Here is a 243793-nt window from a genome sequence, read left to right as displayed (position 1 = left end):
GACTGTCAGTTGGTTTGGGACTGTCAAAATGTGAAACTACATTCAGATGGTTTCTAGCACCTTTTCTGTGAGTGTGTTTGAAGTGTCAACATGACTTTTCAAAATGGTGCTAACATTTTTTTTAAAATGCTGTGAGGCATACAAGAAAAGGTTTTCTGCTTTGAGAATTTTGGATTTTAGATCATACTCCTTGGATGACATCAAAAGGGCAGGAAAAGCAAAATATTAGTAAAAGGAGATTTAATGAGGCTAAGCCATGTGTTAAAAAGACATTTCAAACTTTTATCCATATTTCAGAAATGAAAACATGTAGGCAAAGAACCTTAGTTTTGTCAAGCATTCTTGGAGAACAAATTAATTGATCAAATTTATCAGAAAAGGACTGTTTAAGACCCCTTGTCCTCAAATTACAAACATGTGAAGCTACTGAGGACATGCAAAGGGGGTTATTATCTATGCCCGGGCTTGCTTACAACCAAAAGAATAATGACAATTACCAATATTGACAAGCCACTATTGGTGGATTGGAACCAGATTTAGTTTTGATTGACTGACGTCTCACTGAGTTCACTGCATCTTCTCTGTATATGATTCAATCTGAATCTCATGAAAAGGAACAGATGGGGAATTAATGATGGCACCCATTCTGCATGTTGGAGAATATGTCTTAGGCAGAAGGACAGTAGGCTGATTCCTTATGCAGGATTTGAGATAATGCAGGGCCAGGGTTGCCAGGTCTGCATAGAGATCTAACAAAAGACATTCCTTTGAGAGGATTCGTGTTGCCAAAGTATGTCATCCATATGCATCACATGGCAGCAAAATTAGAATTGCTTTTGCCAGTTCTGAGTGCTGTGGCTAAAGATCACCCATCTTCCATGTGATCTGATTCCTAATTTCAGGACGGTTTCCCATTGACATCTGCTGCTGAGTATCATGATGATTGGAGGACTCTAATGATACTGGAAAAAGATGGTATGAAATATGATCTACTTTGATTTTCTCTATCATTAAAACACTTTTGTCCTGCATTCCAGCTATAAGTTCTCCAAGATAGCTTGAAAAAAGTCTTCTTTAACAACATTAATAAATTTAACAGAAGCAGTTGTGGAAGAATAGCTCAGAATCCTTACATCAGTGTTTCCTAAACTCTAGCATTTCCTGAGTTTTGGATTTTATCTCCCAGAATCCCTAATAGCTAGCCAAGGCATCTGAGGCTTCTGGGAGTTGGTCCAAAACACTTGGAGGGATGGAATTTGGGAATCATTGCCCTACATGAACAGTGGAATTGATGGAACTTCTCAGAACTCGGAAGTGGGGAACACATGCTCCACAACACATCTGAATTCAATACAGATGATGGCAGTCACTTACTTTATTAACAAGGCCTACTGTACATCTTCATAGATCTTAGATCCTTGCTGTGTTGCCACTCTCTTTCATTGGATGCAATGACCAAATTCTCCTGGACTCAACATTGAGCCACTGTCGCTCCCCATGGCCATTTCATGACTGGAGAATCGTGTGTGTGTGTGTGTGTGTGTGTGTGTGTGTGTGTGTGTGTAAGGGAATCAGAGAAGCTCCTGGCTATCTCCCCATAGCTGGGCACAGAATGTTTACATGATGTCCACATGGTGAACTATTACACTATACTGTGCCACACAGAATCTCAACTAGGTTTGGGCTTTGGGGTCCACATGGATGAGTGAATCTTTCAACTCCACAAGAACTCTACTCATGGCAGCCCAATGCTGCACGTGGATCACTCTGATTGAATATATGGCAATAATATACTCATAATACATATCCAAAAACTTGTTACAAATGCCCACCAAGAAGAATGGAAAGAATGAACATCAAGGTGACAAAAGCCAACAAATTGCAAGAAGTTGTATTGTGAGAACTCAAGTTTCTTTAGATGAATTTGGAAGAACCCCACAGTTGGGGTGATTTAAGAATGGCTGAAAATCCCTATACATATTTCTAGCACACACCATATGAATGAAGGTGGAGAAATTAAGCTAAATAAAGTATGAAATTCATGTCTAGTAGAGCAGAAAGTTTACAGAGAACTATTTGAGCAGAACTAAACACTGGAAAGACAATGTTTTCAGGAAGTCATGTCTGAAAACCAATGAGGTCAGACAACTGAAAGGAAACAGTAAAAACTTATTCTGCATACAGGCATTAAAGCAGCATCTTTTTTATATATATCTATGCAACAAAAATATGTATAGAGAATGCCTGAAAAGGTTAGGGAAAAAAATCTAATTAGTATCCTGGTTGTGCAAGCTGGAAAAATTTTTCTCAAAGCATGTCGAAACCACTTCAGAATCTATTCCACAAAGCAGTTAATTAAGTTAAAAATTTCCAGTGCCTACAAAGTGGTATGCAAAAATGAAATTAATAATGACTTGCCCTTATTGTGTTTACTGCTTTAAGAAATGTACTTGCTAAAGGATGGCGATTTGCTCAGCTATGCAGTTCTGCCATATTGATGCTTGCTTCATGTTTCATGGTTATTACTGTAAATAGATTCCTGTTCCCACTGACAATAGACTGTCTATGTAGTTTCTACTTTTCATCTCAGTAGATTGCTTTTGACAATAACAGGATAGATGTGATTTAACCAAGAGGACAGATTTCCATTACAAATTTTCTTTAGATTTCTACGTGCTCTGCACATGAAGTTCTTATACATCCAAGTACATTTCCTTTGCATTCAGCTTTTGTAAGACAAATCCAAAATTTGGATTGCTCCTTATAGAGGTGTGGTAGGAATGAGGACAGCATTAAAAATGAGCCACTGACAATACATCAAAAACAAGGTAGGGGAACAGGTCCAACGAGTTTGAGGATGCACCAGTGAATTTTCTGCACATAATCGTTCAGAACCTGAGTGTAGACTGAATAATGTTAATACAGTTGACATTTCCTGATGATGTACTTTCCAACTGTCCCAAATGGGCAAGGATAATCCCGATTACTCCTCTGTCATCCCACTTTTTCAGCTGCTTTTAAAATACCCTGGACTCCCTTTCTCCCATTTTCTCCCTTTGCCTTTGGCTTATTTCCACTGGTGCAACCTAGGTTCACAATACAAAAGTAATTTGCACTTAATTAACTCAATCTGGGAAGAGGATAGGAAGGAGACTAATCTTGACTTCCCTATAGACCCTGGCAAAAGCAAACTGCTGCAGCTGTTCCTAGTTTGTGTATTCTTCCCCATTAATAACTTTTGCCATCTTGTCCACATTCCAGTTTTTTTTTTGTCTGTATTGTACTCGTTTTCATTGGTACGATGTTGGAAGGTATGTGATTGCGTATCCTAATGGTGAATGGCAATGCTGAAAGCAAATAAGTAAAATATATAAAGAGAATGTTACTTTGAAGTCATATCCTTTTTTATATATCCTACAATCTGTGGTGCTAATTTTTTAAAATTTGACTACATGTGGTTTGAAGCTATGTTTTTCCCCTCAAACTCAGAAGTATTTTCAGCTCAGTCAGTGTTTAAGGCAGTTCTGGATTATATGTCTTGTTGGAGTAGCAATCGATCATGATCAGTTGTGATCATAGCTGGCAAAACTATTAAACCTTCGTACCTTTGTCTGAAATGATCACCATCACAAGTTAAGCAATCTACACAGAGCTGTCCAGGGAAATGCATTGGCAATCTAATTGAATGCGAGCTCTGCATTCATAATGAAAATGACTACATTGTTCCCTACCTAATTTCTCTTAAGTTTGTTCAGCTGGCAGGATCGTCATAAGACATTGTGGTCCCTGAGACAAAGGGTAAGTTGAGGCGTCTTTCCACATCATAACTAGACTGCCAGCTGAATTTTAATTCAACACTGCTGAATCTGAAGTCAGCAAATAGTTGAAGGGATGTGGGGCAAACTGGAACATTTCATAAGCAACTGAGAAAGTGGGGTGATGTAGGATTAAATAGAGACTGGCCCTGCCACATTGGGACAGTCGAAAGAATGATGGGTGAAGCAGTTGCCTCATTCTGTTAAATAACTCACTGGTGGTTGGATATGGTAGCTTAGGATCTTAACGGTTGAAGAACTTACTCTGTATGTATGCCTGTCTGAAGACTCAGTTTTGCAGAAGACTCTGTGGACTTCATCAGATGGGCAAAGCAAAAGCAGAGGAAAGCAGAGGGAATAGTCTTACCTCGTTCCCAGCCATCTTTCCCTGTCTTCTGGGATGGCCAGCCATCCCATGTCCTTTCTGTTCTTTTCTCTATCTTCTTCCGGCTTTCCCTTGCTTTCTCCAGTTTGGAGTTGGGTAACATCTGACTCCTAAAAATGATCTTTGGATCATGGAGTCCTATTGGAAGTTTTATTTATTTATTTATTTACAGTATTTTATATTCCGCCCTTCTCACCCCGAAGGGGACTCAGGGCGGATCACATTGTACACATACAGGGCAAACATTCAATGCCCATAAACACATTGAACCGAGACAGAGTCAGATAGACACAGACAGACGGAGAGGCAATTTAACCTTCTCCTGAGGGGATGTTCGATTCTGGCCACAGGGGAGAGCAGCTGCTTCATCATCCACTCTGATGACACTTCCTCATTCCAGTTGTAAATTAGTTAAACTTGCCTCCCCACTTTTTATAAGTGGTACCTTATTTCCTACTTGATAGATGCAACTATCTTTCGGGTTGCTAGGTCAGCAACGAGCAGGGGCTATATTTTATTTTTAATTGACGGGTGCTCACCCCACCACGGGCTGGCCTCGAACTCATGACCTCATGGTCAGAGTGATTTATTGCAGCAGCAGCTCAACAGCCTGCACCACAGCCCGGTGCTCTTATGCGTCACAGTGCTCTTATGTCATGTCATGGCCTCCATGGGACTGCCATGGGACTTCGTTTCCTAAACTCCTCGAATCAGAGCCCGAATACTGTCTGATGAAGCCCAGTGTCTCACCAGTGAAGAAAGGGCACCATCTGATCTGGTGCCCTCATTTTGAGATACCTTCCCCTCAGAGGTCAAACTGGGTCTAACATTTGTGACTATAGAGCACCAAGTCAAAAGCTTTATTAAAGCATTGCTTTGGCCTTGGAGGGAGAGAAAGGGCAGACATAGCTTGATCATGCCTGGACCTAGAAGGCCTTCCCTATAACTGCCACTGCCCAGGCATCAGAGGGGAAGAAGAAGAAAGTGGCACAGCTACTTCATGTCTGGGATTAGTTGTAGATGAAAGACCTGGTTTAAAATTGGTCTGTTTCAACTGGTTTGCAGCAGTCTATGTCTTGTTAATAACATGCTTTTAATCTCTTTAATTTAGTTTTACTGTTTTAAATTTAAACAGGAAACTATACATAGAGGTTTCTAGGTTCAATCTCAGATCACACAATGGGAGGAGTAAAGGTTCTTTCATGTGTTGATGAGATATGATAATTTGAGCATAGTCACAGAGTTGTGATAACTGTTGTGGGATTTATGCATTCGCTGATGATTTCCCCAAAGCACTGAAACTGAGATATGTAATTAGTTTTAGTTTTTCTGCTTCCCATAGAGCATTGGGAACTAGGAAATGCTTTGCTGTGTATCAAATGTTGCTTTTCTCATACTTTAAGCTTTCTATCCAGACTTGTCTTCTCCAAGTTGGTGGGCTCAATGTGTTAATAAAAAAGGGAGATTCAATGTACTGAATTTCACACAATTTGATTTTTTTTTAAATAAAGACAAAGTTGTTAATGTTTCCTGTCTATGTGTATATGAAGTTTTGTGCCATAAAACCGCAGCATCCTAAGGTTGGGCACAACCTTAATTAAGATTGCATTGATGGCTTTTCATGTCTAGCTCCCTCCGACTGTGCTGCATTTCTTTGAATTACAAGTGCAAGACTTTCAAATGGATTGAACCTTAATTGAATGGCTTGGGCAAGGCACTAATGGTGGAAATAAAGAGAAAGGAAATAAAGATTTGGAAGGATTTCAGTGGAATGGGTTTAATTACAACATGTGAGCATACAATTGAGACACTGAAAGTCAGGTTGTTTATTTTCATTGATACATGGCATAAGTTTTTGTTCTCTGTACAGCCTTGGAAGATAAGAGATCTATTTAAGTTTTATTTAGTCTTTTTTATCAGGAAACTCTGGTTCAAGAGATTTTGTATCCATTTGTGCTTAACTAGCTGAAGCCCCACAGGGTCCATCCACACTTCATGGTGCACGGGTGGCTGTTTTGAGGATGTGCTGAACATCTTAAGGAGTGCATTATCATATAGTATCCACCTGCCTGAGAAAACGCCCCAATGAAGCTAGAGTAAATTACTACTCAGAAGAGATGTATGAGACTGTATGCTATATTAGGAATTAAACCAATGTATAATTCTGCACTACGATGCCCAGCTCAATAGCACTAAAAAAAACTATTCTAATTCTGATCAAAGCTTTTCATAAACATGCCCAGTTGGATTTGGATGTACCATCTGTGAATACTCCAAGGGAAGGCTTCTTTGATGTAGGTCTATTATTTTTCATTTGAGATTTATCACATATGATGCTTTGACAATTAGAAAAATGATGAAAGATGTCTTTGCATTTGATCCTAAAGTAAGGACTGCAAAAATGTATCCAGAACTGGGAGATCTCTATGACAAAGACTGGTCTTGTCACAGTTTGGGCCATGGAAGTTTTCAGAGATAACTTTGAAAATATATGCTCATGGCTTAGGTCACATCGCCATATGTTCTGAAATTCACCAAACAATCCTGGAGCTGCCCAGAAGTCTAATCCTAGTTTTTTACTCCTACATTTTAGGTTCATCCAACAATTTTCATCTGAAAATGTGGCCTAACCTGCAGAATTTATTCTGCAGCTAATTAGGGGAGTAAGTCTCCCAAAGCCTATGACATATGACACTTGTTAAAGCAGTATAGAATTATTCATTGTTTTTGTGGCAACAGACTAACATAGCTTACCCACCGGAAGTTAAAATGTAGTCCCCTATTTTTCCTGTGTAAATTGTTACTGAAATGTATTTAGAGACATAGAGTTCTTTCATAATGCAAAACCATAGCATTCTTGATTTCGCTTGAACAGCTGCGGTTACGGTTTTGTAATTTGGGAGGCACTAGAGGTCTCTGGCTAAGTATTCTGAACTACAAGTTTCAAGATCTGGAAGGATACAGCCGTTGCAGTTCAAGTGGAATCACAGCACAACAACTGTGTAGTGTGAAGGGCCTTAGTAACTGAATACAGTAGCATCAAAATAAATTTTCTCAGTTCCACACAATTTCACCTGCATGAGTATGGAAGCATAGGAATACTGTACACGACATGATTTTATTCTGAGTAACCTTTGCTTGACAAAGCCTGCCTTTCCCTGGAAGAGAAATAGGAACATAGGACAAAACAAAACATTACTCCCTGCTATCAGGTTCTTGGATTCTATTATAATGATGTATTGGCATATTTGTGTGTGTGCAATGATAAAACATAAGTTCCAGCATGGTATAGTGTTTGAGTGTTGGACCAGAACAATGGGATTGACTTCCTACTTGGCCATGGAAACCAACTGGAGAATGTGGGCAAGTCACACTCTGCCAGCCTTAAGATGGATCTGCATTATATGATCAGTGTCGACCAGGCATGGACAAATTTGAGCTCTCCAAGTTTTTGGACTTCAACTCCCAGAAATTCCAGCCAGCTTACCAGTTGTTAGGAATTGTGGGAGTTGAAGTCCAAAACATCCAGAGGGCTGAAGTTTGCCCATCCCTGGTGTAGACCAATAAAATGTAGTTTGAATTGCATTATATAGGTCTACACTGATCATATAATGCACTGAAACTGCATTATTTGTCAGAGTAGATCCAGCCTTAAAGGAACGGAAGAAGAAGGCTTTAGAGCAAGTGGTTCCCAACCTTTGGTCCTCCAAATGTTTTGGACTTCCGCTCCCCAAGTCCAAAATAATGGAAGGACCAAAGGTTGGGAATCACTGTTTTAGAGAAGTGGTTCTCAATCTTTGGGTCCCCAGGTGTTTTGGCCTACAACTCCCAGAAATCCCAGTCAGTTTACCAGCTGTTAGGATTTCTGGGAGTTGAAGGCCAAAACATCTGGGGACCCACAGGTTGAGAACCACCGCCTTAGAGAAAGGCACATCTCCTCTGAACAAATTCTTCCAAGGAAATCCTGTGATAGGTTAATATTAGGGCACCGTAAATCAGAAATTATTTGAAGGCACATGACAACAAGAAACAGTAAAACATAGCAAATACCTTGGATTTTTTATCTACATGAAATAGGACCATTGGCAAAATACAGGCAGATCTCAGTTAACAAAGCCTCAGATAAAAAAGCTCCTTTCTACAAAGTCTTTTAATGCTTTCCCAGCCTACTGGTCTCTTCCTTATTCTTCATCTAGTTTGTAGTTTTTTAAGCTACTTCAAAATCGGGATGATAATGAAGAACGCCTGTGGAAATAGGTTTTGATGCTGAGTGGCAGCAGAAAAAATAAACAGCAGGTCTTACTGAGTATGTGAACAGCAAAACAGAAAAAGAAAAAAAGAGAAGCTTGTCTCTGGAGCTTCTTGCAGCATTTTAGAAAAGCATAGATCTATACATCTGGCTACTGAAAGAGAAATCATAAGGAAGGTGGAAGCAAGGGAAAGAAAAAGAAGCCATTCCTGGAACAGAATCTTGTTCTTTCTGTTATTTCCATTTCTGTTACCAAATTTTCTGTGAAGGAAGTCATGCCCATGTACACATCTACTTCACAAACTGAGATATACCTGTATATGCTGAATATTTAGAAGCAGAGTTACATACGATTGTAAAGAAGGAAAAATCCAAATACATTTCACAGTTTATTTGCAGAGAAAAAAAAAGTTCCATTATGTCTGGTAGCTGGGCTGAAAAATATGGCTGAAAATTTCTCGATACATGATTAATATCAAGCATCCAGAAAATGGAATATCACACAGTCTCCTGGTTCTCTCATGAGACTTTCTGACAGAACAATGTGTTTCTTATGCTTAATCAATTCTTTTTGACAGTTTGTGACACAATAAATAGTTTACCTTCATTTTTGTCCTGTGCTGGATATTAAAATAATACTGAATGCCATCCTCTTGAGATATTGAGGGTTTACATACAATGGAATGATTTTTTAAATTGTGTGCTCTAAGTGCAAAAAAGGAAAGCATCTCAGCTGATGGATATTCAAAGAATAAAAGCTTCCCAAGCCACGGACAAATAACTCATATTTATAGTTCCAATGTCTAGAATAAAATGAAAATATCTAATGAAAAAGCTGTGGATTGTCTCCTGTCTGCATTTAGTTCAATTTCAGGAATAAAAATCCACTTGTAGAAACAATGGCATCTCCCAGTGGGGGATTGAAGGGAAGTTGTTTCTTATTACGGCATCCTCCTTTCATGTGACCAAGATGGAGAACAGATTAAATCCCATGCTTCTCACTGGTCAACTCCAACTTTGTCCCTTTTTTTTTTTTTTGCTCTTAGTGCAGCCTTTGACTGTTGGAGCCACTGACCACTTTTCTATCTCTGTCAGACTCTCTTTGAGTTGTCTCTACCAGATAGTCGAGTTTCTGTAATTTGCACATGATGCGTCCTATCACCAGACCGGGCCCTGCCTTGCAGCGGCCTTGGTGGCTTCACCTTCTCTTCTTCTTTCACAAACAGAATGCTGTACCTGCTGTGTAAAAGCTAGGCAGACGTCTCTCCTGATTTTAAGGCAACCAGTTCAGAGTCATCTATATATTTTCCATTAAACTGTTCGCTGCTGGAATCATGATGGTATAGGTAAATTGGGACCTCTGTGATAGAGGTTGCTGTGTAGGAGGTAGATCGCGTAGAGCAATGTTCTCGGCGCCTTTGGCCCCACTGGGTTTTGTACTGCATCCACTGCCTCTTCAAAGCTCCTTGGACCTGCAGGCATAAGATATTAAGAGTTTAAACTAAGAAGTTCAATGTGTTGTCGAAGGCTTTCATGGCCGGGATCACAGGGTTGTTGTATGTCTTTCAGGCTGTGTGGCCATGTTCCAGAAGTATTTTCTCCTGACATTTTGCCCACATCTATGGCAGGCATCCTCAGAGGTTGTGAGGCATTTATCCATGGGTCACAACCTCTGAGGATGCCTGCCATAGATGTGGGCGAAACGTCAGGAGAGAATACTTCTGGAACATGGCCACACAGCCCAAAAGACATACAACAACCCTGTAAACTAAGAAGGTTTGTCATTGCTAATTCTAAAGCAATAGTTAATGAATTTTCTCAGGCTTCAAAAACTCACTTAGTATGTTAGACATGTTTGGCTGACATTTGGAACTACAAAAAAGTGAGGTTGGAGTAATAGGCTTAATATGGTGGATAGGAGCCCAAGACAGCATGATGTAATTGTTGCAGTGTTGGATTGGACTCTAGAAGACCAAGATTTGCATCCTGTTCAGCCATGGAAACCAACTGGCAGATCTTGGTGAAGTCACACACACAATGGCAACCACCTATACCACAACCCCTGCATTGTGCCTTCTCTTCTAGGTCACTCCTGGGTGGCAGGATGTCCTAGAGCTGGTGCATCCTGTAGTAGCTCTACAGCATCACTGGCAACCCAGGAGTCAGAGGAGAGGAGCATACTGCCATCACCATTGCAAGTGTCACAGAAGAAACTGGAGCAGGATCAAGAACATGGGGCATCACCAGCCAAGGAGGAGCAGTGGCTTTGGACACAGTAGTACAAGGAGTATGACAGATAGTGGCCTGGACAAAGGGAGGAAGAGGGGGCTACCACTTGCTTACTTGTGAGTAAACCACCCCTCTCTACTCTGAGAGGCCCAGATGGGAAGGTACAGTACATGGATTATGGTATGGGAGGAGGCCATGTCATAATTATGGTATGGGAAGCTGACATCAGCCTTAGTGATTTCATTACCTTTCCCCATTCTACTCAAAAAAGGGAGTAGTCCATAGTACCAAGACCCTCTGCCATTTCCCCACTCAGGGCTGGGGGAATGTGGAAAAAGTCAACCCAAGGTTTTTGGGTTAAGTTTTTGTCTAATTTTTTCAACTTATACACAAGTATATATGATACTGCAGGCCACTGGGGACTCAATTTTTTTAAGTGAAATGAAACACATCTGCCTTGAAAATCAAAATGAAAGGAAACACATCAACTTTATAGCTGGCGGTGGGAATAACACTGAAATCTATCTCACTTTTTATTCTTCAATATAACAGTAACAACACTGTTATGGAGTCATCATTTTTGTGTGTTTAGATATTTTACTATTACATTGTACAATGTTTGAAAATATATTCTGATTCAAGCCACCTGCAACTAGAGTAGAAAATGAAATATGAGGGATATGAATAACTGAGGTGCATGAAATGGATCCTAATTTTCATTTTCATATTTTATTTAATTTTAAAATCTATTGGGCAACTTGAGCAAATCTTCTTCATTTGAAAGCATGAAGCTATTACTGTTCATAACGAAAGCATGGCTGTGGACATGTATTTCCAGACTGTGGGTTGTGATCCAAAGCAAAAATACGAAGACAGAGTACGGGTTCATTGACTTTCCATTACTTTCTTCATTTTTAAAAATTTGGTTGTACTCCCATACCTATTACCTTGGGTAAGCTCCATTGAACTCAATATACATTTATAAATTAAACACCTTTTGTTTCTTGCTTCATTCAGGTACACATCTTTGGTACTGAGGGTATGACTCTGTTTTTCCTCAAATAGTCATTTAGTTTTGTTGATTAGATTTTTCAGACTAGAACTGTGTGCAAAACAATATCACGTAGTCCTGTGATCAAAAGACCAGTGCATAGTGAAGGGTACTATTCTTAATGTCAAAAGTGCTACCTAATACTTGTGACAGAAATATACTGCTTCCAAACCCAACCCCCTAGAAATCTTGCCATTCACTCTGCCCTTTGTGTTTTACTTAAATCTCCTTCCAGATTAGGTTACTATATATCTGGGTGAACCATTTACATATGGATTTGTGGCCGTGTCAACGTATGCGTTCTTTAGTCTGCTATCTGTTGTCTGACTCCAATTTAAATTGATAAAGAGGTTTAAAACAACAAAAATTGTATTGAACAACAATAGTATACTATGTGTTGTTGAAAGCTTTCGTGGCCGGAATCATTGGGTTGCTGTGAGTTTTCCAGGCTGTATGGCCATGTTACGGAAGCATTATCTCCTGATGTTTCACCCACATTTATAGCAGGCATTCTCAGAGGTTGTGAGGTACCTCACAACCACTGAGGATGCCTGCTATAGATAAGGGTGAAACGTCAAGAGAGAATGCTTCTGGAACATGGCCATACAGCCCGGAAAACACACAGCAACCCAATTTATTTATTTCGTGTCAAAAGCATTGTACAACAAATACATTTCAAATAATGGAAATTAAAAAAAAAGAAATCACAAGCAACTAAATAGTTTTGGACCAAAAGCGGGCAACAGCAACCGCATTGTCTGTAGCTTTAAACAACTCCTCCTCCGTACATGAGGCAGGGCATTGTGGGCAAGCATACATATGCTGAGTTGTTTGTTCAGCTCCACAATACATTTTCTCGTACAAACCTCCAAGCCCACCTTTTCAGTGTTGCAGACCTCCCCCCCCCCCAGATGACCTTTGCCATGTTGATGGACAGCAGAGGAGGCCACAGAGATGCACCCAGATATTTTCTTTTAGCTGCACACACTGTGATAGGCATTCCTAGGGACTTCCAAGAAGTCCTCAGGTAATCTCTGTGGGCACCTTTAATGCTCCGCATCCAACTAAAGGAAAATAGTTATGTGCCTTCAAATGACTCCCAACTTATGGCAACCTTAAGGGGAAGATACCAAAGGGTTTTCTTGCCAAGATTTATTCAGAGGAGGCTTGCCTTTACCTTCCCCTAAGACTGAGGGATTTGCTCAAAGTCCTCCAGGGGTTTTCTATGGCCAAGGGGGTGATCAGACCTTAGTCTCAAAAACCATAGTCCATTATACCACACTGATTCTCTACAGGAAAACAGTTGGATGGATCTCGATTCCTCTCCTTACCCTCCACTGACATAGAAATGGGGGGGGGGGGGGGTTCTACACTGAAAAGGTGGGCCTGGGGAGGGGATTCTGTTCATTTTCACTGTGTGGTTAAAACAGAAGTCCATCCTCAAAATGAATGTAAAAGTGGATTTCTGTGAGTTTTCCGGGCTGTATGGTCATGTTCCTGAAGGTTTTCATGGCAGGAATCACTGGGTTGCTGTAAAAGTGTTTTATTATGGTGTGATGTGGACTTATACATATCTGAATTCACTCTCTTATCTTCTTTACAAACTCTCTCGCTTTGTGCTAAAAGACAAGACAGTGGGTGCTACTGGGTGATGATTTTAGTATGTAACTTGCCGAATTTTATCACTTGCAGAATTTTAATTGGGGTGTGTTTTATACTTTACATTATGGAGGAAAAAATGGAAGAGCTGCATTAATGTGATTTAATTGGTAGAGACAGAAGATCCCTACTTGCACCTGTAATCCTAAAATACTTTTATTTGTACATATTTGTTTATGAAGGCATATAGATTGCACCTAATGATGCTTTTGAAAGATGTTACTAGGCATGGCCTGCACACCTGTGACTGAACACAGATTTTTTTTTATCTTGAACTGTGAGTTAGTAGAAGGAAGGACAGGCAGATGTCTTTGTGAATTGCAATTGACATAAGATTGTTTAGAAGTTAACACAAAGCTCCCTCTCTCAATTAGTCTGCTTTTGTTTGAATGGACAAAATGGTTGAGTTCTGGCACTGAAAACAATAGCTACATTCTGCTATGTTCCCAGAGGCACCATTCTGTGATTTTAAGGATATATCCAGTCTCTGAGTCACTGTTTCACCTTTAGCTCCTTGGTGAATCTCAAGGTTCTAGTAAAAAAGCAAATAGCTCATCCATGCCTAAAGCCTTTCTCTCCTTCTGACTTCCCTTAGAGCACACATTTTTGCTTCTGGAGTAACACTTCCGTTTTTAGAAGCACTTCTCTCTCCTCCATTTCCGATTTTGTGACAAATAGGGGAGATAAGATATATAGTGCTTATCAACCTGGATTAAAAGCATGCCTTTCTGTCCAAAATCTCAACAATCTTCTTTTCACATGCTTTCTGATACAGAATGGACTCTATAAATCAGTGACGTGATCAAAATAACAATGCAAATGATGCCTATATAGAGTATATAAATATGATTTTTGCATTATAAATGACCTTGAAAGAATTTAGATTGAATTTGCTGTACTCATTCCTTTCATAAGAGAAAAAACCAGCAATTATAAATTTCCTTCTATGGGCCATGTATACAATTGTTTTGTATTAATTATATATTTGAGAATCAACGTGAATAATGTTGGACTAGGAGACCAGGGTTCAGATGCACATTTAACAATGGCAACTCACTTGGTAACATTTGGGAAACCACACTGTTTCAGCCATGGAGGAAGGCAATGAATATATCTGAACAGGAAAACTCTAGGATGGGGATGCATAAGTTGACACGACAGAGTGCCCCAAGAACAACAAATTATCTATGTGGAAAATACCATCATGTAGTTTCACCATTAGATGGAATTGAAATGTCATGTTTGGAGGAAGAGACAGATTTCTTATGGGAGAGACACAATAACACTCTTGTCTAACTCCCTGGTGTCTTCTTTAAGCATTCAACAAGGAACCAATGAAAAAGTTTTCGTATTGATTAAGATGACTTCTCCTCCTCCTCCTCTTCATACTTATTTATATACTGATTTCTCTCTCTTAAAGAACAATGAACATTGGTAAAGACAATACAATGCACAAATCAAAATCTATAAACTATAAATATTAAAATAGAATGAAACCTAAAACAATCTAAAATGAATAATCAAAACCATTTAAACCAATTTAAAATACACAAAACACCACACCCCCTGACTTGAAATGCTTGGTTTGCTTTCTCTAAATTCGTGGTGTTCTGGATACAGCTTTTGTGGGTTCTGAAAATGTGAGAATAAATAAAACTGTGTCGCTGTCTCCAAATGCAGATATGGAACATTATACCGTTTTTGAACATTTGTTTTGGATTAATTTCACCGGATTCTGCCTTCATGAAAAAGTGTCCAGTAATAAGCAATAAATCACTAAGGAAACCAAGCTTCCATTGCATTACAGTTAATCCCTTTTTTTGTGCCATGTTATAGTTTTTCCCCTCAAGAGAAATAGCACTGTGATCGCGATGCATCTGGCAACAGCTAGCTGGACAATTTTGCTGGAGGAAACTAACAACAGAAGATTAGGCTCCGACTTTAGCTTAAGAGTTGCATTGGATCTAAAGAGCGACTGGAGCCCCTGGAGAAATGTTGACAGAATGCTGACAGGTTTTTAAAGATGACGGTTCTTAAGAGCAATTCAGGGGATGCAGTGGTTTTTAACTTTTAAACTTTGAATGATTTTGAACTGGGATTTTTTAAAAATACTGTTTATATTTAATCCTGTTTTAATGTTTGTATATTTTAAATAGTTATGCTAATGCTTTATTGTTAGGCTGCTTTGAGTCCCCTTTGGGGGAGATAAAGCGGGGTATAAATAAATATAATACTAATACTAATAATAGAAGAAACTAGATTCCTCCCCCCCCCCCCCCAGTTCTCCAAAAGAACTCACACTGGAGATGAATTTGCTCCTCCATATAAAAGGAATAGGATTTTATGTTGCATTGCAACTCTGCTGTCCTTCACTATAGGGAGACATCCATGTTTTCGGCTTATATTCTTGCTTTTTTCCATTCGTTTTTGAAAGTCTTTCCTGATTTTTCTATCTCTCAGACTTATGAATTTTACTTTATTTAAAGTATTTCTAAGCTGCCTTTCAGGACAAAGATTCTCCCAAAGCAGCTTCTCTCATAGTGTCAAAATGCAATTGTACATCATAACAACACTGGAATAGCTAGAGAAGCCCGCAAACGCATCAGGGAATATATTTTTGGAGCTTGAATATGAATCTGGATATAAGATGAATGCCCTGTATTTTGCAAAAGCTATTCTAGCAGTGGATATGAGTTATAACACTATTTTTGGGGGGGGGGGGGGCAATAGTAATTGTGTTGAAGTAAGGTTTATCTTCCATTCCAAGCAGCTTCTGGGGAAGGATGGCCGGGGGGGGGGGGCATTTTGTCCTTTGCTTTAGCAAGCAAAATATCTTAGGTTGGCTTTACGGGAGTAATTATCCTCATGCTTTCCTTATAGGTTTACTACCTATTTAACCACTGTGTGAAACAGGATATTGGGATATATGAAACTTTGGTTCAAACCCCTGGCTTTCATTCTGTTGTTATGTAACTAACATGTGTACATGAAAGCAGCTGGCACTTTCCACACCCCTTTAAAATGTTCTGAAACTCATTTTACTTGTGGATAATTCCAAAGCAGAAAAGCACTGATAAAATTAGTTATCCGGATAGGTGTAGGGTCAAGTTTTTCTCAGGCACAGAATCCGGCAAAGTTAGCAACCCACTTGTACCACTGATGCCAATACTGTCAGGACTTCCAAACACCACACAGTCAGTTCCTAGTAAAACCAGAATATGAATTTTGTGGTTCCTGGAATCTAGCCTTGACCTCAAGACATTAAATATCAACATCTCAATTCATGGCATTTCCAGGAACAAAGAGCTGAGATTGTTATGAAACTATAGTGAAATGCTTAGTTCAATATGTAGATATATAAAACTATTACTAAGTTGGCCTAACTTCAATACAGTAAAGTCTCACTTATCCAAGCTTCACTTATCCAAGGTTCTGTATTATCCAAGGCAGTCTGCCTTTTAGTAGTCATTGTTTTCGTAGTAAATGTTGCAATGTTTTGGTGCTAAATTCGTAAATTACTACATAACATTACTGTATATTGAACTGCGTTTTCTGACAATTTATTGTAAAACATGATATTTTGGTGCTTAATTTGTAAAATCATAATGTAATTTTATGTTTAATAGATTTTTTCTTAATCCCTCCTTATTATCCAAGATTTTTGCTTATTCAATGTTCTGCCGGCCCGTTTATCTTGGATAAGTGAAACTTTACTGTATTTCCAGAATGAGGAAAACACATTTAAAAACCATTGTAAAGGCTTAGTGGGCAAAATGTGGCCTATGGGCAATATGCAGCCTCCAAAGCCTTCTATGTACCACCACCATCATGTCAAGAAGGAAAATTGAGAGTAAAATTATTTTGCCACTTGTGAGATTGTTTGTTTGGGGACCTCTGAACTATGATCACTTATGGTTTTATTTTGTCTGGTGTTGATGTTGCTCTTGGCATAGGAATATGCAAGGATTGGGATTACTCTGTTTTCTCCCCAGTGCACCTATAGTGTACTTTGAAGAAATAAATATGATTTGGGGGGGGGGGGTGCAGTTTTATCAGTGGGAGTGTCTGAAGCTGAATGGGCTCAGAATTTGTCAATACGTTTTTGTTTTTTTTTCATTTTGGGGATGCAGTCTATTGACTCAGTCTACAGTTGACTCAGCCTATTTTTCAAGCCAAGTTGATGTGATTTGGGAGGACTACTTGCTTTCTTAAGAACGAACAAAGCATTATTGTTGATCATTGGAAAGCTTACCTCTCCATTGAAGAAGCAGAAAATTGTTGCCACAAGTAACCCCTGTGAAACAAAAGAAAATGATAATTACCTTTGCTTATAATAAGGAGAATTCCAACATTTGTTTTATTCATTCTCCATAGTTAGACAAGGATAGAACATGAGGCCATCACACTTCTTGCTGCTGCTTCCTAGCAACTCTTAGTTAGAAACATGCACATTTAGTCCTTGAAAATAGCATTTAGTCATCAAGAGCATCATCTCCATTCATTTGCCTAGTCCCCTTTAAAGCCATTCAAGCAGCCATCACTACATCTTGTTGCATGAATATCATAGTTAACTTGCATGCCCTTCAACTGTCTCCATTTTCCAAGGACATTCATGATTAATTGCTGTCCCACATTTTCAGCTGCTTTTAAAATGTAGCCATTGTGACACCTTAAAAGATGGAAGTTTCTATTGTGGAGAGTCATACATCAGTACCAATAGCAGCTTTTAAGAAGGATATGTAATCTTGTCTGGGATGCCTTTCAATAAAGAGAGACTATAATTGCAGTTCACTACTCCTGCAAGAAATGTTAACCTCCTCTCCTTGTCCTGATCGTGATTGTCTACTCTTTCTGACTTCTGTTTTAAAAGAATTAGCTTGATGTCAATTGCCATCAAGCCGTTTTAAAATCTACAATGATCATATGAATGAGACGTCTAAGTCACTTTGTTAACAACAACTTTGCTCAGGACTTGTAAAATCACAGCGGTGGCTTCCTTCATCGAGTTTATCTATTTGTAGTGCAATCTTCCTTTCCCTCCCTGATGTCTTCTACCTTTTCCAGTAAACCATTTCCTAGTGAATCATGTCTTCTCATGATATGCCTAAAGTATGATAGTCTCGGTTCAGTCATTTTGGTTTCTAGTTTAGGCTTGATTTGCTGTTTGGCTCATTTATTTGTCTTTTTGAATGTCCATTTTATCTGCAGAAGTCTCCTCCAACAGCACATATCAAATAAGGTGATTTTCTCCCTATCAGCTTTTTTCTCTGTACAGCTGTCACCACCATATATAAAAATAAGAAATGGGACTGATAATTCTGACATTGATAATCAGTGACATATCTTGACATGCGGTCATTGCTAATAGTCAACATGGATTTACCAAAAACAAGTCATGCCAGACTAATCTGATCTCTTTTTTTGATAGAGTTACAAATTGGGTCGATACAGGGAATGCTGTGGATGTAGCCTACCTGGATTTCAGTAAGGCCTTCGACAAAGTCCCTCACGACCTTCTGGCAAACAAACTAGTAAAATGTGGGCTAGACAAAACTACGGTTAGGTGGATCTGTAATTGGCTAAGCGAACGAAGGGTGCTCACCAATGCGTCGTCTTCATCATGGAAAGAAGTGACAAGTGGAGTGCCGCAGGGCTCCGTCCTGGGCCCGGTTTTGTTCAACATCTTTATTAACAACTTAGATGAAGGGTTAGAAGGCACAATCATCAAGTTTGCAGATGACACCAAACTGGGAGGGATAGCTAACACTCCAGAAGACAGGAGCAGAATTCAAAACGATCTTGACAGACTAGAGAGATGGGCCGAAACTAACAAAATGAAGTTCAACAGGGACAAATGCAAGATACTTCACTTCGGCAGAAAAAAATGGAATGCAAAGATACAGAATGGGGGACGCCTGGCTTGACAGCAGTGTGTGCAAAAAAGACCTTGGAGTCCTCGTGGACAACAAGTTAAACATGAGCCAGCAATGTGATGCGGCTGCTAAAAAAGCCAATGGGATTCTGGCCTGCATCAATAGGGGAATAGCGTCTAGATCCAGGGAAGTCATGCTCCCCCTCTATTCTGCCTTGGTCAGACCACACCTGGAATACTGTGTCCAATTCTGGGCACCGCAGTTGAAGGGAGATGTTGACAAGCTGGAAAGCGTCCAGAGGAGGGCGACTAAAATGATTAAGGGTCTGGAGAACAAGCCCTATGAGGAGCGGCTTAAAGAGCTGGGCATGTTTAGCCTGCAGAAGAGAAGGCTGAGAGGAGACATGATAGCCATGTACAAATATGTGAGGGGAAGTCATAGGGAGGAGGGAGCAAGCTTGTTTTCTGCTGCCCTGCAGATTAGGACGTGGAACAATGGCTTCAAACTACAGGAAAGGAGATTCCACCTGGACATCAGGAAGAACTTCCTCACTGTGAGAGCTGTTCAACAGTGGAACTCTCTCCCCCGGGCTGTGGTGGAGGCTCCTTCTTTGGAGGTTTTTAAGCAGAGGCTGGATGGCCATCTGTCGGGGGTGTTTTGAATGCGATTTCCTGCTTCTTAGCAGGGGTTTGGACTAGATGGCCCATGAGGTCTCTTCCAACTCTACTATTCTATGATTCTATGACATATGAAGATCTTGCCTAGTTCCTTCATAGCTGCTCTTCCAAGTCCTAGTATTCTTCTAATTTTTTGATTGCAGCTTCCATTATCATTGAGTCAAGGTCTAGAAAATCTTTTAACTATTTCAATGGCTTCATTTCATCTTTCAAGTTATGCAGATCATCTATGGTCATTATTTTGGTTTTCTTTATATTCAACTGCTACCTTGCCTTTGTGCTTTCTTCAATCGTTTCCAAGTCCTTCCTATTTTCGGCTGGTAGGATGGTGTCACTTGCATACCTTAATTTTTTCCTCCCTCTAATTTTCACATCATTGTCCTTTATGTAGTCCAGCTCCATCTAGTATTTGGCTTGCAAGTTAAACAGACAGAGTGATAAAAGCCAGCCTTGTTTGACCACCTTGTCAACTGGAAAACATTCAGTTTCTCTATATTTTGTACTGATAGTGTTCTCTTATCCTAAGCACAAATTATGAATCAAGATAATCAAATGTTGTGGCTTCTTCTTCTTCATTTGTTTAGTTGTTTTCAGCTCTTCGTGATCTCATGGACCAGTCCAGGCCAGAGCTCCCTGTCGGCCGTTGCCTCCCCCAGTTCCTTCAAGTTCAAGCCAGTCACTTCAAGGATACCGTCCATCCATCTCGCCCTTGGTCGGCCTCTCTTCCTTTTTCCTTCCATTTCCCCAGCATCATGATCTTTTCCAAGCTTTCCTGTCTTCTCATGATGTGGCCAAAATACTTCATCTTTGCCTCCAATATCCTTCCCTCCAGTGAGCAGCCGGGCATTATTTCCTGGAGTATGGACTGGTTGGATCTTCTTGCGGTCCAAGGCACTCTCAGGATTTTCCTCCAGCACCAAAGTTCAAAAGCATCTATCTTCCTTCGCTCAGCCTTCCTTATGGTCCAGTTCTCACATCCATAGGTTACTATGGGGAATACCACTGCTTTAACTATGCGGACCTTCATTGCCAGTGTGGCACATCTATTTTTTTAAAAGAGCAACCTATAGTTTTTCATGATCTATCCCGGGGGGGCTCATCCCTAAATGCCGTCTAGACATTAAGTAGGTCATTGATGCCACGTTAAGGTCGGGAGGGGGGGGGTGCCTGAATGATTTCAAATTTAGAAAAGGCCTTTGTAAAACCTGGAAGTATATGAAGTCACAGGGTTTTTTTGGGGGGTGGGGGTGTCTTTCTCTGGCCTAAAAATACCTAGATAGCTCTAAAACATGGAGTAAATACCCCCAAAAGTAGTAGAAGGCTTTGGGGATGGGGACAAAATATTTTGGGGGTTTTCGGTTGTAGTTTCCTACAGACCCTTGAGTCTTCAAGGGGCTAATGTGGCCACCAGTCTCCCTAGTTATCCATCTCGATCTAAACAACTGTAGCTATAGTACCCTCCCCCAGACTTTAATCCATAAAGCTCTGGTTTGTTTTTCCCCTGAAATTCTTTGGTGCACTTCATTATCCAACATATGGAAAACAACAAACAAATACACTGTCAAACTATACATTAAAATATATACATTTTTGTGTTTAATATGCAGCCTATCCATGTATAATTGAACGTAAGACCTACTATATTCAGCAGATCCTTTCTCCAGCTAAGACTGCAACATCGAAAACTCTAGTATCAAATGAAGAGTTTTCTCATTTGTTTCCCTTCCTTGTTAATAAAGGCACTTTAGGTCACACAATGACTTTCCATTACTGCTCCCATTTTCCTAAATTCTTTTCTCATTTGCAATTTTATAGCCACATTGTCTTTTTTTATTTCCAGAGGTACAATTGAGCTTGTTTCTTGAAGACAATGAGTTTGTTCAGATGCCCTTGAAATTAGATTTTAGTTAGCACTTTTGTGGAGGACGTTAGTTGAGGTGAGAACAAAAAGAGCCTGGCATTAAAAGGAAAAGTCCCAAATCCAGAAAGTGATGTTATTTCTGCAAAAGAGAAAGTAGCAGCTATAAATGGGGTAATAAAAAAGTAATGACTGTAGGGCCTACCCTTGTAAGAGGGTGAAAAGAGGTCTCGATTTATGGCCAGCTTTAAAAGAAAGTTAAATGAGATGGAACTGGGATATGGAAACAATCACAACAGCGGCTTGACCCTGACACAACTATTCTTCCTTAGTGGATAATTACATGGCTAAACCGAGATTTTGTGACTATCATTATTGATGGTAATATTGAGGACTCAAGGAATTGCCAGATGGCCCCAATGAGAAATAATCAGACAGTAACTATAGTTAATTGAGCACATTCCAAAGGACAAGAAACTGTTATCACAGAGCCCCTGCCATAAAATGCTATGATATGTTTGAACAAGGTGCAGTTTGTAGCTAAAGAACGTATTTGTATAGAGAAGATGGTTTAGGGCCCCTTCACATTACGAAATCACAGCACCATGATTCTACTGTAATAGCTATTAGAAATGTGCAAAAATGTTGGAAGTTTTGTAAGTTGTAAGAAAATTAGTTAAATCTGTACATCCGAAGCGATATCCGACACATGAGCGTGGCCTGTGCCAAAAACTTTAGAATCAAAACTTACCCAATACTTTCATTTGTATTTGGGCTCCCTCCCAAATTCAGATTCATTTTCGTGGCAAGAAAGAAAAGCAAAGCAAAGCCAGAAAGGCTCCCATTCCTCTGTAAATTAATGGCTTCTCACCCTTAGGAGAGGGAAAGGAGGGAGAAAGCAGAGTTCCCTGGAAAGAAGCACGGAACTCTGGGAAATGTAGTTTGGGATGGCGAGGAGCCCTATGCCAGAGAATTCAAAAGGACTTGCTCTAAATTACATTTCCCAGAATGCATTGGGATCAGAAAGCACCAATCAGGAATGGGAGAGAGAGAGATTTGCCTTTCCATAGCCAACCAGAGTTCCAATAAATTGGTTAATTCAAATTTGAGTCAAATAGTTATTTTATTTCATATTCTAGTTTTTCAAGAGTTAAGCAGAAATAAATAGTCACTCTTTGAAAGAACCGAGGGAACAAAGACCAGGAAGACCAGTCTCACATAAAAATCTTTCTGATCTATAGATTTTGGAAATAATTTTGGGGGAGTCAGTATATGGGCACTTCATCTCAAGCATTCTACTCACCATTCTAAAAATACTCCATAATCCATGTAATCACCCCCTTAATTGTCTATCAGAAAAGATAAACAATTATACAAAAGGTTAATTGAATCACAGTTTTGGAAGAGACTCCATGGACCACTGTCCAACCTCCTGCTCAATGTAGGTATTCCATCTCAAGCATCCCTAGGAAGTAGTGGTCCAATCTCTCTAGGTAAGTGGTCCCATTGCTGAATTGCTCTGTCAACAGGTTCCTCCTAATGTTCAATCAAAATCTGTCTTCCTATAACTTGGATTCATTTCACCTGGTTCTATCCTTTTGAGTAGTCCTTCTCTGTGATTGTCCTTTAGATATTTAAAGTGAAACTATAGTGCTACAATTCTATAGTGTGAATGAGTCTCAGGTGCTGTAGGTCATAATGAGATGAAAGCAATGGCAAACCATCTCTCAATAAATCTTGCCTAGAAAATAGATGTTAAGATCACCATAAGTCATAATTGCCTTGGAGGTACATAACAACAAGGAAAGAAACAAAATCAATTTGTAATGCAGCCCAACAAAAAATTTTAGTGCCTTGGTTTTTAGGCCTATTCCTGGGGTTATTTGATGCACTGATTCAGAAAACTGCATTGGATAGAGTGCATCGGCTCTAGTTTCTTAGGTATTGTTGTTATGATTTCCCATGGGCGAGCAGATGAAGACTGATATATGATATATATTCTGTATTTCAAAAACTAGAGCTAATAGAAGGAAACTGATTCAATTTTTGGAATCAGCAGCTCAAATATACCCAGAAACAGGAGTAACGTATGAGGCACCAAAATGTGTGTTGGCCAGTATAATGTGTCATCCCATACTAGTGATTTGTTAATGCTGAATCTAAAATAAAATAAGAAGCATGTGGATTGTAATAGTAGTTGTTAACTGTCCACAACAATCAGTTGTGGACAATAAACAATAAAGCACAGGTATAGTATACAATGGTAAACAACTAGTATGTGGAAGAGTGGTGCTTTTATCAGTTTACAATGTAGACTGCATATTTCTATATATTATATAGAAGCAGATGAATTTATATTTTCTTTATGATAAATTGGTTCTAAGACCTCATACTGTCATAATGAGAATATCTGCTTCATGAATAGTGCCTCAGAAAATATCTTTAATTACCTCTTTCTCACTGTATCACTGTGTACTAAGGCACTTCACTTACATTGTTTTCATCTCATTTTCATAAGAATCAACTGTGGAATGATAACAGTTGAATCAGGAACAAGGAAATGCAAGAAGGTCTCTTGGTTAAAGAAAGGCTCTTAGAACCAGTATTGGAGTAGTAGAGAAAAAAGAGCCCTGCATCGTTTTATTGCTCATTTTTAAGTGGCTCATTTACAACAATTTTGGACCATTTGTTGTAACAAAACCACCTCATACTAGTGAATCATTTATAGGGCGAAGAAATAGTGAGACAGGGAGGGTTGTCATCACTGCTTTGGTTGAGTGTTCTTCTGGAAACCCGGCATGGAACACTTTGTTGTGTTATGTTCCAGCTGTGAATGTTGCTTTCAGAAGAAAATGCCTATATTTATTTATCTCAAGTGGGAACAGGCAGCACTTTAGACCTTCCTTACTGACTGTGGAGTGCATAAGGACAGCAAGTACCTTTAGACACATACACACAGCATTTCTGTGCAATGTATGCCAAATGGAATGCCAAAAATTATGCAAACCATGGGTTGACAATGTGTTCCATAGACTACATATGACTTCCCAACCATTTTTTTTCTTTTTGCCTCCTTGAAAACCCTCCAGAAGGTTTTTTTTTTTTTTGCAAAACCAACACCCATCAATGAGAAAAGACTATAAGCAGTACAATGAGAAAGGAATCAATGAACCATAGTTAAATGGACAGTAGATATCATTGCCTGTTTAGATCATGTTATGTTATAATAGCGGTCAATATTGTATGCAATACAATGTTGATTAAAGCCAGTTTATGTACATTTAAGGTTCATTTATCCAAAAGTATAGATTTAACAGTAATTATTCAAGCATGAGAGGGTTTTTAAAACCAGGCTGTGGCGCAGCTGGCTAGTAACCAGCTGCAATAAATCACTACTGACCGAGGGGTCATGAGTTCGAAGCCCGGGTCAGGTTAAGCCCCCGACCATTAAATAGCCCGGCTTGCTGTTGACCTATGCAGCCCCGAAAGACAGTTGCATCTGTCAATTAGGGAAATTTAGGTACGCTTTATGTGGGAGGCTAATTTAACTAATTTACAACATCATAAAACTGCCAGCAAAACACGAGGAAAGGAATGAGGAAGTACAGTCACTAGTGGACAGTGAAGCAACAGCTCCCCCTGTGGCCGGATTCGTGAAGCTGGGGAAAAAATTTTTAAATGCCTCTGTGTCTGTCTATATATGTTGTTTGCCTGTTGGCATTGAATGTTTGCCATATATGTGTTCATTGTAATCCGCCCTGAGTCCCCTTCGGGGTGAGAAGGGTGGAATATAAATACTGTAAATAAATAAATAAATAAATAAATAATGTGGAGGAATATTAATGAATTTTAACAATATTTAATGAAACAGTAATGTTATGTAATTTCAGGCAACATTTTTTTTCTATTTTGCACACACACACACACACACACACACACATGTACTTAATGTTCATAAATATTTAACTAGAAAAATCTTTAAAGACCCAAACAATTCTCCAAATTGGAAGAATTGGCTCCAGTAACAGTTGCCCATGTAAACCATGTAGGATGTTGATATCTCTATGGCCTGTTTGACATTCAGATAAACGGGTATGGAATAGAATAGACAGATTAACATGCGCTAGTTCTAAACTTAGGAGCCCTATTGAAATCAAGACAAAGAAAGGAAAAGGTAAGGCCTACACACGTTGAATCAGAAATTTGAAATTAAACTAGATGCTAAGAAGCACGTGTATTCCTTGAAAAAAAATAGTCATATGCCAATGAACATCATTTTAAATTAGCTTTTTCTCTTTTTCACTAGTTTTACTTTTTTATATTTTTAGTATGTTGGGATTCGACTTTGTGTGAAAGCATTTTAAGTGCAGAATAGTAATATGCTGCCACGTATTATGCTGATTTTGTGTGATTCTATTCCTTTTGGAAAGTATAAGTCTCACTCTCAGTGTGGTTTACTCTTATGTCAGTTGCCCCCAATTGAGTTTTGTTCCTATTCAAGTGTGCTTACTGCTTAGCATTTTAGCTTAAGAACAGGAAATGAGACTCAGATATTTTAAGCATAGATCATCTATCTAGAAAATACCAACCAGCAAATCAATTAAGCTGGTGCAAAGCTGACTTACTCCCATTGATTTAAGTGGCACTAATCCATTAGCTGAAGTCAGCTGTGTTTCCTGGGAAAAGAGTCATCTGCCAAAGGAAACCTACCCGCAACTACATCACCAAAAATCATAATCACTGTTATAGACCCATACCTGGTAATGCATTAAAATATGCATGATATAATCATAGACTTCGCCAGCAAGTTTGTTTTCTGGCCTCCAGGGAATAATGACAAACTGTATTCCTAATAAGGGCACAAGGATTAAAGTGGCTCTGACGGCTTTCATGTACATGTTGGACTCAGCCCGATGGGTGTCTCTCAGTTTTGTTACCAAGACGCGTACGATGTTGAGCAAGAAGAAAAAATTGACCTGGAAAAAAGAAGCCATTCATTATTATTGTCATTGTTGCACCATTCATTCAGTCATTCATTTATTATCACATATAGTAGAACAAAAATATAAAAATTAATCATATTCAAACATGGAGCTGACTGAAAGACCCGAGAGATGCGTATAGAAGATTAATGAGATAGATACGTGAAAATAACATCAGCAGGTTTGCTGTTGCTTTGGAATGGACCATACCATTGTCATTATCTGATGCCTTGTGCATTAGAAGTTCAACCCCAAATGCATGGAAACTGTGATGTTGGGATATGAGAGATGTGATGTGAAGTTAAGGTATCAGCAAATGTATTTTTGCTCCCTATCCCACATTTGATGGAGAAAGTTTGAGAAAGAATCTCTGAAAAGATCATCTAAGGCCTGCTTTAGTCCCAATGCACCTCTCCTTTGTTGTGTACTAAACTCAGTATTGATATACACTTTGCAAAGTACAGTAATGTGTAAGCCAGATAGTAAAGAGCAGAGTATGAAGCCAAACAATCATCATACATTTTTCCACACAATGATTAAGATCATTCTTGAAAATATGGCTTTATTTTTGAGTGGGACTATAGCATGTATCTTGGGGAAAAGGTTCTTAAAAATAGGGAGGAAAAGATTTGCGTATCATCCTCCATTTCTGATCTTTATTATAAGGAAGGGAATTAGACTGTTGCAATAAATCTTGAAATGGTTGTAGTTCTGGAGAGGACAAAGAGCATGCAAGGTATTCCCATCCAGAAGATACAATTGAGTATGACATTAAAGACAGGAACTTGCTTTCATAAAATGAAAATGATCTTGTGTTGTTCTCATGCCAGATTGCTTCTGAAGCTCTCATGCAATGAGCAACTTTTTCCCCAAACAAATTATTATCTTTAAAAGACATTAACTTCTGTTGGGCAATGGGAAATTTAATTTGTGAAGACAGGTTGAGCTACTTTTTGCCATTTACATTTTGCGCATCAACAGAGCATTTGTTCTTACAAACAGATGATGGCTATGTCTGTGGACAAAGGTCATAGTCTTTGTAGGGTGTTGGTTTGTATATTTCTCATTTAAATAGCTATGCATATAAAGCCCCCAAAAATTTACAGAAGGGAGCTAAAAGACAATTCTGTACACGGCAAGTGTGCTTATCCCAAATGGCTCATGACCAGATATATTCCTGGTCAAGATGACTCCTCAAGGGCTGGCTGCATCCACACAGCAAAGTTATAGCAGTATGATACTCCATTAACTGACAATGTTACAGAATTTTATGATTTGTAATTTTGTAAGGCATTTATCTATCTCTGAGTGGTCTGGGAACAACAAACTACAAATTCCTGGATTCTACAGGATGGACCTATGGAAGTTAAAATGCTCTAATTCTGCATTGTGGATGGTCTCTTGAGAGTGATGTCTTCTACAGAAGAGAGATGGCATCTCTATGGACAGCCATTCTAGAGTCATGGCAAAATAGGCACTTATGCTACCATTAGGTGAAGCAATCAACAATATAGACCTCATAACATCCTCTGCTGACTTTCTGCAATGTTAATACTGAGACATCTTTGCCAACCATGCAGCATTCATCCAGATATTAACATAAATGTACATCTGTTTTATCCAGCAGATAAAAATCCGGGCATTTATTCATATTACAGAACCATGAAATTTAATTGCCATGGGTCCATCCTATAGAATCTAAGGATTGACAGGGAGGAAATTTAGAATACAGTCAGAGAGCTCTTGTGCCTTACTAAACTACAAACCCAAGGATTCCACAGGATGAGTTATGACAGTTAACATGGGGCTACAATTGTGTGGTGTAGTATTTTGGCATCTGGAGGGAGGGTCCTCCTCTCAGACTGGGGAGGCAGTGGCTCACCACATTCCCAGGCTGAGAGGAGGAGACATGTTGTTGCTAAGAGCTCTCTGGAGAAAACAGGAGATAAACAGCATTAAAAAAACATACAACACAGCATTAAAATTAACCAATGCTTTTATTTGTACTAATGAAACACTGATAGCTGGGAAATATTATTCTGTACACAACAAACACTTATAAATGTACGTCTATTTTAATTAATAAATAAACTGATAAAATACAGATTAAAATTGCAACCCCGTCCAGCACAGGTTGCCACCCAATACCCAATCTAGCTGTTGAATCTCTTCCAGCAGATCACTCCATAGTCTAGAGGCAGCTAATGAAAATTTCCTCTGGGTGACAGTTGCTATTCGGGTTGTAGTAGACTGGAGTAGTTGCCCCCCAGGGAACCTAAGTGTTCAGGGTGGATTGTATGGGAGAATGCGATCCTATAAGTAACCTGGACCCAAACCATGTAAGGATTTAAAGGTCAAAACCAACATCTTGTACTTTGGCCGAAAACTAATTGGCACCCAGTGAGTGGAGTGACTTTAGTATGGATGTAATATGCTCACTCCTGGATGTTCCTGTAACCAATCTTGTTGCTGTGTTTTGAATTAATTGGAGCTTCCGAACTTGGTACAGAGATAGCCCAATGTAAAGTGCACTGCAGAGGTTCAACCTTGAGGTTACTAGCGTATGCACTACCATCTTTAGGTTCTCATATTCTAGGAAGCTGGAGTATCAACCAAAGCTGGTAGTAAGTACTCCTGACTGTCGCATCAACTTGGGCTGACATTTGGAGAGACAGACCCAAGCGCACTCCCAAGCTGCGAATTGGGGGGGGGGGGTGCAACTCCATTGAATGCAAACTGTATATGTAAAGCAAACTGTATATACACATCTCCACCTCAGGTTTCAACCCTTAATGGCAAGCAACTCTGTCTTGTCTGGATTCAGTTTCAATTTGTTTCTCCACATCCAGGCCATTACCTCCTTCAGGTATTCATTCAAAGGAGACACACTATTCTTAGCTAAAGCTGTTTTTGGAAGGCATGGAGACGTAATATTTAGGTGTTATCAGCATACTGATAGCATCCCTCCCCAAGCCTCCGGATAATCTTTCCCATAAAACTTGAACGCAGTGAATTTGTCCAACAATTCTGAACTTCCAGAAACATTGTATGAGCCCATGATAAACCAGAACACTGAACTGTAATTTTATTCAGAAATAAAGATAAATGCTTTGTTCGTTCAAATAAACCAACCACCAAGGTTGAGTTGAAATAACCTTTTACTCAACTAGAAAATGACAACATTACATCTGACAGTTCCATTTCAGGCAGATGTGGATGAGTGTTCACAAAATTCAGGTTATTTGTCCATAGATAATTTCTTGACTGCATTACTTTAGACTGCAGATGGGAGAAGCCCTTTGAAGATGGTCCCCCATGTTAAAAGAAGAAGAAAACACCCTCTATAAGGAAAAATTAGCCCTATGATCCGAACTCCGATTTTCAGTCCTTTCTACCATGCCTTTTCCCTACAGTAGATCTTCAGGAAAGACAGAGCAATCCTATGGTGGATGGAGAGGAAGATACACAATGTATCCACGGGTGCTTCATAAACCTTGGTTACTGTCATCATGGTGATAAAGAGCTTCTTTTTTTAGCTGTTCCTTCCTGTTGTTTTTATTATTCATATCTCATGTTTTAATTTCATTTTTCCACTGATGCTAAGGTTGGCATAATTTTAAGCTCTTTTGGAAGCAAATCAGAGAACTTAGGATCCCAACTATTCACATCTTCAAATCATACTATGCTAGGAATCATAATTCCAAAACCACAACCAGCAAATCCAAGAGAGAGAGATATTTCTCCAGTGCCATAACACAGAAGTTTTCTGTAGAAACTCTGTGTTTAGAAAAGTAACTTTTTGGGACAATAGCTCCCAACAGCCTTCAACCGAAATGATGACCAAGTTCTAAGTGGGCAAACGTTTCACTTATGAAGAGAGGACATGTAGAGATGGAGGTAGAGGATGGAATGGGGTGGTATCTTAAGCAGGATTTGTGGATAGAGAATATTAATATGATTGCTTCTCTTTCTCTCTTCCTATTATTTGTCTGTTTAACCATCTCACTATCTAGTTATACGTTTATCTTTCTATTTCTGGTGGCCTATGGTGAATGCAGAGTTGGCATGACTGCTACCTGGTGACTCTTTCTGTATATTTATCTTTCTATTTATCTTTTCTCTCTGTTTGCCAGTCAGTCAGTCTGTCCTTATTTGTTGCCTTGGATGTCATGCATAAAAACTAGACAAAAATCTTGGCAATAAGACTGAATAAATAAACGGAGGAGAAATGAAAATAGTAAAGCACACTTAATCAAACAGCAAGTAATATTCTCACCAGTAAAGCTGCCATCACAGGCCCATGGACAACATACAGCAAGTGGGTATCAACACTAATCCAGCAGCTGGAAGCAGGAAAGAATGTATTAAAAGAGTGACATTTTCAAAAACGCCAAGTAAAACTATATATAAGAAATCAGGAATGATACTCACTTGTCATTAAAGTATTTGGTTCTTGCCACAGCATGAATTGATGCTGGCACTAAAGGAAACCCTAGAACAGGTAATTATAAACATATCAGATTACATCTTATTTTTGAATGTATTTTATGCTACCTAGACTGAAGCTAATCTTTTGTAAAGAATAAGTGCCAATGATAAAGAATCAACAGCCTTAAGCCATGTAAAGTGACGGCGCCATAAAATTTCCAAAGGGTAGTGGCTTCGGAAGAATTAATGCATTTTGATATTACTTGACCTGCCATGGCTCAATGCTATGGAATCATAAAAGGTGTAGTCTTTAAAAAGGTGTTTAATATTTCTCTGCCAGATAGTGCTCGTATCTCATCAAACTACAAATTCTAGGATTCCTCAGCATTGACCCATGGCAGTTCAAGTAGTGCCAAACTGCATTAATTCTACAGAATAGATTTTAGAGGAACAGGAAGAACTCATCTGCTAGCTCGGGGAAAAATACCTTTTTGGATTGCAAGTCCCAGAATCACCCAGATGTTATGTTTAATGTAATGTTTTCAAGTCAGGTTCCACAATTATACTTGAATTTGCTAGGTATCCTCAAAATATTCTGGGCATTTCTTATTGCTAACCACACAGGCTGAACTCTATTTCAAAATTCTAGAAGAATTGTCTAGCTTTGAATTTTTCTTTGATGAAATGAGAATCTCAGACAGTTCCCCCCCCCCCCCCCCCATAATCTACTATGGAATCTTTTTAAAATGAGATGCCAGAGTATTAAAACTTGGACTCTTTTATGTACAATCTTTACCACTGAGCTATTGTCCATCTCCTCAGCTTCGCTTCATTTCTTATTTCCTTCCCAAATAAATGTTTTTCCTATTTGTCTATAAACTCTCTCAATGACAAGGTCATTTAGACTCTGTCTACTTATTGGATCTCCATCAACCACATAGTGAAGAATATGCCTTTTCAGTATTAGAGATATTAGTGCTGTCTGAAGCAGGTCATGAAACTGAAGATTGATGTGTGCCATTATTTTTAAAACAAAATACTGGCAAACGTCCCTGCTGAATATAATTTTGTGCAGTAAAATCATTCCTTTCATTTAGGTAAGCTGCCTGAAGTGCCAAAATAAATTAAAATGAATGTCAGAGAAGAATTCTGTTCAAGTGACAGCTTTCTGAACATATTCCAGAATAATTTCAATAACATTTGGTGTACAGGTGCAGAGAATACTTTTCTCGTTATTTATTTCCCTTTCTTTTTAACTTGGTATTCACATTTTAGTGTAATTCTCTTGCAAATTTGAGCTACTGTATTCTGTTATCATGTTCATAGCTATAAACTACTAAATACTTATAACATGTTCTGAACGTTAGAACATTTTAAAAGGATGGTTATAGTCATCAGTTGTTTCTAATACAAAAAATTAATTTTCCAGTTAATTATATTAACCTGTGTTGTGCTTAGCCAGTCATTGAACACATTTGCACACTCGGCTGATTGAGATTAAGAATATTTACATGTATATGGTCTGTTCTAACTATTGTTGGATCCTGGTTTGTTTTAATAATAGTCAGAACAAATCAGAGTAATCATGGTTATTTCTAAAATGGATCAGTAGCACTTCTTGTTTATTTAGGGCAGTGGTTCTCAATCTGTGGGTCTCCAGATATTTTGGCCTTCAACTCCCAGAAATCCTAACAGCTGGTGAACTGGCTGGGATTTTTGGGAGTTGTAGGCCAAAACATCTGGGGACCCACAGGTTGAGAACCAATGACTTAGGGGGGAAAGAGGAGAGGTAAGTGTGAGACTTAAAGGCACTTTGTGGTGCATTTCCACTATTGGTAACCATAGTGTAGTCTTATTGCCCAAATAAACATATATCTTTCTCTACTGTACTTTAATCTGTAGGTAAGGAGATCTGTGTTCTCCCATAAGGGCTTGAAACAACTGTATCTTAAAGTTAAATTTATCAGAAGAACATTGATTTGAGAATGCATGGTAGAATTGGTTAGATCCAGATGCACATCACAATCCAACTGGCCACCTGGGCACACTTCCCAGAAGACATGTAAACACTAGACAACTGCCCTATCAATATTTTAAACCTAGAATTTGCTTTTGATGAGAAAAACCTGAGCAGAATTATTTCATTCTGTAATGAACTTTTGCAGCCAGTTACAAAATTCCAAATGTATTGGCATTATGCTATATAGTGATGCAGAGCCAGCCCTAGGTATTTTTCAAGTGTAGGCGAACAGAAATTTGTGTCCCCCCCCCCCCAACCAATCACTGAAAAATAAAAGCGTTGGATATGCGAAAATGTTGGATAATAAGGAGGGATTAAGGAAAAGCCTATTCAACATCAAATTACATTAAAATTTTACAAATTAAGCACCAAAACATCATGTTTTACAAGAAATCAACAGAAAAAGTCGTCTCAACTGCTCAACTGCGCTCCCGTATGTTTTGCACCCCAAGTGACAGCTTAATTTGCCTCATTGTTGGACCGGCTCTGTAGTGATGTCTGACATAGTATTAGTGTTTATGATACTGGAGCACCCTGTGAAAATCTTATAGAACGCTTCTTAGAGGCACTTCAAATATCAGCTACAGATAAGGCAGATAACTCCTGCTTCTTACACAGAATACTTTTATTTCTACTGAATGCAAACTGTATATGCAAACATGTTAATATCAAACCTTCACCATTGAAAGGAATACTTGGTTTGCAAGAGAAGTATGGCAGAAGGGTACAATTTTGCATTTTAATGCATCAGCTTGATAAAATACAGGTAGTTCATTTGGTTCGTTTCCTGATTAGCTTTTTCAGATACTGATTCATGTTAAATTCATGAGGTTGGTACTCTCATCACAATTATGTGCTAGACCCAAGATTAAGTCGGTTATAATCTCAAGGGATTAAAGTGAAGTATCTTGGCGTTAACATGAAAAAAAATTGAGTGGAAAGGTTTCATTTTGCCATAGTGCATATCAGCCTAGTTAATGATATGCACAATTCATGAATGTTTTCTGTATTGGTGTGCGTGTGTGTTTTTATAGCCTGACTGGCAGCCTAGTTGGGAAGATAGTAGTAGCCCCCTAAGCAGCCAGGGAAGCATTACTATGCTTGTGGCTGTTAAGGGAGAACAAAATACCAATATTTCCCATGCTTCAGAACAGATGTGAGATCTTTTTTCGCAAACCAACTTTTTAAAACAAATGTACTGGCCAAAAAATCTAAATCAGAATCATTTAAATTAAGCATTAAGCATATCTCATCCTTTCAAAATGGCTCCACTGTGGTTTTCTCAGGAATGGCCAAGGAAAAATGAAGGTGACTATACAATAAACGGTAGGAGACAAAAAGAAGTGATATTGTGTGGTGTCATTGGATCTTGCTCTGGGAGAAATGCAGCAAACAAACAAGCAAATTGTGTTAACTTAATATAAAAAATTTCCATATTTTATGTAGTATGAGCCAATTTTTGGGTGATTTCACTTCCCCCCTTCAACTAAGGGTTTTGAATGTTGGGCTCTTTAGATGTTTCGGAATCCAACTCTCAGAAATCCTTATTATTGTGCGCAGTGATTGAAAAGTCTTGTAATGAGAGAAGGCAAAAGTTCTCCATGCCTTTTAAAAATACAGCTGATATTTTTAAAGTGTGAAATAGAAATACTAAGCTTTAAGATCCCACATGGAACTGGCCCAATAATTGATTTGTTTTGTCAAGTGGAACACTTTTAAGATCCTAGGAACTGGGCATGATAAACATTTCAAAGCATTAACCAGAGGCATTGGGGAAATTGAATGGGGAAAACACACATACCCCAACCCAAGAGGTAATACCAGTGCAAACGTTGCTCTTCAGCAAAAACCGCCACCACTATGAGAGTATGAAGATAAATGCCTTCACAAAGCATCCAGAAGTAGTTACAGCCCATCATGTATTGGTGGAAAAACTGAAGCACTTTGCAGCTCACCTGTCAGACAAAGGGAAAACATTAAACTATAGATAGACTTTGGACAGACGACAGTGTTCCTACTGTAGGTAAGCAAGCAACCAAATATATCATTACTCAGTTCCAAAGGATTCCCCACTTTTGTTGGAATCTTTCAGATTCTGTCACCGACAGTGAAGGACTAATAAATCAGACATACAGAATAAAATATTCTTCTAAACCACTAGACATCAAGTGCAGAGAGCCAAAATTCCACAAGCTGCAATCAGCAACACACACTTCTGAATATTTTTCCAGTTTGGTGGCTTGCAAAATCAAGAAATCAGTAGACCTGAACTTCAACTATATCTTGGAAGGATATTAGCTAACCCCCCCCCCCCCCCAAATAAGGTCACACTAACCTTTTCACACTAAGCATTAAGTAGTGTTGTATTTCAATACCCAGAATAAAATTCTAGAATTATGTAAGGTTATTTCCCAAAAAATTACTGGTGACTGAGCATTGTATGGCATGATATATACAGGTTTCTTTTTAAAATATGAAGTAATGAAATTTAAGGATACTAATCCCAATTTCCATATTAACAAATGTAACTTGTATTTTAAAAAAACCATACACACAACATGTGGGAGCATAAAACAGAATTTTATACCAGTTTCTCATGCCAGATTATTTGTTCACCTCATTTACACAATGATATGGCTATGTTTCACTTTAACTGGCATGAAAACATTGGAGCACTCATTTAGGATGAGAATTCAAAATGTCCTTAGGCACATTGACTCATCTGGCTCTCTGAAACAAAATGTTAAACAAGATAGATTTCTGGCTTGACATAATACAGGATGGGTATCCCTTATCTGAGAGATCTGAAACCACAAGTGTCTGGATTTAGCCCCATCCTTAATTTTGGAATATTTTAATTTACATCTTGTACATCTTTCTATGTTCCTATGCCAGGTTAATCTTCACACATGACCACAACACAACACAAGTATAGTCCCACCAAGTCTCATTAATGGGAGTTTCAACAAGTCTCTGCTTCTTCTGCCAGTGGTTCCCAACCTTTTTTTGACCAGGGACCACTTTGATCAGGGACCACTCTCCAACATTAGTACCAAAAGGGTTACGATCACTTTTTGGTCAACTTTAGATTCAGTTTGGTTACTTGATGTGCTGATTCAGAAAATTGCATTGGATAGACCACATCAGCTCTAGTTTCTGATACAGAATAGATGCCATCCAATAGTTGCCATCTGCTTGCCCAAAGAATGTCATATTTAATAATCTAGAGTTGATATGGTCCATCCAATGCAATTTTCTGAATCAGCACCCCAAATAACCCCAGAAACAGGCCTAAAATGAAAACACCAAGGCACCCCTGCTTCCAGGCACCACATGGAATGGTTCCTCTCAGGGGGAGGGAGGAGGAGAAGCAGAAGTCAGGAGGCTTGTTGTCGTGCCTTTCATGGGTAGTTAGCCTCTTCTCTCCCGACATCCCCGTTGCCTCGACACTATGAGGGTTTCGTAAGACCAGTCACTCTCATTGCAATGACATAGGAACTGTGAGGTCGCAGACCATATTTTAGTTCTTGGGGACCATTGGTGGTCCATAGACCACAGGTTGGGAACCACTGCTCTACACACTAAGTGCTGAAGGAGGTGAAGGAGGCCTGTTCAGCTTTTAACCAGGGAGCAAGGAGGGTGACATTTCTGCCTGCTTCCTGTGAGGAAGCTGTGACAATCAGAAGCAGGACCTCAGTTGCAACTCCATGTCACAACATGGTTCATTGGCAGGAGGGAGATGAAAACATCCTTCCTGGCCCCCAATTGGAAGCAGAACAGAAATACTTTAGCCCATTTGGAGGTTAGTCTTAAGGTGAGCTGGGGAGTGGTTACTTAGTTACACAAACTTAAGTAGCTGATTTAGGATTCTGGCAGTGGTATATAGAGGAAACGTCTAATTAGGGACCCAAGTATTAATTTAACATATTGATGTAAGAACATCAGTATGTGGGGCCAGATAATAAGGAAGTTTGTCTTCAAAGATAAGTACTGCAGTACATTTCCTTCACCACTGAATATCCACAATCAGCCTGCATACATTTTGGGATAATGTAAAATGGATATCCTATTTCTGAAGTGATGCCTTTGGAACAGTTCTGAACCTTAGATGCTTTCTTTTACAAATTAAAATGGAAAACAATGTGTAAGAAGAAGACAAAAATCCAGATGTCCCTTAGAGTGGCAAACGTCTTCATTAAGACATCTAAATCTTCCTCAATCATTGGGTCAATATGTTCTACAGCTTGTTCCTTATGTGCTGAATAAACCTCTCAGCTGGTGCCTGAGTTCAACACTTTTCTATTCTTATTGATCCCATGGCCTGTTGAGCATTGCTGTGATTGACAGACCTGGCACATTGTACATTTCCAACCAAAGCACGTCTGTATCTTAACCCCCCCCCCCCCCACCTGTCAATAAACAGATACTATAAACTCAATATTGACTTTCATTTGAAAACAAAAATTGCTTGTGCTTGATTGACAGCAGATTGCTCCAGAAAAATGCCAGAAGAAAGACATTCAAATCTTAAAGGAATACATCTGTCATCTGTGAGTGGCATATTACATGAGTAGCTCAAACTGTATTTATTCATTCCATGGACCTGTTGACTGGGGGCGGATATGTTTATCAGTCAAATGTATGTGGCTTTTTTCTTGTGGTGCATACTAGACAGAGCATGCCGATACTCTGTCCTTTGCTATTAATACTGTCATAGTGTAGACCAGATGGCTGCAAGCTAGGATATGGCAGGATGCCAGCTAGAAACATGCAGCAGATCTTAGCTTCAGCCTGGAAAATGGCTCATCAAAGGTCTGACCAAGTTCTTGGACTGAAATTCTCAGAACCCCACAGCCAGCAACTGATGTTTCTGGCATACTGGACACCACAGTTGGATTTAGAATTTGGCATCTGATATAAAAATTGGTGATATAATATATATTGTGCATTCTTATGGTTTATGGTGCAGCTGTGTCTAGTGCAGTAGAAAAATATTTTACTCGTTCTAAAAGTACAGTGGTACTTTAACTGGATACTTGTGATTTACAACTTGACTGATTAGTTTGAAACCTGTGTCTTTCTACTATTGTTAAAAGGCTGGTACTCCGAGTATGGTAAGAGAATTATTCCCATTCATTATTTAGTGTCAAAGGATTTGTTATTTTAGTCACATCGTGAAGTGGTATCCATTGGGTTTTTGGTATCCACTGCGGTTTGGTTATGGGACATCCAGTTGATAACAAAATTCGTGAATGTGCAGGTTTAATTATATACAATGGCATAGTAAAATGGCAAAATCAATGTTTGTTTTTGTTTTAAAAAATATCCGAAGCTTGGGTGGTGGAATCTATGAATTCAGAATCCATGGGAAAGGAGGACCAACTATATTCTATAGAGTTTTAGTCTGAACTTTATACTTCAGTCGGAACTGGAATTTTACTTCTGAGTTTTAGTATGAACTTTGAAGGAGCTACTCCAAGGAAATATTTTGAGAGCATTAAGTTCAATATAGCCTACCAAATAGGTGAATTTGTTTGGGGCTGAAACAACACTTGCCATGAGAATGCAGGGTGTTGATTTTTGCCTCCTGTCAATCTTCATAGTGTGTTGATCATATAGATTGGAAGCTGCTGGAACACCTGGTTTTATTACATTTCCTATATTACATTCTGGGCATGTTATCTATATTTCTATATTCCTAGTCATTTATAGCAATCACTTGCTTTCTGATTTAAATTCTGCCGCCATCTGCTGAGTTGATTCCTATGCATTCCTAGTTTTTCGTGTAATGAAAGCTCTGTATTATATAGAAACCTCCCTGAATCAATGGTGGCTGGTGGTTTCCATGTTAGTGATGAATCCACTCTTAGTTTTAGTCTGCTACCCAAAGTAATGAATTCTATCTCCTATATCGATTTAGATTGGTTCTAGGATGACATCCTACAGATATTTTGTACTCCAACTCTCATTAGTCCCAGTTAACATAATGGTATTTGGTGAGGAGCATTTTTTTCTGAGATATCTGGATAATATCAGGTTGAGGGAACACTGGAAATGAAAGGGAAAAAATCCTCAGATGTTCACTTAATTTTCCTTTGTCTCTCAACAGATGTTGTCACAACACAGTTTTTTTCCAGAAGTAACTGTTTGATATTCATGGGATCACAGCTTAGCTTTGACTCACTGAAAACTTGATTCATGTGGGAGGCTTTGATCTGAAATCACAGATGAAGTGGCTGTCTTATTACTATTTTTAAAGGCACATCTTACACCACATTCAGCACTTTGTTTAGTCCTGGGTCAACTGTTTCATTTTTTCCTACTTATCAAAGAACCAAATAACAACTGACTGATATTCTCCTAAATATCAAAAAAGACAAATATGCCCACTCTCTTTGTCCATGTAGCTTTAGCAAATACAACACATAGGCGTAATCAGAGAAAGTTCATTGAGAAAATGTCTTAATTTCCACATTATGGAAGTGAAGTTTGCAAAAGTTTTGGGCTACACCTCTTAGAATACTCTGTCAGCCCGTGATTCTCCATGTTTTGATCCAAAGAAACAGATTTCTCATGAAGACACAAACTCACAATTTTGATGAACTAAAGTAGGTTTATAATTGGTTACTTCTATTTACTATAGGAAGGGTGTGCCGACTGGGCATTTTTGCTACCTAATCTAAATTAGATCATCAAAAAGAAGCAGTTGAAAGGATTTGTATTGTTATGTGTGCCTTCAAGTCATTTCTGATTTGTTTGGGGTGGGGTTGGTCTTTGCCTTTTTCTGAGGCTGAGAGTGTGCATTACTAAACGTAACCCAGTGGGCTTTCATGTCTGAGCAGGGAATTTGAATCCTGGGCTCCAGATATTCAAACCACTAACCATTCTGTCTCTCTATGAGTCATCAAAGGGCATTAAGTAAGCATGTCAATACAATAAAGAAAAATGGAAATATAATCATCCTACTGAAAAGTCACTATACAGTGCTCTGTATAAGATATTCCTTGGCTTCTTGGACTACATAGAATATTATGAGTAAGAATGTGAATTCTGGTTCTGTTGACCCTTGTGCCGTAAATAAGAAAATGCATTTCACCCTTTACTGCAATGTAATTATATTATTTTGTTGGTATCAGACAGATGTCATATATTTTTGAGACTATCTTCTGTTCATATCTTATATGTACACATTTTATAACTATGAACATTTCAAGACTGAATTGATGTTTCACCTTTTTGTTCAAGCAGAGTGTTCTTTTTATTTGCTGTCTGTTCCAGGTGTGTATAGCTAAACAAAGAGAACATATATAGTTTTGGGCAGATTCTTTTTGGCACAAATGGTGGAAACTATGTGTTTCCCTCTCAAGTTTGTTGGATTGCTCTAGTGTTGGAGGAGAGATCTTTCATGAAAGATAGAGACTCCTCATCAGGCTGTTTTGCTCTGATGACACAGTTTGTTTCGAGAGAAAAAGGAGATGCATTTCAAGATGCTGAAATTATAATATTTTCTTAGACAAAACGTCTAATGTGTTTTGATGTATGTATACTCTTAATATCTCAGGTCTCATAATATATGCTAAGTATGGATGTCCTTATTCTTACACAAGGGATATACAGTAGAGTCTCACTTATCCAACATAAATGGGCCGGCAGAACGTTGGATAAGCGAATATGTTGGATAATAAGGAGAGATTAAGGAGAAGCCTATTAAACATCAAATTAGGTTATGATTTTACAAATTAAGCACCAAAACATCACGTTAGACAACAAATTTGACAGAAAAAGTAGTTCAATATGCAGTAATGCTATGTAGTAATTACTGTATTTACGAATTTAGCACCAAAATATCATGATGTATTGAAAACATTGACTACAAAAATGCGTTGGATAATCCAGAACGTTGGATAAGCGAATACTGGATAAGTGAGACTCTACTGTATTACAAAATTGCTAAAGGATAACACATATATGATATAATATTGAATAAGATCAGTTTTATATTTGCATATTGCCTGTAGCCTTTACATACCAACTTAAATCAAAGCTTGTGGAATTAATTGCAGGTGTGATTTAACACTTTTGACCAAATCTCCTCTTCCTCCTCATTATTCATTCATTTATTTAATTTAAATACTGCTCTTCTCCCCCAGAGTGACCCAGAGTAGTCTTACACAATGGCAGAATTAAATGCCACATATAATACAACATGTAGTAAAACCAAACATAAAACACAATTAAAAGCCAGTATCCAAATCAAATTTAAACAATTAAAACCATGTGACCATTACAACAGGGGCAGTTTCAAGCCAAAGTCAGAGCCAGTCTGTGTTTGATTTAATATTAATTCACAGAATCCATCAGGTCATATCAACTCATATCTTAGGATGGGCCAAAAGCTTGGTCTCACAGATAAAATAAGGATAAAATATTATCTTTATTTATATCCCATCTTTCTACCTATGGGGACTCAAGATGGCTAACATCTATCCACACTAGACAGTTTAAAAAGAGCAGTACAAAAGTTAAAAAAAACAATTAAATAGTACAAGTGTGGTAAAAACAGAATTAAAATACAGTGAATATACTAAAGTGGCCTTTAAAACTCATATCCTTGTCAGCTTTCAAGATTTTTTCCACATCCCTAATTGAAAATTATATTTATGGTTTTTGGTAAATATTTAAAACAGGATAAGGTGCTAGAAGGCTGATCGCACCATTTTAATGGCAGAGGCAAATCAAGATAGATCCAAATGGAAAGACTAATAGAGACAAATTGCGAAAAAGTGTTGCCTCGATAAAGGCACAAGAACAAATGTAATGCAATCCAGGTCAGTCTGCTCTTTGTCTTATTAAATGTTCTGATCTTCAAAACACTGACCACAAATTCTATTCAGTGATTTATAGATTCCTTGAATCCATTAAGGCATCTTTGTTTCCTTCCATCAGAACAGTTCCCTAAATTGGATGACTCACTTTGTGACAACATTACAAAAAAACAAAGACAGTATTGTCATGTTGGACTGTTGTAATATAGATTTGAGTTAGGTTTTTTTTGGGGGGGGGGGGGGAGGGGAATGAGCATTTGAAACAGCCATCCAAAGGCCCAAAGGATTCTAATCCCAACATTTTACAGAGAAGCCCCAAATCTGGAAAAAAGATTCCTCCTAGAGTTGGCAGTGGTAATTCCCCCATATTGACTGTGATAGGGTTTATTATTATTTTTTGCAACAAAAGCAAAAAGGTAAGAAAATACTACTCCCCCCCCCCCCCCCCAGCAATGGCATAAGGTAGGATGGATGACAACAGGATCCAATGTGCAAAACTCTGAAGACCATTCTTGTTTGAGAAATAAATCCCAATGAATGCAATGAGGTTTACTTCAAGTCAGGAAGATGACAACCGTGATTAAACTGGCTTTCTATCCATTTTCTGCTGCTAACGTGTAAAGACCTGGCTTCAGTTTAGGGGCTCATAGACTCCATAACTGAATCCAAATATGGCTTCAGTATTGGTCTCCTGTGGTGAAATTACACATAGAATTAGAACTTGTTGTCATCAGAATACTCGTAGTAACACTTCACTCTAAATCCTTTTATGTCTTTATCCAATGGCTTCATGTAGGAATTAAAAAGATGGAGAATGAGGACTGTAGGTGCTACTGTCAGGCTTCTCTGGTAAGTTCTTGACCTGAAATGGGGGCTGGAGGGGGGATAGATGGCATCCCCGGTCAACTTTTGTTTAACCAGGAATGCCATCTGGCCATCCCTCCTCAGAAAGTATGGGTTTTGGGTGAGGGGTGGGAACTGAAACCCGAGAGGAATCGGGTTGCTTTAACTCACTTCCTCTCGTGTTTTAGTGTAGTGTAGGAGGCCCTTAGTCGAATTCTGTGAATATTTGGTAGTAACAGTGCTTCTAGGCAGCCCATGGTCTGTACAGTCAAGAAGGCAACTGTGAATTTCTGAAAAAATGACAACATAAAGTTTTCCAGCTTCCTTCTGTCTTGGGGTTTGTAAGCAGTCTTGATCCACCATGCAAAATATCACACAGAGGCCCTATAGATATGACGAGAATGTGTCATAAAAAAAAACTGGGAATATGTAGATCTCAATTCCCAATCAGTTATAGATGTCTGAATATTGCTTGGCGGGCATCAAGACTTACAGTTCCATGCACTGAAAATTTCTGCAGATAAATTGCAGGTGAAAGCAGTGCCAGAAATGGTGACCTGAATTATTCAGGGATTTGACTTAGCCCTGGCTTCCCTTTAGGACTGCAGCGGGCTACTTTCAAGACGTTCAGAATTAGCTATGTGCAACCGAAAATGAAAGAAAAAAAGGGGAAAAGGAAGGAAAGAAAAGATATAGAATCTTTAGACCACTGGAGCAAATGTAAGGTCAGACAGGGCTCTCAGTTTTTCCCCAAGGGGTACTTAGGATTCAGCCACAGTCTTGACAAAAATGAAAGTGCTGAAAGAGATATTTGTGAGTCATGTCATGAAAAATAAACCAACATGGTAAAAGCTTATTTCTGAGCAACTGAAAATGTATTTGCCTTTTTTTTTAAGCCACACATTTCTGACCCTGCAGCACTATTTTCTGTTATATTCCTTGCATTCCTTTTTGTGGCTCCCTCAAAGTACCCCCCTTTTCTCCTTTGTTCCATAAATCACACAAGATTTTTTTAATGTTGTCTAACAAGACAAATGTCATCATTCTTTTCTCTTCTCACAAACATTCTCATATCTGCGTTTAAGTTGATTTACAATGACATACTCATTTCAATTGTGACCCTACTTGACAATTTTACTGCTGTTTGCATGTCATTTCTACTATAAATTTCACCATTGTGTTCTTCTTGGTGGGGGAGCAGCATGTCTGTTTCAAATGAAAGAAAAGGTGTTTCTGATGAAGGAAAAGACAAAGACCGATGCAGAGTGGTAGAAATCAGCATTTTTATGGAAATCTTGACAGGTTTTGAACTTGAGATACTAATAAACTCATACTTTAGGAACAGAATGTGAAAAAACTTTTAAAAAATCATACCATCCAGAATTTTCCAGTCAGCATGACCAGTAACAGTGAAAGAGCTGTCTTGTTATACAGTACCAGGTAATCTGATGCGATTTAGCCAATTTCATTTTTTTTGCCACTGTGGCTCCCCAGATTCTCAAAAACTGGTCACTCACATAATCTGCTACTAAATCCTCCAAAATGGAAATTATTGGTTTCATTACTGGAACTTACTGCATGCTAAACTTAATGCTCTACCTTTCATTGCTGTCACACAATCCAACGTCAGCTTCATGTAGCAAGCTGTACCATACAAGAGTTATTTATCTATCACAGATGGCAGAATCATTCTAGGCTATTCATGCCTTCCAGTACAAGGACATTGTGAGAGCTGGCAACCCTCTCTACGTACTTTCAAGGTCCTCTTGTCTTGTAAAGAATGGGACTACAAATGTCACAGCACTATAAATGATCAATGAATGTGCATCCAGATCTTGAACACAAAATCATCTATACAACAAATGCACTAACCGTGCAATCTTATATATATATGACTATTCATGTTTGTTACATGTATACATCTATCGTTACACAGAGTAGTATATACTTTCAGAAAAAAACGATGAAAGTTTTTGAATTGATCAAACAATGAGACAAGCCATTTATCTATAGAAATAACATAACTAAACATGGCAACATATGGGCAGACACTTTCATAAGTTCTAAAGAGATTCATTATCAGCAACCAATAATGTGTCGTAGAAATCTACATAATTATCATTTTACAATGGCTGTGCTTGAAAATAATGCTAAGCCAGGAATCCTTTCTTTATATTGTACAGTCAGCATAAGGATGTATACAGCCCAGGCATGTAGCCGGGGGTGGGGGTGTGTGCTGGGGGGTGGGATGGGGGGGCTTAAGGGGCTTCAGCCCCCCCCTCCCCCCAAAATTCCCAGGGTAGTCCGCAAGAAGGCCTTGCATTTATTATTTCAACTGTTATGTTTATTCATATCATGATCTGATCACCATGCTCAATATATCCCATATGCATGGGGGTATTGGGATAATGATACAAAAGGTTTGCTAGGATAGATCTTCTCTCACTCAAACTCAGCCCCCCCCCCCCCAAATCAAAATCCTGGCTACGGGCCTGATTCAGCCTATTCATTCTGCTTCACTCTCTTAGAATCATAGAGTTGGAAGAGACCTCGAGGGTCATCCAGTCCAACTCCCTGCCAAGAAACAAAAAATCACATTCAAAGTACCCCCGACAGATGGCCATCCAGCTTCTGCTTAAAAGCCTCCAAAGAAGGAGCCTCCACCACACTCCATGTGACGCCGCAAGTGGCGCCATCTATATGTGGAACTGTAAGTTGCAAGATTTGAATTGTATCATGCCTGATTTTGCCTTTTTACCCTGTAAATGTAGTTGGACTGATTGGTTATTTATAGCCGTCAATCAATGTTGTTTGCACCAGTTATTTGCTCCCTCAGCTCAATTGTTTGACTCCACCCTTTCCTGGGGTGGGTCAGTGTTTCCTTTTTCATTCCACCATCAAGCTCTCTATCAGATGGACGTGAGAGAGAGACTTGGCTCTAAAAGCCCTTGATTAAGTTACCTCTCAGCACCAATTCTGAGGTTCTTACCCTTGAGACTTATGCTTCATGTTCTGGGCCAACCTGGACGACGTTGAGAGGTCTCAAGCGCCTTCAAATCAGTTCTTTGGCACCAAAGGAAGACGGGGTCTCCAAACATAGGCCATTTGGACTGAGGCTGAGGATCACTCCGGCATTCACAGCCATTGAGAAAGAGGGACCTGGAACAGCTTCTCAGCTGCAGAGCTCCTTGGACTTAAGATAACCAAAGACCGTAATGTATATTTTCCTTTACCCCTTTGAAACTTCCAGCTAATTGCCTTAAAGGGATAACCTTTTGTGAACAATAAACCAGTTTTGAGTTATCTACAGTGTTTTGGTCCTTGGGAGTTCCAGTTTCCCTAAAGGATGGCAAGAAGCAATCCCCTGGGGAAATATGTCACGTCCATGCCTCTTTTGCTAAGAGTTATAGCTCCAGGCGCGACAGCACACTCCAGGGCAGAGTGTTCCACTGCTGAACAGCTCTCACAGTTAGGAAGTTCTTCCTAAGGTTCAGGTGGAATAGTCTTTCCTGTAATTTGAAGCCATTTTTCCGTGTCCTCGTCTCCAGAGCAGCAGAAAACAAGCTTGCTCCTCCCTTCCTATGACTTCCCCTCACATATGTATACATGACCATTGTGTCTCCTCTCAGCCTTCTCTTGTACAGGCTAAACATGCCCAATTCTTTGTTTGCATATCTTGTACATAATATGCAAACAAATGAGGAACAGTTTATGTTATATTTTCTTTGTGTTACATTGGAAATCATGACTATATTTATTGTCTCTAAGGATTTATAAATTATCAACAAACTTTAAAGTTATTTTACAATCATGGCCTGTTTGGGCACAAATCAATTTATCCCAAGGTCCAATGAAATGGGAAATTAACTTCATCAGGTTTTGCTTCAATCGTTGCTAAAAAAAAAAAAAAAGGTGATTGAAATAGAAGTGCTTTGGTTGTGTGCACCAGACTGTTCATTTGCATGATTAAAATAGGATTCCTGGTTTAGCATTAGGCCCTAATATAGCCAATAAAACCATGGTCCTGAAAGACATTATGCAGAGAGAGTCAGACTTGACTTTGTGTTAGTGTTTTCAAGAGTAAGCTCATGTTCATTGGAAAATTCAACAATAACAAAAAGCATAATCTTATTTTCAGGAAGGTTTTGTGGCAGTATGACATTTCTTTCCTTAGCAGTGTTCATTTAGTAAAGAAAAGGAATACTTACTGGATCGTTTTTTACCAAGTCTCGGTCAGACACTACAGCAATGAGATGGGCGAGTGTAAACACTGAGTTAAGGACATATGAAAAAAACAAATTCTTGTGCAGCGTTATCCTTTGACAGCTGAGGCTCCTGAAAAATATGCGCCACAAATTGTAAATGAGAGCTTTGACTCTGATGTCACTTTATAAAAAGCACATGCTGGCAGCTTTTTCTGAAGAATGCAGTCTGGTAAGAGGCAGCTGGAAAGCACATGGCGGGTGCTGAAGCCATGGGAGCAAACCCCAACTTTCCTGATTTCTTACACCTGTTTAAAGCTACACACATTCTGGAAAATCTTTAAAGGATCTTTTACTTTGTATTCTGTGTGAGAACTATATATTCAATATGCAAAGTATAGATACAAAGATAGGTTGATAGAACAAAAGTGTTGATTTTTGCATAATTGTATATTATTATCATGAGCGCCACATGCAACATTCTAAAAAGGAATGCTGTTTGGAACATGTAAGTGGAAATTACATAACCCTGTAGAAATGGGTAGCCGGCTAAGTGAAAAGGACTGACTTGGAATTTCCCTAGATGTTAGGCAGGTTTGGATTCATAGTGTCCATGGTTTGGATTCTTTCTTGGATTCCACAAGTATAAGAAACATTTGAATGTGGCCAATATAATCAAGAAAGTGGCCTGTTTTTCAAGGTTTCCACAGTCCAAAGCCAAATCTGTACTCTAACTAATCGCAAAATGGTTGTGCCATTATCTCACTAGATTTATCGGCAGAGAATATAGCAGTATTATATGTCTGAGCCAGCCTTCAGTAGCTGAAATGATAAAATAACTTACAACTATAAGGATGCAGATGCTGGACTGGATTCAGATTTAATGACATTTAATAACGTCAGTGGGACATAAACTCATCATGCTTTAATTGGAATCCCCAGTATGAAATGGACTTACTTTTGGGGGGAGGGGGCAAAGTATTACTTTGTTGTTTAACCACCCAATGTAAAGAGATTTTGGAGGGCTATTTACAGTGTTCTTTTGATTTTACTAGCTTAAATAATTTAGTGCTACTCACAAGCAAGGCAATGAACTATTTACCCTAATTCCAAATCCCTCAGCACACCAAATAACAATTCTCGGAGCACCATATAGCTGTGGTGAAAAGTGACCCTTATGATATTCTTGCCCTTTACTTCTTCTTTTTCAACATTTAATGGTGTTTTCAAACTATATGGAAAACTGGCATTTGGGTAGGTTGTCATTCTTTATTACCTAATAATGAAAATTTTTATAGACAAGAGGTGAATTGGTGGCTCTATCTGTGACTATCTCAATCAGGTCACCAAGGTAAAGAAGGCAGAAGTCTGAACAAATCACTTACTTGAAATAGAAGAAGATCCCCAAGGATATCAACAAGGAGGTTATCGACAAAGCATGTCCTACAATGGTCATGTAATAAAGTATGAATACCATCTGAAATTTTAAAAAAGACAACTAAATGAAGAAAGAACTAATTGAAACATTTTTATTTGTTTATACATGCCTTTTAGAAATTGGTCTTAGTAAATTGATCAGTTTGAAAGTCAAAAATACTTGGTTCATTATAACATTTTAATATGCATATCCTTATCTGAAATTGTATTTTTCTCTGTATGGGTTGTGTTTCCCTTACCTAAATGCGTGAGACCAGAAGTTTGGATTTTTTGGGATTTTGGAATATCTGGATTTTTATACATGCATAATGAGATATCTTGTAGATGGGAATTTAAGTCTAAGTATGAAATTCACATATGATTCATAGATATCTTATTCACAACACCTTCATAATATTATATAATTTGTGCATGAAACAAAGTTTATGTACATTGAACCATCAGAAAGAAAGGAGTCATTGCCCATGTAGAAAGTTTTGGAATTGGAAGTATTTAGAATTTTGATAAGGGATAAGGGAAGCACAACCTGTATCTTGTCATGAAATGAATGCTACATTATGTTTTCATGTTGGTGTAGCTGCAAAACAATATATAGGGATGTGTCAGAAACAGCAGTGCCTCTTTAGAAGACTACTTTAATTTCTGCAGGCTTTACATATTTTATGTTATTACAATATTATTAAAATGCCTTCTGTGCGGTGTCACCCCATCCGTGGAAAGTCTACCTCATAAAGCTTCAATTAGTATCAGCATTTTTCCTCTTTTTGTGGCACTGAGCCAAAATGTGGCTTTTTATTACAACATTTGGATCTTAATTGATTTTTGAAATGGTCATCTATACATGGTAGAAACAAATTTAATCTTTTGTTCTGTTTTAATTTGCTAAATATACTTTTATCCCTTCAAAGTGCTTTTATTTCATTTTTTATGTAGGCTTGTTGGAAATGGTTCTACATGCATTTCAATCCGAACTTTCATGATAAAGGGTGGGATATAAATATTTAAATAAATACATATTCCCATCATCAGTACTACAGTGCTGGCTAGGAGCTAAATTTGGATCCAGTGTTTGGCAGCATCTTCTGTTCCAATGTGATGGGTCACACTTGGATTTAAACACATGGTTAATGCTGCCAGCACATCTTGGTTACACTGGAATAAAATAGGCCTGTTCATGCATTCTTCTATTCATGCCTTCCACATTCCTATTTCTTCCAACTTTCTTACAGTCATTCTTCATATAAATATGTGGCGACATTTTCAGTCATTTTTTTCTGAGCAAAATAACTGAGAAGCACAAAAACCCCTAAACAAGCAACAAAATAATTGAAAAGCCCAAAAGAAATGGAAGGAAGAAAACATGAATTCATTCCCAAGAGAATCACGATGTATGTATATTTATATTTTTACTCTGATGAATGGCAATTGCTTTCAGATGCCTGGAATCTGTCCAAAGCAACACCCATGCTCTCCTGCAGTTTTTCTTTCATTTTCCTGTGTGTTTAACATAAATAATAATCAGATCTCTCCCCCATGAATGACATGCTTGGCCTCCTCTCCTTAATCTACCATCTGGAAAAAATGAAAATCTCTACAGAAGTTCCCTTAATGCTTTTGCGAATATATCTTTACTTCTTCAGCGGGTCATGGATCTTCTTGAAATATTAAATAACCATTCTGTATCATACGAATTAGACTTTTCCACATTATGACATAATGAGTATGCCATAGCTCTTTCTAGTTGCCATGCAGGTAAAAGGGAAAGGGAAGTCACTCAACTCACAATAATTTACAAGTTCAAAGCAAAAACAAGGCTGAAGAAAACACTGAAAAGGATAAACATACAAATACAAGGCCAGGGTACCTTAATCAATGAAAGCAAGTTAAAAACAAAATGAGAAGTGAGAACTCTACTTAATTATGGTTGAATCAAGCACAATATTTAATATATCCTTGTTAACTCCTATTTATACCAGTGAATTCACACTATAATGCTATAGAAGGAATTGCCCCACTCAAGTCCGCCATACAACCAACACCATCCTTACCAGCTAAGCCTGCCAATTTTATACAATATATCTAAACCAAATCCTGAGAACTTGCCACAATGCCCAAGATATTGCTGCATCCTTCTAACTGCCCTTCATTGCCAAAAAAAACACAATGAGACCCACAAGAAACCAGGGATTATTTTCACGTATTGAAAGACTGGTGGAGGTAAGAGGGATCAACACCAGATTTTTTAAATGGAATTTTTTAAAAACTATATATACAAATATATTTGGGCTGAATTCATGAGGGCTAATGGCATTGCTAAACTGTCAGGTTTTAACTTGGTTCCTAAATTATTTAAATGTTGGCACCAATTGGGCCACCAAGGGGACAGCATTCGCTGGTTGGCTGAGTAGGCCCTCTTCCATATCTTGACATAGTCTATTGACCTTACTGGTGGGGCATGGAGTCCCCTATAAGAGACCCATATAGGGAAAGTCCTCAAGTATTCAGGTCCCAAGCCATTTGGAACTTTAATTATCATCAGAAGTATCTTGATTCAGAGAAGTGGTTTAAAAATTGTGTAAATTGTTCGTATACATTTTTTCAGTTGACTAAATTGTGTCTGTGCTGTATTTCTACATGCATTTGTAATATGTACAGTTTTCTATAACCATTAAAATATTGTATATTCTGTCAAGCACACTCATGGCCATTTGGATGGAGCCAAAGATGTAAAATGCATCCATTTTGAAAAGTGTATAGCAGAAAAAATCCACATAAAAAGTTAACTGTAGCAAATTTCTTGCATATCCTTACAATGTGACAACTTACACTTTTAGCACATTATCAGGATTAAGGCCCAGTAATTCTTTTTTGTAGGTAGGTTGGTTTGTTTATGGGGAAAATGTACAACCTCAGTGCTAGGTCAACAATATCTGTTTGAGATTAATAAAATGTATACTTCTTCTATCAACAACCCTGGTTAACAGCACATTACACACAATCTTTGCTATGGATTACTGGTATGGATGTTCATTTAATTTCAAACAATTTCCCTTTAAGATATAGAATATGTGCGCTAGATTGTGATTCTTCTGAGGAGGATCAATAGGCAACACAACTGATGACTCTCCAACACCAAGGGAAATAAATGGATTTTTACTAAACTCATTGGACCTAATTGATTTCATCCCAACCTATACATTCACATGATTGTAAACTGTATTGTTTTAGCGGGTTAAAAAATTGCTTACCTTACGCTTTTCATTTGTGAAAGAGTTGCAGCGTGTATAGTTGGACCACGTTCGATTGCTTTCAGGGTGTCGGAACCACGTTCCTGTCTTATCACAGTATTTCGTTGCTGTTTCTAGTAAATCAAAAATGCAAGACACAATTCATTTAGCGAACCTAAATCTCTATGCTAAACCTCATTAGTTTTTATACATCTAATTAAGTTAGGTGACATTTAAATCTCATTTCTCATTTCAGTGAGATGGATTATGTCATGTTACACTTCATTTTGCTACAGGAACATAACAAGTTTTTACATATCCCAGTTATCTTCCTGTAAGACGTTATATTTGTGTCAGATATCTCTAGTACATACCCCCTGAATCTTTTTAATATTGTGGAATTCATCAAGACAATATGCTGCAATGGTAGTGGTCAATCTTGTTATAACTATGTGGTTCTCAACCTGGAGTCCCCAGATGTTTTTGGCCTTCAACTTCCAGAAATCCTAATAGCTGGTAAACTGGCTGGGATTTCTGGGAGTTGTAGGTCAAAAATACCTGGGGACCCCAGGTTGAGAACCACTGCTATAACTGATTACAAGAGTATTTTATTTTTATATTTTGTCCCACGATGGACTGAATATCTGCCACTACTTATTTACATAAAAACTGTGAGCTGCTGTTTAGAGATTTTCAAAAAGGAGGAGGATGCTTCACTTTTAATGTAGAACTACTTCAATTCTTAACCTTTGTTTCTATTCTACGATTAATACAATTCTTGCTGTGATTGCTTTTTGCAACATCTCCTGAAATACTGTAGCCCATTATTATGTTTTAATTATGGTCAAATGGTTTTTAGAGTGAAGACATAAATTGAATGCCAAAATGACATACACAGCTCCACCATGTCTCTTGGAAATTTTAGTGCATTTTAAAAAATAAAACCATTGTCAAATAGTTACTAGAGTGATGAGCTGATGTTGAGGGCAAAACTGCGTACACATAAATATTCACTCAAAGCACATCCATCTGTTGTCATACATACTCAGTCACAAATCACAGTTTTTCTAGTTCATGCACTTGTAACATCTACCTCTTTGCTGAACATGATTTATTAAAGGCACATGCAGCTTTTGGTTGAAGTGATTTATTTGATAAACACAACATTATGTTACAGTACATAGAACCAAAGCAAACTTTCAAAAAGAGCCACAGGACTTTAAAGAATAACAATTCTATTATGGAATATGTAAGTCATACTACATTTATCACTCTTTTCGATCATAGAAGTCTTGCTATAACAGAGAAACATCTAGCATTCTGGTAATAAAACCAAAGCAGTGGTAAGTAAAATATAATTGGCTCCCTGTATTTACAGATTCCACTATCCATGGCTTGAAAATGTGCAAAAAACAAAATCTTAAAAGCAAAGCTTGATTTTGCCATTTTCTATAAGGGACACCATTTTATTACACCATTATATAGAATGGAACTTGAGCATCTATGGATCTTGGCATCCACGTGGTCTTTTTCAGACTGAAGACCATCCTGGGAGAGATTTCTTGGCCAATTGACATCTCTTCTTTGGAGATGCCAAGCTGCTTAGAGGTGGCACCCTTCCTATCCTGATGATGGTAACTTCCAAGTCTAGATTGTTAGGATCTAGTAGCAACTGAACAGGGAACAAGTATCCAGGCACGGACCAATGCAAAAAGCAGGATCCAAAGGGATTATTTAGAAGTCAAACGGGAAATCCTAAGTGTATGCAACCAAACAACAGCTAGGAGAGGGCAGTTCAAGAGCCAAGTCTAACACAATCCAAACTCAGGTGCCAGTAGTCCAATCACAACAAGATGTCATGGCACATAGGAAAAACTGACACACATCCAGAAACAAAGATTTTAAAGAGTTTCTCCATTCCAGAACTGAGGCATAAATTGCTAAGCTGTTTGGATGCCACCTAGAGCTAAGTTATAGCTCAGCAGCTGTTCTCTATAGCAAGTTCCTCTGACAACCTTGTGTTGAACCCTTTCCTTCATTCTGCATAATTCTTGCCCACTGGAAAATGGTCCACTCACCTTCTGTGCTAAAAACTCTCGGCTTGTACTACATTGTCCTCATTAAAGCCTCAAAATTCGCAACTCATATAAAGTGGGGACATAAAGGCATAGCTCAAGCCAACACCAGAACCATATGATGTTCCTCTAGGGGTTGGCTACAAAACCCTACACAATTTAGCAGCAAGGTATTTAGATCCTTCTATTCTCTGACATGAGCCTTCCTGAGCTATAATATTTTTAAGAGAATGTATTTTTTTTCTGGTCTGCCAATATTTGAAGTACATTTGGTGAGTTGTCCTCAGGTTTTGAAATTAAGGATCGCATTGAATCTTTCACTGATGATCTAGAAGAGCATTATACAGTAGAGTCTCACTTATCCAACGTTCTGGATTATCCAACACATTTTTGTAGTCAATGTTTTCAATACATTGTGATATTTTGGTGCTAAATTCGTAAATACAGTAATTACTACATAGCACTACTGTGTATTGAACTACTTTTTCTGTCAAATTTGTTGTATAACATGATAATTTGGTGCTTAACTTGTAAAACCATAACCTAATTTGATGTTTAATAGGCTTTTCCTTAATCTCTCCTTATTATCCAACATATTCACTTATCCAACGTTCTGCCGGCCCGTTTACATTGGATAAGCGAGACTCTACTGTATATGTATATGTATATGTATGTGTGTGTGTATGTATATATATATATGTGTGTGTGTGTGTGTGTGTGTGTGTGTGTGTGTATAGCATTTTTATATTGCCTCCTATCCCACAAGGGCTTCCGAAGCAGTGAACAAATAAAAACATTTTAAACAATACAGAGATTTAAAAAACCACAAAAGAACACATAAAATGCTGTTTAAAAACAATCTTAAAATTTAATTTCCAAACAGTTAAGCAAAGCACTTTCAGACATTAAATTCCATGTGGAAGAACTGAAGATGGATAAAGGTTCTCCTGGTCACAACTGCAATCTGGCTTTTCAGGATCACCCTCAAGCTACAACTCTGATCTTTCTGAAGAGAGCAACACATCAAGAACAGACTATAAATCTATCTGCAGGTTGGTTTTATTATTGACTAACAGCACATCCATCTTGTCTGGATTAAGCCTCGGTATGGTTATCCTTATCCAATCCTTCATTGCATTCAGTCAATGATTTAGGATTTTCTCAGCCTCCTTGGTGCCAGTTACAGAGGAGAGATAAAGTTTGGTGTCATCAACATACCGATGACATCCAACCGCCAATCTTTAGAATACCTCTCCCAGCAGCTTCTAGATGCTAAAAAGCATTAGCATAGGGATAGTATTGACCCATTAGATCAGTGGTTCTCAACCTGTGGGTCCCCAGATGTTTTGGCCTTCAAGTCGCAGAAATTCTAACAGCTGGTAAACTGGCTGGGATTTCTGGGAGTTTTAGGCCAAAACACCTGGGGACCCACAGGTTGAGAACCATTGCATTAGACAAACTCTGTCTTGGACCCAAGAACTGATATTTTACCTGTCTTGCTTTTTGTTTGTGTGCCTTTTTGGGTTTCATTCCTGTTTATTGCATTCTGTTATGTTTGCATTATTTGATGGAAAAGAAAGATGTACATTTAATGAAGAGATTATACACACACGCGCACACAGAGTATCCCTTATCCAAAATGCTTTGGATTTTTATGTATTTGCACATACATAAATCTCATGGAGATCTTATAGAGATGAGGCTGAAGTCTAAACATGAAATTCATGCTTCATATGCACCTTATACACATAGCCTGAAGGCAATTTTTATACAAGATCTTAAATAATTTTGTGCCTGAGACAAAGTTGGTGTACACTGAAACATCAGAAAGTAAAGATGTTACTATCTTAGTCATTCGTATGGAAAACTTTGATTTTGGAGTATTTTTTCACATATCTTCCACCTGACCGAAAGAAACAAAGGAACATGCTGGCAACAGAGGGAATGTGTTCACATTCTATGACCGAGAACATACTTTATATAGAAATCTTTGGAATAAACACATTCTATGCAGTCCAACTAAAATGTCTTCTGGAATAACTATATTTCAGCACAACAGTTTTTGGGATCCGAGGTTCAAGTGTGAATACGTGAAAAAGAACACACTCAGGTCATCCTAGATGCTTTCGTTACTATTGCATCTGTTGCCAGATATTATCCAAAGCTGGAAAGCACGTGAAGTCTTAAAACAGAGATGAAAAGTGATGATACAATAGAACACGATGTACCAAACTTTTGCCTGATGTTCTCCTATTGATATCCAAGAGATTGTTACATTAACAGCAGCCATTTCTCTCCTTCTGCAAGTGGGGAGGGATGGGGTGGGTTCAGCAGGTTAGAAAATCACTATTGTTTTGGGGGAGTTGTTGGGGGGGGGGAGGAAAAATCTTTGTTCTTGTAATTATGGAATCATAACTGTGTGGCTCTTTTTCCCCAGACCCTGTTCAGCAAGTCTGACTCATTGGCAATGAGCAAGAATAATCAATCAAAGGACATTCTCCTTGACAACCCTCTACATGGAAGGGCCATAATAAGGGGCTCTAAGCTTTTGGAACTTTTAACTACCTCAATATTGAATATTTGTTCCAATGCACTGTGCAGAATGCATAGAGGAAGGATTTAAAAATCATCTGCTTCAACTGATGCTATCTTTTCTTTGATGGGAAATATGTTGTATATGTAACCTAGGATGGCTATAAACCAGGAGTAACTAACTTAAGGTCTACGATAATATGTACCTTACTCAACCTTTCTTTCAATTCATGCAGCGTGTCATTGCCTTTCCTTTCTCCCTCCCTTCCTGTAATGGGGAAGATAATTTTCTTACTCCATGTAAAATGTTACTTTCTTCTTGTAGACATTCCAATGAAAACTGGATGAATCACAGCAATCTGTTGAACTGCATTAATGACCTTACACCTTCAGCTCATCTTGTTATATTATATGAGCCAAGTTCTGACCGTAATGGCACACAGAGTACAGATGATGATTAGAACTGAGGCAAAGACTAACATACTTATTTCACTCTCTTCTTTATGGCCTGAAACATTGGCTTTCACATCAATGTTTGGGTGGAGGAAAGCCAGCGAGGTGTAGTGGTTTGAGCTTTGGACGTCACCTCTGGAGAACAAGGTTTGAATCCCTTCTTGAACATAGAAATCCACTGTGTGTCTTTTGGAAAGTCACCTTCTCTCAGCCTCAGAGGAAGGCAAAGACAACCCCTCTTTGAACCAATCTTGCCAGGAAAAATCCCATAATAGGTTTGCCTTAAGTTCGCCATAAGTCAAGAACAACTTGAAGCCACAGAAAAACAATAAGGGCCACACAGAGTTCACCTATTACATTGTTCAATATCCCATCCACGGCTCTATCAATTACCTTCACCACTTTGTTGGTGAGTCTTTGCTGGTTGGAAAAGTTATCTTTTTTGGACTGGGGCTTCTAATGTTCTCCAGCCAGCATGGTTAGAACTTTTCCACAGCCATTTTTGTAGAATATGACCTTGGGCAGATTTTTCTCTTTTTTTGCCCAGTTATCCGAGAACACATAAGGAAAATGATGATGGTGACAGCGATAATTTCATATCTACTTCTCTCTAAGGATCCAAGTGAGGAGCAGCAACATATTAAAATATAACACGAACTATAATTTAAAAACACACGACACAAACATTTTTAAAAACAAAACACATAAACTAGTTAAAACAACAGTTTAAATAAACATATAGTACTAATGTGTACAATCAGTACACAATTTAAAATTCATAATTAAAAAAATGATCTGGATAGAACTGTCAGAAGAGACAGGTTTTTACTGCTGTTTTAAAAGCCGACAGCATATTCAGCTGTTGAATCGCTTATAGCATTTTTTTTCTCAATCTAGGGGAAGCTGAAGAAAAAAAATCCTTTGGGTGACAATTACCAGCCTTGTTCTGACTGACGGGAATAAATGTTCACCTGGGTTTGAAAAATATTATTACCTTTAAAGCTCTATATGGTTCATCTGCCTTGTACACTTAGATGAACTTTCTCTCTTCCTCTTCCATTTTTCCAATCCAATTTATGGAAAATCAATGCCTGTGTAAGTATCTGTTCGTTATGTTTTCAATACATAACTACCCTTGCAATTTAGACCCATTTGTTATTTTTGTGTACCTTCAAATTATTTCCATCTCATGGTGATCCTAAGGCAAATCTGTCACAGGATTTTCTTGGCAAGATTTGTTCAGAGAGAGAGATGCAGAGAAGTGTTCAAACATTAGGAAAACCGTCTTGGTGGTAAGAGCTGTTTGACAGTGGAATACGCTGCTTTAGAGTGTGGCGGAGTCTCCTTTGGAGTTTTTAAATAGAGGCGAGATGGCCATCTGTCAATAATGCTTTGACTGTGCATTCTTGGGTGGCAGGGGGTAGGAATGGATTACCTTTGTGGTTCCGTCCAACTCTCTGATTCCATAATTCTAGGGTTTGCCATCACTTGGCCGAGTATGATTTGTCCAAGGCCACCCTTCCATGGATGAGTGGGATACAAAAACTCTTGCTTTCCTTTGCTCTTGGTTATTTTACTTCTGCAATATCCCACCTTTCCAGCAGCACCAGGAAAAAGTATTTTTTTTTTAATTAAAAGCTCAGCTTCCATTCATCTGCTGGATTCTGTAATCCGAAGGGCAACTTGTCCATTCTCTGGTCAGATATATTTTAGTACATGAGTAAGCATTTTGGATTTGTGCTCAAATACCAGCATATCACCCATATTGTTTTGCTGACAAAAATGCAATTTAGAAATCTTCATGGCATTGGGACAACTAAACTATGGCAGATTAAGCTGATCACTCTTTCTGTTTCCATTTTTTAAAAAAAAAAAAACGTACATGAATAACCGCACTTGTCAGTTTTACAGTTTTGTAATCATTTTGAAGAATGCAGAATCTCAGTCTTTAGAACAACCCGCATTTCTATGAATAAAACATGCAGCAATAATGGGCAGAAGGCCCTCAGAGGCTTAATAAAGTGTTTTTTTTTTTGAGGCTTTGAAAAAATTCTTCCAAGAAATTTATATAGTTGTCTTAGACCATAAATTACAGGAGAGACACCTTGGGAATAACAAAATCTATTCTACAGAAATGAACCAGCTTTAGCAGCTGCTATTTAGTTCACTACAGCTAAAAATGGAATGATTAGAAAAACAGGCAACATTGACAATAAACAATGCCACTTTCCTTACATGGGCTTCAGAAGGCACATGTATAAATTGGATAATAATAATAATAATATGCCATAAAGAGAAATGTTATGTTCAGGAGTCAGGCTAGTAGAAAGGCAACATAGAAATGTTACAAATACATATTATTTAACATTCTAAAAACTTGTCCCCCATAATTTTCATAACCTACATACATGCATTTGGTGAAGATAAAAAGAAACACTACCGGTTGGATCAAAGTCTGGAAAATAATCAGGGCAATTTTGGTCAGCGAATTCTCCAGCAGGTGTATCATCCCAACATAGCCATCCATCCCATGTCCGGTTACAGAATAACCCTAGAAATTCAGAGAGAATAGAGCTTTATTGTTCAGAAGGGAAACCAATTGACTTTCTTTTCCTGAACAGATTAATCCCCTGCATTTATTCTGTCTGGCAAAGTATGTACATGACTCATATAAACAATTAGTAGTGTCACCATTCTTAAATTGGGGGATGTTATAGTATTCATTATAACTTCTGAATCTTTATCACAGGGCTAAGAATAAGCAGAGTCAGCTAACTGCCAGGTTTCTACGTTCCATTGAGGAGGACCACTTTTGGCTCATCCTGGACCTGCCTTTCCTTTTGACCATTGCAAATGTGATTGTTTATCTACCTCTTGCTCTTTCCCTGGATATATACCACCAAGCTGTAGTAGGAAGGAGGAGCAATCACTACCACTGCTTGCTTGCATGCTCCCTAAGTGACAAGGGACAGGTAGAAGAGAAGAAACAACAGCAATTGTTGTTTTTATTAGTTGTCACCAAGTATACTTTAACTTTTAACCCAAGAGCATTCTCAGATCTTGTAACCTTGGAACAGGAGGTCTTCAAACATTTTAAGCAGAGAGGTGATTCATGGTTCCTCAGACTGCTGGGGGCTGGACTACAGTTTGAAAAAAACCATGAACACATTCCTATGCACACTGCACATATCTTATTTGTAGTACAAAAAAAAGAAAGAATAATACAATATTTTAAATGAAGAACACTTTTAACCAACATAAACTTACCAGTATTTCAATGGGCCTGCTTTTGCCTGATGACATAGTCAAGTTAATTAGAATTATTGTTGCTATTTGCCTTGGAGTTGTTTAAGACTTAGGGCGACTCTAAGGACCTCATCACACGAGGTCTGGGCTCCGTCTTAGGACACTTCCAGGACAGAGCTAGGACAGGGCCCATCACATGATACAGGGCTACTTCTGGCAGTGCTCTGTCCTGGCGCCATTGTGGAAGCATCCTAGGACGGAACCCTGAGAACACAGGAAGCTTCCCGTGTTCTCATTAGGTAAACTGGGGAAAGCACGGGGGGAAGCTGGGCAGTGATGGTTTCCTCCATGGGATGGGGAAGGGGGCAATGCGGGATGTGGGGTGATGGTTTCCCCCGCTGCCAGCCAGATTTGCTCCACTGCCCCACAGATACCCCACAGATGCCCCCGCTTTCCCTTGGTTTGAGGTCATCAACGTGATGATGTCCGAATTCTAAAGGTTAGGGCGGGCCAGGTAAATGATGTTGGAAGGCTGTGAGTAGACTGAAATGCAATTTTAGAGATGGAAACATTTTGAAAGTAATTGTTAAACATTATTTATATTATGCACATTACTGAGGATTTCACTTATTTTGCAACTGTCACTTTAATCTCCCTTTTTTCAAGTGCATTTTTCTCATGATGCATATTGTCTACATATTTCCCTCTGGGCTGCTAAACCTTTTGTTCAGTTTATTAATAAATCATAATAGTATCAGTGTGGGATCCTACATCACCATGTTTCTTTCTGACAAATACTCCATTGTCTCCCATTTTGGGGTTGTATTTTGGATGAGAGTGAAGTATTACCACATAGAATCAATGGACAAGATGGATAGGGGAGACGAAGTACTACTAAAAACATTTCTGAAAGATGGTAGCATTTTCTCTAGTATTTTTTTCTAATTTTGTACACATTTCTCATGCTACGAAATGAAAACGTGTTTTATAAAAATCTTTTTATCCATTTTTTTTAAATCTTTTTAAATCTTTTTAATCCATTTTTCATCCACACTCCCATTTTATATTAAAATGATCAACATTTCCTCCACACATGACCTTTATGTTATAAAAAAATTAAACTAATTTTATGTCTATATTGTTTGGGATGTGCATTTTCACTATGCTTATTTGTTGTCCTGGGTTATTTCTTGTTTCAATAAAACACTTACTCTCGTTTCCACCAATTTCTTTTTTGTACTCAGAATCTTTTAGTTTAATTCTCTGACTGTAATATTTTCAATTCAACAAGAGTGTGCTAGATTAAATGAACACATTTTATTACACAAAATCCTTCCTTTGTCATAATTCCTGCTGGGGGAAACAGCATGTGTTCCTAGCAATAAAGAAAGTTTTCTAGATGAGAGGTGGAAAACCTTCCTGTTGTGACTGGGATGCTGTTTCAGGCTTTGGACAGAAAAAAAAACCCAGATATATAATCAGATATATTCCACTACTAGGAACAGGAGGGAAAGCTTTATCGTAAGATTCAAAGGATTGGTCTTAGATATGTTCTGCATTTAGTTGCAAGAAAGAGGAGGTATATTATAGGAATATATATTCATGTTGCTGTTTTATACTGCATGAAGACGAGAGGTATAGGAATCCTGATGCATGGTCTGAAAGGTCTTACTGAAGGCACGCAGTATTGCAGCTCAGAACACATTACATGGAGGTCTGTCCCACACATTTAATTGGACTTAGTTCTCATTAGTTCTCTTGTAGTAAGGACTGTGGTGGAGGGGTGTGTGTGCTAAGACAAAAAGATTAAAAGGTAGGTTTTTGCTGACATGCAAGATTAAAAGAAGGCTATACATTTTTAAAAGACCATTACTCAATCCTTCCCCAAAGGGGCACGCTCCAGGTGTGTTGGACTACAACTCTCATTGACTATGGATGATGGGACAGTGTAGAGCAGTAAAAAAACTCACATTGGCATGTTCAACTTCAGTTCAGCAATGTATTACGGTCTATGACCAGAATATATAGAAATGGGTGCAGGTGCCCGAAAAGGGGAATCGCAGTTCCCATAAAAGTCAGATAAAAGAACAAGTTAAAAACATGCTATAATAAAAACAAATTAAAAGCAGACTATTAGCAGGGTCAGCTAATAGTAAATATCAATCCACTAAGTGGCTCTGGAGGGGGATAGAGGGAGCATTTGCAGTCTTTCAGTTATAACAGATTGCTCTGGCTACAGGCTCTGTGGGGTCAGTCATCGTTCGTCTGATGGAAATTGCTGCCGCACAGAACCTGGAGACACTATAGGTTATTGCAGAACAGGAGTCTGAGAGCAGCAGAGAGGTGTAGAGCAGTAGTTCTCAACCTGGGATCCACAGGTGTTTTGGTCTTCAACTCCCAGAAATGCTAACAGCTGGTAAACTGACTGGGATTTCTGGGAGTTGTAGGCCAAAACACCTGGAGACCCACAAGTTGAGAACCACTTGTGTAGAGCAAAACATACCTGAAGTGTGTGGGTTGTGGAGAAGCTGCTGTATACAATCAGTCAAATGATGTGTGATTGATTCAGCATCTCAAGATGCCAACTGGTTGCTGTGCACAATCTGTATTTAATTTCCACTGCACATGGGGATAGTGGGGCTGGGGTTTATGCTCTTATCCTCAACACTCTTTCAGCCCCTCACAAATTGAGGCAAACATCTGAACAGGGCTGAAGTAATTCCTATTCAGGAAAGATGTACATTTAGCAGGATTCCCTTTTGGCCTCTGACCCATTTGTTCAGTACCAAGCCAAAGCATTTCAATCTGAGGTAATGTTCAAATGGGACAACTTTTGCATAATAATAATAATAATAATAATAATAATAATAATAATAATAATAATATAACTTTATTTTATACCCCTCCTCTATCTCCCCAAAGGGGACTCAGGGAGGCTTACATGGGACCAAGCCCGAATAAAAACAATAGCAATATAAAACACAATGATAGACAAGAGACATGCACAATTATAAAAATTAAACATTACCCAATAAAAACAAATGACAAAAACTAATAAAAACATGGATTAAAATGGAGAGGTTGTAAAAGTAGACTGGGTAAGGTGCACCATATAAATATTGTAAACACAAGGTGACTGATAAAGTGCTGAAAATTCTTGGAAGTGCAAACTGGGATGGGAGTAGACCCTGTGTCTATATCAAGTTGACAAAGGTAAAAAGTACAAGTGCATAAGACTTTAAAGACATGGTCTGGGAGAATAGAATTACTAATTAAGGAGTAGTTATGGATATTTTGACCAGTAATATCCCAACTATATTGATTAAGAGCAGGAAACGGGCAGACCTTACTAAGAGGAAGTTTTTAGTTGATGACACAATAGCCCCTTCAATTATATTTTCATTTGACAAGGCTGAGGTCACAACTGCACTGTTCTGTACAATTTGTGCTATAAGTCAGGCCTGAAAAAAAATAAAGAATAACAATACAGTAGAGGCTCACTTATCCAACATAAACGGGCTGGCAGAACGTTGGATAAGTGAATATGTTGGATAATAAGGAGGCATTAAGGAAAAGCCTATTAAACATCAAATTAGGTTATGATTTTACAAATGAAGCACCAAAACATCACGTTAGACAACAAATTTGGTAGAAAAAGTAGTTCAATACGCAGTAATGCTATGTAGTAATTACTGTATTTATGAATTTAGCACCAAAATATCACGATATATTGAAAACATTGACTATAAAAATGCGTTGGATAATCCAGAACATTGGGTAAGCATGTGTTGGATAAGTGAGACTCTACTGTACTACCAAAATTTATTGATTTTACAAATCTATTACTTGATTCTAAAAAATATGAAATTGACCTATAGCTGGAATTTTCAGAAAAGAAGTTCAGCCTTCTAAATAAATTCACAAATTGTTTAAAAAGAATATTGCACTGCTTCTTAAACTGTGGATCCTGACCCCAAATGGCAAATGAAAAAATGAATGAAAAATTTCATTAAATATTTGGCAACAGTAAAAGATTTCTGAATGTCAACCATTTACACATATCTGTTAGCAACAATGTGCAGAAAATGCATCAGCTGTACTCCACAAAAATGTAAATCAACCTGTTTAGGAAGCCTTGCAAATACTGATTTATTTTTTAGTTAATTTCTGTTTTTTGAAATGTATTTTATATACCTATTTATTTATTCATTTACCCCATTTGTACCCCGCTTTTCTCCACCCCGGAGGGGACTCAAGGTGGCTTACATAGGCACTTGTTCAATGCCTTCAGAATATATATCAGACATAAGTTTAAAATATTAACAAATTAAAATTCATACAATGACATTAAAACCTAACAATCAATTAAAATCACGTCATCCAAAAATAGTAGTCTAAAGTCGTTCCATGGTCATTGCACATATTACACATCTACCCTGTTTCCCCTAAAATAAGACATCCCCAGAAAATAAGACCTAGTAGAGGTTTTGCTGAATTGCTAAATATAAGGCCTCCCCTGAAAGTAAGACCTAGCAAAGTTTTTGTTTGGAAGCATGCAGGATCGGTAAATGTACATGCCATAGATTGTTGTACATGGAAATAAAGGTAGTAACAAGAAATAATAGTAATAATATTATAATAACTTTATTCTTATATCCCACCTCCATCTCCCAGAAGGGACTCAGGGCAGCTTACACAGGGACAAGCCCAACAACAACATAAATTTACATACGAACAGAAATTTAAAACAGTAATTTAAAAACAGTATAGCGATAAAATATAATATAGAAATTCTTGAAAGGATTCACAGTTTGGTTACGATGGTTTGTGATGACAACTACCGTACAGTAGATAATACATTTTCATTTTTAAAAAATTCAACCATAAATGTGAATTCTTCTTTGTAGAAAAATAAGACATCCCCTGAAAATAAGACCTAGCGCCTCTTTGGGAGCAAAAATTAATATAAGACACTGTCTTATTTTCAGGGAAACAGGGTATTATAGCACTATGTTCTTATCCAAAAGCTTGATCCCAGAAGCAGGGCCTCCCTATATACCTGACGTCACATAAAAATTCCTCAGACGGAAAGAGGTCACAAGTGGACAAAGTTTAAGAAGCACTGGTCTATTGAACATATCAAAACTAGCTTTAAAATTAGGAGATTGCGCTGTAGGTCAACTATTGCAAACTTTTTCCTTTTCACTGTTTATAAAGTCATTTGTAATTTCCAACTTGCATTTATCACCAAAACAAATAATATGCCCATTGTGCTTATTATAGCTCTGATTATTCAGAAAGTGATTTTTCCTTTATTCTTACAGCATTTCAGAAACGCATTTGAGTATTTTCTTTTCTTATTTGCTTTTTGTTGTACCTTTTTTCTTGTAAGGAGGTGTTCTGTTCATCCTCTCATAGCACTTGAACTGCGAATCTACTATCTTCTGAGGTATTGCTGAGTGTTCGGTTGCTACAGGCGCTAAGGTGGGGTCAGTATAACTTACAGTAGAAGAGAGAGTTGGAGCCATTCTCTATACAAAGAGGAAAATCTGTTAATGCATGTGAGTACAGCCAGGATATAATCAGAAACAGGAGGTGGTCATCATTCGCACTTCAAAGACCATTTATCTGTACATATACTTAAAGTTGCCATGGAGATTTGATGTTTTCTTTGCAAAAATATAGTATTTTACTATCCATGACACACTTCTTTAGAGGAGGCAAAATACAGGTTTGAATGAGCCGTTGCAAAGGAAGGCATGCTTTTGATTATCTACAGAAGCTTCTGTTGTGTCTCCAACATCTATTCATTTCACTGGGATATGTGTTAGAACATAATTATATATATTTTAACAAGTGGATGTTAAAGAACACGGTATATTTTACAAACAATACAAACCGATATTGGGGGACATTCATGAATAACACTATACAACAATAATATACCACCCAGCGGTCCTGGTTTAGCCTTAAGTGCTTTCCACTTTCTTAACAGCTTTAAAAATGTCAAGATGGACATTTTACTAAAGTCAGGACATAAATTTCAGACTTTTCTTTGCTTAAAATAGTAGTTTTAAGCATTCTTCCTCATTAATAATATTTGTTTTTTGTTTCCTGACCACAGCCAAGGGCAAAATTCCACCTCCCCTTTATTCTTTTGCTTACTTCATCGCCTGGAAATAGAGCAGTTTTAGTTCAGTTTGATGCAACTGAAGTAAACTGAGGATAAAAGTGAAAAATAGAGAAGAGAGAAGCTGGGACATTTTAAAAGCATACTTAATAATACTGGCAATCTCTTTCATCTTGCTACTTACCCTTAAGGGTAAACTTCTAAGAGGTTGCTTTCTATACCCCAAACAGCTTTAACCGAGGTTGCATTGCCAGATAAAATTCAGATTATCTGCTTTGAACTGGATTACATGGCAGTGTAGACTAACATAATCTAGTTCAAAACAGATAATCTGGATTTTATCTGGCAGTGTAGATGGGTCCTGAGTTTCTTCTGGTTTTGAAATCTAGTGTACCGGCCTGAAATCTATCTGCTTGCAGGTCTCCAAGTACTCCTATCTCCTGATATAACTCCGATTTTTAATAAAGAAGTCTTCCTCCTAAATTAGCATAAAGAATCTTATAAATGACCATCAGAGAAGCTGGCTTTTGGTCTTTTAGCTCATTACAGGCAATCCTGTAGAAACCACAAGGATTTGCAGTCATGTACAACAATCTACATTTATGGGATGATCTCTCTGAGCTCAGTAGCAGACTGCTTGCTGAAGCTTTCCCCCTATTCCCTGGGGTTTGCGTGGAGTGAAAGAGACCCGCAGACTGTTGCTGGTCAGTGCTGGGGAGCAACAGCTTTACTGGTGTTTGTGGGGGTGAGAGAGACCCACAGACTGTTGCTGGTTGGTGCTGAGGGAGAGAGATCCATAGTGCTGAGCAGGCCCGGCCCAACAGGGCACGCTGGCCACGCCCCCACGTTGGGCGCCACCTTCCCAGGGGCGCTATTGAGCCCCTGGGAGGCGGGGCCACACCTGGCGGATGCGGGGCCGTGTGACGCGGAGGCATGGCCAGGTCTGGCCCCGCCTCCCACAGGGCGCAGCCAGACCAGGGCGCACCCCACGGGAAGCGGGACCGACCACGCCTCCCACAGCGCGTGTCCGCTGCAGTGGGAGTCCTTTCAGGCTGCGGCCTGGAAGAACTCCTGCCGCAGCTTGGCTGCGCCAAGGCGCGCCCCGTGGGAGCTGTGCACCCTGGCCCCGCCTCCCACACCGCCCGCACTGCGGGAGGCGTGGCCGCCCGGCGTGGGAGGCGGGGTTAGGGCACGGGAGGCGGGGCCAGTCCTGGCCATGCCTCCTGCGGCGCAGGGGAGGGGGCGCAAAAAAAATGTGCGTACCCCTTTAAATTTCCTCGGGCTGATCCTGGTGCTGAGTAAAATGGTAGCCACAGCTTTACTTCTTCCCCCTGAGGACACACAATATCTAAAGCAGAGCGTCCTGCTCCTCACTTCACTGAGGAGTCTTTTACTTTCGCTTTCTATGTCTCCCTCAATGCCTCAGTTTGCAGAATGCACAGAACGCTGCATAACCACATCTATCACTACGTCTTTTTTTCGAGGTATGGCTTATATTGTGCACATGCTTAGAAACTCTTCTACAGCTTATTTTATGGTTCTGTCTTATTTTAGGTAAAACAGGGTATATTTACTAGGGCCAGGCTGAGCCTGTTGTATGTTTTCCAGGCTGTATGGCCATGTTCTAGAAGTATTTTCTCCTGACGTTTCACCCATATCTATGGCAGGCATCCTCAGAGGTTGTGAGGTATGGAGAAACTCAGCAAGGAAGGTTTATATATATCTGTGGGAAGTCCAGGGTGAGAGAAGAACTCTTGTCAGTTGGAGGCCAGCGTGAATGTTGCAGTTAATCACCCTAATTTGCATTGAATGGCTTCATCTACTTGCTACAAGAGTTCTTCCTTCACCCTGGACTTCCCACAGATATATATAAATCTTCCTTACTGAGTTTCTCCATACCTCACAACCTCCGAGGATGCCTGCCATAGATGTGGGCGAAACATCAGGAGAGAATACTTCTAGAACATGGCCATACAGCCCGGAAAACATACAACAACGCTGTGATCCCGGCCATGAAAGCTTTCGACAACACAAAAAGCACAGGCTTTTGGCAAATGGTAGATCTGCGTGAAGCCCGAAGGAGTGGATCGATGACAAATAGGATAGGATATATATAGAGGCATAGCCCTATAAAAAACAATCATCCACAAAACTTTTGAATTGTTAGAAGGTTTATTGCTAATGAAAAGCAACAGAGCAAGATAAAATTGAGTGCAGCCTGGCTGATTAATTTTCATAAGGCCAGCTGGATTGTTGAATTTCTTCCTCTAATTTTTTGTCAGCATATTTGTGTACGAACACTACCGGAAAGGGAATTTGAGAAGTCACATTGGAGATGTCAAGAGTCATAACATGGCCAATTCATAGATCTATCGTCTGATAGACTCTGGTGGCTATTTCAGGTAGCAGATTTCAGACATCATGAAAAACAGAAACTGGTAGTTATTAATTTATTACTATTAGTGCTAGGAGCCTGCGCCATTCTCTGACCCATCTTGTAACCTCCCTGCATCATGACTGCCATTAGAGACTGTATACCTCAATTCAGGTGAGGGACACCGTATTTGTTGCCTTAGGGTCAGCTTGGCTGTTTTATAATTTTGTATTTTACACAACTGCACTTTAAACTAGGTGCGCCACACACTATTCAGTTGGATTACATTAATATTAACAAACTCTAAATAATTCAGAAAAGACTGCTCCATCACAAAAACTAATGGTTGCAATTGCTTCATTATTTCTATGGATATGCAGAGGTCAGTTCTGCCACTACATGCCACACATTCCAGGGCAGTGCTTCTCAACCTATAGTCTTTTAAATGCTTGGGACTTCAACTTCCGGAATTGCCAACCGCTAGCCATGCTGCCTGGGTCTGCTGGGAGCTGGAGTCCAAAATGTCTGGAAGAGCTGAGATTGAGAACCATCATTATTGGACAAGGAGAGCAGGTCTGGGAAACAATATTCTGTTCTGGGGTCTTTCAAGGTATCACTGGTTGCCAAAAATGCCATAAACTAAAATTTAAAAACTGAAAGTGCTCAGTAGTTCTTACTTGGTTTTGAACAAGTATTTTTAAACTATATTAAACAGTTTGGTGGCGGCGGCAGTGGTTGGGTGTCAGGAGTTGCAATCTACGGTTCCCATGATTCCACATCATTGAGTGATGACAGTTAAAGTGATGTCAAAGTGCATTAATTCTACAATGTAGATGCACCCAAAGTGCCATTTTACTGCCCCCACTCTTGCCTATCATGTCAGTGGAGACATTTTCTATGTGCTTCTGAGCAAATCTTAATTCAGTAGGTATAAAGATTTGCTACTGACTTGCTTGCATTAGTTCCCTTCTATTTGCAAGAAAGCACACACTGTTATTTAATCTTCTATCAAAATGCTGTGTGCTGCCTCAGTAACAGTAATTCAAGACCTAATGGCAAAGTCAAAACAATGTTTGAAATATAAGATGATTTCAATGTTTTATATTTTGGACACTTACTGTTCCACTTTACCTTGACAACGTGAGCAGCTTAATCTATTACCAGTATTAAAACAATTCCCTTTTGCTAGATTAATTTTAGCCAGAACGATGATCTTAATTCTCATATGTGGTTTCTTGGAAATAAGTTACCTGTCCATTTTACATCCCATTTACCTTACTGCCACCGTGATGTTATTTAATGATTTAAACATAAGCTTGTTGCTGTGCAAGCAGAGGTAAACATGAATTCTTTCAAAGTTACATGCCGGTATTGCCATTGGTGATGCTGGAAGTTGATCTACAATACATCTGGAAGCCTAACCTCCCACAACCAGTTTGACCTAGCATGATTACTGTATATTTCCCAGATGATTTTTTTCAGAGGTTAAAAATAAATTATAATCACATTATTGATTGTATTTCCAGTTTCCAGATCCACCCAGGGTTCATACTATTTATTTAAACTGAGTGTAATTGACAGGTTTTTCCCATTAATGAAAAAATGCATTCTACCACTGATTTAAATGCAATGGAGCAATGCAAGACACAACATCACGTGATAGGTACCAGCTATAAATACTATTATCCTGCTGTAATTGCAAGTTACCAGCCTTGTGTGTGATAAGTTTCGGATAATATGTTCCAACATCAGAATGATCCAAAATGGGCTGTTGAGCTGGAATCAGAGTCATGGGCTCTGAGATGTATATGAATGCCTAGTTTGTTGCATATTCACTTTCATGGGAATTAAGGAAATTTTTCTTTTTTGCAATTTTAATCAAATAAATTTGTGCATCAATCTAAGTTGCCTGATAATTCATGTCAGTGATGAAATATCTTCTGTTACCATTTTACTGTAGTAAATTTGTTTTTACTAATAAATATACACCTGTCATTTATGAAGGAGTTGTCAGAGTCAGTAGAAATATGGAGGAGTTGGAGTTGGTTTGGCATACTCATGCCACAACCTTGGCCATAACAGAATAATTCCCTCTTATAAGTTTCTACTTTTAGTATGTTATTTCCATTTGGATTTGTAAATAGCTTTTTTCTTTGAATAACCCATGCACATTTCTTAGCAGTTTGTTGCTGAGTGTCCACTCAGTTTCTCATACTTATGGGTGGGGATAATATTTGAAAACGATGAGCCCAACATTACATAGACACCATGCAAATTTGTTGCCACAGTTCTTTCAATGCTGACTATTGCATATATCATCAAAACAACCTTTCCTTTCACAGTATATAATTGTGTTTTGAAAGAGTGACCTTCCAAAATGATATTTTAAATGGAAGGATTCCTGGTGTCACCACGTGGAAGGTATATTACGTACCTTACACCTTATATTCAAGGTATAACTTAAGTAAGTCAACAAATAGATCTTAAAGCGTAATGAATGGATTACAGCTTCACAATCAGGATGACAAGGTCAATAATAATCCTTCTGAAGACAATTGCTTAATTGATGTCCCATGTGGCAGTTTAGCAGCCGTACATATGATGTCACTCCTAAAAGAACAAGTAAATGACGTCATACATACGACCACCAAGCCATCACGCATTAAAAACTGTTATAAAAGGCAATTTAAAAACACATACTACATCATGAAAGGTTGAATTTTGGCAACCTATTAACTGATTCTGAAGCAGGTTTTGTCTTAATGGTGATTAATACTCAATATTGGACAATCTGAAATAACGTAAGCAACTAATTAAAAGAGTTTCCATAGATAAGAATCCAGATAATGGAAATAGAGTACACAAACGATGCTGAAAATACTCTGTATGCTGAGCAAACATCCGAACGGTGTCTCCATTAATACAAGCAGAATATTGAACATCACTTTTTAAATGACCTTTAAAGCAAATGCCATATATACACATGTTTTCACTCTGATCCTCAAACAATATAATAAAGCAGACAAGTTCTAAGGTCAAATTGAAAGTAGATCTTTTATATGCAAAGTTTAGCTTGGTACATTGTGCACATTTTTAGTCCACCCTGTAATGTTAAGCAGCATTTAGGGAATGAATTCTGTCCATCAAATCATTCATTCTCCTGCCACCAATGACATAGTGTAGGATTGGGGAATTTTATTCTTTGGTGCCTGAGTTTCATACTATATCTGGGAATCAGTGAAATCTGTGTAAGTACCAGTAAGTTATAAAAACCTTTCCCATCCCATAAGAAGGCTCCGGTCTAGATAGCCTCCCCTTCTCACTGGCCATTTTGGAGACATTTAATTCGAGAGGCAAAACTATATGATGGACATCAAATGTAGTTGGACCAAAAAGCCATTCACTGCTTTTCTTGATGCACATAGAAACATCTTGTTTTCATTTTGTTTTTTACTTACAATTAGTAGAATCATCAGTAAACAGCAACCGTTGTTTTTTTTATCCATTGCAGACCCTTTCTGGAACAATATGTCTTTTCAGGCCTTACTGGGAATTGAAAAGAAAACGCACACCATTAGCTATCTTAGCCATCTATTGCCAATCAAGTCTTCAAGTATATTTTTAAAAAGTTTGTTTCTAAAACACTTGTGACTGTATGTAAGAAATGGGGATTGCAGAGATGCTCATAAAATTATCCAAATATGGCACTTGCAGAAATCCACTGGTTTGCTCTATCTAAAGATCATTCACTAAGTGTGTGAATGTCCTTGCATGAGTACATGCATGAACTATTAAGACTTAATTTTTTTAACTTTCCATGTTTCATTAGAAGAAAAAGCAAGGACTATATGGCTACCTTCTTTCCAAACTGGAAGAGATTTCTGTTATCTATGATGAAGATCAAATACAGCACCATAGAGGGCTTTGCCAACATTCCTTTGAATATCCAGTTCCAACTAGTGATTTCCAAGTCTGTGGGGTGACTGATCTGCTCCATTTTGGTCTAATCAGCAACTTGGTTAGTTCCTCTCATCAAGCTTAAATTAAAGTCAATACTTACATATCCAATCCAAGCAAGTGGAGGGAAAACTCCCAAATGCATTTGAAAACATTAAAAATGTTAAAGCCTTGTGACTTGAAGGTCGGGTTGCTGACCTGAAGGCTGCCAGGTTTGAATTAAACCCGGGGAGAGCGCGGATGAGCTCCCTCTATCAGCTCCAGCTCCATGTGGGGACATGAGAGAAGCCTCCCACAAGGATGGTAAAACATCAAAAAACATCCAGGCGTCCCCTGGGCAACGTCCTTGCAGACGGCCAATTCTCTCACACCAGTGAGAGTTTTTTGCTATCTGTAGGGAAGAAAAGCAGATCTTTCTTGAAGTTATCTAGAATTTGGGGACTGGGTCCCATCACCATGCCGATACCTAGCCCGCAGGCAACATACCCTGTTTCCCCTAAAATAAGACATCCCCAAAAAATAAGACCTAGTAGAGGTTTTGCTGTATTGCTAAATATAAGGCCTCCCCCGAAAGTAAGACCTAGCAAAGTTTTTGTTTGGAAGCATGCCCGCCGAACAGATACCAGAGCATGCAGGATCAGTAAATGTACATACCATAAAGTGTTGTACATGGAAATATTGGTAGTAACAAGAAATTCTTGATAGGATTCACAGTTTGTCTGGTTATGTTGGTTTATGATGACAGCTACTGTACAGTATATAAAAAATGTTCATTTTTTTGTTCAACAATAAATGTGAATTCTTCTTCATGGAAAAATAAGACATCCCCTGAAAATAAGACCTAGAGCATCTTTGGGAGCAAAAATTAATATAAGACACTGTCTTATTTTCGGGGAAACATGGTATGACGTCCTACAGCACATTGATGTTAATAAAGTTCTATTGTATATAATACTGAGTTCTTCACCTTGGTTCTAGTTATTCGCACAAATGCTGCATTTTTCTGAGCTTTCAGAAAAAAGTAGTATTTGCCTTAAAACCAAGTTAAGATTGTTTAGGAGTGATAAGGTGAACTACTCAAGTCATATTTCCATTTTACAGGATACACCAATAGTAAATGGAAAATGGCTCAGAGCTTGGTTTCTGATAAAAGTAACACAGGAGTGGTTTTTCATATTATTCCTGAGATAACCAATGATGGTTTTAAAAATACATACTCCTATATTTATCTCTCTTGTCATCTTTTCCTTTATGCGATTATTTCTCTTTCCCACCTGTTTTGATAAGCTGCCAAATGAGTGTACTGTTTCTTGTGGTCCACAACTATCTTCTAGCTCAGTGGTTCTCAACCTTCCTAATACCGGACCCCTTAATGTTGTGGTGACCCCCAAACATAAAATTATTTTCGTTGCTACTTCATAACTGTATTTTTACTACGGTTATGAATCATAATGTAAATATCTGATATGCAGCATGTATTTTCATTCACTGGACCAAATTTGGCAAAATGCCTGATACACCCAAATTTGAACACAGGTGGGGTTGCGGGGGGATTGATTTTGTCATTTGGAAGTTGTAGTTTCTGGGATTTATAGTTAACCTACAATCAAAGAGCATTCTGAACTCCATCAACAATGGAATTGAACCAAACGTGACACACAGAACTCCCACAACAAACAGAAACTATTGGAAGGATTTGGTGGGTATTGACCTTGAATTTTGGAGTTGTAGTTCACCTACATCCAGAACATCTGTGGACTCAAACTATGATGGATTTGGACCAAACTTGGCACAGAAACTCAATATGCCCAAATGTGAACACTGGTGGAGTTTGGGGGAAATAGACCTTGACATTTAGGAGTTGTAGTTGCTGGGATTTATAGTTCACCTACAATCAAAGAGCCCCAATAATAGAATTGGGCCAAACAGGTGGAAAGATCTTCAACATTCTCTGTCAAAGGGGTCGCTAAGACCATCAGAAATATGTGTTTTCTGATGGTCTTTAATGACCCCTGACACCGCCTCACGATCCCCCCCCCGAGGGGTCCCGACCCCCAGGTTGAGAAATGCTGTTGAAGACTTAACTGTCCTGGATTTTATTCATATATTGAAATAGATCAAAGTGCAATGGATGCTAGAATGTTGGGTCAAAAAGGGATTTTGTCTGCTCTAGCATGGCTAATGCTGATATTCTTATGATCATTCACAATCTAGCACACATATAGATGGAAACTACAATCTTCTCTTCTATAGGTGTGCTTCTGCATTCAAGACTGTTGTCACTTAAAGCCTTTCTCAAAAGGGAGTAGAGAACAGATAATATCAAGAAAGCTGGAAATGCTTTCCACCTGTCCATTATCACCCACAGTATATGTGAAAATGCGTGAGAGCTGCTTAATACGGTGCTAATTTATGTGTCTATGGGGGTGGTAGGGACACCTTTCATGGGAAAGTGCACAGTTTTTTTCACACATGTCCAATTTCAATTAGTTTTTCAGCCATTTGTGTCACACATCCTTCATGATTACCCTTACGATTTTAATTATTGTATGTCTGTTACTGAAGTTCACTACTTGTTTTGATTGCAGTTGATTTTATTCACATATTTGATTAATATGGCCTCTTAGGAATCTCTAGGTCCTCTAAAAGTGTCACTGGAGGATTCAGAGATTCCTAGAGAAGTTTTATTTCTTACTTTTTAAAAATGGCTTTCTACTCATGCTTTCCTGCTTTCATTGAGGTCCAGATTCCAGTTAATGTGGAGAGCTAACTATAATTTATTTCCCAAAGGAAATAACTACAATTAATGTAGATTGCTGAAATCATTTTCCCCGGGAAATAACTACGCTATCCAAACAAGGTACTATGTTTCTATGAGATCTTTCTGTGCTACAATTGCTAGGACAACAAATTTGTCTCGTGCTATGTCTTTTAAGCAGTATGTTCCATATACTTTATTTCTATTGCAGTTCATTCTTAGTTATTAAGTCTTTAAATGATGCTGTTAAATTAAATAACGATCATATTTCACAACACATTTTACAACTGGTTCTGGGGCTATGCACAGCAAAACCAAAATTATGTGCTTCTAGGTCTCAAATGATTTGTGAGACAGGTTTATACCTGTAGAATGCTTAACGGGGCCTCAAAAAGTACTTAACTTTGAATTTATATATCCCTAGCTACCAATTGCTCAATTTTTAGTGCATTTTTGTGACAACGTAACAAACAAAAAAGACCATCACTTAGTCACATGTACTTCTACACTGTTCAGAGTGTTTCTATGTGACCACACTCTCTCAGAAAGGAGATCAGATCACAAACTGACATCATCCAGGTGTGCATTCACATTTCACTATTATAGCACTATAATTCCACTTTAAATGCCATTATTCTCTTTTGTGGAAAGTTCAGTTTGGAATTTTCAGAGAGGAGGGGTATTTAGAATGATCAACCAAGAAGCATTAGGGCACTGATTCCTAAATCTTTGTCCTCCAGGTGTTTTGGTCTTCAATACCCAGAAGTCAAATTCATGGTCAGTGATTAAGGGTTCTGGGATCTGAAATCCAAAAACACCTGGAAGACCAGAGTTTGGGCAACACTGCAATAGTGTCTCACCAAACTACAATCTATCATTCCATTAGGTGCAGCTTATTTTGTCTCTTTTTTGTTGAAATCTTACAATTGCAATAGAATCATAGAGTTGGAAGAGACTTCATGGGCTGTCCAACCCCTTGCCAAGAAGCAGGAAAATCGCATTCAAAGCACCTCCGATAGAAGGCCATCCAGCCTCTGTTTAAAAGCCTCCAAAGAAGGAGCCTCCACCACACTCCGGGGCAGAGAGTTCCACTGCTAAACAACTCTCACAGTTAGGAAGTTCTTCTTAATGTTCAAGTGGAATCCCCTTTCCTGTAATTTGAAGTCATTGTTCTGTGTCCTAGTCGTCAGAGAAGCAGAAAACAAGCTTGCTCCCTCCTCCCTACGACTTCCCCTCACATATTTATACATGGCCATCATGTGTCTTCTCAGCCTTCTCTTCTGCAGGCTAAACATGCCCAGCTCTTTAAGCCGCTCCTCATAGGGTCTGTTCTCCAGACCTTTGATCATTTTAGTTGCCCTCCTCTGGACACATTCCAGCTTGTCAACATCTTCCTTCAACAATAGTATGTGATACAATCTATAGAGTTCCTAGGGAACTCTATCTGAGGAAGAAAATTTAAGACTACTGGAGTTTATGCTACCAATCTCATTCTCTAAGGTGCTTGCAAATCATTTTGCATACTGATATGTTTCAAAGAATATGTCCAAATAAGTGAAATTTGATAGCCTTTATAATCATAGAATCTCTGGTAGAATAGTCCAGACAGGATTGCAAAAGTCATGTCTTAAAGGGGAATTAACAATAAAACTCACCGTCTCAAATTTAGTAATATCAGCCTCTCAGCTTCTCATTACAGTTTTAAAATACTGATATTGATCTCACATACTTCCTAATACTGTACATTATTTACAACAAATAAGCAAAACTGGCTTTTGGCCTGCAATGTTTCATGTTCTTTTTAATTAATAGATTAATTTTCACCCTACGGTGTCATACATTTTTTTGTCTGTACAATCCAAAAATTAATGGAGTGAGTTCTGTCAGGTGTTGTAAAAAAAGTTTAATGGAGTGTTTAGCAAAATGATGATTTTGTCCTAATTGAAACATGGAATCGATGCTGTCATGCTACATCAAAGCTCTCTGAAAAAACCATTGCTTAATTCCTAGTGGCTGGGCCAGTAGGAGAGGCAACATCGAGATCTGAGATGTGTTGTTCCTATTAGATTTTTTGCTTTTATCTTTAGTATCTCTAATAAGAGGAAGAGAAGAAACTCAAAGTTTTTACCAGCTATTGAAAGACTTCCTTAAATCAACTCAATTTCCCAGAGGCAGAATTAGAAAGCTAATTTTAAATGTATGTAGAGAAATGGTAATATTAAATACATGGCTTTTTATATCTTATTTTTCATCACTGTTAGTTAGGATAGAACTCAGACAGGTCTTCTCTGCTCATTTCAAACGCATGTTGAGATCAAGTCACAAAAATAACATGTACTTATGTAAAGATGTGGGTATTTGTATGCCTGCACAGATGAACATGCACATTCAAACTACATAATACAGATGTAATTATAATTATAATTAGGGTATAATGTATCTGGTTCAAGAAGAGGCAGTGTGCTGTGTGATATATGCTGTCTAGTGTCTACTATCTCCCTCTGCAAGCAGGAAGAGCTCAACAAATCTCAGACATGACATTCATGGTCCAAACCTGACATTGTCACAAGGCTTTTCCCTGACAAACCAGATAAATAATCCATGGTTTGTTCCTGGTTTATTTTTTGGAATTGTCATGAGACGATCTTAGTTCAGTCATCATAGTAAGCAAATGAGCAATGCTCTCACCAGAAAACCCTAATCCCCAACAAACCAGAATACAAAAGAACTAGTTGGCCATTGCATTTGAACATGGCCCCAGGTATATACCAGGTTTAGTATATATAGTATAATATATAGTATATATTATACTATATATACTATACGTACTATACTGAAAAGATGAATGCAAAATGATGTAGGTGGTGAAAAGTTTATTTCCCAAAGTTCACATAAATCACACAAGAGCAGTGGATAATTTGCGTTTCCATTTTTATAAATTGACGTTCTGTAAAATACGTGGTGCTGAGAGTCCATAAATCATGGAAGTCACAGGGAACTTTAAGAGTGAGTTATATGTGTATTGTCCAAGATTTATAGCTGATTTAAATAGTCTCTGTAGTACATGTAGGAGCTGAACTTGGGGTTGAGTACATCTGACACCCAAAACTTCCAACATTTGCTATTTGTACACATACTCAACCAATTATTGAACTTTAAAATGGAATTACCGTATACACTCGAGTATAGGCTGACCCAAATATAAGCCGAGGCCCCTAATTTTACCACAAAAAACTGGAAAAACTTAATGACTCGAGTATAAGCTGAGGATGGGAAATGCAGCAGCTCAAACAAGGTCTGAAAAATTTGGCTTAGTGTACTGTAGTTCATTGCAGCAACTGAAGTAGTCTGAGGATAATGTGAACCTGTGTCTACATGGGCAAAATAAATAAAAAAAATCACTTTGAATCTATTATGAGTAGCTCAAATGTACAGCCAGTTCTGCAACAGAAGTGCTTATTCTACCTTTTAATTCATCACAAAAGGAACCAAAGGATACCCTGGGGCATCCAGGAAACTCTGGAGTGACCCCAGTGTTTTTAGGTATGAACAGCTGGATCTGGGGCAATCTAGTGCCCATTTGTCAGAAAGATCCATTACAGTTTTAGCCAGAAGTAGCTCCCCAGCAGAGCCTTACTAGGTTGCTCTGTTGGAACCCACAAGGTTCTTCTGGGGAAGCTCTTTCTGGCCAATGCAGTAGTTCTCAAACTGGGATCCCCAGATATTTTGGCCTACAACTCCCAGAAATCCCAGCCAGTTTACCAGCTGTTAGGATTTCTAGGAGTTGAAGGCCAAAATCATTTGGGGACCTCAAGTTGAGAACCACCGGGTCAGTGAAATAGTAGTGGTGATGGTGCCCACAAGGAGAATAGGCACTGATGCTCCATCAGTCTGGCAGGCTGTATGGACTGCAAAATGGCTTTGGAATGCTTCTTCACCAGTACATGTGGACCATTTGTAGTGTATTTGGGGCACCTCCAGAATAGACTACCCTGGATCATTTCACCTGGTGAAGACATAGTCTGCGACATTTTAAATACAGCTGAAAACATGGGACAATAAAGAAAAATCTGGACAATGGAAGGGTGTGGCAACTATACTTGAAGCTGGGCTTTATATGTAGATTGTAATGTATTAAACAGGCTCATGTGATATCCTTTGCAACATGTGATATCCTTTGCAACATACAAACTTGACTCTGCCTTCAATGAAGGGAAAGATGGGTTTCAAAATATAGCTACATTGTACATTGCCCTCGGACTGATGTTAGTAAGTTAGCGATTTACTAGCATTCTTTTTATGCAGGATTTCCATCCCTGCGCACCGAGTGTATGCAGTCTCTTTTTATTTCACATCTAGGCTCAATCAGGTGCCTAACTGGCAGACTGCTATCTCGCCACGCTGCAGAAGCTGGAGAATACTGCGAAACCTTCTCATCAAAACACAGTGTGATGCTTTATAAACTCCAGAGGGCTTGAAATCAGCCCAGAGTGCCTGCTTCATGATTATGTCACTTCAAATATAGAAACGGATTATGCTCAAGTGAATGCTCATGTTATCACTTCCTTGAAATTTGATCCCAGGAGTCGAAACCCTGGCACTCTTTCCTGGCTGCTTCCCAGGGTTTGGTATTAGAGATAACAAGATTCTTCTCCCTGAGAAGTTGAGATACAACAGCCATATGAACTACAGATTATGATGGCATGAGAATAATATAGCAGACGTGGTTTCTGACTGCATCACACAATGTGAGATAAGCACCTGCTTTCTAAATCATTTGCAAATTTAACACAGCTTTTATTTCAGCATCTGGAGGGAGAAAAAACGCGTAACCTTTTACACTATATTTCAAGACATGATAGCAAGAGTACTTGGTGTGAAAGGAAATTTTAAGCAAAAGAATAAAGTAGATTACATTGTTGTAGGATGTAATTGAGAAAGTGTATTCAGCATGCCAAAGTTGATTATATTCATATGTATTCAAAGGCCTTTACAGTAGAGCATTTGAGATGGAAAACTACAATATTTCTCTGCCTTGACTGCAAAAGTTCCAGACATAAAGCAAAGTTCTTACATTATCTCTCCCCAAAAGGGTAAGAGTCAGTATTTTAAAACATTGGTTATGTGACAGGAACAAATTGTACTAGTGGAACACTTTTCTCTTCTTCCCATTTGGTCAAGAGAAGGAGCTTCAAAGTTTTTGATTCCAATTTTCACATGGTCCAGTTTGGCAAACTGGGGTTAACATTAGCCATGATTACTTTAAAACAAGCCAGCATCAAACCATCCTTTCTGAATCTAGCTTGTTTAAATTAACTATAAGTATTTTTTTTTTTAAAAAAAACTAATCCCAACCACAGATCTGCCAAACTATGTTTAACTAAGGGCCCTTCCACACTGACCCTATATCCCAGGATTTGATCCCAGATTATCTGATTATTCCAGATTATCTGGCAGTAGGGATATATATAATCCAGTTCAAAGCAGATAATCTGGAATCAGATCCTATGATATGGGACAGTGTAGAAGGGGGCTGAAAGCAGAAACAAAGGCTTCTGAATTCTTCCCAGCAAGGTGGGAAATGAAAGGATATGGGGAATAGACAAGGCTGTCTATATACGCACTACCATGGTTTGGCACCATCCAAAATACAACTGAGTGAAAGACAGCAACTTTCCTCTGTTGCTCTAGCTATTAATAGGCTAGAAATGTGTAGTCTGTTACTAAGATGAGTTTTCCATATCTAAGCTACATAACTCAGTAAGATGGTCAAAGTCATTATGAGCTGAACTCAGATCTGACAGCCTGATCTCCTGTTCCATTCTTCAAATATGAGCAGCCAGGAGTAAGCAGACACTGTCAATTCTATTCTATTGTTATTCCACAGTTTTTATTGCCTTGGGTTCCACTCCAATTCTTTGCTAGCAAGAAAAGAATACTTTGGACTTCTGAAAACTAATTTTGTCCAAGAAAACAAGGTTACTTTTTTAGATTTTCAAACATTCAGATGACTAACATTTTTGCATAAAACACCTTAGATAGGGCCGCCTTAGAGTTGCCATAAGTCAGAAATGATTTGAAGGCATGCAACAAGAGCAAGGCCTAGTTATTGCCACATGTTAGCATGGTGTTGTGAGGTTAGAATTTGTGGTTTACACTTAGGTGCATGGAAGCACATTATGGGCTCTATTTTGGAGTATTCCTCGACTTTACTTATTCCAGTTCAAATCTCGTAATGTGATGAGCACATTCAAGGTGTGTGCCATCTAAACACCGTACTGTCAAGTTGCTTTTAAATTGCATTATGTGATTAGTGTAGATGTGCCTCCTGTAAGCATTACGGCTGTCTGATTTATTTTCTGTTAAGCAGCTCCTGCTCAATGGTTTCACCTCAGCCTGAAAAGTGCAGTGCTGAAAATGATCCCAGGAATAAACTTTCCTGTTAGCAGTTTGCCTATATTGAGCTTACAGCTATTAGAATGGGAGTCCAATTTACACAGTTCAATTTCCTTTGTTTGATTCTTCACTGTTTAACCTCAGCAATTAATTTTCCGTTGAACTCATGGTAGTGTGTGTTTGTTTGTGTGACTTACACACCTCAACAGAAGGAACCTATTATCAAGCTAAAGGAATCAGGAGTGAGAAAGTCTAGATGAAATCTAATGTTTAGGGGTCCAACACCCCATTTATACTGCCATATAATGCAGTTTGAAGTGCATTATATGTTCAGTGTAGCCTCATATAATGTAGATTCAAATGAATTATATGAGTCTTCACCGCCATATAATCAAGTTCTATCTGCATTATAATGGCAGTGTAGATGGGCCCTGATTCTGCGATTCAATGGAAAACAATGCTGGAATCCACTAGCTAAAGCAGGGCTTCTTCAACTTTTCCCACTGTGGCTCCTTTCTGTTCAAGAAATTTTTGCATGATCCCAGATATATAGGTACATAAAACAGGGAGAAAAATCAAACATATACTGATAGTAAATCAGCATTTGCAGGGCTTGCTAAACAGGCCAATTTTCCTTTTTATGAAGTACAGGTGAAGCATTTTCTGAAGTCCATTGTAAACACTGCACATTGTTGCTAACTGATGCATGTAAATGTTTAAAACAGCCACTAGGTATAGTGTTGTAAAATTTTTCATGATCCCAACGTTGAGCTAAGGGGACCTCATTTAGGGTCAGGACTCACAGTCTTAGAAATAATGAGCTAAAGGACTGTGATATTTTCTCTGCTGTATGCTACCTATTGCACTGATTTACCACCAATGAAGCTTATCTCATAACATGGCATTGTTTCTCAGATCGAAATGAGTTCTTGGGGACACCTGCAAGTACAGCCAGTTGCATCCCAGAACAAGCGGCAACACTAAAAGACTGCCAGCCACGATCTTATTATTTGCATAGGTAGTATTATGTATGTGAAACACTTTTCCTACACTGTAATTCATATTGCTTCTCCAACAGTCATATTTTTTTTTTACAATAATGACATATCTATGAAGTGGAAAAGGATTTGTGATATGAAATGAGCACAGCAAGACTCCAGTTCAAATTCTAGACCTTGCTTGGCAAATACTGCCCGAATGTATGGCCTAGCTCCAGTTTTAATATGAAATTCAGTGCCAATGAGACTGTGCCCCTGTCCATTTATATGCTAATATTTAGGGCACAATCATTTTTTTAGGGCCACTGTAACCATCCTTTATAAGCTGTGTCTTGTTTAAAACCCAGACAAACAGCGTAATGCCGGAACAAAGGAGGAAACACAAATGGCAGAAATTGCGGCCAAACGGATTAGCCTGACAGTATATGATTAAAATCAAATGCAAATTATAATCAAAAACTGGGCATGAATCCTTTCACAGCAGAACCCATTAGCACTGTTAAAGGAAAATCTGTTCTGATTTATTTTGGGGAGTTGGCTGAAGATAAAGAGGAGCTATAGACTTAATAGCCTTTCCTTGACTCAATGCATTTGGCTGTGATGAAGGCAGAGTGCTTTTAAACTGTCATTGATTTCAAGTTAGGGTTAAGTGCTCTCAATCACTTTAGGATTACACTGAGGAGTCAGCACAGCTTAACTGAAGGGAGGCTTACTTTTCAATAAACATGCACAAGTTTGCGCCAGAATCCTAGAGACAACTGAAAATAACAGGGATTTATTACTTCATTAAAACATCCCTTACAAATGCCTTTTAGCTACAAAAGTTATTACAGTTTGAAATACATTTCCTCTACCCATTTAAGGATGCACATGGTGGGTGGCCATTTACTCATAAAAAAGGAGAACTCAGATTAATTTACAATTTGTATGTCCTGATTTATATGCATAGATTATGGTTATTATAATTACCGTAATTTAAAGGGAAATACTATAGTATGGGACACCTATGACTTAGTGCATCTACACCGCCTCGATGGATTGTCACCTTGTCATGGTGAGGGGGCTTGCGTGTTCCAATGAACCTGCGGGCACAACCACTGGAGTCTTGCACTCCCAGGAGGGGCCACAGGGGAGGATCCAGACCAAGAACAATCCGAAGACCCAAAGACCTCAACGGCGGAGCAGGCGGAGGATAACATAGTACATGTTACAATGGCTGTGAAGGCGGAAGAAGGTACCTTTGGAATCAACATATCTTGCCTACCTATCATGGATAACAGCATTCCTTGTTACAATTACATCAGCAAGGAGGGCTAGTGAGCTCTGTGATCTCAGAGTGGATCTGCCTTATCTTTATTTTCACAAAGACAAAGTGGTCCTCCGTACTGACATGGCATTTTTGGTGAAAGTCATGTCCCAGTTTCACATGTGTCTTTCCCCAGAACTCCAATTCCCCTCTGGAACACTCCCTCTTTATGCTTGATGTCAGATGGGATCTTGCTTTTTCTGTCGACTGTACCCATCCTCACAGGAAGTTCCCTAGACTCTTTCTGAAGTATCACTGGGATGTCCTCAGCAGTCCAGTTTCCTCTCAGCGGTTTTCTTCATGGCAGACTCCTTTTGCCCCAGCAAAAGGGTCATTTGGCCACAGCTATTGCACATCTCAGGCTTTCTTACAAGGAGTAACGCTTGAGGACGTTTGCTGGGCAGCGATGTGGTTAACTCCACTCACCTTTGTGTCTCACTACAATCTGGATGAATTCTCCAGGAAAGACATTGCCTTTGGTAGAGTAGTACTTTTTTCTTCTGTGGCATGACTCCCCTCCTCCAAGATGGGTAGTTTGCTTGTCACCCATATGTGCAATTTCACAGACACTATGAAGAAGAAGAATGGGTTGCTTACCAGTAACTATGTTTCTTCAAGTGACATCTGTGAAATTTCCACATCCCGGCCCAACCTCCCCGCTATCGTCATGCTTCAGATGGTTTATTTAAGCTACTGTTACAGCGGCTGAGGAATAGGTGGCTATATCCTCAGGGGGAGTGGGCGGGGCTAACACTAGAAGATTTTTAAGTGCTCCAGAGAATTCCGACCTGTCTTGCACCTGCGTACAAGACCCATATGTGTGAATTTCATAGATGACCACTCAAAGAAACATGGTTACAGGTAAGCAATCCATTCCTCTCCCCCAGCCTTCTTGGTTCCTAATGTCTGAACTTTTCCAATATCTCATTAGGCTTAGGGAGGTGCAGCTCTTTCAAGTACTGTAGGCGTCAATGGGGGGAGGGAGTCGTTCTGGTGGAATTGTAAATCAGTGATAGCCACCCTGAGTCCGGGGAGATGGGGTGGGATATAAATAAAGATTATTATTTATTATTATCATCACAGAAGGCCTGGGGAGATGCAGATGTTGCAGTTATTCCAGCTGCATTGGTTACCTCACTCTGCCATCCTAGATAACCTATAAAGAAGTGGAGTGAGCAGGAATCGTTCTCAGAAATGCCAGAACTCATTTGGGGTTTTCACATTTCAGAAACCAAATTCTTCCTCCCTCATGGGCAACCCACAACCTGTAAAAGTAGACTTCTCAACTTTTTTGTTACTGGCCATTTTGGCAGATGGCTCCCAGCTGAATATGTGAAGTCTTGATCTTTGAAGATGCAATCACAAGCAATATCTGTTAAACCACTTGTGAATTGCCATTATGCTATGGGCATTTTCATAATTCTTCTTGTCAGCATAGATTAGCTGAATGCTTTTTTGAGCCTTTAATTCAAACAGACAGATGACAGCTGCTGATTCTAAGATAGAGGCTTCAGTTACACATTGCCAGTTTTCAGCACATGAAGCACAGGCTTAAAACTAGAAAGCAACTTGCTGATGTACTTTTCAGTTATAAGTATTTAAAATAAACAGCTGGGTGGGGACTGTATTTTTTTAGGAGTGTGTTTTGACTATTTTATTAATATTCATGTCCAATTTTGTTTTATATTTCTGCAATTTTATCACCTCGAGTCCCATTTTTGAGAACAAGGAGGGGTATAAATCCAATTAACCTACCAACCTGAAACCTTTTTTAAAAATTAAAAAATTGATATGGCTGTGATGGGAAACATCAGCTTTCCATTCATTTGGTCTATGAAGATTTGTGTTTCTTGGAAGCACATGCAAATTTAAAGCAGACAGAGACGTATACATTCTTCCTTGCCTTTAATTTGTAAATACAGGTCTTTCCATGAGCAAGCCATTTATTTATGCACTGAACGAAAGGTAGAAAGGAGTACATTTGCTCTTTTCTTCTTCCAATGTTCCAGGTCAGTGTGGATAATGGGGTGGTTTGAGTAATAGCCCATAACTCACATATCTTTTATAGGAAAATTTGTTAGGCTGTATTTGCTAGATATGAAAAAAGCACAGGAAGGCTGAGTAACATGCTGTGGTCACAGTGTAAATCACTTCTCATTGCCGATGGATGCTTGGAGTTTTCAAGTGTGAAACTTCACTTCATCTTTAATGGATAAGAAGTGAAGAGTTTAATCAGGTCTTTCCAGTACACATGTTCAGGCCATGAAAGTGCCAAGTATCTAAACTTATAACATCACTTTTAAGCATCATAGCTAACATTTTGTTTGATTGAGAAAAAAAGTGAGTCAGTCTGATAAGATTTATCAGTCCTTCAAAGCATTATTGCAAATAGCCATTCGGGGCTTGAAAACAACTGCACTGACTTCCCATTCAGATTTCTTAGTGTAAGATGTCATTGGAGTATTTGATATAAGAATTTATTGCACAATGCAGGCAAACTGGCATTGATGTCATGCACATCCCACTGCTGGTTGCTTCCTCTCTGTGATTTACCCATCCACCATTATTAAAGGGTAAACCTTGTCAATAGCTAGCAATCACAAAACATTCTTGTCACCTATCTTGGGCAACGGGTCCATTCTGTTCCTGTGCTGGCATCCTGGCAGTGAAATAATGTCAAGAGGCAGGATTCTCTCTACTCCGCTTCCCTCTACTATTCCCAAGTGCACTGGAAGTGTGTTACTGTGCAGAAGAAGTGGGTTATGAGGGTATGCGGAACTACGTTTGCAGGACCATGGACTGGAGAATTAATACAATTGCATGAATGAAGAGAAACGAGATAACAAAGCTGATTGTCATGCCCCCACAGTGGCTTTTACTGTTTTCTTTGTTGAGCCTCAGTGGTCCTTTTATTTAGAATGGGTTTAGTTCCTTTTGTATAGTTCTCTGTGAGAGGCAACCTTAATTACACCCTGTCCCTTTAAGAACCCCACACCCCAGGCAGAGCTTGCAGTCCTCCTCAGAAATTCCTTTACAGCTAGTCAAGTTTGAAGTACAGAAGAACCAAGTCTATAGTTTGAAGAAGATAGACATAAACAGGAGGTGTTGACAGATGTCAAATCTGGACAAAGGACACAGAAAAGAAGCTAGAAAGAGGATCTCTTTAGAAGAAATCAAGAGAAACCCAGTCCAGTTTCATCTGTTCCATCAAATAATCGTTTGTTGGACAGACCATGGGAGGAGTTGGGATGCTGATCTTCAATACAATTAAATTCCTTTTTGTTTACTGTTTTACACCTTTTGTTGTGAGTTTCCAACTCTGTTCTTGCCAAGAACAGGGCACTGAGGAGAGTTAGCTTAGGGAACAGAACACTGATCTTCCTGGTATGTATTAGTTGTTGGTAATAGCACATCTGCAATGTGTAACTAAGTCCTCATATAGTGCCAAAAAGAAGCTATTGCATCTCAAGACTATTTGCCGATACCTCCTATCACAACAAAACAAAGGAAGAGTTTTCCCTTCAATTTCAAAAATTACGGAGACGGTATCTAGTCAAATCCTGATGCTACTTTCCCAGCAAAAAATCAATTTCAGAAAAAGCAATAAACATTTTTCTCACAGAGACTATACTTTTTGATTACTGTGTTCCTGCAGTATGTAGCTTTTACAGTGTGGATTTTTATTTATTTTGATATACAAAGCATGACCCAAATGTGATTTTTAAATAAAGCAATATGAAGAAAGCTTTCTACTACCAGTATCCTGCTGTTGGCAATATTACTTCAATAGAAAAGCAAGTTGCTACTGCAATGTTTGTCTAAGGCTGTGTCTACATGGGCTAAAAAAGGTGCTGTGCCAGATTGCTGGTTTTGCAGCAGAAGCACTGTTTCCAGTCAATAATCTGGAATAAAGGGAAATGGAAATTATCCTGAATCTTCTAGGAAACTCCTGAGTGAGCCTGCTGTACACTGAAGTGTAGATAACTGGACTGGATCTGTGTCCACGCTTCAAAAAGATCCATCACTGTTTCACCAACCAAAGGCACCTCCAAGCAGCTTCACAGTACAACAGGTCAGCAACCTGTGTGATCTCCAGAAGTGGTGTCACCAGTAAGACTGCAGTGAAGTTTCTTGGAGCGGCTTCTGACTGGCAAAACAGTGGCATTGGCAAAAATATACGAGGACAGGGCATCAGTGACTCCCAAAACCAGGTGGTCAGCTGCACCAACACTATTAGAGATGCATCGGGAGCAGCTTTGGTACAGTTATCTCTGGAGTAAGTGTAGATGCTAGGCTTGTGCATTCTAGTAAACTGTAATATGTTTCGGTGTCCCGGATTTCAGTGGGAGATCCCGGCCCATTTTTTGGGAGCCTCCCGATTTTGGGAAGGCAGAAATCCATTTTTGATCCAGGAAGCTGAAAGATTTGTTTTCTATCTGGCCCATTGGTGGCAATTGGGGGGTGGGAGGCTTCCCAAAGGTTCCCCTTCCCGTCATTTTAGATTAAAATCATCAAATTTAAGATGCCACTCTTTCTGCAATCTTTTCCCTTATGTCTGTAGAGGAGACTGGGTTTAATGCTTCATTAAAGCTGTTTCTGCTCTAGAGGAGACAGGAGCTGCAGGCATGCATACTCTCTCCCTGTAGCAGACAATTTTCCAAGACATTTTAAGGAGACTCCCACTTCCCAGGAAAGGAAGAGGTATCAACCTGGAGGTATCCTACCCTGGGCTTCCTTTAAAAAGCTCCCTCTTCTCTCTTGATTTGGAGGTGCCTTTTTCCCCCTCGCGCTTTTCCTTCTAGCGGCTGCCTCCCTCCCCACACTCCATGTGTAACCGAAAGCAGCTGGCTTTTGACAGCCACTGTTCTATTGTGGCCGTTAAAAACATGGCAGCAGAGCCCATGCCATTATGAATCAACAGAACAAGCTGAAGGCAAACGTCCATAATGAATCCATGCACAAGCCTATTAAATGCAGCCTATGTAATGCAGAGAATACCATTTATTTACAGCTATCTCTGTAGTAAGGAAAATACTTGTAGTGAAGTCTCTGTTCGTTCTCACATCTTTCTCATATAGCCAATTGATGAAGGTTGCCTCTGCATTTCAGATATGTGCACATGTATTTAAGTTATGTCAATTCAGTGCAAGATTGGGTTGTCCTGATTTGTTGACTGACATTAAGCTGGTGTTCCCTGGCTTTGATGTAACGTATAACTCTGGCTTAATACAAGCTAAGATTTCTATTGTTAAGAAGATAAGCAACTGAAAGAGAGAAAAGACAATGTAGGCACACACAATTATGCACTCCTAAACCACATTTATGATTTTTGTAATGGAACGGGTACAATGGGAGGTGCATTCCTCCATGTTGGGGGGGGGGGGGGGGAGAGGGAGCAAATGCAACCCTGTCTCCTTCTAGTGTTGCCCATCCCTGGTTTATAGTTTTGACATGATAGCTTGCCACTAATCAGAAACAGATGTTAAGGCTTTCAGACTCTTGTACCCAATTGGAGCCTTTATCTTCCAACAACTGTAATTTAAGGTACAGAATGGCAGAGAGGTGAATACTGTGTTAAGCATATTAAAAACAATAAGAAATGATACATTTCTATTGGAGGAGAGGGCTCAAACAAATATATACAACGATGGTATATATACCTTATCTTCAGAGAGAGACTCTATGATCCAATTGTTTCCTCCTGCCATTAGAGTTACCAGCCCACCACATAGTTTTGGTTTTTTTCACAGTCATAAATCTAGGGAAGGAAACAAAATCCAATCCAAATTAAAATGAATGGTTCTGTATCATATAATTTGTAAATGTTGAAAGTAACACAACAGGGGGATGTAATAATCAGGTAAACAAAAGGAAAAATATATCTGATAATGACTGGGCTATATTGGCACAACATCGCTTAAGTCCAGTCATGGGTCACAAGCACAGCAGTGTATACAATCTCTGTAGCAGCAGGCCTTTTTTGGAGTGAAGGTGTTCATGCACTGAATATTCTCCTCAAAATTTACCCAGGTGGCTGATACTACTTTGAGGCAGTCTAAGTCGTTCAGTTGCTAAGACCCAAGTGATTCATGTACTTTGTCCTCTCCATTATTGAAGAGAGCAAAATTGTGATCAATACCTTTGGTTAAAAACGGCCAAACATCACACCCATTTATGTGTGAAAAGCAAGCTGTTTAACAAAGGAACATTGCACAGAGCCTCAAATGCACTCAGTTCACTGAACCATTGAATAAGATCACAGAATGTCACATCACCACATAAAAGGCAAGGACAGCTTATCTGTCAAATCAGAATGGGTGGTTTTTCAAATATATCTGTTCTTTAGTTTCCTACAACTCCAACCTAACTTTGCCCTTTTTTAAGGTCAAGACTCTGTCTATCCTGACATTATTCCATTATTATGTAGCATTTAATATTACTTTTGTAACAGAACACAGCTAGGTATAGCTTACTTAATACAGCGTTTACAACCAAATAATACTATGGACTCAGCCACACTGCCATATAACCCAGTTTCTGAATTATCTGCTTTGAACTACAGTAGAGTCTCACTTATCCAACACTCGCTTATCCAACGTTCTGGATTATCCAACGCATTTTTGTAGTCAATGTTTTCAATATATCGTGATATTTTGGAGCTAAATTCATAAATACAGTAATTACTACATAGCATTACTGCGTATTGAACTACTTTTTCTGCCAAATTTGTTGTCTAACATGATGTTTTGGTGCTTCATTTGTAAAATCATAACCTAATTTGATGTTTAATAGGCTTTTCCTTAATGCCTCCTTATTATCCAACATATTCGCTTATCCAACATTCTGTCGGCCTGTTTATGTTAGATAAGTGAGACTCTACTGTATATGGACTCATACAATCCAGTTCAAAGAAGATAATCTGGATTCAGAAACTGGATTATATGATGTTGTAGATCCAGCCTGTCTCCCATTTTAAAGTGGTGAGGCAGGCCTATCTGTTATCTCCTTTTCCCTCTGCAGTTAGCTGCAGTTTAACTTTCCTGTTATAGGCAAGCATACACAACTACAATAGGATTGCATAGAGTAGAATCCCAATATTTTCCAGCTTAATGCTTTAGTGCATTATTTACGGCAAATGTGCTGATGAAACATGATACTGAAAATTAAATATATAGTCGTTAAATCAACGGAGAAGTGGTACAGGGTGATGAAATACACCAAGATTATCAACATTTACAGAAAATATCTCTTGATGATTGAAAGAAACTGAAGCAGCAATCATCTTCTTTAAAGCATCTCACCATATTTTTCCCCATGAAATGCTTCAAATGAACAGTTTTCATGAACAAAACAAATAGCTGTTGTTTCAATTTCTCAGATTCTGTAGTTATTACACAGTTGTTGGTACTAGAGTTCTACAAAGAACTCTTTAGAGGCCTTTCCTGTCAAGTTTTTTTTCTAGTTTTGCCACAATAAATTGTAAATTATTCACATCTTGATGAAGCAAGTTCTTGTTAGCCAACTCAAGATGTAGAATAAAATTAATTGGGGATTTAGAAATACAATTTCCCCCCAGTTATTTCAAGTAACAATTAGAGTAGTGTTAACAGAAGGCACATTTTAATTAGTTTGCTGGAGAAGTTTTCTGGAAATAACAGATGAATAAACAGAGGCTGTCATACTTCAGTTATATTATGAGATGATGTGACTCACTGGAAAAGACAATAACATTTGGTAAAGTGGACAGCAGTAAGAAAAGAGCAAGGCCAATTTACAGATGGATTGATTCAATCAATATGACCACAATCCTAAGCTTGTATGATTTGAAAAGGAAAATTGATAACTGAGTGTCATAGAGATATCTTATTCCTAAGGTCACCCTGAAAAGTCATTTTGAAAATAAATAACAAAATTTCATTATGAAATCCTTTCATAAAAATGTCTTTTGCTTCTTGCAGGGGGTTGGACTGGATGGCCCGCGAGGTCTCTTCCAACTCTACGATTCTATGATTCTATGATTCTAATATTTTGGGGTACTTTCCCTAATACAACATGCTTTCTTCACAATGTAAATTTCATATCTAGGGATATCCTTCCATTGTCGATAATCTTTTGCAATTTCACATTCCCAATTACCAATTGTCTCCCACTAATGGATGTGTGTGTGCGTATGTGCCTTCAAGTAGCCTGTTGACTTCTGAATTCTGTACGGTTTTCTTAGAGAATAATACTTAGTTTTGCCAGTTGCTTTTTCCATTAAGGTACCAAGATACTGTGTTAGTGTAGTGCCTAACCAACCAACTTTGCAAATTTCACAAAAATACTGAATTTACACAATTTGTGGATGAATACACAATAAAATGTTTGAACAGGGAAAAAATGTTCTCTGTTCACTTTGGCCAACAGAGAGTGAATGGGACTGGTTAAACTGGACAGATCACAAAAGTTGGCATGTTTCCATTTTTAAAAGCTGCTTCTTTAGAAACAGAGGACAGGAACCTACAGTCTTCTAGATATTTTGGACTCCAAGTCCCATTAGCATCAGTAAGCATGGCTCATGGTCAGGGCCCATTGACACATCATACCAACAAAAGCCAAGGGTTTCTTAAAACTGGCCAAGGATAATGTTTCTAATCCAGGGGTCCTCAAACATTTTAAGCAGAGGATTGGTTTACTGTCCCTCAGACTGTTGGGGAACAGACTATAGTTTGATAAAAACATGAATAATTCCTATGCACACTGCACATATCTTATCTGTAATTTTAAAAAATGAAATAATAATACAATATTTAAAATGAAGAACAATTTTAACTAACAAAATGTATCAGTATTTCAATAGGAAGTGTGGGCCTGCTTAATTAGGATTATGGTCTTTGTGTGTCTTCAAGTCATTTAGACTTAGGACAACTCCAAGTCTAAAGTTTAAGGCGGGAACCGGGTAAGTGACCTTGGACGGCCAGATCCAGCCTGTGGGTCTTAGTTTGGGAACCCCTGATATAATCCATTACATTGCCTCTCCCCTTACCAAAATGTTTTCAGAATTAAAATCTCTCTTGAAAGGGCATGATGAATCCCAGAACGCTTTATGGTATGAGCTGGCATAGAAATATAAATCAGACAGTGAAAAATCACTAGAATTTTCCTCCAAACTTCAGCCAAACCAGATATGTATGAGTTATTTTTTTATTTCAGAAAGAGAACAATATTTTGGCATACAGATTGATTTTATGAAATTAGATCAAAGATAATGCTCAGTTTGATAGCTGGAACACAATTGTAGACATCTGCTTGATGGATGATGGCCTGAGTCAAATGTGTTGCTTCAAGCAAAATGTGAATTAAAATGTCTTTGTAATAACAGAGCAAATATAGCAGATATGCAACAAACATATTGAGATAGAAAGAGGAGACATCCTACGCTTTGCAAGTATAACAAATAAAAATTGGAAGGTTGGAATCAGTCCCAAATGACCCCAAAACAAATGCAAAAGTGTTCACATTATATGTACGCTGTTTTGAAACACTGTTCTGAAACATGAACACATTCTATTGTTTTGGGATTACTTATTAATTAATTAAAATATTTATATTTCATATTATACACTATAATATGGAATGTAATTCTTTCTAATTAATATATTCTAATTAAAACCAAAGTAGATTTTAAATTAATCAATCAAACAACAATAAAAGAACAGCTGTTTAAAAAAATAAAAAAATAACAGAGCACATAAAACTAATTTAAAATTACAATGAGCTCTTTGATTACAGTTCTCAACGGCCACACTGGCTGGGAAACTCTAAGATTAAACTAAAAAAAAATAGTTTTCCAAGCTCTGAGCATACCATATATCTCTCCCAGTCCACAAGTCTTGGTTAGAGAGCAACATGTGAGCAAAGTGATAGACAATCAAATCTCCCCCGTTAAGGAACTGACCAACCTAAGAGCAACTAGAGAAAGTCTCCATTTGCATCTCAATCAGATAGGCTGCAGCCACAATGAGGACATAAACAACTACATTCCCAGCAAATATTAGAAGAAGGGGAGATGTAGCCCTTTTAGCACTCTGGACCCAAGTCATTCTAGGCCAGTAGTTCTCAACCTGTGGGTCCCCAGATGTTTTTGGCCTTCAACTCCCAGAAATCCTAACAGCTGGTAAACTGGCTGGGATTTCTCGGAGTTGTAGGCCAAACATATCTGGAGACCCCAGGTTTAGAACAATTGTTCTAAGCCAAGAAATAGTAATCAACAACAAATTTAATTGTACCCATAAAATAATAACCAAAGTGACTGCTGTAAATATAACAGGCATTCACGGCAAGCACCCACCAGGAACCCATTCCCACTACAGAATTGCATCACTGTGAATTCGCTTTAACCGCCATGATCCTATCTTGTGAATTCTTCAGATTTCTAGCCTGGAGAGGCACTATGGCTAAGAACTGTAAATGACTGCAAACTGTCAATCCCATGACTCCATAGGATGGCACCATGGTAATTAAAGTGGAATAATACTGCTATAATTCTGTAGTATGAATGGGACCCTAGATTCTCTGTCAACAGATTTTTCAAAGGCAGTCCTATGTAGACAGCACTGGGTGACTCTTACTATGTCAATTCTGACCTGCTTTCTATTGTAGTGCCAACTATTGTAGAACCACTGAAGAAATACAGTAGTCTCACTTATCCAACATAAATGGGCCGGCAGAACGTTGGATAAGCGAATATGTTGAATAATAAGGAGGGATTAAGGAAAAGCCTATTAAACATCAAATTAGGTTATGATTTTGCAAATTAAGCACCAAAACAACAAATTTGACAGAAAAAGTAGTTCAATACGCAGTAATGCTATGTAGTAATTACTGTACTTACGAATTTAGCACCAAAATATCATGATGTATTGAGAACATTGACTACAAAAATGAGTTGGATAATCCAGAACGTTGGATAAGCGAGTGTTCGATAAATGAGACTCTACTGTAGTTGAATAGTGAATAAACACCTCTGTAAACCCCATTGATTCAGTGCATCTAGTCTGCCTTGGGCTACCAATAAAGCATCTGGCATATTAGTTGCATCTTGATTTTAATTTCTCAGTATCAGAAATACTTGGAATTCCTTCATCTCATTTGTATGACTTCCAGCTGCTAAGTTCCGTGTGCTTGTTTTGTGGAGTATTTCTCAATTTTTCTCCAGTATGGAGACTTTTTACAACTCTGCGGCCATATACCTATAGGCCCATTGTCACCACTGTTTTTATTATAAATGACTGAAATGAGTGTGCAGCTACAACTCTAAGATTTTAGAAATTATTCCCTCACTTAGAGATAAAACTGTCAGGTAGAAGAGTGGATAAACACCAAATAATCTGGCTTGTGTGTGAGAGAACCTAAAAACAGGGCTTCAACAGATGCTTACATGCTTATAATAAGAATTTTCACACTACATGACATATTGTTATTGGCCCCAAATATTATTCAAAAAGGGGGAACAGATTGTTCAAGTGGCCCTATATTCTAAACAACAAAAAAACATTACAGCCACATTCTTGAGGTGCTCAACCAGCATGTACCAGTTGGAAACAAGGCTGCTACTAGTGGCCAATCATTACTGTGTGACCAACATTACTCACATTATATTTTTCTCATTCTACAAAACGGGAGGTCATGACATGTTCTTCACCTTGTCTTCTACATAGGACTTTCTTGACATTCAGGTGTGTATAGGACGGTAGTCAAAAGTCCCAACTGTTGCACTTTGACATTAGTTTAACTGCCCTAATTCCATCATATGGCATCTTGGGGTTTGTAATTGTAGAATTCATTACTGGAGAGGCTTAGTGCCTTCCCAAACTACAAAGCCCAGACTTGTGTGGGATATAGCCAAGGTAGCCAAAGTGGTGTTAAAGTGATGTAGTTGTGCAGTATGAGAGGGATCCTATTTTCTCTCCTGCTATTTGTGTGCCATATGACTGTTGTTAATGTAGGATTTTGTTTTAAAAGGAGACATTTTTATCCACTTAGTAAATATTCCCATATGAACTACTCACATGTCCAGTTGGTATATTTTATTTACACACCAGAAGAGCATCACTTGGATAAAAAAAATCCCTATAAATTATTATTTTGCTGGTTGCTGCTATTTTTTATGTCATCCTATGACCCAGTGATGAAGCCCCTAGTGACGCAGTGGGTTAAACCCTTGCGCCGGCAGGACTGATGACTTGAAGGTTGGGTTGCTGACCTGAAGATTGCTGGTTCGAATCCAACTCAGGGAAAGCACAGATGAGTTCCCTCTATCAGCTTCAGCTCCATGCGGGGACATGAGAGAAGTCTCCCACAAGGATGGTAAAAACCTCAAAACAATGTCCTTGGGCAATGTCCTTGCAGATGGCTAATTCTTTCACACCAGAAGTGACTTGCAGTTTCTCAAGTAACTCCTGACACAAAAAAAAATTACCTAGTGATCCTGAGATGTCCTTGAGATAACTCTTCCAAATGAGGTAATAAAGATTTCCTTCATACTCAATTTAGTACTTGTTCCAAAGGTACACTGCAACCTATTGACAATATCTTACAATATTGCCAGCGATGTTGTTGTGCACAGATCTGTCAGATGTAAAAACAAAATATATGGAAGAATATAAACCGACAATGCCCTGGCTGCATTTCAAGACCTGCTGTTTCAGCAGATGTTTAGCAAGCCTTTTTTCTAGCCAATGGCTGAGTCTGGAAAGGTCAACCCAAGCTTCCTCTTTTTAAATTTTGGTTTTTAAAAGCAGCTGATTCAACTATAAGGCTGACTTGATTCATGGCCCAAAGATTCTAGCAAATAATAAATATCCTTAACACTGCAGGAAGTTGGAATTGGATAGTAAAAAAACATTCACACCCAAATCACTATTTCATTATATGTACCAATATCTACAAGTTAAAAACCACTGTACAAGCCGATGAAAAATAATGCTTTATTTGGAATTCTTTGGCAAGTTACCAGAGATCAATGCTCTGTTATGTGCATTAATTTGGTGTTAACATTGTAGAGCTGGCCACTCCAGAGTAGCATGAAGGTAACCCACAGCACTTGCAGTAAATGCCTAATATTTTATTTGTAAACTCTTAAAATATCCTGTTTTTTAAAATTCTTGAGTCTTTGCAGTAGCAATAGCAGAGTGCACACCCATTCCATTTTTATTGTTTTTCTGTGGAGTAACTGTTCCTATCTGGAAATTTATTCTAGGCTTTTTACTCCTAGGCTGCTGTGTTACTTCTCTAACAAATGTAGTTTCTAAGTAAACTCCAGCAATTCCCTGCATTGATTGAGCCATGTGGTCCTCTCATCCTCATCACTATAAGGTCCTGTTATTGAACTCTAGCTGTTTGAAGCTTGGTAACTCTTCCGTCCCCCAGAGGTTTGGTTTGCATTTTTTATAGTTGTAGAAATAGCACCTGTTTGCGTTTGCTCCAGGGTTGCTGCAGATTCTGCAGCAGTCTGATAGTTAGGATATTAGCAGAGTTTATAGCCAGTTTGCAAAGCCTTGCTGCTATAGGCTTGAAATGTATCATTTTGTTCTGGAGACCGCCCCTTTTCCTGGGGATAGAAGGCTCCATTTTGAGAAGCCTATTCTGCCTTCTAGACTGAAGGAGAAACATCATAGATGTGCTTGTGTGGCCAAGCCAGGCCAACTCTGAAAAGGCCATCGTAAGTACAAACAATTGACCTGCCTTTAAAACCAGTGCCAAGCATAGATAGGGGAAAGACCTGTTCTTTCTTATAGCTTTGGCACTGGGGCAGAGAACATCTTCGGATTTCTTTGCCATTGGAGGAAGCCCTACCAACTTCACCTCAAAAACTAGCTTTGAGCTAAGATAGTTATAGATCTTTTGAAAGCAGCTCAGAGTTAGGGTGAAGAGGATCTCTGGACCTTTTTGCTTTTGGTGGAAGTTAACCTAGCAACCAAAAGGGGGAAAGCAAGCAAGGAACATCTGCAAGGTTTTATAAGTGGACTGTTTTTATTTGCAACTTTAATTACATGTGCCAAGTCTGCCAAGGACTTTGTGAAATAAAATTTTGTTGGATTGTTCTACTTGAAGTGCCTTTGGTTACTGGGATTTCCAGAGCTTCTAAGTAAGGCCCCCACAGTTCATCTGGGCAAAGGAAGAAGCACATCCTAAAGCTTAAAAAGGTGCCTGGATGTGACGGCATAGTAACTTACAGCAATATGAATCAACGTAAACACGTCTAGCTGTACTGTTTTTATACTACTTTTTATTATTTTAATTATATATTTTAAATAGTTTGTAATATTACTGACAGTTTAATTTTTATGCTAAGCTTTTGCATGTTATAGCTATAATGTTTTTGTTATAACTTGTAAGCCATCTGGCTTATGAAGGGAAATATAATTAAATAGAAAAAGGATGTTGATTTATTTTGGGTGTAAGGATGAAATGATGAATCAAGTGTTTTTACTATTTGCAACTATGTATACCAGACATGTGTTCCAGCATCTTAACTGTTAATGGCAGGCCAGTTTGAGTGATAACCTGTAACAGCCAATAGGTCGTGACTTCCAGCCAGAGAGGACGCTCATCATTCTGTGTGGAATGTGCTCTTATCAGTATGTGTGTGTGCTTCACTTAACAGCAAGGAGAAAGCATGTCTGCAACAAGCGATGGACTTTGCATCTTGTAAATACCTTTGTTTATATTTGGAATAAAGCCTTAGAATCCCTGTGTTCAGCTGATTTGCGACTGAGGTGTCGTTTGTTGGTACTGCTTCTCCAGATGGGAAGCAGTCTGTCCGAGGAGGAATTGGTGAGAGTCAAAGGATCACCAATAAATCAGGGTGCTGCGGAGCTGATGTTTTTAAAAACCCACCCTGACAAAGGAGAAGAGGAAGAGAAGAGACAGAAAAGGAGAGGTAGAAAAGTAGTAGATGGAGAAGGAGAAGGAAGAGTAGGAGGAGATGAAGGAAGAGAGGAGAAATGAGAAGGAAGAGGAAGGAAGAGGAGGATTAGGAGAAGGGGATCATAACCTGGGGATCACAACCAGACATAGTGAAGACATTGCACTTTGCTAATCTGCTGCTGGGTATGCATGCCCAGTGTGGAACACATCGCACCATGTTAAAACAGTTGATGTGGCTCTTAATGAGACTTGCCACATTATCACAGGATGTCTACAACCCACACCATTATACTGTTTAGCCAGCATTGCACTACCTGACATCCGACAGGAAGTAGCAGCCAATAATGAAAGGACCAAGGCAGTGACATCTCTGGCCCATCCTGTTTGGATATCAGCCAGCACGACAAAGTCCTAAATCAAGAATTAGCTTTCTAAGATCTACAGAGATAGTCGCAGGAACACCATTGCAAGTGAGAGTCCAGAAGTGGCAGGCTAAAACCCAGAACCTCAATCACTGGCTGAGACCAGATGAGAAACTCTCCTGGGTACACAGAAGACTGGGTGACTTGGAAGGCATTGAACAGACTGCGCTTTGGCACCCCAATATGCAGAGCCAATCTTAAGAAATGGGGCTACAAAGTGGAGTCCACGAAATGTGAGTGTGGAGAAGAGTAAACCACAGACCACCTACTGCAGTGTAGTCATAGTCCTGCCACATGCACAATGGAGGAACTTCTTATAGCAACACCAGAGGCACTCCAAGTAGCCAGCTACTGGTAAAAGTACATTTAGCATAATACCAAGTTTTTAACTTTGATGTTAAATACATTACAACTATACCCTCAGTTTCACTTCTGATACGATAAATAAAGGAGGAGAGGGGGAAATGGACATCTTTTATAGATATCAATGTAATTTAAATATGTTTAACACTGGCTAGAATCTAGATGATACGACTCTGTTCTAATATCACCTGCGTTAATAAAGCTAATAACGCCATTGGATCATAACAAATACTATTCCATCCAACAGACAAGTCATCAGAAAATAAGACTTTTCCGAAAGATAACGAACCCTAGTTGTGATATTAGTTCTAAATGAAATAAAGCATTCATAAATATATATATACTTTTAAAGCTATAAAATAAGCCCATAGTAATACACAAGAGGGGGTTATAGCCACATTTCTTGGGTTTGGGACAAAGTTTGCTTAGTCATGTTATGGAGAGGATGCACAAGGACAGAGGAATGGAGACCAAGTGAATATGAGAATTTTGTTTTTCTAGAATACTAATGTGGTATTATCTGATTTATTAATACTCATGCTTAATTGTAAAGATGATTCATATTGCCATTTGATGTCTGATTGGACTCATTTACTGAAATGTCAGAACGTTATTTTGTCTGCTCCATGTCAAAGACTTTCCTGTGGTAAAGAAAAAAACCTCAAGAGTGCTTCAAAACCATTATTAATAGGATGTGACATTTAATATGGACAACAGTGTCAACAAATTCAATAGAAAATTCAATGGTGAATCAGAATTCTCATGATCTTTTCTTGTTCCTTGAGTGCATTATTATTTGTCCCCATGAGACTTCTTGAATCCAGAATCCTAAACCTAGTGTAGTGCTTGTAGCTGCCATGGAATCCTATAAATAGAAAGAACGAAATCTCTCCAACTATTAAGGAGCACCCCCAAAAATGTCTACAGCATGGCATTAAGAGTTTTCTTCTACTCTGACTCTTGAGCATGCTCTAATCCTACATCTAGGAGCACCTTTCCCCCTAAACAAAATACAGTACGGACCCCCTTATCCACATATTCGATGTGGGTTTCACTTATCAATGCTCCAGAAAAAATATTCTGCTTCCTCAGAGGTGTTTGTGGGCCTCTTTAGGTTCTCCAGGGCATTTTTATGGTATGCCCACAGCCCAAGCATGGTCAAAATATAGTATTTCAGGTATCTTGGAACATTTCCCCTACAGATACAGGGGTGTATTATATTACGGATTGATGATGATAAATGGAAGCTCTTACGTGTGTCCACAATCCAGAGTCAACCTCAGGACAATAGCTTGCCACTCAGGTTTGCAGAACAAAAATACAGGAACTTTACTAATTCCAAGAGATAAAAAATAGTATTTACAATAGCCTCTTTGATCACTTACAGAAGTCTACAGTCATAAGCAGTCCTTTCTCGGTCTACAAATCTGCTTCAGAGAAGAATATAGTCCTGGTTCTTCTTCCTCTTTTCTCAGCAGCAAAACAGGCCTCAAAATAGCAAGGCCTCTCTGAGTACACGATACTCTCTTCCCTGCAGTACTCTCAGCACTGAAAAACTTGTCCAAACTGGTTCTGCAGCAGCAGAACAGAAACAGTATCAAATCAATCCCAGGTCTTTGCAGGCTCAGCCAATCGGCTTCATGCGCTTCATTTTCCAGTTAACACATACAGCACAGTGCTTTTGCAAACCATGACATATTAAACAACATGTTAATGCCTACTTTGTAGTAACAAAATTTGGATGTGACTTTTAAAAAGGAATACACTATTCGGGGCCCCTGGTGGTGGCGCAGTGTGTTAAAGAGCTGAGCTGCTGAACTTGCAGACCAAAAGGTCCCAGGTTCAAATCGCGGGAGTGGAATAAGCGCCCGCTCTTAGCCCCAGCTCCTGCCAACCTAGCAGTTCGAAAACATGCAAATGTGAGTAGATCAATAGGTACTGCTCCAGCGGGAAGGTAATGGCGCTCCATACAGTCATGCCAGCCACATAACCTTGGAGGTGTCTATGGACAACGCTGGCTCTTCGGCTTAGAAATGGAGATGAGCACCAACCCCCAGAGTCGGTCACGACTGGACTTAATGTCAGGGGAAACCTTTACCTTTAATACACTATTCATTTCTCTGATCGTTTAGTAACCTTCTGTCTTGCTGATACTATATGAAACTAATCCTCTGGATTACTAGTATTACTAAACACTTCTGTTACAGTTGTGCTACTTATAAATAGAGGGCTCTTGGGATCTTCTCATCTTTGATCATCATAATTCTGAGTCAATTACCTCACAGCTGTGATGTGTACTAGAGGCTCATGCTTATGCCAACAAGAAAGCACCAGAAATGGATGTTTGACAACAGCAAGCATGGTGTAGTGGCTTGAATGTTGAACTACGAGACTGGGAGACTAGGGCATGAATTTCCATTCAACCCCTTCTGAATGATTGTGCCAAGAAAGCCCATGGTAGGTTCGCCTTAAGGTTGGGGTAGGTCGTAAATGACCTGAAACCACGTAACAACCCATAGAGCAGATTCTTCATGTGCATCTTGATTTAGGTAATTCAACAATTTTTAAATGCATAATATGCATAAAAGATGTTATCTGAATCATGGGTCTTGTTTTTTGTTGGGAGCTGATTCCATAAATGAACAAGAAGATAGGCAAACTATGCACCACTGTTAGCAGTTTCCCAATGGGAACAACAGTTGTGTCTTCAGATTTCTTTGTGGTGATATTTTCCTATAAAAAGTGTTCCGTACTAACTCATTTTCTAAAGTGAGCCACGGGGAACAACGTATTACAGATGTTTTGGTAAAGGTACAACTTTGGACTTGAAACGAGGTCAGATTGATTGTCATGGACAGCGATGAGTGCTATGATGTCTTAATTTGCAATTCTCTGCGGCATTGCTGTATTCTTTTCTTTCTCACTTTTCCTATGAAGTCAGTACAATGAGGGGATCCAGTCCGTAGTTTGGAAACTTTACTTTTTTGGACCATGATTCCAAATGAGAACTGTAGCACAAAAGAGCAGCCCCAGACTGTATCCCCGCTTTCACGGATTACCGTAAGTCAAAAAGTGACTTAAAGGCACACACTGTAGGCTCACAAATGTTTAAGACTCCTTTCACTATTATGCCTAGTTGCAGAAGAGACTTGTAATCAATTTCATATAATAGAAAGTTAGATTTCCTTTCTCTCTATATAATAGATTATTGCTGTATTTACATCCAATTTATTCTGTTCTTTGAAATAGAAATGTACATTCAATCTTAACGGGCGGAACAATCACTTGTGAAACCTATCTTGTCAATTCAATTGCATGCCTGAAATTTCATACTGAATTGCTTCAAAGACTGGAGATTAGAAATTTAATCCTTTAGCATTAATGTAGGGAAATAGAATTCTTCCAGGAGGTCATAGAAATCTGAATCAGAATTGTCCTAGCATCCTAATATTCTCAGCTGTCTATTTTCTGAAAAAAGGTTGGGGTATTAATGTAAGGAGATGGTTAATGTGCTGTTCTTCTGCATATACACTGAAAGTTATATGTGAATACATTATATGTGCCTCTATAAGCAAATTGCATGGTCCTGAATTAATAATAAAGAAAGGTCTCAACAAGAAGCTTTCCCACTTCCATTACAAAAGTGGCTATATTCTCATTTCATGGTGCATTTGATTCAGAATATTATACTGTACATGCATATTAATATTTTTTACACATGGGGAATATTAAAATATTTTATTTAGAAAGTAGAACCAGATCCTTTTCTCAGTTGCATTATTGCAGTTTTGTACATATTCATGGTGTTGAGGAAATTTGCATCAGCAAAAATAGAAAGCGGAATGCAACATAATGTTATCACAAAAGTATGACTGGTTTATTTTGTTTGCAGAAGTAGTTACTGTATATACTCATGTAAAAGTTGGCCTCAAGTATAAGAAAGTAGAGGGGATTTTGGTGCTTCTTTTGCCTCTCCTGGGATGAACTAAGCTATCACCTTTCACCACTCTAAGGAAAAGAGTTAAGGTACAGTAATTGTTCCATGGATATATTGACCCAGGTTTTTGAGCTATTTTTTAACTAAATCTTCTAGACTTATACGTTATGTAGTAATTAATGTATTTACAAATTTAGCACCAAAATATTGCAATGTATTGAAAACATTGACTACAAAAACATTGACTACTAAAAGGCAGACTGTGTTGGATAATATAGAACGTTGGATAAGTGAAGGTTGGATAAGACTCTACTGTATTTTGTTATCAATTGGAAACAAATGCTTGAATGAAGAATGGAATGGTAAAACTATGCCATAGAATTGTTTCTTTTTGCATTTCTGTTTTCAGGCTATCTTCTGATATGGAATGTTGTTATTTAAAAGTGCACATCTAAGATAACATTAATGAATAAAACGATTAGAAAATTTCAGGGGGTTCTGGTCAAAAATAATAACCAAAAGATAATTGATTTCAAATCCTCACTTTGCCATGGAAATCCATTGGCTGATTTTAGTTGCACTCCCTCAGCCTCAGAAGAAGGCAGACACCTCCCCACCTGAACAAATTTGTCAAGAAAACATTGATAGGTTTGCATTAGGTTCGGCATAAGTCAGAAATGACTGTAGGCATACAACCACAACAAGGACCATTAGGAAGTTTGGGAGGTGACTTTGGCATGTTTGGGGATGAACTTTCCTGGGCCAAAACCATTCTAAAATTATCCCCTAGAGAAGCAAATAAATTTCAGTGTTTTTCCAGCAGTTTTGCCAAGATTCCACGGAGGCCCATCTCTTCTTAGAGGTAGTCTCTTAATCTCGGTATTCCAAAATAGTAAAAAGTACTGCAGTTGGTGATACAGGACCTAGAGCTCAAAATACTGCTGAAATCAGTCCTTTGCCCATTAATCAGTGGAGTGCACAGATGCCAGTTATTAACACAAGTGTCTCAGACAACAGTTGCTTGAGTGGTCAATTCATTAGCTCAAAAAGGTGTATTCAGAACTCCTCAAGAACTCCTTGTGATTCCACAGAGATCAGATCAATTTTTCTGATTGCATTCTGAGCATCCTGACAGCATTCAGCTTTGCAGAGGATACGGGGAACTGTATTCTTCTTAACTGTGTACATAAGCACTCCCAGGGAGGATGAATTTTAATTCTCAGCAAAAGTTCCTACTAATTTTGAAGGCAGAAAAAGAATACAAATATAAAATAAGAAATATAATAAAAAATGAACATGTTGATGCTTGGTTTGCTTAGCTCCCATAAGGAAGGGAAGTCGTAACTTCCTCCCAAAAGTATATGGCAAATTTGGCATACTACAGGTTTCATTAGGCTTGGGCCCAAATATGATGTCATGATATGGCAAAGCTTGGAAAAGTTACCTCAGGGTAACTTGCCCTAAATCCATTAAAAAGGTAAAGGTTTTAAAAGGTAAAGGTTTTCCCCTGACGTTAAGTCTAGTCGTGACCAACTCTGGGGGTTGGTGCTCATCTCCATTTCTAAGCCAAAGAGCCGGCATTGTCCAAAGACATCTCCAGGTCATGTGGCCGGCATGACTGCATGGAGCGCCGTTACCTTCCCGCTGGAGCGGTACCTATTTATCTACTCACGTTTGCATGTTTTCGAACTGCTAGGTTGGCAGGAGCTGGGGCTAACAGTGGGCGCTCATTCCACTCCCAGGATTTGAACCTGGGACCTTTCAGTCTGCAAGTTCAGCAGCTCAGCGCTTTAGCACACTGCGCCACCACTAAATCCATTACCTGTGCTCATTTTTTAAAACAACAGTGCTTTTTTAATGGCCCATAAATCCTATTTACGGATGACAAATATCAATGGAATATTTTAACTTGGCAAAGTAACTTGAGAATTTGGAGACTGTCGAGACTGTATGAATTCTGTTTTAATGACCTTCATGATTAGATAGCTAATGATTTGTAATAAGATTATGGGAGTTACAAATTCAATCAGAGTATATAAAATTTATTTAATGAGTTGCATTCTCTGAAGCTTGACCTAGTGATGTTTAATTGGGCAAACCCCCTAAGTAAAGTCAATGGGAGATTTTCCCAAAGCAAGCAGTTCTATAAGGGCGAGTCCTAGCAATAAATTATATAAGCTGAACCTTGGCAAGACTTTGTGAGGACTACAACTAGCAGGCATTCAATAATTAGGATCCTAAAATATGGTTGGCTATAAAGTGCAATGAAATGCCTCGGTCATCTACAAAGGTATTGAACAATTTTGGGATAGCGCCAGCATAATAAATATAAGATCTAGAAAAACAAAAATGCGTAAGAGATAGATCTATAAAGACAAATCATTACACACTAATTGGATATGTATGAATATTAATCAGCAGAAGAAATTAACAACTGTTAGCTAGGGCACCAACCACATTAGTACTTTGCTTGCTTTGAATGCATTACAGGTTAAGTATTGCTTAGCCGAAATGCTTAAAAATTGAAGTGTTTTCAATCTTGGATTTTTTCAGATTTGGAAAATTTTGTGTGTACATGAATGAGATATTTCAGAGATGAGATCCAAGTCTAAATACAAAATACATTTATGTTTCATATACTTTTTATTCACATAGCCTGAAGGAAATTTCATACAATATTTTTTGCATGAAACAAAGTTTGTGTACCCACCGGATAGCAAAGATGTCACTATCTTAGACACAAGAGTAGCCCACTGCATGCACATAAAGCCATCAATTCTTATTTTACTTTTGTGCAACTACAGCCCTTTCTGCTCTAGTAAAACCATTAATGCACAGAAAAATAATATTTCAGGAGTTCTGCACAGAAAATGTTTCTTTCTGCGCAAATATCACATGCACATTTTAACTGAATCCATTCTGAACTTACCATGGGAAGAAAACTGCTGAAATTATTGCTTCCTTTAAGAACAAAATTAGCAAAGAATTACACTCCTAGCATTTACCATGTTTCAGACCTGTCTCCTTGATCGTAGAGGTGAAAGTCCTGATAGCCTTTCTATCCAAAACATAAGATATCTCCAATGTTTCCTAAACATTGCCTCCCATTTAGAAATCAGCTACCCTTCATTATGGGTTGTTGGCTAATAGAGAAGGAGGAATAATTGAGAGGAGCAACTATAATACCATACTCTAATTCAGGCGTTACAGGTGGGTTTCAGAGTTTCCATAAATTTTTAGAGAGGTGTGGCAGGAGGGAAGATTTTGACCTACTATATTTCCCCTTGTTGCTTAGAAAACGGTCTTGATAAAGTATCTTTGAAATGTAAAATTATGTTTGTAAGATATTATCTCAATCCAATGATTGCAGGGCTGTTCTTGCACATGGTCAGATAATGTGCAATTATCACTGTCACTGTGTATGTAGGAAAACAGGTTGATAGTGTGCATTAAAACCCTCAAAAAGATCTGTGATCCAAGAAGGGTTGATAGCCACTTTCATAATCTGAACTGGAGAAGCACACTTCAGATTGTAATGCTTATCTCAGAGAAGCAAGAATAACCATTTGTCAAGATTCACTTTCCCTATCAAGTATTTAAAGACTTCAGTGATGTACCTACAAGTGTAGTCTTGTTCACACTTTCACACACTTGTTTCCTGCTTATCAATCAATTTCTCCCCAGGAATATATCTGTAAGTTGCTAGTCTATGAAAGAGAGCATCATGAGAGTAATATATTTTTAGCTGCATCTTATCACAGTTGAACAGCTGGAAGCAAAAGGGAGATTTTACTCCCTGGGAACACCAGCATGAACTCTCCTTTGTAAGTCTTCGGTTTGGGAAACTTTAGTTCTGATTTCACAGAGCCTCCCTTGGCCAAACATGCTCCAGAAGAGCTATTAGTATCTACAGACACGCATTGTTCCTGCACATTCCTTGTGTTTCAGGTCTCAACACTTGCAAACTCTCTCTCTCTTTCTTACAGCTGCTGGCAGGAAAGTGTTCCCAAATGAGACATTAATTTCTATGTGTATCCAAACAGAAGAGCATACACAGTCAGTAGAAAGAAACAAAATGAATCACTGCAGCATCAAAGCACAGACTATTCAAGATCCTGCTTTTATTTTGCTTCGCCATGTGCTGTCTGCTAGAGAAAACCAAAATACCATGGATGATCTTTGCCCACCTTTAGCACATCATTAGATGTCTTGAAAGCTCATGAAAGTAGTTCCTTGGGACTAGAAATTGCCTATTATCTAACATGAAATAGTAAGAAAACTATTAAGGAACAAGAATTTGAATTTTAACAAGGGCTGAAGAGCTGCTTCATGCCATCTCAAGCTGCTGTCTTGTACTAAGTTGTGTGTGTTGAAGTTTTCCACTTAGATTGCAACATACAGATAGTGTTGCTTTCTTAAAAGTAAATGCAGTTGAATAACAGAACCACAATAAGTTTTATTTATTTGTTTATTTATTTATTTCCAACATTTATATCCCGCCCTTCTTACCCGAAGGGACTCAGGGCGACGTGAATTAATTAAATTAGCCTCCCCACATAGGTAAAGGTAAAGGTTTTCCCCTGACGTTAAGTCCAGTCATGTCTGAATCTGGGGGTTGGTGCTCATCTCCATTTCTAAGCCGAAGAGCCGGCGTTGTCCGTAGACACCTCCAAGGTCATGCGGCCATGACTGCATGGAGCGCTGTCCTCCCCACATAAGTGGTACCTAAATTTCCTACTTGAGAGATGCAACTATTTTTTGGGTTGCTTAGGTCAACAAAGAGCAGGGCTATTTTTTATTTTAATGGTCAGATGCTCACTCCGACATGGGCTAGCCTCGAACTCATGACCTCAGGGCGGCATACATAATTGGCAACAATTCGATGCCGACACATAATTAAAACATAACAGTAAATAAAATACATTACAAACAATTAATACAGTATAAAAATATAAAACATGTGGTTAAAATCCGTTCATCCAATATCGTCATGCTTTAGCCATAAATCAGTCCAGTTAGTTACTGCAACTAAAACAGTGACTACTTGTGGAATCTTGAAACTGTAATTATAATTGATTACTTTTTTTAAAATTAAACTTCAGTGCTCAGTTTTTGTTTCTGTTCTGCAGTAGAGTTGCCAAGAGATTTCTAAGAGGCATTCTCCCAGGTTTAAAATGTTTTTTTTAAATGTGGTCCCCCCGCCTGCACTTTTGTGAGGCTCCTGCATTTCTAACTTCTGCGAAAGTTGAGACCCTACTGTATTTAAAAATCCCCTGACAAATTTCTCCTACAGCAGCAGTTGTAAATTAATCTGTCCCTGTTATGAATTCACCTTGCAGAACGGAAAGCCACAGACAGAATACACTGCTAGCTCTGAAATATAATAAATCAAGTTTCATAAGAGTCTCAGCACATCAGACAATTAATTTTAATGTGGAATATCCCAGTCAGACAAACAGAATGGCTTGCCAATGAATGACCTGTTTCTCCAGCTTATTGCATTCAGATCGTCTCAATTTTACAAGCATTTATACTTTGTGTATTCCTTGAGGCGCAGACATGGTTTGAATTATGCCTTGTGTTGCCTTTTCACTAATAGAGGTGATGTGGCATATGGTCACACAAATGAACTCTCCTTTGTAAGTCAAAAACAGTATTTTATAGATAAGCCTCAGTACAGAAGCTGTGGTTCAGGTGGCAAACCAAGAAATCACTATGACCAAGAGGTCATGAGTTCGAGGCCAGCCTGTGTCAAAGTGAGCACACAACCATTAAAATAAAAAATAGCCCTGCTTGTTGTTGACCTAAGCAACCTGAAAGATAGTTGCATCTATCAAGTAGGAAATTTAGGTACCACTTATGTGGGGAGGCTAATTTAACTAATTTACAACAATAAAAATTGTCCAGCAGCTTTTGGAATGAGGAAGTCAGCGTCACAGTGGATGATGAAGCAGCTGCTCCCCTTGTGGCCGGAATCGAGCATCCCCTCAGGAAGCTGGAAGCTGGAGAAGGTTAAATTTGCCTCTGTGTCTCTGTCTCTATGTTCATGTGGCATTGAATGGTTGCCATGTATGTGTACATTGTGATCCGCCCCGAGTCCCCTTCGGTGTGAGAAGGGTGGAATATAAATATTGTAGATAAATAAATATTTTTTCTTAAACTTGGGACAAAGGGGATGCACTCAGGACTTTTAAGGTTCCTTGAAGTAATTACAAGAATTTTCTTGGAACACATAGGAGTCATTGATCTCTCTAGTCTATATACATAGTCTCGCCAGCTCAGCTTTTAAGCAAGTACGCACTTCATAAACAATTTTCCAAAGCTATGCTTATAAAAGGTCACTGAAACATTATTCCCATGATATGTTATTGGCCAGGATTATCAAGATATGCTTTGTGTCAAGACAAATACATTCCGTGAGAATATTTGTATGTATTGCCTTGAAGTCCACTCAATGAGAGATAGAAGCAAAGATCCTGAAGTCCCTCCATTAAAAGCTAAATTTGTTTGAGATTGATAATAGCATCAAACCTTCCTCTATGGCATTATTTCACTTCAAGGGAAGTATAATACCACTGTATTTTGTACTGGTCTAGTCTCATCTCATCTGGAGCACTAAATTCAGTTTGGAGCATCGCATTTCAAGAAATATATATAGACAAACTGGAGCAAGTTCAGAGAAGGGCAACAAGGATAGAATTGTAGAACAAAACATATGAGCAGTGGTTGATGGAGGTGAGCATGTTAAGCTAGCTAAAAAGATAAGGTTGTTGTGTGTTTTCCAGGCTGTATGGCCATGTTGCTGAAGCATTCTCTCCTGACGTTTCACCCACATCTATGGCAGGCATCCTCAGAGGTTGTGAGGTATATCAATATACGTCACAACCTCTGAGGATGCCTGCCATAGATGTGGGTGAAACATCAGGAGAGAATGCTTCTGGTCATGGCCATACATGGTTCGGGCTGTGGCGCAGGCTGGAGAGCAAGCCAGCTGTAACCAGCTGCAATGAATCACTCTTGACCAGGAGGTCATGAGTTTGAGGCCCACTCGGAGCCTATGTTTGTCTTGTCTTCGTTCTATGTTAAAAGGCATTGAATGTTTGCCTGTATGTGTAATGTGATCTGCCCTGAGTCCCCTTCGGGGTGAGAAGGGCAGATATAAATGCTGTAAATAAATAAATAAAATACAGCCTGGAAAACAAACAACAACCCTGTGATTCCAGCCATGAAAGCCTTCAACAACACTAAAAAGATAGGCACCTAATATAGAAATAGCACAATCTCTCAATATGTCATCAACCAAATGGGCTACAGAAAAGCTCACAAGGGCCATAATTCACTCTGTGGAATTGGATATAAAGGAGTCAGACTCTGGAAAGTCTCCAGTGTCCTACATAAATCTTAGTATTTAGTGGATGATGTGTGTGACATAGTTCAGGAAAATGATTCCCCACCTCAGGCAGAATTGTGGGACACTGATGAGACATTTCCATCCTTCACAGCACGTTGACAGGAGCAGCATCAAATGAGACAATACTTCTTGCAGAGGTTTAAATGAGAAACACTGACCTGGCATCTCAAGGTCAGGCATCTATGACTCTCCCTGCAGCTCCTGGAAGTCTTTGTGGTTTCCAATTGTTTCCTGCACACTTCATGTTGGTGGATTCATTTTTTATTCTTGACCTCTGCACGGGTTTAAGTTCACGTTTATTTTTCTTTTTTTCTCTTGTGATATTGAGATTGCTGTCTTAGTGTCTTCCTGTAATGGATTCAAGAATGGCTGAGACCTTACTACTGTATCTCCTTTCAACTTTGGTGAACTTATATAGATCACCTGTGTGTTATCTGAACAGGATTGACTTGTCTGTAACAGCTTTACTGTATTTTTGACGGTCTCCACTGGCATTTCTTTAGGCATAGGACAGCTGGCCTAAAGGCTATCAATATAGCTACCTTGGATCATCCCTCAATGACAGCAAATTAGAAAATTCAAGTGAAAAGGAAGATTTCAAAACCTATCTTTGATTGGTTGTAATTACAATGTCATGAAATATAGTAAATGAAATCCAGTTCACAATAGGAATTCTATTATTCTGTCTCTGACAGAGAAAAACTGAAACACAGAGGCCTTGTTTGGATGTCACTGTAAACTATACTTTAACGCAGAGAAGAAAATCTCAATCCATGACCTCATGTGACCCGGAGTTTCTCCGAATCCAGCAATGGAAGGCTAGGGAAATATTCTGCCCCCTCTCTGGAGGGGGACACAATGTATTATGTCTGATCAAAGATAAGCAAGCAAGCCCCACACCTCTCTTTTTTTGGCCAGATCTTAGCGACTACATAATTATGACAAGGGGAAAAAGCTGGATTACATTTTTGTATTCTACACTTAAATTACACTCCTCAAAACAAACTTGGCATGGAATGCACATTTTCACAAAGCAGGGGTGAGATACATTGTCCATTTATAATTTCAACCTAATTAAATTAACAGCTATTCAAATTTTGCAAAGCATTTCACAAGGCAGTAGGTAGTTAAAGAAAATTATAATGCTGAGAGGATTTGTATAGAAACGAGCTTATTATCTTGTTTCTAGTGAAAATCACAGATGTTTGCTCCCGTACACAATATATAGTAAAGAAAGAACATTTGACAGAGACCACTGTTGGAAGTGTATTCTTATGGTTACACATTAGGGTTCTTCTCTCAAAACCAAACTAATTTGTTGTCTATTCCTACCGATATCTGACACTTCCAAATAAGAATGTCAATTCTCAACCTGGATGCTCTGGTTTCTAACAGTCCAAGGATTCCTCAGGACAGGACTATGGCAGTTAAAGTGCAATAATAATATTATATAACACGACCCCCATTTCTCAGGGGATATTTTCTCATATGTAAAACCAGAGATAATAGTGAACCCTATTTTAAAAAATGACTTACAGGCCAAGAGTCATGGTGGAACACAAAAATAATGCCTACAGAGAACATATTTTATTGGACCTGAATAAATGAACCCCTCAATACTGACCTCATGGATATAAGGTTGTACGTAATTCTATAGTATAAACTAGCTGTGCCCGGCCACGCGTTGCTGTGGCGTTGTCTGGTGGTGTTGGTGAGAAATTGTTGAGGTAGTGGTGGTATTGAATTTCTGTTGTATGGTTATCTTTATGTTTAGTATGCACACTGAAGTGGATTATATGGCAGTGTGGAGTCAAGATAATCCAGTTCAAAGCAGATAATATAAGATTATAAATGGGTTATACAGCTGTGTGGAAGGGCCTTGAGTCTACACTGCCATATAATCCAGTTAAAATCAGATAATCTGTATTTTATAGGCAGTGTGGAAGAGGCCTAAGTGAGGCCTAACATTGCCTGTCCCCTGGATTGAGTAGGCTGCTAGGAGACCAAGTGGGCGGAGCTTAGCCTTCAAACTGGCAGCAATTGGATAAAAACTATTATTCCTCTCCCTGTAATTAGGACTTTATTTTTCTTTTCTTTTTGTTGCATCAACCTAGAGCAGTGAATGATGGGTTGTGTTGTCAAATTTTGAGGTTGGGGGGCCTGTAGTTTTGTTGTTTTGTCCGCTGCCCTGATGCCATCACTCTTTTATATATATAGATAGGATTTGGGCCAGTTATGACAATAGGTAGAACTTGTGCAGAGTTACATAAATATCCTGTTCTCAAAGGATTCTGCTCATGTGTTATTGCAGCTCTCTAGGGATAAGACATTTATGATGTTAACAACCCACTGGGCTGCTTTTCAAGAAGACAGAGAGTCAACTGGTAATCGACAAGTTCCAGGAGAAAAGCAGTATTAATCTGTAACATCAAAGAGACAAGAAGTGCCATGGCACTCTCAGCAACCAATTTGCACCTCAGGGCCTTTTCAAGTAATAGTGTAATGCATTTTTTTCAGTTTGAAGAGGCAGTACTTTTGTTGATGGGGAAAAGAGCATATTCCCAACACTAAGATCACAATGTTTTGTCATGGAGAAAATTTGACCCTACCTTGCACAGCAAGAGCCCCTACTGAAAGCGTGACTGTAATACAGAATGTGATTGCATGGGTTTAAGGACGGATGTATTAAATGGTGACTAACATCATTTGTGATAAATCACAGAAATCCCTTCACCCCAGTGTTTACAGAATAGAAGACCTCCCATATCTTTAAAAGGACAAACACATATGAATTTAAAAAAATGACTCTGCATAGAAGTAATTTCTATCTGCATAAAAGAGATGAGCATAACCAGCTTTAGGTAAAGGTAAAGGCTTCCCCCTGACATTAAGTCTAGCCGTTTCTGACTCTGGGGGTTGGTGCTCATCTCCATTTCTAAGCTGAAGAGTAGGCGTTGTTGGTAAACACATCAAATGTCATGTGACCAGCATGACTGCATGGAGCCCTGTTACCTTCCCACCAGAGCGGTACTTATTGAACTACTCACATTTTCATGTTTGCGAACTGCTAGGTTGGCAGAAGCTGAGGCTAACAGCGGGAGCTCATCCCGCTCCCCAGATTTGAACCGCCAACCTTTCAATCAGCAAGTTCAGCAGCTCAGAGGTTTAACCCGCTGCACCACCGGGGGCTTTAGTAGTGTCATATATTCCCTAATGTTAAAGGCACAAAGGCATAATCATTATATAACTTCCCCTCTGCAGACAAGTGTGGCACAGAACAGGAAGGATATTACCATATGACTTTACCAAACAAGTTATTTTGATCAGTCATAATTTAAAATTATAATAACATAAGAGACCTGCCCTTGCCTCCCCACGTTACAAAAAAGATAAGTTCTGTAGGTTTGTTCTGAAGTTGGATTTGTAAAGTCAGAACAGGTATAAATAACTCCAGCCCCATACACACACACACACACACACACACACACACACACACACACACACACATATATGAGATTTGGATTGCATAAAAGGTAAAGGTAAAGGTTTCCCCTGATGTTAAGTCCAGTCGTGACCGACTCTGGGAGTTGGTGCTCATCTCCATTTCTAAGCCGAAGAGCGGGTGTTGTCCGTAGACACCTCCAAGGTCATGTGGCCGGCATGACTACATGGAGCGCCGGGACCTATTGATCTACTCACATTAGCATGTTTTCGAACTGCTAGGTTGGCAGGAGCTGGGGCTAACAGCGGGCGCTCATTCCGCTCCCGGGATTTGAACCTGGGACCTTTTAGTCCAGAAGTTCAGCAACTCGGCATTTTAACACAATAGGGAAGGGTTAACATCCCTGGGGTGGTTGTTTTGCTATCTGTGCCCCTCTTCAGAAGATTTCACCTTATTTTCTTTCCCTGTGATCATTCGAGTTTGAAAAAATGGCTTGTTGTGGAAACAAGGACTGGGGCTAAAGCTTCAGTGGATACACCTTTTCCCCATGATAAAAACTCTTCCAGGAGTGAATTTTCCTTCCAAGGAGTAAATTGTATCACCCGTTTGTAACTACGAGTCATTTGCATGTCAGATGTCTGTAACTTGGAAACTGCCTGTAGATGCCTGTGGAGCTGTTGTATACGTGCAGCTAATTGATCTTATCCGTATTGCATTCTTCTAATACTTCGGATATGCCTGCATTCAACTTATGAAGCATCCCCCAGGGAACGGAGAGCACTTCCCACCTTTAATTCTCCTTTGGCAAGGATGCTAGCCCGAAATGGCTAGACAATCTAAACATAAACAATCTGCCACATCATTCTTTTTCATTTGTGACTCATTCATATGCAGCAGAGAATGTTAACAAGCAGCATTCATGCTATAGCTATCAGTGTGTGCCATTTCTTTTGAGAGACAAGGGAGTAAAAAAAGAAGTCAAATCTGATTTTCAGTATGACTTTCAGATAAGATATAGCCAACAAATGCTTACAGAAACATTTTCAGTCACAAATGGGGAAATTAAAATCAGACAAGTAATTCAAACAGCCTTTATCTCCCTCAAATAGTACATTCTCAGGACAATAGCCAATCGGCTATTCTTTCTCCAGTTGAAATAGATTGAGATTTCATGGGTGTAGCATCCCAAAATATACAACATCTTGTTTTTTAAAATATGCTGTGGATTGTTTATTTATTTTTACATTTTGAGCTACAGAATCCCAGCAAGCGTAGACGAACATGAAAAAAGCTTTTCTAGTTTGAGAAACAATCCCTGTTATCTCTTGACTAAGAATAGTCAAGTGTGTTTATGTTAACATTATGTTAGCTCAGGCATGTGCAAACTTCGGCCCTCCAGGTGTTTTGGACTTCAACTCCCAGAATTCCTAACAGCCTACCGGCTGTTAGGAATTCTGGGAGTTGAAGTCCAAAACACCTGGAGGGCCGAAGTTTGCACATGCCTGTGTAAGCTGGACTAGATCTGCTCAAACCCAGGTTCTAGTATGGGAAGCAAGCTTGAAGTTTGAGACACTTAAATATTCTGGCAATGAAGTTTATCAAAATTTTGATGCAAATCAGGGTCTCTGTTTTTCTGGTATGATTCCGAAATATTGAGAGAAAGATCACTAAGATTTCTTTTTTTAAAAAACCATTATGAACATTGTGTTAATAGGTTGCCACCTACTGGACATGTTTGCCACCCTTCTGGAAGAAACTACGGTATGATGACTGTGAGCTATTGGGTAAATGTTATACATTTTTGTAAAACTTCTGTTTGGCACGAAGCATGCCCGCCCACCCCCTTGCAATATTTCACACTTTGAGATTCCTTGGAGTATGGAATTTATTTGTTACTTTTCAACCACTTTCTCACAATTATCTTCTACTTCTTTCCCCTTTGTTTTATGAGATGCTTTTCACTGTTAAATGTATTTAACTCCTGCCTTATATTATATGCAGTTTGTAATTGGTTTAAAGAGAACCAAGTGTTCAGAGTTCATCCATGAAATTGTAATTCTACAGACGACATAGTTAAGATATTCATGGGGAGATATTTGTGGCAACCAAAACATGGATGGCATCTGCCAAAAAATCTATGTGAGCAATTTGCCAGGGGAATTTTGCTAATAGAGTTTTCTAAGAATTCACTAAGAGGATTTGAAAGGGAAGTACATGGACATCTGATATTTACATTATTAATGTCCACAGAAAGCAAAAGCAAAGTAAATCCCTCTCGTAAGTCGATGCAGTGAGGTTTTGACTCTGATGAGAATGCACTACTATATATTTATTTATTACAATATTTATATCCCGCCCTTCTCACCCAACAGGGGACTCAGGGCAGCTTACAATAAAACACATATATAAAAAATTATACAGTACAATATAAATCAGTTAAAAAATTATAACTGATAAAAACACATTATAAAATGTACAGTGTAGATATGTGAGATTAGATTACACGTTATAAGATAAAACACATTCTAAAATATAGGTGATGGCATAGCCATACTAATTAAGGTTTAACCCTGTCTAATTGCTATTTGAGCCTAAATACACTAAAACAGGCATGGGCAAACTTTGGCCCTCCAGGTGTTTTGGACTTCAACTCCCACAATTCCTAACAGCCGGTAGGCTGTTAGGAATTGTGGGAGTTGAAGTCCAAAACACCTGGAGGGCCAAAGTTTGCCCATGCCTGCACTAAAGGAACCAGATATAATCTGATCTTGGAAGCTAAGCAGGGTCAGCCCTAGTTAGCACTTGGATGGGCCGATGGATACCAGGTGCTAAAATAGCAGCATTTCCCATTCTGTTTATTTTTGGAATTGTAGCCCTTAAGGCATCATTATGAGTGTACACATGAAATGTAGGCTACATTTCAGAGGAAGGAACTTGCAAAACCACTTCTGCATATTCCTTGCCTAAGAAAAGTCTATGAAATTCATGAGGTCAACAGGCAACTTGAAGGCACCTACACACAGTTGCTATTTTACAGCTACAAATTGGTGTAACTCATGGCATCATCCATGCTTGCTGTGGGATGGACTTTTTTTTCTGAAAGTTCTTTTTGCATGAAGAAAATGTCCATCCCACAGCAAGTTCAGTTTTATCTATACTGGTATTTCTATATTGTCCAACTGTACCAACTTGGAAGGAACAATGCAGACTGGGTCATCCCACTTTTTTCAGCTGCTTATTTTTAAAATGTCCTAGTAGCTCCCTCTCACTTTCCCTTTTGTCCTCCTCTTTCTTTAATTACTGGAAATGGAGTTCAAAGTGTAAAAGTACTGTATATACTTGAGTATAAGCCGGGGTTTTCAGCCCTTTTTTAGGACTGAAAAAGCCCTCCTCGGCTTATACTCGAGTGAGGGTCCTGGTTGGCTTATACTCGAGTATATATGGCACATTTATTATTTTTCTCTATTATTATTGGTATTATTACATTTATTTTTCTTCTCTATTATTATTGGTATTATTAAATGTATTATTTTACTCTATTATTATTGTTACTATTACATTTATTTTACTCTATTTTTATTATTATTAATACATTTATTATTTCACCCTGATAGTATTATTGTTATTACATTTATTATTTTACCCTATTATTGTTATTGTTAAAAGGATACATAAGGGCATTTACATTGAAGATGATGAGGATAGTGATTTAATCAGAGTCAGAGAGTCTTATCTTAAATTACAGTTTTATGTAAATATTCAGAAACATTTAACTTACCGATGCCTCAATTAATGTGATTTTATTGGTATCTATTTTTATTTCTGAAATTTACCACTCTCGGTTTATACTTGAGTCAATGTTTTCCCAGTTTTCTTGTGGTAGAATTAGGTGCCTCTGCTTATATTCGGGCCGACTTATACTCGAGTATATACGGTAGTTCGCATTTAACTCAGTGGGTCAGAATCTTACCCTTCCCAGTAGTCTAAAGCAAAAGCAAACTGCTACAAATTCTTCTAGCTTGTATGTTCTTCCTCATTCATAACTTTTCCTAATAACATCTTGATCAGGTTCTGATGTTTCTTGGCTAGGATTTCCAGTTGGCATCTGTGAAATGTTGGAGGGCATGTGCTTCCAAAGCCATCTGGTGTTGAGGGCTGGCAATGAGATTTTTCCTTTGTGCCAAGGACTATAGTTGTGCCAGTTGGCTGCAACTGTTTCCTTCTTTCCCAGAAACCCACCAGGGACCAGCAGCTTGTGGCTTGGCCCTGGTTCAGAGACCACCACTTTGAGTAGCACTGATCTAGCTACACCATCCCAGTGGGTATATCCTGGAACATATTCCCTGTTGCTGGTGCCATAGACAAGGGAAGCCAACCCAATCAGCTATCAAATTTTCTTACCATGCTAGGAGATCGACACATTGCTTCTGGAAGCCAGTTGCTGAATACCCCATAAACTTTGCCTTGTGAGACATTAGTTCTACAGAAGGGCTCATATAATGAAGAAAAGGGTGTAGAAGAACTTGCTGGTTTTCTTCTGTAACCACCACTATGACATCCATTGTCAGCCTCACTCCAACCCCCACTAATAGGAAATCATCAATTTAACTTTCTCCTGCATTCACTTAAAAACAACAAGATTCTTCCCATCTCAAGTATAAAGAAATCTCCATACCTCACAACCTCTGAGGATGCCTGCCATAGATGTGGGCGAAACATCAGGAGAGAATACTTCTAGAACATGGCCATACAGCCCGGAAAACATACAACAATCCTGTGATCCCAGCCATGAAAGCCTTCGACAACACAAATCTGCATCTATTATACATTCTTCATAGACACACTGAAAATCAAAACTCTCCCAATTTTACCGGATAAATTCACCAACAATTATTTCAGCACGGAGAGAACTCTATTGGGCTTGTTTATCTTATAGATGTCGAAAATGATAGGCTTCTCCAGAACAGCAAAAGAAAGACATCACATTTCTAAGTGAGCATGATCATGGTTGAAATGCACAGGAATGCAAATCTAAGCTTCTAGGAAATAAGAATTCAAAGCAGAAGATCTGAAGAGATGGGTTTTTCTATTCTCGGGTTTTCTGCATCTTGCAAATGATGAAACTTACAAAATTTCATCTTGCAAATGATGAAACTTACTTATTCCTATTGGATTCCAATGTTTGGGAGGGGAGATAGGAAGCAGAAAGTCTGCCCTACCGTGTCTAGGATCCTTAGAAAACACTCTATAGTTCTAAATCATAAACTATAAATACTGCGCTGATTGATAACTGGCAAATAGAGGGAGAAAATGTGGAGGCAGTGACAGACTTTGTATTTCTAGGTGAGAAGAGTACTGCAGACACAGATTGCAACCAAGAAATCAGAAGACATTTACTTCTTGATTTTATCAATCTTGATAAAATAATGAAGAATAGAGACATCACACTGGCAATGAAGGTACGCAATGGTATTCCCCGTAGTAACCTATGGATGCGAGAGCTGGACCATAAGGAAGGTTGAGTGAAGAAAGATAAAAGCTTTTGAACTGTGATGTTGGAGGAAAATTTTGAGTGTGCCTTGGACTGCAAGAAGATCCAACCAGTCTATACTCCAGGATATAATGCCTCACTGCTCGTTGGAAGATGAAGTACTTTGGCCACATCATGAGAAGATCGGAAAGCCTGGAGAAGAGAATGATGCTGGGGAAAATGGAAGGAAAAAGGAAGAGGGGTCGACCAAGGGCAAGATTGGTGGATGGTATCCTTGAAGTGACTGGTTTGACCTTGAAGGAGCTGGGGGTGGTGACGGCTGGCATGGGCTGGTCCATGGGGTCACAAAGAACCAGAAGCAACTGAATGAATAAACAACAACAACTGCACTCCCCATGTCAGATCTGAGATTCCTACATTTGGAAGGAGGAAGACGCTTGGTGATGGGATGGACACAGCTAGTGAATGCAGCCAAAATCTTCCCTTCATGCAATGGTAAATGTGCAAGGAATTGATGGCATGAATAACTACCAAATAACTATTTCCACATCAGCTGGATAACTAATGGTGTGTATTTCTTTCTGCATGCCACTTGCAACCATAGTAACTTAGCTTCCAGGATAAAAACTTTGGACCCAGGCCAGATCAGAGCAGTCAACGTAATCTTAATTTCAATAAAAATACTACCTCTGCACCTGCTATATAAACAAAACCATGTATCCAAACCAAAACATTGGACAAGATATCAGAGGAAGTACATTTAGGATAATTTTGCATGAGAGAAACAGAATGGGGCAAATAGCCTAGAATGTACACTCATTTTCATTCTCAATCAGTTTTCATGAAAGAACATGAAGGTAGATAAGTATATCTATACTGTAAGAAGCTTAAAGGTTTTTGCTGTGTTATGAACTTCAAGGATCAAGGTAAACTAATTATGTTAAAGCAACAAAACAGTACATTATTCCTAAACCTGGATGCTTTCATTCACTTCAGAACACTATAACAATAGTTCCCTTACTCACTGGATCACAATCTTTGCAGTACATTTTTTAAAGAAAGCAACAGTTATATTTGTGATAACTTTTCACAGGCTGGAAGAACTGGAGATTTTCCACACAGAAATGCTGTATTGTTTGAAAGAGATTGGCAGCATGCTCCTATGGTCCAGATAAGCTGCCGACACTGTGCAAGGCTGTATCAATACAGGAAAATAGAATCATTATGTTGTCTCTCACTTCTGAAGCAACACAGCACTCTCCAACCACATCCTACCTAATTCTGATATCAACAGTGAGTCATTAAGTTGTGTACTTATCCTTGGATTTGCCATGTGTGGAGACTCCAATCGACACACAGCTATGGCATAAAAAACTGCAATGAGTTCTCCCTGCCCAGTTCACATTTCTGTCTACACACAATCCTCAAGCACACCATCAACATGAATCTACAATGCCTCACTTCTTGGAGGTCTCCATCATCCAGGGAATAAGGAAGCATTTAGCAATATATATATATATGAGCATAAGATATCCTCCTGATTTTTTCTCTAACAGCAGCTTGAATCTCCTTGATTTCCAAGTGTAGGAACAAGACAACATAAAACAACATAATCCTCCTTGTTCAGGTAGAAACAGGGCTAGGCAAGGAAAGAATTCCAATCCCAACAAATAATCAATTCACCAGTAATGCATGACAAGAATGTAGGTAGATACCATAGACCAGTGGTTCCCAACCTGTGGGCCATGGCCTAAGATAAGGTCCACGAGACATCCAGGTAAATCAGCTCTAAATTATTAAATATGGTTTTCTGTGGGCGAGCAGATGGAGACTACTGGATGTTCTGTATCAGAAACTAGAACTGATGTGGTCTATCCAGTGCAATTTTTTGAATCAGCACCCCAAATAACCAAACCTAATCTTATTCCAAAAACTTATTCGTAACCCTTTAAGTACAAATGTTGGGAGAATAGTCCCAAGTCAAAGTGGTCCCTGGTCAAAAAAAGGTTGGGAACCACTGCCATAGACCAAAAGAAGTACCTAGCGCTATTGCTAACAACTCTTTACAAGAAAAGACTAAACTTCTGTTCCATTGTTCAAGCAAGAAGAGTTGTGGGGAGAGAGGGACTTCTATGGAAGAAACTCCCCCATGAGTGCAATCTTCTTTTTTTCACCAGATGTTCCTCCAACAAATGGACTTGGAGAAGTTAATATGAAACTCCAGGTTTCATTTAGGAGCACTGTACACAATATATTTATTTGGGAGCCTGTGTTAGGAAAATGGAAATTTTAAAAGAAAAATCAGAAACGCTTATCTTCAACGTAGTGCTAACTGTTTCAGCTTTAGTAGACATCTGCAGTTTCTGTTTGCTTAAGTGTAGCTTTTATAGCTTTTTTGTATTTACTGTATCCTTTTTAATTTCCTACCCTTTGAATAGCAAATGGTTGCATCAAATATATGGCTTTGTCTGGGAAGGGGAAGAGGGAAGAGAAATGGCCAGGGTGCATCAAAAGGAACAGCTGGGACAGGAGCTTGAAGCGACACTCTAGTCTAGACTATAGAGTGTATAGCATCTGCTGTCTCACGTTGTCCGAATGCCCGATCACCGTCTCCCAAAGCAGCTCCTCTACTCTGAACTCAAGAATGGGAAACAGAATGTTGGAGGGCAGGAAAAGAGATTTAAAGATGGGCTCAAAGCCAACCTTAAAAACTGTGGCATAGACACTGAGAACTGGGAAGCCCTGGCCCTTGAGCGCTCTAATTGGAGGTCAGCTGTGACCAGCAGTGCTGCGGAGTTTGAAGAGGCACGAACGGAGGGCTTAAGGGAGAAACGTGCCAAGAGGAAGGAGCGTCAAGCTAACCCCGACCGGGACCGCCTTCCACCTGGAAACCGATGTCCTCACTGCGGGAGAATATGCGGGTCAAGAATCGGTCTCTTCAGTCACCTAAGAACACACGCCCAAGATACCAAGGTTGGAAGACCATCGTCCTCGAACGACGAGGGATCGCCTAAGTAAGTAAGTAAGCTGTCTCAAGCAGTTGTCTCATCCTTCATAATGGTAGAGGCAACCTTGAAGTCAAGTTACAACAGCAAGCTCACATAGAGTTATCTGGTACTTCAGCAGGAAAGGGACAGGAAACAGAAGGTGTGTATACAAATCCCATCCAAATGGCGATATAAAGGTAATAAAGCACACCTTTTAGTTGTTCTGAAAGCACAAACAGCAATGAGCACAAGCAGATCCTGTACAAAAAGATAAGGATTTCCACTCCAGATATCTACATTCCTGCCACAAAGCAAAGAAATCAGACTGAAGGAAAGAGCCACAGCTCATTCAGATCCCTCATCTGGTTTCCACAGCCTTCCTTCTGCTCAGTCCTATATGGAAATAGCCTTCTAAATGTTGGGATTCAACTATGCTCTGGAAATATATAGATTAGCAGATAGGATTTCAGAAAGCTTTGTAGGGAAGCTCCTCCCTTGACTCACCCTGTCTCTTTGATCCCTTCTAAACTGCCATATAAAATCAAGATTATCTGCGTCGAACTGGATTATATGGCACTGTAGATGCATATAATCCAGTTTAAAGATGATAATAATAGAATAGCTTTATTTGTCATTGTGCTATTGCACAATGAAATGAAATGCCTTCTCCTGCACACACCACAAAACAACACTAATGTGGATTAGATGGGGCCTTTGTCCTGCCACTATTTCTCAGGATTTCCAGCCTCCTTCCTGGAATTTTCCATTCTCTTAGTTCTCTCAGAATGAGATCAGCCTAGGAGCCTAGTCTCTTTTTCTATCAACCATGTAGTTTATTTATTTATTTATTTCAATTATTTATACCCCGCCCTTCTCACCCGAAAGGACTCAGGGCGGCTTACAAGTGGCAAGTCTGATTTTATTTGCTTGGATTTTAATGTATTTGTCCATTATTTTATTTTGTGTATTGTTGGAATGTTTTAAGTTTATGTTAAATATGTTGTTGTTGTTCGGGCTTGTCCCTGTTGTGAGCCACCCCGAGTCCCTTCGGGGAGATGGGGCGGGATATAAAAATAAAGTTTATTTATTATTATTATAATTGATGCCGTTACACTGTTATACAATGAACTAAAACGTTAAAACAGTTAAAACAGTCATAAAATACAATATACAAAGTTTTAAACAATGCAAAGTGCTTATGCCATTCATCCACCAGACCTTATACAAGAGCCATAATTCAGACTGCGTCGAAGCTTTTTGTAACTTTAGCTACAGATTATCAAAGAAGATAATCCACCTTATCTGATTTGAATTGGATTATGTGAGTCTACACTGCCATATAATCCATTTCAAAGCATATATAATCCTGATTTTATATGGCATTGTAGAAGCAGATACAGGCTTCCTCCTCCCTGGTTCCATTTGAGCCTAGTCCTATACCTTGCCTACATCTCACAACCTTCCTTCTGCCTGATCTTATATGAACCTAGAGTCAAAAGAACTCCAAGTGGAGTTTATCGTTCAAAACTCTGACATACAATACTTGAACCTCTTGTCATGGCATCTCAGAAGAGAAAGAGACATGAGCATTGTAATGCGATAGCATATCAGAGCACAGAACAAGGACGGAGACTGACAAACTACCCTGGCAGCTGGAAGCTGCAAAATGCCTGCTATTTAGCTCAGCTCCTATCCAGCTTCATCCCACACATCCTTGCTTGTCAGTAGACATTTTTCAAGTATCTGCTGTTATTTTTCACTTCAGGGAGCTCAAGAACGGTCTGCTTTATCACACTCGTTCACTGTACTCTGGAGATGGGGACATCAATGAATGTGTGGTGCTATCAACATAATCACACATGTTCCAATGGCATGAGCACAACCAAAAATGGCTCCATAAGACTCAGCAACAGGAACAAACAGCAACACTTTACAATTCACCCTTCAACTGATTATCCTGTCACAAGGAAGCTGAGGTGAGTAACACTGGTGCCTGCCAGCATTAGCTTAGGGCGATCTCTTGTGGGCGAGAGTATGATTGCCAAGTGTAGGGTCTTGATGGTGGGTCTGTAGGTAACTGTAGAGACCAATTCTTTATTTGCATGTTCTTTCACGGTGGGGACATTGATGGAAGGCGGTCCCCGTCAGAGTTGGCTTGATGCTCCTTCCTCTTGACACGTTTCTCCCTTTCGCCCTGTATTTGCACCTCTTCAAATTGTACAGCACTGTTGTTAACAGCTGACCTCCAGTTAGAATGCTCAAGGGCCAGGGCTTCCCAGTTCTCAGTGTCTATGCTCCGCTGGGAAAATCTTCGCAAGAATCCTGGCAAACCACCTACCACCTATTTCAGAAGACATCCTCCCAGAATCCCAGAATGGCTTCCGCCCCTCCAGAGGAACAGTGGATATGATCTTCACTGCACGACAACACCAAGAAAAATGCAGGGAACTAAATCAACTTCTGTACATGGCATTCATTGACCTTGCAAAGGCATTCAACACAGTGAATCGCAGTGTTCTCTGGACCATCCTCCAAAAAATTGGATGACCTGATATATTTGTGAGCATCCTGCGGCTCCTCCATGATGGCAATAGTCCTGGACAGCAATGGTTCCCAAAGTGACCCATTTAAGGTGGAATCAGGTGTCAAACAGGGATGTGTTAATGCCCCAACCTTATTTTCAATCTTTGTTGCTATGATACTGCACTTTGTTGATGGGAAGCTTCCCACCAACATGGAAATCATCTATCAGACAGATGGCAAGCTATTTAATCTCAGCAGACTGAAAGGCAAAACCAAAGTCACAACAACATCTGTACTAGAACCCCAATATGCTGATGATAATGTAATCTGTCCTCATTCAGAAGACCTGCAAGCCACTTTAAACACCTTTGCCGAAGCATACAAAAAGCTTGGCCTCTCACTGAACATCGAGAAAACCAAAGTGCTCTTTCAACAGATACCAGCAGCCAATCCCTCTGCAATGACAGAAATACAGCTTAATGGTGTAATGTTAGAAAATGTTGACAATTTCCGCTATCTTGGTAGCCACCTCTCCACAAAATTGACACTGAAATACAACACCATCTGAGCTCTGCGAGTGCAGCATTTTTATGAGTGAAGCAGAGAGTGTTTCAGGATTGGAATATTCGTATGGATACTAAGAAGCATGTTTATGAAGTCTTCCCAACCATGTTATATGCCTGAGAAATATGGGTCATCCACAGACGTCACACTCAACTTCTGGAATGATTCCATCAGCGTTGCCTCCAAAAAATCCTGCAAATCTCTTAGGAAGACAGGCAGACAAATGTCAGCATTCTCAAAGTGAAGACCACCAGCACTGAAGCAATGCTCTTCCACCATCAACTCCACTGGACTGGCCAGTGGCCACGTTGTCCAAATGCCCAAACACTGTCTCCCAAAGCAGTTACTCTACTCTCAACTCAAGAATGGAAATTAGAATGTTGGTGGACAGGAAAAGAGATTTAAAGATGGACTTAAAGCTAACCTTAAAAACTGTAGCTTGCCAGTATACCACGGGAAGAACAGAAACACAGCTGAATACATTCAACTGTTACTGAACAGCATTGCAAAATGAGTTCTGACAGCATTTCAAAGGGATGGTGAATACGATTATCAACCCTTTTGTTTTTACTTCTATCTAGCATGGAAACCAAAAAGACATAGGAGTCTGACAAGAACAAAAAAGGATGAAGCTCTTAAGGGATTATGTAACTTCTTAATGTTCGGGGCTACTCCTGGCACTTATATGCCACATTGGTGGAGAATGGAAGGATCTCTACCGCTATATGTGTTGAATGCCTTCTTGGTTAAAAATAGGGACATGGAAATAGTGAATGTGAGATGATGTATTATGATGTGCTTCAAAATTAATCAGAATACTTTCTTCTCTCATGCCTATAGAAACAGGGATGGAGAATGCGATTGTCAACAACCCTTGACTTCAAGAGGGTGTTTTAAGTTGTCCCGCTTATTTTTCGGCAGTTTGCTAGATTATATCATCACAGGGGTTGGAACAAACTCTAGAAGAGGACAGATTTCTCCCTAAATTCCATTTTCCTTGCATTATTAGATGTGGGCAAATCTGTATTTCCATTTTTTTTCTTATTTGAACTTGTGGTAATATCTGATCAAAATCAAATTTGACATTTTCAGTCCTTCTCATACTTTGCCACTGTTTCCTATGCAAGAAAGAGCATGAACCAGGTGCAAAAATATCTCTACACCAGTATAGATCCATACATCACACTCTTTTTTATCTCTTCATGTTGCCAGGCAGGATGTTTACTTGTGGGAAATGCTATAACACACCAGGTATCAGGAATTTGGTCAGCTGCTGAAATTGCTGACTGAAAGGCCAGTGGTTCAAATCCAGGGAGCGGAGTGAGCTCCTGTTGTGAGCTCCAACTTCTACCAGCCTAGCCGTTTGAAAACATGCAAATGTGAGTAGATCGATAGGTACCGCTCCAGCTGGAAGGTAATGGTGCTGTCCATGCAGTCATGCTGGTCACATGACCTTGGAGGTGTCTATGGACAACGCCGGCTATTCGGCTTAGAAATGGAGATGAGCACCAACCTCCAGAGTCGGATACAACTCAACTTAATGTCAGGGGAAAATCTTTACCTTTACCTATCAGGAATTCAATTTCTTTTCCAAATTGCACAGAGTTGAGGAGGGAAATAACCATTCATAAGCAGAAGGAGTATTTTAATTATTTTGTTTTGAAAGGTATTTCATAGAAAACTTAGCTGTTTTTCTCAGATGTTTTGCTTTGATGAGAAGCTATACAAAATACTTTTTTCTACTTATCAAAATAAAATAAGACATGCTCCTTATCTGTTTATTAATAAAGTTGGGATGATGGATCATTAATGAAAAGAGACACATAAGCAAAGCACATTTCACTGAGAAGTAAGATCCTGAATGACCTTTCTATTTAAACATATGAAAAAGAACACAGTATTTTTGTTAGATTTATGAGTTTGATCCTTCCCTCCCTTACTTTATACATTTAATTTATCCTCAGCTTTGTGCTAACTATTTTAGCTTTAATAGACACCTGCAATATCTATTTGCTTAAGTGCAGCTTTTATAGCATTTTTGTATTTACTGTATCCTTTTTAATTTCCTACCCTTAGAACAGCAAGGGATCCTTTTTAAGAGCATCAAAGCCAATTAACCCAGAAAGCTCTTTTTTAACCTGCCAGGGACCATATTTTCATGCTCATCTTTTACAGCACTTACTTTAGAAAATGGTTGACTATAAATGGGATTTCTTGGCACTAACAAAATACCAAGTACTACACTTTTCCTCTGTAAGCCGAAACAATTGGCAGGTACACAGTTCAGCAACTAAGGTCAACTAAAAGAGTAGCATTTAAGATTCAATTTATTTTTGGAATTGTAGCACTTAAGGGTTTGGCATTATTATGAGGGTACAAATAAATGTTAACCATTGCCTCAAACCATTGCTGTTGGAAAGCTGCCTGAATTGAGTTCATTTAGCCAGTGCAGCTGGACCAATAGCAATTGCATTTGGAAGAAGAAGTATTTAGCAGTTACCATATATGCTCTTAAATGTAGAAGTTTAAATAGAACAAGTTGTACAGCTGTGGACCAAACAGATAAGACAGATCAGTTCTAACTGGGTCTCTTTCTTCAATCAGTGGAAGGGCTGCTATAGAGCATTTTTCGTGACCCCAACATTGATCTAACCCCAAATAGGGTCCATTTAGCTCAATGTTAGGTTTATGAAAAATTTGGCAACAGTGAAAGGTTTCTGAATGCCACTCTTTTACGCAAATCTGTTAGCAATAGCATGCAGCGTTTACAGTAGTCTCTGCAGAAAATGCTCTAGCTGTACTCCACAATAAGGAAAATCATCCTGTTTAAAAAGATTCTTGCATTGAGAGGTAAACTAGCTAGGAGATATTCTTCCACCTCTAAGAAGAGTTTCACGTGAAGCCTAGGGACCCCTTCAGTGCCTTGTTGACAATGAGCATTCATGCTATTTATCTCTCGGTGTTGTTTTAAAAAATTGCATTCCGGTTTTCCTCTAGTTGGGCTGCTGTGAGTTTTCCGGGCTGTATGTGATTCCAGCTATGTAAGTCTTCGATAACACATTGTCCCTAGTTGTTTGTACCTTTTCATGCATGGGGAAAACCCGTGAATAGCCTCCTGGAAGTGCTTTGTTCCAATAGTAACAGTGGTACAATAAATCAACTTCACTGAGATTGTGGGAATCTATGTGAGGTTGTGGGTGTCACTTTTCTCCACTTCACTTATTTGCCCCCAAGTGATGGCCATCATTGGGGAAAGGTGTCTCCACTGAAGCTTTCTCACCAATCCTTGTTTCCACAAGTCAAAATTTTCAAAATCTAATTATCAGAGGGACAGAAAGAGAGGTGAAATTTTCTGAACTGGGGCACAGACAGTGAAACAAACACATCCCTATCCTATGTAAAGCTTGTATGTATGTATGTATGTATGTATGTATGTATGTATATATACACACACACACACACACACACACATATAGCTAGGGTTACATTTTTTAAATGTACATGCTACAGCTTATATACAAATTCAACTTAAGAACAAACCTATAGAACTTATCTTGTTTGCAAAGTGGGAACTGCCTGTACATTATGGAGGATGCATAAAAATATACAGGACAGAGATTAAGGAAGGGCATGGTTAAAAGAATTTGTTATTTATATACTTTTTTTATACCAGGAGTGACTTGAGAAACTGCAAGTCGCTTCTGGTGTGAGAAAATTGGCTGTTTGCAAGGACGTTGCCCAGAGGACGCCCAGATGTTTGATGTTTTACCATCTTGTGGGAGGCTTATCTCATGTCCCAGCATGGGAAGCTGGAGCTGACAGAGGGGAGCTCACCCCACTCTCTCCAGATTCAAACCATTGACCTGTCAGTCAGCAAACCTGCTGGCACAAGGGATCAACCCATTGCACCACTGGGGGCTCCGATGTACTGTAACCTTAAGATTTTAAAGACTTGTATGATATTAGAAAGATTGATTAAAATGTGTATGAATATGGCCACAAAAGAGTTAGAGGTGAAAGAGATGTGAGTTTAACACCACTCAAGTTGAGGAGAGGTTGAAATTGATAAATGTAATGGAAACAGATAAGCTGATTAATTTAATTAGAGATGTACACTGATTGTTTATATAGACTTGAGGGAGGCAAAAGGAAAGGATTTGGTAACACTGAATTTTAATGATTGGAAAGAGTAAGATATTGAAAGGAGGGTAAAAGGCCGCTTGCCCATGAAAACCCACTGAGTGACTTTGGGCAAGTCGCACTCTCTCGGCCTCAGAGGAAGGGAATGTCAAACCCTCTCTGAAAGCTCCCTCAGCAGCTATTGAAGAAAGGCCTTTGAGCAACAACAGATTTCTAATTGCAGAAACAAAGCATTGACATGTCAGCATTTCTAGCTCTGGGATTCTGCTTGATGACACGAAAAATCTTAGAATAATAAGACTAGAATTATGGTTTAGCCATCGATCCAGTGTTTTTTCATTTAAAAACAAAACAACCTTTGAAGGCAAATTCCCATCAGCTTTCTTTCTCCTTTCAGTTGTGCATTACTTCATTCTCATTTCCCATCTGTCCTAATATACTGTTCACTTCAAGGCGCTGCCAAACATAAAAAGGAAACACAATAAACTCTGTACTCTATAGACAGAAAGAAAGTAACCAGGGGAAAATAGATCAAGCAAAACGCACCAAGCACAACATCCTTATTTCAAAATAGCATGCGCTGAAGAATTCTTTGAAGAAGGATGCTGATCATAAAGAAAAAAGAGACCGATAAAAGGTGAAAATCTGACCCTGCAGTGTATGTCTATTCCTTTATTTAAAATACACTAAGTATTTGTTTATAAGACATATTCTACGAAATTATTTTTGAAGACAGATTTACAAAGCAGAAGTTTGAACATCAACAACAAAATGAAAAAAGCAGCCTCATTCTTTCTGAAACTGGTAAATCATTCCATCTTCTTTGGAAATCTTTAATTGAGAAGTAACCTCAGACCAGCCCAAGAGCAACTGTGGGCAAGGCTGTATTCACCTAAGAGGTAAATGTGCTTTTCTTCCAATATGGAAAGAAGTACATCCAGTCTTTCACATTTGGTAGGGTGCAGGATTCCCATGGATGTGGAAAAACTGAGAGAATACCTTTTGAAGACTCTCTAGCTCCTCTTGATTTTATGGTTAACATCAACTGGAGGACTTAAAGATTCTCACAGAGGTGTTGTCTCTAGGATTCTCTAGGTCAGTGGTTCTCAACCTGTGGGTCTCCAGATGTTTTGGCCTTCAACTCCCAGAAATCCTAACAGCTGGCAAACTGGTTTAGATTTCTGGAAGTTATAGGCCAAAACACCTGGGGACCCATAGGTTGAGAACCACTGCTCTAGGTCCTCCATGGGCAACTTTCAGTGGAATTGACTACAGAGTCACATTGGAAGAACTAGGACATCATCTCATGAGCGGGAGGAAAGGGGGGGGGGGGGGAGATTGTTTTCTTTACTGTAGCATTTCATTCCGGTAGGTTTATATTAGGAAAACAGATACTATATTCACCCCATCATACACAATGTACTTTTGTCCATTTTTACAATAATCACCAGTGTTCTGAGCTATCACAAAGGCAAGTGTTTTCTCCACTCATAACACTTCTTTATAAATTTAAAAAGGCTGACACTTCAGAATGGTGGAAGTCTCAAATCTAGGTTTAAAAATGGAAAATGTAGCTACAGTGAACTGGTAATATATTGCAATTGTGCAATTCCTGAACAATAAATTATTTTTTAAAATATCACAAAGTTTCATGCAAGAAGATTGATGGTGAGAAAAGGAGCATCGAGGAACATTTCAAGACTGCTCACAGGAACGCCCAATCTTTAACATCACTAAAAATCTAAAATAAGAAGCTGACAGTTCCCATCCCATGTTGAAATAAGTGCCTTTAGCCTTTCTGCTCAGATTGGGATCTCTGAGGACTTGCACCCCGACACTTTAAAAACAGTTTAAAGACTGTTTCCCCCATGGGGAACTGCCTGAAGCAGCATTGCGTCATATTATGGGCTTCGTGGGACTCCGCCTTTAAACAAGTGTGTAGAAATGGGGGAAGGACCTATGTCTGATGAAGTCCTTAGAGATTCTTAGACAGAATATTTTAATTAAAGCCATGAGTAATCAAATCTGCAAAAGCCAACCCGCAAATGTAGAACGACAATTGTATTTGAAACAGGGCTCAATTATACAGAGCATCACTGATGATGGAACAAGTTTCTATATGGCTTAGGTTGAGACGATCTGCCACTGGCCCAGCCCATGTTTGATATATATATACATCATATTATATACTATAATATTTTTGTTGAACTGTTGTTACTGCTGTCTATCCATAGCCTTAGCCATACATTTTCGTTTTAATACGGCAAACAGTTTACTCTTGTTTTAATGTTGACTTTTGTACTTCTTTTATGTATACTGAATTTTTACAAAACAAAAATGTAAGCACCCTAAGCCCAAATTTTGGGGGAAAGTGAGGTAATAATAAATTTATTTATTTATTTATTTATTTACAGCATTTATATTCCGCCCTTCTCACCCCGAAGGGGACTCAGGGCGGATCACATTACACATATAGGCAAACATTCAATGCCTTTTAACATAGAACAAAGACAAGACAAACATAGGCTCCGAGCGGGCCTCAAACTCATGACCTCCTAGTCAGAGTGATTCATTGCAGTGATTCATTGCAGCTGCTCTCCAGCCTGCGCCACAGTCCGAGCCCAATAATTCATTTCTTCTAACCTGCCTCCATCTCCCTGAAGGGACTCGGGGCGGCTCACCTGGGGACAAGGCCTAAAAACATCAGTCTGATGTACAGTTAAAAACATACAAAATGTCACATTACAAAATTGACATAATACAACAGTTATTCAAACATCTTAAAATAACACAACTATATCAATTAAAAACGAAGTAGAATTTTCAGACTGCATGGCAGGGGAGGCTGTGCAACATGGGAGTAGGACCATGGCGACATAAAGTGCTAGTAAAACCAGTAAGAGCACAAGTATAGGCTGATTTATTCAAATGCACATTTAAACAGGTAAAATTGATTATGATAATGTTAAAAATAAGGAGCCCCGGTGGCGAAGTGTGTTAAAGCGCTGAGCTGCTGAACTTGCAGACCGAAAGGTCCCAGGTTCAAATCTGAGCGGCCGCTGTCATGGTGCTTCATGCAGTCATGCTGGCCATATGACCTTGGAAGTGTCTACGGACGACGCCGGCTCTTCGGCTTAAAAATGGAGATGAGCACCCACCCCCAGAGTCAGACATGACTGAACTTAACGTCAAGGGATACCTTTACCTTTTTTAATGTTAAAAATAATGATGATGATACTGATGATGGCTCTCAATTCATCCTGAAACCAAAGAAAAACCCACCAATTATGCTCTGACTCTCAAGTGTATTGAACAGGAAACAGGCAGATCAATACTACATGAGCAGTAGGTTTATGGCTTGTCTTTCCAAAAAGTTATATTCTCAACAGTCAGTCCTAGAGGACTGAAGTTACACAGCAAGACCCGTGCTTTCCAAGAACATCTCATTCTGCTTGTTGAAGGTATTCTTATTGGAAAGGCAATTCAAATGCCAAAGCCAGCTCCTCACTTAGCCTTTTTGCAGTCTTCAGTCAAGAGTCCTTTGGGCCCAGCATGGTATGTTGCGTTCTGCTGTGTGCCAGTTCTATAATTATCCTCATCATTGTTACCATCTGTCATACCAAACAATGCATGCCACTCCATTATTGCAGAGAAGAAAATCTTGAAGTGTAATTTTTATATAAATGGTTTGATAACATGCAACACTAGCTTAGCATCCCTTGTATGAACAATGACTGCAACCAGGAGGAGGAATTTTCTATCTCTCCAGAAATGGCTAGATTGTATTTCCTAGTGTCCGTCATCATTTGCTGTTTAGCATGGCTGGGACCTTCTGTCAAGTAACATCTGGAAGGCCACACAATTCCCAATGCCATTGTACAGCTAGGCGTCAAACGGTAAATGGCATGAAAATATAGCTGATTTTTAAAAATTCTGTGGTAAACATGCAGTCACTATCACATTGGATATATACATTGTTGGGATATTGATTTATTAATGTAAAAACTAGCAGAAACAATCAATTTGTTGGATATTAAGTGGAAAAAATGCTCAACTACAGAGAAACCAACCTCTTTCAAAATCCTTTCAAAATTAACTCATGTATATGTGCTTATATTTTAGATTTATGTTTAGTTAGAGTAAAGATGTAGGTTGGTGAAAGCAATTGTGCAACAAATGATGGAAGTATTGTTAAATTATGTTTATGTATGCATAGGTACTGTTTTCCTTTGCAGGTGTTTTTTCTGTCAAAATTATTTTTTAAAGGAAAAAAAAATAATATCCACACAAGTGGAAAAGTAGTTATATTTTTCTTTTCCATGTGCTTACTTCCTAGGTTGACAGAAGTTGGAGCTAACAACAGGAGCTCACTCCGCTCCCTGGATTTGAACCACTGGCCTTTTGGTCAGCAATTTCAGCAGCTGACCAAATTCCTGATACCTGGTGTGTTATAGCATTTCCCACAAATAAGCATCCTGGCTGGCAACATGAAGAGATAAAAAAGAGCATGATGTATGGATCTACACTGGTGTAGAGATATTTTTGCACCTTGTTCATGCTCTTACTTGCATAGGAAACAGTAGCAAAGTATGAGAAGGACTGAAAACGTCAAATTTGATTTTAATCAGATATTACCACAAGTTCAGCAGCTCAGCGGTTTAACCTGCTGCACCACCACGGACGCTTCTTCACAATTAATTAAGTCCACACTACATTTTGCTACAGTGAAACTGAGCTGAGAACAACAGGGAAAGTGAGAGGAGAAAGGGAAACTGGAATATTTCAAAAGTGGTTGAAAAAGTGGGATGACAAAGCATTTGTCCTAATCATGGCAGGTGTCTTCTCACATTTTGTCTGAAAACCGGCATTCTCTTACCTGCTACCATTTACTTGTTGACAACCATCCTGGTCTGTCTTTCCTGGTCTGCCTTTACTAAATGCATGAGCCCTATGGCCATCAACCCCATATCTTTAGGCTATGGTACTGCTATATTCTGTGTCAGGTCCCATGAGTTTTGGGGGGTTTCTGCCCATTCCATCTTCATTTTGATCTTTTCCCCATTTCTGATACTTCCGACTTACATTTTAGAATTACAGAATCTTCTTCTTTCTCCTATAACTCACCCGCTAGCAATTTCCTTTATTGCTTCCCTATAGGCTTGTACCCTACTTTTGCTTTAAAACCCTGCTCAACATCTGAATATGTCTCTTCCCAAATTCACTTCCCCCTGATAATTGTCTTAATGAAAAAGGTTTTCCATTTCTTTCGCACAACACTTAAAACAATATTGGATCCAAATAAATAGATATATATTTGTAATATAGTCTCTCTCTGTATCCACCAATTCTGTATCCAAGTAAATAAACCATTCATGACTCGAAAATGTTTTTTAAGTCCACAAAGCAAAACTGGATTTTGCTATTTTAGATAAGAACACCATTTTACTATGCTATGGTCAATAATTGGGATTGAGCATAGACAGATTTTGGTATCCGCAGAAGGTCCTGGAACTCATCCCCAGCAGATATCTAGGGCCCACTGTATTGGCAGAACCTAGAATAATAAACCTAGATCTTATTCAGTTCTCCTAAAATCTGTTTTACAATTCATATGAAATACTAAAGTACCTTAATGAATTACTTGACATTGAATTAAATTGAATTCTGCTTCAGAATATGTCCAAAGGGTTCAGGGTGACATAGGTTTTGTATTCCAGGTCTTTACCTCTTAAAATAAATATTCTATATGTATTCAAGTCTCACTTCAGATGATCAGCTAGGGATTCAGAAGCATTGCATTCATTACTGATACCGACAGGATACTGGAATTTTAATTCCTTTAGACTCTCGGGGGGGATTATTTCTATTTCTTTATAGGTATTCTTTTAAGATCATTAGATCATTACCCTTTAAGTCAGGTCCATAGGGACATATCTGCAGACTAAAAGGTGTGGCTATGGAATATAGATTCAATTTATATTAAATGGATTTAAGTGTAAGAAAGGTATCTATGGTGGGAGTCTAAATCATGACTGACTTTCATCTTTTTTCATTCATTTTTATTCATACTACCACAATCATTTCATTCAGATAAGTCATTCAAAACTCCAAAGCACGACTAATTTATCTTTTCAAAATATGGAATTTAAAACTGAACACAGTGGTTATTGTCTCAAAATAATCATCTGTGTAAACAGCCTCTGAGTAAATGTTAGGTGACAAGATATTCTAATAGAAGAATATTATCAAAAAATATTAATCTTTTAATCATAATCATAATCATGAACATGCTGGGATGGATAGGCTATGGGCTAATTCTTTTAAACTATCTTCAGATGTCTTGCAACCTTGACCATAAAATTCATTTTAGGCCAATCACATGATGCATCTACACTGTAGAATTAATGCAGTTTGACACCACTTTAACTGCTCTGGCTCAGTGCTATAGGATCATGGGGCTTGTTTTACAAAGTCTTTAGTCTTCACTGTGAAATAATGCTGGTGCCTCTCTAAACTACAACTCCCATGGTGTAGATATATCCATAGTCTTTCTGCCTGGTCTACCACAAAGGTTTATTGGAGGACAGTCTTTGAACTCAGTGGGGAAAAGGCAGAATATAAATGTTATATAACTAATAATAATAATAATAAAACTTTATTTATACCCCGCCACCATCTCCCCAATGGGGACTCGGGGCGGCTTACATGGGGCCATGCCCAAGACAATACAATAAACCATAACATAATACAATTAAATAATACATTACATAAAATAAACAGTACAACATAAGATCAAAACAGCAATATAACAAGAGCGGGCCGCATGAACACTACATTTAAAAACTAGATTAAAAATTAAAACTCTGGGTGAGAAAGGGATCAGAATAAAACCTCGAGGGACGGGACATCAGATAGTGACTCACTAACTAAAGGACAAATAGGAATAAAATGCAATGTGACCATAATCTCCAGAATGGCAGCAGGTAGAGCAGTAAAAATAAAAACATAGTATAATAACCCAGAAGTGTGGCCCAATTCTATCCTTGGTAGAGTTCAGAAAGCTCTTTGATTGTACGTGAACTATAAATCCCAGTAACTACAACTCCCAAGTGACAAAATCAATCCCCCTCCCAACCCCACCAGTATTCAAATTTTGGCACATCGGGTATTTGTGTCCAGATCAATCATCGTTTGGGTTACAGTGCTCTCTGGATGTAAGTGAACTACGTCTCCCCCAAATCACTGTCAATTCCTCCCAAACCTCTCCAGTATTTTCTGTTGGTCATGGGGGTCTGTGTGCCAGGTTTGGTCCACATCTGTCATTCGTGGGAGTCTCAGTGGTCTGTGGAAGTCAGAGCTGAATCGGTTGAAGGTACTGCAAATCCCATCATCTGTTGTCCATACTCCCCCAAACGTATTGTTTTTGTCATTAATCGCTGCTTTAAATATGTTCAGTTTGTATCAATACATCCTACATATCAGATATTTACATTATTATTCATAACAGTAGCAAAATTAAAGTTATGATGTAGCAACAAAAATAATTATCAGGTTGAATTTGTATACAAGTCGGAACAGGTACAATTTTTAAGTGTTGCTCCTGCTCCAGGAATGGTGGGTGGGACAGTCATAAAAAGACTCTTTAAAAAACCAGCTTCTTTTTCAAAAGGTTTGTTAACTGAGGTTTACCTGTACATTATAATCTATGCACTAAATCCTAGCTAGAGTGCCATGCAAATTGCAGCCCGATTTAGATGTGAGAACCATAGTTTGATCTGTTTGCCTTTAGTTAAATACACCAACTGCCCTTCATCGTTTTGAATCAGGTGTGTTGTAGTGAGTTAGTTATATCTCTATCCACAGCCACCCTGTCCTTTCTCCAAATTAAATTCTCTCAAACTGCTGTCAAGGGTGGGAGTTAGAGAAGAATAATACAATATTTTAAATGTTTGCACCAAATAGTAGCTTTGGGACCTTTGATATTTTGGAGGACAGTGTGCAAAGCAAGTTAAACAACTCCCGCCCCAAACTATTCATTCACTTTCAGCATAGATCACTCTTGCTTTTAACCAAAATGGGGAAATGGCATGTAGGGATCTTCCTAAGATTGTTCACTGTCGTGTCTAATTTGCTCCTATAATTCAGCACCATTCTTTTATGTACCTTTTTTATTTTATCTATTCTGAATATCCTGCAGACATATGTCAGTTTAGGAAATGCCCTTTATAATCAAAAGAAAGCGTAGCAGTAATAAGGTACATTGTGTCTTTTAAAAATATCTCTACAACACTGAGATATTCTTTTTGAGAGCTAGCACTATGGACTGGCTGCTGGTACCAAAAGCAAGAGCAAAGTGATGGGAAATGTCTAATTTCTTCAATCCTGTAATGAAGAATGCATTGTGATAAAGAGAAAAAAGCAACACAGAGGCCACATGAACTGAACTCGAAGCATTTACAACGGATAGGTGTTACCACCAAAATGTACTTTGCTGCTTGTTTTCTGTGGACCTCACAGATATAGAAAAAGCACACAGATAAAACCAGAGAATGGATTGCCTCTTATGCACCCATCTCTGTCTTTCATTCATTACCTCTCTCTGGCATCTACACTGTGCAGTTTGACACCACTTTAACTGCTGTGGCTCACTGCTACGAAATCCTGGGGGTTGTAATTTGGTGAGGCACCAGCACTCTTTGGCGGAGAAGGTTTAAGACCTTGTAAAACTACAACTTCCAAGTTTCCATAGCACTGAGTCATATCAATTTAAGTAGTATCATAGAATCATAGAGTTGGAAAAGACCCCATGGGCCATCTAGTCCAACCCCCTGCCAAGAAGGAAAATTGTATTCAAAGCACCCCCGACAGATGGCCATCCAGCCTCTATTTAAAAGCCTCCAAAGAAGGAAATTTCACTACAATAATTGTGAAATTATACATATGCACCCTTTGACCATTTTCCTAACAGAGTTTCCATGCCTTTAAGACTTGGATTCTAGGTTAGGACAAGATATTTTGCTGCTGAGGGCAAAGATAGCACCCTCTCTCTATGTAGATGCTGACTGTATGGCCAATTGAATCTTATATTTATACTAGTAATGCAACAAAGCCAGTGTGCTGTACTGGTTTGAGCATAGGATGAGAACTCTGGAGAACAAAGGTCAAATTCTGCCTCCTGTTGAAATATAATGGATGATCTTAGGTAAGGCACACTCTCACATTTTCAGAGCAAAGCAAAGGAAAGCCTCTTCTGAACAAAGCTTGCCAAGATAGGGTCACCGTAGGACAGAAATGACTTGAAGACATATGCAGACGATGACGACAACAACAACAACAACAACAACAAATCATTGGATAGCATCTTCCACTATTCCTGAAGCAACAGGATCCAAACATGGTGTACAACTTAATAGAATGGAATGGCAAGTATGGAGGTTGCAAGTAATCATAATAATGATAATAATAAAACTTTATTTCTAACCCGGCCCCTCTCCCCTAGGGGACTCAAGGCAGCTTCCAAAAACAGAATGGCAAGCATTCAATGCCATGTACAGTATCAAAATAAACAAGCAAAACTATTAAATGTAACAGCTAAAATAAACGAAGAACAAAAACAACCTTGCAAGAGAATGTAATTGATTAGGCCTCATCACATGATGCAGTTAAAATCTATATAAAACAAGAATATAAAAAGTGGCTATTCCAAAAAGTTAAGGTGGTCATTGTCAGGACTGTCTAATCCTCTTCCTCTCCAAAAGCTAAAGTGCAAAAGAAAGTTTTTGTTGTTTTTTTTTTTTAAAGGACAGGAGTGAGGAGGGATGGGGCTCTTCTGATTTCCATAGGGAGGAAAATACAAATTAAAAAGTGGGGAATACAAATTAGAAGGTCTTCCAAGACCTAATTATTCACCCTCTTTTGGTTGGGCTTTTGGGAAGACCAATCAGAGGACAGTCCTCTGTGATCTCTTACAACCCCAGAACACCCTGTAAACAGGGAAAATTAGGGACCACACCCTCCTAACTTGGTTCCCACAAGAGGCACAATGTTGACCCAAAGCATGGATAGGGATAAGGAAATTCACCTGATGGTTACTTCACCAGAGACTCATAGTTGTCTAGATCAGAAAGCCACAAGGAATGTGGAATAACATCTGATCCACAAATTCTCTCTGGGAGCATTAATGGCTCTTTCAAACAGTTACTCAGGGAGTCTCCAAAGACAACGGTCTCCCTGGCTAATGCTAAGAATTGACTAGCCCCACAATCTCCTCACATGCCCATCTCTTTAGTAATTGAGCGAGGAAGATACAGAGCTAAATCTTGGGCTCTTGGATTCTGGACCTATTCGAGACAACCAAAGTCAATGTTCCCCACTCCCCAGACACACTGTCTCAACCTCCCTAGATATTCCTGGTAGCCAGCTCCCAGCCTTAGGGATGGAAGAACAGATGTGGGACCTGATGACCAAGTGATTTGTCCCACACCATCAAATGGCAAGGATGTTCTTGGGTCATTGCTTTTTTCCCCTCCTAACTTTGCCTGAAGAGTTTTCAAAACCCGAATCAGGTTATGTGCAACAGTAAGATCTTTATCATAGAATCATAAGGCTAGAAGAGACCACATGGGCCATCCAGTCCAACCCCCTTCTGACATGCAGGAAATGCACAATCAAAGCACCCCTGACAGATGGCCATCCAGCCTCTGTTTGAAAGCCTCCAAAGCAGGAACTTCCACCTCACTTGGAGGCAGGAAGTTAAAAGAACAGCTCTTAGGGTCAGGAAATTCTTCCTAATGTTCAGGTGGCATCTCCTTTCCTGTAATTTGAACCTTGCCGTGACAACTTCTTGAGGTGGCTGCTTTATTTTATCTAAACTTGGCTTTCATGAAGATTTGAAAAGGCATAAGACTTCCTCCTGAGAAAGAAAAGGTGACAGACAATCTTACTTATTCTGCTCAAACACAGTTCTACCACTTAAGACACAGCAGGCTTCAACCCCAAAGAAGTTGGAAGCTTTAAGCAGCATTTGGCTGAATTAAAGGTTACATCTCTTTCTTTTTGGGATTTTGGTAGGGAATTGACATTTCGAAGCAATTTTTAAAAGCTAGCTTCATTTTCCCCATCCCCAAACTACTTAACCGGTCGTGTTCTGATAGCAAAATTTAAAGCAAACACCATTCTACAATCTATGAAACATTCAGGTAATGATCTTGCCATAGGTGCTTCCAAATAATGAGCAGTTTGAGACTGCTAATGGACCCAAGAGCTTATGCAGATGCAGGCATGGAAAGGTCACATGGAGAATCTCTCACAAAACATAACAGTAGCCTGTACTTTAATTTAAATATACTTGGAAAATGCTTCCAAATAATTGCTCAAGTCCATTAGCAGCCCTAATACAAAGCAACATGAGATGGCAACACAAGTTTGAAACTACACGTTATATGACCTGCACCTCTGTGTTGGTTTTTAAAAATAATAATTACTCAGTGATTGGAGATTTTCTCCTTGAGAAAAGAAACGGGAGTAATGCAAATCCCTTCGGCTAATAGATTGGCTGGACATTCTATCCACCTCAAGAAACTGATATCAAACCTATAGCATCTGGGATTTCGTGAGAGTGGGGAAGAGTGTAATCCTTTTAAAAATTGGTTCGCAGAATGGAAATGGCTTATAAGCAAGGCTTCTAGTAATCAAGTGGCCAATTTGTCTACATCTCTTTGCTATAATAGTTTCTTGCTCTGCCTCAGAACATGCTCTGCTTCTGTAGAAATTCAAATGCTTCATTCCAGTTTGGTCTCTCCATCGCCAGCAGACCTATAAGATACTGACAAATAAAAAATGGCTTGAGAATTTCAGTGCCACTGTTCATGAGCAGAGCTCTGTACATTTGAAAAAATGGTTTTGTCCTGATAGTAAATTTTGACATTTCCTTTGAAATTTGGCCAGGGATACTCACCAAGTGACTTCATGATTAACATTTTGGTGCCGGAAGCCAGTTCTTTTGGTTTTAATCCTTGTGCCTTGTTTATGCTATTGTCTTCCAATACTGTTATTTTTGTCTTGTACACTTTTTTTCATTTCACTTAAAGCACATTTAAAGTTCAGAGGGAAAAACACAAAGAATAACTGTGCTTAAATGGAGGTCCTTTAGAGATCTGAGGATGCAGTGAGTGGTTTGAGAATCACTTAACGTGATGTGGAGGCAAGTGTTGAAGCAAAACAAGTGTCTGGTCCTAGCCATTACCCTGATAAGAGTCCACTCCAATGCAATTCCACATAAGATTACAAAAGAGATCTCAGAGTTCTCAACAAGGAATAAAGAGTAAATGATACCAGCCTAGATATTTTATCTTGAGCACCTATTTTACTTCTTGACACCCAGCAAACCTTATCTATCCAAGTCTTCTAATCACCTTCATTCTGTCTTAAAACACTAACCATGCAGACTTGATGTCCAAAATATTGAGCTAGCCTTCCCTGTCCACTGCTTCCACCCTCAACAGATTCTCTAACATCTTGTCAAATGAGAAAAAATGTAGTTTTTGAAAACTTTCCCATTGTTTTATTTGTATTCAACAGGTCCAGAAAAAGGCATTCCTTGAATGTGGCTCCTGGAGTCAGTGTCATCTGGTGAAAGCAATATTATTCCCCTCTGGCAGGGGTAAATTATGGAAAGATACTAACGGAAGATTCTGCCAACTAGATCTGCCAGATGTTAATGTAGCAGAAAAATAAAAGTTTGTTACTGATACCAGAGAACTTCCTTTCTAAGGACAAACCTTAGCCTACGTGAACTGCTGAATTTATTTTCCTGGCAACAAGAGATCCATAATGGAGATAATTTATCATGCAGGACTTTCTGTTTAATACTTAAGGAGAAACTGTATATCTTAATGAATTTACCAATGTGACTATAGAATTAGTTTTGTTTTCCTCTTTGCATGATTACAAGCAAAAATGAGCAGGGCTTCGAAAGAAAGCAAAACATATGACCCTAAATGCCAGGAAAAATCGCATTTTGCCCATTTTGGTCTTGCCCTCCTGTTCCCCTCCAAAGTTTAAAAGCAACACATTAAGTACATTTTCAGACAGCAGCTTGCTTGAAATAGCTATATTATACTTTAAAAGAATTCAGTTCTTGGCTTTGAAATGCCAAGGTGGTGTTTATTCAAGATCGCCAGCTGTAAAATGTATTTTTCAGTGAACGCGGAAGAACCAATTTGTACAGCTCATGTAAGCTGAAGTATCAAGAGCCTATGTGGAACAATCAAACTTAGCAGCTTAGCATTTCCATTATGATCCAATATATGCAACAAGATTAAATTAAAAGTGCTACTTTTTCTATTAGGAGAATTCATGTTAAAGAGGAATGCCTGGCTGCAAATGAAGCAGTGCTGAACACATTGGTCCACTCTTTCCAGTTGTCTGTATATCAAGCTTCTACATCACACTTTGGCCACACCAAAGGGAGACAGTTTACTCATTTCTGCGGCAGCAGGAGGGAGAGAAATATATCTGGAGTGGACAAACACAGTTGTTAAGTCCACGGTGACCTCATTTCACTCAACTCATCTTACAGACAGCTACAAAGAGAACAAATATTTTTGGCAACAGCTCCTGGAACTATGCTACTGTTAATTGACATAAACCACAACTAGCATACACAGACTATATAAACACATAACAAAGCGCAGTCTCTGGAGAGAGAAAAAAGAGATGCTACTATCAAGTGGTGCTTCATAGTGAGAGCCAGCATGGTGCAGTGGTTTGAATGCAAGACAATGACTCTGGAGGCTACAGTTTGAATTCCTACATAGCTGTGGAAACCCACTGAATGATCTTGGGCATGTTACACTCTTTCAGCCTCAGAGGAGGGCAGTGACAAACCCTTTCTGAGCAAATCGTACTCAGAAAATCTGTGTCCTTAGAGTTACCATAAGTCAAATGATTTGAAGCTATAGAACAGGCATGGACAATCTTCAGACCTCCAGGTGTTTTGGACTTCTACTCCTACAATTGTGGGAGTTGACGTCCAAAACACCCGGAGGGCCAAAGTTTGCCCATGTTTGCTATACAACTATCACTACTACCAAGTACTAATTATCAAATGTTATCCAATGGAGTGAGTCCTTTTTTATATTTCACATTTTTTACTCTAAGATGCCTTGTGGTTCTGATGGGTACAAACTGAACCAATAAAAGATATTAAGCATTCATTGTTACATCTGGTCTTTATCTATGTACTTGTTACAAGAGCAAAAGAACCCCAACAATAACCAACATCGGTTTGTGCTGTTCTTATTTTTTCTAAAACAACATACACACACTTAACATGAAATCTGCTAAAATGCTTTAAAGGAATGATGCAGATAAACATAGTAACTGGAAATCAAAATATCAGAAGTGCTTTCACCAAGAAGCACAGGTGAAATCCCATCACCATACAGTAAAATACCCAGGTATTCAAAGTTATATTTTTTGTTAAATGCCTAGGAAAATCTCAGAAATGAAGTATTAACCCATATGTTAGTTAAATACCCTGTGCTCTAGGGATGGAGGTGGCTGCTATGGCTTATTCTGCATTCATGTCAGAAGGGTATTTCAGAAAACAAATAATTTCCTAACACCCAAGGCACCCAATCCTTTGCAGCCTACCAGTCTAATAATTGCTATTCATCTTTATCCCGAGGGCTCTTTTTAATGGAAGAGCTCTAATTCCTTTCTCACGTGTACTATCCAAGGTTGCTGCATATTGAGCATACAGCATATTGAGAGCAAAGAGTTTCACCTTCTCCAGCAGCATGATATGTACAGATTACACCCTGAAACTGGGTCATCCCATATTAAGATCTGCAGAGAAATCAAATTGTTTCCAACTTGACTGGTTCACACATCTGCAGAGAGAATCTCTAAAGGTGGATAATGTTTGGGAATCCTTCCAAAGTGACAATCAAAAGCGAAATACTATGAACTGAAGTCTTATGATACCCAAGCATACGTTTCTACAACAGAATCCTCATTCACCACCTAACAGGGCTGCATCTTCACTGTCAAATCAGTACAGTTTGACACCACTTTCACTGCCAAGGCTCAATGCTATAGAATCTTGGAAGTTGCAGTTTGGTGAGGCCCCAGCACTCTTGGGCAGAGAAGGCAAAAGACTTTGCAAAACTCCAGCTCCTAGGATTCTATTGCCTTGAGTCAGTTAAAGGGTGCATATACACAGTAGAATTAATGCAGTTTGACACCACTTTCACTACCATGGCTCAGTGCTACAGAATCTTGGGAGTTGTAGTTTGGTAAGGCCCCAGCACTCTTGGGCAGAGAAAGCAAAGGACTTTGCGAAACTATAGCTCCTGGGATTATATTGCCTTGAGTCATGGCAGTTAAAGGGTGCATCTACACAGTAGAAGTAATGCAGTTTGACACCACATGAACTGCCATGCTCAATGCCATGGACGCATGGGAGCTGTAGTTATACAAGCCTTCTCTGCCAGAGTGCTGGTGCCTCACTAAACTACATATCCAGGATTCCATAGCATTGTGTCATGGCAGTTAAAGTGGTGTCAAACTGCATTAACTTTACAGTATATGCACCCCAGAATCAAATATAACCAAAAGCAGGGAATTGACTTGCCACATGTCCCTTGTCACAAGAGATGTCCCATATTTGACAATCAGAAACTGTCTCCTTTATAATGTGACCAGGAGTCGCTTATCATAAAGGGTGTCTCCAATTTGTGGGCCAGGAAGCTTGTCCCATATGTGCCTTTTCGCTGCCTGCAGTATTCCTTTATTACCAGAAAAGTCTTCTATTTAGCTTTCCCTTTCATATAGATTGAACAGGATGACAATATATAGAGAGAGGGGGGGGGGGGAGAGAGAGAGAGAGAGAGAGAGAGAGAGAGAGAGAGAGAGAGAGAGAGAGAGAGAGAGATAGATAGATCATATTTGGGATTGTAAACCCATCATAGAAATATGTACATTATGTAATTCTATGGATGTGGATCTCATTCATAAAATTAGATGAAAAACTTCCATTGAATAGATAGAATACAAACTTTTTAATCGCCACTTCCTGAGTGCCCAACCTGTATGTTATGAATTTTGACTATCCCCGTATGGTCCTTTTGAAAACCAGTCAAGATAAGCAAAGGAATTATTGTTCATCTGGAATACATAGCTTTCTAAAGGAAGGTGTGTGTACCAGAAGACCTCTTAATTATCAGGTAGACCTTGGGGAAAGTCACATTCTCTCAGCCTCAGAGGAAGGCAATGGCAATCCATAACAAATCCGGCCAAGAAATAACCCTGCAACTGTAGAATTGGTTAAGTTTGACAGCACTTTAAGTGCCATGGCTATGTGCTCTGGAACCATGCGATTTGTAGTTTGGCGAGGCACCAGCACTCTTGGGCAGAGGAGACTAAAGACTCGCAAAACTACAACTACAGCACTTAAAATCTACACCGCAGATGCGCACCAAAAATCAAAATCTGGACGCGACAGTTCGCTCCCCATCCTCCCTCCTTGTTCCTTTCCACCTCCAAAAAAATCTTAAAACTTGTCGGTCCTTACCTGGATCGGTCCTATCGAAGCTCCTCTGGTCTCACGATGCCTCCAATGTCAATAAACCAAGATGTATTGCAGCCCTGAAATCCCACCCCCAGAAAGAGACGGAACAAGAGGAAAAGACCCACTAATCTGGGCAAAAGGGGGGCTTGGCAAATGGGAAGGAGGAGAGCCCAGGCAGAGGGCGAAGCTGAAGCTCCTCTGAGCCAGGAAGCCAGCCTGGAGGATGGAGCCTTCTAAAGAATAAGAGAGGCTGAGCCGCCCTCCTTTTCCTGCCCCAGAAACAACCCAAAGCGACGTCCACTCCAACGCGCTGTTGCTGCTACTGAAGGAGAAGGAGAAGCAGCGCCCAAGTCAGAGAAGAAAGAGGCTGGTCGGCTGCTGGAGTCTGGTTTTAAAGGAGCCGCACGCTCTGCTTCCATCCGAGAGAAAAGCAAGAACAAGAGGAGGGGCGGATCGGAGGAGAAGGAGACCGGCTTCTATCTACACCGAGAATCAATGCGCTTTGACGCTTCTTGAACTGCCCGGCTCAATGCTATGGAATCCTAGGAGCTGTAGTTCTGCGAGGCACCAACCCTCTTTGGTAGAGAAGGCTCAAGACCTTGTACAACTAGGACCTCTTCTAGACTGACATATTACAACATTTATATCCCGCCCTTCTCACCCAACAGGGGACTCGGGGCGGCTTACAATAAAACACACATATAAAACCTGTACAATCTATCTATATATATAAAAGGATAAAGTTGCGGGCGCAGTGACTATAACAACAAAACTAAACATCCCAGAAATACGAAACTTGGCAACACAATGCAAAAGGCTTGCCTCCAGGTTACAACAACACAACCACACCACAAAACCACAATCCAGACCCACAAAACTCACAACAACGCATCATGCGATAACAACACAACTAAACGCCCCAGAAATACAAAATTTGGCAACACAATGCAAAAGCCTTGCCTCCCAGTTGTAACAACACAACCATACCACAAAACCACACAGGACCCACAAAACTCACAACAACGCATCGTGACTATAACAACACAACTAAACGCCCCAGAAATACGAAACTTCGCAACACAATGCAAAAGCCTTCCCTCCAGGTTGTAACAACACAACCACACCACAAAACCACAATCCAGACCCATAAAACTCACAACAATGCATCGTGACTATAACAACACAACTAAACGCCCCAGAAATACGAAACTTGGCACACAACTAAACGCCCCAGAAATATAAAACTTGACAACACAACGCAAAAGCCTTGCCTCCCGGTTGTAACAACACAACCACACCACAAAACCACAATCCAGACCCACAAAACTCACAACAATGCATCGTGACTATAACAACACAACTAAACGCCCCAGAAATACGAAACTTGGCACACAACTAGATGCCCCAGAAATACAAAACTTGACTACACAACACAAAAGCCTTTTCTCCTGGTTGTAACAACACAACTACACCACAAAACCGCAATCCGGACCCACAAAACTCACAACAACGCATCGTGACTATAACACAACTAAACGCCCCAGAAATACAAAATTTGACAACGCAAAAGCCTTGCCTCCCAGTTGTAACAACACAACCACACCACAAAACCACACTGGACCCACAAAACTCACAACAGTGCATCGTGACTATAACAACACAACTAAACGCCCCAGAAATACAAAACTTGGCACACAACTAAACGCCCCAGAAATACAAAACTTGGCAACACAACACAAAAGCCTTGCCTCTCAGTTGTAACAACACAACCACACCACAAAACCACAATCCGGACCCACAAAACTCACAACAACGCATTGTGACTATAACAAATACAAAATTTGACAACACAACTCATCCACCTCCCCAATCCCTACATTCACACTTGGCTTCCAAAAAAACAATTACAATAATAACAATGACAACAACAACAACAATAAGAATCAACACCATCACAGGCAAGAAACAGCCAGGCACTGAGGCTGAGAGGCCAGTCAGTGCTACACTGGGCCTCCAAAAAACAATACAGTAGCATCTAACTTATCCAACCTTCATGACCACAACAACAACAACAATAATAAACACCTACACAGGCAAAACAAAAAAAGACTATTGTACCACAATAAAAATATAAACCGCACTCAGCAGAATCAGACATTACAACTAACAAGAAACCAAAGACAACAGGGATCTCAAGCAATTATCAATCAACACAAAAATTGAAGAAGGTAACAGACTTCAAATACTACTACTAATGTGAGTATAAAGAAGGGTGGAGGTCACAGCATCAATACAACCTAATGTAGACTGACCAACACCACCAGAATAAGCCACAGCAACGCGTGGCCGGGCACAGCTAGTATATATATAAAAGGGTAATGAAATTTCTGCCTAGGACAAAACAACAAAACTACACATCCCAGAAACACTAAACTTGGCAGCACAACCCCTCATCGATGCCTCTATGTTCATACAACAAAAAGCTCCAGCTACTCCAGAAAACGGCCAGGCTTTGAGACTGCAAGGCTATTCATCATCATCAAAATAGTTTATTGTACGGGCCCAAGGCCATGACAAAAAGCAACGCATGCACACAATAGTACCCTCGGAGCAATAGACTCCAATGATACTGAGCAGAAGCCATAATCATGCTCCCGCAAGGTGCTAAAACAATGCCAGTTAACAGTAATTAAAAAAAATATTGCAAAAGAGTTCACATTGCAAGGTTATTCATTGCTATTCCACCTGCCCAACATAGGATTCCCATAAGCCACAGCAACGCATGGCCGGGCAAAGCTAGTACACTATAAATCAGTTAAAAATTAACTTACATAAAACATTCATAAAACACATTATAAAATACAGATAGGCGTGTTCAAGTTTAAAAGACTGGGTCTGTCAATTGAGTTCCAGCGTACATAATAGTAATTAATGCTGCTGATTCTTATTCGAAGGCCTGGCCCCACAACCAAGTTTTTACCTTCCTACGGAAGGATAGGAGGGAGGGAGCCTGCCTGACTTCACTGGGGCGGGCGTTCCATAGGCGGGGAGCCACTACTGAAAAGGCCCTGTCTCTCATCCCCGCCTGCCGCACCTGTGAGGCTGACGGGACCGCGAGCAGGGCCAGATTATCAAAGAATATAATCAAGGGCCCTTCCCCATAGCCATATAACCCAGAATAAGGTAAAGGTAAAGGTTTCCCATGACGTTAAGTCCAGTCATGTCTGATTCTGGGGGGTTGGTGCTCATCTCCGTTTTTAAGCTGAAGAGCCGGCGTTGTCCGTAGATGCCTCCAAGGTCATGTGGCCGGCATGACTGCATGGAGCGCCATTACCTTCCCGCCAGAGCAATACCTATTGATCTACTCACATTGGCATGTTTTCGAACTGCTAGGTTGGCAGAAGCTGGAGCTAATGACGGGCGCTCACTCCGCTCCCGGGATTCGAACCTGCAACCTTTCGGTCTGCAAGTTCAGCAGCTCAGCGCTTTAACACACTTCGCCACCAGGGCTCCTTATAACCCAGAATATCAAGGCAGGAAATCCCACAATTTCTGCTTTGAACTGGTTTATATGAGCCCACACTGCTATATAATCCAGTTCAAAGGAGATAATCTGGATTTCATATAGCAGTGTATATGGGGCTTGAGGCTGGATCTACACTTCCCTATATACCAGGATCTGATCCCAGATTATCTGGCAGTGTAGACTCATATAATCCAGTTCAAAGCAAATGAACTGGGGTCAGATTCTGGGATATAGGGCAGTGTAGATCCAGTTTCAAGACCCATCTACACTGCCATATAAAATCCAGATTATCTGCTTTAAACTGGATTATATTAATCTACACTGCTATATATATATAATCCAGTTCAAAGCAAATAATGTGGATTTTATATGGCAATCTAGATGGAGCCTTTGCCTACATTGCCATCTAATCCAGTTCAAAGCAATTAATCTGGATTTTATATGGCAATGGATATTTGGCCTTTGTCTACACTGCCATATAATCCAGTTCAAAGCAAATAATCCGGATTTTATATGGCCTTTGTCTACACTGCCATATAATTCAGTTCAAAGCAAATAACCTGGATTGTATATGACAGTGTAGATGGGGTCCCTTTTGCTTCTTTTAGGAATAAGAGACACATTAGGCCCCTTCTACACTGCCATATAATCCAGATTATCAAAGCAGATAATCCACATTATCTGTTTTGAACTGGAATATGTGAGGCCCCTTCTACACTTCCATATAAAATCCAGATTATCTGATTTGAACTGGATTATGTGGCAGTGTAGACTCCTATAATCCAGTTCAATGCAGATGATGTGGATTTTATATGGCAGTGTAGAAGAGGCCTTAATGAAGAGGTAGGGCATCATAATGGAAAGGTGTTTCTCTCTCTCATAAGATGTGTTAGTTTCCTGCATATTCATCTTCACTGTATTTGTTGCTACAGAAATAAATGAGCTGTTCCGCTGAAAATGCTATTGAGAGATATTCAACAAAAATTACTATATTAATCATCGTGTAATTCAAAAATGTTTCCCTTATTAGTGGATTTTGTTATATCCCTGACGTACAATTATGCATTGGACTGGAGGAAGGAAAGACATATTTGGGTTCTAAATATGGGTAGCATTTCCTTTGGTATCTTTTTCTGAATGCCTCAAAATCAGTAGGTGTTTTCCAACTGTGCTACAGACAGCTAAGGCTCTGGTTCCTGTTCATTCTGTGTGTGAATGCTGTCAAAAACCTTTTCATTGAAGATTGGGGGGGGGGGTTGATATTCTTCAACAGAATCCAATACAATTTGAGCTACAATTTGAGCTGAAGCATATGCATGCAATTAATAAATGATTATATGTGACAAACACCATTTCTCCAGAGCTTTTTTGCCAACAGCCTTTTGAAATTTGGAAGCGACTTTGGCAAGCCTGGTCCATAAATTAAAACATGCTTACATGGATCTGTTAACAAGCCTCTGGCTTACATGGTATATTTCTACACATATTGACATGAAATCTAGAAAGAAGTCAAAGTTATGGTCAAAAGGTCAAGAAAGCCTGTACACGATTTAATTAGTCTTTCGTGTATAGAGTCTGAAGTATGTCCAATTTGAGGTCAATGAGGTTTATTCCCAAATAGATGCATGTAGGTTTGCAGTCTTAGGTCCCTTCTTCACTGTCATATAAAATCCAGATTATCTGTTTTGAACTGGATTATATGTCAGTGCAGACTCATATAATCCAGTTCAAAGCAAATAATGTGGATTATCTGCTTTGATAATCTGGATTGTATGGCAGTGTAGAAGGGGCCTTAGGAGTTGCCATATTATCCAGTTCAAAGCAGATAATCTGGATTTTATATGGCAGAGTAGATGGGGCCTGAGGCCCCTTCTAAACTGCCATATAATCCAGTTATAATCCAGTTTACATTATCTGCTTTGAACTGGGTTATATGAGACTACACTGTCATATACTCCAGTTCAAAGCAGATAATCTGGATTTTATATGAGAGTGTAGAAGGCTGGATCTACACTGCCCTATATCCCAGGATCTGACCCCAGATTATCTTCTTATCTCTTATCTGCTTTGAACTGGATTATATGGCAGTGTAGACTCATCTAATCCAGTTCAAAGCAGATAATCTGGGATCATATCTTGGGATATAGGGCAGTGTAGATCCAACCTAAGAGTGCATCTACACTGTAGAATTAATATAGTTGACCATTATAATTGCCATGGGTCATTACTATTGGAAGTTCTAGTTTTACAAGGTATTTAGTCTTTTTTATCCAAGGGTGCTGGTGTCTCACCAAACTACAACTCCCATGATTCCATATCATTGAGCCATGGGAGGTAATGTGATATCAAACCCTCAGATTTTATGAATTTCTGGTAAGTACTAGAATTGGTCAGTACATTGTTCTGGATGTTGCTTTATCCGGATTCATTCTGCAGCCTTTTCATCATGCTGATTCTCCATTTTCCTCCTGTAATGTCGTTCCCCTGTTACCACAACTTCCATTATAAAAGCCATCTTTAATACTATGCAGTGGATTCTGTCAAAGAAGAACCAGTGCAGCGGGGTGACACCATCAAAGGTGGCAGCAGCAAAATGACTAACTCCAAACTTTTTGTGTAGCATTTTAGCAGAAATGTATTATTTTTGATTTTTAAAAAATCCATTGTTAGATATGGCCATCAACACATTTTTCATAAGCCCAGCTTACACATGCTGTATCAACATGCACACCAAGACTAAAAACTCTGTGCTGATTTACTTTTGGAACCTTCTAATGCGCCAGTGTGTCCATCAGAGCTGTCATTATTATCCCATTACAGCTCTGGTTCTCAACCTGTGTTTTGGCCTTCAACTCCCAGAAATCCTAACAGCTGGTAAACTGGCTGGGAACCACTGTATTACAGTGACATTTCAAATCAATTTTCATGTGTCTACCAGAACTGGTGTTTTAGTTCCTGTTGGGTTTTTTCCTCCAGTTTTGTCAATGAAATGAGATGATGCAATTGTGCATCATGCAACTATGGGACAGACTTGGCAAAGCCCCCACCAAGGGGTTTTTTTCCTTCCTTAATTGTACGTTATCAATTTTGCATGATAAAGTCCTCAACCAATGAAGCCATAGCCCTGAGTAATTCAGCACCTTGGAGATCTCTCATTCAGACATTGCCACAATTGCCATAAAGTTGATTGCAATTTAATCATAACCCAACAAAAACAGTTACAGTCAACACACCTCGTACATTTGATAAAGTGGATACTTGTGTCCACTGCAACCGTCTATTGCGATTATCCTCTTGGAAAGTGCTACTTTACAGGATTGTTGACAGGATTACTGAAATAATCCCTAAAGTGTTTTCAACACTCGCATTGATGTTCAGTTGTTATGCAGACATCCATATGTTGACATTGAACATATTCCAAGATATTTTGCCTTCTGGGATGGGATCAACAGGATTTACCTGAAATGCTGCTTTCTGAGAGAAAGCAAAAATGGAGGGCAGCCCAATTCTAAATGGGTTTCAGAATCTCACAACATCTGTTATGTAAGTTTTTGAAGTTTTGCAGCACATTTTATTGGCCCTGTTGTGTCTTAGACGAGTGACGCAAGCAACACATTGCCATACAGTTTGACCTGTCCTCATAATGGACAAAGGTTTGGGAGCTTTCTGCTCCATACTAGTGCTCCCAGTTTTAATAGTATCTTACAAAATCGTTAACGCTTCCTGCCATGGATATTTTTTTCTTCTAAAAGAAAAAAACCCAAGCTGTTGGCAAAGAGGAAATGGCATGAGAAATTGACTTTTTATTTTAAGTGCAGCAGTGTTTGAAGCAGTGAGAACCCTGGAAGGTTTTAAGCATACCTCTGCCAATGCATTTCAGTCCCAGGCTAAAATATCTATTCTATTCAAGTGCTAGACCTTCTCTTTGAGCAGGATGCCAAGTATGTTAAATCTTTCCAGATATCAGTAAACTGGGCGTTTATACTTACCACCTGAAAGGTTCGCCCATAAAAATAGCATCAGCTGTCTTTGGAGAATTTCAAGGTTTGCAGAACTATGAAAAGTACTGAGGAGAACACTGATGTCAGGAGATTTCAGATCTGCCTGGTAACACATTCAAAAACTAATACTTAATGCCATATGCATCTCACTTTAACGAGGAAAAAAGAAGGCACTACAGATGACAAAACAATTATATTTTCTTTAGGTACAGAAAAATAACTGAAGCATAATTTATTAACCACCAACAATTCTTATGAATTTATTCCCCAAACAACAGAGCTTAAGTCTACTCATTGCCCAGGGAGCTACAGCTATCAATTCTGGCTTTTAGACAAAAGGAATGGAAATATCACACACTTTTCTTTTGGCTAGTAATTGACTAATCTTGGGCAAAGAACAGAAGAACAGCTTTTATACAAAAGGAAGGATGAAGAACAGAAGAACAGCTTTTACACAAAATAAAAGGAAATATTACATACCTTTTCTTTGGCTAGTGATTGACTAGTGTTGGGTGAAGAACAGAAAAGCAGGGTTAAGAAATAGACTACAACAGGAATGGGCAATTGTGCAAGAACCAAGAACTTTCCATCCACAACTCCCTCAATGGATTACACTGCTCAATCTGCAAAATTACCTGTGAACCCCTCCAAAATGGGAGTTTAAAAAAGCTGAGAAACCACAATTTCTGCTCTAAAAATAGCACTTTCCGACACCATTTTAGAGGCAAATGGAGGTATAAAAGTGGCTGAGAAATTTCAGTGGCTTTCTTTGTATGTTTTTTGGGGGGAGGGCATCTTTTGGCTGTGATTTTCAAATGAAAATGTTTCATTGGAGTGGGGGGGGGGGTCTAGATTATCCAACGCAGTCTGCCTCCCACCTGGATCCACAATTGTTTCTCTAGACAGCAAGGACTGAGCTTTTTACGCATTTAATTTCCGACAGTGTTGTTCCTGTAAGTTCATTTTATGCAATTCTACCTTTATTCCTAGTCAATTTGTTAGTAGCCAATGTTTTTGTAGTCAATGTTTTCAATACATTGCGATGTTTGGGTGCTAAATTCCTAAATACAGTAATTATTAGTGCATAACATTACCCTGTATTGAACTGCTTTTTCTGTCGATTTGTTGTAAAAACATGATGTTTTGGTGCTTAATTTGTAAAATTATAATGTAATTTGACATTTAATAGGCTTTTCCTTAATCCCTCCTTATTATCCAATGTTTTCATTTATCCAACATTCTGCCGGCCCATTTATGTTGGGTAAGTGAGACTCTACTGTATGAAGAACATCATTCAGTCAAGAGCACAGTATCTTATTGTTCAAGTTGCGGGTTTTAGGGTGTTGTTGTTGTTTATTCGTTCAGCCGCTTCCGACTCTTCGTGACCTCATGGACCAGCACACATTTTTACTGCTTTCCCATTTTGATGAGCATAATTGTCTTTTATAATAAGTTGTGTCACCTCATGATACTTCCAAAGCATAACAGCCTCTCTTTAGTCATTGTGACTTCTAGCAAGCATTCAGCCTTAATTTTCTCTTTGATCCATTGATTTATCCTTTTGGCAGTCCATTAGTAAAAGTCTCCTCCAGCACCACGTCAAGTGAACTGATTTTCTTCTTGTCACCTTGCTTCATTGTCCAGCTTCCACAGTCACAGAAGTTGGAAATGCTGCTCTGGGGCTTCCTTCCATCTTTTTATAATCTGGGAGGATATACAAACATCGAGAAACCATGGAGAAGGGGTCATAACTATCTGGAGAAAGACAAAAGGTCAGATTGTAGTATCATAAGGTCTGGATTTGGCCTGAGACTCATCATTTATGTACTAGACTAGAACATCTTACAAGAGAGTTTGATTGTCTGGCAGCCTAGCTTAAAAAGAGGCTTTCGCTCTGCAACATTTAGTTGCAAGTTCTACCTTTTCTTAAAGTAGAAAATAAGAAAAGTTGATGATGAATGCCAGTTTGTATTTTTCAGACACCATAGAGCTCATACTCTACCTAAATTATCTGGACTTTAACCTTCAAGGTGAGCAGTAAAAGCGAAGGTCCCAGTGACCAAACGTGTTACTTAAATAGCTGTCAAGAGATGATGGCTGAAATCCTTAAGTACACTTTGGAGAAAATAAATGTAATTTAAATCCCTGGCACTTAGGACCAATTCAGAGGATCTAATCGGTATATGAATGGTCCTGAGATCAAATAAGGCCGCTGGCCCATTTTGTTCAGCATGGTCTCTTCCAACCTGGAATTAGCTGTCGAAAGTCTCCGGGGAAATCTTTACCAGTTCTGCTATTTGAGATCCTTTAATGGGAGTCATATAAAACTGCTTTGTACCTAGAGATATAATTCTTTACTAAGTTGAAGGAAGCAGTTTGTAAATTTAACTATTTTCATTCCACTACATGAAAGTATTTGAAATCACACAGAAAAAAAATATTTTCTATGCAAATCAACCATGTCTGGATTGTGTGTGTGTGCAGAAACTAATATTTCTGCGTAGAAATAGTACCTGGCCATTTGCTTCTTTCTTTCTTTATTTTGGCATTTTGGCAGTCTAATCAAACCTAAGGGGTTTACGAAGGTAGAAAACCTCTCCCTTAACTTGCCGCAATTGCTTACACTGTGGAAAATAAATGTTAGAATTGTGAGCATAGGTAAATCATTTAGCAGTCTGGCACACAGTCATCCAAAGCCCATTCACAAACCATTGTGGTAAGAAGACCCCAGCCGGACATGATGTTAAGAATGCAATTTGCTAGTGATTGGCCCTTGTTTTATGCTTAGTATATAGTGAACTCGGTGGTAAGAAGCCTTGACTGTAATGTGCAGTGACAAAAAAGGTTTAATTTTTCTCCTATGCCATAGTTTCAGGGTATATCTACACTTCAGAACGGATGCAATTTGATACCACTTTTAACTGCCATGGCTCAATACTATGGAAGTTGTAGTTTGGTGAGTCACCAGCACTCTTTGGCACAGAAGGCTAAAGCCCTAGGAAAACTAGAACTCCCAGGATTCCATATCATTGAGCTGTGGTAGTCAAAGTGATGTCAAACTGCGTTAATTAGACAGTGTAGATGTACCCTGAAACCATGGTACAGTAGAGTCTCACTTATCCAACATAAACGGGCCGGCAGAATGTTGGATAAGCGAATATGTTGGATAATAAGGAGGGATTAAGGAAGAGTCTATTAAACATCAAATTAGGTTATGATTTTACAAATTAACTACCAAAACATCATGTTATACAACAAATTTGACAGAAAAAGTAGTTCAATGCATAGTAATGCTATGTAGTAATTACTGTATTTACGAATTTAGCACCAAAATATCATGATGTATTGAAAACATTGACTACAAAAATGCGTTGGATAATCCAGAATGTTGGATAAGCGAGTGTTGGATAAGTGAGACTCTACTGTATAAGAGAAAAATCAAACCTTTATTGTCACTGCAAATTAGGTAGAAATATGTCCCCTTTCCCTGAACGTGGAGCTGTGATTGCTCTTAGCACGAAGATATCAAGGTTGTTTTGGACTGTGCAAAACTGCATCAGGGAGTCTATTGGGTTCAATAGTATTTTTGTTACTCTTTCATGTATTTCATTTATTTAAGTGACCAAAATGAAACCTATATCAGCTCTGGCACAAAAAGATATTTCTCCCAATCAGCTCCTTTACAGGAGGAAGTCTCACACGTATACAGTAAATGGAATCCCTTGTCAACAGGAGACCTTTCCCAAAATATTTAGCAACTCCCAGGCAGAACCATTCTAATTATTAATTACATAACAAAGGGCATGTAATTGTCTTCTAAAATGTACAGCTCCATTCTTGACATGTTTTAAGATTCTTTGAAAAATGAGTTCTAAAAGTAGAAATCTCTGGGAGCCGAGATTAATGAATCCAATGTGGTTTCTTGATTTATCTGTTGCTTTTGTAGCCACGGTTATCAAGCTGTGTGAGCGTAATGGCAGACTTTGCCCTGGAGAAATAACTATGTGTGAAAAAGTGACGCATACTGACTTGTATAATCTTATTGTAAAATTCATTTCCAGATGATGCTCTGAAAATATCAGGATATTCTAAATCTGTCTTTGCTTGGATTATACATCCTTGCTGCACATGCTTTCGTGCTGATTGTGCTAAGAAATGCCAGCTTGCAATACAGAAGCTGATGAAGAAAAGTGATGAATTAATCATTTCTTAAATAATGAAGCCAGTGCTCTCCAATTAAGATGAAGTGTAAGTATTTTTTCATCCAGATTACAAAACTGTAGTGAGGATAATTCCATTTCAAAGGCAAATGGTTTCAGATTTCAGATAATTTATAGCATCACAAAGAGAGGTCTTAGAAGTGTTATATGAGTGTGTCTAATACCTGCAGTGAGCATTCTTGTATTTTACAAAGAAGAAAAATACAGCTTGATACAGGGGAACTATTTTTAATATCTTTATGGAGCATGCAGTGTAAATCTGTGTTTTATGAAAATAAAGTGTTAAAGCCAAAGTATTTTTTTTAAAAAAAACGTGTTTTTAAATCATCCTGAAAAGGACTGATGTATTGCACTGAGCCTGTGAAGAAATCTGGAACTCACTGCTAAACACAGAAAGCATAAACAGGCTTTGTCATTGAAATCCTATTCTGGGAGACAGTGGAGTATATATAAAATCAAATAAATATATACTGTTGTAAAATGAACAGGAGGTCAGTCAGCATGACATTAGTTTAGATCTAATCGCTGGAAAGAAGTCACTGAAGTTGCTACCTTCTGTTCTGTCATTGTGCAAAATGGTAAGCTTCTGAGTCACATCTGCCAGGCCATTTCTTCTAATGAGAGCATGGCAGAAAAATCATAAATATAAATGCGAAAGGATTTTAAAATGTTAAAAGGAATCTGAGCTTGGAAAGTTATTTCACGAGGTAATACATTTTTGTTATGTTCCCAAAATCTAGCCAAGGATGTATTTACACTGTGGAATTAACACAGTTCGACACCAGTTTAACTGCCCCGGCTCAATGTTATGGAATCCTGGAATTTGAAGTTTAGTGAAGCACCAGCTCTCTCTAGCAGAGAAAGAAATACTGGTATGTTTTAACTAATTGTGTAGAAGGGTCTTGTAATCTTTTTGTGTGTCAGGAGCAACTTGAGTCACTTCTGGAGTGAGAGAAGTGCCACGCGCCCTGGCCCCACCTCCCACACTGTGCGAGAGGCAGGGTCAGGGCGAGCAGCTGGGGAGGTGGGGCCAGGGCGTGGGAGGTGGGGCCAGGTCTGGCCATGCCCCGCCTCCCGCAGTGCATGGCCACGCCTCCCGCAGCGCGGGGGGGCGCAATTCCCCCCCCCCCCCCCCGCTTAATACTTAATATTTCCTCGGGCCGGCCCTGGATATAATAGATAGTTTACCTCATAGCTTTGAGTACTTACCACAAAGTCATTATAGTGAAGTAATTACCACCATAGCTTGTGTACTTACCTCATAGATTATAGCTCAAAGCCTAAAACACACACCACAGCTTGTGCTTACCTTATAGCTTATAGTTACCATCATAGCATAAAGCATATACCACCACTGCTTGCGCTTACATTATAGAAAGCTTTTGCCTCACAGCTGGCACTTACCCCACAGCCTAGTACAGGGGTCCCCAAACTAAGGCCCGGGGGCCGGATGCGGCCCACCGAAGCCATTTATCCGGCCCCCACTGCACAAGGGCTGAAGGGGGTTGGGCTAAATGACCCAAGGGTTCTCTTCTTCTCTTACAACCATGATGATGATGATGATGATGATGATGATGATGATGATGATGATGATTAACATTAAGTCTGGGTGGCCATCTGTCAGGGGTGCTTTGCTTGTGCTTTTGGTCCGCAGAGGCAGAAGGGGGTTGGACAAAATGGCCCAAGGGGTCTCTTCCAACCCTCATTATTATTATTATTATTATTATTATTATTATTATTATTATTATTAATTAACATTGAGGCTGGGTGGCCATCTGTCAGGGGTGCTTTGCTTGTGCTTTCGGTGCACAAAGGCAGAAGGGGATTGGACTCAATGGGCCAAAGGGTCACTTCCAACCCTCTTTTTTATTATTATTGCTGTTGTTGTTGTTGTTGTTATTATTATTATTATTATTATTATTATTATTATTTATTGCTCGGTGGCCAACTATAGTCCGGCTCTCCAATGGTCCGAAGGATTGTGAACTGGCCCCCTGTTTAAAAAGTTTGGGGACCCCTGGCCTAGTACCTACCTTACCTTATAGTTTCCTCATAGCTTATGTGCTTACCTCATATAGTCTTTATAGCCTTCATTCTCAATCAATATAGTGTTGTTTCTTTATAATTTCAGTGATTTTACCACATATAATTTCTAATACAGTAAAAGGTTTATTTTCTGTGTAATTAAACTCAATCTACAATCTTTGTTTTTTATTATATGTTATTCTGAATCATTATTCAAGAATCCTGCCTAAAATTATCATTTCCTGTGTTTAAATAAACATATTGTTACTGTCAAAGACAGAACGCCACAAGATCAAAGATAACAGAGTTTATTGGATAACAGAACTCAAAATGCCCGTAAAATACAAGGGCCAGGCAGTATTAGCCTTTAAAAGCAAAAAGGGGCAAGGAAAAACGTTCAAAAGATAAACCGGATTAAACCGGAGTTTAATCCGGGTAAAAACAAAACAGCTTGCTTCAGCCTGGGGATAAACAAAACAGAAGCCGGGGAACAAAGTGTTCAAAAGAATGCAATTAATTGGCAGCAGATTCCTCTCTGCTGCCAGCACTGTGCTTTGAGTAACTTGAGTCACTCCTCCACACAGCAGGCAAGATTTCCAATACACACAGATCAGCCGAGGATTGAAGCAGTAGAGTAGACCCAGTTCCTTTCCGTAGTTCAAGCCAGAAGCAAACGTTTGTAGTTTCACCAAGTCCGAGTAGGGGGAAGTCAAGCCGTGGTCAGTTCAGTCCGAAATCCAAAGCAGGAGATGGCGTCCGTCAAGAAGACGACGGAAGGTCAAAGCTAATGAGATTAAGCACAAGTTTGCACAAACAAAAGCCCACACAATTCCTCCCGCCGTCTGACCCCAAATTCCAAAACAACTTACATATCAGCACACGAAAACACACCAGTCTTCAGGAAAGCGTCCCACACAGATCCCAAGCGTTCGTCCAGATTACCTTGCCCAACGCAATTTGCAATTGCTCCCAAGCCTCATTTTATGCCAGTTACAAATCCTCATCACTATCAGCTGCCCTCCTTAACCCGGGCGTTTCCTCATCACTTTCCTCATCAGAGCTGGAACACCTCTGACTACGCCCCACAGCATCCCCAGCTGTGGATCCCGTCCCATCCCTCCAGCTTGTCCATGGGTCTAATCCTGAAGGTCCCCATTCATCTTCCATCCCATCATTGCCAGTGGCACCCAATTCCTCCCTCACCCGAGTCCAATCCATCTCATCCTCCTCCGAGCTAACCAGCCCCTCCTCCATTCTCTCCGTAAACCCCTCAAAAGACTCTTCGTCAGATGGTGCTGCAAAGATATCTCGCAGTCTCTTTCTTTCTCGCTCCTCGAGAGTATCTGACTCTCGAGGAGTCTTACGCCCACGTCTGCCAGTAACAGAGCCATGAGGCTCAATCATAACACTATCCCCTCTCACAAAGGCCTCCTCCCCCGAAGGCGGAGAGGTGGCAGTGATACCCTCCGCTATAGCACCACGACGACTGGAGGTATCTAATTTTAACAGTGAACGATGGAAAACTGGATGGACCTTTAAACTAGACGGTAAACGCAAACGAAACGCAACGGAAGAAATCTTTTTAACGATAGGAAAGGGACCCAAATACCGAGGCGCAAACTTTCCCCCAGCCTGTTTAATATGTTTGGAAGACAACCACACCAAATCCCCTTCTTCCAACTCCTCCCCTGCCTGCCTGCGGCGATCGGCCTGAGTCTTTTGCGTTGCCTTAGCTTCCAACAGTAAGCGACGGGCAACATCATGCAACGCAGCCATTTCCGAAGAGCGGTACACAGGGTCAGAAGAGACCACATTGGTCGACGGCGCCACACCTCCCCGTGGGTGAAAACCATACGTTAGCTCAAATGGCGTATGCTGACTAGACGTGTGCACCGCATTGTTGTAAGCGAACTCCGCCACCGGTAGCCACTTCACCCAAGCAGTGGGTTGATCTAAACAAAAACAACGTAAATATTGCTCTAAGAGCCCATTAACCCGTTCCGACTGACCATCCGTTTGCGGATGAAACGCAGAAGAAACGTTTAACTTAGTACCTAAGCACTCATGGAAGTGTTTCCAAAAGCGTGACACAAATTGCGGAGCCCTATCCGAAATAATCACCTCGGGAGCTCCGTGCAAACGATAGATGTGTTTAGTAAACAGTAAGGCCAACGTAGGGGCCGCCGGAATGGTTGAACAAGGAATAAAATGAACCAGTTTGCTAAATAAATCCACCACCACCCAAATACAAGTATAACCCCCAGACTTAGGCAAATCCGAAATAAAATCCATGGAAATGATTTGCCATGGCCTCTCAGGAACAGGTAGAGACGACAACAAACCTCTAGGGCGCCCAACAGGCGTCTTACTCTGCTGGCAAACAGCGCAGCTGTCACAAAAGCGCAGAATGTCTTGCCGCATCTTTGGCCACCAGTAGCTCCTGGTGATAAGCTGCACGGTCTTGAACCTGCCAAAGTGCCCAGCCATGGGTTCGTCATGGTGGGCTCTAATCACCTCCAACCTGAGGGCCCCCACTGGTACATAGACCTGCCCCCTGCGTACCAATACTCCGTCTTGATCTTGTAGATGAGGCAGTATTGTACGGCTACCTGCTGATAACAGCATAAGTTGCTCCTGAGTCCACACATCGTCCCTCTGAGCCTCAAGGATCTGGTCATGTAACCCGAGCTCATTATCTACAACACATAGAGAGGCAGTAGGCAAGATGGTCTGACATACTACCTGCTCATTGGTCTTAAACTCCGGCTTGCGGGACAAGGCGTCGGCCCGCAAGTTTGCCTTCCCCTCCACGAACTGCACCTTGAAGTTAAACCTGGAGAAAAACAAAGCCCATCGGATTTGACGCTGGTTTAACTTTTTTGCTGTTTGCAAGTGCTCCAAATTCTTGTGATCAGACCTGACCACGATTTGGTGCCGCGCCCCTTCTAGCCAGTGCCGCCACACCTCAAACGCCACCTTAATCGCCAACAACTCCTTCTCCCATATGGTATAGTTCTGCTCGAATGGTGTTAGTTGCCGCGAGTAAAATCCACAGGGACGCAAGGTCCCTGAGGAATCTTTCTGAGACAATACAGCCCCCAACGCGTAGCTAGAAGCGTCCGCTTCTACCACGAACGGTTTGTCAACATCAGGATGTGTTAGTATGTTGTCTGATTGAAAGCTAGACTTTAGTTGTAAAAACGCGTCATGAGCTTCCCGCCCCCACACAAATGGCTGTTTCTTACGCAGGAGCTGCGTCAAAGGCACCGTGAGCTTTGCAAAATTCGGAATAAACTCACGGTAGTAATTAGCGAATCCCAAGAACCTTTGCACATCCTTCTTAGTCTTAAGCTCCTGCCATGAGTTGACGGCGTCAACCTTATGTGGGTCCATTTTAAGTTCCCTACCTGACACTACATGACCTAGGAACTCCACTTCAGGCACATGAAAGACGCACTTGGAAGCCTTGGCGAAGAGCCCATTAGCCCGCAGACGGTGCAGAACCTGCTTGACATGTTGACGATGTTCTTTCTCGTCCTTAGAAAAAATCAAGATATCATCCAAATAAATCACTAAAAATTGGTCAATTAGGTCCCTAAACACATCGTTCATGAACCTCTGGAAGACCGCAGGCGCATTGCAAAGTCCGAAAGGCATGACTCGGAACTCGTGGCATCCGAAGCACGTGTTAAATGCCGTCTTCCATTCATCACCTTCCCGTATTCGGATTAAATTATACGCCCCCCGCAGGTCAAGCTTGGTAAAGACCTTAGCCCCTTGCACCCTTGATAACAGTTCCGAGATTAAAGGCAGCGGGTACCTATCCCGAATGGTGTATTTGTTTAGGATCCGATAATCGCAGACCAACCTAAGTTCCCCAGTCTTTTTGGCTACAAAGAATACCGGTGCCGCAGTTGGAGAGCTAGATGGGCGAATAAACCCCTTGGCTAAATTTTCATCTAGGAACTCTCGCAAAGCTTGCCTTTCCGGTACAGTCAAGGCATACAGCCTTCCTGCTGGCAATTTCGCACCTTCCGCTAGCTTAATGGCGCAATCATACGGCCTGTGCGGCGGTAACTTGTCCGCTTCTTTTTTACAAAATACATCAGAGAACTCCCCATACTCAGCAGACACTCCCTCCATATCAGATTGAGAAACGTTCAGAGTGCAACAATCCTGCCTCTTTAAGGTCAACTTACGCGTCACCCAATCTACTTGTGGATTTACTGCAGCTAGCCAATCCATCCCCAGGATCACATCGTATCTGGGCAAGCTTGTAATATCCCACACAAACGTTCCCGTTACTCCCTGCACCTCCCACATTACTGCTGAGGTCTCATGGTTAACCACCCCAGTCTCCAGCAGTCTCCCATCCGCTCCTTCCACCCACCCGTCGCATGCCTTGCGCACTCTAGGAATGCCATGCTTCCTAGCAAACTCAATATCCACGTAAGAGACCGTAGCCCCTGAGTCCAGCAGTGCCAAAGTAGAAACAAGTTCCTTTCCCCCAACAGATAATGTAATGGGTACGAAAACATGCTTCCTCCCCTCAGTTGACTGCTTTAGTAGCCCTAATGCGTTGGACTCACGTCGCACTAGGGCTGGCCTTTTCCCGAAAGCTGGGAAGGTTTCACATTACAGTTTTTGGCAAAATGCCCAGCATTCCCACAGTACAAACACAACCCCAGCTGCCTCCTGCGGTTCTTTTCTTCTGTAGACAGCTTTTTAAAGACCCCAAGCTCCATAGGCTCTTCCCCCATCACCACAGGTGCCCTGGTTACATGCATAGGTGGCGCACACATTGCTTTCGAGTGTTTACGGGACTCGAACCTGGCGTCCAAACGCAGCACCTTAGCTACTAAGGCATCCCAATTCTCAGCCGGCTCCAGGCGTGCTAATTCATCCTGGAGATAATCACTTAACCCAGCAGTAAACAAAAGCATGAATGCATTTTCCCCCCAGTCCAGCTGGTGGCGATACAAATTAAACTTATTTAAGTAATCCAAAACAGTCCCCTTTCCCTGTTTCAACCGATACAGAGCCCACCCAGCATTCTCCGTGCGGAGAGGGTCCCCAAAAGTGTCAGTTAGTAACTTCTTGAAATTATTCAAATTGTCCTTGACTGGGTCATTTCCCAAAATTAAATTAGTGGCCCATTGTCCTGCAGGACCAGTCAACAAACTCAAAATAAATGCCACCTTGCTAGTGTCTGTAGGGTAAGCATGAGCACTGAGCTGGGAAAAATAAAGCTCAACTTGTGCCAAAAAAGTTGGCAACTTGCACCTGGTTCCGTCAAAGCGTTCAGGAGTCAAAACATGTCCTTTAACAGCATTAGCTGTTTGACTGACAGTAAAGGCCGTTTGTAATTGATCGAACTTAGCCCTTAACTCATCCATCGTCTTCCTGACGGGATTTATTACTGCAATAAACCTTTTTTATGGCGTTGGGCAATCTGTCAAAGACAGAACGCCACAAGATCAAAGATAACAGAGTTTATTGGATAACAGAACTCAAAATGCCCGTAAAATACAAGGGCCAGGCAGTATTAGCCTTTAAAAGCAAAAAGGGGCAAGGAAAAACGTTCAAAAGATAAACCGGATTAAACCGGAGTTTAATCCGGGTAAAAACAAAACAGCTTGCTTCAGCCTGGGGATAAACAAAACAGAAGCCGGGGAACAAAGTGTTCAAAAGAATGCAATTAATTGGCAGCAGATTCCTCTCTGCTGCCAGCACTGTGCTTTGAGTAACTTGAGTCACTCCTCCACACAGCAGGCAAGATTTCCAATACACACAGATCAGCCGAGGATTGAAGCAGTAGAGTAGACCCAGTTCCTTTCCGTAGTTCAAGCCAGAAGCAGACGTTTGTAGTTTCACCAAGTCCGAGTAGGGGGAAGTCAAGCCGTGGTCAGTTCAGTCCGAAATCCAAAGCAGGAGATGGCGTCCGTCAAGAAGACGACGGAAGGTCAAAGCTAATGAGATTAAGCACAAGTTTGCACAAACAAAAGCCCACACAATTCCTCCCGCCGTCTGACCCCAAATTCCAAAACAACTTACGTATCAGCACACGAAAACACACCAGTCTTCAGGAAAGCATCCCACACAGATCCCAAGCGTTCGTCCAGATTACCTTGCCCAACGCAATTTGCAATTGCTCCCAAGCCTCATTTTATGCCAGTTACAAATCCTCATCACTATCAGCTGCCCTCCTTAACCCGGGCGTTTCCTCATCACTTTCCTCATCAGAGCTGGAACACCTCTGACTACGCCCCACAGCATCCCCAGCTGTGGATCCCGTCCCATCCCTCCAGCTTGTCCATGGGTCTAATCCTGAAGGTCCCCATTCATCTTCCATCCCATCATTGCCAGTGGCACCCAATTCCTCCCTCACCCGAGTCCAATCCATCTCATCCTCCTCCGAGCTAACCAGCCCCTCCTCCATTCTCTCCGTAAACCCCTCAAAAGACTCTTCGTCAGATGGTGCTGCAAAGATATCTCGCAGTCTCTTTCTTTCTCGCTCCTCGAGAGTATCTGACTCTCGAGGAATCTTACGCCCACGTCTGCCAGTAACAGAGCCATGAGGCTCAATCATAACAGTTACACCCCAAGACAGCACGAGCACCCGAAAACCAGTCAGGAGCCAATATAATACACAAGCTGTTTATTGAAGCAGAGTATATATATGTCTATGCGCATTTAAGGTGGAAAATCAGAGTAAGAAATAGTCCATAATATATAGTCTATTGCGATTCAGAAAGAGTTCATCAGTGTCCAATTTGTAATCCACAAGTGAAGCTTGATAGCTTCCTTTAAGAAATCAAAGTTTGTCCATGAAACAATAGCAGAAACAAAGCGCTGCAAATCCACTTGAAAAGTCCCGTAGCAAAAACCAGGAAGCAAGATAAACAAGGCAGAGTTAATCTTGATTCAGGAACAAGGAAGTCATGGTAACAAGGCAAGGTCTACCCGGGAGTTGCGGCTCGACGCGGCTCACCTGGAACTAAGAACTCGGCATGGATTCAGGAGACAAGGCAAGGAGCTGGAAACTGGAACCTCTTCCGAATAAAGGCAAAGTTGTCACTGCAATGAGAATAGAGTGAGGAGTACTTTTAACAGAATCCCAAGTCTGCAAGAATTAGGGAGTACAGGACCCACAAAGTTCTCATGGGAAAATTAATCATTATCCAATTTGAGAGCGAGTCTCTGACTTCTTCTCACTCCTTGTTTCTTGCTCCTATCTTTTGTAACAAAATCTCTCCGATTAAAAGTTCCATTCTCCCCCAAGTCTGTACCATCTGGTATGGGTAACACTGGAGAGATTTCGGAATGTTCGTCAATTAGCGGATCCTGTGATTCCACAATATCCGGCACCTGCAAGGCCATGGGGCCGGGAACTGAAGTAGGAATGTACTCGAATTCCATCACCTCATCTGTTTCTAACTCTAACTCTTGATGAAACCTGGGCCATAATGGCTGAGCCACAACACACATTTTGGTTATCTGTAACCAGCTTCAAGAGTGTTTACTTTAAAGCTTTGAGGTATAATAAAGGGTAAACCGATTGTTGCTTGGGTAGCCAGACACATAGCCTTCCTTTTCCCCAGTGTGCCTTCACACACCCCTTGGGATGAGGATTCACAGTTTAAAGCACTGCTCTATAGTATTGCATGGGACCTATATGCTTTTGGCTGGTGGTAGGTTCTTCTTAAAAAGAGATCTACTGAAAACTAATAAACTATGAACAAATTTTGGTGCTGTCCTGAGGTTCCATGTTTAGTTCTTGGTACCTGTAAGGCATTGAGGCGTTGGGACTCATTATAACAGTTCTGTCCCCAATGAGAATTTTGAATTCACGGAAGCTGTGGTTTGACCCAGATTACTAAATTATTTATCATTATATTTAGTTGCATTAGCAAGTAAATTTAATGGATCTTAATTGATCACTTAAGACCAAACCAATTCAAAATGCATGACAGCACAGATAACTCACAACGTGGAATGGGAACAATAGTCAAAATATTTTTAATGTTTGAAAATAGTTTCTTAAATGTCAAGAAACCCTGACAAGTTGTGATGAGAATGTACAAACAGAATCATTATAGTTCAAGACTTATCCTATATAAAATGCACATGTGATTGTTTTGCTCAGAAAACAACATTTTCTATACAATGTGTTGTCGAAGGCTTTCATAGCCGGGATCACAGGGTTGTTGTATGTCTTTCGGGCTGTGTGGCCATGTTCCAGAAGTATTCTCTCCTGACGTTTCGCCCACATCTACGGCAGGCATCCTCAGAGGTTGTCTGAGGATGCCTGCCATAGATGTGGGCGAAACATCAGGAGAGAATACTTCTGGAACATGGCCACACAGCCCGAAAGACATACAACAACCCTGATTTTCTATACAGGTAATAATAAAAACAGTATGATGATTATGATGATTCTGTTCAGTTTGTTTACTATGCAAGACAACGTATGAATTTAGCACTGAGTAAAGACTTCATCCCATGAATGGGGGAAAGCGGGAGGAAGAATCTTACTGTAGCATTTCATTCCATTTATTAGGAAGATGGATAATATATTCACCCTCATCACACGTGATATATTTGTGTCCATTTTTATAATAATCCTCCTCATTCTGAGCTTTCACACAGGCAAGTGTAGTCTTCATCCATACCATTTTCTTGCTTTTTAATTCAAAAAGAGGAAACCTCCAAATTGCAGAAATCTGAAATTAAGTCTAAAAACGAAAAAAAAAATACAGCTACAGTGAACTGGTAATATATAAAAATTGCATAATACCTGAAGAATATTTTTTTAAAAAATACCATTAAAGTTTCATATAAAAGGATTAAGGGTGAGAAAAGGAGCATCGAGGAATATTTCAAGACTGCCCACAGGAACGCCCACTAAAACGATCTAAAATGGGGAAATCTGACAGTGTTCATCTCATATTGTAATAAATGTCTTTAGCCATTTCTGCTCGAATCAGGAGCTCTGAAAACGATTGCTTCCCAACTCCAAAATCCTCCGTTTCTACATACTTTAAAAACAGTTAAAAGAGGGAGTTCTATGGGGAACCACTAGAAGTAATCTTGTGTCATATAATGGGCTCCTTGGGACCCTGTCCTTAAAACTGTTTTAAAGTGTGTAGAAAGGGGAGGGGGGAACCTTGCGCCTGATGAGGTCCAAAGTCTTGAACTTTTGCTAGCATTTGAACACTGTAGTTCTGAAGGCAATTTCCAAAATCGTCTGTTGCTTTCTTCCAGAAAAAAATCAGACAAGAATTACATCTTTACCTTACTCACAACATTTTGCAGAGGCAAATCCATGTGTGCCCAAAGGGAACAGAAAAACCTGGGAAAGGAGGTGGATTGCGGCCTTATTTGTGCTGATAGTCTCAAATCTAGAAGACCCGCTATATCAATGAAACTAACATAGTAGATCTACTCTCGTTGGGACTAAATTGGATATAATCCAGTTTTTTTTTTAAGGCTCTGCACTCTAACATGGTTAAATTAGTATAAACCCCTTATTGTGAATTATTGTTTTGGAGTCAGTTCAGGACAAAGGATTTCAGTTAGAATCTTGAAAATAGTGCCACGATGTAGGGCTCTCTGTCTTCTCATCTGTATTGGGATAGTGAGTCCATGGTCTTTCCCCTCCCCTTCACAATGGCTTTACAAGCCATTCAAAAAGCCAACCCCTACTCCTCCTCCCCATACCAACAAAACCAGAAATGGATAGAAGTATACATCTGCATTGCAACAAGTGGATTTTTGATGCTAAACATCTAGGAGAATTTTGCAACCTATTTAAAAGATGAATTATATCCTATGAAAGCTTCCAGGAGAGACAATACACCACCTCCCAATTTACCAGAAAAAGGAAACCCAAGTATTCCAAGTTGGTTTGTACTTTTATCACCTCTGTCTGCATTACATAATTATTTAATATAAAGTAGAATACTACATCTGTTGGGAATCTGGAAACTCTGGATAATAGTGAACCTACTGAAATGAACAATTCTACGAAAAGATTTCCTACTTCATGTTGGTTCCTAGGTCTAAATGCAATAATTAATTCCAAATAGACCCATGGAAACGATGAATTCACAAAGTGTTGACTTATCAAGTTGGTGGGTCTATTCTTGGTGGTCTGAACAACTGGCTTTAGTCAAATGACATTACATGGCCTCCTTTTGTTGCTCAGTATCTTCTTACTCATCTTCTGCTATCGATATATGTATATCAGGCTTTTTTATTTTATTCGGGGTGCCATAACATTGTTCACAAGGTTTGCAGTGGATGAAAAATCAATCTCATCAGGGACTTTTTAGGGAAACCAAGGTAACAGAAGTACGCAGAAATCATTTATCAGTCAGGCTTACTCCTTTCGGGGTCAGTTGAGAGATGTGTTTCATATATTCGTTATTCACAATTTTCTTTACTCTGAAGATATCATATATCATGTTCCAAGTGGCTTACTTTTGAATCAAAACTGTCACCTTGCTTGCACAGACATCAATATGTATAGTTTGTTAATACAAACATACATTTTAATGGGAAACTAAAAGTATTTTCAATGTTCTTTTTTCACACAAATTAGATGTAGTTAGTTGTTCCTTTCTTGCCAATGACTATTTTGGCAGGCTTATGCTTGAGAGTTTTTCAGTTTTAATAACTATATACGGTATTTCAAATAAAAACAGAGTGACACATACGCAAGAGATATTGGCTATGTTCAGACACTATTGTTTATGAAGCTATTGATGCCATTATGAATGTGCATTCCTCCATTGTCCTTCCACATCTCTTTTTCACAACATGTGTCAGCTTTGGCATTGCAATTAACCTAACATGTCCTGTTATATTTGAACCAGGCAATTCTGGCTTAATGTCAGCTTATATACCAGTATAATGAATGAAGTTCAAAAGAGCTCTGGTGAACTATAAATCAAGATCTACACGCCAAAGATAAGAGGAAAAGAGTTTCTAAGTACCATATATCAGCTTGTCAATTGCATCATAAACTATGATTTAGAAAATTGTGGGTTGATCTGAACATATTGCCAGTGTAAGGTAAAGGTTTCCCCTGACGTTAAGTCCAGTCATGTCTGACTCTGGGGGTTTATGCTCATCTCAATTTCTAAGCCGAAGAGCCGGCGTTGTCCGTAGACACCTCCAAGGTCATGTGGCCAACATGACTGCATGGAGCGCCATTACCTTCCCACTGGAGCAGTACCTATTGATCTACTCACATTGGCATGTTTTTGAACTGCTAGGTTGGCAGAAGCGGGAGCTAACAGCGGGCGTTCACTCTGCTCCCGGGATTTGAACCTGGGACCTTTCGGTCTGCAAATTCAGGAGCTCAGTGCTTTAACACACTTCGTCACTGGGGCTCCACTGCCAATGTAAGAAGAGAGTAATAACTTTTTTGCAGGGCCATAGCAAAGGGGGGGGGGTGTAGGGGTTCACCCCCCCCCCCACGCCCAAATTTTCAGGTTTTAAAAAAACTGGTTTATTCATGAATTGTAACTGATTAACAAAATCCCCACGAGTGTCCACTGAAGTTTATCTGTCTTGAGTGTCCACTAAAGTTTATCGATGGAGCCTGATTTCTAAATTATTTTGCGTTATGGAACTATTCTTCATGATTCACAAAAAAAAGTTTCAACCCCCTTCCTTCCCCCCCTCCCCGATTTTTTTTTCTGGCTATGGTTCTGCTTTTTTGGTCCCACAATTAGGTCCATCTGTTAATTATCTTAAGAGACAATAGCTATGGTTATGAAATCTGTGGTAAGTCTATGGCCAGCCTTTCACATTTGCTAGGGTTAGGGCACAGGACCCCCACAAAAGTTGAAAAACTTCAAATAAAAAACCTGAGAGAACATCTCTCTAGGGACATCCTCACACGCACTGCCAGAATTACAGTGGATTGTGACGATCCTGGTGGCATCCACTCAGGGGGCATGGGGACCTGTCTTCCCGTATATCCTGGCTCCCCCAATTTCATCACATAGGGAGAAGCCTCTTTAAGCTGTCTCAACCCATCTTTCTTTATGGAAAGATGGGGAGTCTTCTATCATGCACTGCAGGCAATGTTTTGGTGGCAGCAGAGCTTTTCCTCCACTTTTGCCACGGAGCCGCCTCAGAAGTACTTTACTGTGCCGGCAGGCACTGTGGCCAAAGTGGAAAAAACCCATCACCACCGCCAAAACTGAGCCCATGTGAAGAGGTTCTAAAAATCTCTAGGTGCTCCAAAATGACTCTATGGTCCACCTCCACCAGAAGAATCTGACCTAGAGATAATCAAATCAACAAAAGTTGAATGTGCAAATATGGAGGACCCATTTTTGTTCTTATTTGTGTAGTTGGGATTTGCTGAGTTTGATTGTGGAAATAAATCCTATTTCTTAGGCTTTCCCTACATTTGAGCTTTGCAAAGCATTGCCACAAATAACACCAACTTGCATTTCATGGCCCTACTATTTATAACATTTTTCTAAGTTGGATAGATAGATGATAGACAGACAGAAAAAGACTGCATCCCACTCTCATCAAATGTATGAAATGTTGCCCACTGTTTGGCAGATAAAAATATAGATGTAAATCTGCCTGCAGGAGCTAACATTCAATACAATTATGGGAGTGAGCTCTAATCCATGAAAGTTTATGTCACAATAATATATATCTTATAAATCTTATAAAAATTCCTTTGATCAAACCTATAAAATATATGAATACAATTTTCCTGTTTCTTGGTAGGGGGTTGGACTGGATGGCCCATGAGGTCTCTTCCAATTCTACGATGCTATAATCCTATGATTCTATATACACGTATTTCTCTTTGGGAAGATGTATATAGCCCCCGGTGGCGCAGCAGATTAAACTGCCAAACTACTGAACTTACTGACTGAAAGGTTGGTGGTGAAAATCCGCAGAGTGGGGTGAGCTCCCGTCAACCTAGCAGTTTGAAAACATGCAAATGTAAGTAGATCAATAGGTACCGCTTTGGCGGGAAGGTAACAGTGCTCCATGCAGTCATGCCAGCCACATGACCTTGTGTCTTTGGCATAGAAATGGAGATGAGCACCACCCCCCAGAGTTGGACATGACTAGACTTAATGTCAAGGTAAACCCTTTACCTTTGCCTTTATATTTCCATAGAAATCAAAGCGTTTATTGCAATGACTACTTGTAGGGCTGGTACTCAGCTGGAAAAAATTTGCTACCTCAGATTTGATGGTGTGATCCCTTTCAAAACCTAAATGTATGTTCAAATTTTAGGAGAGGGCAAATTGCAGACAGTGTGGGCTGCTCAAATTTCCCCTGGTAAATGAGCATCAGAGAAGCAGAGATGACAGCTGTTGAAACTGACAGCAGTGAGCTGTAAAATACAGGAATAATTTTAGAACTTTTTTGGTTTCTGGTTTTTTAATAAAAAATATTATTACAGTACATTGCTATAATGTATACAAAATGTATACATTAATTCATTTATGCACATATAGAAGTCTGTACCTTTTGATTTTTGTCATTTGCCACTGGCTTATTATATTATTTTTTGTTTTTCACTCTAGAGCTTCTGCAGCCTTCCAAATGCTCTCGCCAAACATTGAGAAGAGCCTGGAAATCTGTGGGATGGAAATAGCAGTAATAAATCACTAAATGCTGTGTACGGCTTAAAACACGCCTTTTTAATAGAAGAAGTAGCAGGGCCTTGTGTTATTTTCTTGGCATTCTACTTATTTGGGCAAAATGGATTTTATTGATAACCAGAATGAGAGGAGGAATTTATTACTGAACATACATTTTTTTAAAAAATGATTTCAAATATGTATACATTGATATTGTTGGTATCGGCTTAGGTTTGATTCCAGGATGCCCTGTGGATGACAAAATCTGTGGACGTTCATGTTCATTATATATAATTGCATAGTAAAATGGTGTCCCATATATAAAATGGCTTTTTGAATTTTTTGAAAAATATATATTTCCAGCTGTGGATTAAGGTATCAATGGGTACAGAATACATGAATATAGAAAATAAAAACAGAAAACTAATATGATTTGAAAAGATCATTGTATTTTGGATGTACATTTCAGATAATTGAAAAAATAAATTGTTATACTCTTTCTATGTGAAGAGGTGTTGCAAGCTCAAAGATGTGACATACGGTGCATCTGCATTACAGAATTAATGTAGTTTGACACCGCTTTAGCTGCCATGGCTCAATGCTATAGAATCAGGGAGTTGTAGCTTTACAATGATTTTAACCTTCTCCAAATCCCATGATTCTATAACATTGAGACAGGGCAATTAAGGTGGCATCAAACTGCATTAATTCTACAGTGTAGATGCATCCCTAGACAAAGTATTTTTTCATTCATGTTTAATAAGTCTTTGCAATTTTGAATCATAAGTGGTATAGGGGGCATTTCTTTTGGAATACATGCAGCAGTAGAAGAACCAGAAGAAAATATCCTTCAATTACAGCTGGAGTTGTTGTTTTTATTCATTCAATCACTTCCGACTCGTCTCCACCCCCAGCTCCTTCAAGGTCGAGTCAACCACTTCAAGGATAACATCCATCCATCTTGCTCTTGGTCAGCCCCTCTTCATTTTATCTTCCATTTTCCCCAAAATCATTATGTTCTCCAAGCTTTCCTGTCTTCTCATTATGTGGCCAAAATACTTCATCTTTGCCTCTAATATCCTTCCCTCCAGTGAGCAGCCGGGCATTATTTCCTGGAGGATGGACTGGTTGGATCTTCTTGTGGTCCAAGGCACCCTCAGGATTTTCCTCTGACACTTCAGTTCAAAAGCACCTATCTTCCTTCGCTCAGCTTTCCTTATGGTCTAGTTCTTGCATCCATAGGTTACTATGGGGAATACCATTGCTTTCATAGAATCATAGAATCATAGAATCATAGAATCATAGAATCATAGAATAGTAGAGTTGGAAGAGACCTCAAGGGCCATCTAGTCCAACCCCCCGCTAAGAAGCAGGAAATCGCATTCAAAGCACCCCCGACAGATGGCCATCCAGCCTCTGCTTAAAAGCCTCCAAAGAAGGAGCCTCCACCACGGCCCGGGGGAGAGAGTTCCACTGCCGAACAGCCCTCACAGTGAGGAAGTTCTTCCTGATGTTCAGGTGGAATCTCCTTTCCTGTAGTTTGAAGCCATTGTTCCGTGTCCTAGTCTGCAGGGCAGCAGAAAATAAGCTTGCTCCCTCCTCCCTATGACTTCCCCTCACATATTTGTACATGGCTATCATGTCTCCTCTCAGCCTTCTCTTCTGCAGGCTAAACATGCCCAGCTCTTTAAGCCTCTCCTCATAGGGCTTGTTCTCCAGACCCTTAATCATTTTAGTTGCCCTCCTCTGGACGCTTTCCAGCTTGTCAGCATCTCCCTTCATCTGCGGTGCCCAAAACTGGACACAGTATTCCAGGTGTGGTCTGACCAAGGCAGAATAGAGGGGGAGCATGACTTCCCTGGATCTAGACGTTATTCCCCTATTGATGCAGGCCAAAATCCCATTGGCTTTTTTAGCTGCCGCATCACATTGTAGGCTCATGTTTAACTTGTTGTCCACGAGGACTCCAAGATCTTTTTCGCACACACTGCTGTCAAGCCAGGCGTCCCCCATTCTGTATCTTTGATTTCCATTTTTTCTGCCGAAGTGAAGTATCTTGCATTTGTCCCTGTTGAACTTCATTTTGTTAGTTTCGGCCCATCTCTCTAGTCTGTCAAGATCGTTTTGAATTCTGCTCCTGTCTTCTGGAGTGTTAGCTATCCCTCCGAGTTTGGTGTCATCTGCAAACTTGATGATCGTGCCTTCTAACCCTTCGTCTAAGTCGTTAATAAAGATGTTGAACAGAACCGGGCCCAGGACGGAGCCCTGCGGCACTCCACTTGTCACTTCTTTCCATGATGAAGACGACGCATTGGTGAGCACCCTTTGGGTTCGTTCGCTTAGCCAATTACAGATCCACCTAACCGTAGTTTTGTCTAGCCCACATTTTACTAGTTTGTTTGCCAGAAGGTCGTGGGGGACTTTGTCGAAGGCCTTACTGAAATCTAGATATGCTACATCCACGGCATTCCCTGTATCGACCCAACTCGTAACTCTATCGAAAAAAGAGATCAGATTAGTCTGGCATGACTTGTTTTTGGTAAATCCGTGTTGACTATTAGCAATGACCGCATTTGTTTCTAAGTGTTTGCAGACCACTTCCTTAATGATCTTTTCCAGAATCTTTAACTATGCTGACCTTCTTTGTCAGTGTGATATCTCTGCTTTTCACTATTTTATCGAGATTAGCCATTGCTCTCCTCCCAAGAAGTAAACGTCTTCTGATTTCCTGGCTCCAGCCTGCGTCTGCAGTAATCTTCACTCCTAGAAATACAAAGTCTGTCACTGCCTCCACGTTTTCTCCCTCTATTTGCCAGTTATCAATTAGTCTGCTTGCCATAATCTTGGTTTTTTATGTTTAACTGTAGCCAAGCTTTTGCACTTCCTTCTTTCACCTTGATTATGAGGCTCCTCAGCTCCTCCTCGCTTTCAGCCATCAAAGTGGTATTCATCTGCATATCTAAGATTGTTAATGTTTCTTCCAGAAATTTTAACTCCAGCCTTGGATTCATCAAGCCCCGCACGTTGCATGAAGTGTTCTGCGTACAAGTTGAATAGCTAGGGTGAGAGTATACAACCCTGCTGTATTCCTTTCCCAATCTTTAGCCAGTTTGTTGTTCCGTGGTTTGTTTTTACTGTTGTTATTTGGTTGTTATATAGATTCCTCAAGAGACAGACAAGGTGTCCCCATCCCACCAGCTGGAGTTACCTCCCAATAGATCTACTGCCTCCTCTTTCATATAATGAAATCTCCATCAGATGAAATAACATCCCTCTCCAGCAGGTGTCGCTGCAGCCGGCTGGAATAGGAGAAGTAGTAGAACATAGACCTTTTCATTGATGATAACTGGTTGGCGTATTCAGATCGTTTTGTTCATTGATTTAGAAAAAAATAATAATTGCACCTTTGTTTGCCAAATCGGGTGCATATAGCATATTATATGGATGTATATTCAGTCCAATATTTTTGCTTTGTTGTTTATAGCAGATGACGCGGAACCAATATATAATGGCACTCATAGACTGAATGAGTTGAAGATTTGTTGTGGTGTGACTTTTGTGAAGCAGAAAACCAGAAATAATCCGTATACTAGGCAAACTTCCACACACAAATGGGAAATGTGTTCAGCCTAAGGTTGCAAGTCCTTTCCTGATACTTAAACTTATATAGATATTTAACCCTAGTGTGACATTAAGTATAACCACTTCTTTCATGCATAAACAGGTATGGATTTTTGGCATATTTGGGCTGGATCTACATTGCCATATCATCCAGTTTCCGAATCCAGATTATCTTATTTGAACTGGATTATAGATCTACACTGTCATATAATCCAGTTCAAAGCAGATCATCTGGATTCAGAAACTGGATTATATGGCAGTGTAGATGGAGCTTCTGTAGAGAGAACCCCTTCCCACCTCTGTCATAGATAATATCAAGAACCTACCTTGATGACAGATCTCTTATGATCATAAACTAAGGTTTTGCTATACCTCTGAATAAAGGGATCCCTGGTGGCAGAGCTTGAAGAGATTTTAGCTCAGGCCTTTCAGAGATACTCAGAACAGCAGACAGTAACTAACTAGGTAAAGGTAAAGGTTTCCCCCTGAGGTTAAGTCCAGTCATGTCTGACTCTGGGGGTTGGTGCTCATCTCCATTTCTAAGCCGAAGAGCCAGCGTTGTCCGTAGACACCTCCAAGGTCATGTGGCCGGCATGACTGCATGGAGTGCCGTTACCTTTCTGCCAGAGCAGTACCTATTGATCTACTCACATTGGCATGTTTTCGAACTGCTAGATTGGCAGAAGCTGGAGCTAACAGCGGGAGCTCACTCCGCTCCCGGGATTTGAACCTGGGACCTTTCTGTCTGAAAGTTCAGCAGCTCAGTGCTTTAACACACTTCGCCACCGGGGCTCCATAGTAGCTAACTAGATGGTTGAATATAACATTGTTTTATATGTTCATATAAGGATATGAAAGATTTCATTCCCCCCTCTCTCCTGCAGAATTATTCAGAGCTTTCACTACTGTATATTTAAGTCTATTAGAAAAAGCAAGTTTAGGATAACAGTCCAATGGGCCGAGATACAATAATTTTTCTTAACTTTTACATATTTTGCATTTTGCTATTATGGCTATTATTAATTTGGGGGGGGGCTATTATTTTGGCTCTTCACTCTTGTTTGCGATTACAGTTATGTTTACGCTTTTTACTGAGAAAGGTACATTCTGTTGTGTTGCTGCTTTGACAGTTGCTTGTGATATATAGTATATATAGATTTTTGTTGTTGCTGTTTTGGAAAGTTTGGTTTATTTAACACATTATGATTTATGTTGTTATATCAGTAGCCTAGCCTAAAGCCTTTACGAGATAGGAAAAATGTATATTATTTATAGACACTGGACTAACGTGGCTCCGGTAGTAATTAGAGCTTATCTGAGGAATTTTCAGTATGTTTCTCATAGCTTTCCCAAAGATTTATTCTTCTGATGACCCATTCTCCTTTTTATGCATGATAGACCTGAGGATAGGATTGCTCTGAGCATTTTCTCATACGTTGTGGCAGATCTAATGCATGGCTATTTGTGATGGAAACAAATGTGCTTTGTTAATGCGTTGTGTCATAGCCTGGTCCCTATGTATCAGAGAGATTATACCTCCTTATACCATGCTAACTAGAATATGGACATTTTTATTTATTTATTTACTATATTTATACCCTGCCCTCTCTCATTCCCAAGGGGACTCAGAGTGGCTTACAAGTAGGCAATAATTCAATGCCACATAAACAGACATAATATCTATTATTAACTAGATGGGTGTCATTTGTTGCATTGATATTTTGTTGCAGAAATACCTGCATTGCACCGCTTGGGAATTCCCAATGGAAAGGAACACATATAAAGTAAAACAATCTGGACACGTCCCATTTTTATTTCTCATTGGGATTTTTAAAATTGTGCCTTCAATATGTCACTTTTCCCAAACTCCCATTCAAAAATGTTTCTCTAGGTTGATCGACATCAGCTTTCATGGTGTCTAGAATGCTTGGCTTCTCCTTTCCATTGTTTAGCAAACTCTAGAAGGCAAGGGTAAACCCTCTCTGAACAAATATTGCCACGATCGCCCCATGATAGGTTTGGCTTAAAGGTAAAGGTAAAGGTTTCCCCTTGACATTAATTCTAGTCATGTCTGACTCTGGGGGTTGGTGCTCATCTCCATTTCTAAGACGAAGAGCTGGAATTGTCTGTAGATCCCTTCATGTGGCTGGCGTGACTGTATGGAGTGCTGCTACGTTCCCGCCAGAACGGTACCTATTGATCTACTCATTTGCATGTTTTCGAATTACTAACTTGGCAGAAGCTAGGGCTAACAGTGGGTTCTCACCCCACTTCCTGAATTCGAACCACTGACCTTTCAGTCAGCAAGTTCACCAGTGGCTCCAAGGTTTGTGTTAGGATCGCCATAAGTCAAAAATGACTTGAAGGCATAGAACAACAACAACAACAACAAATATTAAAAAAAAATAAAACCAAGGATTACACAGAGAAAGGGTATGGAATTTTAGTTGGCTGTCTTTCTAAATTGTTCAGATTGAGACAAGCATAACATTACTCTAAGTTTAAGGTTAACAAATTAAATATTAATATCTTCAAGAAATAACGAGAGGAAGGTGAAGGAAAAGATTTTATTTCAGGCCACTTTTAAAATCAAATTCTCAGACCTTTTCCTCTTTGAAAGTCTCTAACATCATTATTATACAATATTTTTTTCCTAAATACTTTTACCATGACTTTTTTTCTCTTTTGCTCTCTCTCTCTCTCTCTCTTTCTCCATCATAGGAACATACACAGGGAACAAAAACTGAGGGCCCTTCCACACAGCCATATGACCCAGAATATCAAGGCAGATAACCCACAATATCTGCTTTGAACTGGATTATCTGAGTCCACATGGCCATATAATGTGGATTTTATATAGCTGTGTGGAAGGGGCCTGAGTTAGGCTGAACTGCCTCCAGTTCATCCCCAACCCACCAGTGTGTTAGTGGTGTTCTTTCATTTCTGTGACCACACAAGAAAATACAGTACACCACTATAGAAACAGGGGTAGCCTAAAGTGGAAAAGCAAACAGTGTCTGTATGTCTACTAGAGAAGACTCAAGGCCATCCATGTTATGTAGGCATGTTGGTTCTGTGCGCCTTCAAGTTCCTTCCAACTTAGGACAAAATTAAGGCGCTGTTATCACATGGATTCCTTGGCAGAATTTGTGATTTTCTCAGGATTTTTAGAGGGTTTCCATAGCTGAAAGGGGATTCAAACCTTCATCCCCAAATGTCCTAGTCCAGCATCCAAACCACTATATTTCACTGGCTCTCTTTTCCCTCTCTATAAAACAGTGGTTCCCAACCAGTGGTCCATGGACCACTAGTGGTCTCCAAGAACTAAAATATGGTCTGTGACCACACCGTTATACACGGTTGCAATGAGAGCGACTAGTCTTGCAAAACCCTCTTATAACGCTGAGGCTTATTAAATAAGGTTTTCTGTAGGTGAGCAAATGGCAGCTACTGGATGGCATATGTTCTGTATCAGAAACTAAAGCTGATGTGATTTATACAATGCAATTTTCTGAATTAGCACCCCAAATAACCAAACCAAATTTAAAGTTGACCAAAAACTGATTCATAAGCCTTTTGGTATTAATGTTGAAGAGTGGTCCCTGGACAAGTGGTCCCTGGTCAAAAAAAGGTTGGGAACCACTGCTATAAAAAAGCAATTATTTTCCTTCTGATTTAAAATAACAATCTAAAATACTGCAGATCTTCTCGTCTTATGTTTCTTTTTATTGAAATTATGGACCATTCTAAATTTAAAAGCATAACCTTCACCATCTGAAACAAATATGAAAGAATAAAGCTATTCCCGAACAGTTCTATTCCTGAACTTCAGTCAACCTTGGAAGATCAACCATTTGTAGATATTTCTCATTATTTCAGCAGGACAGTGACCACCAGCTGTTCTATCTGGTTCTGTTTCAAAATTTCACATTAAATAAATAAATAAGTGTTCACACTGGAGAGAAAGATGATTCCAGTGTTGAAACGTTCTACTTGCAAATGAATTCATAAGGCAGCTTGACACACGCCATTGTTTTTCAGCTTCATGGGTTCACAATTAGGAATAGGCAAGATTGTCTTTTGGTCCATCTATATATATAAAAGAGTGATGGCATCACGGCGATTCACAAAACAACAAAAGTACAGGCCCCGCAACCTCGAAATTTGACAACACAACCCATCATCCATGCCTCCAGGTTGATACAACAAAAAGAAAAGAAAAACAAAGTCCTAATTAGAGGGGGAGCAATCATTTTTTTTATCCAATTGCTGCCAGTTTAGAGGGCTAATCTCTGCCCACTTCGTCTCCTAGCAACCAACTCCTAGCAAGCCAAGTGACAGCCAGGGTTCAGTTAGGGGACAGGCAGACTTAGGTTATCTAATTTGCACTGGATTATATGGCAGTGTAGACTCAAGGCCCTTCTACACAGCTATATAACCCATTTATAATCTTACATTATCTGCATTGCACTGGATTATCTTGACTCCACACTGCCATATAATCCACTTCAGTCTGCATTTTATACAGCTGTGAAGAAGGGGCCTCATATAATCCAGTTCTAAGAAGATAATATAAGATTATCAATAAACAGTAGACTCTCACTTATCCAACATAAACAGGCCGGCAGGATAAACGAATATGTTGGATAATAAGAAGAGATTAAGGAAAAGCCTATTAAACATCAAATTAGGTAATCATTATACAAATTAAGCACCAAAACATCATATTATACAACAAATTTGACAGAAAAAGTAGTTCCATGCGCAGTAATGCTATGTAGTAATTACAGTAGAGTCTCACTTATCCAACACTCGCTTATCCAATGTTCTGGATTATCCAATGCATTTTTGTAGTCAGTGTTTTCAATATATCATGATATTTTGGTGCTAAATTCATAAATACAGTAATTACTACATAGCATTACTGTGTATTGAACTACTTTTTCTGCCAAATTTGTTGTCTAACATGGTATTTTGGTGCTTCATTTGTAAAATCATAACCTAATTTGATGTTTAATAGGCTTTTCCTTAATGCCTCCTTATTATCCAACATATTCACTTATCCAACATTCTGCCAGCCCGTTTATGTTGGATAAGTGAGACTCTACTGTACTGTATTTACAAATTTACCACTAAATTATCACAATGAATTTAAAACACTGACTACAAAAACATTGATTATGAAAAGGCAGACTGGGTTGGATAATCCAGAACATTGTATAAGTGAATGTTGGATAAATGAGATTCTACTTTAATATGAAATAATTACTGGGATAGAATAATGCAGAACAATATAATCTCTAAAACCAGGACAGTAAATAAACAGGGGAATTCCACACAGGAAACAATCAGGGCCAGCTAACACCTCCCAACAAAGTATTCCCATCATCAAAGTCTGGCAAATCCTCTGTTTTCTCAGGGCCACAGACAGTAAAAGCACATAAAATATTGCAAACAACACCACTCTGAAAACAAGGGAATTCCAGACAGGAAACAATCAGAGCCAACTAACACCTCCCAACAAAAAAACTCACTCAGGGAGGAAACAGCCAGGCTTTAAAGCTGCAAGGCCATTACATCCTAATCATTTTTCCTAATTGCAGCATTCATACTTGCCTCCAACAGAAAAAAAAACCCAATCAGAAATATTGTATATTCACAACCTTTAGGAAATAATATCCCCTGATGGCGCAGCGTGTTAAAGCGCTGAGCTGCTGAACTTCTGGAGAGAAAGGCCGCAGGTTTGAATTGGGGGAGCGGAGAGAGCCCCCACTGTTAGCCCCAGCTTCTGCCAACCCAGAAGTTCAAAAACATGCAAATGTGAGTGCATCAATAGGTACTGCTCCGGCAGGAAGGTAACGCCGCTCCATGCAGTCATCCCACATGACCTTGGGAGGAGTCTACGGACAACGCCGGCTCTTCGGCTTAGAAATGGACATGAGCACCTACCCCCAGAGTCAGACATGATTGGACTTAACGTCAGGGGAAAACCTTTACCTTTGACCTTAACTACCACCAATTCCTCAATACTTTATTTCCCATACCCCCAGACTTTGCCACAGCAACGCGTGGCTGGGCACAGCTAGTATTTTTATAAGAACGTTCTATTCAGGGAAAGCAGAATGCCAGCACCAACCACTGTGTGGACAGTTAATATTATTGCCAATTATGCTATTCACAATTGGCCCAAAGTGTGGAACGGCTCCAGAGTTTTCCAAAACTCCAGAGTATTTCTCAACTTTGCTTGATGCGGGGTAACATTGGATTAACCTTGTTAATCTGTGTTAAGGACTGAAAGTCCCTGGACATTGTATGGATATACAGGAGTGACTTTTGATTCAATTCAGGTTATAGGGCCAGTGTAGACATAGACAAGCCCACAATATATGGTACTAAATTATAAGATGCAAGGGAAGAACAACAATGTTCTCTTGATAATGCAGAAGTTCTCTTTTCTAGTGTTTCTTCTAGAGTTGAATATTCAACAGAGTCACTTTCACATGCCAGATTTACACCTTGTAATGAAAGTGAACATCCTTAAACACAATAATGAATTTTGGTGCACTGAGTGAGTGCAGAAAATCACTTTAACTTTACAGAGGTAATAGTGATCCGAGAGAGAGAGAGAGAGAGAGAGAGAGAGAGAGAGAGAGAGAGAGAGAGAGAGAGAGAGAGAGGAGAGAGAGGGAGAGAGAATGAATGAATGCAGCCAACTTAAGTTAAATGGCACAAGATACTACAGCAAAACCCTTTGCTACTAAAATAGCAAAGCCACATACTGCTGGGGTTTCTGGAATGCATTGACCGATCTGATAAGGATTATAAAGAATTTGCTATACAAAAAAATTAATTCCTTAATGTCTAGAAGTAACATGCTGTCTCTCACCAGGAACATACTTAATCCCCATATTGCATGTGTCAGAAGCAACACTCAAAATGTTAAAAACCACTTATTAAATATTTTAATGAAACTGACATTCTAAAACAGAGCTGGCATTTGTTTTACATTGATCTACATTACACTCATTTTGGCCCCTTCCACACAGCTGCATAAAATCCCCATTGAACTGGATTATATGGCAGTGTGGACTCAGATAACCCAGTTCAAAGCAAATATTGTAGATTATTTGCCTTGATATTCTGGGTTATGTGGCTGTGTAGAATGGCCCTTTGTTGAAGAATAACTGAGCTGTATGAAACAGTCATGTTACTTGTTCCTGATGTCACCTCACAATAAGAGTGTGAAATAGATTAATTCAGTTACTATTTAATAATCCGGTTGCCCTTTCCTTGGTTATAACAATAGTTTGGAGAAAATGCCCCTTTTTAATTACAAGAGGCTTGGGATTCTGGGAATTTTTAAAGCTCTGGAGCCAGTGGACTGGCAATGGATAACAGATGCAACTTGACATGGGACTTCTGTGAAGGACCCTTCTACACAGCCATATAACCTAGATTATCAATATATATAATCCACAATATCTGTTTTGAACTGGGTTATCTGAGTCCACATTGCCAGTTCAATGTGGATTTCATACAGATATATGGAAGGGGCCTAAGACTTATTTACAGGTGAACATGTAAAAAATTAGATTGCAAATTTCATGATTGTCATAACCAGCATAAAACATATGCTTTGGGCTGAATTCTAATGGTTGCCCTAGGAGAATGGCCATTAGGTTAATGACTGCTTTGTGCAGGTTGGGATTTCCCTGCAGCAGCAGATGGAAGAAACTGCAAGAAATGAAGAAAAGCTGTAATGACTGATGCAATAGAGAAGAGAAAATTCAGACTAGCAGCAAGGGCCTTTCAACTGAGTAATGGAGCTCACAGTCTAGTAGCATTTGAATCTGCTTTGGCTTTTGGAAACATCTGGATGAGATATGTCAGCCTGATGAATCCCACAAGTTACTGCCATTATCATGTATGAGTGTTGGGCTGCAATTCTGGAGATGAGGGTTTGATCCCTTGGCCATGGCAGAGTCTCACACTCTCAGGCCCCCTAACCCCTTTGGTGGTGGCCATAAATTGAAAACATCTTGGACTCGGGCTGTGGCACAGGCTGGAGAGCAGCTGCAATGAATCACTGCAATGAATCACTCTGACCAGGAGGTCATGAGTTCGAGGCCCGCTCGAACTCATGTTTGTCTTGTCTTTGTTCTATGTTAAAAGGCATTGAATGTTTGCCTATATGTGTAATGTGATCCGCCCTGAGTCCCCTTCGGGGTGAGAAGGGCAGAATATAAATGCTGTAAATAAATAAATAAATAAATAAATAAATAAGGTACACAACAACAATGGGTAGCAGTAGGCTTTTGGTAGAGTTTTATGGATTTGTGCTGGAGGCACTGAATCTACATGAGTTTATTTTTTAACCTCACCCTATCTCCTGGAATTTCTTCTACTCCATTCTTGATGATGATGTATCACAATCTGTGTCGTCAAGGCTTTCATAGCCAGAATCACTGGACTGCTGTGAGTTTTCCGGGATGTATGGCCATGTTCCAGAAGCATTCTCACAATCTGCTTTTGAAACTATAGTTTCTAAAAATGTCTTGCACAAGTAACACATGGGGTTGAGAAAGGAAATGGTTCCATCTGTGTTGTCTACACCTCCAGCAATTTCTGTTGAATAGTATGCAAGCTTTTGATATGAAAAATAATATAAACATGTGTGCTTTTGGGGGGATATGATTATTTTAATGTTGCCTTGTCTTTTTAAATAATTATAATAGATTTGTATTTATACTCTGTTCTTAGTCACTGAAGAAAACCTTTCCTCACAAAGGTCAAAATGTTTTGGGCTTTTGAAAAAAAACCCAGTTAACTTTCTATTAGTATATGAAGCCTGTCTACTGTTAATTTCCTGCTTATACACGTGCTTTCCAGTACTCTGTCATCCTTAATATAGCCTTTAATATAGCCAGTTATACCACAAAAGGGGAGGAAATGGAGCCAGAGATATCCTGATACTTGAATTTGTGATGAAAGAAAAATCAAATAACTTGGCAAATTACATGCAATTGTCTTTGAATTGGCTGAATGAGTACCAAAGGTCTGTCAAAAATTCCCAATTTTGGTCAGTGAAAGTTTCAACTACCTAAGTAGTTTTTTTGTCCCCACGTGCACCCAAAAGAACCGGGCTTTATGGTAAATAACACAATGACATGGGGCCACCCAAAACTGCCACAAAAAGCCCTTAAAATAAGTAAAAACATACCAAAAACTTACCTCTCCAGAGGCCTCCTGGCATGCAGAAATGATGCGCTTGGGTGGGTTTTCCCCATGACTGGAAGTGCCCTCAAATGGCTAGTAATTCAGAAGTGATTTACTGAATAACTTGTCTGCGATGGAATTTGGGCTGTGGGCCGTGTTTATACTGGCCACTAAATCTGGGATTACTCGGAAGTGTAAATGACTCATGCCAACCAATTTCCAAAAGTACAGATAAACAACACATTGACAAACTTCCAAATTATAAAGCCATATAAATTGCAATTAGGGTGGGTGGGACAAGGCTCAGAAGGGGAATGCTGAGAAAGTGCTTGAGGGGGAGCCTATGTGCCCCCCCCCCCCACTACCAGAATGAAACTAACATCTGGGCCACTTTGGTCGGGTCTAACAACAGTGTTCTTTCAGGGTGGGCAATGCAACTTTCCCTGGTGCCCTGGTGAATTGGATGGGTTAGATGAATAAATATTTTGACGAGGCATAGGAAAGCTTCTTATGTTGTATATCTCTGTCTATGATCTTTGATTGTTCTCCATCATCTTCAGCCATCACTTCAGTGCTGGAGATCATCCATACTACAGAAATTTAGTACTTTTATTCCACTTTAAATGCTACGATTCCATCATATGGAGTCCTGGGCTTTGACAGTTTAGGGAAGAGTATGTAGAGTTCTCGGCCAGAGTGTCCTCATGTGACTACAAACCCCAGGATTCTATTGGACAGAACCATGGTAGTTAAAATGGAATCATACCACTTTAATTCTGTAGTGTGAATGGGCCCTAACTTTCCTCCTAGTTACATCATAATACATGGAACTGGCTCCAACATGCATCCTCTTTTCAATACTCCAGAACCCATGCTGCCTTTAACACAACAAAGCTTCACCATGTCCAAAACAGTATGCTTCCTAGAGAGAGATTGGTCCTTTTTACTTTGTAAAGTACAATGCAAATTGATGGCATGACAACAACAATTCTGTAACTCATTGTTTTGAGGCAATATTCGCTGTTTATCATATGTGTCGTCCTGTTTTATCAAACAACTTCCATAGTATTCCTCTTCCCACAGATGTGTTACAAAAATACTAGGAACCGTCTGTCTTTCACAAGCTTTTACAGCACTGGGACAACTTGTGCTTCATTTCACATTATTAATTTTTCAAACCATTTTGTGCCCTCTAAAATCTTGATGTAAAAACTACGACTGTGATCATGACAGATGTTCTGGAAACAATTAGTTCATACATTCCTGCTCATCAGATACTTAATGTTCAGTTTAACAAGACAAATTACAGCTTCAATAGACTCCTACCCTGCATACACTGATATTCACAAGCTACAATAAAACTGAATTCCACATACATCAATGATGCAGATTATAAGAGGAAAGAAATGAGGCGAAAGATGACATCATGGGACATCTATCATCCAGGCAAGACTTACACTTTCAGAAGGAGGATGGAAAGCTGCCACTTGGATTCAGGGTGTACATCTACTCAGAGTCTACTGCTAAAAATCACACAATGAAAGGGAAATGAAAGCTGATATTCCCTATTAGATCTGAAACTTCTGTGCAAATACCCAGTAAAAACAAACAAACAAACAAGTATACATAGTATATATCACCCCCAGACTATTTCATTACTCGCTTCCCAAAAGCGTATGAAGTAGAATTTGCTTCTTTTTAAATGAACCTTAATCCAGTCTGCTGTGTCTTCTAGTGAAGACCTGGGGATACTAACTTTGAGAGTGCAGGCTCTATAACTTCCAGTTCATGTTGGTTCAGAGATTTTGAAAGCTATAGTACAAAAAAGGTAAATCTTGTAGACATTAATACTCAGATGTGGGAAGCATCTGCACTGTAGAATTGATGCAGTTTGACACCATTAATGCAGTTTGACACTATTAACAATTCTATGGAATCCTGGGATTTGTAGTTTGGTGAGTTACCAACATTCTTTGTCAGGGAAAGCAAAGGCTCTTGTAAAATTGATTCCATAGCATTGAACCTTGGATGTTAAAGAGGTGTCAAATTATAGTAATTCTACAGTGTAGAGCAGTGTTTCTCAAACTGTGCTCCTCCAGGTGTTTTGGACTTTAGCTCTGAGAAATCCCAGCCAGCTTACCAGCTGTTAGGAATTGTGGAGCACATCTGGAGGAGCACAGTTTGAGAACCATTGGTGTAGTGCAGTGGTTCTTAACCTGGGGTTCCCAGATGTTTTTGGCCTACAACTCCCAGAAATCCCAGCCAGTTTACCAGATGTTAGGATTTCTGGGAGTTGAAGACTAAAAACATCTGGGGACCCACAGGTTGAGGACCACTGGTGTAAAGGCCTCAAAGAAACTCTTTTTCATGACTACTGACATTATAATTTCTTCGGTTTCTCTTTTGACTGCTTTATCTTGGGTTACCTATATACAGAATAGATTTGTTCTTCCAGGCATGTCTTATTTGAAATAACTGCCCAGTCCGAGACTTTAAAACCAAAATAGCTATAAGAAGCCAATCTTGAATTTTCCATTCACTAGTACCTGAATGAAAGAGGAGCAACTACTACTACTGTAAAAAAATACAAAGATGGCAATGATCTTAAAACTAGATAAACAGAGGGGTTGCATTCCTGTCAGTTGATACCATTATTAAATCAAGATGCAGAAGTCCTAATTACACTGGGGCTTTAAAGCGGGGATCACGTTCTTCTGGCACAAGCAGAATTCTAGGAAATGTAGTTTGGGAAGGCAAGGATTTACCTAGCAGAGTATTCAAAAGACCCTGCCCTTAACTACATTTCCCAGAATTCTGCAGGCGCCAGAAGAATGGGGCTGCCACTGATAAAGCCCCAGTATGATAATGTGGTCAGTCAGCTACTGAGGTCCTTAATGTCTCAATTGAATACAATCCTGAAAAACATGTATTTCCAGATCAATTTTTTTAAAAGAAATAAGAGATTCAATAAGCAGAATACTTAATGGATGCTGATTCTAACATGTGACACAATTTACTGTATTATGAACTTCATAGCATATGTGATTTTTTTCATTGAGCTTGAGAAAAAATACAACATATATCACAAGAAAACACTGTTATTACATATGCCTTCCTTCCACAGAACCCACAGAGTAATTAGAATAATCCATTCTCCCTTATGGTTTGGGCTGCCAAAGTTATATTCTGTCACACACTATTCCATCTTAAGTACTAGAACGAATTCATTAGAAATATTTATTTTTCTAAACAGTTTTCCTTACATATTTTGGACAGATTCTACAGAATGTCCTGGACTGTGGGATTAGCAACTCTTGAGTTATTGGGTGATTTCACTAAAATGTCCCATACATAGTCTTCGTAACTTAGTTCTTTTTCAAGTTTTCAGGCAATGTTTCTGTTGCCATGGCTCAACTTCAACATGGGTTTTTGTACAAAGGCAAGTGTTTTTTTTCTGTGTGAATCTGAGCACAATCATATAGCAAAAATAAGGAATGATAGATTTCCTCGAAAGCCAATTGAACGAACCTGATTGGACCTGCCTTTGATTAGATTATTGCCGTGAGCTTTATACTTGGACCTGATGGTTCATTCCCAATAGGCTACTGAAGTGATGAAAATAACATTGAAGCATTACTTTGGGTGGGGTGGATCTTGCAGAAACCTGCATTCAGCATGACCAACGGTTGCTTGGAGAACCTAAAAATTATAGTCCAAAGGGTAACTTCTTCTTGTTCTGAATGAAACATTTAGCAATGAATTTCATGTGTGGGTCTAACATACAATTACTATTGCTCACTCTACATGGGGCTTCATTTGAAAACTGTTCAGAAATGATTCAGTGGGTCCAAAATGTTGCATCCACACAGATGACCAAGACTGGTGACAGGGAACATATGATTTCCATGTTGAAACTCCACTGGTAACTGATCTATTTCCAATTCAAGGGGCTGGTTATGACCTTCAAAATCCTATATGGCTTGGGTGCAGATTACCACCCATCTTTTAAGATTCTTGGGAAGGGCTTTCTCTTTGGACTTCATCACATGAAATTAAATAAGCATTTCTACACAAGAAACTTCCACTGAATCCAATAGTGCCCTTCACCCGACACAAGCTTCAAATGTGGGATAGAGCTATCTTGCCATTTCTAAAGTGTGGATTTTTCCCACGATTCCTAAGTCTATTGGCAAGTGACTTTTTTCTCAATTCCCTTCATAGAGATATGTACAAACACCCAGTTTAACATGTGATGGGAATCTCCCCTTGTCCGTTAATAAATAAAACAATGATGTCGTCATGGAGGAGTTGAGATGGGCAGTCTTGTTTCTTTTCTGCCACCATTACCATTTTGGGACTGAAGAGTTATAGCAAACAAAAAGATATTCAAAGCATTCAGGAGAAAAACTCTGCGCTTGTCTCTGAGCTCCCTCTTTCAACATTCCCCACTCTTCATGATCTTCCTTCTCTTAAAAGTTCTTCTGAACAATTACTTCAATTGCCTCTTTGAAATCCATGCTGTGCTGTCTGGCTTTTGTTTTGCCTATCAAAAGGCTAGCAGAGAGAGACATAAGAGAGCTAAAGCTTCATCCCCCCCCCCCCTAGGACAACCCCTCTATATTGTTGTGAATCTTTTGGGCTGTAAATTTAACTCACAAGATTACAAAGACAGAAGCTGAAAAAAAGGAAAACGAGGAGGGACAGTGGGATGAAACCGTATGCTGGAAAATCAAGCAGATACATCTCAAAGAAAGAGAAGGGTGTGATGTGGGTAGGGAAATCATCAATTTAATTTCCAAACGGGGTTTTGCTAAACTTAAGGGAAAGCCAACTATCCCAAACACTTTACATATCCCATGTGGAAGTCCTTTGTCTTAACAGGCCCATCTGATGAAGACATGGTAGAAGGTCTTCTCAGTGAGACTGCTCACAGATTATGGAATTTCCTCCTATGGCAGGATTGGTTGGTCCTATAGGATTCATTGATGGGTATTTCCCAACAATGAAAAGAAATGATCCAATCTTGATTCAAACAGAATATGACAGCTACCACAATGTGCCATAAGATCCATCCTGGCATAACTGCAATTTATCATCACAGTAGTGGGAGGAGCCTGGAAAATTCATCCTGCTGCACCTTAATCACCAGCAGAATAGACCACCATTGTGCAGAATGGTTTACTGGAGTTCAAGGTGGAATTTGGAGGTGGGGTGATAGATGGTGGTGCTTATGATATATAACAGAATAAAGTTCATTTAACTGGATTTGTATTTGTATCTCTGAAGTACAAATATGTAATTACAACATAAGATCATCATACCAGATGGAAGAAAGAATTGTTGTTATTTTTAATCAATGATGGTGAGAATTTGTCAAGTACCACTCAACTAAACTTCAGTGAATGTATGGAAAATGTATTAAAGGAGTAATTGAGTTGTTTTGCATAGGTCCATATTGAAGAAGAAGTTCATACAAATAGAGTGACATATATTTAGTACAATATTTTGCAATAATATAGATGGGACTTAAATAGAGACACTGAATCAAATAAATAATTCTTAAACGGTGAGTAAACACTTATATAAAGTGGGTCCACTCCAGTAGGTAAAAAAGCTGAATTTAGTCTTGCAAAAATATCAAACATTGGGAGGTGTGGCCTTTTAATAAAACACAATATATCAGCATAATGACAGGCATCTTTTTAGTTATGATGTCATAAAAAAGATTTATGACTTTGAAAACATTGAAAAGTACTAGTATGCACTAGACTTTCCTCAAAAAGTTCTCTATTTGTTTAAAATCTTTCTAATCAAAATGAGTTGAAATGGTTTCTGCTTTGATGCTGTGGATGTTGTTTACATTTTGCCCAACACATTTGGAGGCAACATGAAAGGCTGCTGAAATGGCACTGATGGAAGAAGGGAAAATCTTTTAGGAAGCAAATCAGTGTTTCCCTACTCTTCATCTTCATGTTTGAAGCAATTATTAAGCAACAAATTGGGGAAAATCTTTGTGTTTGCATTATACTAATAGAAAACCTTCAAGACAAAGCAAGATTGATTATTCCAGACTTCAAATGGAGTTATTGTTCTATCACACAATTTTATGTACATTCTTCTATGTCTGTGATGATATTCTGTAAGGAATCATTACATAATTTCTCCTTCTTCTGTTGAGTAGGACTAGGAACACATCCAATTCAACTATTAGCATGGTGAACTTCAGAGATCTTTTTTGGAGCTGAATAAAATTGATGATTATAAAATGTATTGCATGAGAATTTCAACTTCCCACTATTAAAAAGCATAAAAGTTGCAGTAAATAAACTCTTTCATTTATTTAGATACCTACAGGCCCAATATTTCATCAGACCCGGGCCTTTCAAGAAGACCTGGATCTAATGAAGTATTTAATTAATATGAAACAAACCAAGGAAACCTTGGTTTATTCCAAATTAATTCATTTTTACTGGCAGCATGTTTTGGATGCCTCCAGTAAAAACCGAGACAGGTCCCACATTTTAGAACTGTCTAGGTGGGCCCTAAGATTACTAGTTTACTCCAATCAGATATATTGTGAAGCAGAAAGAAGTTAATGTCATAACACATGGGCACTTCTACATATACATTTACTAGGTTTTGAATGGGTTGGGTATGTGTGATTTCTTCCCACTCACTGTGTTGTTCCAAGCTTTTGGGGTATGCAACCATGCCAGCAGAACTGAGTATTGTTATTGCCTCATCTTCATATCACCCCTCTAACTTCTCCAAGAAGCATTGGGACCTCTCTTAAATGGATTATGCTGTGATTTCAGTAATGTTTGAAAACTAGGTAGAGAAATTTTCTGTGAGCTGAGCTTTGGCTACAGAAGATGGCTTTATTTGATTTTGAGTGATCCAAACCGTACTCTACAGAGCCCCTGATTTTGGGGAGATTTGACATGCTGGGACAAGGACCAGGGGTCATGAAGTTTGCTTCTGGAAACTCAGTCTTATACATGTAAATCTGTATTCAGTCTGCACTGAGGAAATGATTTATCAAGAGATGGGGCTTTATCTGGGTGGGATTATTGCATGGATATATAGCATTCTGTCATCAGACACAATAAAAAGTAGGGCGAATTCTTCACTATTTATGAGGGCTACTTCAGGATAATTTATTTTTGGTGCAGGTTGTATCCAGATGGAACACACAATGGCTACATCTATCTTGAGATCCAAATTCATAGTTACACAAACATTATTGCTACCATAAAGAGTGTGTGCATGGAATGGTTGGTGTAAGCTCAGATGAGATTATTTGATATTTTTCCTTTGGATTAGGCAAGTCTGTTTATCAGGTACATAAATACTGTGCTGCAATCTGTGCTGCACAGATTTCCAGACTGTATGCAAAAAACCCCGCAATAACATTTGTCTGTAACATTAGACAAAGCAAAGACACATGTTTTCTATGAATATTTCTACTTGTGTAAAGATTATTTCATTTTGTCTGCATTCTAAGTCAATTGAGGACGATACTACACTGTACCATCAGGAACCATTCAACTATTTGAAGTTGTCATTTTCATTTTAAATTTTGAGAAAATTCTCTTTAGAAAGAATTATGAGATAAAGCAAAGCCATTGGGGCTACAAAGGTCAACATCACCAAAAACATCATTTCCCCAGAATATTTGATTTCAGCTGAATGCTGGTCAGACTTTAACACCCAACCTGGTGCCACTCCAGATGCTTTGGACTACAATGACCACAATCTCAGCTGGCATTTTTGGTTTCAAGAGTGATAGTCCCAATCATTGGAAGCAGGGAAATTGAGCCAGAATTTCATAAAGTTTTCCAACTATTGGAATCATTACTGATGGAAATTAAGATTATTTTTTCTTTCTAAATATAATGAGGGGATTCAGTTTTTTACTGAAGAAATTAAAGCCTTCTACACTATCCAGCTTTCACAAACATACATCAAAAGCAGAAATACCACTATGGATAATTATGAGCTTGATATTATTTATCTTTACACATGAAAATCTTAACTAATAACTTCATAGCTGTCTGTTCCAAGATTTAGTCTTCTAATTGCTTTATGCAGATATAGAAAATTTTTAATTATTTCAGTGTCTTCCTTACCCATTTCAGAGTTGTGTAAATCTTCTGTGGTCATTATATTTCTTTGCTTAATATTCAACTATAACCTTGCTTTTGCATTTTCTTTCTAAACTTTTACATCTAATTGTTTCTCCGGTTTTCTTGCCTATGCTCGTGATGGGATTGTGTGCATCTATAAGGCGAGAGGCTATGGTATTGGTAATGTCAGATAAGCCAAATCAAATGGGCAAATCTAATCAAACTACAACCTATCTATGTAGCAAGGTGAAATTACTAGACAGCAGTTGTAGTAGGGGTGAAACTAGCAGACACTGTAGTCAAAAACAACCGTGACTTTAAAGCTGTGTCTACACGGGTCGCTTAATCTAGGGCCAGTCCCAAAGCATAATGTTCTGGAATGGCTCTGAAGCAACTGTGCTGCTGGGCAGAGGCCCATAGCTGGACCCCCTATGGCACCATATTGGCGTTTAGATGGATCATGTGGGCCAAGACCAATCAGTCCTTCTGTGCCACCACCTTGTCACCATTTCCACCATTTCCACTCTGCTGGCTACAGAGCTCCATACACATCTGCTGATGCTGTAATGGGGCACCTGTTTTCGCTTCGGCAGCACATATACTAAAATTGGAATGATACAGAGAAGATTAGCATGGCCCCTGCGCAAGGATGACACGCACATTTGTGAAGCGTTCCATATTTTTTATGTTGTTTGTCTGTTGGCATTGAATGTTTGCCATATATGTGTTCATTGTAATCCGCCCTGAGTCCCCTTCGGGGTGAGAAGGGCGGAATATAAATACTGTAAATAAATAAATAAAATCAACAGGTAGAGGGTAGATGAATCCCATTTGCTGTGGAAACTGGACCACTGCTACAATTCTTCATTGCAACCTACATCATATTGTTCAATCAGTATTGCCTATCTTAAAAGAAGATAGAAAGGATGCTTTTAAAAACAATAAACCATTTCCTTTTTCCTGCTGAAATTCTTTGCAATGAAGCTACAAAACAAATGAGTTTTGCTTTTGCTTTGCTTTGCCTTTTTCCCTGGCCTAAGACGGTTCTGGTTTCTTTCAAATCTTAGCCAGCAAGATGTATGTTGCTCATTTTCTTCTGTGGCAAAGGAAGGGATCAGGCAAACAAAGTCTTCTACCCAGAGCAGGCTGTGTTTTGGTCGCCCTCCTGTACTTTTTGTCTGCCTTTCCATATATAGAAGATTAATCTTTGAAACATAGTTCTGGTTTTGCTCACTGTCTGATTTCAACTTTTCACTACGTGACTTCCATGTTGCTGCCGGATCCAGGGACACAGAAGCCCTTCTGTCCACAAATTAGAACATCACTGGCAAAGATGATAGAAGACTCACTAAAAAAAACCACTCAAGGCAAGTGCTGATTCAGCCTTCTATCTTGTATGAAATAATTTTGGCTTGTTATCTCCAAACAGCTGTTGTAATTTTTAACCTTTTATACAAAAGAAAGGAAAAAAGAAACCCATCTGTTCTGCCATTTAGTCTGCTAAATTCTCCTTGGTGCTCGCTTCCTCCTTGAGTTCTTTTTATTTTGATAAGCCATGGCTGCCTTTTTAAAGTGGGTAGAAAAAAAAAATGAGTAGTACTCCCCATATCACTAAAACTTCACAGTTTCTTGAAGAAAAAGAACACATCACAAATGTGTTATCACATAATCATAAATTGAAATAGACAATTGACTTTATCAAAATAAACACAACTTATTTGAAGGAGACATTTTGGAGTGACAGGCATAAAGTGAAACATGCACCCTTATTTATTTTGCATCTTGATTATTTGTATGTATGGTACTTACCTTATGATAGTAGTTTGAGTGTAGGACTATGACTCTTGATGTTGTGACTGCGCCTTCGGGGATTATGGTTGATGGTGATGGAATTCGAAGAGGAAGAAAAAACCCTCGTGATGAGGGTTCACTGGAGGAATTGCGCAGGAAGCGACTTAGAGAGCTATATGGGGGATCTTCTGAGGAAGATTCAGATGGGGAGATGGATGCTGAGGAACAGGTGGTGGCTGGGGAAGCGGGCACTGAATGGGCACAGCCACCGGAGGTGTCTGGGGATTTGGGGCCTATGGATACTTCTGAACCTGGGGTTTCTGCAGGAGCTGATCCCAATTGGGATGCTTGGAGAAGGAAGGGGAATAAAATGGGAATGTTTGGCCACTGCACTTTGCGTGTGGCAAGGTGTTGCTGAGGCGCCATTGGGATCTCTGTGTTTCTGTGAAGACTGGACTTGGACTGTGATTTGGATCTGCTGATATCATCTGGCTTGGCTCTCGCTGTGTCTTATCGTGGACCTGGTTTGGATGACTGCACCCTCTTCAGACTTTGGATTGAATTTGACCTGGCTTCTGTCTACGCCCTCTGACTGACGACTACTCCCGGCTTCTGACTTCTGGTTTGCCTTTCGGAATTTGCTGCTGCCTCCTGACCTGACCTTGGATTCTTCTGACGACGGCTATTCATCATCCCTTTGAAGCTCTCGGCTTTATCTGCACCGTGGAAGCAGTTTTACTGCTTTTCTAGTTTGTTTTCTAGCCAGTTTGCTGTTTTTCTTTTGGGAACTGTCCCTTTAAACCCGCAGAGCCGGCTGTCTGTTTTCTGAAACGGTTTGAAGCCAAGAGAGGCTTTTTGCACTTTCAGTTTTACTCTGCACGTTTCTGGAAGGTTTCTAGCCTTCGTTTATTTTGCATATTTTCTAGCAATCAACTTTATTTGTTCTCCAAAGCTGAATTGAAGCGTAGTTTAGTTTTTTATTGAATGCCAGCATGGGAAAATAGCGTGGCTTGTTTTTGAGTTATTATTGCCCAAACTACTCTTGAAACACTGATAAGTGAAGTGTTTCAAGGATATTTCCTGTGTTTATGTTATTTTTTGACTTATCTTCGGAATAAACTCTGTTTTGTTTGTTAACTGGCGTCTGACTCTTGACACTTGAGATGCTGAGCAAGTCAAGTTGCATACTCTTTAGACCCAGAAAACCCTGTAAAAGAAACACTTTAAGTTGGAAACAACTTGAAGTCATTCAACATAAGCAATAACAATCAATAATCAAATTGTACATCATCCTTATTTTCATCATCATTAAGCTCTGCAATTTTTCTCCCTCCCTATCTCAGAACACAGTGTATAGTTTGTGTGTATTTTCAGTTAGGACCTATTGATCCTAGTTTTCCTCTACCAAAACCTCTTGGGCAAAGAAGGGAAGGCTGGCCCAACCAGTAGCTCCCAGTTCATAATCACTACCCACCCAGTACTCTCCTCTATCCCTTTGTCACGTATCAGACAGAGTTAGGGGTAAATTTTATTTTTAACTTTGAGAGCTTTACTCGATGCACTTATCAGTGCCTTATTTCTAACTTTGGTATGTTTTAAAAAAATGATTTTATACTTTTTTAATGCCTGAATTGTTTTTTTTAATCTTGCAGTTGGATTTTAATTTATTCTTTTTATGATCCCACTCCAGGAGAAAGGTGGCATATAAATGAAATAAACAAACAAACCAAACTACTCTTCCATCCTGAGAAAGAATGCATCCCACGTGTGACAAATACCCAAAAGGCCCCTAAGGTCCACAGAGAATTTAAGAAACTTTTATTCTAAAATAAGAAGGATTAAAAAAATATTGCAGTACTCTCCTTCAGGCAATAGCTTAAGAAGCTGAAAGTTATAAGACACATTAAGGAACATAGCAAAAACTGTCAACAGCCCTTAACTTAGAACCTTGTCACATGGCTCAGCTGGGACGTTACATCTCGCCTGCTCCCCATTTCCCACTCCCATCACATGGCAGAAAGGCTGGCAACGCATGGCAACATGTGTTGCTCCGCCAACCTTTCTGCCATCACCAGAGCCAGCCCTAGGTAATTTTCAAGTGAAGGCGAACAAAATTTTGGCGCCCCCTCCCCCCCAACCAATCACTGAAAAATAAAAGCGTTGGATAAGCGAAAATGTTGGATAATAAGGAGGGATTAAGGAAAAGCCTATTAAACATCAAATTACATTAAGATTTTACAAATTAAGCACCAAAACATCATGTTTTACAAGAAATCAACAGAAAAAGCAGTCTCAACAGTGCCCCCCGTATGTTTTGCGCCCGAAGCGACCGCTTAATTCGCCTCATTGTTGGACCGGCCCTGGCCATCACACAGGCTTTTGGGGCCAAAAGTGAGGGTAGCTCCATTTAAGGCTCTTCGCCTCCACTTTGGGAGGAAAGTGGGTGAGATCTGCCATGCGTTGTGTGATGGCAGGCCCCGTCAAAGCTATGCATGAAGGTGGCAAAACAGGGCATTTTTGCCCCATGTGAAGAGGTCCCTAGTTTTGTCATCAGTTCATGTTTCCCCAAATAAATCCTTGTAGTTGCAGTATGATGAGTTTCATCTTGTAGTTCCAACTTAGTTGGAAGCAGATTTAATCCTTCGACTGACACAGAGGGGTCAACTTCTATTTCTTTCACCAACACGTGGCCTAATATATTATAAGAGTTTTTGATATGATTAATTTTCCAGACTGCAATCTTCTCTTCTTTTCTAGTCTCCTTGCCATCTCCAAGGCAATCTAACTGTCAAGAGTTCGTTATACATATTAAGTCCCAAGACGTCACCCTGTAAAAACAGCAAGACTCTTGTTAGACAAAATATTGCTATGTTTAATTGTATTGGGATCTCACACTACAATGATGTCTTTAGGATCATTTGTCTCTAATGCAAGTATTAGGTCACATTCTCTCTGTGGATATTTCATTGCAGTCTAATTGATCTGCCATTTATGTACATGCTATAATCCTTTTAGGAAGCTTAATTAAAACAGATGTTTTTATATCAAGACATCAATAGAAATAAGAAATGATGCTTCATTCCTAGAGACTCAATTAAAGTCAAGCTACCCCTTTTTGGTGTCACACCCCTGTGGATTACCATATGTTAAATTAATTTATTGAGAAACATAGTTGAAGAATGGCTAATCTTGTTGCTAGTATTACACGCTTCCTCATGAAATGACATTCAATTATTTCCAGAAGGCGAAAATAACTCTCATTTTCTGTCTCTGATAACAAGGATCAACTATATATTTTACAGGAGTAGGACTCTTTTGGTGATTGTTCGTATAATACATAAAAATTGAACCTTCATTTTACCAATTTGGTCAACAGTTTACAGTATGTATATATGTGTGCATGTGTGCGAGAGTGCATACACATGTACATATTTTTATTTTGGTTCTGTTGGATCTCTTATCAGGTTTCAGTACCATTAATAATAGTAATCTTAAATGGTATCTGTTTAGGATGGGAGTTTGGGGGCCCTATTTTACACTGACTTTGCCTCTTTTTCAAAGACCAGTTTTAGAAGATGGTGATGGAGGACTCCAGTTTGATGCTGTGACTGTTGACCTCTTAGAAGATCCAACACTCACATTCAGCTTTCCTGCAACCTCTGTGATTGCTATTTTTTTGTTTTTAGAAATCAGTTCCAATGGTCTTTCTTAATTCCTCAAGTTTGTGGCTATAGCTGGACTTCCAGAGCACTCTGTATCCATCACACTTGCATGACCATTTTCCAACATTTCAATTCACTCATAGATAACTCTACAAGAGAGAAACTGATAGGCAAATTGATGAAGAAGCACAACCTACAAACTATCTACAGACCCACAAAGAAAATCCAACAAATGTTACGGTCAGCGAAGGACAAGAGGGATCCTCTCTCTTCTGCAGGAGTCTACCGGATACCATGCAGCCGTGGACAAGTCTACATAGGGACCACCAAACGCAGCGCCCAAACAAGAGTCAAAGAACATGAAAGGCACTGCAGACTAATTCAACCAGAGAAATCAGCCATAGCAGAGCATTTGATGAACCAGCCTGGACACAGGATATTATTTGAGAACACAAAAATGCTGGACCATTCCAACAACTATCATGTCAGACTACACAGAGAAGCCACTGAAATCCACAAGCATGTGGACAACTTCAACAGAAAGGAAGAAACCATGAAAATGAACAAAATCTGGCTACCAGTATTACAAAACTCCAAAATCAAAACAGTAGATGGGAACCAAAACTCTGAGGGCTTGACTGAACAAAGGATGCCCCCAGACAAGAGACAAAACATTTCCAATGCTAATTAGGGTGATTAACTGAAACATTAATGCTGGCTCCCAGTGACAAAGGACTCTTGCCACACCCTGGACTCTACACAGACATATATTCTTTCCTTTCCTTACTTAGTTTATCCATACCTCACAACCTCTGAGGATGCCTGCCATAGATGTGGGCGAAACGTCAGGAGAGAATACTTCTGGAACATGGCCACACAGCCCGAAAGACATACAACAACCAAGAGAGAACTTTATTCCCATACTGAACACACCTGCAGAGATGAATTTGTGGTCCCAACACACCTTCTGCTCACAAAAAGTGTATGACAGAATGCTGTTCCTCTTTGATGCAGTTTATACAATTTGCAGCCGTCTTCAGCACAGCATGGCAATTCTTATACTAAACTGTAAGGTCAGCCGGCTTGCCAAACAGACTAGTGACATGACACTCTCAGACACGACCCGTTATTATTACCTTCACTGTTTCAATGAAAATATTAAAATGCAGAAACTTTTTGAAGACCCTCTTACATAAGATCATTGGGATATTCCATCCAGATGCCACCATTTCATCTTAATTCAAGGATGTGGTTTTTAATCTAAATCAGTGTCAGGAATTAGTAATGGAGTAGTAAGGTAAAGATAAAGGTTTTCCCCTAACATTAAATCTAGTCGTGTCCAACTCTGGGGGTTGGTGCTCATCCCTATTTCTAAGCCAAAGAGCCGGCATTGTCCATAGACTTCCGAGGTCATGTGCTTGGAGCGCTGTTGCCTTCCTGCCAGAGTGGTACCTATTGATCTACTCACATGTGCATGTTTTCAAACTGCTATGTTGGCGGAAGATGGGGCTGACAGTGGGAGCTAACCCTGCTCCTCACATTTGAACTGCTGACCTTTCAATCAGCAAGTTCAGCAGCTCAGTGGTTTAATCCGCTGTGCCACTAGGTAAAGGAGTAGATGGAGGTAAATAAAATGAAGCTTAACTAGAAAGAAGTGTTCCTAGTCAAATCAGGGAATAAGTAGATGCTGCAGATTAAACCTGGGACCAAATAAAAGCATTGAATTATGGTCCTGCTGTATCATGGTGCAGAATAGTACATAACGGAGTATGACTGCTAAGTCCCTAATAAAAGATAAGAATATCTTTTGGAAATGAAACCAGATCAATTGTCAGGAATCAGAACCGGCCCGAGGTAATTCCAAGTAGTAGGCAAACCTACTACTTGCCCCCCACCCCACCCCCACACAAACAAGAGCTGGGCTCCTGTGTGCAGGGCTTCCATCACTCGCGCGGACCGGTGGCTTGGGTGCCTTACCCATGCCACATGAGCGAGGGACCCTCTGCGCATGCGCGGAAGGGTCCCATCACCCCAAATAGGCGATGGGACCCTTCCGCTCATGCACAGAGGATTGCTCACTTGCACAGTGACGTAAGGCATGCAGCGTGCCTTACGTCACCACACGAGCGGGTGCCCCTCTGCGCATGCGCGGAAGGGTCCCGTCGGCCATTTTGGGCAATGGGACCCTTCTGCGCATGCACAGAGATTCTGCCGCAGAAAAATGAAGTAGATGTGGCGGTGGGCGACAGCGGAGCCACGGCAGCAACACATTTTAATGGGGGCCGCCTACTTTGCCTCGCCGTTGGACCACCTCTGTCAGGAATAGTCTGATAACTATAATGTCTTAATTTAGAGTTTGCTGTGGCATTTCATTCTTTTCTGTCCCCAGCACAGTCCTGACATAAGTTATTCATTTGGATCTCTGCAAATATTTATGCCAATAATTTATTATTCACTTCCAAGACAGGTGGTTTAGACCAGTCTTGTATGCAGACTGAAGCTACAGGTTCATTGGGTCAGTGCATCTCTATGAACTAAAGTTTCTCAGTTCCCGGGGCACAGATTCCTCCTGATTTTTAAATACCTTAATGGTAAATTAGAAATGCTGGGACTCAAATTAGAGGGTTTCGCATAAAAGCGTTTCCTAGATTTGCACTGCCAGACAAGGGTACTTTTACTGCCTTCTCACCCAGGTCTTTACAAGCTGCAACAAACTTTCTCCATTTCCTTCAGTAGTTTTGTTCATATTTCATTAATAATGGACAAGAGACTGTGGAAATGAACAGCAATTATAAATGGTCTGCTGCCCCCTTAACTAATGAAATGGGTGCTGTGATCATATATTAAGTCAGAAACCAACATTCATTGAGACGGCTCACAGTTTCCAAGTTTTAAGCCTGCTTTATGCATTTTATAATCTATGGAAGCTTCCTTCTGAAACCTTTGATGCAGCTTAGCCACAGCAAGCGGTTTTGAAATCCATAAATCCAACTTGAGTCATGCCTTCTGTTTAAACAACAACAGATAGACCAGCAGAACACCAGTTGACTCGAGATACCTTAATATTTAGAAGTTTGACTCTATGTGCTTCTTCGGTACATTAATTTTGTTGTTGTACTGCCACCTAGTGGCTGATGATTTGATTTATTTTACACCTCTACCATTTGGAACAGTGAGAGTTGACAGCAAATTCTATAGTACACCGTTGTGTTATATAAATAATAATAATCTATGGCAGGTGTGGGACCGAGAGCAGGGCCTCCTCCTCTGACTGGTTTGTAAGAGGAAATGCATTCCATCAAGTAACCTGTTATATATATATTTATGGTTCAAAGCAACTAGGTTTGGTGGTCAAGTGCACAGACTATTTTTTTTATTAATATAGAGAATTTTTAACTGGTCAAAGAATCCATTGCATTAAAATACCACTGGCCATCTGTAAATTAACATCAAGGAAGTTTAAGCAGTTTCTTTATAATAAGTAGACCTATGACAGGTGCTATTCAGCTTGCTAATTTCCAGATGCAACCTACCTGCTCCCTTTTTCTTTCATGTGACAGAAATTAAGACAATTAAGAATGTAGGGCAGGAGGAGAAGTGGTAATTTTAATCCTGGATTAATATAAGTGACTACACCAGCCATCCAAAGACAGACTTCTAACTATTCACATCTCTCTGGATGAATCTCTCTGTTTAAGTTTATTTGAACTGATTACTTTAAGTGCACTTATATCCTAATTTATCTCTAACTTAGCAGAGATAGAATGGTGCCCTGGGTCCAAATTAGGGATGGCTTGAGTACATTGTTATATTCATTCTTTTTAAAATTCCCAAACTTTGACTGAGAAGTCCTGTGTTTTATCAGATGTGTCTTTGCTGAAAGAGGCAGCACAGTGGATATGTATATCACCGGGTTTACTTCCAGATAAAAGTGTAAAAACCAATTGTCTTATATGAATCTTGCCTTTGGGCTGCTAAAATGAGCAGTCTTATCTTTTGGTTAATCCAGATCTTAAGTGTCAATGTCTGGTAGAAGTTGATCATAGAGTCTCACTAGATTCCTAGCCGTACCATGTTAATCAAATTCACAAATAATAAAATCCCTAAAAGTTAAAACCACAACTTAGCTCTTTGTGGAATTTCCTCCATACCCTGCTACTAAGAGATTAAAAGAGCTAGGGATGATTTATGTCTACACACTTGCTCATGGTTACATGACTCTTTCTCACAAAAATACAGAACCATGTAAAAATTAACTGTTCTTTTTATTGTCGTACATACCACCTGATGGCTGGCAATGAGGGATGAACCACAGTTCAATAGACAGGAATTTGTGCTTTGTATGCCAAAGATCCAGGCTGCATTCTTGGGAAATCCAGTTAGAAAGATGTTGGACTTGGGAAACAGAAGATGAAAAAGGCCTGATTAACTTTCCATATCTACACCAGTTAATAGTGTACCACTTATCTCATCTGGAATAAGGCAAGTCTCTATGCATTCCGCTATTTTTCAACGAATGGTTTGTTTTATTAAAGTAATACTGTACATATGTAGGGAGCCCCTAGTGGTATAGTGGGTTAAACAACTGAGCTGCTAAACTTTCTGACCGAAAAGTCAGGAGTTTGAATCCGGGGAGCAGAGTGAGCTCCCACTGTTAGTCCCAGCTTCTGCCAATCTAGCAGTTTGAAAACATGCAAATGTGAGTAGATCGATAGGTGGCGGGAAGGTAACAACGCTCCATGCAGTCATGCCGCCCACATGACCTCGGAGGTATCTACAGACAACCTCTTTGGCTTAGAAATGGAGATGAGTACCAACTCCCAGAGTCAGACACAACTAGACTTAATGTCAGGGGAAAACCTTTACCTTTATACATATGTAAACTTAGGACTGTAGACTAAATTTGGACTTCTGAACTACACTTTGTGCTGTTGTTTCTGACTCATGGCGACCATATCATGGGAGTTTGTGGGGCTGAAAGTATGTGATTCACCCAAGGTCACTCAATGAGTTTCCATGGCCGAGGAAGGAATCGAATGCTGGTCTTCAGGGTCATAGCCCAATGCTTGAAACACTGCATAATGCCAGCTTTCAAACTACACTGATACTTTATATGTTTAAAAATCTCAGTCTGTTGTTTGATCTCAGTGCCAAGATGGCATGGCATTGACATGGGTCCATCCATGTCTTCTGTGATCTATGCTTCAACTGTTACCAGTACAACTAGGATCCAGTCACAGGTAATAAAAAGCACATTACACAGGTATGCAGGAAACCAGGTTGAGTAGTACCAGATTATCACTTATCGAAATGTGCATTATGAAGAGACGTCAAAAGAGAATACTTCTGGAACATAGCCATTCATCCCGAAAATCTTACATCAATACAGTAATTCCGGACATGAAAGCCTTCAACAACCCATTGTTTCAACATTTTGCTTAAGTCTTTTGTGCTGTCCTTAACAAGTTGCACAGAGGAATAACTCTTGCTTATAGATAAGAGATCAGGTCCTTATAAGCCATGTGGAATAAGTAATCTCACATCACAGTCAGTAAGTAAAACGTATAACAGGATCGGTCCACTTCAGTTACTAAGCAACCAGACTGATGTACACATCACAAAGATCTCACTAAACTGCAAAGGCAGGTTCTGAAAACACCATAAATGAAAATTGTATTTTGTAGAGGTTTACTACAGATGACTCCTAAAGGCTGGCGTTGCCTCTGATACACAGCCGCACAGGTTTATCTCATGCTATCAGTACTATATCATTCTTCCAAAATGCTCCTTTGTGGTTACACACAGACATCACTTTGGTTGTACATTAAAGTAATGGCCTTGGGAGTTCTCCAAACAATGAGGTTATGTGCCATGTCACTGTGAGAGATCTCTGATGTGGCCATGCTCATGCATAAAATAAAATAAAATGCAATCATCCGTGCTTTAAAGCATTACCCAAATAAAGTAGGAAGTATCTTATGCCAGTGGGTCAGCTAAGGGAATTACCATGCCAAGGAATGTGAAAATTGAGGTGGAGGGAGGCTAAGTGATATACCAGCTCTTAGGTATTTTTCAGCGTATTCCTTAATGCATGGAGATCCTAGGAATGCATAGCTCTTGTAATGTAAATTACACATTTTCACATCTATGATTGTCATTATAATTTGAGAATCCTTTACTTGGAATTTTGAAATCCAGACTACTCCAAAATCGTCCATCTGGTTGTCTGAGATAGTGACACCTTTCTGATGGTTTCCTGTGTATAAACCTTGTTTCATGAACAAAATTATCCTGATGTGACTGTAACTTCACCAACCGCATTACAAAACTATTCTATTTCCACAGATGAAGAAGTAAGCCCCAATTTGAATTCCAAGTAAATTAAAATAACATAAAAAATAAACCCAATAAAAACACAATGTAAAATACATCAATAATAATAGCCAACCAACTAGTTAAAAGCCCCTTCAGTTGCATAATAATAATAATAATAATAATAATAATAATAATAATAATAATAATTAAAAAAAACTTTATTTATACCCCGCCACCATCTCCCCAACGGGAACTCGGGGCGGCTTACATGGGGCCATGCCCAGGACAGTACAATATAGCAAAATATAAAAACAACATATCATAATACAGTTAAACAATACAATAAATAATCATGTACAGTACAACACAAAATCAAAAAAAGCAATATAACAGGGCGGGCCGCATGAACACTCAGTTAAAACTTGGGGTGAGAAAAAGATAAGAATAAAAACCACGGGGAACAGGGACATAAGATAGAAAAACAGTCTAGAGGATAGATGTTGGGGGGAGTAACAAAAGAAATGTATAACAGTTACTCTCCGAAAGCACACCGGAAAAGCCACGTTTTTAAATCTTTCCTAAAGGCTAAAAGAGTGGGGGCTTGCCTGATTTCAATGGGCAGCGAGTTCCATAATCGGGGGGCCACAGCGGAAAAGGCCCTCTCCCTTGTTCCCACAAGGCGGGTCTGGGATATAGGCAGTGTGCGGGCGACCACTTGTGCTCTGGATCCTTGTCCCTCTTGGCCAGCTTAACCAGCCAAGAGGGATAAGGATCCAGAGCACAAGTGGTCGCCCGCACAGACCCAAGAATCCCCTCCACGTCATCAGGAAGAACAAGCCGGAAAGAATCCCACAAGATCGGACAGACAGGTACCTCGGTTACCTCCGCTGGAACTACAATTAAGCTGGAGTCCAACTCATGGCGTATCTGAGCAACTTTGCCTGCAAAATGGTGCGCGAAATCGCTGCACCTAGCTGCCGAGTCATTGGGAAGCCCCTGGGTCTCAGGAGGCCGCAAGAGCTCCCCAACAACTCGGAACAGCTCCGCTGGCCTGTTGGCCGTAGACGCTATGCGGGCAGTCGTGAAAGCTTTCCTGGCTGCTTGCAAAGCCACGGAGTAAGCCTTAATAGCGGCTTTAGCCCGTGCTTGGTCAGACACATCCCGAGATTTCCTCCAGATGCACTCTAGTCCCCTCCTCGCACGCTTCATCACAGCCAGCTCCTCAGTAAACCAAGGAGTTGATGTGACTCTACGCAGCGAGAGAGGACGTTCGGGAGCGATCGTGTCCAATGCCCTTGCCAACTCACTGTTATAGTGCTCTGCCAGGACATCAACAGGAACGCCAGTCTCCAGAACAGGAAGATCCCCAAGAGACCTCAGGAGTCCATCCGGATCCATCAGCCTCCTGGGGTGGACCATCTTAGTGGGTCCACCACCCCTGCGGAGGTTAGAAGACACGGTGAGACTTAAACAGATCAGATGATGGTCAGACCATGACAATGGAAGAATATTTTGCTCTTCCACTCTGACTGTCCCACCGTCCACAATAAAAACAAGGTCCAACGTGTGTCCCGCTTGATGAGTGGGCCCAGATATAACTTGAGACAGCCCCATGGTCGTCATGGCAACCATGAAATCCTGAGCTGCACCTGTCAATGTGGTCTCAGCATGAATGTTGAAGTCTCCCAAAACTATAAGTTGTTGGGAGACCAGGGCCACATTAGAGACCACTTCTGCTAGCTCGGACAGAGAGACTGCTGGGTTGCGGGGTGGACGGTACACCAGCAGAATCCCCAAGCTGTCTCGGGCTCCCACCCTCAAGAAAACACACTCAAACCTCGAGGATTGCGGAATGGCGCATCTGATCAGGGCGATGGACTGCTGAAAGATCACCGTGACTCCTCCTCCCCGCCCCCCAGCCCTGGCCTGCTGATGCACCCCGAATCCCGGTGGACACAGCTGGGTGAGATTCACCCCACCCAGCTCGTCCAACCACGTCTCGGTGATGCATGCCAGATCTGCCCTCTCATCCAGGATTAAATCCTGAATAACAGCTGTCTTACCATTGACGGATCTGGCATTCAAAAGCAGAACCTTAAGGCCGGGGGGTCTGTCCTGAAGACTACCACACCTATTCCTCTCCAGGGTCGCAAAAACTCTGTTGCGCTTTTCCCTGGGTCGCGAGTGACCGCTTTTCCTCTTCCTCCTCCCCCACACCACCTCGATGGTGCCCCACCCGCAGGAACCCTCTTCCCCCTGATGGATTGGCTGATTAAGATTGCCTTCTAAAGGGGTTAGTCAACTGTCCTGGGATTGGGAGCCCCCAAAAATATTTGTTTGTTTAAGGAAGGAACCCATCTCCATTTGTGGGAGAGAGAGGGAATCATCTGACATGATGTCATCTGACATTGAAAGGGGGCTAAACAAAGGTAATGTCTGTGGGCGGGATTGGGAGGTGGAACTGGCATAACTTAAAATTGGGGAGGGGGTATCAATACCATTAATTGTCCAATGCCTGTCTAAATAAAATGGATTTTGCTTGCAGGGAGAAGGACAACAGGGAAGAAACCAGCCAAGCCTTTCTTGGTCACTTGCATATTTAGAAAAAGCAGAATGTCAGCAAGTCCAACAAATTCAGCTTTTCACAGCAGGGAGACACAAAGGATCTTCCTCTTGACTTTATGCTTGCCACAGAGCTGTTCAAGATCACCCTCAAGGGGGAAAAAAGCAAGAAGAAAGCAAACGGGATTCCTAGTGAGCTCTCACATTAGTGTTTTGACAGCAGTTGAACATAATCTTTCCATATTCTTACATATGGATAAACAGAATGTGTAAACTCATAACAAATGTGTCTGCCTTTCTGACTGAGCTGTGAAGTGTTGCACTTTTCAACTCTGGCATCTGTGGTCTGCCAACTGCTACCAGTTCGCAGATTAAATTTACTTGCATATGCAGACAGAAAAGTCATGTTTACATCTGCAAAAAATGTGATGTGTGCAGGCAGGCTCTAACCGTGAGAACTTCTGAGGAAATGCATTTGTAAGCTGCAGAGCTGACGTTTGCCAGTAGATGTAACTGGTAGAATAATAGAATAATTATTTAAAGCTATATTCAGGTTATGTTGTGTCCCACCTCGTGCCATAAAAAAAAGCAGGTACAGTAATAAGTAAAAAACGATGAGGATGATGATGATGATGATGATGATGATGATGATGATAACATCTGGATCAGTTTGCAAAGGAATCTTATAGCACATTTAAGACTAACTGAAAGAAAGCACTTTGTAGATGAAGGGTTTATCTACACAGTAGAAATAATGCACTTTGATACCACTTTAACTGCTATGGCTCAATGCAATGCAATCATGGGAATTGTATTTTGGTGAGACACCAGCAATCTTTGGCAGAAAAGGGTAAAACATTGTTAAACCACAACTCTTATGATTCTATAGCATTGAACATAGCAGTTAAAGTGATATGAAACTGCTTTAATTATACAGCGTAGATGCACCCTAAGTCTACTTCCTCATATACAGGCCAATCCTATACATATTTACTCAGAAGAAGAAAATCACAAAGTATTTGATGATATTTACTGCTGGTTGAATGCATAAAATTACAACCTAAACACAGACATTGATCTGCCATTATTCTCTGTTTTTCTATTTTGTAGGTTATTGTATTTTCACAGTGTAGGTGGGACCTCAAGATCGATCTACACTGCCATATAATCCCGTTCAAAGCAAATAATCTGGATTCAGAAATTGGATTATATGGAAGTGTAGATGGGGCCTCAGAGGGAGGCATGCCCAACTTCTGCTCTAAACAAATCTTGCCTAGAAAATCCTGCAATTGGTTCACCTTAGGGACAATATAAATCAATGCTTGTATATGACCAACCAAAATTAGTTTTATAATGGTGTTGGTTTACTAGAGTCTTGTACAGTATTTTATTTTAATCAATGGCACTGAGGCTGGGTCTACAGTGCCATAAAATGCAGTGCATGGCAATGTAGATCCAGCCTGAGATTCCCATGTTACTAATGGTTCTAACCTGGACTTCAAAGGAGCTATTCAAGGTACATGACTTATTTGCAACCAATCAAACACACAAACCAAATCGTAAACATTGTGCTTTTCAGTCTTCTGCCCAGGCCTCAAACTTTTTTAAATTTAAGGAATCACCTACAATTCTAATTTTAAAAATAACGAATTAAGGGTGCTGTGAGAAAAGGTATCTTCTCCCAAAAAAAAAAAATCATTAATAGGGATTTGTTTTGCTGCTCTTGAGCACAGTCTCTGAGTAATATTGACAATTAAAACATATTAACGAGTATTATAAAATTACAATACTAAAATAAAAGTTGGATTTCATAGCCCAGAATTTCTCATCCATAATTGATTCCTAAACATGATTGCCATGATCTTAAAACAGGCAGCAGCAGCTGTGAGCAATGGAAGTCTGATCTCCTATCAATTGGGGTGCAGCATACTGACATTTCCCTGCCCTTCCACCCGCAGTTTCCAAAGTAAGGAAGAATTTCAGTACATATCATGTTTTTTCATTGTTGCTCCAAAGATTGCTTGAGGAAGGATGTGAGTAGTCTGCAGACCTCCACTGCTCACAGCAGCTGCTGCCTACGATCTTGGTCATAATTATAATGATGTATTAAGTAAATGTTTCTCAGTGCCTTAAGAAACCTTTTTCTCCCTTCCAATCTCTATTTAAATAGTGTGGGATCTTCGGCACTTGGTACAAACATGGTCACGGAGCTGTTTTGTAGTGCCAAGAAGTGTCATTTACTCGACTACTCATATTTCCTAAAATATATCAGCTCTTTCACATCTACTGCTGGCTTCGCTTCACAGACACATAACGGCTACTGACACTGTAACTAAAATGATGGCTGAAAACATGCAATGTGACTGACCTCCAGGAAAAAACCCAATGGCCTCTTGAAGCTGGTGAATTTCTCACTGTCAAGTATATATTTGAAATGCCTCTTTGGAGATTGCAACATTATGCTGCCCGAGACCTGACAATAGTCCTGTCAGACTGGAATCCAAAGAGAATGGGAACTCAATCAATCAGAATTGAGAATAAGAAGATGAGTCAGGTAATCCCAAACCAGAAAGTCCGATAGGATGGGAGATAGACTCTGTGAGTTCAAAGCCCTGAAAATCTATACTGAGGCTTGACACACAATGCAAAAACATGATAATGAGACTGAGCATAGGGAACACACTGGAGAAGGATGTCATGTATAATTTTTTTTCATTGTATTTCCTGTTTTTCCAAGATACATATTCACAAAATCATTAATATTTTGTTCACAATTCTAGGCTTCACACTTATAGATGCAGACACACAATGCTGAAAATATGCCTTTGCCTATCAATATCACTGGAACCCCCGGTGGCGCAGTGGATTTAACTCTTGTGCTGGCAGGACTGGTGACTTGAAGGTTGGGTTTCTGACCTGAACGTTGTTGGTTCGAATCCAACCCGGATGAGCTCCCTCTGTCAGCTCCAGCTCCATGCAGGGACATGAGAAAAGCCTCCCACAAGGATGGTAAAAAAATCAAGACATCAGGGCATTCCCTGGGCAACATCCTTGCAGACAGCCAATTCTCTCACACTAGAAGCTACTTGCAGTTTCTCAAGTCACTCCTGACATGAAAAAAATCAGTACCACTGCTAAAAATATATACAGTTGCGTGATTTAAATGAAAATTCATTATTTAAAAGAGATAAGATTTAACATAAAACTTTGTGTAGCCAGTACTGATTCAACCACAAATTTGGATCCTTAGAGTACATGGAAAAGTACTCTTATTCAAAGGTATCACATTTATTGAAAAATTATTTTTATTCACCACTCCATAAGCATGCATTGTCACTTTCAGTTAGTTCTAGAGGCATATCAGTTGAAAGGATTTACAGCCAGGCTTTCCATTTTCATTTTAAAAATGAAAAATACTGTGATATCTATGGGAGCTTATTTTAACTCTACCTATAAAAATTATTATAGTTAGAGGTGATACTCTTCACCCCTGTGGTGTGTCTAGATTGACAAATCTTTGCGTATTGCTCAAGCGTTTTAATGTAACGTTTCCAAATTGGATTCCAGTCATTCTTTCTTTTAGAAACACGAAAGGGAGAAAACAATCCAACTGAGTCAAATGAAAAAGCTCAGCAAATCCATGCATTAAGATGCAGTGCATCCCTGCCAACAATGCTGAAATGAAAACCTAAAAGGTAAGGCTAAATGTTCCATGGAGAAAAATGAAACAAACACTTTGAAACAAATCATATTTGGACTCTCAATCAACTAAACTGAATCAACTGGTGAATGACTGAGAAAGTCTCCTTTGGATTTGGATACTCCTGGCTTTTAAAGGAGAATTGAAGCTTCTGGAGGCTCCAAGGAGCAGGAATTTTTGCCTAACATTTTTTCTGACCAAGGTGCTAAGGAGGAGTGAGGTAACCCAAGAAGAGTTTGGGGGCCACAAAACAGCCATGGTTTGTAAAATTACCATTGTCAATTCTCAGACACCTGCATAGGAGCCACAGTGGCATAATGGGTTAAACCCTTGTGCCGCCTGAAGGTTGGGTTGCTGACCTGGAGGTTGCCGGTTCGAATCTGCGAGACAGGGTGAGCTCGTGTCAGTCAGCTCTAGTTTGTGTAGACACGAGAGAAGCCTTCCAGTTAACACACCCTGGGTAATGTCTCTGTAGACGGCCAATTCTCTTACACCAGAAGTGACCTGTAGTATGTCTGCAGTAATCTAAATTTATGGATTATATGTTAATTTATGTTGTGGTTGGATGTTTTCTCATGTAAGCTGCCCCGAGTCCCTTCGGGGAAATGGAGGCGGGATACAAGAATAAAGTTATTATTATTATTATTATTATTATTATTATTATTATTATTATTATTATTATTATTATTATTAGAAACACAACAAGTTGAGTCCACAGCAGACACTCTGCTGGCTGTTGAATTGGATCACACATCGGACACTTCCCAAGTGTCTAGGACTGTGTGATATATTGGCAAATAATGCGAGCAGATCCCAGTAAGGTGGCCTTCTGCAGCTGGCAGATGGTAATTTTGTCAGCGCCGATTGTGTTCAAGTGCAGGCCAAGCCTTTAGGCACTGCACCTAGTGTGCCGATCACCACTGGGACCACCTTGACTGGCTTGTGCCACAGTCTTTGCAATTCGATCTTTAAATCCTCATATCGTGCCAGCTTTTCTAGTTGTTTCTCTTCAATCCTGCTGTCGCCTAGGATTGCAACATCAACAATCCATACTTTATTTTTTAACACGATCGTGAGGTCAGGAGTATTGTGCTCCAACACTCGGTCTGTCTGAATTCGGAAGTCCCAGAGTAGTTTGACAATTATTATTATTCTTTTATTATGACACAGCAAACAAGATAGATATGCTGGATTTCGTATCACAAAATCACAAGTCGAACACTTCCCAAGTGTCTAGGACTGTGTGATGTATTTTCGGATGATGCGTGCAGATCCCAGCAGGGTGGCCTTTTGCAGTTGGCAGATTGTGATTTGTCAATGTCTATTGTTTCCAAATGCCGGCTGAGATCTTTTGGCACGGCACCCAATGTGCCGATCACCACCGGGACCGCCTGCACTGGTTTCTGCCATAGTCTTTGAAGTTCAAACTTGAGGTCCTGATAGGGGCTGAGTTTTTCCTGCTGTTTTTCGTCAATGCGACTGTCACCTGGGATGGCGACATCAATGATCCAAACCCTTTTCTCTTCCACAACTGTGATGTCTGGTGTGTTGTGTTCCAGAACTTTGTCAGTCTGGATTCGGAAGTCCCACAGTATCTTTGCATGCTCATTTTCCAATACTTTTGCAGGTTTGTGATCCCACCATTTCTTTGCTGCTGGCAGGTGGTACTTGAGGCATAAGTTCCAATGAATCATTTGGGCCACATAGTTGCGCCTCTGTTTGTAGTCTGTCTGTGCGATTTTCTTACAGCAGCTGAGGATATGATCAATGGTTTCATCGGTTTCCTTGCACAGTCTGCATTTTGGGTCATCAGCTGATTTTTCAATCTTGGCCTTTATTGCATTTGTTCTGATGGCTTGCTCCTGGGCTGCAAGGATCAGGCCTTCTGTCTCCTTCTTCAGTGTCCCATTTGTGAGCCAGAGCCAGGTCTTCTCCTTATCAACTTTTCCTTCAATTCCTTCAAACTTTCCATGCAATGTTTTGTTGTGCCAGCTGTCAGCTCTAATTTGTAGTGCGGTTTTCTTGTACTGATTTTTGTCTGCTGTGCTTTGAGGAGTTTATTTTCTCAAGTTGCTTCTGACACAATAAAAAACAAGCCACCTACATTAGCCAAGCTCAATAAGTGTATGGCTTTCAAAACAATAAAAAAGAAATGGGGGGCAGACTCCCACCTTTATTTTATACAAAAATAAAATAGAAACTAATGGGGAAGCAACTGTAATCAGGAAAATACTGTTGGAAATCATAGCAATGATAACTCTTTGCTTCTGTGCTATTTGAAATAAAAGAGTAAAGTAGTTCTTTATTATAATAATATTATATTACATAAAATAGCATTCTCTTCATTCATTTTCTCTAGCAGGGCAAATGATATTCAGAATTATTTAATCTTTTCCACTGTATTAAATCCCTGATTTGGTTGCTTCTATGAGCAGCTGGTTTAAATCAGTAAAACACACAAAAAAACTCTTCATACGGGCCACTGGAATTGCCATGCATTGTGGCCAATCCAGCGGTGCCCAGCACGGGGAACCTGTCGCCCAAAGCCCCGCATTGCCCGACTTTACGGTCGCCACATATCACAGGAGAAGTATCAGCCGCCCAGCTTCTCTCCATTGTCGCAAAGGCAACACAGGAAGCCTCTGGTGTTGCCACCATGGCAGCATGTGCCAGATCTTCTATAATTTTACCACAGAGCCCCATCAGAAGTAGTTCAACATCATCAGATGAGAGCCGGTGGGCTCTGTTGTAAAACTATAGAAGATCTGGGTGCATGCTACCAAGACTAAGCCCATCTGATGAGGTCGTAAAAAAGATTTGTGATCTCCATTCTCACCCAATTTGATAAGACTTCCTTAACATCAAAAGAGTAAACTCTCTTGATCAAGTCACGGACCAATGAAGCTGTCAACTTCCTTTTCTCCCATGCTTGATCTTCCAAAATCCCATGTTCTTTCTCTTGCATATATGAAGAAATTGGTGATCAGAAAATTGTGTGTTTTAATACATTCCACAATAAAAAAAAAAATCAAAATTCTCAGTCATCTTCGCTAACTAAATCCAGTGGCTACAAATATTTTCAGGGCAGAAGGGATTGCATTGTATTTGCCTTTTAAAATGTGAAAAGCCTGTTAGGAAGACAAAGGAAAGATAAGGGAGGAAGGCATCTTTTATTCAGCAACACAAATGGGATTAAATGCAGAGGAATTCAACCTAGACTTTATAAAGTTAAGCCTGCAAAATCTTAGTGAGTAAATGTCATTTTTGTTTGCACAGTATACAATATGACTCCTGTACTTGTGGGACTAGTAGTACTCTCCATCTAGAGCAGACATGGGCAAACTTTGGCCCTCCGGGTGTTTTGGACTTCAACTCTCACAATTCCTAACAGCCGGTAGGCTGTTAGGAATTGTGAGAGTTGAAGTCCAAAACACCCGGAGGGCCAAAGTTTGCTCATGCCTGATCTAGAGGGTCACAATTGTCCGTCAAGGATCAAACAGAAGTTGTCAGCCCTTACATTTGAAAGTTTACCTTTCATAAGTTTGATTACTCATATATTTTATTAATATATTCTTTCTAGGTCCTCCAGTGTAATTCTCTTTCTAGTCATAGTTTCTCCCACTTTCACAAGGGTTCTGCACTCCTAACTCCTGTGAACATGGAGAACCTAATATATTTTACAACTGGAATCGCCACACCGCAGATAGTAGGGTAATGACCACAATGTTTGTTCGTGAATCAGGTTTACAAATTTCATCCCAAGTGGCAGCAAACTAAAGACTGAAAGAAAAAGCAAGTGCGGGAGAGTTTATTATTTATTTATTTATTTATTTGCGGTATTTATATTCCGCCCTTCTCACCCCAAAGGGGACTCAGGGCGGATCACAATGCATGTATACATGGCAAACATTAAATCCCATTAGACATACAACATACATAGAAAGACACAGAGGCAATTTAACATTCCAGCTTTCGGCTTCATGAGGGTATGCTCGATTTCGGCCACAGGGGGAGCTGCTGCTTCACTGTCCACTTGTGACACCGAGTCCTTGATGCAGTACTTCCTCATTCTTCTGCATGCTGCTGGAAGTATTTATGGAGTCGTAAATTAGCGGAGCCTCCGGTGACTCAGTGTGTTAAAGCGCTGAGCTGCTGAACTTGCAGACCGAAAGGTCCCAGATTCAAATCCAGGAAGCGGAGTGAGTGCCCGCTGTTAGCTCCAGCTTCTGCCAACCTAGCAGTTCAAAAACATATAAATGTGAATAGATCAATAGGTACCGCTCCGGTGGGAAGGTAACGGCGTTCCATGCAGTCATGCCGGCCGCATGACCTTGGAGGTGTCTACGGACAATGCTGGCTCTTCAGCTTAGAAATGGAGATGAGCACCAACCCCCAGAGTCGGACATGACTGGACTTAATGTCAGGGGAAACCTTTCCCTTTACCTAAATTAGTTAAATTAGCCTCCTCACATAAAGCGGTATCTAAATTTCCTACTCGCCAGATGCAACTGTCTTTCGGGCTGCATAGGTCAACAGCAAGCTAGACTATTTAATGGTCGGGAGCTCACTCGGACCTGGGCTGACTTCGAACTCATGACCTCTTGGTCAGTAGTGATTTATTGCAGCTGGATACTAGCCAGCTGCGCCACAACCTGGTCTTAACACTTTTTCTTAAAAGTGTTTCTTAAAGTGGGCTGACTTTGAACTCATGACCTCTTGGTCAGTAGTGATTTATTGCAGCTGGATACTAGCCAGCTGCGCCGCAACCTGGTCTTAACACTTTTTTTAACAGTGTTTCTTAAAGTGTTTCGTAACACTTTTTACTTCTGCCAGTTATCTATTAAAAGAATCCTCCAAGCTAAGAAGTGTTTTTAAAGGACGAAACAGCACAAGAGAAAGGTGGCCTTTTGCTCTGCAGATTTTTGGAAAAATGTATAAACGCGTTAGGGATCAGCTGCATACAACTGAACGTCACCTATACTTTGACTCTACATCACTGGGAATAACCAGCAGTCCACAAATAGCTCAGTCCTGTCAGAAGTCTCCAGAGATAAATTCACACTACAACTTCTTGTAGTTTTCTCAAAAATTTCTTGCAGCTCAAAAATTATTATCTGAGCATAAGAGACAGGAAGGTTTTTGAAGAAGCAAAGGTGTTATTCAAGGCAGACATCCCTCTGTCCTTTTTTTTCTGTTGTCAGAAATGCAAGGACTATCAGAAATTCATGGGCTTCTCGTTGACTCTCTGTGCCCCAAACCCATGTTCCAGCTGACACTCCCCACCCCCTCATAGGTCCTGGCTCCAGCCATGTAAAGTCTCTGCAAATTGCAAGGATTATATAAATTTGCCTTCTTTGAATACCAACAGACCCTAATCTGGGAGAGCTTGACTGAACCAACAAACAGAAGACTTTGCTTATTTTATGAGCTGATCAATTTATATCCTGCCCATTAACGTTAAAAGCATTCCCACAGGAGATTTCCACATAAATCTAAAACCAAAAACTGCAAAACAAGATCTACCAAAACAGCAATAAAACAAAATAGAGGGACAGCTGCTAAAATCAAAACATAAAAACAATACCAATATAGATGAAAAGCCTGGGAATGTGCCTAAAAAGTCTTTACCTGGTACTGAAAAAAGCAGCAAAGCAAATGCCAGACTAGCCTTCGTGGGATAATATTCCACAAGTGGGAATGCCTTGGGCAAGAATAGTTTCCCCCAATTGCTTCAGTTAGGATGCTTATGGCAGCCCAAAGGGGCCTCTAACAATGGCAAAAGAATACAGGAAGGCACATATTGGAATGTTTGGATAAAATATACTATATACAAGGGCCTTGGTCCAAATCCCCCTAGCATAGAATAAATACTCACATACAAACATATGCTATAGCAGCATTATACAACCTCCATAACAATACTGTGAAACAAATGTGCAACCAAGATGTAAAGTATGGGATTCACAACTACAATTGAGAGTATAAGATACACAACTGCAATTCATAATCACAATGCAAAGTATAGAATGCACAACCAATATGCTTGGCAGGGGATTGGACTGGTTGGCCCTTGTGGTCTCTTGCAACTCTATGATTTTCAGAAGCAAATTGAGAATATACTGCATGTCGTTTCTGGTGTGAGAGAATTGGATGTCTACATAGACGTTCCCCAGGGGATGCCCGGATGTGTTACCATCCTTTGGGAGGTGGCTCTCATGACCCCACATGGGAAGCTGGAGCTGACAGATGGGAGTTCACCCCATCTCACGGATTTGAACTACCAATCTTCAGGTCAGCAGTTCAGCCGGCACAACAGTTTAACCCATTGTACCACCGCAGCTCCCTTATGATTCTATGCAAAGTATAGGATACACTACCACCACAATGCACAGTATGTAATGTGCAAAGAGAAGATACAGATGAAAATCCTTACTGTACAATTCTATTTCTATGATTATCAGAATACAGGCAGCCCTGAGTTACAAACATCCGACTTACAAATGACTCATAGTTAAGAATGGGGTTGAGACAACAGGAAGTGAGACAAATCTACCCCAAGGAAGAGAAAATCACCCCTGGAAGAGTTATCATGAGAAAAAGATGTCTACACCGCCATATAAAATCCAGATCATCTGCTTTGAACTGAATTATATGGCAGTGTAGACTCATACAACCCAGTTCAAAGCAGATAATGTGAATTATCTGCTTTGATAATCTGTATTTTATGATACTGTAGAAGGATCCTAAAGTAAAGCTTTATCATCAATCCTTGGTTCCACAACAAGCCAATTTTTTTAAAATCCAATTATCACAGGGACAGAAAGTGAGGTGAAATCTTCTGAACAGGAGAACAGATAGCAAGAGTGTTAACCCTTCACTATACTATCCAAAACTTATATATGAGTGTGTGTGTATGTAGATAGGTAGGGGTAGGTAGATAGGCTGGAGTTGCACTTAAAAATCAACCTGTTCTGATTTTATACAAATTCAACTTAAGAACAAACTACATGACCTGTCTTGTTCATAACTTGGGGGTTGTAGAATGGTGACTTTTTGGCTCCAGATGTGTAGCATTAATATATATATATATTCCCCTAAGTGAATTCCAGCTAAGGTGTTTTCTCATACCTTTTATGGTCAGGAGAAGACATAACCAAGGAATGCCTTCCGTTCCTTGGATATCTTCTATTAGTCTTTGAAATAAGAGGTTCCACTACTACAAGCACTACAAGTAACTCTCTTGATAAAATATAATACTAGAAAAGATTAATATAGGTCTTAATGCCATCATGCCAATCAGCCTCAAAGAGGTTTGACAAATCAATATCTTCATTAATAGAGAAACATCTGAGGCTTAAACTATCTCTTCTACAAACACATATGAGGCATGCAATATGGAAATAAGGGCACTGGCGTGAATCCAATGAATGACGCTGCCTTCTACTAAATCAAACCATTGATCTATTTAATCTAATATTGTGTATTTGACTTGTCAAGTGTTCCTAGGGTCTCAGCCACAGATCTTCCACATCACAGCCTGCTCTCACACTTTGGCAGTATGATTGTTGGGTGGATATGTTATCTTTGTCAGAAGTATTATAACAATATGGAATGCAAAGTGCTCTAAACCTGTGAAATCTAGTTATTGTTATTACTAAAAATAGGTGGAATGCAACGTGATTTTCCTCCAATTTCTAAAGCAAAGCCCAGTTTAATACCTTTCACTCACAGTATGGCTCTTGCTTCAAGACACTAGTAGCTTGCTGTTCACGAATGTCTTTTGAGTTTCTGCCTCAGATTTTTAGTTCTGAGCATTATGAACTGATGAAAGCAAACAAGGGAGATGATAAATGTTGTTGTTCTTTGAAGTATCTAATGGATATTGGGAACATGGATTTTCAGAAGGAATAACAAAACTCAGCTGAGTTCCATTTCAGAGATGGAAGCCTAAAACATCATGGGCAAAGTCTTGCAGAAATATGATTTCAGAATAAGAGTGGTCAGTAGTCAATACTTATTATACCCCTTTGTATAAGGAGGAATTAAAGAGGAATTTTTGACTAAGCAACGTGCTGTAGAGGCATCTTTGATTTATTCAACCACCTGCCACCCCATAGTTCACTGAGCCATTATTCAAGAGGGCTCTTGTTGATGTATTGGAAAATATTCAAACAATTGTTGAGAAAAAAAAGATTCTGCAGTTCTTGTGAGAACCAGGCTAAAAAAATAGGGGTTGTTTAGTCTAGAGAAATGTGAAATTAAATGGATATGGGGAAAATAGTGCTGGTACAAGACTGAGAGTTCCTATGTAAGACTTTGAAAAAAGAAACTATGAGAGGAGAAGAGAGATGTGGCACTGAATGCTAGGATCATTTGTTTGCCACCTTTCTCTCTGATCTAATGCTATTAAATGTTAAACAGCTGATAGCACTAATTGCAACCTCATCAGACTTAGTTCTTGGCTTTAAAATTGACTAATTTACAGTGCAATCCTACAGAGATAGTCAGAGATAAGCTACACTGAGTTAAATTGGTTGATTCCAAGGAACTATGGGCAAGATTACAAATTTAGGGTGGACTTGATTCTATATGCTTTGCACTCTTCTCACATCAAAATAGGAGCTATATATGGTATGTACTTTTCTTGGAAACTCCCCCAAAACATAAGCCAGGCTGTGGCGCAGCTGGTTAAGTATTATCCACTAAATCACTATTACCAAGAGGTCATGAGTTCGAGGCCAGCCTGTGTCAGAGTGAGCACCTGACCATTCAAAAAAAAAAATAGCCCCTGCTCGTTGTTGACCTAAGCAACCAAAAGATAGTTGCATCTATCAAGTAGGAATTTAGGTACCACTTTGCAGGGAGGCTAATTAAACTAATTTACGACACCATAAAAATCGTTCAGCAGCCATTTGGAATGAGGAAGTATCCATCAAGATGTCACAGTGGATGATGAAGCAGCTGTGGCCGGAATCGATCATCCCCTCAGGAAGCTGGAAGCTGGAGAATGTTAAATTGCCTCTGTGTCTCTGTCTTTGTCTATGTCTCTATGTTCATATGGCATTGAATGTTTGCCATGTATGTGCACATTGTGATCCGCCCTGAGTCCCCTTCGGGGTGAGAAGGTTTCCCCTGACGTTAAGTCCAGTCATGTCTGACTCTGGGGGTTGGTGCTTATCTCCATTTCTAAGCCGAAGAGCCGGCGTTGTCCGTAGACACCTCCAAGGTCATGTGGCTGGCATGACTGCATGGAGCACAGTTACCTTCCTGTCGGAGCGGTATCTATTGATCTACTCACAGTGGCATGTTTTCGAACTGCTAGGTTGGCAGAAGCTGGAGCTAACAGCGGGCGCTCACTCCGCTCCCGGGATTTGAACCTGCGACCTTTCGGTCTGCAAGTTCAGCAGCTCAGTGCTTTAACACACTTCGCCACCGGGGCATAAATACTGTAAATAAAAAAAAATAAATAACCATACCATCTACATGATGGAGTGAAATTCCTCTAACAATAAGAATCATAAAGTTGGAAGGATTGCCAAGGGCTACCCATTCCAACCTATTGTCATGCAGAAATGACCAGCTGCCACACTCCAGAGAGATGGCCATTTCATCTCTTTTTAAAGACTGTTCATTCCATTATTAAACATCTCTTCTGGTTTCATTTTCCCTTTTTTTCAGAAGTTTGGTGACTTAGATGGAAAACCATCAGGGGATTGCACCAGTAAAGTATCTTTGATTTTATTTCCTTATTGCTCTTGCTTTTAAAATTGTTGTCCACAAAATGTGCATGAAAATATTACTTTTAATGTGGTATACGTACCCAAGCTCTGGTTCAAATACATTAGACCATTTGATTGTGCTTTTCCTTTATGGCAGAGGGTTGGACTAGATGGTCCCAGTGGTCCCTTCCAACTTTATTATACTATGATTCTATGATTTTACTTTCGTCCTGGTCATATGTCCATATTCTGCTAACTGATGGAATGTGTGGCACTGGGCCCAATTTAGGGCTTTTCATCCCATTCTGGTCAAAAACTTACTCAACATTTTGTTTAGACAGTTTTGCTCAAAAATATGTATGAATAGCAAAATTGGAAATCACAAGCTCCTATTTAAGCTTTAACATCTCCAAATAATGTTACATGGTGCCACATTAATTATTTTCTCATAAACTGTGATAAAACATTTCTGTTGCCATTGGAAATATTTCTAAAATAAGCTCTCCAGTAAATATGAAGAGCGACATGAGCCATTATCTACTAATCATATGAATTGAGAATGATTCATAGCCAAATGATGCCATAGCTGACCATTGTATAAAATGTATCAAAGGAATTCTTAAACACAGACCCTGTTACTCATAATTACTTTATGGAAATGAAATATAAGTTCAAAATGAATGCTAAGTGTAATGGCCTTTTAGGAGGCTAAGCTTTTGGTAATAATGATAACATATTCTACTTGCAACTTCTAATATAAAAACCAATACAATTCTTTTGGAGATGAAACTTTAATGTTTGTCAAACTTTTCTTCTTTCCCTTCCTTCTCTTTCTTTTGACTTTTCTTGTTTCCAATAAAATATTCCAGAAATCGGAAATCATGTCCTATGAGCAGCGGCTTAGGGAGCTTAACCATTTGAAAGCATGTCAAAACATATTGAAAACAGAGCCAACTTGTTTTCTGCTTTTTCCAGAAACTAGAATACAGAGCAATGGATTCAAAGAACAGGAACAGAGATTCCACCTAAACATTAGGATAAATTTCCTGGTGGTAAGAGCCGTTCAACAGTGGAATATGCTGCCTTGGAGTGTGGTGCTTCCATTGTGTATTCCATTTTTCCTGCTTGTTTTCTTTTTTTCATATTTTTGTAAAAATATGAAAAGCAGAAAAGCAATAGGACAGGCATAGGACAGGAAGGCAGAGTAAAGGAGATTGTGTAGAAGACAGATAGCAGGGCCAAAGACTACCAAAGAAGTGCCGTTGCCCTAATGTAGAGTGATGCAATATTGAAACTCAGTTTCTTAGAATAACATGAAACAGGTGAGAAAGACCCAAATCTTTCTTAATCTGTCTGCATGCTCAATGACTCAGATAGAGAAAGTGGGCAGGTATTCTCACTGCTCCTTATTCCTGAAACATTGTGATAAAAGGGAACACATTCACACTCTGATGTACAATTGAAATGCTTTCAAGCTGTTCTAGATTCAGTAAGCATTTTGTTCAGCAGAACAGAACTTTGTTGCCTAGTACATATTATGTTCAGAGCTTTGCAATTTAATTCTTTGGACAATATCTCCCAGAATCCCCAATCTGGTTAGTTTGCTGGTGTATTCTAGAAATCTCTCATAGTCAGATGCAATTTTGTCCTCCACAGTGAAATCATTAATATTTACAAGGAACATATATTTATGGGACTTCAACTGTATAGTGCAGGGGTCCCCAAACTAAGGCCCGTTGGCCGGATGCGGCCCTCCAAGGCCATTTACCTGGCCCCTGTCCTAAACTTTGGATTTAGGGTTGACCTAAGTCTACCTGTTTTCAGAGGTCTCTTTGCTTACCTATGGTCTTATGAGATCGTCTAGATGGTCTTTGAAGGTATCTTTGCTTAGCTACAACCTTATGAGACCATCTAGATGGCTTTTGGAGGTCACTTTCCTTACTTATGGTCCTATGCGATTGTCTAAATGGCCTTTGAGGGTCCCTTTCTTTACCTATGGTTTTATGAGATCGTCTAGATGGCCTTTGAGGGTCCCTTTCCTTACCGATGGTCTTATGAGACCATCTAGATGGTCTTTGGAGGTCTCTTTGCTTACCTATGGTCTTATGAGATCGTCTAGATCAGGGGTCACCAAACTAAGGCCCATGGGCCGGATGCAGCCCTCCAAGGTCATTGACCTGGCCTCTGCCCTAAATGTTAGACTTAGGGTTGACCTAAGTCTGAAATGACTTGAAGGCACACAACAACAACAATCCTAATTTTGGACTATTTCATCATGGTCTGGCCCTCCAACAGTCTGAGGGACTGTGAATCGGCCCTCCACTTAAAAAGTTTGAGGACCCCTGGTATAGTGTATACTTGATGGCATTAATTATATTGATTGTAAAATAAAACTATTTTCACATGTGCATTTCATATTGTATTGTCATGAATATTTAGAATCCAAGAGCTTTAAATCACATCTGGTATCAATTTTATATGAGCCAGTTCAGATAAAATATAGAAAATGCAATGTTTTGTCAAATTTAATCTACTTTAATCAAATGCAAAATGTAAACAACTTTAGTCAGCTGCTCCAAACACTGAAAAATATATACCCAATAATGTTGGTTAAGTCCTTGCCTGAATACATTAGGCTATCACATTGATAACAAAAAGTTGAATACTTGCAGTGATAGTAAAGACACAAACAGATCAACTGGTTAAAAACAAGCAATGATAAAACAGATCAGCATGACTTATTCACAGTACCCCCTCCCCTTATAATTTGGTTCAAATTGAAGGGCAAACTACACAGCACAAAGGAGGAGGGGCCATTATCTGGTAATTGTTTTGACCAGTTACTGAACTTGCCATCCTTGCTTTGCCAATGGGACATGACCCTCTGAAATTTTTCTCCATGTCACAGTGTCATAAGAAAACAAGGAAAATCCTGCATGCCAAGTCGATTCAGCAAGAGTCAGTTTTATGGGAACACTAAATGCTGCTATGATCTTACAATGAAATATTGATTTTTCTTAACCTTTGGTCAATTCATTTTGCTAGTAACAGGCACTGGTGAAACAACACTGAATGGAGTGATCTGGAATCGAAATAATGGACATTTGTATTTGAGTGGGCAGCATGGTCTAAGATTTGTCCCTTAAACCCCTTTTTTGTAAATTTGGGACACGAATAGCTGTCTGGCTTAAATGTACCTCAATCACATCCTATTTCAGTTTCTATGGATTATTTTCAATTTTTATGACCAAATTCAACAGCCTCACACAGAAAGTCATTTTTGTGTGGGTTTTCTTTGGAGAAAATGGCCTTTCTGATAGCTCCTAAGTGCCTGTAGAAAAGCCATTACTGTACCACTTTCCACATCGTTTATGACTGTTTTATCCATTGGTCATCGCTCCTAATCTCTTGCGAGAAAAAATGGCTTTTCTTGCTTTGCTTTGTAAAGCAGAACCAATCAATAAAGACTCTGATGATTTTAAAAAAACAGTGACAGATGGGCTATTGCGGGGGCAGGTTTCTAGTGCTGAATTTTTTTATCATTGTGATGGCCAATAGCTGAACAATGTACGAAAACATTTAGGAGTAATAATTACTGGTGAGGACATTGTAGCTAAAAATATTCAGGATGTGATTTGACTGGTTCTCACATATAACACTGTGTTCCAGGGTTAATCATACTTATTAAAATCAATGGGACATGACAGTCATAACTCTGTTAAGTCTCATGAATTTCAGTGGGTCTTTTCTGAGAGCACTCTGGCCAATATTAGCACCCTATATAAGCAGTTGGACTTTTTCCAGAGTTGTACCATGATGGTGAGGGACAACCAGAGCTGGTCCAACAATGAGGCGAATTAGGCGGTCACTTCAGGCGCCAAACATACGGGGAGCAGTCGAGACTGCTTTTTCTGTTGATTTGTTGTAAAACATGATGTTTTGATGCTTAATTTGTAAAATCTTAATGTAATTTGATGTTTAATAGGCTTTTCCTTAATCCCTCCGTATTATCCAACATTTTCGCTTATCCAATGCTTTTATTTTTCAGTGATTGTTTTGGGGGAGGGCTCCAAAATTCTGTTCGCCTACACTTGAAAAATACCTAGGGCCAGCTCTCGGGACAACGGATCAGATATCGGGAGTCTGCTTCCCCAAAGCTCGAGAAACATCCTTCCATGGTGCAATTATTTGCTGGTATCCTTTTAACTTCTGCCTCCTCCACCGAGTCCAATGTGTTTTTTCAGCATACCAAAATTATTCCAGCCCCGACCTTAACCACTGTCTTTTCTATGGACCTCTAAGATTCTGCAATGTGGTAAAAATATGTTAGCTATGTTTAGATCTCTATCACAAAGGCTATATGAAACCTTTAGAAACATGTGTCAAACATGAGGCCCGCTGGCCAAATCCAGCCCACCATGTCATTTTATGTGGCCCTCCAGATGCTGGTGTGCAACTCCTGTCTTTTTCATCATTAGACATCGGGATTAGAGCTAATGGGAATTGTGACACAGTAACATCTGGGAGACTGCAGTTCCTTCTGTTTATTTTATTTATTTATTTATTTCCATCATTTCTATCCCGCCCTTCTCACCCGAAGGGACTCAGGGCGGCTTACAAAACTGGCAGAATTCGATGCCAATACACAACAATACAAAAGAATAAAACATAAGCAGTTAAAAACAGTTAAATAAATAACCTTTACCTTAATATTCAGATTTAAAACAATACAAAATGCTTGAGCCATTCAACCACAAAACCTTGTACATAAACCTTAATCCAGACCAAGTCAAAACCAACAAAACTTATTCTTTGAATGCTTGCTCGCATAGCCAGGTCTTCACTTTCTTTCTAAAACTCAAAAGGGATGGAGCCTGCCGGATGTCACTACTGTAGGGAGGGATAATAGGGTTTGAAGGATAATAGGGTTTGAATTTAGATACAAGGCTTGTGAATATGATGCCTGGTGTTGAAAAGTCCTTTAACTTTCTCTCAACATCAGAGTCACAAGTGCTGTTGGGTTGCAATTCCCATTATCCCCAATCCTCATAAAGGATAATCAAAAGTGATTGGAGTTGTCATTCAATAACATCTGGGGATCCAAATTGGGTAAAAACTAAAGAGCACCAATCACCATGTAAACGAATTATAGTTGTCCCTCTGTATTCACTGATTCTCCATCCATGGATTCAATGGCCATTTAAAGGCAACCATAGGATTGCTATGGTCCTCTGATAAAATAAGTTTGACACCCCTGATCCAGAAGATGGGAAAGGCTACCAAACTATCCCTGTCCCATGAACCTCTTTCTCTCTCCAATGTTCCTTCCCAGTCTCAAAACAGCATAGGGGAAAAGCTAAAGAAGCCGCAAGTTCTATTGATAATGGCAAATCAATCAAGAAGGGTTTTTTTTTTCAAGATTTGTTCAGAGGGACTTTGTCTTTGCTTTCCTCTGAGGCTGAGAGAGTGTGACTTGCCCAAGGTCACACAGTGAATTTACATAGTAAAGTGGAAATTTGAACCTTTGTCTCAAGAGCTGTCATCCAACACCCAAACACTGACTCAGAAGGTCACCAACTGTTCAATATTTTTTCTGACCCTTATTCCCATACATCTAGATATTTTCCTTATTCTTTCTGAAGCAGACATGGTTTCCTTGTCCTTTCTTAATAACTTATTATCTCAGTTCCTTCTTTCAGACATTCATTCTTTGGCCTTTGGTCCTCATCTGCTATCTGTTTTTATAATATATTCATTAACCTTTAAAGATTAGCATTTAATATTAATGGCTACAGTGGAATCTTCCTCATTCCCAGTGGCCTTAAGGAGCAAGTCTAAAGAAGCTTCTAATGATGCTGCAACAGACGCACCAAACTTTTATCTTCATCCATAATTTTATCACTCTTGTTGCTACTAAAGAGCAGAGTTGGTTGATAAAACACTAAGATACGAGAGAGGAGTTGGCTGATGAAATGTCCTGCTAGAAATACACTCAGGAAGATCCCCCACACCCCAATTTTGTATGTAATGAAATCTCTTGGAAATAGGCATCAAATGGAAACATAAAATTAATTTGTGGTTCAAATACCCCCTGCAGACACAATCTGAAGATAATTTTATATGGAATACATCTTTTTAAACAAAGTCTATGTACATTGAACCAGCACAAAGCAAGTGTCACTATCTCTGCCTCCCATGTGGGCAATTCTGGATTTTGGGGTATTATATTCCAACTGTAATAATATACCTTATTTATTATCACTCTTTACTGCACCTGAAAAGTGGTTTTATGCCCAAAAAAGTTCGTGCAAAAATAAAAACCAGTTAGTCTTAATAAAAAATTTTTAATAAAAGATAAAACCCAGTTAGTCTGCATTTGTTCTCCAATTTCCCTCCACGCTTCCTTTTTCTACTGCAAACTAAAATCACGATTTCTTTGAAAATACTAAAATAGATCCTCTCAAGTATCTGTTCACCTTGCCTTAAGTATCTCTTTCGCTCTTCCCTGCAGTGTTCTCAAACACATAGTCCCCTCTTAAGAGACTCTGACCCAAATTAGTGCAATAGATCCCAATGCCAAGTTTTAGGCTTAATCACTCTTCTCCCAGAACATCAGTCCACTCCTTGCTTTCACAGCTAACTCTTGGCACATACTGAATCAAAATGGTCATACTTGTGAACATATTTACATTTTTTTATTTAATCTGTTGGTTATATGTTTTGATTTCTCAGCCATTAAGCATCACAAATTAACTGAGCTATATGGTGCATTTACACATAGGACTGCTTTATCTTTCCGCTATGTATCCATAGTGTTCACAGAGTTAACTAGGTGGTATTTACTGAGAGGAGTAAAACAGTCAGTTAATGTACTATTGCTGATTATATTCCTTGATGTATATAAATACATTTACTAGTGGCAAAAGATCAGTTGTGTTTATTTTTTTTATTTTTTTGCTGTCTGCTTTCTCTATAGAGCATTAAGTGTTGCATTGTGAGAATCCTGCTCAGTTCAGCCTCTCTGCCCACCAGATTCAATTATCCCTTGGTGTTCTCTTTGACATTTGTCAAGGAAGATTTAATTTAAGACAGGGCAGTTTCCACTAAGGAATTCCCTTCTTTGTAACTGAGAAAATTGATGTTTCTGAAATATTTATCAACTCCATTCAGTTTGTATTATCATTAGCTTTACTTAGACATATATTGAGTTTGTTATATGCCTAACTATGAATTAAGATTATAGGTAGGAATTTCCTTGTATTTTATGTTTTATGCAGAGTGGAAACTGAAATGAGCCATGAACATACATGTTTCTTAATGAATCGGGAGTGCATTTCCACATTAATGCAGCTTGGCACCACTCTAGCCTTCTCTGCCAAAGAGGGCTGGTGCTTCTGCAGTGCCCGGCGAGCTAAGCTAAACCAGATAGGCCAGAACAGAGAAGGAAACTCACCAGGGAAATACCAGGATTGAAGTATTAAGAGAACTTCCATCTCAGATAATAAAGAAAAGAAGAGATTACTTCTTCCTCACAGATAAACTTAATAAGAAAAGTTACAGATTCAAATGGGGAAATCCAAAAGGACTGATGATACCGTGTTTTCCCAAAAATAAGACAGTGTCTTATATTAATTTTTGCTCCCAAAGATGTACTAGGTCTTATTTTCAGGGGATGTCTTATTTTTCCATGAAGAAGAATTCATATTTATTGTTGAACAAAAAAAAATGAACATTATTATATACTGTACAGTAGTTGTCATCACAAACCAGCATAACCAGACAAACCGTGAAACCTATCAAGAATTTCTTTTTACTACCATTATATCCATGTAAAACAATCTATGGTACGTACATTTACCAATCCTGCATGCCCTGGCATGCTTCCAGACAAAAACTTAGCTAGGTCTTATTTTCAGGGGAGGCCTTATATTTAGCAATTCAGCAAAACTTCTACGAGGTCTTATTTTCAGGGGATGTCTTATTTTCGGGGAAATAGGGTAACTTATAAAGGACAAAGGTATTAGTTAACATGAGTTATGAAAGCGCAGGATTTCTATGAGAGCTTCAGAAAAGACCAGAACACAGATCAAAGGACAAAGGAGAGAAAAACATCCTGGAGGGTAGGAGGAGATGGCAACCTCAATAGATCCTGGATAAAGAAGACATTCAACTACAGCAGCAGGCAACTACACAAGATGGAGAAGAATTGGATGATCAACTACTATTTCAAGAATGAAGGCTTTAAGGATACTTCTTCAAATATAAATGGGCTGGATTCACCAAACAAGAGAAGAGTGTTTCATTATTTGCAATTACTGGAAACAAGAAGAAATTCCCACTCAAGATTTATGGATTAAAAAAATGATGGATCTGGCAATGGACAAACTGATCAGATTTACACCATCACTAGACCCTCCCAAATTTGAAGAATAAATCCAATACTGTAATAATTAGAGATGGACAAATTGACTACACTTATACAGTTTCCAGACCCTCCCAATTTGAATAAGAATGGTAGCCTTTTATTGACTATTTCAAAGGAGAAAAGAAAAATATTGGGTTTTCTATAGCACCAAGGGAAAATTAGTAGTATAGGGATGTAGAAATAACAAGAAAAGAAAAAAATAGTAACAAGAATAACAGGACCCCCAATGATATGCAAAGGATCCTGGAATGTTAATCTACTAGAGATAAGCAGATTTATGACAAAAAGAATAGATTTTTTGATTATGAAGAAGATAGCAGAGTCATAGTAGGGAGCGTTACTTTGGGCTTTCTATTTTCCATCTCCTTTGTTTCAAAACACTGTACAACCACTACTAAATTTCAATATCCTTCAAAAATGGTGGATTCAGAACTTTATTTTAGAACATTATTTTACTGAAGAATCCAAATCCAAATTCAGAAAGTACAGTTATTAGCATTAAAATATCACTTTTCCTCCTTCTGCCTGGCATGCCGATTAATGTTTATGCCTGCCCTTTTTCGATCAATTGAAATAATTCCTAGCATGGGTGTGCTACTAAGACACTTGATTGTAAGCTAAGATGTAGCAAAAATGACAGCCCGGATCTGATACAAAGACTATAAGATGCTTTCAATCAGGAAGTGGGTAAGGACAAAAATATGAGAAATTAAAAACATCCCTTCCATCCTGCTTCATCTTTTCACAGCATGTAGGAATGAAAGAGTATTGTGGCAGGTAAAATGTCAATTTGTCTTTCAAGCGCTCCTTTCATCTGGATGGCGGAGGCATCTACAATTGCAAATCAAATCCCACTAAGAATCATTTGTATTGTTCCTTTTTAAATGTACTATTGCATAAGCACCTAAAAATGACTTGGGTATTTTCTGCCCTCCTCCACTGATATCCTTTGCTCCTGGCCACTCACCGCATTTCTGTACAGCATAGGAGAGTTGCTACTACTCGCTCTGCAAATTTATCTGTCACTGTTAGGGAAGTTCCAACTGGATAAATCCATGTGATACAGATGGCTGCACCTTTACCTTCTGTCCTTCACTGATCTATTATCAGGCCTTAAAGTGGGCCAACAAATATGAATGGCCTGTGAGTGGGATAGTGCTGATCTAAAAGCACCTTGAACTGGTTCTGGAAAGCAATTGGCAATTAGAGCAGGTCATTTCCTTTTCCCCAGTTGATGTTATCATGTCATGTCTTTAACAGCTATATGAAATGCTGGACTGTTTACTTCTTACTGACAGTATCTGTCAGGTTAATAGGTGGCAATTGTATCCTAGAGCAAGAACAAGCCAGGGACACTTCATATTTAATGTAAAGAGAGAATTGCTTAGAAACAAGAACATCCTCCGCAACATTAGCTAGCTACAACTAGCCTTCACTTTATGACCTTTAATTTTGTACTGTGATCACATCTGCCATGGATAATTGCTCTTTCCTGTTTCAACTTTCTTATAGGAGAATACAAATAATGTGAAGGGCATCTGCAGCCTCCTCGTAATTTTGCAGGCTGATTTATGCATATTTACTCAGAAGTAAATCCCATTGAATTCAGTGGAATTCAGCCTGAAATAAAGATGCATAAGTCTTAGTCCTGGACTGGGTAGCAAGGTTATTTTTTTTAAGCCAGACTGATAATCATGGGTTTATTTATATATTTGACAGATTTAGCTGAAGTCCTGGCCTCCACAGCCTGAGACCTTCCAGATATTACAAACTATAATTCCTAACATTTTTAACCAGCCTGGCTATTGGACCATTTGAAAAGGCGAAGGATCACCTGCAAAAGATGAGGATTGCCTGCATCTATTATATAGTTATGTAGAAATGTATAATGTATAATGCAAATTTGATAAAAGTTACAAATACTGTACATGATAAATCTATTTTACAGAACTATGGTTGCATCTAAACCGATTTAAAAGACCCAGATTTTGTTCCTCTCCTTTCTGATTTTATACCAACCGGAGGAACTGATGTAAAAGTTCATATCAAGAGCCAACAATATGAACTTTATGATTTCTTGACTGATATCTACGAAGACACTTTGAATCCATGATGAATTCTTATATTGCACATGTTCATGTTGTAACATTTGAAGTTCAACTGCATGACCTTTCAGGGACTGAAAGTTGGCTACAAGGTTATTCAGGACCAATCGAGACCAAAACTAGTTGAACAAATTTAGCCTGGCATATGAATCCTCTTTGCATTAGGACAATGGTTTTCTATATCTAGCAAATATCTCACCCCAGTGCTAAATGAAGACTCATGAAAAACAGCTTTGATGCCAAGGCAGTTCTGAGAGATTCAGAGAAGCTGAGGGTAAAAGAGAGTTTATTCCTTGCTTATTATATGTAACATTGCTGGAGTAACACACCACCTTGTCATAAGTTTATAACAAATCTCTCTGATGTTTATCCTCATGTAAAAAAATGTTCTTTACCTCCCAAAGATAATCCAAAATTTATATCTCAACATTATTTCCCATGTCTTGTCCCAGGTTAATATAAACTTCTTTGCTAGTTCCTTTTTCCATTCATATTTCATTAAAATGTGTAAATCCTTCAAATTATGTGTTTATCATCTTTTACAAACATTTCTTTAAATTTCACACATTGTTCCAATTGCCTTGAGCTGTTTGAAAATAGGCCAATTCCGTTTAAGCTATCAGAACATACAATTGTTGATATTATGGAAGAAAGGGCTGCTTGTATGCAGGTGACCTTTACAAATCAATGCAAGTAAAAAAAAACAACAACATTAAGGGCCTACACTGAAGACTTCGCAGCTATGGGTAAGACGGGGCCTATTTACACTACACAGTTATAGTGCTTTTGTTCCACTTTAACTGGTTCTGTCATATAGAATCCTAAAATAGGCAAATTAGGGAGGAACTTAGAATTATCACATAGAATTCTATAGGATGGAATGACAACAATTAAACTGTAATTCCATACAAACCGGCCACATCAGGACCAATACCCAACGGTTTCACTTACCTGCATCCAACAAAATATATCCTCTCTAGGAATTTTCTAGATCCTCCAGTGCAATTCTATTTAACTTTTGGTAGAAATTGTTCATTTCAATAGGATTTTCTACTAACTATCATTTTCTGCTTTCACAGTATTATTATTATTATTATTATTATTATTATTATTAAACTTTATTTGTACCCCGCTAGCATCTCCCGAAGGACTCTATGCGGCTTACAAAGGCCAAGGCCTCAACACACAATATAACAATACAAAAAAAGGCAAATTAAAACAATTAAAACAGTATAAACAACAAGCAGTAAACAATACGCTAAAACACAATAAAACTGGGCCGGGCCTGAGTAATGGGCACAAGATTAAAAGTGCTGATGTGACAGGTGAAATATAAGGCTTATAGGGCAAGTGCAGGGTGCAATATGCAATCTAAGCTCTAATAAAGTGCTTATAGGACTAGGTATTGGAGATTTCCTATTAATCTGGGAAGGCACATTGGAATAGCCAGGTCGTCAAGTTCTTTCTGAAGACTGCCAATGTAGGGGCCTGTCTGAGATCCTTGGGGAGGGTGTTCCAGAGTCGGGGGGCCACCACAGAGAAGGCCCTGTCTCGTGTCCCCACCAACCGCGCTTGCGACGCAGGTGGGATCACGAGCAGGGCCTCTCCAGATGACCGAAGTGAACGCATGGGTTCGTAGACGGAGATGCGGTCACGGAGGTAGGGTGGTCCCAAACCGTTCAGGGCTTTGTAGGTAAGCACCTGCACCTTGAATTGGGCTCGGAAAATAAATGGCAGCCAGTGGAGCTCCTTGAACAGGAGGGTTGACCTCTCTCTGTAAGGGGCCCCAGTTAACATCCTGGCTGCCGCTCGTTGGACTAGTTGGAACTTCTGAGCCATTTTCAAGGGCAGCCCCACGTAGAGCGCATTACAGTAGTCCAGTCTGGAGGTGACCAAGGCATGGACCACCCCGGCCAGATCAGCCTTCGCGAGGTACGGTCGCAGTTGGCGCACGAGTCTCAATTGTGCAAAGGCCCTCCCAGACACCGCCGACGCCTGAGCCTCAAGCGTAAGCGATGAATCCAAGAGGACTCCCAGACTGCGGACCTGTGGCTTCAGGAGGAGTGTAACCCCATCCAGCACAGGTTGCCACCCTATACCCCGGTCAGGATTACGATCAACCAGGAGGACCTCTGTCTTGTCGGGATTGATCTTCAGCTTGTTCCTCCTCATCCAGATAGACACAGCGGCCAGGCACTCGTCCAGCACCCGAGAGGCTTCCTTGGAATTAAGTGGAAAGGAGTAGTAGAGTTGTGCGTCATCTGCATAGAGGTGACACCCAACTCCAAAACTCCGGATGACCTCTCCCAGCGGTTTCATGTAGATGGTAAAGAGCATGGGAGACAGAGTAGAGCCTTGTGGGACCCCACAGCTCAAAGGCCAGGGGTCCGAGCAGGCGTCTCCCAGCTTCACCATCTGGGATCGACCCTCCAGGAAGGATCGGAGCCACGAAAAAACCGTGCCCCCGAGACCCATCCCAGAGAGTCGTCCCAGAAGGATACCATGATCGATGGTATCGAAAGCCGCTGAGATGTCCAAGAGAACCAACAGGGTCACACTCCCCCCGTCCAGCTCTCTACGGAGGTCATCCACCAAGGTGACCAAGGCTGTCTCGGTGCCGTGACCAGGCCTGAAACCAGACTGTGACTGATCTAGGTAGTTGATGTCATCTAGCCCTGGAGCTGGGAGGCAACCACCCGCTCCAGCACCTTACCCAAGAAAGGGAGGTTGGAGATTGGTCTGAAATTGTTCAGCACCGTGGAGTCAAGGGAAACCTTTTTAAGGAGTGGACGAACCACAGCTTGTTTCAGGTAAGATGGAAAAAAACCCTGCTCCAACGATGCATTAATGATCAACACAAACCAATCAACCAGCCCCTCCCTGGCCGATTTAATTAGCCAAGACGGGCAAGGGTCCAGAGCCGACGTGGTCGCCCTCACCGCCCCAAGGACCTCCACCACGGTCTCAGGAAGAACAAGCCTAAAAGAATCCCACAAAATTGGACAAGCAGACGCCTCAATCACCTCCCCTGGCACTGTGGTGAAATTGGAGTCGAGCTCAAGGCGTATCTGAGCGACTTTGTCCGCAAAATGGTGTGCGAAATCGCGACACCGAGTTGCTGGGTCATCAAAAGTCTCCTCCACCACAGGTGGCTGAAGGAGTTCCCCAACTCCGATGATCTATTTGCTGCAGACGCTATACAGGTAGTCATATAGGACTCCTTGGCTGCCCGTATAGCCACGGTATACGCCCTAAGAGAGGCTGTAGCCCGTGCTCGGTCGGACACATCCCGAGAACTCCTCCAAGTGCGCTCTAGCCCCCTCCTCGTATGCTTCATTACAGCCAGCTCCCCGGTGAACCAGGGAGACGGCTTGTCATGACGCAACGTGATGGGGCGTTCGGGAGCGATCGTATCTATCGCCCTGGTCACTTCCCTGTTATAGAGATCGACCAAGACGTCGACAGGATCGCCAGGCTCCATGGCAGGAAGAACCCCAGGAATCCCTCCGGATCCATCAGTCTCCTGGGGCGAACGATCTTAATTTGTCCTCCACCCCTGCGGAGGTTTAGGGTCGCCGAAAGTCTAAAACTGACCAGATAATGATCAGACCATGACACAGGAAGGGTGTTTTGTTCTTCCACTCTGATCATTCCACCGTCCGCCACAAAAACTAGGTCGAATGTGTGTCCAGCCTGATGGGTAGGACCAGTTATAATTTGTGATAGCCCCATGGTCGTCATGGCGGCCATGAAATCCTGAGCTGCACCAGTCAAAGGGGTCTCAGCATGAATGTTAAAGTCTCCCAGCACCACCAGGCGCTGGGAGACCAAGGCCGAATTGGAGACCACCTCTGCTAGCTCAATCAGGGAAACTACTGGGTCACGGGGTGGGCGGTACACCAGCAGAAACCCCACGCTATCATGGTTCCCCACCCTCAGGTGGACACACTCAAACCCAGATGCTTGCGGAACAGGGCATCTGGCCACGGCGATGGATTGCCGATAGACAACTGCAACCCCTCCTCCGCGCCCCCCCAGCCTGGCCTGCTGATGCACTCCGAAGCCTGGTGGGCACAGCTGAGTGAGATTTACTCCCCCCAGCTTGTCCAGCCAGGTCTCGGTAATGCAAGCCAGATCTGCCCCCCCATCCAGGATCAAGTCCTGAATGGCAGCGGTCTTGCCATTGACGGATCTGGCGTTGATCAGCAAGACCTTAAGGCTAAGGGGACTGCCATGGGGCCTACCACTTCCTACCTAAGTTCAGGAACATATTTCTACAGATTTGGGGTTCACACTATAGTAGGGGTATAATTGTATAGTGTGACTAGACCCCTGCATTCTTCAGATTTATACATTGTATATGCTGTCCTAAAATTTTATTTACCTGCCTGTATTTTAAGATAAACCTTGAAGCTTTTGGTTCCTTCTGTTCATTAGAGTAGCCATTTACACATTACAGAGAGGGAAGATTTTCATAAAAATGTGCATATGCTAATGTTCTGTTATATAAAAAGTAGTCTTTTAGAAGTAACAACGATCACTTAAATAGAAATACAATATAGTTAATTATAGTGATGAAGACTGTGCGTATGTGACCTATCTACTCTCCAGGTGTAAACTGTTGATGGCAATATCAAGATCACAACGCTTCTTTTGCATGGTTCTTTATCTCTGCATTGGCTCAGGGTTGGACATCCCTTTAAATGCAAAAGGAGGATGTGTGGCACCCAGGGCCGGCACAACACGGAGGCCACTGAGGCGGCCGCTTCGGGCGCAGGTCCCCGGGGGCGCTGTCAAGTTTCCCCCCCCCCAGTGGGGACCATGGGCTCACTCGCCGGCGAACAGGAAGGCCTGTTCGGCGACGAGCGAGCTCTCCTGCTGCAGCATGGCCGGCTGGGCAAGGCCAGCCAGGCCAGAGCGTGCTGTGCGGGAGGCAGGGCACCGTCAGGGCGGTGCCCCGCCTCTCGCCCAGCGCACCCTGGCCCCGCCTCCAACGCTGCGCGAGAGGCGGGGTCAGGGCGAGCAGCGCGGGAGGCGGGGCCAGGGTTGGCTCTGCCTCCCGCGCTGCTCACCCTGGCTCGGCTGGCGTTGCCCAGCCGGCCAGGCTGCAGAGGGAGCCCCTCCAGGTCACAGTTGCCGTGGCCAGGAGGGACTTTCCCTCTGCCTGGCCAGCTGGGCAGGGTGCGCGGGGCGGGAGGCGGGGTCCCGTCAGGGTGGTGCCCCGCCTCCCACCCAGCGCGCCCTGGCCCCGCATCCCATGCTGTGCGAGAGGCGGGGTCAGGGCGAGCCGCGTGGGAGGCGGGGCTAGAGCGTGGGAGGCGGGGCTAGAGTGTGGGAGGCGGGGCCAGAGCACAGGAGGTGGGGCCAGAGCACAGGAGGCGGGGGCAGAGCACAGGAGGCGGGGGCAGAGCACGGGAGGCGGGGCCTCCCGCAGCGCATGGCTATGCCTCCTGCAGCGTGGGGGGCGCAATTTCCCCTCCCCGCTTAATATGTAAAATTATCTTGGGCCGGCCCTGGTGGCACCCCTATTTGCTAATGTGGATGATTAGCAAATGTATATTATTGGTAAAAGACAGGGTTGTATTTTTCTTTAGGAGCTCATGCTGAGTCTGCATGGCTAATATAAACATCAATCAAACAAAAAAAAACTGTTATGAGGAGAATGGCTGGTTTGAAATGTAAATTTGTAGAGGAATAAGGAATGGAATGCTGCATTCAATTCTGGGGGATTATTTATTTCTTAATAACTATAAATCCTTGACAATAAACTCTAGGCAAGATTGAATGCTGTTGATATCGTCTATTAATAACGTGCAGCCTTGCCTTTGGGTAACCTTAATTACATAATAAACAATATCTATAATTTGATTTTGAGGTGAGCCGCAATTGAGAAAAACAAAGTAAAAGTTGCAAAGACCATTCGGCAGTCACTGAACCTTTAAATTACGTCCAGTGTACATAATATGGCAACAGCTCCAACACTGTTGGGATTTATTGCTTTGTCTTGAATACAAAATGGCCATTACTCTACTTTTCCTGGATGTTTGATGAAAATAAATTGTCCATTAGCCTACTGCTGGTTATGGTGAGACATTTTGCAGGATGAATATTATGCACTCAACCCTCAGGGGGCAAGGTAATTATTTGTGTATTTTCATCCTGTTCAATACAGTCTTTTAAGTTGCTGGCAGTGTAGTTAGCCACAGTCAAATTGGCAGCAGTAGGCAAGGCTGTTAACTATATAATCCACAGCAACAGTAAAACATCCATAATTTAGGTGGCACTGAATTTATTTCAGCATTCTGCCATGTGAATAGATATCTGCCTGCAAAGTTATATTGATGAAAGCCCACAAAATCTATTATCATCCATCCTGAGAAGAATAGTAATGGGTAATTAATTCAGAAGAGACAGCCCTGGGTGTATGAAAAGAGTAAGGAATCTTTGGTATTTTGCACTTCACATCCTTGAAATGGCTACCAACATGAGCAATAGCAATATAGTTCAAGACATTCTGGAGGGGCAAGCATTTCCAACTGCTCTTCCACAGGACCACCTTGTAGTTCTTCAGAACTGATGAGATCTTGGAAGCAATATGCTTTCCTATTTGTTGTTGTTGTTACTGCTGCTGCTGCTGCTGTTGTTGTTGTTGTTGTGGTTGTTGTTGTATGTCTTCAAATCTGACTTGGCTGGCTCTATAAACTGTGAAATTAATGCAGCTTTGACACCATTTTTAACTATAATGGTTTAATGCTATGGAATCCTGGGATTTGTAGCTTGGTGAGACACCAGACATTTTTGGCAGTGAAAGTTAAAGTTGCCAATAGTTATAATAGTAACAGTAATAGTAATTACTGTATATTATTACTATTACTATTACTATTATTATTATTATTATTATTATTTCTTACCCGCTTCTCCTCATGGCTTGAGGTGGGTCACAGTTAAACACCAACTCATAATTCCATTGCACTAAATCATAGAAAGTGTTATGATTTTCTTGGTAAAATTGATTCAGAGGTTTATCATAGCCTTCCTCTTAGAATAAGAGGACATAACTTGTCCAATACATTCTCATTCAGCCATGGAGATTCATTGAACAAGAGATGTCCTTTTGGTCTAAGAGGGATTGCATGATAAACCTCTGAATAATTTTCAAATCCTGGTCTCCCAGAATCCTGGTCCGGCACCAAACTACTACGTTACCCTTGTGTGTTTATTCTTGTTGTTGTTGTTCCTCTTCTTCTTTACATAAGTTAGGAACAATAATATGACTCCAACAAATTATCTAGCTCTTTTTCCATCCTTGCTATTCTTAATAATTTACTGTAGTTCATTTTTTCTGATGGAATAATATTCTTTAATTGTAGATCAGCTAGAGAAAGAGAGATCAGCTAATTTCCTGATTTTAAACTATAACTATTTCTTGACTTCAGGGAGAAATGGTCTACAACCTACACGGTTTGCAATGGTTCCCCATCAGGACTGAAAGTTTATTTTATTATTTCCACACTTTAAAAAGATACAAGAGGCTACTTAAAACTCTGGAAGCTTTTCCACAAACTTGAGCAATCTTTATACCCCAAAAAGCTCCTGCATGAAACTCAGGGGGGTTTTTTTTTTTTTTTTTGGCATCCTAGGAAGCTGTTGCATTGGCACTATGCTTACTTTTCCTAGATTTTCTACTTTGCAAAATTGGATTATGCCTCCAAATTGAGAAATGACCACCACCCCCATTTTATATTAAAGCTTTTTTACTTACACTATTGAAAATAGGTACAAAGCTGTTCTCGGCTTATCTGAGCTATATTTTACCATAATCTAATGCAAGATGGTTTAACTTTTGTATGTAAAGAAGTAGGCACTGATAACTGAAGGACAGATTTTTTTCTTGAACAAAAAATTTAGATTCACAGACAAACCTGAAAGGGGGCAGACTTGTCCATGTAAAATTGACAGGCTGTCTCCATTTCAGATAAGCTATACAAATCAAATTATATTTGTTCAACCAAATCAGACAAATCTATAGCAAACTGAAGATTCAAATAAAAGTTTAAAAACTGCCTATTGAACATTTCTTCCTGATTCCTGATATGGTACATATTTTGATGTCATTGTATAGATCCAGTGTGGCGTAATGGTTTGAGCATTGAACAACTCTGGAGACCAGGGCTATGGCTTGGCTATGGAAATTCACCGGGTGATATTGGGTGAGCTACATACTCTTAGACCTAGAAATTTATTCATTTATTTATATACTTATGTATTTCTACCCCGCTTTATCTCACCCCGGAGGGGACTCAGAGCGGCTTCCAGTTTTGGCAATTATTCAGTGCCACATTGGAATATAAAAGCATACAAATACACAACACATTAAACTTTAAAATCAAAATAAAGCATATAAATATGATTAGAACTGTTAAAATATTGCACCTAATCCCGCAATCATAGTACAAGCTGCTTCGTTTATATCAACTCCTTGAATGTGTATTACACTGTGGTTGTACTACTCCCCAAACGCCTGGTCCCACAGCCAGGTTTTGACTTTCTTTCTGAACATCAGGAGGAAGGAAGCCGATTTAATATCCCTGAGGAGTGCCACAGCAGAGGGGCCACCACTGAGAAGGCCCTGTCCCTTATCCTTATCAGCTGTGCCTGTGAAGGAGGCGGGACTGAGAGCAGGGCCTCCTTGGCAGATCTTAACGCTAGAGCTGGTTCATAGGGGGAGATATGTTCAGACAGAATCTGGGCCAGAAACCCTGTGATGCGGTCACCCTAAGTCTGAAATAAACTCAAACTACAAGAAAAGAGATTTAACCTAAACATTAAGAAAAATATGGTGGTTAGAGCTGTTTTACAGTGAAACATGCTGCTTTGGAGTGTGGCAGAGTCTCCTTTACAGAATGTTTTTAAATAGAACCTAGATGGCCATATGTCTGGAGTGCTTTGACTAGGGGTCCCCAAATGAAGGCCCGGGGGCCGGATGCGGCCCATCAAAGCCATTTATCCGGCCCCCATGGCACAAGGGCAGAAGGGGTCTCTTCTTCTCTTCCAACCCTTATTATTATTATTATTATTATTATTATTATTATTATTATTATTATTATTATTATCAACACAACAATGTTGTATGGCACAGCAAACAAGATAGATATGCTGGATTTCGTTTCGCAAAACCACAAGTCGAACACTTCCCAAGTGTCTAGGACTGTGTGATGTATTTTCTGATGATGTGTGCAGATCCCAGTAGGGTGGCCTTTTGCAGTTGGCAGATGGTGATTTTGTCAATGTCTATTGTTTCCAAATGCCGGCTGAGATCTTTTGGCACAGCACCCAGTGTGCCCATCACCACCGGGACCACCTGTACTGGTTTCTGCCAGAGTCTTTGAAGTTCAATCTTGAGGTCCTGATAGCGGCTGAGTTTTTCCTGTTGTTTTTCATCTATGCGACTGTCACCTGGGATGGCAACATCAATGATCCAATATTATTATTATTATTATTATTATTATTATTATTATTATTATTATTATTATTGTATGACACAGCAAACAGAATAGATATCCTGGATTTCGTATCACAAAATCACAAGTCGAACACTTCCCAAACATCTAGGGCTGTGTGATCTATTTTCGGATGATGCGCGTAGATCCCAGTAGGGTGGCTTTTTGCAGTTGGCAGATCGTCAATGCCTATTGTTTCCAAATTATTATTATTATTATTATTATTATTATTATTATTATTATTAACATTGAGGCTCGGTGGCCATCTGTCAGGGGTGCTTTGCTAGTGCTTTTGGTGCACAAAGGCAGAAGGAGGTTGGACTAAATAGCCCAAGGAGTCTCTTCTAACCCTCTTTATTATTATTATTATTATTATTATTATTATTATTATTATTATTATTAACATTGAGGCTGGGTGGCCATCTGTTAGGGGTGCTTTGCTTGTGCTTTCGGTGCACAAAGGCAAAAGGGGATTGGACTCAATGGCCCAAAGAGTCTCTTCTAACCCTCTTTATTATTATTATTATTATTATTATTATTATTATTATTATTATTATTATTATTATTAACATTGAGGCTGGGTGGCCATCTGTCAGGGGTGCTTTGCTAGTGCTTTTGGTGCACAAAGGCAGAAGGGGGTTGGACTGAATGGCCCAAGGGGTCTCTTCTAACCCTCTTTATTATTATTATTATTATTATTATTATTATTACTAACATTGAGGCTGGGTGGCCATCTGTCAGGGGTGCTTTGCTTTTGCTTTCGGTGCACAAAGGCTGAAGGGGATTGGACTCAATAGGCCAAAGGGTCTCTTCCAACCCTCTTTGTTGTTGTTGTTGTTATTGTTATTGCTCGGTGGCCAACTATAGTCCGGCCCTCCAACGGTCCAAAGGATCGTG

The 243793-nt window shown here is 39.7% G+C and overlaps 1 protein-coding gene and 2 non-coding genes across 5 annotated transcripts; 1 reads left to right on the top strand and 2 right to left on the bottom strand.

The window, feature by feature from the left end:
* Window positions 1-8825: 8825 nt before the first annotated feature.
* On the bottom strand, window positions 8826-147375 carry calcr (calcitonin receptor). 3 transcript variants are annotated; one of them, XM_062983984.1, is made up of 15 exons: window positions 146752-147375; window positions 89646-89743; window positions 72029-72116; window positions 71005-71180; window positions 65444-65597; window positions 59261-59371; window positions 51782-51894; window positions 48482-48573; window positions 47103-47229; window positions 35028-35181; window positions 31210-31270; window positions 31055-31121; window positions 26554-26772; window positions 17641-17682; window positions 8826-9921 (listed from the first exon to the last, which is right to left on the bottom strand). In XM_062983984.1, exons 5-15 carry the CDS (start codon window positions 65592-65594, stop codon window positions 9700-9702), a joined length of 1359 nt encoding a protein of 452 aa, XP_062840054.1. In that variant the 5' UTR covers window positions 65595-65597; window positions 71005-71180; window positions 72029-72116; window positions 89646-89743; window positions 146752-147375; the 3' UTR covers window positions 8826-9699. The 3 variants fall into 3 exon arrangements, with proteins under 3 accessions (XP_062840054.1, XP_008110735.1, XP_003222157.1); XM_008112528.3 differs by lacking the exon at window positions 71005-71180; XM_003222109.4 differs by lacking the exons at window positions 71005-71180; window positions 89646-89743.
* On the bottom strand, window positions 71139-71229 carry mir489 (microRNA mir-489). The gene has a single exon (NR_129979.1). It is a non-coding gene; the product is annotated as a microRNA mir-489 (primary transcript).
* Window positions 147376-195694: 48319 nt separating the features above from the next.
* LOC134292819 (U6 spliceosomal RNA) lies at window positions 195695-195801 on the top strand. Its single transcript, XR_009999954.1, has one exon. It is a non-coding gene; the product is annotated as a U6 spliceosomal RNA (small nuclear RNA).
* The last annotated feature ends 47992 nt before the right edge of the window (window positions 195802-243793 follow it).

The sequence above is a fragment of the Anolis carolinensis genome, chromosome 6, assembly GCF_035594765.1.
Source record: "Anolis carolinensis isolate JA03-04 chromosome 6, rAnoCar3.1.pri, whole genome shotgun sequence".
NCBI lineage: Eukaryota > Metazoa > Chordata > Lepidosauria > Squamata > Dactyloidae > Anolis > Anolis carolinensis.
Note: the sequence above shows the minus strand (reverse complement) of the source record. Positions and strands in the feature narration are given on the sequence as shown.

What these genes read in the sequence shown, in the direction of transcription:
- calcr (XM_008112528.3), bottom strand. Translation starts at nt 72,076, where the DNA reads ATGGATAAAAAAAACAACGGTTGCTGTTTACTGATGATTCTACTAATT. An exon ending in ACCTCCTTACAAGAAAAAAG is followed by an intron (nt 59,372 to 65,443) that starts GTACAACAAAAA and finishes CTGAATTTCTAG; the next exon opens with GGTTATTCTGTAACCGGACA. An exon ending in TCACAAATGAAAAGCGTAAG is followed by an intron (nt 48,574 to 51,781) that starts GTAAGCAATTTT and finishes TTAAAATTTCAG; the next exon opens with ATGGTATTCATACTTTATTA.